The sequence below is a fragment of the Mytilus galloprovincialis genome, chromosome 2, assembly GCF_965363235.1.
Source record: "Mytilus galloprovincialis chromosome 2, xbMytGall1.hap1.1, whole genome shotgun sequence".
NCBI classification, from domain to species: Eukaryota; Metazoa; Mollusca; class Bivalvia; order Mytilida; family Mytilidae; genus Mytilus; species Mytilus galloprovincialis.
The window spans coordinates 80,535,078-80,769,050 of NC_134839.1; the positions used below are offsets into that span (position 1 = coordinate 80,535,078).

General features: G+C 32.1%; 9 protein-coding genes across 16 annotated transcripts; 5 read left to right on the top strand and 4 right to left on the bottom strand.

Moving 5' to 3' along the window:
• Window positions 1-2,398: 2,398 nt before the first annotated feature.
• LOC143064539 (valine--tRNA ligase-like) lies at window positions 2,399-58,109 on the bottom strand. The gene is made up of 24 exons (XM_076237436.1): window positions 57,734-58,109; window positions 54,895-54,976; window positions 54,260-54,360; window positions 53,429-53,559; window positions 52,500-52,664; window positions 48,894-48,975; window positions 48,548-48,667; window positions 45,066-45,174; window positions 43,974-44,150; window positions 41,210-41,438; window positions 40,514-40,595; window positions 36,346-36,422; window positions 35,847-35,919; window positions 35,123-35,228; window positions 33,912-33,982; window positions 33,222-33,347; window positions 27,120-27,224; window positions 26,196-26,343; window positions 25,090-25,364; window positions 24,231-24,434; window positions 23,776-23,887; window positions 22,867-23,048; window positions 9,815-9,949; window positions 2,399-2,534 (listed from the first exon to the last, which is right to left on the bottom strand). Exons 1-24 carry the CDS (start codon window positions 57,965-57,967, stop codon window positions 2,469-2,471), a joined length of 3,192 nt encoding a protein of 1,063 aa, XP_076093551.1. The 5' UTR covers window positions 57,968-58,109; the 3' UTR covers window positions 2,399-2,468.
• Window positions 58,110-58,254: 145 nt separating this feature from the next.
• Window positions 58,255-73,090, top strand: LOC143064541 (general transcription factor IIH subunit 4-like). Its single transcript, XM_076237437.1, has 14 exons — window positions 58,255-58,417; window positions 62,872-62,976; window positions 63,637-63,768; window positions 65,267-65,363; window positions 65,556-65,650; window positions 66,082-66,193; window positions 67,036-67,104; window positions 67,596-67,679; window positions 69,534-69,666; window positions 69,968-70,019; window positions 70,735-70,813; window positions 71,561-71,608; window positions 71,783-71,923; window positions 72,456-73,090. Exons 1-14 carry the CDS (start codon window positions 58,302-58,304, stop codon window positions 72,567-72,569), a joined length of 1,377 nt encoding a protein of 458 aa, XP_076093552.1. The 5' UTR covers window positions 58,255-58,301; the 3' UTR covers window positions 72,570-73,090.
• Window positions 73,091-77,045: 3,955 nt separating this feature from the next.
• Window positions 77,046-85,865, bottom strand: LOC143064542 (procollagen-lysine,2-oxoglutarate 5-dioxygenase 1-like). 2 transcript variants are annotated; one of them, XM_076237438.1, is made up of 6 exons: window positions 85,326-85,865; window positions 82,583-82,651; window positions 81,275-81,379; window positions 80,743-80,886; window positions 78,619-78,747; window positions 77,046-77,207 (listed from the first exon to the last, which is right to left on the bottom strand). In XM_076237438.1, the coding sequence occupies exons 1-6, from the start codon at window positions 85,428-85,430 to the stop codon at window positions 77,052-77,054; spliced, it is 708 nt and encodes a 235-aa protein (XP_076093553.1). In that variant the 5' UTR covers window positions 85,431-85,865; the 3' UTR covers window positions 77,046-77,051. The 2 variants fall into 2 exon arrangements, with proteins under 2 accessions (XP_076093553.1, XP_076093554.1); XM_076237439.1 differs by lacking the exon at window positions 77,046-77,207 and having other exon boundaries at window positions 78,644-78,747; window positions 80,678-80,886.
• Window positions 85,866-86,096: 231 nt separating this feature from the next.
• LOC143062553 (procollagen-lysine,2-oxoglutarate 5-dioxygenase 2-like) lies at window positions 86,097-103,078 on the bottom strand. The gene is made up of 13 exons (XM_076234218.1): window positions 103,024-103,078; window positions 99,392-99,486; window positions 99,028-99,164; window positions 98,445-98,559; window positions 97,870-97,921; window positions 94,501-94,613; window positions 94,114-94,177; window positions 93,088-93,182; window positions 89,971-90,072; window positions 89,402-89,533; window positions 87,845-87,966; window positions 87,390-87,491; window positions 86,097-86,583 (listed from the first exon to the last, which is right to left on the bottom strand). Exons 1-13 carry the CDS (start codon window positions 103,076-103,078, stop codon window positions 86,454-86,456), a joined length of 1,314 nt encoding a protein of 437 aa, XP_076090333.1. The 3' UTR covers window positions 86,097-86,453.
• A 2,050-nt stretch (window positions 103,079-105,128) lies between these two features.
• On the top strand, window positions 105,129-109,570 carry LOC143064543 (uncharacterized). The gene has a single exon (XM_076237440.1). The coding sequence runs from the start codon at window positions 106,495-106,497 to the stop codon at window positions 109,465-109,467; it is 2,973 nt and encodes a 990-aa protein (XP_076093555.1). The 5' UTR covers window positions 105,129-106,494; the 3' UTR covers window positions 109,468-109,570.
• Window positions 109,571-110,232: 662 nt separating this feature from the next.
• LOC143064544 (uncharacterized) lies at window positions 110,233-121,089 on the top strand. 2 transcript variants are annotated; one of them, XM_076237441.1, is made up of 4 exons: window positions 110,233-110,351; window positions 114,999-116,079; window positions 116,838-117,018; window positions 119,113-121,089. In XM_076237441.1, exons 2-4 carry the CDS (start codon window positions 115,020-115,022, stop codon window positions 119,435-119,437), a joined length of 1,566 nt encoding a protein of 521 aa, XP_076093556.1. In that variant the 5' UTR covers window positions 110,233-110,351; window positions 114,999-115,019; the 3' UTR covers window positions 119,438-121,089. The 2 variants fall into 2 exon arrangements, with proteins under 2 accessions (XP_076093556.1, XP_076093557.1); XM_076237442.1 differs by having other exon boundaries at window positions 110,233-110,339.
• A 36,699-nt stretch (window positions 121,090-157,788) lies between these two features.
• LOC143064545 (exonuclease mut-7 homolog) lies at window positions 157,789-188,711 on the bottom strand. 2 transcript variants are annotated; one of them, XM_076237444.1, is made up of 20 exons: window positions 188,492-188,711; window positions 185,866-185,925; window positions 182,319-183,349; window positions 181,019-181,072; window positions 180,625-180,764; window positions 180,227-180,324; window positions 178,431-178,476; window positions 177,314-177,341; window positions 172,570-172,608; window positions 172,053-172,210; window positions 171,472-171,640; window positions 170,051-170,112; window positions 169,600-169,736; window positions 168,717-168,826; window positions 167,160-167,382; window positions 162,714-162,895; window positions 161,990-162,160; window positions 161,488-161,541; window positions 159,034-159,162; window positions 157,789-158,376 (listed from the first exon to the last, which is right to left on the bottom strand). In XM_076237444.1, the coding sequence occupies exons 1-20, from the start codon at window positions 188,634-188,636 to the stop codon at window positions 158,050-158,052; spliced, it is 3,363 nt and encodes a 1,120-aa protein (XP_076093559.1). In that variant the 5' UTR covers window positions 188,637-188,711; the 3' UTR covers window positions 157,789-158,049. The 2 variants fall into 2 exon arrangements, with proteins under 2 accessions (XP_076093559.1, XP_076093558.1); XM_076237443.1 differs by lacking the exon at window positions 177,314-177,341 and having other exon boundaries at window positions 178,403-178,476.
• A 10,527-nt stretch (window positions 188,712-199,238) lies between these two features.
• Window positions 199,239-202,506, top strand: LOC143062554 (uncharacterized). Its single transcript, XM_076234219.1, has 3 exons — window positions 199,239-199,904; window positions 200,656-200,841; window positions 202,347-202,506. Exons 1-3 carry the CDS (start codon window positions 199,288-199,290, stop codon window positions 202,504-202,506), a joined length of 963 nt encoding a protein of 320 aa, XP_076090334.1. The 5' UTR covers window positions 199,239-199,287.
• A 5,181-nt stretch (window positions 202,507-207,687) lies between these two features.
• Window positions 207,688-228,546, top strand: LOC143064547 (ceramide synthase 5-like). Of its 5 annotated transcripts, none has more exons than XR_012975273.1 (12): window positions 208,204-208,390; window positions 212,920-213,096; window positions 213,974-214,100; window positions 215,097-215,203; window positions 215,689-215,746; window positions 218,301-218,351; window positions 219,235-219,327; window positions 219,868-219,996; window positions 221,250-221,356; window positions 224,571-224,757; window positions 225,785-225,947; window positions 227,545-228,546. XR_012975273.1 is itself a non-coding variant. In XM_076237446.1 (11 exons), exons 2-11 carry the CDS (start codon window positions 212,927-212,929, stop codon window positions 225,890-225,892), a joined length of 1,137 nt encoding a protein of 378 aa, XP_076093561.1. In that variant the 5' UTR covers window positions 207,688-207,793; window positions 212,920-212,926; the 3' UTR covers window positions 225,893-226,907. The 5 variants fall into 5 exon arrangements, 3 of the variants coding, with proteins under 3 accessions (XP_076093561.1, XP_076093562.1, XP_076093560.1); XR_012975274.1 differs by lacking the exon at window positions 227,545-228,546 and adding an exon at window positions 227,138-227,503; XM_076237446.1 differs by lacking the exons at window positions 208,204-208,390; window positions 227,545-228,546 and adding an exon at window positions 207,688-207,793 and having other exon boundaries at window positions 225,785-226,907.
• The last annotated feature ends 5,427 nt before the right edge of the window (window positions 228,547-233,973 follow it).

The following is a 233,973-nucleotide window of genomic DNA, read 5'->3' on the forward strand; positions in this document are numbered from 1 at the left end:
AATGAATTCTGCTTCATACGATACAAAAACAAATCGGCCAGTAGGGGTGCACAATTAGTACCCATTGGAATACCGACTGTCTGTTGAAATATAAATCCTCCAAACTCAACAAATATATTGTCGATCAAAAAGTCCAGCATTTTGATAATATCATCTTCAGTATATTTTCTGGAAGATTCAGTGTGATTCTTGACAAAATATGAATTAGTGTAACCCAAAACCAGAAATTTGTATCTACGATTCCCATTTTTATAGAAAAAGCTCTGTTTTATGAGATGGTGAAGTCGATCTTTCAACTGAGCATGGGGAATAGTAGAGTTTAGCGTAGAAAATCAAAAGTCTTTATGTTGCTGCAAAATTGCAAAGATTGCGATCGAAGATTAAGCAGTAGATCTTTCGAATTTTTGAGAATCCACATCTGGTTAACACCACTGGTAGAATATATCTCATCACAATATTTTTGAAGCCCATCTTTAACTGTAGATAGAATAGTAGTCAGTACTTTAGAAAGATGTTTAGTCGAACATTTTGAAGAACCAGCTATGTACCGTTCTTTATATGGAGTTTTGTGTAATTTGGGTATCCAGTATAAGGAAGGTAAATGTTCTTTGTTTTCTTTGATGTTGATACCAAAAGAAAGAAGGACAGATTTGTGATTTTGTAAAATTTCGTCCTTGGTAAATGATGTTAAAGAATATGTAGGATTACCAGTAGTTTTATTTATTCCAAGCTCTGTTGTGAAACATTGCAAATAATGTTTTTTACATAAGAAGACAATATTATTGGAGGCTTTATCTGCTGGAACAACGACATATTTGTCATGTAAAGAGGATAAAGTATCCACAACATCCGGATTCTTGAAAGGGTTAGTAACTCTTGTACTCATATTACATCGTAGTTTTTTGTATGCGCCTCTGAATGCATGATCGAATAGCTTTGATCCATTCAGACAAAGTGTCCAGTTCTGGTTCGTCTGGTTCGCGCTTTATCCATTTTCTTGCATAGTCCTCAACTGCATCCATCAGTAACTTGAAATTCTTTTTCCAGTTGATGGGCTGGGGGATTCTATATTTTGGTCCATTGGCTAACAACTCTCTAAGTTGTTCATTGGTAACGATGCCAAGGTCACCAGTAATAACATGACCAGCTGGACTATAATTGTATTGTGACGATGCACATGAGCAATCCGGAGGCTTGGATTTCGTATCTTTGATTAAAGGCCTCTAAAACTCTCTTGTGGTTGAAAATCGTGGATGCAATAGACTTGGTGTAAGTATAAGAAATAACAGGTGTAGCTTTATTTTTGAAGTAATCAGGTATGGTTTTTTGTACAGATTTTTTATGGAAATATTGCTAATATTTACAGCATCTAAACCTTTATTGGCGAATTCTACCTTAAAAAATAACGTTGTTCCTCATTATTGGATGTAGTCGATACAGGTTTGAATAGTCTATGGTTAGCAATGTCCATGATTATTGCAACTAGTCTATGCAAAACAGAACGAGAATCAGTAACGGAAGTATTTTGGGCTTCTTGAAATAGTAAAGAAAGTTTTGACAATGGAATGGAGTATAATTTAGTTCTGATATGATGAATTCCAAAAGGTTTTTGAACAGACGTTAACAGACTATCAATTGTCACGGTGTGTACAGCAGGTGGTATATATTTTCTGTGACCATGACTTCTATTTCGTCGAGCAGAAGTATTAAACAATTGTAATGTATTGACGGTACTACACCTAGGACTAGACAAAATACCTACACCATCAATTTTGTCATTGCACCCATAGGGAATGGCTGTTGTCAAAGTAAGACCTTAGCTCTGTTTTGATCAATTGTCACTGATGAGTCGGATGTCTAAGAAAAAATGGATCTAGCAATAGCATACACAATTTTAGACCTGGTATCTTTTTTTTCACAACTAATATGGATTTAAGACCACACAGTTACATGTCATATTAGTTTGGACTGTATGTTTTTTACACCCTAACCACAAAGTAACATCAAAGGGTATAGTGTTAATTTTATAGTAGTAGGCCAGTATAATGATGACCTACAGATCAATTATGCATTTAGTTATAGTTGGTTGACTTTTTGAGGAAGAATGAAGGCTCCATAAAAAATCATGAAATGTGTTATTGGCTAGAATTGCTTATTGTTATGATTGCTGATTGAGAACTAGCTAGTGTTTAATGGTGACTAACATATCGAGTTTGCCTTACTGACCATATAGTTCTGGTTTAATTGCTGTTTTGATGGAAGTCTTATAAATGTTTACTCATCATCTAAACGATGATTTACCATTGACACATAATAGACATTAAAACTTCTTACTGTGGTGACAAACAGCCATAGCAAGTATGTCAAGTACATTCAAATTACATGTAAAAAAACGCAATCACTTAAGATAATTTATTTTTTTAAATTCCTCATTAAAAAATGATCAAATAAATCTAATAACTTTTTTGTCACAAATCCTCAATTTGCTTTATCCTATTCAGAATTGTTTTTATCTGTTTTTGTAGTTCTTCTGTCTGAAATAAACAAATTAATATTATCAGTAAAATTCAGCTTGTAAATCAAACTAATGCCCTATAATACTATTACCTTATTGATTTATTAATACGGTTATAACAAGATATAATAAATTTCTTTTTGTTTGATATATATACTCAGTACATCAATGACATTTTTTAAATGTACCATTGCGCAAATTTGAAAATAACCTTAGTGCTCACAAATATGTCACATTGTAAATCTTTGAAGTCATATAAATTCCCAAAGTACCTTTCAATAGAGCACAGTATTAACTTGATAGTGGACACTAGTATAAAAAAGAGGTGAAATAAACCAGATGGACATTCAAACTCATAAGTGGAAAATAATCTGACAACACCATGGCTAGAAAAGAAAAAGACCAACAAACAAACAATAGGACACAAAACACATCATAGAAAACTAAAAACTGAGGTACACGAACCCCAACAAAACTAGGGGTTATCATAGGTTCTCAGGCAGGGTAGGAAGATCCTGCTCCACATGAGGCCCAGTGTGTTACTAGGGGTTATCACAGGTTCTCAGGCAGGGTAGGAAGATCCTGCTCCACATGAGTGTGTTACTCATATAAGTGAAAACCCAGTAATTAAAGTAATTGGGTAGGATACCTTCATGACAAAAGGGATAAAATTGTAGTTACTACATCAGGAACATATCAGCTATCATGAGTGAAACAGATATTTCATAATGGTAAGCCGACTCGTGATGGCATCTGTAAAACTTACTTAGGGATGACTGAAAGCCATAAAGATATCCTTATAGATAACCTGAAGGCTTTTTACTACATGGCATAGAGAGATTCCTTGAAATCCTATGTAAGCCCTTTACTGAAGGCAATAGGAAGGTCCCTTAAAATCACATGTAGTCCCATTACTGAAGGCCATATAGATAATCCCTGACATAACCTGTAAACTCATTATGGCATGGCATAGACCAATCCCTTGAAATCCCATGTAAGCCTTTTACTGAAGGTCATAGGGATCCCTAGAAATCACCTGTAATCTCATTATTGAAGGCCATAGAGATCCCTAGAAATCACCTGTAATCTCATCATTGAAGGCAATAGAGATCCTTAGAAATCACATGTAATCTCATTACTGAAGGCCATAGGAATCCCTAGAAATCGCCTGTAATCTCATTATTGAAGGCCATAGACATCCCTAGAAATCACCTGTAATCTCATCATTAAAGGCAATAGAGATCCTTAAAAATCACCTGTAATCTCATCATTGAAGGCAATAGAGATCCTTAGAAATCACCTGTAATCTCATTACTGAAGGTCATAGAGATCCATAGAAATCACCTGTAATCTCATCATTGAAGGCAATAGAGATCCTTACAAATCGCCTGTAATCTCATTATTGAAGGCCATAGAGATCCCTAGAAATCACCTGTAATCTCATCATTGAAGGCAATAGAGATCCTTAGAAATCACATGTAACCTCATTGCCGAAGGCCATAGAGATCCCTTATAATCACATGTAATCTCATTACTGAAGGCCATAGAGATCCCTAGAAATCACCTATAATCTCATCATTGAAGGCAATAGAGATCCCTAGAAATCACCTGTAATCTCATTAGTGAAGGTCATAGAGATCCCTAATCAAAGCGCTGTAAGCGCTGATGGCAGTTAACCAAAAACCAAGGCAACCGTAATTATGAAAACTGTGGCAATGTTGCCTCAACATTAAACATTCATATATAGTACATTCATGTTTATCTAATGATTTATTTATTAAGGCAAATAATTTATATGTTATCAAGGTTTCAAAAGCAAACATATATCAATGTATATTTTTTATGGTGAGTCTGCAGTGGTACAAGTTCCCAATGATTGCAGGTGTTCTACTTGGTAGTTAACCTTGGTTTTATTTGACTGCTAGAAGTTCAATTTGACATAGTATGAACATGTAATAGTATGAATGGACTGGTTTCCCTGGAAAGAAAACTGAGTTTGTGTTCTATAGTACAAAAGTTATGAGACACGAATCAGACAAATGTTCACTACAACAGGGATCAAAGATGAGGTCTGACTGACTTGCCCATAGTAAATGTAAATGATTTGTTATTTTGTCACATACATATGAATATATATAATTTAGGGGTGGGGATCTCAACGGTTTTCAAGTTCTCAAACAGGTAGGGGTAGGCAGAGGATTTAGGGGGCAGGGGGCCAGGCCCCCTTTTTGGGAAAAAATTTGGTTGCTTATATAGGGAATCACTGAAGCGTGACTGGAGCGGGCCCCTCTTAGGTCAGTCAGTGGGCCCCACTTATGAAAATTTCTGGATCTGCCACTGGGGGTAGGGTGACCCTAGGGACTTCCCCTACATTTCATTTTATTTGTTATATTGTCCCATACATGAATATATATGGTTTAGGGGTGGGGATCTCATTGGTTTCCAAGTTCTCAAATAGGAAGGGTAGGGTGACCCAAGGGACTCCCCCTATATTTCATTTAATTAGTTATATTGATCCATACATGAATATATATTGTTTTGGTGTGGGGATCTCGACCGTTTCCAAGTTCTCAAACAGGAGGGTTGGGATGACCACAGGGACTTCCCTTATATTTCATTTGATTTGTTATATTGTCCCATGCATGAGTATATATGGTTTAGGGGTAAGGATCTTGACCATTTCCAAGTTCTCAAACAGGAGGGTGAACAGTGACCTCAGGGACTCCCCCTATCTTTCATCTGATTTGTTATATTGTCCCATACATGAATATATATGGTTTAGGGATGGGGATCTCGACCATTTTTAAATTCTAAAACAGGAGGGGTGGGGTGACCCCTAGCGACTCTTCCTATATTTCATTTGATTTTTCATATTGTCACAAACATGAATATATATGGTTAAGAGGTGTGGATCCTGACCGTTTCCAAGTTCTCAAACAGGAGGGGGTGGGGTAACTCCAGGGACTCCCCCTATATTTCATTTTTTATTTATTATATTGTCCTATACTTGAATATATGCAGGGGCGGATTCAGACGGGGGAGGGTTGCGGGCTTGCACCCCCCATTAAATTTGCAAAGCATGGGTTGTTCTCAGCTTAATAAAGAAAATTCCGATAATTTTACCTTAATTTTTTTTAGCCTCGCTCTGCTCGGCGAAAATTTAAGTTTGCGCCCCTCCTAACCTAAAATCCTGGATCTGCCCCTCATATGGTTTAGAGGTGGGGAGCTCGACCGTTTCCAAGTTATCAAACAGGAGGGGTAGAGTGGCCCAAAGAATGCCACCTATGTATCATATGATTTACTTACATTAAGGTATATATAATATAGTTGCATTATTTGTGAAAATAAAGAATGAAACTTTCAGCTACTTTAATTGACCCTTCAAAATTGAGAAAAAACAAATAACCCCTCGAAATCGCAGTAATATGTTTACACTTTAAAAGCATCTCGCATGCATTATCATCATTTATCATTTATAAAGAAAATTTAGACTGTGACCATGAACATGTATATTGTTAGATATACTGTTCCCAGCTGGCACGTTGTATTGGATTTTTAAATTAAAATTTATCAAAAAGTAATTTTTAGTTTCTGAATAAAATATTTTTCTGCTTTTTCTTTCTTTTACATATATCTTTTGGTTTACAATACTAGTGTTTATATTCATTTACCATGCATAGATGTATTTTTCAACTGCTTAGATTTATTTTGTAAATGATCGTCAAACCCGGAATTACCCTTATCCGCTCCCGGAATCGGATCCGATTTTGTAAAATTTTGTCTTCACGGCCGCCATTGTTATGTGTTTACAATGTTGTTTTTGTCAATCAGATACGATTTTACTCGAATTTATACAATATTTGTCGGCGATTTTCTGTATAAAGCTAGCGGTTGAACAAAATGAACATCGCCGTCATGAATATTAATGATAAAAATAAGTTTTTAGCTCGTTTAATTGGAGACTTTGGTGAACATGGTGAAAAGGTTTGCAAAGTAAATTCTTATTTTCTTTCAAATGTAAGGCGACTACGTCGGGCGTAGCTAGAAACCAACTATCCTAGTCGAAATTCCGCTTGCAAAAGTGGAAGGTCTCGGACCACTGCTAATTTGCACACCTGCCTCCAAATTGAAAAGCTACGAAAATTTCTTTTTCTAATTTGAAATTGCCGCCAACAGCATGAACAGTTGAATTATATAATAGACTACTGACGTAGTTGTACTACGTATTGATGACAAATAATATTCCTACGACTTTTGTCATTTGGGAAATCTAAACTGCTTGTCTTAAGAGATTTTCGGCGATTAAATATTTCATACAATTGTTCTTTGACATCTTAGCTAAAAGCACAAGTCATAATGAACTACACAAGGATTTTTAATAAGCACTACTTCCTATGTGTAACTTTAAAACTTTTGGATAAATCGACGATCATTTAAGGTTTTTCTGGTCATTTTTTTTGTAATCCAGAATAAAAAGTATTAAAAAAGTGTTCAATTAGTTATATATAACATAGTAACAAGCTAGATAATAACAATGGCAAGTATTTCAGGATTTATTGGGTAGAACACAAATCTAGGGTGCTCGCATCATGCAGCTTAACTGCATAAAAATCACCTGTAATCTCATAGTGAAGGTCATACATGTAGAGATCCCTAGAAATCACCTGTAATCTCATTGCTGAAGGTCATAGAGATCCCTAACAAGAGTGCACACGCTGAAATGTCTCGCCTTCTATACTAATCATTGATATTATGTTGATAGTCCTAAGTATAAAGCTTAGTTTTATTACAACTGTCTCATAAACTTAACATTAACCAAGATAACTAAACAAAGACCAATGAACCTTGAAAATGAGGTCAAGGTCAGATGAACCATGCCAGGCAGACATGTACAGCTAACAATGCTTCTATACAACATATATAGTTGACCCATTACTTATAGTTTAAGAAAAATAGACCAAAACACAAAAACTTAACACTGTGCAATGAACCGTGAAAATGAGGTCACCGTCAAATAAAACCTGCGCGACTGACATAAAGATCATAAAATATTTCCATACACCAAATATAGTTGACCTATGGCATACAGTATAAGATAAAAAGACCAAAAACTCAAAAACTTAACTTTGACCACTGAACCATGAAAATGAGGTCAAGGTCACATGGCATCTGCCCGCTAGACATGTACACCTTACCATCATTCCATACAACAAATATAGTAGACCTATTGCATATAGTATGAGACAAGAGTGCACACGCTGAAATGTCTCGCCTTCTATACTAATCATTGATATTATGTTGATAGTCTTAAGTATAAAGCTTTATTACAACTGTCTCATAAACTTAACATTAACCAAGATAACTAAACAAAGACCAATGAACCATGAAAATGAGGTCAAGGTCAGATAAACCATGCCAGGCAGACATGTACAGCTAACTATGCTTCTATACAACATATATAGTTGACCTATTACTTATAGTTTAAGAAAAATAGACCAAAACACAAAAAATTAACACTGTGCAATGAACCGTGAAAATGAGGTCATGGTCAAAAGAAACCTGCGCTACTGACATAAAGATCATAAAATATTTCCATACACCAAATATAGTTGACCTATGGCATATAGTATTAGATAAATAGACCAAAACTTAAAAACTTAACTTTGACCACTGAACCATGAAAATGAGGTCAAGGTCACATGACATCTGCCCGCTAGACATGTACACCTTACAATCATTCCATACAACAAATATAGTAGACCCATTGCATATAGTATGAAAAAAACAGACCAAAACACAAAAATTTAACTATAACCACTGAACCATGAAAATGAGGTCAAAGTCACATGACATCTGCCCGCTAGACATGTACACTTTACAATCATTCCATACAACAAATACAGTAGACCTATTGCATATAGTATGAAAAAAAACAGACCAAAACACAAAAATTTAACTATAACCACTGAACCATGAAAATGAGGTCAAGGTCAGATGACACCTGCCAGTTGGACATGTACACCTTACAGTCCTTCCATACACCGAATATACAAGCCCTATTGCTTATAGTATCTGAGATATGGACTTGACCACCAAAACTTAACCTTGTTCACTGATCCATGAAATGAGGTTGAGGTCAAGTGAAAACTGTCTGACAGACATGAGGACCTTGCAAGGTACGCACATATCAAATATAGTTATCCTATTACTTATAATAAGAGAGAATTCATCATTACAAAAAATCTGAACTTTTTTTTCAAGTGGTCACTGAACCATGAAAATGAGGTCAAGGACATTGGACATGTGACTGACCGAAACTTCGTAACATGAAGCATCTATATACAAAGTATGAAGCATCCAGGTCTTCCACCTTCTAAAATATAAAGCTTTTAAGAAGTTAGCTAACACCGCCGCCGTAGCCGCCGCCGCCGCCGGATCACTATCCCTATGTCGAGCTTTCTGCAACAAAAGTTGCAGGCTCGACAAAAAACAGACCAAAACACAAAAATTTAACTATAACCACTGAACCATGAAAATGAGGTCAAGGTCAGATGACACCTGCCAGTTGGACATGTATACCTTACAGTCCTTCCATACACCGAATATACTAGCCCTATTGCTTATAGTATCTGAGATATGGACTTGACCACCAAAACTTAACCTTGATCACTGATCCATGAAATGAGGTCGAGGTCAAGTGAAAACTGTCTGACAGACATGAGGACCTTGCAAGGTACGCACATACCAAATATAGTTATCCTATTACTTATAATAAGAGAGAATTCAACATTACAAAAAATTTGAACTTTTTTTTCAAGTGGTCACTGAACCATGAAAATGAGGTCAAGGACATTGGACATGTGACTGACGGAAACTTCGTAACATGAAGCATCTATATACAAAGTATGAAGCATCCAGGTCTTCCACCTTCTGAAATATAAAGCTTTTAAGAAGTGAGCTAACACCGCCGCCGCCGCCGCCGCCGGATCACTATCCCTATGTCGAGCTATCTGCAACAAAAGTTGCAGGCTCGACAAAAATCACCTGTAATCTCATTATTGAAGGCCATAGTGATCCCTAGAAACCACATGTAATCTCATAACTGAAGGCCATAGAGATTCATAAAAATCACCTGTAATCTCATTATTGAAGGCCATAGAGATCCCTAGAAATCGCCTGTAATCTCATTATTGAAGGCCATAGAGATCCCTAGAAATCACATGTAACCTCATTACTGAAGGTTATCTTTTTACTTATGGCCGTAGGGTGAAAATACTTCTATACTTAAAGTCCATTTACCTTTTCATCCTTTACTTTAACAGAATTTTCATATTTTCTACTGCTTTTGCTCTTTGTCAACTTTTCTATTTTCTTTTCAACTTTCTTTATTTTTTCTTTTAGTTTTGAAACCTCTACAGCTGGGTCTATTATGTCCTGTAACATAAAGAACAATTAAAACAAATTGTTAACTGAAACAATATGATATGTAAGATCTAATACATCCTGTTACATGTAAAACAAAAAACAAAATTGTAAAAAAAATCCATATGGTCTGAAATAACTCTATATAAAAGGTAATTTAACAGTGTTTGCTCTATTTTTCTGGAATCATGCATAGATTTGAGATTTAATTGAACTTTAAAAGTGATGAATCGTTAATTTTAAAACCTGAGAGAAATGTACTTTTAATTATTTATATCATGATAATGGTAGTTCTACTCTGTTATATTAAATTTTCTGATTGAAAAAGAGAGATAAACATGACATTAAAAAACATAACATCTAAAATATTGATATAATACTAGAACTCTGCTTATCTGTCTGTCCCTATTGACTAATACTGGAGTTATAAATTATTAAAAATTTGTCAGGACAACAATACATGTCTTTTGCTATCAAAATTGATAAAAGTTACAAAGTGACAGGTTAATTTCTTTACACATTTTCTGTTATAAAAGATTATGATTTGGGTAAGAATAGTGACAATTATGTCCCACCCATAATTCCAAAAACAAGTATGAAAACCGGGGACAAAATCCTTTCACTTTGTCAGTACAATAATCAATTTGATCAAACAGAAATCCCTTGCTGTTTAGTGTTTACTCCTAATATTTGTATTCTTTGTGCCCATCGACCTCTCCTATACACATGTCACACCAATGCCATTACCAAATTGACATCCTTGGATGTAAATTACAGAAGAATTACTATCATAATTTGGCAACAGTGGTATGATCAATTAACAACATGACTTGAAGGTTTTTAGAAAGTGCAGATTCATGCTTTATTCATAAATGTTGGTATGATTATGAAAGTGTTTATCCCATTTCAATCTTTTTTCATATCAGAAATCCCATGTTCTATTTCTAACCAAATTTTTCACAACAGACTTATAATATAAATGAGTACAAAACACAAGTTCGATTAGGCCCTAAAATGGCCCCTATTTCTAGCTACAATTTCAAATTAGGCTTTATTGACCAATATCCCAATGAATCATAGCTAATACAATGACTAAATAGAAAATATTACTGTGTTCACACTATAAAAATCTACACTGGGTCGAACCCGGGTTAATTAACCTGAATCAATTACCCTAGTTCACACTTGATAAAAATTAACCTGGTTTGGGATTTTTCCTCTCAACAAAAATAGAAATGTTAACGCCCATAGTGTACCCTGAATCTGTCCACTATACATATTTACATACTTTTTGTTCATCACAGATGCATTATTTTAAAGTCTGATTTTTTTAATTTTTGCTGCAATCCTGGCCACTTTGGGGAGTTCGATCCCCATCAAAATCCATCAAACACTTTCAATGTTTTCGAATAAAGTGACATTATCCAAATTGAACCCATTTTCGCCCAAAAAAGCGATAGAGATGATAAAGGTTTCATCTTTTGCCAACATGCAGTTTAAATAAAAGAAAGATTTATACACTTATATATTGCTCTTGCTGTCGCTAATTTAATATGGTTTATATAATTCGTGACCTAGTAAATATGGTAACTAGACGTCTGTCAAAATATGACGTCGCATAATAGTTAATTCACATTGAAGGCGTATTTAAGCAAACGTCACAATAGCAACAACCTCCCATTAACTTCACTTTGCATTCACATTTAGAAATGATGTAGTTAACCCCGCGGGTTAAGGCATTCACACTACCTAAGTTTAACTCGGATTTACCAATTTGGGTCAACCTCAGTTTGAAAGGGCATAGTGTGAACAGGGTTTATGTCTTTTGTTGAAAATTCATGTATTTGCGTTCAATTCATGATGTCACAAACCACATCCCTTTTGATTTTTCACAACAAAATTCAAACTGGTAAATTTTCATAAATGTCATGAACAGAAAACAAAGCGTGATATTTTTTTTGTCACCAAAAAAGATCTTTTCGTATAATGTTTGTTTCAACATTTTTTCGTTTTGCATATTTATTTTGTCAAATCCCTGCACTCTATGATTGCTAAGCCTTTTTTTGCAAAAATCTCTATATTTGGCCTATTTGGATTGTAAAAATTAAAGCTATAAAATAATAACTGGACAAAAAAAGTTTTATCTAATTTCTCGTAGGTCTTTTCATCAACTTAAACATTTTTTATCTTGAAACATTAGACTTAATAATTGGGGACAAATATGACCCTCACCAAACTCTTGAAATCACAAGTTTAATTTCTGAAAGGACACTGGCTTAATTTTCCAGTGCAGAAAAAAATTATTTGCATACAAATTCCCTGACATAGTTTGCAGACAATATAGGTAATAATTTTATGTTCTATGAAACTTATTTCAAGCTGTCTTTACATCCACGTGTAAGATATGAATGAGTATAAGTCACTTACATAACAAATGTCTAAAACTTTGCAATCTTTGTGAAAAGAAATTTAAAAAGAAGAATCTACTTAGGCTTAAAAAAAATGCTTCCTTGCAGCATCATGGAACTTGAAATTAAAACAAAATCTTTAGTTTCTTTCTTCTTCAACATATCACTCACCTATAACCCAACACACTCAAAACATAACTCTTGTCAAAACTGATGAAGACTTTTGTTGTCAAAGTAAATGCAGAAAGGAGAGAGAACATGTAACCTTTGACAATAACTGACAGACTCAGTGTTATACTTCGTTCTTTATGTCAAGTAGACATTATCTTACTGCCTAGGATAGTCAGTAGCCTAGGTTTTTCTAATCAAAAATAAGAATGCCACCAATAATTGTTTTTTACTTCGTGATACAGAAATAGATGTGTTTATGGTTACAAAAAATAACCACTTTTGACTTTTTTTCATTACATACACATACACAAACACATCTAATTCTTTTATTTTATAAATGAAAGGATATTTTCTATAAGGATAAAATCTATTGATGTCTCAAGTTATTCAAATAACATACAGAAAAATCAATAGCATACTAAATCAGAACAAACTGAATCACTTTTCCTTAATTGTCAAATTCCAATGTCACCATAACCAGAAGTCAACAAATAAGAGTAAAACATTAGCCAATTATCTCCCCTTAAAAGGCATGTACAAACATCCTAATCCTCTCAATGTTTACACTGAGATAAACTTTATCCAATCTATTGCTTACAAAGAGGTAATACACATACAGGTAAGATGAGGGGCTTTTATGAGGGTCTATATGGAGTACAAATGTACTAGTACTCTAATATACATCTTCTGAAGTTTTTAGTTCATGGGATTTAGGGTTGGTACTTGGCATTGGGCTAACCTACATGTTCCCTTATGGTTGCTATGACTAAAAAGAAGATAGGTGCACATAAGTCTCATTGATAAAACAAATCTGTTCTCTTTAAAACTTGACTGAACCTCAAAGAAGATTAGTTATTCTCACGATAACATACATACTATAAATTTAGAAATTATTGTGTGCATTAATTATTGCGATTTTTGCAAAATGGACAAAAATTTTAAATTAATTATTGCAATTTGTGGTTAAGCTGCATACAGATATATCACTCATATGTCAGAATGTGAGTTTTTATTATTGCGATTCTCTACCAGTCACATTATTCGCAATAATAAAAATCTCACATAAATTTCTGAATTTACAGAAATCATAATCAACTAATTTTCTCCTAATTTCAATAAATTTTTAAAAGTGACCTTCTGTATAATAATCTAAATTGTGTATGAAGGATTTGTATGCATATATATGTGCTGAAAAGAATTGAAGGTAATGGGCATGACTGTCAGCCTTTAGAATGGAGGAGTGTGCAAAACTTTGAAATTTCTGTCCCTTGTCATAAAATGTCAAAGATAAGAAAAAAACTATGTCTACAAAAACTGTGCTGCTTGTAAAAGTTTGTAAAATAATAGAAAGGACTAATGATAATATAATACATTTAAAGAGAAATACTGCAATCCCAAATATGACTTAAGACCCTCAATGTTTAGTTTGTCTAGAGAAAATACTCAATAGACCTAAGAAACATCAAAATACTTTCAACAGCAATATCTTGCATAAGTACTTGTTTTCAATAAAACTTGAAATCTATAAGTGTGTTGATACACCATAAATCCATATGAAATTTGAAATCGATATAATGTTATGAATAATTGGGAAAACTTTTGTTTTTCTAATGAGAAAATTATTAATAGATATTGTTTTCATAGCAGATTTTCAGTTTCAAAATATTCAGTGAGAAATTTAAAAATTATGGGTAATGCTTTGATGTACAACATTTGGTCTCTTATCAAATAAAATACATTAAAGTTAACCAACATGTACTTCTGAACTTTGTTAGATACAAGCTGTACAAGAGAATGTTTCAAAAAGTCCTAAACTGTAAACAACCAACATTAAAAAAAAAAGATCTTCTGTTTTTACGTTTATTTGGTAACAGTACTGTAAATTGCGATATATTGAGAAAAATTCTGTTAAATTCAGATAAAAAATTTCAAAATGCAAGTTTAAATTATTGCAATTATAACCCTGTCACATTTTTCGCAATAAAAAAAACCATCGCAATAATTTCAGAATTTGCAGTATTCATTTTACAGAAACTACAACTAATGTTTAATATAGGTAACCCTTTCAAGTTTTAACTTTTTGATTCAATCTAATTTAAACAGTCTCATTCAAACCAAATCTATCATTTTATCTTCAATTCTACTATGATATGACTTTTACATATCATACTATTTGTTCACAGGTGTCCAATGATGTCATAGTACTACAGTACCTAGTTCCGTGGGCTACAAATTCAATCTACACATACCCATTGAATACAATTTTATTTTAAATAAACACTATTATGATAATGTCATATTTAATGTAAAGGTATACTCAGGCTAAGTTACTAGATGACTGAAATATTGTAAACATTGGAATTAGATTTTATTCTGTTTCTTCAAAAGTTTCTTCAAACTGTACTTTCTATGTTTGGTTTTGTGAATTGATGGTTCAAAAATATGTACATGCTAACAATATTTCTCAAATAATTTGGTTATTTTAAAAAAAAAATTATGATTAAATCATACAGAAAACGAAATCATTTGGTTATAGTTAACACATACATCTTATGACAAAATCTTAACAAAAAATAAGAAATGCCATTAAAATAAATAACTTTAGTTTCAAACTTTCAGAGGAGAAGATTTAAAAATTGGCCAATCAGAACCAATGATGCCATCAAAAACATTTTGTAGAGGTCCTTATATAAATCATTCCTTCTTTTAAAGACTATCAAAGTAGTTCTAGAAATGAAGGTTTAAATTTTTGATTTCCTAAATAATTTCAATTGGAACTATGTGTCCCCAATGCTGCCATCTATACTATTAAACGAGAAGACCTCATTTTTGGTGTCGCTTCTCTTCTTTCCAGAATAAATTAATCAACACGCCTCTGTGTCATATAGGTACAGTGCATAGTCGCATTTGTCATCCATTCATATCATTATTCAGATTGAGTTATTTTAGGAGAAAAACGAGAAAAAAGGCATCCGGATATTGTCCCGTCATTGTACGAAATTTTAAGTCAGATTAGACTTCCGGTTTGCGTTTTTCTGTATACTTTGAACATACATATACTACGAATAAAGTGTATTTTTAGAATTTTATCTGCTATCATTTTCAAGTTTACTATCCACGGCGGTCACAGAGTTTATTAAATAGAGAGGGTCTGTATAGTATATCAATGATCACCATGGATCGATTAGTAAACTTAGAATTGAAAGTAAATACGCTTTATTTATATAGTAATAATTACATTAGATGTATGTTTCATTATAATACTTTATTCTGATTGGCTAACTACACATCACGTGTTATTCCGTAAGCAGTTGCATTGCTCAATACAACTTTTCGTTCATGATAACACGTGGCCAAACAATAAAGTGCACAGGTGAATTAAATAAAAAAAATATATAAAATTCGTGTTTTCATGAGCATAGCTAAAAAATGTAATTATAAGTATTGAATGCTTCCGCGCTTCATACAAAATGTACTTCGGTCAACGCTTTTACACCCCAATAAATTTACAAAAAGAAGCATTCAATTCTTAAATGAATGTTCATAATATACAGATAAGCGCTAAAATTATTCATGTGAACTTTTGATACTTTTTCTGAAATTCTCCAGTCATTAAATCTTTTACAAAATTCATTGATTACATAAAAAAAAGAAGATGTGATATGATTGCCATGTTAAGACAACTCTCCACAAGAGACCAAAATGACACAGATATTAACAACTATAGGTCACCGTACGGCCTTCAACAAAGAGCAAAGCCCATACCGCATACTCAGCTTCAAAAGACCCGAAATGACAATGTAAAACAATGCAAACGAGAAAACTAGCGGCCTTATTTATGTACCAAAAATGAACGAAAAACAAATATGTAACACATAAACAAACGACAACCACTGAATTACAGGCTCCTTACTTAAATAAATGTTCATAACATACTAAATGTATGTTCATATTGAAATTGATAGAAAACCAAAAATTGGGAACTTTGGAAATAAAGGTGGAGGGTAAAAAAACATTTTCCTGTCCCCAATAACCTATGACTTATGATACTTTTGCTGAAATTCTCCAGTCATTCTGTATTTTATTAAGTTCTTCCAACAACACTTTACATACTTTAAACTACGCTCTGAATGCCCGCGATTTCGCGGGTGTGTTCTAGTGTTATTTGAAGGAGGACATTTCAAACCTCATTCCTACCATACCAGTTTATAATTGATGAACTAGGTCTATAAATATATTGAAAACACTGAAAAATACACATTTTTCCTCTTGAAATTGGAGTTTATTGAAAATCCTTCCACAAAAATTGATTTAAATGATATTTAATTGCTGAAAATATTCCTGTTTTAAGGGTATGAATATGTGAAGAGATCAACAGTTGACTCTTTACTTTCTTAATCATTTTAGTTTGTTTGATGTATGAAAAACAAGAATGTGTCCATAGTACACGGATGCCCCATCCGCACTATCATTTTCTATGTTCAGTGAACCATGAAAATGGGGTAAAATCTCTAATTTGGCATTAAAATTAGAAAGATAATATCAAAAGTCACGTGTACTAAGTTTCAAGTTGATTGGACATCAATTTCATCAGAAACAACCACCACCAAAAACTTTAACCTGAAGAGGGACGCATGAACGGATGGATGAACAACTGAACGAACAAACGAACAAACCAACAAACGGACGGACAGACGGACAGACCAGAAATCATAATGCCAATAAATGGGGCATAAAAACATGAAAAAATATGATTTTGCATTATGACACCAACACCATGTTTAATGGTGTTATGTTATGTTATATTGTTGTTTTGATTCTTTTTCTGTGTTACAATATAGATTTCTTCTGAAAAAAAACCTAATCCCACAGCCCCATTTTCGCTTCATATCATTTTAAAAAACATATTTTACAGCAATAATATATGTTTTTTAATCAAACATTTGTGAACAGATTTTCAGGAGCATCCTGATATTTTTTGTTGCTTTTTACTTATATTCTAACCAGATGCTCCACAGGGTGCAGCTTTATACGACCGCAGAGTTCGAACCCTGAACATTGGGGCAAGTATGGACACAACATTCAAGCTTAATACAGCACTGAATGTGGATTGTGTTTAAATAGTTGACACAACACAGGTTTCTGACACATAATGAATGTGGTCTAAGAACTTAAACTTAAAAACTTTAAATTTTAAATTGGACAATACCTATTATGGTCCAATATCCAAACTCTAAATACATGGTTAGATTCAGCATATCAAAGAACCCCAAGAATTCAATTTTTGATGAAGTCAAATAAAGTTCAATTTTGGACCCTTTAGACCTCAATGTGGACCAATCTGATAACTGGGCCCAAACATCAAAACTCTAAATACATGGTTAGATTAAGCATATATCAAAGAACCCCATATATACAATTTTTGTTGAAATCAAACAAAGTTTAATTTTGGACCGCAATTTGGACCAACTTGAAAACTGGGCCTATAATCAAAAATATAAATACTGGTTTAGATTCAGCATATCAAAGAACCCCAAGGATTCAATTTTTGTTGATATCAAACATAATTTAATTTTGGACCCCAATTTGGACCAACTTGAAAACTGGGCCAATAATCAAAAATCTAAGTACATGTTTAGATTCAGCATATCAAAGAACCCCAAGAATTCAACTTTTGTTAAAATCAAACTTAGTTTGATTTTGGACCCTTTGGACCTTAATGTAGACCAATTTGAAAATGGGACCAAACATTAAGAATCTACATACGCAGTTAGATTCGGCATATCAAAGAACCCCAATTATTGAATTTTTGATGAATTCAAACAAAGTTTAATTTTGGACCTTTTGGGCCCCTTTTTCCTAAACTGTTGGGACCAAAACTACCAAAATCAATCCCAACCTTCCTTTTATAGTCATAAACCTTGTGTTTAAATTTCATAGATTTCTATTTACTTATACTTAAGTCATGGTGCGAAAACCAAGAAAAATGCTTTTTTGGGCCCTTTTTTGGCCCCTAATTCCTAAACTGTTGGGACCAAAAATCCAAAAATCAATCCTAACCTTCCTTTTGTGTTCATAAATCTTGTGTTAAAATTTCATTGATTTCTATTTACTTTTACTAAAGTTATAGTGGGAAAACCAAGAAAATGCTTATTTGGGCCCTTTTTGGCCCCTAATTCCCAAACTGTTGGGACCTAAACTTCCAAAATCAATCTGCACCTTCCTTTTATGGTCATAAACCTTGTGTTTAAATTTCATAGATTTCTATTCACTTATACTAAGTGCGAAAACCAAAAGTCGTCGGATGCCGCTGACAACGACGATGCCAATGTGATACCAATATACGACCAAAACTTTTTTAATTTTTGCAGTCGTATAAAAATTTATATACTCTAATATTTTACAATTTAAATCCAACGTATTTTTGGAAGTATTAATGTGTTTTTTTTCACTAGATAAAGCTTCAATGAGTACTTAATTATAATGCATCCATAATTTCTTCATAATTTAAATATAGCCGAATAACATGTGCTACTCCTAAGGAAATAACACATACTTATTAAATTTTCTTGATTTTAGAAATCAAGACTGCTTTTGCTGTATATTTGTCTTAAAAAAACCCACTTTTTTCCTTAAAAATTGGTAAAACTAATCTTCCTACACAATAAGTTAATGTCATTTTTAGGACCAGGGAATCATGCACATGTTTTCAACCTTTTGATTAAAGTCAGTTGAAAACTACATCTATTCACTTTATTTCGGATTTCACTGTTGCGAAAAATAACATTTTACATTAAAGAGACATTATTACCTCCCTTGTGATTGTTTCATATGGCCTACAGAAAAGTAGGTGATTATTGCAATGTCAATACTGCACACATTTACTGGTAACAACTATGCCATTTTAATTTCAAGGAAATGAATAAATGTAGTTTCGCCTTGCACAAGGTCATGCAATTTTCGAACTGTTTTTGACCAGGGATGGGGTAATTAAAAATGTAATGGCAATTAAAAATGCAATGCATTACAGTTTTCCATGTAATTGAGAATTTTTAAATTACATGTATAAATAACTTAATTAATTACAATGAAAAAAGCATGTAATGCTAAATTACTTTTCAATTAATCCTATTTATAGTGTGTGATAACATTTTGTGAGGGAATTCGATGTTTGCTATACCACTGTTCATTTCAACGCACTTTATGACGATACCACTTTATCAATATGAATGAAATTTTTTGCAGTGTTTTAAGAAATAATTTTACTTTAAAATCACGTACCAATTGTGAACTATTAAATGTTTTACAAGGACGAATTTTCTGTATAAAGTCAATAATTGTGTGAACTTTTGAAGCTCAAACTTTTTATAGCTTTGAATACGCCAATGAAATGTCCAAAAACTATACCAATACAGATCGATATATTTTTGAAATTGTAGCAAAACTTTTGGTCGACAAATTTTAATTCGTTATTGCATAAATATCAACTTGAAATATCTGTCATTTTCTCCCTACCCAGTTTACCCCTATTACTTATAATAATTTGGACTGGACATTGTTATTGAATCTTATGCAATTTGATTGGATTAAGTTTTTTTGATTACCTTCAAACTGTTCATGCTTTTCGTACGAGTACATGTATATTGATTAAATCAGACTGTGCGTGAATGTGTAAAGTAAATTAAATGACCCGCATACTGGACACTGGACCAGTCCATATTACGTTTTATCAATGAAACTTAAGGTGTGAAAGGTAACAATTGCCACTTTTTTATATTTTCACATAATTTTCCGAATTCACATTAGATAAAATATTTTTGATAGCCTATTACGGAGAAAAAAGGGAAAGTTTACAGTTCTACGTTCTATTCCATTAAAAACGCCATTTTTCGAAGATAAATACAGAAAAACATTTTACGCACGGCTACGCCAGGTAAAATTATTGTTTATCTTAACAAAAAAATACATTTTTCAGTTTCATTCGAATATTATAATAATAATAAATCCCAAATTTATGTAGTCATTAGATAAAGTCTTTATATGTACGATCTGCCTATTTTTGGACATCAAAAGACAATACGATCGTTTTAAGGTCAATTTCGTCAAACTCACACAATCTTGTTAGGCACTATAGATGTATTTTTATGGTTTTAATGATAAGAAATAATGTAAATATCAAAATCCTAAAATAATTTTTATTTCACAAATATAAATATTTCAGGTACACAATTTTTTTAATACACATATCTGCCTGTAAATTATTCTTACATTTTGAAATCGTTTACCTGACATGCAGAAATGTTTGATTAATAGTCAAAATTAAAAAATAAATTTGTGAGAATCATATACCAGTATTAGTGTTGTTTAGTTTTTAAGAAAGATCTTTATCTAAATTGATGAGTAATATATCCCCTTGTTTAAAACAACCCTGGGCTTTACCACACATTCATGTTGACAAATTAGATTATGCAAAAAGTGTATAGAAATAAAAATTATCTGCCGTAAAAACAAAAGTCAAATATTCCGTCGTGGGACGTTTGCGCTTTTTCATAGGACATTTGCGCTTTTTATTTTGGACACTTGCACTTCAAATCATAGGACATTTGCTCTTTTTAAAAATAGACATTTGCGCTTTTGCAATATTTGGTTTTTATGACTATCCTCCTCTTTTATCCGGGTTTGGGACCGGCAGGTTTGACCTTGAAGAGTTAAAGACATATTGTTCTTTATGATTAAAAGTTTAAAATCGTTTCATAGCACATTTCATAGCACATTGATATATGTTTTAAAGTTTATATACAGCTAAAAGTTAACATTATAAAGACATAAAAACATGTGCAGTCATCACAGGTCAGTTTAGCTTGATATCTGAAGACCAAGGAGTGAACAAATTTAGCTCTTGTTATCTGTTCTAACTAGTATTTCGCCCACATTCCAAATAAATAATCAAGTTTTTCATTCTCAATTATTGACTGGCTTGCCTGTTCAGCAATGAAACCAATCTTAATGTAATTCACCAACTGTTGTTCAATGATACTCTTCAAAAAGAAAAAAAAAAATAGTAGGATGAGTCGAGTAGAACTGTTCATTATAGTGTGCATGGAAGGATTCTTGACCATTTGATGTACTAATGACAAATTATGAATATAAGTTACATTTACTTACGTAATGATAACGTCTTATTAAAATTACAGGTAGACAATTATGGTAAAAAGCGCAAGTGTCCAGTCAAATTCATACAGGTGAATCAAAATTTAAAGCGCAAATGTCCTATCGTTTTACAGGTAAAAAAGCGCAAACGTCCTATAAAACAGCCTAAGGACAATGTCACTATTTTATGTATTTTATCTAATTAGCAAAATAATGCAAATATTTAGACAGACATTATACATCTTTTATACTAGAATCATTTTTAATATTGTGACAAGCATATTGTTTCATATTTGTTAAGTTAAAAAGAATATGGAGAAATTTGTAATTTATTCATTTTTACAAATTATATTTAAAAGTGAATGACTATATTCCTAAACCATGCACAGAGATGTAAGAAACCTCCTTAATGAATTGGCAAGCTAATAGCAACAAATTCCCTTTCCTTAAACATTAGAAAGAATCTAGGAACACCTACCACATCAGTTTCTGTCGAAAGGCTATTTAACATTGCTGGTAAAGTGTTCAGACCAGAGAGATGCAGGCTAAATTACAAAACATTTGAACAATTAAGGTTGATCAAATGCAATGCTAAACCTCGTTGTAAGTTTGCATAAGTATTTTAGACCAAGGGTGACTGGGGAATAAATATATGGTCACTCTTAGTCTTTTCTCTACCATGAGTAAAACCCTTGCCAAAGTGGTGTTTCTGTTTTGTTGTGCAAGATGCATAAATTTAAATGGGGATGTTAATTCTTGTGCTTCATGTTGCAAGTTCCTCGCTATCTGCATGTTATCAAAAAATTTAAGGCTATTATCAGCATTTTTTATGACATTATTGATTGTTTTTCTGAAGTATATTTACAACTCCTCTTCCAATCAATTTTATTTTTAATAAGCCTGTGGTTCTTGATGTTCCTAATTTCTTGATTTCAAAAAAAAATTTGCAGATTATTTACCAAAAAGAGGTTTATGATATGACCTTTTCATAATATAGAATAGAATAGAATGTTTTTATTCACCAAATTAGGGCCCCAGGAGGTCATGTAGCATACAAACAATATCATTATAAACAGTCACATATGCAATACACAGACAATAGATATATAACATGTGTAATAAAATTGTTAAAAAATATACTACAGGAAACACACACAACAAAATAATAGAAATATATATGCAATTCAATTTTAAACTTACCTTTAACTGGCAGTGGACATGTACATCATTATTTATGTTTGTAATAGTACAGCCATCGGGTAATGCTTCCCTTTTGTTTGTCAATATTATTGCACTAGTTTTTGAAATAACCTTTAATGCTCTATGAAAGTTGTCAGACTTTAATTTCTGTAGAAACTCATCATCATCAACCAAAACAATAACTGTAAAACAAAATAAATATGTAATAGAAAAACAAAGAATATGGGGTATCTTTTTATGACACAAAAGAAAAACAAAGAATATGGGGTTTCTTTTCATGACACAAAAGAAAACAAAGAATATGGGGGATCTTTTCATGACACAAAAGAAAACAAAGAATATGGGGTATCTTTTTATGACACAAAAGAAAACAAAGAATATGGGGGATCTTTTCATGACACAAAAGAAAACAAAGAATATGGGGGACCTTTTCATGACACAAAAGAAAACAAAGACTATGGGGGATCTAATAGATACTATCTTTTCATGACACAAAAGCATTACATGCACAACAAAAACACACACAAATAGAAAAGTGACAGTGAGGCCTTCAACATAGAGCAAAAAAACTCTCACCTCATGTATGTATCAATAGAATGACCAATTTTGATTGGCAGACAACAGTCATGAGGCATTCTTAAAGATATCAAAAGTTCATACTTGCCTACAATCATATGAGCACATAAGCACACAAAAATAAACCTTGTACATTTTAATAGCTGTTTTCCATACATAATATCATAATATTCTGATAGCTTTTTACATACTCTTGATTGGAAATATCATTTTTTTTCTATAAACTTATGATTTATCATTATGGACAAATAAAAAGGAAAGAGTAAGGCAAAATTTTCAGATTATTTGAAAGACAATTCACACTTTTACAATTATACTAGGCAGATAACTCACCGTTCATTTTCTTTAATTTTATATTGAATTCATTTGACACAGATAAAACGTTTGATCCAACAGATTTTATAACATCCATGATTTCTTCAATATCTAGTCTTCTCTGTGATATCTAAATAAAAATATAACAAAAACGTGTATATGCCTGCTTTTAAATTTCAAATACAAAACATTGCATAAATAATTTCAAAAGCCAGCAATCAGATTTAGTTGATTTACAATCATTTCACAGCCAAATTGGCATTGTTCATATTCTGGTGTTCATGTTTTAAAACCAATCCACTTATAACCTCGATGTCAACTTTTGTGAAACCTTGTTCTGCTCAAGTCCATTTGTTATGTTTAGAGTACTAGTGTATCTGCAATAACTAAATTTCATTGCTGCATAATCAGTTTTAGTAAGCTCTTATTGGAGACAGATTTATTTCTCACTGTACTAACATTTTACATCTTACCTCTTCCGTAGTTGGATAAGAAGCAATACAGACACTCTCTGCTCTATCATCATTACATATATGTAATCTTTGGTATAACTCTTCTGTCAGGAAAGGCATAAATGGACTAGCAGCTCTTAGAAATGTATCAACACATGTATATAATGTCTGTTTTGTAGGATTAGTATCCAGAGATGAATTAGAAAATACTGGTTTTATACATTCCTAAAATTTAAAGCAAAGTTGACAGTGATGATATAAATGTTTATTTTCCTGAAAAAAAAAAATAATTTGCTGCAGGACTAACATTTTATGTTGTTGTATTTTTAAACACAGATACCAAAGAAATATCTTATTTATTCACAACTTTTATAGCCCACAAATGATTTAAAGCTTGGCATGCTGTATAGACACTTGTCTACTGTTGAAGACTTTATGTTCACCTTCAGATGTCTTCAGCTTGTTTTTGTTGTAGGGTTGCTGTCTGATACACTTATGTTCAACATCTTCTATTATCTACATCCAAATCTTGTTGGGAGATTTTCTTGTTGTGTAAAACTTTTCAGTAATTTCCAGGACAATACATACTGTGGTTTTGTTTTTATTCATTGGATACCAATTTTCATGGTAACTTGGTAATAAATACAAATACAAACGTACAACGAATTAAAATTTGTCTACAAGAATGTATGCAGACTCAGGCAAAACCATGAAATTAAATATCTATGAAAATGCAAGTTTATCTCAGTACAGGAAAAATTGGTAACTATGAAAATAAATGAACCCACAGTAGTCTTTGTTTGAATTGATGCAATGTGTTGTGCTTCACCAGTATGTGTTCACTTTCTTTCAATTTAATCAAATTTTTAAAAATACTTACCAAATAAACATCACAAAAGTCATTCAACCAAAATCCATGTAATGCTCTTGTCACGTTTTGCAGATCATATGTTTTAAAATGAGTATCACATGACTCAACCATGTGATTGAGACGGCTCAAAATCCATTGGTCAATTTCATCATTTATAGTATATGACTCCACTGGTTTGTAATCCTTTCCCAGATGGCTTTGTATAAATTTAAATGCCTGCCATATCTTATTACAGAAATGTCTGTTACTCTTCACATGTGTGATATTCATGTTTATTTCCTGAGCTGTAAACAAATAAAAAGAGTATGAGTAAAAGCCCAGGAAGCAAAAAATCAATGTTAACAAATAGTAATAGTAGGGTTTTCATGTAGAGAAGTTTATCATTCAATTCTACAGGCTCCATTTGGTTCTATCTTTCCATATACTGATTTAGAGATTATAGAACAGAAGTGAAAAAAATAATTCAACATATTCCTTTGGTTATAGCTTCCCATTGTTTAGAAGGAAATTAGAAAATTCTTGAATAATGTTAGTTAAATCAATTACCTTTGCACTTGAGCATTGAAACGAAAACTAAATATGTTACATTTGTGTCCTTTGTGCTATATAACACCAAGTTAATTTTTTTAAAACATTCTCATAAAAAATTTGTTTGATTAAAGCCCATAAACCTATTCAGTTTCAGGAATTTCTTGTTTGTCTCTGGAAGTCATTGACAACTTAAACTGCATTTCTTTAGGTTTACCGCTGAGGATGAAGGACAAACTAAAACAGTTTATTTAGATTTTTTATTTAGTATACAGCGTAACAAAAGTAAGTGAATTATAAACTTGCAATGGTATAGTTTTTAATTCTAAAAACGCATAATTATATGCAAAGTTCGTTTTCTTCAACATTTCAAAATTCTCTACTGTCTATAGTATATGTTCATTGAGTACTTTTAAGTAACTTTGTAATCATTATTAGATATATTTTCGATTAGTGTATACTCTATGTCATGTATTTGTATAAAGTATTTGTTAAATGAACTTGTAGAGTAATTTTCGGCCAAAATAAAAGTTTTATTTATCTTTGTATTATATTCTGAGCCAAAGATACTTTCAAAACCAAATTACCTTTAAAATCAAAAGAACACAAGTTGAACCTCAAGGCATCTGCCCCAGCTTCAGATATACCCATTGGGAATTCCTTTAATTGGGCTGCCTTTGCAGTTTTTATCTCATTTTGGTCCAGACCACTTATATCTAACTTTTTTTGAAGGTCCTGTAAAATTAAGTTGAATACATTGTATAATTTCACTGATATCATTTTGTTTATTTCAAAATTTTGTTAGATAGACATTACTCCACCATAAATTCACCTAAAAAGATATCTACTGAGTTTGATGAAAATCAAACTATGAATAAATATAGATTCTACCACTGCATTGATTGTGATACAATATTTATCTACTTAAAATTGGAGACTGGCTGAGCGTTTAAAATATTTAAAATTTAACTGTCGAGAGTGGATAAATATTGTATAACATGACATTTTGTGGTGTAATCTGTTTCTCTAACGAGTTTCTAACAATATGTAGTCAAACATATTCCTTCTTTTCAAATGTTGTGCAAAAAGATGTGTTCTTTCTATGTGACGTCATCAGACATGGTCGTCATTTTTCATGCCGTCACAATAGGAAATTCAGAGGATAGCTAGAAATTTCGCCGTCATAATCGGATTTTAATCAATCAATAACTGAGATCAAACAAACCACACGCTGGTTAAATTTTTTACACAATGTGTGCAGAAAGTGATATTTTGATGAAGAATAAGAGAAACATTACGTATACAACATATAAGTACCTTTTTATTATGATGCCATAGCTACATAGCTATCTGTTTCATTTTTATTGTGTTATTGTAATTAAATTAAATCCTATTAAATCTTTCAATTCCTGATTTCAATACAGAGAGTGTTGTCTCATTGGCCCTCATACCACATCTCCTTATATCTATAAAATTTATATAAATTTTCACAAACGATTTCCAAGACATACCTGTAGTGATATTCCATTTATTACATCTATAGGATCTATCACATTTCCCAGGGATTTACTCATCTTTCTTCCATGAGAATCTCTCAATAAACCATGCAAAAGAACCTATAATAGTTATATACACAAATTTGATACACAAACCATAAAATAAGCCTAGTACCAATCAATAACAACCAAGTCACATTGACCTATATGTTATCCTCAAATGATTATGATTTATGTTTTCCCATCCTTGCCTCTTAAAAACATTAACAAAACATAAGTATTTTAACATTGTATCTAAACATTTTGTTACAGATGAGATCACAATATGACATCCTAAATTGAAGTTGTGAGTTACATGATGTTCTTAGAAACCTATAAAAATACATTAATTGCATTTCCTTAATAGTATATGTCACAATTCAGTGGAGTTATCACTTTTAACACATGTTATATCAAATAGTATAATTTCAATACATTCACCTTATTTTTTCCCCTGTTAATACTAGGTATCACAACAAATGTGTTTGTCTTCCAAGAATGAATTTGTGGCCTGCCTGTGGTCTCAAACAAATATGAACAGTATTGGAAACCACAAAAATCACTGAATTGATCAAAATAGCAACTTTTTGTCAAGTAGAAGATAAGATGCAAGTTTGATTGAATTCTGTCAAGCCGAGGTCAAGGAGACGTAGATTAACAAATGCAATGTAGATGACAATGCTGGATAACAGAAGTGATCACTATGTAGGGATGTTGTGTAAAGTAGATAAATGCGTTGCGTATAGATCGTGTTTATTCTAACGTCTAGCCATTGCTATATAAGTAATGTCATAATTACATAAGTCAGGTAGCAACGTTAACATGTATATATTTGCCCTAAATTTCTGACATTCTCCGGAATATCGAATAGATATTACTGAAAATTAAATAATTAATTGTCTTTCTAAAACAAATTCAAATAACTCACTTATCAAATTTTCACTTTTAACAAGGTCTATTCAAATAAAATTGTCAGCTAGCTGTTCACTTTTGGGTAGCCCATTTCTTGATGTCCTCTCGAGCTCGGACAGATGCCTCTAGTTTTGGTAGAACTCTTGTCAATCTCTCTGTTGAAGTATCATCATTTTTGTCTTCTAAATTGTTAATGTTTGATTGGATTTCAAGCAGGTACAGTTTTACTATAGGACGTGATGTACGTCCTGCACAAGTTCGTATTATAGCTGCTCGTGTAAAACCATAGTTTCCGGTGATCAATTTATCAACAAAAGCAATGTTCCATCGGTTTTCTGTAATTTATCATCTTGGACTTGCACTACATCTCCAACTTGAATAGTTTGTAAATTGTTTCCTGTTTGGCAATGAAACTCTCTTAGCGTCGTTGTATACTCGGATTTCCATCGGTTCCAAAAATTTTCCATTGAACTCAACTGTTTATTCAAATGTTTATGCAGTTCTTGTTTTCCACTATTCACGGCAATGTACTCAATATTCGGTTGTGGATACAGCCTTAAAGTTATTCTTCTTCCGTACAGTAAGTGTGACGGAGTTAACAGCTCCTCGTCCTCAATATCCGGTGATACGTAGGTCAATGGTCTATAATTAATGATGGCTTCTATTTGTGACAGAATTGTTTGAAGTGTATCCATGGTAACGTAAGATCCACCTAATGTTTTCCTCAAACAAGTTTTTGTAATTCCTATAAAGCGTTCCCACCATCCACCATACCAGAGCGATCTTTTTGGTATAAATCTCCAACTTGTTCCATATGTTGACAACGTATCGTTAAGCGATGGTGATTGGGTTAATTTCTTTAATGTTTCCGAAGTGGCCAAATCTGTCCAAGCATTATCCGATATCATGGTGTGTGGTCTAGATTTACGACTAGCAAATCTTCTAAAGGCTTGTAAAAATGATTTTTCTGATAGGTCCGGTACAATCCAGGTGTACAGCTCTTTTTGAAGCACAAGTAAATAGACATATAAAAACCTTGTTTCAGTATCATTTTTATCTCTAACGTACAGCGCTCCTGTAAAGTCGACGCCGGTAATTGTAAAAGGCAGCACTTCCATTAATTGAACTTTTGGGAGTGGCAGCGGATCAGGTGCTGTATATGGTTTACTGTTGATTTTTCAACAAATTACGCAATTTCGCAAAATTCCTCTTACGTATCGTGGTATCCAGTAAGTTTGTCGTATCTGAGTCACTGTTGATAAAAACTTCTGAGTGTTTCATGTATTTGTGTATATCAAGAATAACTAATTTCGTAAAAGGATGACTTCTTGGTAACAAATAAGGAAATTTTGTATTTTCACATACAGGTGCGTTATGAATTCTCCCCCCCATAGCAAATTTGGGTCTTTGTTATTCAGGTACAATCTAAGTTGTCTTACTAAAACAGTAGGTTTAGTATCCTTTAATTTCAATTTAACATTTCGTCAACAACAAGTTTTTTGGCAATTTAGTATCCAGCACTCTGTTGCATCCTGCAATTCCTCTCTTGAAACATATTTTGCCTTATTTCTCTGTAATATTGGCAAACGACAATTTCTTATATATCGTAATAGATAAGCTGTTATTCGTAGTAATTTTGATAATGTACTATTTCTAGTAATTTGCACAATTTGGTGTATTCCTTGTTGATAATCTATTTCATTGTCCACTGTACTTGATTCTTCTATATCTGTGCTGGTAAGTAATACTGTTGTGTCATTTGGCTTCCACAACGGCCATTTTGATGTATCAGTGACCCATTCGGGTCCGTTGAACCATAGTGTGTTTTTTTCAAACTGTGACATGCTGAGTCCTCTAGTAAGAAGGTCAGCTGGATTATCTTTCGTTGGGCAATATCTCCATTCTTGTGAATTGGTCAATTTGCATATTTTCTTTACTCTATTTCGTATGAACCTTTTCAATTGCTTTGAAGTTGATAACCAATGTAGAACTATCTGACTGTCTGACCAAGACGTTATGTCTTCTATGTGTAAAACTGATTTTACGTGATCGGCTAGTTGTGCTCCAATCAATGTGGCCATTAATTCCAGCTGTGGTAGTGTCAGTTGTTTAAGCGGTGCTACTCTATTCTTTGCAATAACTAAAGATGACTCATGATGGTTACATATGTAAACAGTTGCTCCTTATGCAGTTGTACTAGCGTCTACAAAAACGTGAAGTTGGGTTTTCTGATTTGGTAAATTGGGAAAATACAGTCTTTTCAATTCTGTATAAGTCATTTTCTCCAAATCCTTGGATAAATTATTCCATGTTGTCTATACTTCTAATGGTAGTGGCTCATCCCATTCGTACTTCTGTTCCCACAATGTCTGCATTAAAATTTTTGCTCGTACGGATACAGGACTAAGTAATCCTAGCGGATCGTAAATACATGACGACCGTTTAAGAATTTCATGTTTCGTAATATTTGGTAGTTCAATATCAAATAAGTCGACTTTTTGAAAAGTGATCGTATCTTTAAGTGTATCCCATTTCAGTCCAAGCATTTTGACAAAAGTTTTTTTTTCACATAAGTTATGTTGTTTGGCTAAATCTGTAATTTTTGAGCAATTTGAACTCCATGAATGAAGGTTGAATCCAGCCTCTGACATCAATGATCTGGCTTGTACAAAATAATTTGCAGCGTCATCTTCATTTTCCAAACCGGACAAACTATTATCCACGTAATGGTCATTCTTCATCATTGCTGATATATTTGTGTTGCATGCATCCAAGTGTTTAAGCAATGTTGTGTTTAGAATGAACGGTGAACTTTTTGCACCAAACAAAATAGATTTAAATCGATATGTTGTAAGAGTACTGCTGGGATTATCTGTGTCGCTCAACCAAAAAAGCGTGTAAAATCTCGATCTTTCTCATCTAATCCAATATGTAAGAAAGCCTTTTTTCAATGTCTGTGCTTATTGCGTACTTATTGGTTCTAAATCCCATTAATATTTTTGTCAAGTTGTTCCAAGTCTGGCGGAGTTGACATTAGGCAGTCATTCAAACTTGCGTGATCTGGCGACTTTTTACAGCTACAGTCGTACACTATACGAATTGGTGTTGTCAAATCCTTTTTCACGGGATGTGGTATATAGTGAGTGCTTTTACTATTGTTGTTTTATCGTTTACCTTCTCTATGAACCCTCTTTTTATTTGGTCTTCAATAATTTCTGAATATTTCCTTAATAAATGTGGTTAACAACTTAGTCTTCTAATTGTGCTTTCGGTCCTTGCTTTAGCGATATGCTGAAGGTAAGTCCGAATGATCCAGTTTCCATAGCAACTTGGCAGAATAACGTTCATTTTCAAATTTGATACAGTCTTGTTGATGAGTCTTTACAAAACTCTCCTCATCCTCCTGATGTGTTAAACGTATTCCTAACGATTCTAGATTCCAGAATTTCTCGATCTCGCTTTCCTCTGCATGGTGTAAAGTAAAATTCAAAAGAACTGATGAAGTAAAGGATTTCTTTTCGTTTCTTATTACAGGTCCAGATAACAAGTAATCAAATTTTTATGCTATGGATGTAGGTACATTCCCTCTCATCACGTGATCTTGAACTATATCCCAAAAATAATCGGCTCCTATCAAGAGTGAAATTTCACAACTATCAGCATTATTTGCAGGATGTGCGAGCTTTAAATCTTTCAAGTATGGCGTGTTACATGTGTTAGGTATTTCGTATGGTTTAGAAGTGGGACTGCAATATCTGGAACAATCACTGCATTAATGTTTACAATCTCACCTTTGTCAGTTTGTAGTTGAACAGTTGCTATATCCAAATGGTGTATATTCTCTTCCTTGTCTCCAAAAGCTGACAGTTCAATTGTGTCCCTTCTGCTTGGTCTTATCTGTAAATTTTTCGGCTATGCTCTGAGTGATGAATGAACGTTGGGCACCTTCGTCAAATAAAATATTAGCTTCTGTGATCTGTTTCCCCGTATAATATTGGTGCGATAGCTGTTTTCAATAAAACGCTTGGGTGTTGTGAGGGATACATTACTGCGGTTTCTGGTTCTTCTGTTTTTACCAAGCTTACAACGATTGATTTCTCCTTGCTGTCCTGTCCTTTTCCATCTGTAGCTTGTTCCCCCCAAATACTGGTGTGATGTTTCTTGTTGCATTTCTTACATGTGTTACGCAATTTACACTCAAAACACCGTGGTTTCCTAGACAGTTGAAACCTTTTTTCTTTTGCTTAACGATGTTCAGTCTGGCATTCACATCTCCCCAAACAATACAGAAGTAATCCATGAGAGGCAGAATATACCCATTATAATATGCTTTTCTGGCATTAATATCTAAAAATTTCTTTACTTTAGAAAGAAGGTATATTCTTGATGAAATGCTAGCACAAATTTGATCAATTTGATTTTTCCAGCTAAGTGTGCTGTCAATTTTAACACCTAATAATTTTTCACATGATGAATTTTGTAGCGTTTCTGAATTTATAGCTAAACTTGGTTGAAAAGATTGGGTTGACAACTTCTGACTTGTTCCAGTAACCAAACATTTTGTTTTTTTTTGGTATTGATGAACATATTATTCATTTTGCACCATTCTTCAACTTTGCATAAATCTTCTTGAACATCATCATGTAAATATTCTATGCTTTTCCCTGATTTATGAAGAGTAGTATCATCAGCATACAAGTCTGTTTTACAATTTTTAATGCAAAGGGGAAGGTCATTTATAAATAAGACAAATAATAGAGGACCTAGGATAGATCCTTGGGGGACACCAAATTTCACATCTTTTTTAAAACCATCAATATCTAAAAAAAGAGTAATAGTTGCAATCATTTCAGACTGAATATTGGGACTGTCTCAAGTATTGTTTTATAATTTGTTTAAAAGAGTAAGTGTTTTGCACTTTACGCATTTCATATGGTAGTCCGTTCCATAAAACTGATCCAGAATAAGCAAAAGCCATTTAAAAATATTTTGGTCATCAAAGAGAAAAGTTCCTCATTGGGTAATCTCAAATTTTGATAACACACCCAAGACACTTACAAATCATTCTACATGGCATAAATAAGAATATTTACAACCATGTTTACACCTTGATAAGTTTCCGCTTATTTGTGGCACCTGAAATTTATTTATATCAAAAATATTTACCTCATTGAATGGAAGCTGATTTGTCAGTTTCAGACCCATCATGACCATTCTTGCAACCCAGAAAAATATTATGTCACTTCCTGTTTCCAAAAGACTTGTGGGATAGTATTTTTTAAAATCAGCTGTCTGAAATTAATAATTCAAAAACAAAATGCTTTTGCTAGTGTTAGTACAATGAACCACAAATTTCAATCAAACTTAACCAGTTGGTCATCTCAAATATCAAGTAACCATCATACAACAGTCAGTCTGAATTCTGCATAAAAAGTTATGATATAACTTAAACTCATTTTTGAGTCACTTCCCTATAACAATTTTTGGTTGAGAATCAATCGACAGGCTGTTGCATTAGTGATTTAACCTGACATTAACATTACCTGTTTATTTCAATTTTGAAAATCTCATTTTATAATAACTGCATAATATCTATATAATTGTATTTCTTTTTAAAATATATATGGTCAATAATGTTTATATAACACAGTATCGCATCTGAAAGAGTCAATGTTTATGAATATTGGCATTCTGTATTTTCTCTAATTCTATAATCCTACTACAAATGTGACTTTTATAATTATTAAATTTCCAGATTCATAAACTGTAAATTACATAATCAAAACTGTGCAACGCTTCTTTTCAAGTCTTATATGTATCCATTATATTTGTGAAATGTGAGAAATTATTTATTACCTCGGCTGGCCATCCATGGACAGAGAAAGGAAAAATTCCAGAAGAAAACCATGTATCTAACACATCTTCATCTGAAAATTAAAAAAAAAATCATTAAAATGTATTGTCGCTATTTTGTGCATTTTTCCTTTGATCTTTTTTTGTAATAATTTTTCATATCATGCTACTCGCTTGAGATGGTAAATTATCGCTAGAAACTAAGCAGGCACGTGGCGTTGCTAATGAAATTGACATGAAATTGACAACGTCGTCATAGGTAAAATAGCGATAAACAGATTATCATTGGTCATATCAACTTGATTGCCTTTCTCCCTTTCGTTGTCCCGGCTCAAGCGAGAAAATCAATCTCGTTGAGATGATCAACAATAATCTATAAATCTTACTGATTTGCAACAGTACACATATACAACAGTGTTTGTGTTAATTTGTTTCTCACCCTCTTTCTATGTCATGTTATACTAAGGAGTATCAATATTATGTCATGTTATGTTATAGAGAATCTATTTTGTCATGTAATACTATATATGGAGAATCAATGTTGTCATGTTACACTATCATGACTATGGAGATCTAACTATATGTCATGTTATTGAGAATCAACTATATATCATGTTATGGAGAATCAACTCTGTCATATTATGTTATGGAGAATCAATTTTTGTCATGCTATACTATGGAAAATCAACCCTATGTTATGTTATGGAGAGTCAACTATGTCATGTTATACTATGATAATTGACTATGTCATCTTATACCATGGAGAACCAACTCTATGTCATGATATTGAGAACCAACTCTGTCATAGTATTGAGAACCAACTCTTTGTCATGTTACACTATGGAGAACAAACTCTATGTCATTTTATAGAATAATGAATCAACTCTATGTCATGTTATACTATTGAGAATCATTCTTTTGTCATGTTATGTTATGGAGAATGCTACTATGCTATACAAGCTTCCTCTTACTCCTAAATGCTATGTACTTAGCAGAGAAGAAGCAAATACCTATTTTCAAGTGTTTAGTTTGACCTGACTGGGACTCAACCAAAATCAATATGAAATGGAGGCTAGGATGCTACAACATGACCACCAAGGCAGTTTTTGTCTACGAGAATGTTTAGTATCTTCGTATAGCTAATTCAAATTCAAGTTTTGACTCATGTGCAGCTACCAAAAACAACATATCTGTTTAATCGTTTAACAATGTACCTTGATTGAGTTCAATATTTTCTGCAGAAGTTCCCAGTATTTTAACAGCTTTTGACAATGCCTCAGTTTCATTCCTTGCAATAATCCAATCACTTTCTGTATTTTTCTGCCATTTACAAAAATAACCAACATATTTTAAGATTAATATATAAACAATTTATCAAAAATGTAAAATATGTTTACATTTGAATGTTTTACAAGCTCCTAGCTTTTGTCGCATAATGCATTATACTTACAAGTTTCAGAAAAATAATCTTAAAAAACTTAGTTATTTCTAAATAACACTTGATTCTTAAATATTTACTGAAGTACTGAAGCAGAATTGATCATAAAATATATTTTAAAAATGTAATACTCTATATGGACCAATAGTGGACACTGCCCAATGTCTCATCATTTTACATATATAAAATGATTCTATAGACCATATATGTTGATTTATTATCTAAAACACTGACCTATTCAAGAGGACCAAATTTGATAAATGAACCATAACAATGAGGTCAACATGAGATGTACTATGTTAGAGGAATAACTTGAAATTAAATATATAGACTAATTATGTTTGACCTTTGTCTAAAAATCCTGCATCTTTACTGATAAACGGATAGCACTTGTATAAAAAAAAATTATAAGTAACAAGAACATGCAGCTTTAACATTGTGATAAGAAACCTGTTCTGAAAGAAGTCAACAAGATTCTATGGATAGGTAAAGAAACAAACCTGGTTAATAAAAGTTGCTTTATATGCTGGTATTCTATGACCCCACCACAACTGTCGGGAAATACACCAATCTCTGAAATATTATCATGTTCATTTCAATGCTACTTTCTTGCAATTGGATTTCAAATGAACATCAAAAATCAAATATTACTGACTAAATTGACAGAAGTCTGTTGATATACAACTTGTACTGAATATGACATCACAAATTTAGATATTGAACATAAGTCGTGTAAAATCATTCTGCAGTAGTATTACACGTTTTCATCTATTTTAGAAAATGCACACAGATTAATTAAACTGTTAGAAAGCTTGACGTCTTTATTTACCTGTTATAGTGCATTATAATTTTTTCCATTGGTGGCACTTGATATATCTTGCATGACAAACTGCATGTTGAAAATTAGAATACAGATTACCATAATTTTATTACAGTTATAACTCTTTGCATCATGTACATGTGTTGTGTAAAATATGCTTGTTAACTTTTAATTCTAACCTAGCATTCTCCAGGTAATCATACCAGATATTTTCATACATTACTGGTATCAGTTTCAGTTCTTTATTCTGTACAACCTGTCAAAGAAATCTATTTATAATAATATCCCTCTTCAGCGAGTACTTTTATTATACAGCTCTTTTAAGATGGAACTTTTCATGGACCCTACTTTTCAATGACCCAAATGAGTAAAAGAATGATCCAAATTATATTCTAGAATTTATGCCACTAAATCCAAGAGTAAACTAAATGGGAGAAATTTAGAAATTAAAAAAAGATACTGATATCAATACATAATCCATGATCTAAATACCCTTTAAAAATATTTTGGTTCATTTATAGTCCATCAGCTAGTTTTCAAAAGCGCTCTAGTTAAGGAGTTTGTGTTACACCCCAGGGTACCGCAATTTTTTTTGATAGAATTCAACTTCAGTATCTTATTGATAAAACACAAGGTGTTAGACCAAATAAAAAGTGTCCAAAAGAGGTTTAAAAACGTCCCTTACAATGGTCCCCTTATTTAGCTATCACGACTAAGTAATTTTTAATTAAATTTTTTAATATAAAGCGATTGAAAAAAAATAAAGTATAGGTTAAAACAACTAAAACAGATATAAAACTATCATATTTAATGTAAAACTAAAGATTTTTTGTTTATAAAAAGTGTGTATTTACATTACAAGCAATCCGATTTTTTGGGGTTAAAATTAAGGCATATTTTCTCATTTCATAAAGAAATTCGTAATACAATTATCCGTTTTTGTGAATTAAACTTTAAAATTGACCAGTATGCAATGTTTAAACTATTTGCAGTATGTATATATCGTCTAAAATATGAATTATTCAATAAAACATATGTACGTGCAAATACTCGTGAAATACCGGAAATCATCAAATTACCGTCTTCGATTCAGTTGACAATATATTCACACATACGCACTTTAAGCTTATCAATTTGCAACTGAAATCAAACATTTAGTTGTCGATTATGTTGTTTTTTTGAGACAAATTATTTTATAAAGTAAATGTGTAACAAAATATTTATGAAAAAAATACAAATTAAAGTTAATTTTTTGCGTTTTGAAAAGGTGGACTCTATCGAACTCAATAAAGGTGTGCTTGTTTACATTTTGTGTTTTAGCTATGTGGTGATTGAGTTAAGATTGTTCAGTCTTTCAATCGACAAACATTGCTTTGAACGTAGGTCAAATAGTCAGTTGGAGAATTTGTTTAGACTTTTTACTTTCTTTGGCACACAATTATGTCGATTTGACTTACCATCTGGTTACTATTTATTTGCTTTTCGTAATATTTACATTGTTCCTCATTTGATAGTGCTTTTTATCATTTTTCTTTCCTTTTTAATTGGATATATTGCTTCACTATTGTTTTATAAATTTTGTACATATTGTCACACTACATGCGCTTTTATAGCAGTCATTGGGAAACGGTTTGGCGATGCAGGGCTGGGCGATCTCCTGTTGGAGTCTGGAGTTATTGGGTCAGGTTCTTTGACTGGTGTATTTGAAGGTAAACATTATAATCTAGCGCTGCGATTGCTCAAAATTGTATCTGAGGCTTTTGAACGATTACGTTGGGAAGCATTTGGTTCTTGGCTTAATTCAAATGATGAGAATGAATTTCTCGATCCTAATTTTCAGCATCTGCTTTGTCAATCTTAGTTCAAAGCAGACAAAATTTAACAGAAAACAACTTAAAAACCTTGCTAATTTCACCTTCTGTTGGTAAACTATTTGAGGCATTTAGTGTATATTGCAATCTAAGTGAGGGACTAATAAAAAAGTTCTGGAATTCTTACATAGAAATGGTCGAACTTTTATTGGTATGTATAAGAGCAACAAGGGAAGGTAAGTGGGAACTTCATTTGGCATGTGTTGAAAAAATGTTACCATGGTTTTTCGCATATGACCGTCAAAACTATTCCCGATACATGTCAGTATATTTGCTTCACATGCAAAATCTGCAAAATACATATCCTGATGCCCATGTATATCTTTCATCTGGTGGTTTTTGTGTTCAGAGAAGCTCTCATGGATTTTCTAGATCTCCAGTTGACCAAACAATCGAGCAAACGTTGAACAGAGATACCAAAATAAGAGATGGCATTGTTGGTTTCAGTTTGAATAAAGGTTCTGTTAAACGTTGGTTGCTAAATGCACATGACAGAGCTTCAATATCATCAAAATGTCGAGATTTGGCATGAATAGTTAATCCTGAAACATCCACACAAACAGAACTTGACAAAACTCGAATGAAATGAGATGAAACTGACGTTTTGAAATTGGTTCAAACACTGCAAAGGTGGACAAACCCATTTGAGACATCAGAGCAGCTACCAGGCTTGTCCTCGGGCACTGTTTCTTCCTCTGTATTAATGCGCGACGCCTATAAAAAGGGAATGTTGGCATCAGACAATTTATCAGTGAACGGCTTGTTCAAAAGTCAATCGGCAAATGCAAGCTATTCCTGTGGAAAGCATGTGGATATTTAATTGCATGGCAGTCATTCAATCCATCACAAGGATACCAAGTACTTTTTCTGATTTGGCAAATGTTGTTTTTAAAACCATCCTTTCAGTTTCAAAAAGAGCTCCCCGCATTGATTTTGTCACTGATCAGTATCCCACAATATCCATAAAAAAAATAGAACGGGATCGCAGGTCCTTGGGAGGGCAAATCATAACAATAATTTCGAGACCATCACAATCGTGTCCTCGGCAATGGAGGAAATTGTTGTCAGTTGGTAGAAACAAAGTTGCTCTTGTTAAATTCTTTGTGTCGGAATGGATAAAACAATCCTATAGATTTACACTTGAAGGAATTGATTTATTTGTATCACTGTTGAAAATGAAATAGTGACAAGTGTAAAATGCACTGAGCTTCTAAGCAAACAGGAAGAAGCCGACAAAAAAATGTTTCTTCATGCAAAACACGCAGCTGACAAAGGTTACTATTCCATTGTAATAAAATCAATCTGATGTGGAAGTATTGGCCTGCTATTTTCAGAATCGCATCAGTTCAAATATTATTCTTCTGATAGGTACGTCTTCCAAATGCAGATTATTAAATGTGCAATCAATGTGCGCAAAATTTGGGGAGAATGTTTGTAGAGCACTGACAGGATTTCACGCCTTTAGTGGTTGTGATTCAGTTAGTGCTTTGTCTGGTAAGGGAAAAAGCAAAGCATTTGGCGTCTTGAATCGTTCTGTGGAGTTTTCAGAAGGTCTATCCCGTCTTGGTGAAATTTTTAAAAGAGGTAGGCGAAGAACTGTCAAAAACACTCGAGAGGTTTTTGTGTGCTATATATGTATACGATTATAATAACATCAATGAAATTCAGATTTTTTTTTTGCAATGCAAAAAACATTCATTGTCATCTACTGCCCCAACAAAAGATGCAATGTTAAAGCACATCAAACGATTCAACTTTCAGGCAAAGATTTGGAAATCTGCTCTATAACACAACACTGTTCCATCGCCAAACAATCATGATTGGATTGTAAAGAACGATTTGATCAGCATCAATTGGCTAGACCAACCGCCATGATTCCATGCTTTTCCCTTTCTTACCTTTGAATGTTGTTCAACTGTCTTTAGTTACTTGATGTTCTATGTTTCAATGTAAAAAATATACCTTTTTTATCAAGAAAACTAGTATGTATGCTTTGGTTCATTCAACATCATGAATTTTGGATATTACCCTCCCCCTTTTTTTCTTGGTCCTATACGATTTAAAAATTAAATAAAAATTAGCCTCCGTATTAATAAGATATGATTTGTTCAATTTAATAAGGGTAATTGTACCGAATACTTGGTTATTTTTTCTTTTTTCTGTATATATGTGTGAAACAAAATTTTTGATATACTCTTAAATAAGACCCCTTTTAACCCCTTTTGGACACTTTTTCAAAAGTCTAACACCTCTTAAAATATTCTTCAGACATTACTCTTTAGACTTATACCAACAAATTGCGGTACCCTGGGGTGTAACACAGAACTGAAATTTTGCCTTACCAGCTGATGGACTATTACCGGTAAAATAATAATAAATATTTTTTCAAATTTGAAAATGGTTCACACTCAGGGGAAACAGAAGATGTTTTTAAAACTAAGACATTACACAAGCTAAAATTGACATTTTTAAATACCTGTACAGCTCTCTTTGCCATCTCATCACATTTGACATACCACTGGTCCATCAATATAGGTTCTATTACATCTTGGGATCGACTTAAATGAAATGGAAATGACTGTGTACTAAATATGACATTACAGTTTTAGATAGACCTATGTAGTAAAATAACAACAAGTCTACTTCATTATTTTACATTCTCATTTATTTTAACAAATGCCCATAAATATTTAAAATTTACAGAGGGCCTGATTTCATTATTAATTTACAGACTTAGTTCATTAATAATGTTTTCATTTATATCATTAAATTAAACTATTTTTAATTTTAATTTCTAGGAATTCATAAAAAAAATACTTAAATGGTGGATTAATAGGAGCACACTCTTTATATATAGGTTCTGAAAGTTATAAGTTATTTGTTAACAGATATACCAGTAATTATCTGATAGCTGTTACTGGATGATATTCTGAAAAAAATTTCATCAATTAGTTTTAGTAATAGATTTTATTCAACTGAATTTGTATTTTACGTTAAATATTTCAACTGATGATATATTAAAGTTATTGGGAAGCATATACTATTATTTATTATTACACATGGTAGTCATGTAGTCTTGATTTTTTTGCTCATGATTTCGTGGAAATATCAAATCTTTTAAATGAAAGCATTTTTTTAGCCTTCAACTGATTATCTTTATACATACAAGTACCTGCATACTGGAATGGACATAGAATGATTTTCTGATCCTTTCAGAAGACCCTTTTCAGCTAAAAGATTACCAAGTTCGTTTCTGCAATCAAATCGTTTTACGTCATTAAACTGACTCCCCGAGTTTTCCATTCTTCCATTGTTATTTATAACTGTCTTAAATGGTAAACTGTGACGCTGACCAACTTCAAAATCTGTGTAGTCATGGGCTGGTGTTATCTTTACAGCACCTATACAATGACATATACCTCTTTGTTATTAAATATATAATTAATAAAATTAAAGTACCTTAGAGAGCATGCTCACATACCCCACGATGCAAGAAAAAAAAAATTTTATAAGAGAAAAAAATTGAATCATAATTTCCTGTCAATATACACATCTACAAAGTATGTCCTTATTATCTACAAAGTTTCATGAAATTCTGTTGTGTGGTTTCAGAGGAGTTGCGATGACAAACTGTTGCAGTAGTGCATTAAAGCAAATAAGTTCAAAGGGACGTAGCTCCTAGAAAAAAAAAATTTAATCGCAATTTCCTGTAGATATTCACAACTACATAGTTTGTCCTTATTATCTAAAAAGGTTTCATGAAATTCCGTTTTTGTGGTTTGAGAGGAGTTGCGATGACAAGAAACATGACTGACGGACTGACAGATGGACAGGTCAAAAACATTATAGCCTCCGCATTTTTGTTGCGTGGGGTATAATAACTGAGGTCAATGCAGAGTAAGAAATTTTGTTTTCCCAACCTGTGTTTCTTTTCATTCAAAATGAAGGCAAAGTCAGTATCAAACTCAGCAAATTCATTACGTTTCCTAATGCACTGTTGTACCTATTGTTAGTAGACTGTTTACTTAGATCTTTTGATTTTCTACTCCTGGGTTTATAACTCTATATTGCTTTAGGTGGACTGACATTACCTTAGAAAATCATTGGAATATTTAAGCTTATAACATATGGTTAGATAAATCCAAAGCCTATGAACTTTAAATCTATTATAAATACTAAGTTTTCAACTCCCTCAGGCAAACTTGTACTCAAAATAATTTTGATATTTCATCTGACCAGCTTCCTATGCGTTCACAAGTTCATGTGCATACGGGTAACTCAATATTAAATGTGTACGAATAAGTACAAAGGATATAGATACAAAACAGTCATTCTGTACCAATAAATTTTATTTATTATATACTAAATATCTATTACAGTCACGGTTACAAAAGCTTTATCAACTCCCTGATCTGTATTATGTTCTCTCAAGATAAAACATATACTTATGGTATATAATAAAGTCAGAGATGGGTCCGATTACTTTCAATGTAATTGATTAAATTACAATTACTTTGTCATTTGTACAATTAAATTAAATTAATGATTACATCATTTCTGAAAGTGTCTGATTAAATTAATGATTACATTGGCAAAGTAATCATGATTACATCTGATTACAATGAATTTAAAAATATAACCATTTGAATGATGTGAATGAATTATTTGTTTAATTATAGCACTTTTTAGAAAGGATTTTGTTAAATATATACCGGTATATATATATATATATATATATATATATATATATGATAACTTTATCTATTTAATAAACCACAAAAGTTCACTACATACATACATAACATTGTGTCACTGGTCATGACCCATTACACTTTACCATCATTAATCTCTGAATTATTTAGACTTCAATTGAATATAGCTTTAAAAAGAGTTTGCTTTTTCGTTGTCTTCTGACCTCTTCCAGACTTTATATGAATTTAAAGGTGCTGGTTATGGAAGTTAAAATATGGATGAAATAAAGTTACCAGTTGAAAACTATGTCAAATTTGGATAAAATTGTTTAATCAAATTGTAAACAAAATACAAGTACTATAAATCAAAGCATTTATGTCCAGTCCAAGTCCAACTTTTAATTAAGTTTGTGCTAATTAGATAAATTTTCTCATGTCTGATTAATCTTTTATCATATATATTGTCCTACAGCTATACTCAATTAGAAATTTCAATAAAAACAAACCTTAATTGGTTTCCTACCTGTCAATTCAAAGTTGACAAAAATCACAATATAAACAAAAGATTACTTCAGGGTTAAAAAAGTATAATAATACTTAAATATAACAATTTTTATCAAATATATATATGAACATCTTTAAATTATGAATAAATGTACAATAACTTTTACTACATGTACTAAGACCAGAGACATAAAATTGTATTATATGTCTCTTCTTTAGGCTAATTAATGATGACTTTTCAATACTGTAACAGTTTACTAAAGTATACCAATCAATTATCATGCTATAATGTAAACCAAACTATTTTAACATGTTAAATATTTATTAAATCAGAATAACAAAAAAGGTTCATTTATTGACCACAGTTCAAAGTTTTTTTCATTATAATCAGTATGTAATCAAAAAGTAATCAGGATTACAGGGTATTTTGAAAAGTAATTGATTAAATTAAATTACATGTAATCAGATTTTTGGCAGATTAATGATTACAATGATTACTTGAAAAATTGTAATCAATTACAGCTGATTAACGATTACAATTAAAATTACCCCAAGTCTGAATAAAGTATATATATAATACGTTGTTTTTTTTCAAAATCACTCCATATCAGCTCTCATCCAATTCCTTTTAGTAGTTACAAAGTCTACACAATGTTTTAGTTTACCTGTTCCAAACTCTGTACATCAGATATCAGGAATTCCCTTAAGTAGTTACAAAGTCTACACAATGTTTTAGTTTACCTGTTCCAAACTCTGTATCTACAAAATCATCACAGATGATGGGTAATCTGTCTCCAAGGATTGGATGTATCACATACTTCCCATGTAAATGTTTATATCTGTTGTCACGGGGATGCACTGCTATGGCAACATCACCAAACATTGTTTCTAGACGAGTTGTAGATACAACTACCTCACCTAAAATAGGGAATAAGTCTGATTACATACATTTGTAAGTGGCCTTTTCTTTGATTTTAAGATACAAAACAAATCATACAAAGAAAATCTGTTTTGTTAATGTTTGAAGAGATATGAGTTGTGTCGTTAAATTTGTTATCCTCTATGAAAAAATTATAGATCATTGGGATCTTGATGGTATGTTTGTTAAGGTAGCCGGTTCATCTTACATCAAAATTGATGTATTTTATATTTCTTAAAACTCAAACAAATTGCTGTCATCAAAAAGGTAAATTTAAACAACATTAGCAATCATATCAATGTCTGTTTCAGAAAAAAATGGACATAAATCTGGATTGTCCTTTGACAACATTTTTTTTCCTTATATATTTTAATTTTATGAAAATAAAATTATATTTTATAAGTTATTTTTAATAAAGCTGATACTTTCTAAATAACATAAATATGACATTTTGCTGCTGTTTGGGGGATTTATTCAACATAAAATTCAAATTACAGATCATTTGATGTTACAAAAGCATTACTTTATGAAAAAGTATACTGTGGATTCAGTACCATTTGACAGATACCAATTTTTGTGCAATCTATGGGCAGAGGTTAACGACACATTTAAATGTTCATAGTCATTTTTTTCTAAAAGCCTTTTGCAAACTTTTGTCAGACCACAAAATCAAATATCAGAGAAAGTAGAATTTTCTTTTGTCTCATCATAAGAATCCACATAAACTTCCTCAAATGTCCTTGGAATGACCAGTGACAAAGTTCACAAGCTTCCACCCTTAAAGTGAGCACTCTATACCAATACAATGAGAGATGATTAAAATAGACTTGTTTTTTTTCAAGAGTAGACTCTCAAATGCATTTATTTTTTGTGAATTTGAAATAAATATATATTCTAAATGAAAGAGAACCTACCTCCACCTTCTATGGGATAAGCAAACGATGTAAGAACTCCAAATTCTACTTTAGTATCATATCCTGGAAGTTTTAGAAGTGTTTTTCCTTCAATCGGAACATTATCTACCTAAAGATTTAAAGACTGGTATAATTTGTATTGTATAATAATTCCGAAATTACATTACTGTGGATTCATAATTATTCGTTGGATACCAATTTTCTTGGATTTAGTTGGTACAGATGTATCACGAAATCAAATGTTCAACGAATAACATATTTTCAATAGGCTTTGTATACAGAGATTGTCACAACCACGAAATCAAATTTCCACGAATATGCAAATTTTCAGCAATCCACGAAAATTGATACCCATGAAAATAAATGAATCCAAGAAATTTTAATATTTTGGGAATACCACTTACTGTAAGCAATATTCATATATGAATCACACCAGGCTGAAGAATCGATAATACTATTTAAATTGCTTTCATCTAAGTTTTTATTAAGTCTTTCCACTTTTCTGTGGAAAGACTTATTGTATTTGTTCTGATTATTATTATTATTTTTTTCTTCCGCCACATTCTGAAATTTTTGTTTCGCAATATGTCGCTTAGATATTTTGTATATTGTATAGTATAGTTTGTACGGTTTTAAATCTCACCCTGCTAAGACGAACAATTTTCTTTGTAAGGGTTATCTCCCTATTCACTGTTTATCATCTGTGTGCATCTCCTTCGTAACAAAAAAAGATATCGACAGAATTCTTTTTACAAATTGTTCGTTACATCCTCAGTAAATTTTGGCTAATTTGGATCGAAGCAATTCGATGAACTTTTATAGGAGTTATTCTACCTTTACAAAATAAATTTGTCGGTATGTTTTTTTAACTCATAAACAGTTAACCGTATAACCCTGGAATGTTTTTATTTGCAACTCCTAGGTCCGAACTAAGAAAATGAGGTCAAGGTCAAAGGTCAAGGTCAAGTTCTCAATTGTGACTTTTGCTTGTTTTTGCATTTTCTCCGACACTTTGAGAGATGAATATATAAGAATAAGTGCAAAATGTCTGCTTTATTGTAATGAAGATATGCTACATTTAGTCTTATACAATTAAATGGCATCTTATAGGAGTTGGTGCCCCTGAAATGTCTTGATATGAGGTTATTTGATTATAACTTCAATTAAGTTCATTATAAAGACATTTGACCTTATACAAAAGGTTAAGTGACAAATGACCTTGAAAATGGCTACCAGAAGTGACCTTGAGAAAACCGGAAGTAGGTTTTTTGCAATTTTTTCACATATAAGTACTCAGAATCGATATATTTTGTCATATCGATACATAAACTGATTACTGAAGACAAAAAATGACTTCCAACAAACCGGAAGTGGCCAATTATCTCCCATTCTACATACAAAAGTATATAGAAACTATATATTTTTGGAATCAGTGTGAAAGAAGCTATCATATGAGACCGGAAGTGACATTCATTTCAGCGGAAGAAGCATATTATCTCCCTTTTATCACTCAAAAATATAATTAAACCATTATACATCGCATCAATATGAAGAAACTACCTTCTTATCCAAATTTCTTTGATGTGGAAAGACTTTCAATTGTTCTCTGAACAATTGGTTTTTAATTTATTATATATCTTTATTTTCACTTTAAATAAACTTTGCCATGTCACATTTTTGTTTTTCACATTACTTCAAGTAACTATGCTGTATTACAGTAATATCATAATAACATATTGTTCATTTTATAATTTTTTTAACTAGATTTGTAACTTTCAATCAAGTGGTATCTTGGATTGGTTTGATCTTCATGCTTTCTTACAGATAGTAACTGTATAATATGTCCTTACATTTCTATACACACCTCTATATCAGATATTGTAGACTGTCCTTACATTTCTATACACACCTCTATATCAGATATTGTAGACTGTCCTTACATTTCTATACACACCTCTATATCAGATATTATAGGCTGCCCTTACATTTCTATACACACCTCTATATCAGATATTGTAGACTGTCCTTACATTTCTATACACACCTCTATATCAGACTTGTAGACTGTCCTTACATTTCTATACACACCTCTATATCAGATATTGTAGACTGTCCTTACATTTCTATACACACCTCTATATCAGATATTGTTGACTGTCCTTACATTTCTATACACACCTCTATATCAGATATTGTAGACTGTCCTTACATTTCAATACACACCTCTATATCAGATATTGTTGACTGTCCTTACATTTCAATACACACCTCTATATCAGACTTGTAGACTGTCCTTACATTTCTATACACACCTCTATATCAGATATTGTAGACTGTCCTTACATTTCTATACACACCTCTATATCAGATATTGTTGACTGTCCTTACATTTCTATACACACCTCTATATCAGATATTATAGGCTGTCCTTACATTTCTATACACACCTCTATATCAGATATTGTAGACTGTCCTTACATTTCTATACACACCTCTATATCAGATATTGTAGACTGTCCTTACATTTCTATACACACCTCTATATCAGATATTGTAGACTGTCCTTACATTTCTATACACACCTCTATATCAGATATTGTTGACTGTCCTTACATTTCTATACACACCTCTATATCAGATATTGTAGACTGTCCTTACATTTCTATACACACCTCTATATCAGATATTGTAGACTGTCCTTACATTTCTATACACACCTCTATATCAGATATTGTAGACTGTCTTTACATTTCTATACACACCTCTATATCAGATATTGTAGACTGTCCTTACATTTCTATACACACCTCTATATCAGATATTGTAGACTGTCCTTACATTTCTATACACACCTCTACATCAGATATTGTAGACTGTCCTTACATTTCTATACACACCTCTATATCAGATATTGTTGACTGTCTTTACATTTCTATACACACCTCTATATCAGATATTATAGGCTGTCCTTACATTTCTATACACACCTCTATATCAGATATTGTAGACTGTCCTTACATTTCTATACACACCTCTATATCAGATATTGTAGACTGTCCTTACATTTCTATACACACCTCTATATCAGATATTGTAGACTGTCCTTACATTTCTATACACACCTCTATATCAGATATTGTTGACTGTCCTTACATTTCTATACACACCTCTATATCAGATATTGTAGACTGTCCTTACATTTCTATACACACCTCTATATCAGATATTGTAGACTGTCCTTACATTTCTATACACACCTCTATATCAGATATTGTAGACTGTCTTTACATTTCTATACACACCTCTATATCAGATATTGTAGACTGTCCTTACATTTCTATACACACCTCTATATCAGATATTGTAGACTGTCCTTACATTTCTATACACACCTCTACATCAGATATTGTAGACTGTCCTTACATTTCTATACACACCTCTATATCAGATATTGTAGACTGTCCTTACATTTCAATACACACCTCTATATCAGATATTGTTGACTGTAGAGCACAAGACCAATTCACCAGTCTGTTACTTCTATAGATTAAACCTTCATCATACAGTCTTACAAAACTTTCTACAACAGCTTCAGATAATTTCTAAAATGAAAAGGTACACATAGTTAATAAATACTTCTCTCATGGTTGTGGCCTGTTATCTTTGTCCTCGATGAAGAAATATTTAATATAGTACACTGAAGAGAGTGTGATACAAATAAGTGACAAGAAAAATGGGTGAATTTGATTAGTCTTTAATGCATTGTGTTTTGAAATTGCAACATTTTCATTGGCTATTCATTGGCCCACGTCTAGAGAAGTATCTTACCTTGTCCATTGTGAAACAAGCTCTATCCCAGTCTAGTGATGATCCCAGTAACTTCATCTGTTCATATATTCTTTCACCTTTCCTTAAACAGAATGTATCCTTTCATTGTACTTAATTGTAAACTGACTTATATTAAAACAAGAGTGCACACACTGAAATGTCTTGCCTTCTTTACAAATCATTGGTATTAGGTTGGTAGTCCTAAATATAAAGCTTTATTACAACTGTCACATAAACTTAACATTAACCAAGAAAACTAAACATTGACCAATGAACCATGAAAATGAGTTCAAGGACAGATGAACCATGCCAGGCAGACATATACAGCTAACAATTCTTTCATAAAACAATCAAAGTGATAGAAATCACTCATGGAAAGATTAGAAGTGTAGTTTGCAAAATTTTATATTAAGGTATGGTAGGGGAGAATGAACAATCTAAATTGTTAATTAATTACAGTTGATTATTGGATATTTATAAAGTAAATTATAGGCCTTACTTGAATAGCTTTTATATATTCATATTTATATCATATTTCATTTTTTTAAAGATCTTGTTAATCCATTGATCATTTATCTTTCAGACATAATTTACAGAATCACTTTATGTATTGTAGATCAAAAGTAATAGGCAATAAATAAATCTATCATCCTTATATATATCAAATATCTAACATATACATTTGTGTATTCAATTATGAGGTCAAATATTGTATATTGAAGTAGTATATTGAAGGTTCTAATTATGTAAGACTGAGGTTGATAAGTAATGTGGTCAATTTGATTGACAGTCTAGGAGGTGGGGCATTGTAATCAAAGGTCCACCTTGTCTCTGATTGTTTGGTGATAATGACAGCTGTCAATCATTATAGTATTGTATCATTGTATCAATACCCATTACCTAATCAAAATGTTATAAAAAAAAGCCTGCACATCAACACACCTTAGTTACATACATTCTTTGATGAACTGCTCCAAAAATATACCAAATTTTTTCAGTTCATATATATGTGTATTTAATATGTGCACATACATGAGAACTATAGGGAACTATATTTCAGTGTGGATACATTTAGTAACAGTAGCTAACCTGTCATGTTGTTAGGGAGGCCAGTGCCTTAGTAAAGATTTAGAACAAGTTCTAATCTTTCCAAAAATAGTTGACCTACTGCTTATAGTTTAAGAAAAACAGACAAAAACACATAAAGTTAATACTAAGCAATGAACCATGAAAATAAGGTCAAGGTCAAATAAAACCTGCACCACTGACAAAGATCATTAAATATTTCCATACACCAAATATAGTTGACCTATTGCATATAGTATTAGAAAAAAAGACCAAAACTCAAAAACTTAACTTTTTTTTACCACTGAACCATGAAAATGAGGTCGAGGTACACCTTACAGTCCTTCCATACACTGAATATACTAGACCCATTGCTTATAGTAACTGAGATATGGACTTGACCACCAAAACTTAACCTTGTTCACTGATCCATGAAATGAGGTGAGGTCAAGTGAAAACTAACGACGGGCATGAGGACCTTGCAAGGTACGCTCATACCAAATATATTCCTATTACTTATAATAAGAGAGAATTTAACATTACAAAAAATCTTAACTTTTTTTTCAAGTAGTCACTGAACTATGAAAATGAGGTCAAGGACATTGGACATGTGACTGACGGAAACTTCATAACATGAGGCATCTATATACAAAGTATGAAGCATCCAGGTCTTCCACCTTCAAAAATAAAAAGCTTTTAAGAAGTGAGCTAACGCTGCCGCCTGCCGAACCACTATCCCTATGTCGAGCTTTCTCCGACAAAAAAAACCATGCATTTCATTTTCTGTTAAATTTTTTTCTACTTTCACCATATATTTGCAGAACTTAAAAACACTTGATCGTACATATACAAGTTTAGAATCGTTTGTTTTATTGTCATATTGTAGTAACAGGTCAAGAAAAGATATCTGCAAAGTGCAAACATGACAATCTACTAAAGAACACTTGAATATTTAAAACAAATAAAATATAATTAATCTTTCAAAAATTCTTTTGTTATCATGGTTATACATTGAATTGAAAAAAACCTATAGATTATAAATCTATTCTTCTAAACAAAGGAGGGAGTTTCACAGCTACAATAGTATGTATGAAAGATAATAGACAATTGCTTTATTTCTATTTTCTAATGCAACATCAGTGATTATAACATTATTAAAATTTCACATTACTGAACCAGGGCTCACACTACTTCAGAATTATAGGGAGAAGTGACTTCTCTTTTTGAAACTGATAGGGAGAAATGGTGAGATTTGAAAGAGAAGTGCTCATTCGTGCGGTGCGCTACAATGTTTGGATATTACAATAGTATAAAGGGTCATATGTAAATAATGTTCTTTTTATATTATTCAATTCATATCTGAGTATACAATTAAAGTAACATTTCAAATTAAAAGTGTTTAAGTTTTACTAAGGTTCTTGTGAGAAACTACCAACTAAATATTTAATATCTAGCACTAAAAAAAATATTTGTTTTATTTTAAAAATGTAAAGAAATTATAATATATCAATTAGTCTCTTAATGCGTGTGGAATACGTAATTTTCCCCTTTGGGATCAATATTCTTCTGTCAGCTGTTCCATCCGTGCGTCCGTAGTAATTATTGTAAACATACGGATTTCGGTCATAGCTGGTCCGGTTCAGATCTGTAATTTAGAAATCGGTCAATGGCGGACGAATGCAAGAAAATTTACAAAAATAAACGATGTTTGACAAGTTATTTGGAAAGGAATATGACGTTTTTAATGCAATAAATGGATAAAACATTTACTGGAGGCAACTTTTATCACGTTTAAATGAAGTAACAAACTTATTTTGCCGCCGAAATTTAGGTTGATGTACGTTTTCGAGTAACAAGCACCGGAACTTGAGGAAATGCACGAAGTGATAAAAAGTTGTATTTTTATCAAATAACCTGCTACACACTGCAAAGACAATGCTTCAACCTCTTTTCTTAAGATAATGAATCGTTTATGTCTAAATTTCTTTAATTATCAATAAAAAATTGATGTTTCATCAACTTGGTAAAAATTGAAAATGTCCGATGACGGAAGCGACTGAAAGCGAGTATCGTCAAGAACAGGGCGACTTGTTTTCGCTTTTGGGGGTCGGGGAAAGCGAAGTGACGGTCGGGAAAGCGACTTCTTCGCCCAAGTCGCCTGGTAGCGTGAGCCCTGCTGAACTGATAAAACCCTTTTGATGGAAAATTATAAATGAAAGATCAAAGGAAATATCAAGCAATGAAAAATTCAGTACATCTAGCATTCCTTAATGAAATATTCTGCTGCAGAATACATTAACACTTCAGATTAATTTAATTCTAATTTGAAACTTAAGCATGTTATCGTTTAGATATAGAGTAAAAATACAAAAAAAAATTAACACAAGAGCCAATGAAAAAATAGAATTAACCAGAATATCAAAGAGACAGACTAGTGTTGCTGTTTTTTCAAATACATTTTTTCCAAGGGTCATTAACAATTTTAAGATGACAGTTAGAATTGGCATTATAAACCACAAGTCATTATAATTAGTTTCTTACTCATTCTTCCATTTCCAGACTTCTTCCAGAAACTTATCTCTGCCAATATCAAATCTTGTTTTATTCTGGTTCCTGGTTAACTGTTTCTCTACTACAACTTGTGTAGCAATGCCAGCATGGTCACATCCTGGAATCCATACTGTTTCTATACCTTGCATTCTTTTCCTGCATAATAGGAATATTCTATATTGTAAGTTATTAAATGTTGTAAATTCTATGGTTTATGTAACCTGAACAAACTAAATCAAAGTTTAGGGCATGTGTGACCTCGTGACAAAATTATTAATGTCAATGTAGATATGTCAAAAAACGTTTCACATACTTATTAAAAGTAATTAATTTGAGAAAGATAAGGCAGAAAAGAGAAAATATATGATAAACCTGGAGAAAAACATATATTGTACTATGAATGATTAACAAAGTAAATTATCTAAGTATGACCCAGAAGTTATCTTATGAATCATGTATGTTTAGTAGACTAGTTTACTACAAAAAAAGAACAGGAGTTTTCTCTGAAATTCTCATTAGTGAAAGTGCATCCAATTAATTCAAAATTTAAATATCTTTTTCAATCTTTCCATTATAGCCATGTTAACCTCAAAAACTTCACAAGCCAAGAAAAGGTATGCAGAGAACTTTATAAGCAATCTAAAGAATTAATCAAGTCATTAACAGTAACCATCATGTATTTAGATTGATGTCTACACCAAATTGCATCACACAATACTACAACAACAAATGTTTCCATTCATGTAACCTGTGAGACATTTTGATAGTCAAATTCAAATGTTAAAATCAAAGGTAATTCTTTAACATTTAAAGAAGCAAAACATTAATCACATTGTTGAAAATTCCTTTGGAAACAGCATGCCCAAGTGATGCCTCAGTAACTCAAAGCATAAAATATTTGGATGTTATCTTTATCTTACCATCTGACAATAGCATCCTGAATGGAGTTGGTCAGAGCATGACCAAGATGTAAAGAGCCTGTAACATTTGGTGGTGGTAAACAAACAACAAACTTCTCTTTTCTGTCTTTACAATCTTTCGCTTGTTCTCTCTAAAAAATAATATAATACAGATAGTGGTTCAAAGTGTTCAATGGTTATCATGGTTATGGGCAATTATGTTTGCTCTTCAAACCAATCTCTTATTAGGAAATTTAAAGACTGTATGCAAAATTTCGATTCAAGGAATTCAATGTGTCGAAGGCCATACTTACACATATAATTGTTAACTTTTTACACATTGTGACTTGAATGGAGAGTTGTCTCATTGGTACTCATACCCCATATTCTTGTTTCTATTTACATCCACATTTATAATCGTTTTTTATTTTTAAATTATTGTCAATAAAAGAATGTTTTCAAATACAAAAGTGTTCTGCAGTGGAAGTTTATCTTAAATTTCAGAGTGATATCAAAACTTAAAGATTTATGAAGGAACAGCAGCAGATCATCTAGACAGAAAAAAAAAGACTCAAATTAATGTGAAAGCTATCTCAAAAAAAGTTGTTTAATGTTGAATAAGATCTGAAATTATCACAGGTTATTAGAGCTGACTGTGGATGATGAAAGTTGACATATATATGGTGAACTCCATCAAAACCTCAACCTCATTAAAGACTCCTTCTTTAGATTTGAACTAACATTGAACATTGGAGCTGAATGTTTTACCATACAAATTTTGTCCTTATGTACAAAACATTCAATCTATGGTATGGTAATAATTTTGATATACACAATTTTTGCAGTGCATACCTGGTACTCTGGAGAAAAATAGCCTTGTTTGACCCACCAACTGTACCAAGCAGCTTCCACATAACTAGGACTATATGCTGGAGGTAATGGTCCAGTCACATCTAGAAAGTATAAACTTTTTGTTATAAAGTCATGGTAGTTAAATCTGCTTATTCATTGTTCACACTTGCAAGACCTGAATTTGATATTGACAATGAGGATCAGTTAAGAAACTTAACTTGAGAACAACAGGGATGACTTCAGTTTCACAATTGTGAAGTTAGCATTTAGTTTCCATTTAACGTAAAATGTTACAGCAGCGCCTGTATATATCACTTAGTTGATATTTCAGAGTTTGTGTTTTCTATCATGATTTCTGTGAAAGAGGTTTACTGCACTTGCTCACAAGGAAGGTATTGTATTCAGGGTACCACCTGGTAAAGTTGAAGAATCCCCTTTAAAAGTATTACATAGACTATAATTAGTTGGTTGACCATTATGAAATATCTGTGTCATTGTTGTCTACAGACATGATGGTAATGTCCAAATTTTCATAACTACATAATCCTTCCCTCGTTTCCTCCAATGGTGACATCATCCATTTGTACAAGTATCATGCATAGATATCAAATACAGTATAGGCTTTTCAGATTTACCTTTCTTGCTTCCAGTTTCAGTGACACCCTCATAAAAATATTTCTTATACTCATCCTTTTCTATGTGTTCAAAGTGAGTAATCTGAAATATAGAATATATCATGTATATTTATTAGATATGTAAACATGGTAAAGGTGTACACAAAAGTATCTAAATGATTACACTGAAACTTACCTTAAAAACTTTTTTTAAATAAATTACAATAAATACATTCTTTGTTTTAATCAACAGCTTATTGTGTTAAGTGGTTAATTAGCATTCAGTACATAATGTGAACAACAGATTTCGGCAAAAAGTCAGCATATATATAGAATACTTTTATGTTTAACATTGGTGGATTACAAATAAAATAAAAAATTAAATCAATTAGTATAAATCATTAAACAAAAAATCAATAATCCGCTTTCGGGGTAAGTAAATCTCAACAGACTGATCAGTTTCCAGTTCCGTTAGTATAAAAGTCCAAGGTTCAAATAATAGCCTGTTTTTTAGTTTCTAGTGCACACTTGTAACATTGACCAATTACCCATAATAATAAAGTCAATGTCAGATGAACCATGCCAGACAGAAATTTTCACTTTACAATCAATCATTGCTTTAATTATAGTTGTATCTAAGAAAAAAAACTAACATGTAACCAGGAAAACTTTTGATTGATCAATAAACCATGAAAATTAGGTCAAGGTCAAATGATGCTTGCCAGACAGACATACACACCTTACAATATTTCCATACTACAAATAAAGTTGACCTATTGGTTATAGTTTGAGAAAAACAGACCAATACACCAAAACTTAACACGGAGCATTGAACTGTGAAAATGAGCCATTCATGAGGTCAAGGTAAAATTAAACCTGCCAGACTTACATGTAGTTTTTGTACAACTTAAAATATTTTCATACGGAGGAGAAATGATAAGAAAGAAATTAACATTACAAAAAATCTTAACTTATTTTTTTTCAAGAAGTCAATGAACCATGAAAATGAGGTCAAGGATGATGGACATAAGACAGACAGAAACTTCATAACCTAATTAAGGCATCTATATACATTTGAATCGACGGAAACTTCATAACCTAATTAAGGCATCTATTTAAATCGAATCAAAGTAGGAAGTATCCAGATGAGGTCTTCCACCTTCTTCGACATACATTTTTTAAGAAGATAGCTAAAGCTGCAGCAGGATCATTACATATTTTGTACCTATGTCAAGCTTTTTGCTGCAGAAGTCACAGGCTCAACATGCTCAAAAAATCAATCATTTGTGGATGAAGTCCCCTTTAACGGAAGAAAAATCAATAAAAAAAAATAAAAAATCAGGAAAATTTTACCGAATTTTTCAATAAACTAATGAACTCAAAATCGTTAACTTTTTTTTCAGACTTTTTTAAATCCATGCATTTGCACAGAAATCTATTTCCATTTCCCAGTCTTGTATGCATGAGACTTTGAATAAAATATATATTTATCAGTATAGTAAAATATAGGATTGGAACTCAGTACCAATTCATTTTTAGGAAAAAAAACGTTACCGGATGAAAGCATTTCTTTGTTTAAATTGAATATGATGTCATACCTTAAATAACGTCACAACTAAATCCCTAACAACAGAACCAAAATGGAGTACGTAACAGTATTTCCGTTCCTTTTATTAACATGTTTGAATTTAAAAAAAAAATCATACAGACATGACCATGATGACAGACTTCGCATACATGTGATGGACTGTGAAACTCAGATCAGGAGATTTGGAAATTTTGGTCAGGAGATTGGACCTCAGATCAGGAGGTTTTTTATTGACATGTTTTTCATCGTAAAACTAACCGTATGATGTAAAAATCTGTCTTTTTTGTGTTTTTTGTGTTTTTTTTCTTCAATGTGAATGGCATTAGTTAAAGTCTGTTACTGTATATATTAAGGATTAATTGAGAAGAATCTTTTTTTCTTTTGTTTTACATTGTTGATTGCTGATGATGATCTTTTTTTATTTGTTTTTCATTGGCATTGGCTTGAGATATAAGAGAGATATATGCTATACATTTATTACATAATAAATAAATAATAAATTAACAAACAATAACAATGGGTATGCATGGTTAAAAGCACTAATATGATGACAGAAAACTGATCATTGTCATTGTTGAAACTCTTTCACAATAAATAAGTTAAAGCACTGTCTATTTTACACTAATGTCTCAAAGTTTAAGCACTGGTTGTGGAGCACTGTGACCGGTATTTTCATATACAATAAATGTTTTTCTCGGCATCAAAAAACTTTCGATAAATGTTAAGACAACAACATTCCATTTTCTATCAATGCCGGTATTTATCGGTATTTAACTTTAATCATCCTTGGCGTGTGTCATAAACAGAAGCCACATCGAGTAATTGATATACAAACACCTTATGATTGTTCAATCAAACTATTATCACTTGTTAATTAGCCTTTAGCAAGGATTAAAATCTCCACATGTTGCGTAATCAGGTAAGGTCACCGGATACGTTCGATAAACCTCGTGTTTTTACGTCTTAAAAAATCTCGGGTTTTTACGATCTCAATGATAAATTTTGTAAACAAAAAAGGAAAAATGGCGACTGAAAATTTTCATTCATGAAATTTTTTCTGCACAGGATTTTTTTCTCTTAGACGGGAGGGGACCCCTGAAAACGGGAGTTTTGTACTTTCGTCGGGAGGTTCACATGTATGCTTCGTCCCCATTCACACGTAATGCCTGCCTCATATTATACTAAAATAGATTTCAAATTCTTTCAAATGTATCAGATAAAAGTGTCTGTCTTAGGAAATGTTTAATAAAAAATTGTGAACAGGAGAGGTACCTTTTTGGGAACATCCCGTTTGACAGAAGATGATGATTGCCTCAAAAGAAGTAAACTCTCTCGACTATCTACAGTTTTAAAATATTGAATATGATTCTGGTTACAAATTGAGCATAATGCTCTAAGGCGTATGCCTGAATTAAAAATCAAATTATTTCGGTGGCAAGGTAGATTAAAAAGCTTGATTCCGAACTTTATATAATTTGTTTTCAATTTGCACCAGGAGGCTGACATCTTTAATAAGTTTTGTACCTCAACACTAAAGAGCTCTCCATGTTTTTGTTTATTTTTCCCAATTCTTTCTGTATCAATATGGGACGAAAAATATTTGACTGAATGAAATTATTGGTTTTCAAATGAATTATACCAATGTTCTATGACTTTACGCATTATAATTCGATAACGAAGCAATAACGTGAAATGAGTTCTCCTGTGTAGAAAGGTACATTTAGTCCTAATTTTTTCTTTGTCATTTGTGCGTTTGAAAAAAAGACGATTTTCTAGAGAAAAAATAAGATATTTATTGACATTAATGAAGAAGAAAAAATCATAAAAAAAAATTGCAAGCATGGCAACTACAAGAAAATTGGACTGTAAAAATTTGCATGGTTACTTAAAAACTTTACCATGGCATGTGTTAGACAAACTATATTCACATCCTGCGACTTGCTTGGCTGTATTTAGGTATGTCCATCGAAGAAACCGATTCAAGATGTTTCGGCCTGACTGCCAGTTCGGCCACAGTCGCATCGGTCTGTTATTTTGGCCATACTGCCAGTTCGGTCATACTTTGTAATGCACCAACAGTTAAATTGAAACATTATTTAAAATGTCTCTTACTAATGTATGTCATACAATAGTCAGAGATTACTTCGATGTCCAACGGCTGTTTTGCCAGACAAGCTTGGGCCGTGGGACGTCAGAGCTCATCCCATATCAAAAAGTGGATATTTGCCCACCCAAAATAGATGCGCTGCTTCGTCGCTTCTGGTGCTGACTGGCGGCCTTGGAATTATATAAATCGGGGCATCAATCTGTTCATTTTTCATTTATCTCTTCATTTATGTAAGTTTCACCTACCTGCCAACCTTTATTTTTCTTATTTAAACAGTTTTCACAGAGACCCATCGATGTCTGCATTTTGACTTTCATTTTCAAAGATTATCACGTGATTAGAGAAAACAAGTGATGATTTATTCAATTGACCATATTTTAACACCTCGTTTATTTACGATGCAAGTAATCTAAATGGTCGAGAGCTTCCGATTTTTATAGTGGTTGGCACTAAATGCTTAATACCGATCTCCTGGAGGTGAAAAATCGTGGTTGGTTACTAAATGTTAAATATCGATCTCCTATAAAGGAGGTGATAAAAGTATAATTATTTGCATATTTGAGTCTCGAGGTTGCTAAATCCCTCGTTACTTGAAGTCCATTTGAAAATAAAAGAAAAATGTCTGAATCGATGGGTCACTGTGAAATCTGTCTAAATATGAGAAAATAAAGGTTGGCAGGTAGGTGAAACTTACATAGATGAAAAGATAAATGAAAAATGAACAGATTGATACCCGATTTATATAATTCCAAGGCCGCCAGTCGGCACCAGAAGCGACGAAACAGCGCATCTATTTTGGGTGGGCAAATATCCACTTTTTGATATGGGACGAGCTCTGACGTCCCACGGCCCCAGCTTGTCTGGCAAAACAGCCGTTGGACGTCAGAGTAATCTCGGACTAGTCATACAAAAGTCTCTTGTCCACTAGCTATCCTATCCGTAGTCTAAAATCTGTCACCTTATAATTTGGTTTGTTCGTTATTTGTGTTTGTACTCATTACACGGTAACCACATTGACGTCACTACGCTTATACCAGCGTTCAAAATTAGTACACAATAGTTTTTTCTACTCTTGCAAATAAAGAATACATTTTTAAAGATATGTTTTCATTGTTATTCCAAAGTATTGTACAAAAATGCCAATTCTCTAATGGCCGTTTCAAACCTGACTTTCAAATTAAAAAAAAAAACATTTCAGAACTTCACAAAATCCCACTTCAAGCCTCCATTGCTTTGTGTACATTCCATTCATCGTCATCAATCTTAGTCATGCTAGTGGTAGATAAAACAGGCCAAGCAAATTGTAAAATAAAACAACGAAATCATGACCGAATTTTACAAGAACAAAATTCATATATTACAGAATCATCAAAATTATCATTTTTTCTACATTTTTGTTTTTCAAATAAATGTGCTTACTATGTTGACCAAGTGAATATGTTGAAAGATCATGAAGATAGGGCACCTTTGGCGAAACTAAGGCTTAGTGCACACAATCTTGAAATTGAAAGAGGCAGATACATGCAAGTTAACAGTAAAAGAAAGGTTTTGCAAATTATGTCATAATAAAAAAATATGGAAGACGAAAAACATTTATCTTGCACTGCACAAAATATGAACCACAAAGAAATGTTCTTCTATATCAAAATTGTCCAATTTTAAAAATCATGACAAACAATCCACAAACTGAGGATGAATATATCCAACTACTACATAATAGCAAGTGTAGAAAAACACTTAGATTAATATCATCTTTTATTAATCAATCATTTGAATTAAGGAAAAATGTCCTTATAAATGAGTAATATGGACAATTTGAAGCTATAACATACAATTTACTTATGTCAGTAGCCTATTCTAAATTAACCTATATATATTGATATATTTATAACTGCACATTTCATTGTTCGAAATATGCCTTTTGATATTCTATGTAGTATTGTTTAATTGCTGCATCATTACTATTTGTATCCTAGTTGTATGGGCCATTGCCAATTATTGTAATTGAGTTTGTGCCAATAAAATATTTGTATTTGTATTTTGTAATTTTAAGAATTTCAAAATGACAAGCACCTAATGTCTTACACAATTTTCCATTGAAAAAAACCTATCCAAATTGAAAGGAAAACTTTTGGAAAAAACAATGTTCAGGCCATAATTTTGTTCAGGAATATAGAGTACATTTGTAGGTTAATAAAAAACAATAAACATATATATCATGTATATTTTTCATGTCTTTTTTTTTAATTTAATATAAAAAGTTCAATATTCAGACCATCATGACGTAGGTAAATATTAGAATATAGGACAGAAAGTCACAGGACAAAAAGTCACAATTCATTTTTTCAGATTATTTTCTTTGACAAAAAAACGCTTATTTCTACAAAAATATTTTTGTATGTTACTTGAACTATTGTATATGAACCAACTCTGTGAACAAAATTTATCAAAAAAATATCAAAGATGATCAAGTAATTGTTAAAAAACCAAAATGTCAAAGTGGCTTGGCACTTACATTGTACATAGCTTCATGGTACCAAGAAATATATCTTTTGCATGATTAAAATTAAATAAATCTTCATTTTTCAAGTATAACATGTATATAATGACACACTTCCTAAACTTTGATATGAATATATGTATTAAAAAGTAAATATTTCAAGATTTTTCTATTATATATTAAAACAGTTGTCAACAAATTATTTGTGACTTTTTGTCCTACCAAATTTGTGACTTTATGTCCTGTGACTTTTTGTCCTGTGACTTTCTGTCCGTTTACCAAATGTTCATACAAAATTCCATTGATGTCCAATTTCATGGCTAAAAATGATGATTCTTATTGAATATTTCCCATATTTATTGCAAACTATTTCAAAACAATATCACACAAACATATGATATAATTGCCTTAGTTTTAAAAAAATCACCTAATTGACAATAGAGCAATTTGATTGGGTATAATGATTCAAAGCGTCACATGGTTTTGACGCCATTGGAAAATGAATGTAAACAAACAGGGTCAGCAGCTTTAGTATGGAGCAACATCGTACATTCAGTGACTGAGAAACAATTATGAGTAACTAAGCTTGACAATACACCTTAATAAAAAAAATCAAAGCTAAGCCTACCGAAAAAAAAATAAAAAAAATGTCAATAGGTGAAAGACTTACCACCATAGCAGGATATATCATATCTTGAATTATGACATCTTGAAAGGGTATTTATTTTTTCTTGCTTTTAACGCCTTTATACTGCTCAGTAAGGCACAAAAAAATAAAATAGCCTTTCAATATGTCATAATCATTTGGAATAGTCTACTTTCAGACCACACTTTATGACAAAACGATTATCATGATTATTTGTTAAGTAATATGAGCATGTACATCAAAAGCTTAACATCATAAAACATAAACTGGAAAATTTACAATTTATTTGAGCACAACATTACATACAGTGTATGGTCATCAAGTACTCGAAAATAGTATCTACAAGTATTATAAACATTAAAGTCATATGAAACCTCAAATTAAAAAAAAATATGCATATGTTTTTTAAAACTAAATGGATAGTTTTCATTATACAACTTATGTACATATACTTTTTTCTGAGGAAAATTCTTTAATTTGTCCACATTTAGAAGAAGTTTACTTATTTTTAATTGCTTGCTGCCAGGAAGCAATTCGCCGACATATTTTCCGTATGCATAGTGACCTAAGCGTGACCCTCCTTGTAAAAATCCGGTGATAGCAATACGCATGAATCTGTCATTAAAATAAACAATTACCTGATTGTATATGTTAAACACGTGCTAAATACCCATGCTTTTTGTTGATTATTTACTATAAGGTGACAATTGGTAAACTTCGGGTTCAAAACACGGCATTTAATGAGTAGCCATATTTGTTAAATCATAACAGACAGATAGAAAAAAAATTGACGATTATACGATATATTTGCGTAAAAAATGATAAAATCGTGCACAGAAGACTAAGTTTATGATATATACATGCATTGGTTCAAGAATTGGATGAACATTATTTTTCACCAGTCACTCGTTTCTTATGACTTTAAATAATTAAATTTATTAATAACAAATGAATAAACCCAACAATTTCTTGGAACAACTTTTAAATTTTAACAGGTACTATGGCCTGATCAGCCTATGGCAAAACTATTTGCGTAGCCAAATTGTCTTGAAAGAGAAGTAGCAATTCTAGATTTAAAAAAAAACCTTGCTGGCTGACAGGCATTTTCGATTCTATGCCTCAGCCATAGTGTATAGTTTATTTTATTTCAATTTCAGACAATTACCAGATTTATCCAAGCACTATGTTATGCGGATGTTATTTATTGAACAACATGTTTCACAATCAGTGGTAAATCTGTGGGTTAACAGCAAATACCAAGAGTAAGTGCATAATTCTGTAAGACTGAACACTTTTAAAGCCTAATAAAGTTGTCGATATTTGTGAACCATGCATGCTGTAAGCATGGTAAGTACACTCCACATTCTGTATGTGGCTGTCCAAAGTCAGAAGCCTGTAAAATAGGAGATAACTGCATAGTATTTTATGCTTGGCCTTCCTTAAATATAGGTTTTACTATTACAAATTGAGTTTACATATATAGAGACAATAAAATCAAGTTTTAAGAAGGCCAAGTTCAATGAATATGTAAATTTTGAAAAATCAAGTCAAAAGTAGTTTACCAATCGTCAAATCTTGTAAATCAATTCAGAAGCGACAAAGTAAGGTAACAAAGACAAAATTTGAGAACATCACATCACATCAACAGTACAATTGTGTCTACTGTACATCATTGTGTACATGAATCACCCATTGAAAGAACAAAATAATTTTTACTGAATCAAAATGTTAGAAAAACATCAATGAGACTGCAAGTGCAACCCAACAACACTAGAATGACGAGCTATCCAAAATGAATCAATAAAAAGTATAAAACTGAACATCCATTTATCAGTAATCTGACATTATAAAATAACAGTGTCTATACATGCTGGTCTTTCAAAAAGTACTGAATTTTGTCACTAATGTTTTGAATTTTACAGTGAACAGAAACAAGCAGTAACAGCATTAACTGACCTGAGAGTATGGCACGAAGAGACTATGACTGGTGGACTTCAAGGATGGAAAATGAATCAAACTTTCAGAAAGAATATGAAAATAGCCTTACTTGGAGGGTAAACATGAAAGAAATATTCAATTATCTAATGCAAATGTAATACAGATTTATTTCAAAAGTTTATGTTTAAGAAGAGTCAAAATGCCTCATTTTTAAGAGACATCATCTTTTGTATTGGAATGATTTTTGTGGTTCTAATTATTTGTCACCTCACCCAGGATTTTTCTATCATTTGCCTGATCATCAAATACCAAGGGGTGTCAATATAGGACCTATTTTCCAATCCAATTTTTCTTATCTTAAATCCTAAATTTACTCCGAAATAAGGCTGAGAAAGACATTCATCATGTTCATGCGTCTATTCCAAGTCAGTTAAATTTGTACACAGTTGCTGTTTGATAGTTGATAGTCACTGTAACATAAAGACCTACAGATTTAGATTTATCATATTGTTTAGACTTTTGTCTATTATAAAAGATAGTATTTTGACCTTTAAATGTCCTGAGTTTTGGGTAACTAGCTCACTAACATACCCAACATCTCTTTTATTCCAATTGATGGAGAGGAAATTGAATATTTTAGCTGAACTTATAACATCTCTTAATAATTACATTTGTATATGCATCATTATATATTCAACTGACTATAGTCAATGTTGAGTTTCATAGTAATCTCTGTTTCTCAGATATGTTCTAATAGCAATAGACATGAAACTTATTCACAATGCTAATTACCACAAATCTCAGATCAAGTACTAATTTGGATAGTGTCACTTTAATTGTTCTTGAGTTATTTCCCTTTATAACATTATATACAAACTGGGGCACCATTTGTGTCCATGTTCTGTGTCCCCTTTTATTTAACTTTTAATTTGAAATATAAATATAAAAATACATATAGTTAGATTCTGTCTGAAAAAGAACATAAACTTATTTTCAAAATATAGGTCATGACATGGCCTTCAAATTGTTTATAATGTATGGTACAGTCATCTTTGTTAAGATTTCATGTTAGTTTATTATGGAGAAAATAAGGACAAAATAGCCTTTTTGCAATTTCCATCATTGGAGCAAGGTGTACACTCCATTTTGAAAACAATCTTTATAATGGGTCTTTTGAAGAACACTGGTAAGAAAACTAAAATTTATAAAAATTATCAATCTTAGTTGACTAGAAGAAGAATTGTCCATTTTCTATCGAAGGTCAGTGGTTTTCTCGGAGCAATCCGGCTTCCTCCACCAATAAAACTAACTGCTAAGAAATAGCCCAAAAGTGGTGTTTAAACACCAACGATCAATCAATCAATCAATCAATCATAGTATTATGTTAGGATGGGAAAGGCTACCACAGTAAATAAGATATTGTAGCTGTAGCCTGTAACTCAGATGCTTTCAATTTTACAAAAATAATTAGCCGAAAGAAATATACCAGTAATTTGAAAATAAAATACATTTTTCTGATGATAAAGTTCTTAATTTTTTACTAATGACATTACAGTAGATAGCTGATTAAGGTGATTAACAAAGGATGACAACGTTATTTTTTTATTTTGTCAGGGGAAATCCATGGACTTCAGGAGGAGAACAGCTTGCACCAGACAAACATTCCAAAGACATACCATTCCTAGATAAATATGCATTGGAAAGATGGGAGGTATAAATTAGACAATTTACTTATATTGAAATCACTATTAAAAAGTTAACTGTGACATATTGATTGGAGTAAATTAAGATCTGAATCCAACATTTTGTAATAGGATAAGGAACAAATCTCTGAATGTTATACTTTTTGCATGCCTTTTATTTCTATAATACTGATGTTATACATGAATGTGTATATTTACAGTGTGTATTGCATTTTATGGTTGGATCCACTGAAGGTACAGAAGGAGTCAGCAGAGATATAATTGATGTTTTACTACATGCTGGTCTAATGAAAAGGTTTGTATGCTAACTTGTTTTGATCAGAGGTTGATTCTTAGTATTTTAATTTCATGTAGCAAGTTTTCATTATTTCATTGCCCCACATTCTGTATCCCTGATTTAGTAACAAGAAGGTTGAACAAAGAAATTCACCTCATGCATATTTGTTTTAATAAAGGATTCAAATATTTTTATAACTAAAAAATAAGACTTGAAAATGCTCTTACTCCTTAATGCTGCATTCTTGACAGAAAGGAAATACAAATATTCAGAACTTTAGTGTTAGCAGCTCGGGATCAAATCCATGACCTCCAGCAATCAAGGCAAACACATGTTTGGGCTTTTTTCAATATTATTGCTTTGTAAGCTTTTATCTTTTACTATGATTTATGAATTATAATGTCATTTCCTGAAAAGAGAATATTTAACATTTATAATATGATTTCTAGTGATAGTTTGGAGCCCCTGCCATCCATCACACCAGAAGGATTTCAGTTTTTATTGATGGAAACTGGTTCTCAAGTCTGGTACTTTGTACTCCAGTATCTTGAAACTGTTGAGGTATGTACAATAATTCTAGTAAAAAGATATAAGATGTGGTATTAGTGCCAATGATACAACTCTGCATCCAAGTCACAATTTTGTAAAGGTAAATCATTATCGGTCAAAGTACGTCCCTCAACACAGAGCCTTGGCTCACACCAAATAGCAAGCTATAAAGGGCCCCAAAAATGACTAGTGTAAAACATTTCAAACATGAAAACCAATGTTCTTATCTATATAAAAAACGAGAGACGAGAAACACTTTTCACATCAACAAACGACAACTACTGAACATCAGACTCAAGAATTAGGACATGTGCAAACAGATGCAGCGGGGTTGAATGTTTTAATAGGTACCAACCTTCACCCTTATCTGAAACAATAGTGTAACATCACAACATAGATATATATTGATAGCTTTTGTCTTGCATAGTAAAGATACAAGTAATTTTTTTAGATAATATTAAGGTTAGTTAGTTGGGAAAAAAATTACATGAAATGTCGAAGACCTTGGATAAATGAACTCGGACTATGACGTGCAAACATCAAGTATTTGATAAAAGCTACTAATTTTACCTCAATGTTAAATCTGTTGCATCAATATTATTTTTAAAGGAGCATAACTTAGTCTGGTTTCCTTTACAGATCAGTGATTTGATGTTATTTAATGGATTTATTTTATTGATTTCAGCAACACACTGTCTTGTGATGTTGAATTTTGTTTCTTTTTTGTTTGCCAGAATTTTTTTAATTTGCTTACTACTAATCACTAGATGCATTGAAAAATTCACAGAAATGTTAATGATTATTTAATTAGTTTTTAAAGATTATGGATAAGAAAAGTTTGTTTATTTTTGCAGCAAAGAGGAATGGACTTAATTGAATGTTTATCATTTTTGTTCCAACTGAGCTTCTCTACTCTTGGGAAGGTAGGTGATTATGTTTCTTATTGAATTGAAAAGTAGCCTGTTTTATTGTGTTTGTTAGATTAAGCTTTTTTTCAGTTACCTTGATATTTGCCAGTTTTTACTTTACCTGCATTAGACTTTTGTGAGCATCATGAACAAGTGAAGAACTTCTCTTCTAGTCTGTTGTTATTTCATTTCTCAATGATTTTGCTAAAAACTTTTTAGTTTACTTACTAAAATTGGTCTTGTGAAAGATGTGTTATACACCCGCAAAGTGGAAAGGGATTAATATAAGTTGCAAAACTTGTTTCCCAATCAACTATAAATAAATATGTTTAAACTATTAAAGCATTAAGGTAGATCCCTTTATAGACATGCATAAAGTTTTTAATCTATTTTCTGATTAATTACTGTTATACAGTATTATAATTAGATTTTTTGGAAGTTAATATTAATGGGCATATTGAAGATTTTCAAAAAGGAAATTTTCAACGTTATATTTTCCTTTTTAGGATTACTCAACAGAAGGAATGACAGAAAACCAATTGAAATTTTTGCAGCACCTGAGGGAATTTGGTTTAGTTTATCAGAGAAAGGTTTGTGAAGGGTCTACCATCCCTATTTTAGTAGTAGGTACTTGTCTTTAAGCAGTAACAAAATAGCAATCTTTAAAAAATCTATTAAACAATGGCACAGGTTTGTCTGATTCCTACTACATAATGAAAGTTATACTGAGAGTTCTCTCCTAGTAATATTATCAAACTGATTTGTTAGTCTGCAAGATCAAATGCAATACATGTATAATCAAATATGAAACATTATCAACTTAAGGGTCTTGCAGGTTTAAATCATAGGATTTCTCTATTTTTAGCTCACCTGGCCCTTCTCTTTTCTCATTTCTTTGCGTCCTTCGTCCGTTGTCCGTCGTCGTTAACTTTTACAAAAATCTTCTCCTCAGAAATTACTGAAACTACTGGGCTAGATTAAACCAAACTTGGCCACAATCATCATTTGGGTATCTAGTTTTAAAAATATGTCCGGTGACCCGGCCAACCAACCAAGATGGCCGCCATGGCTAAAAATAGAACATAGGGGTAAAATGCAGTTTTGGCTTATAACTCAAAAATTAAAGCATTTAGAGCAAATCTGACATGGGTAAAATTGTTAATCAGGTCAAGATCTATCTGCCCTGAAATTTTCAGACTAATCAGACAACCTGTTGTTGGGTTGCTGCCCCTGAGTTAGTAATTTTAAGGAAATTTTGCTGTTTTTGGTTATTATCTTGAATATTGTTATAGATAGAGATAAACTGTAAACAGCAATAATGTTCAGTAAAGTAAGATCTACAAATAAGTCAACATGAACAAAATTGTCAGTTGACCCATTAAGGAGTTATTGCCCTTTATAGTCAATATTTTACAATTTTCATAAATTTTCATAAATTTTTGTGTAAATTTTTGTAAATTTTTACTAAATATTTTCCATTGTAATTACTGAGCCAAGTTCATTATAGATAGAGATAACTGTAGCAACTAGAATGTTCAGTTAAGTAAGATCTACAAACACATCACCATCACCAAAACACAATTTTGTCATGAATTTATCTGTGTCCATTGTTTAATATGCACATAGACCAAGGTGAGTGACACAGGCTCTTGAGAGCCTCTAGTTTTTTTCTATAAATGAACTTTATCATATACTTAATAGAATAAAAAATGGAGTCACTGTTCATTTCAGCGCACAATCTGCTTTCAAAAGAAGCATGCATGAGTTAAAAAAGATATTTCAATTTAAATGCCAAAAATTTCATTTTTGCACCAAAGGGAGATAATTTGGAGCTTTTTCAATGATATAAACATTTTAAAAGTCATCTGGGGCCAAATTGAATCAAACTTTTTGGTTGAATTTTGTACCATATCATAAAGTAACAATTAATAGTGTAATAAATAAAATTTATAATGAAAATAAAAATGTTTAAAAAATTTCAGAAAATTTTTGCACCCTCGAGCCTCCTTAAAACAGATAACACACATACAATCAAAGCAAAAAACTGTCCTAAATACTGACAGTTACTAAATGGTAAAATATATTATTAACACACAATTTGATATGATATCAGTTAAAACACCTCAGAAAGGATGTGGTTTATAATTGTTTACAACCATATGCAAGGCCCTATGTAAGCTATTGGCAGAATGTGGAAATTGTAGTAACTGATCTTTTTCTTCTCCTTTGATAACAAGTTTGAGAAGAACAAAGAAAACCAGAATTTGACCTATTGAACAGTAATCAAACTTAAAAAAGAGTTTATTGCATACTCACCTAAAGCATTGTTTTTCTTTACATGAATGTTCATTTTTTTTTATCAGTAAACCTCACGAAATGTAATTTTTGAAAGTATTTTTAGTTTATTTGTAGAGTTTAGTCCATTTATCATGTATATATTGTAGAGAAAGTCCAACAGATATTACCCCACATTATTGGCTATTAACTTAGCCTCAGGACTTTCTGGTTTATCTTCTGATTCACAGAGGTCTGGCTATCTAGTAGTAGAAACAAATTACAGAGTGTATGCCTACACAGGTAAAGAAACAATTCTATAATATTATTATATAAGTATAATGATTCAAAGTTAAAAAAACTTCAAGAGGACTTGACCATGTTAGGTTCAATATGAATTTTATTGTTATTCAAATCCTCATAAAAGCAACTACCTGTTAATTTTTTTTTTAAATATCATAAACAGTTCATCATTGACAGACTTTTCAAGTAAAGGGTACTCACAAAAAATGCTGTATTATACTATGTTTGAAATTGATTTAAATAATTTGAATATGAAATTGATTACTGTTGTCTGATTGTATTTTACTTGTGTGTTTTACAGATTCGCCACTTCAGGTTGCTTTGTTAGCATTGTTTTGTGAAATGTTATACAGGTAATTTATTACAAATAGTAATCATAAACTAATACTGTATCAAAATTCACAATAACCCTAGTCAAACATGTATGCATATCCAGTAATTCAAGTTGACCCTATGTGTGATTATTTTAGCTCTGATTTTCAATTGCTGTTAAAAAAAAATTACCATTTAGTAACTGTCTATTATTTAGGACAATGATTTTTTGCTTTGACTGTATGTGTACATGTGTTATTTGTTTAAATATAATAAAGAAGATGTGGTATGATTGCCAATGAGACAACTGTCCACAAGAGACCAAAATGACACAGACATTAACAACTATAGGTCACTGTATGGCCTTCAACAATGAGCAAAGCCCGTACCGAATAAAGTTGATAATATTTCGTATTATAGTGTTATTAACTTTTATATTTCTAACACTGTATCAAAATTCACAACAACCCTAGTCCAACATGGACATACATCCAATAATTCAAGTTGACCCTATGTGTAATGAATTTAGCTTGGATTCTCAATTACTAAAAGAAATACACCAACATAGACTAGATTCTATATTAAGTAAAAGATGATCTATTTTTTATATGTGATTATATTTAGGTGAATGTGTCCATCAAACACAGTCCAATGGGACGAACCTTAATCTGATAATCTTGGTTCACTTATTTTATATCCCCACTCTATGTCTACACAGTTTCTTATTAATAAAACATTTGTCTCTTATGTCTTCAGATTTCCAACTATGTCCATAGGAAACTTAACCAGAACTAGTATCAGAGATGCTCTTGCCAGAGGAATTACAGCTGAACAGGTTCATTTCTTGATTTAGGAATTTATATTTTGTCCTGGTTCTGATATTTTTTAACATGCACATTTTACCAAATTGAGTTTTGTCTTTAATTATAATTTTGTAAGAGATATCTCTCAACAATATTTTATTTAAATTGTGAAAAAGATGAAAACAAATATTAAGGATAGAATTGATGTATGACTTGTTGTAATGTTTTAAAAAAAAATATTGAAAATTTAGTTTAACAAAATACAGAAATAAATATATACTCTGGTGAGCTTAGGTTTGTGTGACAGAATGCAACCTAAAATGATAAGTTTTACTGTAGCAAAACACAAGACAATCAATATAGTTTCATTAATATTTCTAAACTTTAAGCATATCGTATCATGTTATCAATACTAACAATAGGTTACATGAATGTTTATCCCTTAACAGTTGTTTACCCATGTTTGAATTGTGGAAATTAAACCAGTTTTGTAAAAAAATTATTTTAAAGATTTGAGCTGCAAGGGTAAATAAATGTTTGTGAGGAGCATTGTTTCCTCTGAAGTCGTTTTGATAGGAAATGGTGCCTAACTGAAATGCATATAGTGTGTGCAAATACTCAGAATACTTACACAAAATGTATGATGTGATAGACATGAATAGTGTGTAGTGTTTAGAGAGGGATTATTGTTTTGCCTGGTTTAAGTTTTAGGGTGCTCTCAAAGTTAACCACTGTTCATATTGAACAATTATATAACAAAATAAATATTAATTTTTCAGATGGTCAATTTTTTAAGAAGTCATGTCCATCCTATGATGTTGAAAAATGTAAGTACTGAATTTAGGATTGAAAAATTTTCCTTTTAATTAGTTCAAAAGTTGGCATTGCCTTTTTTGACAATTTTTTCTAAGAGCAAGTATAAATGATTTGTATAATTTGTTGACATATTGGATACAACATGTGAATAAGTTTTGAATATTAATGTCTTGGTTTTACTGTAGAATCCTGTGATACCACCAGCAATAACAGACCAGATCAGACTATGGGAACTGGAGAGAAACAGGTTCAAATTTACAGATGGTGTTCTTTATAGTCAGTTCTTATCACAAACAGATTTTGAACTACTCAGAGATTATGCAAAGGTAGAATTAAATATAATTTTTTTTGAAATTCTCAATGGTAGACTGAAATTTTATAAGATATAAGTACTTCAAATGATATTTCTTCCTTCACAATAATACTAAAGGCAAATGTTTATGAATTTCGAACAGTGGTATACTACTGTTGCCTTTATTTATGAGATTTACACAATGCTTTTTTAGTTTGGAAATCTTGTAATTCAATGTACATACTGCCATTGCTACAGCATTGACATTTATTTTATTTGGAAAAAAATTTAAACCAATATTTTGTAAATCATTACACATTTTACTTTCTTTATACAAACATTTGATTACAGCCTTGATTTTTATATGTTTTATCTATAAACTGTGTTTAAAAAGAAGAATGTATTAATGGAAAGAAGTGTATAAGTGTTTTATCAATTTTCTTCGAAAGATCTATTATTCAGGTGTTCACAATTTTACAGAATATAATATGGAGAACTAATCTGATGGGTTTACTGTACTCTAGTAACTATTTATGGTTTAACTATGATCCTTTTTAATGTTGCAGGACTTAGGAGTATGTGTATGGGACAGTCCAGAGAAACGTGTCATGGTCGTCACACGATTTGGTCATGATGACGTCAAGAAATTTTGGAAAAGAAATAAACCGTCAAACAGTTGAAATTCATAAAATTGCATGCATTTCTGTTTACAAAGGAACAGACTAAAATGATTGGGCTAGCCCATTATAGCAGGAAATTAGTGACAAGAAGACAAAAACTTTATAGCCTGTTCCTCTTATCTGAGATACCACGTTTTTGTGTAAAGCAAGATTTGTAATGAGGACATTTCAGGAATTTGCAATAACTGTGAACTCTTGAGAAATATGGAATTTATACATGATGTCAAAACTATTTTGCACGAATAATAATTTATGTATGTAATAAAAAGGCAAGATCCAATGCATATTCACTTGATGGCTTATTTCAGATATTCAAAATTAATACCATCAAGATAAAATATGGAAAATTGACGTCTGTTGCAATTATTCATTCATACTTTATATTAGCAGTCCTGAACACTTTTGTATACTGAATGCATACTTATATCCTGGAATGCATATCTTTCATTATTTATGTTTGGTTAAGTTCATTTTATGACTGTGAAAACAGGAAAAATTATGAATTAAAATTTTGAAATGTTCATTGGATTTTCATTTCAAGAACAATTTCTTGTTAATGTAAAAAACTGGATTCACTACTTTAATAAACTGAAAAACAGAATCAAAGTTCACAAACAAATTTGACAAAAAATAAGCAACATCCTTGTCCTAAAAAAATAATAGCTTATGCAGCTTTTGTTGATACTTAAAGAATATCTTTCATTGAAATAAAGTTTCTGTTTCAATTCAGCCATTTAGGTTAAATTAACAAAAGAAAGCTTAAAAAGTAATGCTTTATGTTGTCGTTGTCCTCCGTCATCGTTAACTTTTACAAAAAATCTTCTCCTCTGAAACTACTAGGCCAAATTAACCATACTTGGCCACAATCATCATTTGGGTATCTAGTTTAAAAAATGTGTCCGCTGACCCGGCCAACCAACCAAGATGACTGCCATGGCTAAAAATAGAACATAGGGGTAAAATGTAGATTTTGGCTTATATCTCTGAAACCAAAGCATTTAGAGCAAATCTGACATGGGGTATCATGTCAAGATCTATCTGCCCTGAAATTTTCAGATGAATCGGAAAACCCATTGTTGGGTTGCTGCCCCTGAATTGGTAATTTTAAGGAAATTTGCCGTTTTTGGTTATCTTGAATATTATTATAGATAGAGATAAACTGTTTACAGCAATAATGTTCAGCAAAGGAAGATCTACAAATAGGTCAACATGACCAAAATGGTCAGTTGATCCCTTAACGAGTTATTGCCCTTTATTGTCAATTTTTCGTATATATTTGTAATCTTTTAAAAAAATCTTCTCCTCTGAAACTACTGGGTCAAATTTAACCATACTTGGCTACACTCATCATTGGGGTATCTAGTTAAAAAAATGTGACCTGGCCAACCAATCAAGATGGCTGCCATGGCTAAAAATAGAACATAGGGGTAAAATGTAGATTTTGGCTTATATCTCTGAAACTAAAGCATTTAGAGCAAATCTGACAAGGTTTAAAATTGTTTATTAGGTCAAGATCTATCTGCCCTGAAATTTTTAGACAAATTGGACCACCTGTTGTTGGGTTGCTGCCCCTGAAATAGTAATTTTAAGGAAATTTGGCAGTTTTTGGTTATTTTAAATACTATTATAGATAACGATAAACTGTAAACTGCAATAATGTTCAACAAAGTTAGATCTACAAATAAGTCAACATGACCAAAATTGTCAGTTGACCCCTCACAGAGTTATTGCCCTTTATAGTCAATTTTAACCATTTTTCTAAAATTTTAGTAATCTTTTAAAAAAATCTTCTCCTCTGAAACTACTTAGACAAATTTAACCAAACATGGCCACAATTATCATTTGGGGTATCTAGTTTAAAAAATGTGTCCAATGACCCTACCCTTTAACCAAGATGGCCAACATGGCTAAAAATATAGCATAGGGATAAAATGCAGTTTTTGGCTTATATCTCTGAAACCAAAGCATTTAGAGCAAATCTGACAGTAGTTAAATTCATTGAGTCAAGATTTAACTGCCCTGAAATTTTTAGACAAATCAGGCAACCCGTTGTTGGATTGCTTCCCCTGAATTGGTAATTTACAGAAAATTTTGCAGTTTTTTGGTTATTATCTTCAATATTGTCTTAGCTAGAGATAAACTGTAAACAGCAATTATGTATAGCAAAGTAAGATCTACAAATAAGTCATCTTTACTTAATGGTCAATTGACCCCTTAAGGAGTTATTGCTCTTTAAAGTAAATTTAAACAATTTTCGAAAATTTGTTATTTTTTGTAAACTTTTACAAAATGTTCTCCTTTGAAACGTCTGAGCCAAGTTCATTATAGATAGAGAAAATTGTAAACAGCAAGAATGTTCAGTAAAGTAAGATTGACAAACACATCATGATCACCAAAACACAATTTTATAATGAATTCTATTCTCTTCTATAATTTGTGTCCTTTGTTTAATGTGCTGCTTGCACGCACATAGACAAAGGTGAGCGACACAGGCTCTTTAGAGCCTGTAGTTTAAAGTTTTGTTGACAGATCAATACACTGTATCATGTTATGTTCAAGGAAGGAATATTAAATAGAGGATAAGATATGCCCCTTCTTATAATTTAATAACCTTTTCTTGGTCATCAAAAGCACTATTTATGTTTTTCCAGGCTAAGAACATGCCATCATTTTGATTTGATAATTGGGTCCAGTCTAGCAAATTAAACTAGACAAAAGGAGTATCCTACCATCAACACTAGTTTGAATGTCCATACCCAGTTAATTCTTTACAGCGACATAATTTGGGGTTCTGGTGCACCTTGAAAAAACTGATCGTGTAATCATGACATAAAATGAAGGTCACATGATCCATAAAAAAGTGTCAAGTCAAAAAACGATAAAAAGTTACATACATCATAAAACTTTTGAATACAGATACTAAGTCATTCTGCTTAACTCTATCCACTGCATCAGATTTATCAATTGGTTAATATACAACCTTGGTTTTCACACAAGCTTTGAGTATTCTTGATGGAGGTAAAGCCAGAAAAGCTTCCTTCCATCTGGCTGTCTGTCTCGCTTCAAGTTTAAGGTTTTTTTTGTCTAGGTAGTCCAATCAACTTGAAACTTAATACATATGTACCCTATGATATGATCTTTTGAATTTTAATGCCAAACTAGAGATTTGACCCTAATTCAACAGAACATAGAAAATGATAGTGCCAACGGGGCATCCATGTACTATGGACATATTGACCAAAATTCTTGCTTCATTGATTTAGATTAATTATAGCTCAAAATCACTTTCTCGGTGTTTGCATTAACCTCAAAAGCGTAAAACAGTCTTTTTCAGAAGGGATTAAGTTACAATGCTGTTGTATGGTTGTCAGGCCATTTAAGATAGCATATTAAGTTATTAATACGGATTCACTTATAGGGTCTTTGCATCGGAAATAAACACATTTATTCTAAAACCAGTTATTGTCATGATACAAGTTATGTTCTTATCATATATTTTATGATTGAATGATACTATACCCCTAACAAGAAAGATTGTGCTTGAATTATGAAGACAAGTCTTTCAATCAGTTTGATTGAGGTCTGGAACAGGCATGTCTGTAACTGCTAGTAGTCCTTTGCTAATTCATGTATCATTGTCATTTTGTTTAGTTTCTTTTGATACCCTTTGTTACATATTCTGACGTTGGACTCTGACTTCTTTGAAACTGAGTTTCGCAGTGTGAATTGCTGTGTGTGTTTTATTATTCTACATTGGCTAGAAGTATAGATGATGGGTTGAGATCTCACAAAACACGTTTAAATTAACTCATCATAGATGCCCGTATTAAAATTTTGTATTTGCGTGAGACATTCATTTCGTCTGCAATGTCACCAGTGACTCATGAATAAAAAATGTTAAAAAGGCCAAATCAAGTACGAAGTTGAAGAGCATTGAGTACCAAAAATTCCTGGGTTGGTGATACTCTCGGGAATAAAAACTCCACCAGCAGTGGCATGGACCAAGTGGTTGTAAATAAACTCATCATAGATACTAGGATTCAAATTTTGTATTTGCGTAAGATGCACGTTTCTTAACTCTACCACATCTGTGCGCCTGTCACACGTCAGGAGACCCCTGCCTTTGTTAGTCTTAGATATTTTTTTTTTTATATTAGTTCATTTATATGCATCAAATGCGCATTTCGTCAATTAATGTAGTGATACTCGAGGCAAAAATATTTAAAACTTCAAAACTTATTTAAAAAATAAAGAGCTTGAATACAAAAAAGACAATTACTTTAGTCAGGGCCGTGCAAGTTTCATTCTTCATTTTGTTCATGGTGTCAATTTATGTACAAACATGGCCTTTATTCTACTATTTAATACTCAGAAAAAATAGAACTGATAAATTAATAGTAATAGGACAACTTCTTTTTAAGAACGAATAAACCAACTGAAACACACTACAAAGCAAACTATTTTGATATTGTTCGTTTTATTTTATGGATCGACAAATGATACAGCAATATATCGTGTTCCAGAAGTAACTTCCAAGCCTTCGTGATAATGTGTTAGTCGTCCAGGATGCATAAGCATCCACCCTTTCTTAACATCTGTAACAGAACAATTCTGCCGGACGAATCTGGTTCCACCACCCTGCCAAAAACACAAAATAAAGTTGACAAAGAATTAACTTATAGGGTTAGATTACAAGTATGATATGTAATATTAATTTACTGTTATCAGCTCTACCTCAAACGCACATCCACAGCAAGGGTACGACACAACATTGATGACAGACAATATCTCAGAATGGTAAGTAATTAAACTAGATTTTGGAAGTTGCCTATATGATATTTTGTGTACCCAACTTCTTGAGTGCCCATACCTGAGTTTCTGTATTTTGTGATTTTACATTCATAATCAGTCAAAGATATACTTTGAGTTGTAGTTGTTTGTTTGGTTTTTACTGTTCACACTTTGGATGTTATACAACTTTCCTTTTTTAAATGTGCATTGTAAAGTTTATAAAGCCAAACAAGTACAGTTGAAGAGCACTGAGGATCCACAATTCCAAAAAGCTATGCCAAATACGTCTAAGGTTATCGATGCCTGGGATAAGAAAATCCTTAGTTTTTCGAAAAATTTAAAGTTTTGTAAACAGGGAATTTATAAAAATGACCACATTATTGACACCATCAGGGACGAAACGTCCACCAGCAGTGGCATCGACCCAGTGGTGTCAATAGTTATCAAAGGTATCAGGATTATAATTTAGTACGCCAGACGCGCGTTTCGTCTACACAAGACTCATAAAAATGAATCTTTTTTTTTTTAAATCAGATACAGTATCGTTTAAATACGATAACATAGTTATAGGTTTACCAAATTTAGTTTTTTTGGTGGTCGTGCATTAGACAAAGTGATGTTTTATGCAAAAAAGGTCGAAATAATCATTAAGTTATTTTTTTTTTATCTTCTTTCATTTTATAAAAAAGGTGAAATAACAAAAAAAATACTGAATGTAGGAAAATATAAAACGGAAAGGCCGTAATCAAATGTCAATTTTAAATAAAAAGCTCAAATACATCAATTTAATGGATAACAACTATCATACAAAACAGATGTGTTACCATGGATGGTTAATACATCAAAAACTGATTCCGTGACACTTTCGTTATTTTATACAAACAATAACTTTTTCTTGGCAAATTAAATTCTATGGTTTTGCAAGGGATTTATGACAATACTTTCCATTATGTCTTAAAATAAATTCATAACTAATACATAGTTTGAATTATCGATTGGACTGTTTGTTATAATATCAATACACCAAACTAGTAATAATAGTTAAAAAAAAATGTCCATGCTTTAATTGATATTATTTTCGAAATATTTGTTCTTGGGATTTTTATGGTTCTTCATAAGGTAAAAAGTTTCGTGGCAAATTTTGTTTTTAAAATAAGCAAAAGAAATAGTAGTGTAATTTGTAGAAATATCAGTTTTGTAATTTTGCAAAAGTAAAATAACCCCAATATTTAAAGTTGTTGTTAAACTGTGTACGTACTGTAAAATCGACACCAATGCGATTTAGGGCGATATTGATAGACCATGTCGATGCATCATGATGTGGTTTCAAAAGTGGCTGCTCGGTTGGTTTATATCTGACAACAAAATTCATGAGAGATGTGTCCTCCTTAAAAGTAATAATATTTACTAACTAATGAAGTGAACGAAAACTTCGATGTGAGAAAATAACCTGTTCTTGGTTGGTTGTGAATCTTTTTTTAAATGTATCAGACTTAATATTCAATATATAAACCTTTTCTCCATACACCAATACACAAAGTCTTAGCATTCGTTTATAAGTTCATGCATGCTTTTAAAAGTATGAACGTTAGTTTACAAATGTTCAAAACACAAATATACATTTAAAGAAAAAAACATGATGTAATCGATTGACATCCAAAATGAAGCGGGATTTGGCGCGCACACTTTGTATGGGTTATTTGTGCAGATGACATCACGCGCTCTGCAAATCCATATCCGATTAAAAAACACGATTGGGAATAGAAAACACTCAGTCGCTAAATTGTCATTTCGGACGAAAATTCCTATGTTTTAAGATTTACTTAAGACCATGAATTCAAGGTTAAATCTATTCGGAGGTTTTTGACATTATCAGCTTCTAAACTCATCATCAATTTTGTATTTACGCCAGACGGGCATGTCATCTACAAAATACTCATCAGTGACGCTCGAATCCAAAAAATTTAAAAAGGCCAAATAAAGTACTAAGTTGAAATGCATTAATTGAGGACCAAAATTCCTTAATGTTTTGCCAAATACAGCTAATGTTATCTATTCCTGAGGTAGAAAAGCCTTAGTATTTCAAAAATTCAAAAGTTTTGTAAACAGTTAATTTATAAATATGACCATATCAATGACAATTCATTTCAGCACAGAAGTTCTGACAACTGGGCTGGTGATATCCTCGGGGAATTGAAACTCCACCAGCAATGACATCGACCCAGTGGTTGTAAATTAACTCATCATAGATACCAGGATTAAATTTTGTATTTACGACAGACGCGCGATTCGTCTACAAAAGACTCATCAGTGATGGTCGAATCCAAAAAAATTAAAAATGCCAAATAAAGTACGAAGTTGAAGAGCATTGAAGACCAAAATTCCTTAATGTTTTGCCAAATACAGCTAATGTAATCTATTTCTGAGGTAGAAAAGCCTTAGTATTTCAAAAATTAAAAAATTTTGTAAACAGTTAATTTATAAATATGAACATATCAATGATAATTCATGTCAGCACAGAAGTGTGGACAACTGGCTGGTGATATCCTCGGGGAATTGAATTAAAGGTTAAACATCATGATTGGCTTTCATCTATTTTAAACGTTCCGAATGAAAGTATATCTAGAAAATTAGTTCTGACGCACCACAATTATAACATGTTCATCTCAATATTCGTGATAGTGACCGTAATACCTGGGTAGTATTGATCTCAGACGTTCTACCCTAACACTGTCCTGGAGAGAGCCAACACCTGTTAATGCAATCCGTATGATGTCTATATGAATATCAAGACTTTTTTCTTGAAAATGTTGAACAGATCAATGTTACTACTGAAAAACTGTAAGCTGATCATGGGAATACAGAAATCTTAGTTTGAAATTCGCGTAGTCGTGCCTTGAACGAGTACCAACTATGAAACATGACTTTTACGTTCAGTAGTATCCTTTAACTCGGATATTTGAGATTCAAGCATTCGATAGACTCGGGTTGCCGACAAATATTTTTTCGTTGAATATCATCTTTAGTATATTTGTCCCCTGCCTCTTTACAAAGTAAACATGATCGTGTAATAAATGACACACTGATATCTACAATCACGAATTCGAACTTTTAAATGATATTGAAGAGTTTTAAATGAGTATAAGAAAGACTACTGAAATGTGTAGAAACATCAGTTCTGTTATTCCTACATTTTGTTTTATATACAGTCAGAACTATGAAAGTCAAGTGGCAATTGTTCCAATGAGGGTTGTTTTAAGAGTAGTGATTCCAAAAGTAAATAACATATTTTACACATTAACTTGTTAAACATATACCTCACAATTCAGTACATATATTATTTCATATTCTTGACCAGACATGCAGTCATCACCAAACTTACACCTTTGTATCCTATAAAGACCTTTCGTTGTAATGGACGAGCATACAATCTAATGAACTGTAACCATACATCCTCAAAACCTATCTGGTTCATATGAATATCGACAGTAGGTACATTCTCATATCCTCCTGAGATTCTATCATCCTAAAGAAAGTTAAGTTATGACGTCAATGTCTTGTTTATTTCAAATGTTGCTATTGGGACATCACGAAAAGGCATCTTTGTCTGATGACATCTCATAAAACGAACATGTTTTTGCAGATCATTGAAAGACATATATAAAGTTTGTCTACACATCGTATTATCATCAGAGAAAAAGGTTCCATCAATGTTTCTTGTGCAGAATAATATTAGTCTTGGGTTACGAAATATCATATCACACTTGATGCTATTTTAGAATCTATGTACCAGTATACGCTGATGATGAAATTTAACATATATTCTTAGAATGTTTTTTTAAACTTAGTTCATATTATCTATAAGGCATTTTTCGTTTACAGAATAGGGAAAAGTTTTTTAAAAGCCATAATACCTTGTTTTTGCCAGCAGACCATTTGCCGCTGTTTTCCATTTCCTCAACAAGATGATCGCAAAACAGTTCTGTGAACACCGGAAACCGTACAACATCGTTACAAGGCTACAAGAAAAAAGTAAGAATGAAATTTAAAAAAAACATGACACTCATTAGAAAAAAATGATCCAAGATCACTGCAGTGATATTACAAGTTTAAAAAAGAAAATTGTATTAACTGTATAACAATGATAACTTTGAAAATGAGCAAACACTATTATAAATGATCATTGATTACTTTTATACAATGAAACAAAGTTAAAATTGTATTGAGCACTACATTGATTACTAGTATTTACTTAACTTATTTATTTTTTATATACACATTTTTAAACACAAGTATGAGATTACCGATTACCTTATCAATCATACAATAATATTATCTCTTTAAAGCCCGTGTTTGAAAACTGTAGCATGCAAACACATACAAGAGAATCAAAAGATATCAAGGGGACATTCAAATTCTTCAGTCGAAAATAAACTGACAACGCGATGGCAAAAAAAAGAAAGAAAAAAAAACCAAATGCACACATACCAAACCATAAAGACTAAGGACGGAGCAACAAGAACCTCAACCAAAATCGCGGGGGCTCTAGAAGGGTAAGCGTATCCTCCTTCTCATGTGACACCAGTCGTGTTGTTTGTGTAAGTCTTATTCGGTAGGTAATTTCGAGGACGGTATTGCGGTTAGGAAAATAGGAACATAATCGTCGTCATTCGTAAAACAGATATTCATAACGGTGAACAAACTCGTGAATGCGTCCGTAAATTTATGAAGGAATTATTTCAAATTCACCGCTGTGAACTCTTGGTTCATTATCCTCCTTGTGAGCAGGAACCCTCTATGAGAGAATTTATAATAGAAGTGTAAGCCCTCTGGAGTATCGTTTGAACTGTAAGATATAATTCATATAAAAACGCTCCTGGAAGACAATACGTCTCACTTTTGTTTTGATAGCCCTGATAGGATTGAGGAATTATCTGCAGTGATCATGGTATCCTTTTATGAATAAAGAATCCAATAAGAAGTTGAACAGATCTTCTGAGCAATATTCGTTTTTTTAAGTTTGATCCAATTTGACAGGAATAAATAGAAATGGGCCATGCGTAGGAGCTATAGTTGTTTGTATGGTTGCGAATGAGTCAAATGACCAAATATTTTTGTTTATTACCACAACCAACCGTATGTATACAAAAGAAATTTACATCTAGATCTTAAATTGTATTAATCTTTCCTTTGAAAATCTCTCAAATTTGCAGGTTAATTACCATGTCAATTAGTGCATCAGGTTCCAAGCTTTGTGAATAATTTGTATGTATATAACGTTTTCTCCAATTCTGAAACAAAATGTAAAGTTAAAAGAAATACCTTAATTAAAAAAAGATTATTTTTTTTTAATTTTCTTCTTCCATTAATCAACCACAGACTATTTATCTGTAAATATTAACAGATGTGTATATAAAAGGTGTCACTAGTACAACTTATTTTTGGCTTGCTTTCATTAACTTATAAACTTATATATATAATATCCTAATGCAGATTAAAATACAAGATTATAACACAAAAAAACTTCTTTATTTATAAAAATAACTGTAATTAGAGTTCACGAAAGAAATTCATAAATATGGGAAATCCTTTTTTCCTATAAAAAAACACATTACCAAATTGCACGGAAAAAGAGAAGTGGGGACAATAAAAAACCACGAGCCGAAAATACACGAAGAAACACGACGAATGGACAAACAGCAAAACCACTGCACAGACAAAGAACGATAGAACAACACGATCCCTATTACTTCTAGAATGAAAGTGAGAAATAATGATATCCAGAAATGGGTTAAGGAATAAAGTTCAAATGCATGGTGGCTATCTCATGTTGTACACAATGACAAATTTTAAAATTTTAAATAGAAAAATAAAATTGATCATAATAAACCCAACGAAAAACGGGCTAAACACATATGCTCTAACAGTTCATACTCCACTACTGATTCTCGTCGAGTTATTCCTGTAAAATAATGAATTTTAAGCACCGCTTTTGGGCTATTTCGTGGCGGCTAGTATTTATTGGTGGAGGTAGCCGGAGTGCCTTCGATAGGAAAACTGACAAATTCAATCATAGTCAAATAAGAGTCGAGTGCACCTGCACGAGCTGGTTCGAACTAACAACCTAAATGTTGACTGGCTAGAAAAGACAGTAGTAACTACTTAGACCAATAGGCCACCGAGACCCCGACATGATGTTGACAAATACCCGATGATAAGCAGTCACAAGAAAATCGTTTTTGTCTGTATAAACAAATACAGAACTTTTTTTAAATTCAAAAACGAGAAGTCAACTAAACAGGCATACTCAAACGTTAGACTTTACCGATCAACGGAACTAATAACAAATTAACCAATTTCATATTTCTTAGTACAGTCAGTTTCAGTAAACAATGATGGGTTTAATCAGCATTTATAGCTAGCTTTACCTGCAACTTGGATGTCGGTTATAGTTCCATTATAAAGACAAAATTGGTGACATCAATTGGATTCAAACAATTAAACATATTTTACTTACATCAAAGGCATACAATGGACTACAACATTCAGACACAAATATAGAACTCTGACAAAAGTTCCAATAACAAATTATTGTCGTTGATAGAACATACAGACTAATTGAAACATAATGCTTGTTCTAATATAGATCAATATACATCATAAGGTTTTAGGGTTTTATATTGTTTACGAAAACTTTTGTTTTAATATTTTTCTTAATGTTAAATCGTCCCTGAATCTTTATTGTACAAGGGGAAAGGTATTTTGTTCATTTCAGGTAACATATAAATACCAGGTTAAGGAAAATGAAAACAACTCTATGAAATATTATTAAATTCATAAATCATCACTACAAGTAAATTCATGAACGCCTTAAACTTGAACAAATGTGAAAGTTTGAAAGGAAGATGTGATTTTCTAGACAAAGAATATACAAGACTGTTACAAATAGAAACTTGAGAAAAAAGCAGCGAATCAACTTAGCTTCCTTGTAAGCAGTAATCCTTTTCAACGAAATAACGATATAGGAAAGACAAGCTCTGAATACCATATCAATTAGAAAGTATATATACTTAATACACAGATACTGAGGGGATGCTGGGACATATGGAAGAAAATTTTACAATTGAAAAAATAAAAATCATTTATTTGTCGTAGAGGGCAGCATCTAGGCGATCATTATTGTCAATTTGTACATGTAATTCAATGTATGACGAAGATTTAATTGTATATTTTTGTCCTTTGTTCGATTGGATAATATATAATCAATATAGTCGCAAAAATTTAAAGTATTGATCTGACATCAGACTCGGACTTCTCTTGAACTGAATTTTAATGTGCGTTTTGTTATGCATTTACTTTTCTACATTGGCTAGAGATATAGGGGAGGGTTGAGATCTCATAAACATGTTTAACCCCACCGCATTTTTGCGCCTGTCCCATGTCAGGAGCCTCTGGCCTTTGTTAGTCTTGTATTATTTTAATTTTAGTTTCTTGTGTACAATTTGAAGTTTAGTATGGCGTTCATTATCACTGCACAAGTATATTTGTTTAGGGGCCAGCTGAAGGACGCCTCCGGTTGCGGGAATTTCTCGCTACATTGAAGACCTGTTGGTGACATTCTGCTGTTGTTTTTTCTATGGTCGGGTTGTTGTCTCTTTGACACATTCTCCATTTCCATTCTAAATTTTATTGACAGGAACGTAAATTCCAATTACCTAGATTTGTTTTCTCTCAATTTTTTTATAACTTTTGAACAGCGGTATACTACTGTTGCCTTTATTTATCAAGCATCATGCTAGTAGCTACTTTATGATGTATAACTGATAAAGGAAAGCATTAACTGGAGCACAGGGCAGGTTGCCACAGGAAAATTAAAAAGTGTGGAAAGTCAGATATTTTGTTTCGCCGCGTCCAGAGCATTCCTTTTTTCAAAATATTAAAGGTATATATTTTTACAGTACTCACGTATTCATTGTCAAATATCTGCCACAAGTCATTGTGAATATGTGATATGTCAAAATTCTCATTATTCACCAAATAACCCCAGTTCTTGATATTAGTTATATACATAAAAATGCCCTAAATATAAACAAAGAAACAAAGAAACAACCAATTATATATTGACCGTTAAGTTTAATACAGATAAAACTTCAAATCATATACAAGTCATTTAATGATATAATGCCACATGCTCTAAGCATTCCTAAATACATTTTAGAAGTTATGTGAAAACTGTGGCATATCAACTAAATGGATATAGTACATTGCATGAGACATGCATATTCTGTAGTCATAATAGGAAAACTTTTATTTTAAGAATTATGGTTATTCTCTCTTAATTCTAAAAGACTTCCGAGGTCAAAAATTGTATTATAATTTTGATGGGTCGAATTCAAGGCGTGATGTTTATAAGCATATGCGGTCTTTATGTTCATCTCTTAAAAGCTCGAATTAACATTATGCAAAGGTATAACTATAAAGTTCAAAATACAGTTTCAACATTATTCATCTCATTTAAGACGTAAAATGTATACATGATGTGGTTGCTCAGTTAAAAGGTATACTCTATCTGAAAATTTCATCCATACCTTATTTCTCAAATTCTTAGCAAAATTCATTTCATAAGACAACTCTATTTCCCCAACATATACATCTTGTAATTGATCTATACAAGAACCATTTATCAAATAAGCACTAGTTATGTGTGGCACGTTCCATAATCCCCTGTATAGGGAAAATACATTTTTGTATATAAGAACTGTTATTTAAAATTATCTTGTAAGTATTTTCCGAACGGCTTATTCTATTGAAAAAATTAAACTGGCTAATAAAATCTAGAATACAAATATTATAATAAAACTTCTTTTATTGGTAATAATCAGTCGAAATCATCAATACTCCCTCTGAATTATTTTTCTCGTGTTACTTTAAAACAAAATTAAAAAGAAACAATGAAATACTGTGAAAAACACATATGAGTTTACACGTTTACAAGAATTTAACTTCGAAGATGTAACTCATACTATGATAATATCTGATCAACATTCAGAGTTATAAGCCTGGTATTTACCACCTTCACCTTAATGACTGTACTTACTTTTTTACATATTCTACTATGTCTATGTAGTCATCAGATCTTTCGTAATATCCGTCGTTACTTCGAGCGCCCCAGAAGTTTGACCATATCTCGTTATGTCGAACCAAAAGTGGGGCAATAACAGTTCTGTAAAGTATTACGCTTGTAAATTTCATGAATTCATAAATTCATATCATTTAACCGAAAAATCCCTGTATCTATAAAAAGTAAAAAGGCATTCAAATTTAACAAAATGAAATAAATTAAGGTATATGTATGTGGTGTATATATGAATACTACCCTCAATCATTAACAAAAGATGGCGCAACGAGCCTGTTGGTATCGTTTATATTAAATTCATCTAACACTTAATCAATTGAAAGTCGTTTACTCCTGACAGAAGTTAAAGAAAATACTAAATTAAAACATGTTTCTTCACGTCCAATGCATTTCATGTACTATGTACTTGTTATAAAAAGATTACAACGCCAACTGTCAAAGTTGATGTAACACAGTTCTTGACTTTTAAGTCTGTTGATGCAAGTCCTTTGATTTTATGCGTTCAAACTTTTTGGTTTTGTAAACCTTTCATCTTTGGTCTCGTGTCCCCTGGTGGTTGATTTGCCTGAACACACATATCGTTGAACATATCATACGCTTTTTTCAATTTAAGAAGAAGTATCAAAGTCATAATGAAAGTTATGGTCGTTTGGATGGAATTTGAAATGTATGTTTAATCTAACATTCTGAACATAAAAAGAGGGACGGATGATACCAGAGGGACATTCAGCGTATATGTCAAAATCGGCAGACAACGCCATAGCAAAAGAAATAAGACTAATAGTACACAAAACACAACAAAAATAACTGAAGACTGAGCAACACCAAAACCCCACTGAAATCTTGAGGTGATCTCAGATACAAACATGCAAGGTAAATATATAATAACTAACCTGTTATGCTCGATGAGATCCTTCAAAGTGCGAGGATCAGTAAGATGAACATGGCCTTCTATGGCAAAATAGTAATCACATTTCCTTTGCTTACACATTAGTCTGTAATGTGAAACAACATATTATATAGAAAAAAACCAGATTATATCATATTCATCCACATACTCTAGTAATACAGATGTAGTATTGGTCATTTCCTAGAATATCATTTTACTAAATTCGTATTGGCGAATATTACACGTATAGTCTTCAAAAATCAGTTCTTCTCCGTTTGATATATTCTAAAAATGGCTTTTTGAGTAAACAGTAAAATAACTTCAGTTCGTTTGATGTGTTTAAGCTGATTTTACCATTTGATACGGGCTATCCATTTTGAATTTTCCTTGAGTTCGGTACTTTATTTATTTTTTCCATATAATCGAAAGACAGAAATTACAACTATGATATTTACTTACAAAGCCCAATTTCTTGCTTGTGAAACGGACATTTTATCTTCATGGTTGACAATTGTCATTGAGTTATATTCCGATCCAACGTTAGAAATAAATATTTCAACATCTTTATAATGGAATTCATCCTAAAAATTTGATCAAATCAAGTTTACTTATAAAAATATAAAATACAAATCGTTGATCTGAGTCAAAAATAAACCACCATGATAAAAACTCTTTAAAAAAAGACAAAAAAAAAACGACAAAAACAACAGTTTTAATAAAATTACAAAAATAAAACTTATGAGCTCAAGCGCAATTCATAATAAAGAAGGCGAACTTACACCAGCCCCGGTTGTTATCCAGATTTCTCTTGGTCCATTGATGAAACTCGTCGTCTTTATCATGACAAGTAAAAATCACTCGCTAAACTGATATCTGATAGAAATTAACGCAAACAATGGTGAACGGGATTATGGAAACCACAATGAGACAAAGACAGGTTTCTCGTCAAATTTAATTTCAAAGACCAATTACGCCGTGTAAAATTATCAACGCTCATGTAAGCAATCTCGAAGTTACCATCGGAAATTTAAAAAAAAGGGCTCCCATTCGAAACGAGACAATTGTTTGGCTGTGTTGGCCATGTCCTGTCAGAATGTTTAAATCAGATGCATATATCAGGACAGTTTGGCGTTCAATGCATATTAAAAACCGTGAACATAATTTTTTAAGAGTTTGCATTTTGGTATTTTGTAAGACAAGGTATCTGTCGCTATAACAATTGTCATCTTTTTTCATGTGACAGGACAAATGTCCCGCCCTTCGTCTAGATCGAAACAATTCCTTATTGAAGATGTTTAAAATTTGATTTCATTCTCAATATCGATGAACAAAATGCTGCTGAATTATTCATGATGGAATTTAATTGTGATTTACAAACGAAATGCATACGTATCGCCCTTTTAGTATTTCCTTTCATTTTATCGTGTTCTTTTCTGATCACTTATGTCTGGGTTTTTTCACACCGTATTTTTCAATATAGACACTCATACAAGCGAGATGTCCAGCTAACTATAAAACAGGTTTAATCCACCTTTTTATACACAAGGAAACGCATAAACCAAGTCAGGAATATGCCAGTTGTTTTCGGTTTGTTTAAATTGTTTGCGCTTTTGATTTTGCCATGTGATAAGGGACTTTCCATTTTGCATTTTCCTTGGAGTTTTGTGGTACTTATGTTAATTTACTTTTTTCTAACTTTTGAAGTGTTTGTTGTGAGTAAAACGATGAACTCTTTACTATCTAACATCCTTAATGCTCATATGTTTTTCTGTACAAGGAAAGGGTGCCATTATGAAAAAAGATTGAACGGGTATATGACTTTCTTATCCTACCATTTATGTATGATGAGAGTGAATATTTAAACACAACAAAACATTAAAACATGTATGTCCCATCTGAATGCAAGTTCTTTGACATAAGAATACCATATTTTCCCTATTTCACATAATTTGTGTAGTCAACCAGTATCTATTCTGTCATACAACTGTGTGCCATGTACGCACATTTTGAACTTACATGTACATATACAAATAAATTCATTTTTGATTTTGGATAATCAAGATCACCAATCAGTTCCATAGCCTCAGTAATGAATGGTGTTGGTTCGTCGATAAAAACAGATAACTGAACATTAGGGTAAGCATCTTCCTAAAATAGAGGGATACTTAAATAATAGAAACAATAAATAAAACGTGTTCATTAACATGTTGGTGACCTTCTGCTGTTGTCTGTTCTTTGGTCGGGTTGTTGTCTCTTTGACACATTCCCCATTTCCATTCTCAATTTTATCATGAAATGTTTATTTTTCTTAATTGTCCTTTTTTGTCAAGTTTTGGAACGACGTGATTGCTTTGCGATATTTTCCCATATGTGCAAATCTCCAAAGCACAGAGTATATGACAAAAAGACATGAAAATCATTTGTAAAACTTTCTATCTTATTTTCATCAAATATATATGTACAATATCTTGTATAAGTCGATATAACAGATATTCTAGACAGAAATTCCTATATTCTATATTTTAGACAACAAGCATACATATACATGCGTGTTGTTTATAACAAAAAAAGATAGAATTCTTTACCTCAAAGTTATTTAGATTTATTCTGTTCTTTGCACAAGAAAGACATCCTCTACTAGATGTCCACGCACCCGTCAAGTAGTCAGCTATTCTAAGAAATTTACCCTGTAAATTAGTCGTATGAGAAATTTGAAAGTGTATAATATTTATATTTATTACAGGTTTACATGCGTGATCTGTTTTGTCGTCAACATGTTGTTCATTCTATTGATAACTTTTGGTATTGAAGTGGTGACAAAAATCATCACTGCTGAACTAAACAAAATCATATCTTATAGCAAGGCGACGTTGGTTTGGAGGATATGGTGTCGAAGGTCGTACGATGACCTTCAGTTGCTTACATCCATGGTATTTGAACAAGTTTTCTCATTGGTAGTGATAGAACAGCTCTCATTTTTTATTTTGGTATTCCTCATTATATTTTAATATGTTTCTTAATCTGGCTTAAGTACTACAAATCTAAAATAAAAAAAGTTATGAAATATAACTATTAATACGAAGAAACCTACCAATAATATGTTTACCTCATTGCAGTAATGAGGGGACGATCATTTGATATTCTGGGGGGGGGGGGGGGGCAGGAGGATTTTGAAAATAAATAACTCAGCCTTGATAATCAAAAAAATAAACGGTTTGTTCTGTGGTAGTTTGAAAATAAATTCCCTGACTTGTATTGAAAATAAATAACTCAGCAGGTCTAATCGAAAGTATGAGATGGCACCAGATTCTTCATCAATTCATCTTTTTTCCACAAAAAAATCAGGAAACACTTCCCAAATCTTTTAATAATAAAAGTATAATTTTTATTTAAATATACTTGAAATGTCTGAAAATTGGTTTCATTTAACTTGAGGTATATTGTCTCAGGAACACTTACCTCACTTTTATTTCAGGGCCGTAACTACATTGAGGCAAATGCCTCATGTAGGAAATTTCAAAACCAAATGCTTAAAAAAAATGTGTTCACGGTGAGTGCCTTGCAAGAAGCAAGTTCTGTTCTACCTCAGAGGTATCCCTTGGTCCTTGATTTTTTGGGATCAATGTTTCTTATTTATTTGTTTTTGTTCATTGATTGCCCTTCTGTATTCTGTTAGTGTTGCATTCATTTTGTAATATAGTGATTTTGTTATTAAATAGATCATGAGTTTAAAAAAAAAACAGCGGCCACAGACTTAACTATGTGAATTACATTTTTGCTTTATCATGTATATTGGTCTTTTGATGTTGTCCCTAGAAACTTAAGTCTTGCACTGAATGTATACATTTTGCTTTGAGACCAAAATATTGTCAAAATATTATTAAAACAGTACTTGCATTTTCAGATCAAGAAAGGATCTGGGGAACACCCGGAAAGCATGATTTTGCATCATTTGTTCTATACCTTCTTGGGCCTTCAGCAGTTCCAAAACCCTTAAAACAAAATTTGCATCGCTCCGCTCGGCGAACCATGCTTAGTTACAACCAAACTTTAATACTGTGTAGGAATATAGAAGATTCATTTCTGCAGAGTAGGAGGATTAATTCAGATTAAATGGTACATAATGACTTGACTATACATGTATTATTTAATAAGCAAATATTTAAAAATTGTATGTTTTCGAATATTAAAAATATAGTTGTGAAAATAAATAATCAGTCCCTTGCTTTAATGGAAATGAAAAGTCTTGCTTCAATAGTGCAGAAAGCAGATAATCTGTCCTCTCAGTTTACAAAAATAAATAACCGATCCAAAACAAATCCTCCTCCCCCCCCCCCCCCCCCCGGAATTTCAAATGGTCGTCTACTACCCTAACTACGATATTTAAAATTGACAAGTGTTACTTCAGTATTGGTCCAATGTTTCCATTAATTTTGTCATTATATAATAATTATTTTTTCTTATTTATAATTTGTATGGGTCTAGGGATTCTATATAAACCTTTGCACCGTCTGGTTACAAATCAGTTGTGATTAACTGCAGCCAACATTTGCTTCTTACAGCTATTAAAGAGGGACGAAAGATACCAGAGGGACACTTAAACTCATAAATCGAAAATAAACTGACAACGCCACTGCTAAAAATGAAAAAGACAAACAGACAAACAATAGTACACATGACACAACATAGAAAACTAAAGAATAAGCAACACGAACCCCATATAAAATTCGAAAATTGCACAATATCACCTTTTTATAGACTATATCGCCAACTTTTAAGTCTATAAATTATACTCCTATGAAGATATTTGCTGTACCTAGCTTTAATGTGTTTGAAATAGATACGTTGAAAACCATAGGTGTGTCTTACTTATGTTTTCTAATAAAGTTGAAATTCAAGGCCATATTTTGCAAAAAGTGAACCTTGTCCTTTGATCTTGAAGAGATAGCAGAATTGAAACATAATAGTGATTGAAATTTCAACAACTTACCTCCTCGTCAGGTGCCTTGTAAATAAAACAAGTGATTGAAAAGCATAAAATGGTAACTATTTCAGTAAAAAACAGAAAAATAATTTCTAAATAGTTTGTTTTTATAGAGAAAAAAAAAACAGTGGCGCTACATTTCGCCCACAAATGGTTTTATTATGGTTGTTAAAATATTCTCTATGTGTTGTATTCTTTACTTTTAAACTAAAATATTGGTTGGGCGAGTGATGGTGCAACATGTCATATCATAAAAGATGTCGACAAATTGACACATTTCTAGTGAAATGCATTAAATGAAATCTATAGATATAGGAAGATGTGGTGTGAGTGCCAATGAGACAACTCTCCATACAAATAACAATATTACTGTTTCAGAATTATACATTTATGAATAATGATCGAGGCAGATATACAACTGCTCTTATATAACTTTCAAAAATATTACTTTTTGCAAAACAATCACACAATATTTACTCAAACAATTCAATATTGAAAAGTAAACCTGTAGAGGGCCGTTTATTGGAATTCCTGACTCTATCCCTTCATAAAACTTTTAAATCATTTTTATCAAAAAGTTTCTTCGACCTGTATATAATTCTTGGTCGGTTTTATTTAACAAATTTACTGTAAAAACAGTTTCAAATGTCAAAATATCCTGATGTTATTTTTGGAAAAAAAGATTATATTGCTAACAAAGTTCTATGCTATATGTTACCTTAATAGGTCCACTGTCGTAAATAATAACTGGTCTTGTTGTAAATCTCCTGTTATATATGTAATTGTAGTCTCTGTGTTTCATCTCTAATGTTTCTGTAAAACAGAATTCAACCTTTTAAAATGGAGTCTTCCTAATGAAATTGTCACCAAAAAAGGAGATTTCCAAAAGAAGACAAAACAAAAAATAAAAACAAAAAACAAACATAAAACGACAAGTCTTTGTATCGATATGACACCTGGTTATTTTCCATTTTCATGTTCAGTTAACTGCGAAACTTGGGATACGTTTTGGTATGTACACTACATATTGTTTTAGTGAAAATAAGCGTATCGTGGTCTATCCGTTAAAACAATACCAAAAAAATAAATAAATTAGGAGTTGTTTTCAACCAGGTTTAATCCACCATTTTCTGCATTTGAAAATGCCTGTACCAAGTCAGGAATATGACAGTTCTTGTCCATTCGTTTTTGATACGTTTTGTTTTTTTATTTTGCCATGTGATTATGGACTTTCCGAATTGATTTTCCTCTAAGTTCAGATTTTTTGTGATTTTACTTTTTTCAAAACAGTTTTGATACAGTTCATTCTTTGTGATTGATGAATACCAATGTTATTATCTACGATTTGAAAGAAAATATTTACAGTTCTTCTATACAAGTATGCAAAGCAAACCTTTGATCATCGTGCTTACTATGTTTGTTTTGATGTTTGTAAACAAAAGGTAGGTTGTCAGAGTCAGTCTGTTTGCTATATGCTGGAATTTGATTGGACAATAAACATTAACTTCATTGCATGTCAATTTTTTATTGTCTAATCAAATCCCAGTATATATAAAACAGACTGAAACTCCGCTTACCTATTGTTTGCAAATATCCAAGTAAACATAGTAAGCATGTTGATCAAAGGTTTGCGTTGCATGCTTTTATAGAAGATCTGTAATGAAAAAATATTATAATTATTATTAAGGTTTTTTTTATAAAAATTATTCATTTTGATATTATTATAGATCAATCCATAACTTACCTTTGTTTGCACGCATGTTTTGAAAAAAAGATGTCTTCCTGTCAAGTTTTATATTCCATTTGCTCTGAAAATTGTCATTGAATTTTAAAGTTTTCAAAATATTGTAAATGTTTTAACATACGAAAGTTGTATATATTTTCATATATTTTATATAATGTTAAACGCTTATTCATTTATCTTCTTCGATAATAAATAAAATTTCTTAAAGAAAAGATAAAAGAACAAAGAGTAAGTGCAAAGATCTATTCGTGATACAGGCGAACTTTTATAATTTAACATTTCCTTATTTCAAAATGAACATCCCTAATTATTTAAATCTAAGCTATTATATGATATCTATTCCCTATTGTACCCTTTAATCCTTTAATATACAGCCACTGAACCTACTCGAAGCTCGTTGTTAACAAATATTTCAGAATAATACAGTTGGTCACTTTCCATATCATTAATCGTTCGATGATTCACCATGTTAAAGATGTCTTTCGCATATCCAATAAAAGCTGGAACAGAAAATAAGAAAACCGATTTAAATATCTGCTACATCTTTTTTGCTTTTCTTATAATCTTTTTAAGTCCCACTTAGGGGCATTCTTTTTTTCGGTCTGTACGTCTGTTCGTCCGTTCGTCCGTCTGTCCCGCTTCAGGGTTTTGGTCAAGATAGTTTTGGAGTGAAGTTGAAGTCCAATCAACTTGATACTTAGTACACATGTTTCTTATGATTTGAACTTCCTTACTTTTATACCAAATTAGAGTTTTGATCCAAATTTCACGGTCCACTGAATATAGAAAAGGATCGTGCGAGTAGAGCATCTGTGACTATGAACACATTCTTGTTTCTATTACTTAGTATATCTTTCGCTATTGTGTTCGTTTTTATGCCCCACCTACGATAGTAGAGGGGCATCATGTTTTCTGGTCTGTTCGTCCGTTCGTCCGTTCGTCTGTCCCGCTTCAGGTTTAATTTTTTGGTCAAAATAGTTTTTGATGAAGTTGAAGTCAAATCAACTTGAAACTTACCACACATGTGCCCTATGATATGATCTTTCTAATTTTAATGCCAAATTAGAGTTTTGACCCCAATTCCACGGTAAAAGTAGAAAATAATAGAGCAAATATCAGGTTAAAGTTTTTGGTCAAGGTAGTTTTTGATGAACTTGTTGAAGTCCAATCAACTTGAAACTTAGTACACATGTTCCCTATGATATGATCATTCTAATTTAAATGCAAAATCAGAGAATTTATGCCAATTTCACGGTCCACTAAACATAAAAAATTATAGTACGATTGGGGCATCCGTGTACTGTGGACACATTCTTGTTTATTGTATGGTTTTATTAATGATTTAAATCGCTACTATCAAAATTTTAGATTTTCTTTCTTTTCATCATGTTTTCTTTCTTTCTTTCTTTCTTTTTGTTTAATTTGTTAGTTTCATTTTCTGTCTTCCTATGTCGTGGGTGTTGAATAATTCAATTCCATTCAACTCCATTTTCACAGTATTTCGTTTGTTTTTACAGTTATTCATTTAATTGAAAACACAACCATTCCAAAGCTTTATTCTAATAACATATTTTAAATAGTAATCTGGAATAGGACAAAAAAAGAAGTCATTATTCAAAATAGATTGTATCATGTAATATAAATGTGAATATACAAAATAATTGTACTTGTAAAAACTCAAGAGGCAGAAGAGGGGGGCAAGGGGGGTCCGAATAACAGCAAAGCCGCAAATTGATTTGGCTCATAACAGATAACAAGGAATTAAAATGGACAAAAACAGATAACAGTAAATGAAATATTAGAATAATTCGGTCTTTGACAAATCAGTATTTCTTATTACGGATATAATCCTTTGTAATGCATTTGAATGTGTTTAAATTACTACTCAATATATTATAATATTTTTTATACGCTCGTTTACGGAACGTATTATGGTATACTGTTGTCCGTCTGATGTCAACATGTCGGACATTAACTCAAAAACTCTTTAACCATTTGCATTAAACTTTGGGAAATTGTTTATATCTATTGACGTGAGCTCCCTTTTTTTATATAAATTTTAGATTTTAAGTTTCTGGGTAATGGGTTTTTATTCAATAAAATTGGTGTTTTTTTTCAGTTTTCTGATAATATCTCAAAAATGCTTTCACAAAGCAAGGAATTTTGGTGAATTGTTTATATCTATTAACATGAGCTAACTTTCAATTTTTATAAATTTTAGATTTTACGTTTCCGAGTTAACGGGTTTTATTAATTAAAAAGGGGACCCCTTTTCCAGTTTTCAGACATTAACACAAAAATGTTTTCAGTAGTTCTCATGAAACGTTGGTGTATTGTTTATATATATTGACTGAAGCTCACTTTGTTGCTAATAAAAATAGTGACCTAAAAGATTTTCAAAGAGTTTGAATATTCTGACTTTTTCTAAATGACCATTTAATGAGGTGTGTGAATTTTTCTTAATAAAACTATGAGGCAAAGTGGTATATAGGGTAGAAAAATAAAAAAAAAAACCAATTATAAGCATCCAATTTATCAAGTACGTCGAACGAATTTTGACACTCTAACAGCAATTTATTCCACTATTTTCAAAGGCCTTATTTGAACAATTTTTTATCAGCTGAGGTTTTTGATTGTACCAAGTGTACTAGTAAGTAGAATACATAGTTTAGTAGGGAAACAATGGCTTTAAACGAAATAAATCTTTGTTTGTAATGAGTTATGTGCAGTTTCGGACCCAAGTACATGGTTGGAACTTTCATTGTACAATGCATTTGGTTCTGCTTTGAAAAGAATTACAGAGCTGAGTCTATGTACCATATTATATAAAAGGTTAAGTGGTTGTTAGGACCTAGTCCTTAATTGAGATCCTTGTCAGATTATTCCTGGCCATATGTTTCCTTTTGGTCATATTAAGAATTGTTTTAATTTAATATGTTCGTACGGAAAACAAGGAACATTATTCTCATACAAAAAATTAAGATAATTCTAAATACACATTCATAAAAAAATGGAATTTATTACAAAGGATAATCATAAGATATACTTGAATTGTCCTGGACCTCACTTCTGTGATGGGTATATGTTAAAGGAATCCTTCTCTGAATATCTGAATACGGGACAAACATATTAGTAGTGGTAGACCCCAATGGCCAATGATCTTCAATTTATACCGAATATTGACTGTCAAAAAAAATGCTAACATTCCAATTTTCAATAACAGTTAACAGCAAATACATTATCACAATAACAGATAACAAAAAAAACTAAAAGCCCAATAACAGCTAACAAAGAATAAGACAATAACAGCTAACAGCGAAAATATTTTCAAAATAACAGATAACAAAGAATTAAATTGCCCCATAACAGCATAACAGTTAAACCCCTTGCCCCCCCTCGCAGAAGACTACACTCAAATTAAATGAATACATGTTAAGTATGTTCTCAATTGTTAAACAATTCGGCATGTGTCTAAGGTTGTTTACCTTTTAGCTTGAACACAAAAACTCCCAATTTTTCACCATTCAAATTGTATCGGCAAATATACTAGAATCAAGAGGGAAAGTCGGAATTTTGATTTGATGCTCACAACATATTGAATCCGAAAATAAAGATCTTAGGGTAACAACCCTGCACATACGGTTTTAATAATCATATTATATAAGGAAACCAGGGTGTGTAAGAGCGGATAAGTTTGCAATTAAGCAGTTCTATAAAAAAAATCAATACTATTGACCAATTGTATATCAAACAAACCTCCAGCACTAAGATATCTATTGTCAAATGTACCAACGGAAGGATATTGTGACTGAAAATATAGAAATCGGCAATTACTGTCAACATTGCAAAAGCTAAACAAAAAAAACAATCAAATACATATATAATTAAAAGAACGCTTTTTGTTTAATCAAAGTTACAATTTCAATTGGACAAAAAAATATCCTGATCTTACCTTCTCTAATTTTTAGTACCACTCACTTTTGTATGCTGCATTCCCGTAAGCTAACTCCTGAAATGCTTGTTTTCAATTGATAGAACTTCTGCGGCAGAAAAAAAATCATTAAAAAAAAACAAGTAAACGTTATATTTAACCTTTACTGATATCTTATCATCCGTTTACTAGTTTAATTTTAACACGGATCGGTCATTTTTTCAACGGCCAAATGTCTTAAAGTTACTTACGTTGAGCGCCAACGATTCTATTGTCTTATATTACATACACATGTATTTTTAGTGACATTCATAAAATGCAATAGCCATCATCCTTCAGAGATAAACGGTAAAGACTCATAAACTTCCTATATGCCTTTGTGCATATTATATGCAATTACCTTTATTTGGTTCTTAGGCCAGCATGAATTGTCGGTAGCAAAGACAATACGGGCATCAAACCTCTTAAATCTCTTTAAAATTTCCTTCGAAGAATCCAAAATGACAGAGTCTGGACTAAAAGAAAATAAGTAGAGCTCTACACAAATGAAAAATACATTACACGTAGACAAGTTGGAAACATAGCTTTACACAAAACATTTAAACCATTTGTGTGAAAATTCTAACGGAACTTTGTCTTTCTTAATTGGTATATATATATATATCAGCATTACGTACTGAGTACTGTTGAAAACACAGCCGAATGCCATGACTTTTGTTTTTTTTATCTTTGACTATGCTTATATTTAATGTCGATGATGTTTTGATTGTACCTCTGCATTTACCGATATGGTTTCTGATGTTCGTTGCATCATACCAACTTTGTTTTAAAATATTTATCACTTCTGTAAAATCAGAATTGAATTTTCTGCTTCGTCATATTTTGACCAACAAACAAATCTTAAAAGTGCAAAATGTTTTATAGATTTAAATTGCTTTTTCTTGTGTCATAATAGAAATAATGCCACTACATACAAGACGTACCTATCTGTGATCAAAATAACAAGATTTTCTTTCATGGTATACTCTTCAAGATTTTCTTTCAATACGTTTACTTTATAACCACCTTCTGTATACACCACTACATCATAGTTTCTCCATGGCTGCTGAATGTCGAAAACCTAGTGTAAAGAAATATGTTTTGTCATAGTGGTTTTTTTTCAGAATTTCAAAGCAATCCATGTCAAAATCGGCAAAGTTTTATGAGAAACTATCTGTAAACATCCTAGCAAGGAAAAGACACATTTAATTTTGTGGCTCTTGAAGAGGTGTCTATGGACGATAATATTTTCATTGACATTATTTTGTCCAATTGTAACACTTACTGAGAAAATGGTTATAATCATACCTTGTATTTTATTTTGTTCGTTTCGGCTGACAATTCATATCTTCTTAGTTTTTCAGCATCTGTTTCCCCTGCTGTTATTACCACAGCCAATAGCTCTGAAATTATCAGAATAAACTATAATAAAATTGTCATAAACGACATAACTGACGAGTATATAGAACATGAAGTTTTTTCGAAGTCATTATTTCACAATTGCTGTGTTCGCCATGCAATATCCAACAAAAGTATGTTAAAATAAGGACTTTTTTTTTTCCTGCGTCTCTTGTCCTGACTTATGATTTCAAAAGTTATACAGTAGCAATTGTCATATACATTAGCCAAACTGGACAAGAGACACAGAAAAAAAATAACATCAAATGAGGTGCATAGCACGGGTTGTTTTCTCTCCCTCTAAATATTTTTTTCATAATTCTTTTTTTGTTTTGTTTGTTTGCTTTTATATTAACGGTAGGTATCTTGAAAACCTTATGGAAAGGAATAAAATGTACTACGTCGACCCAAGCAACTACCATGATGTGCAAATATCTGGCAAAAATATTAAATTCTCAATTTGCAAATAAAAAAAAGGGACCATTTAAACCATACACGGAAACATATATGGTGACGGTTAATTACGTTAAACAACATTTGTGAGTACACATTCCATATTTTGCTGACCAATCAACAGATTAAAATATACATGCAGAGGTCGATGGTATCGTGTATTTATAAACATAAATTCTATGTCAGCAGATTTCTTCATCAACCTTTTAACTTCATTAAGCTACAAGAATCCTCTGGCATCATTTTGTATTGTTTTACTTCTTCATGTGTTTTGTCTAATGTGATAGACACGCATAAATAGATATGTGCGGACACTGATTACAAAAGTAGTATTATTCTTGGCCTATTCAGCATAAACTTGTGTACCTACTGCAAGCGTCTAGCAAGTTTCTTAAAATCAAAATTATGAAAATATTTAAATATGCTGCATGGAATATAAGATCTCTGAGGTTGTATAACTTATTTACATTTGCAATAATATCATATACTATGTTGTCTGTTGTCTTCTCATGCATGTAGTTTAAGTACTTTAATTTTGGTTTTGCAGATTCAAGATTTTTGAAAAAAAAAACATTCATTCATTCATTCAGAACCTGGGATTATTATACTATAGTATAATATTCCCAATTCAGAACACAACAATAAAGACAAAAACTATATCATATCGAATCTGTGAATACTACTAGATGATAAATGTATTATGTTTCGTGCACAGAATAAACAATCTTTCTTACATGAAATCGCTGTTTTCTTTTTGCGTTTTTTATCACATCATCGGAAACCTTCTGTATCCTATGGCAGTCTGTTTTTATATCTATTTCATTTTTAAGACATCTTATAAAATTAAGAAAATATGTAATAAAGTAAATAAGATGTCTTATATAATTTCAACTACAACTTATAAACTACATACAATATAGCTATCAGAAGAGGGGGTATCCAACATAGTCAACATTGACAAGGGCTTTAGCCCGAGGGGAATTACCCTCGTCAATTTGGATATTCCCCGACATACGACCGCAATTGCCATCATTTACCATATCCAATAAAATATGGGCAACGAATGAATATTAAGGTTAATTACCGGCGATGAACGAATAATAGGTTTTTCACCGGACGGTCATTTGTCAAGGTTATTCACATGTCGATTTTGACGAAAAAAACCGAATGAATTCACACAACTTGATCTTTTTTGACAAATAGATTTAGTAATACTCAATTATACCGTGAGGTATAGTTATGCAAGATATCTCATGAAATATTTTTCCAAAATATAACTTTCAAGCATGGTGAGTTTTAAAATAAAAACAATTTGCAAAACAAAACTAATTTTTCCACATTTGTCGAAACATTCGAATTTTTATAATGTATTTTACTATTAGTAGCAATTAAACTTATTTCGTGTGAATAGGTTAAAATTCTAATCTATTTGAATATAAATATATCAACAAAGTCATCATTGGATACGTTGCTATACTTATCATCATTTCTTACGGTATTGAAGATGGGACTTCTGGAGATCTTTACGCTTATCATTATCAGGCGCGTAGCTACGTTTACGTCAAAACGCCCGGGCGTACACTTGAATTTGGAGAAGAAATTTTTTTTTTTAATCTAAATAAATTAAAAAGAACTGGTTAAAAGCACACCAGCCTTGTAAATCTCTCCTCAGACAGTAGCTTTTAATTGCAAATAAAAGTGACGACATTTACTTTTCAATCAAATGCCTTATGGTACCGTTTTATATTTGTTCATTTTCTGTCAAGGTCTGAATCTACTGGGGATTGTACTTTGTTTCCTTTTGTTTAAAGCATTTCATTATCTGCTGAGTTCTATATGTGGTTTGCATTTTTATCGAGCCTGCGACATTAATGTTTTCGTTGGCGTCGTCACCATTTACTTAGGTTTAGTATGTGGTTAAAGATTTTTTTAAATATCATTACTTTTGTCAAACCTTCATGAAATTTTACGTAAGTTGTACAGAAACTTGTTGTGATCAAAAGACTTAGAGTATCCAGAGCATAATGATAAAATTATACATAATATTTTTAATTTTCCAGTATTTAACTGATTAAAAGGAAAACCTATTTAATGTTAACAAGAAGATACAGTCTGGGGTAAAAGTTTGTTACACACCAAATACTTTGTCAAACCTTCGTCGAATTTTATGAGTCTTTGGCTGAAGCTTTTTTATGATTAATGTCTGAAGTAAAATTTTGAAGTATTTTTTTTTTAACTTATCAGTTGACAGACGAACTTATCTTTTCGCATTTAACAGACGGTCTGAGATTATTATTTTTTACATGGTAAATTTGAAAACCGTTAGAGATTGTCATGAAAATCGGACAGAAGTTAATATTCCAGATCAAGATTTTTTAAAACATGTAGTTATAAATGATAAATGGATTCTATTTTCGCGGGAATTAATCCCAGGCGAGAACCAGCGTTCCATGGAACCCTTTAAGAATTTTCATAATACCCCTGAACATCTATGCAAATTAATTACTTCATGTCATTAACGAAATTTACACAAACAAGGGGTTTTGATCGAGTGCGGCTCCTTTTATATATATTTTAAAGTAACTGCTTTGGACATTTTCTCTTAAACCACTGACCATTAGGATTCCAAATCAACACAATGAATAAATTAAACACAAGAGATAAACAAATTAGACTCCAAAGGATGTTGCTATTGATGAGTTTTTAATGACGGAAATGGTATCTCATTCTCAATAACTCGTTAGGTTCAGGGGGCCTCGGCCTCTCGAACCCACAACCAGTTGATGATTTAACCTGGACCCGATTGTGACTCTCAAACCTCTCGCCGAGGTTTGGGCGTACACTTGAAAATAGCCTAGCTACGCCACTGATTATACCGCACATAAAATAAAAAAGGTAATTTAAAAAAAAAATCGTTAATTCATATGTACCCTATATGTTTGATAACAATTTTGATCCCAGGGAACAATTTGGAATTCCCTATTATTTCGTTTTAAATACTAACACAAAAGTTATAATTACTATTAGAAATAAAACTTATATCTAGTGTGAACTGTTTCAAATCCTGTTCTATCTGAATATTTATATACCCGTAACAAAGTCATCATTGAACACGGTATCGGACTTGTCATCACTCAGGGTCATCACTCAGGGTCATCATCACTTTGCGGAGTTGAAGTTCGTACTTCTGGAGGTCTATGACGCGAAAACATTATACTGGACACAAATTAAAAACGGGCAAAACTGGGAAAAAAACAGAGGAAGATTTTTTGGCTTCAGAAAAATGCAAATTAACGTACCTAAATCTGAACTAACAGCAACACCCAAATCAAATATCAATCCAAAAATACATATGCAGAAATTATCCATTATATTCCCCTTTCTATTTTATTAAACATACGTGCATGACGTGTGTTATCTTATGATAGACAATTGCAACATATTGTTCGTTGTAAATGAAACATGTTTTTACTATTGAAAAGATGTTACCACAAACGTAAGGCAAGAAAATTATTGTATATTGAACATGTTAGATGATTTTGACATTTCATTCATTTCATAAATTTGTAAACTGTTCAAAGTTACTCATAATAAAAGTTGGTTTATAAGAATGCGGGTCACATATTACAATGATTAGTAACGTTCTCTTGGTGACATATTTATCAGGTATATTAAAGATTGTAAACACCCATAACATAAGCTGATAATATAAAGGAAAAATCAAAAAAGTTGATCTGACATTACAAATTGAAATAAAGCGTATGATGAGTTAGGTAGATATATCGTTTGTATATAGAGAGATATTGCAGTAATCTTAAGAAGAGTACTAGTGTAAGGTAATCAACACCAGTAAACTATGCTTTAATTTCGTTTTTTTACACCTCTTCTAGGTATTCTGCAACATATTGAAAAAAATATAAAAATGACAATTCAATGTGAAACTGTATTGGATGAACTTATTTTTTTCTTAATTCCTCGGTGCGCATTTAAGTAAGTATAAAAGCTATATCGTATATGAAAATAGTGTCAATGGTGGTCCGTTATAAAAATAATTTCCCGTAAGCTTTCCTAAACTTTGATTGAAGAAAAGATATTGCTTGTAGAAACATGCACCAGGGATAACAAATAGAATAAGGGAATGGAGCACTTATTTTGCTACTAAATCTAAAAAAATATACCTGTAAATCGTTGGTGTTACTATAAAAAAGAAGATGTGGTATGATTGCCAATGAGACAACTGTCCACAAGAGACCAAAATGACACAGACATTAACAACTATAGGTCACCGTACGGCCATCAACAATGAGCAAATCCCATACCGCATAGTCAGCTATAAAAGGCCCCGATATGACAATGTAAAACAATTGGGTATTCAAACGAGAAAACTAACGGCCTTATTTATATATAAAAAAAATGAACGAAAAACAAATATGTAACACATAAACAAACGACAATCTCTGAATTACAGGTTCCTGACTTGGGACAAACACATACATAAATAATGTGGCGTGGTTAAACATGTAAGCGGGATCCCAACCCTCAATATACTGTCAATATAAAATATGTATTACCTCTACAAAGTTTTCACAAAATAGTGCATGCTTGTAACACCAATGACACTATTAAGTAACACTATTGACATTTTTAGTTATTGATGTTATGTTATATAATTAAGGATTTTAGATATACTGTTCCCAGATATTATATAATATCTATATTAAGATTTATTCACTTTGAAATCCCGACACAAATAGATGCATGTTTCACAAATTTGTGATTTTTAAACAGAAAGCAGTTTTTGACCACATTTAAAAAAGATCAAGGATTTGTATAGTATAGTCTTACTATACAAATCCTTGAAAAGATTGATACATGGAGAAAAAATTATCACAAAAAAATGTTTTTTTTTTTATTTTGAGTAGCATATGTTATAAGATAAACTTACACTGATGATGTTTATATTTTATATTTTTCATTCTTTTTTAAATTATGGCACAAACAAAATGAGTCTTCCAATTTGAATTTCATTTAAAAAAAGGGAGAGGGTATCAACACAGTGAACAGTGATTTTATCCCATTCTGACATACAAATGGTAATCAGTCGACGTGGCCCTGATTTTGATGGTTGTTCTGAATAAAACGGAGGAAAATATAAACAGGTTAGATGTGTAAGAACTATTTCCGGTTACGGTCTCACTAATTAGCGACAACAAGAATTTTAGCGACAACAAGCGACAACAAGCGACAAGAAGCGACAACAAGAATTATTTTAGCGACAACAAGCGACAAGAAACTATTTAGCGACAATAAAACATATTTTTTTTAATTAAAGTTAATTATTGCAATAAATATTAAAAGAATGTGCAAAAGAAAATAATTTTAGCGACAAGAAAGCTAAAATTGATAGAAAAAAAATATTTTATCATCTATTATGTATAACAGCCAGTATTACGTTTATTTATTGTGTTAATAGATTACTTTTCCTTGTGTTTTAGAACATATTATTTATCTTATAATTTGTTTTTTTAAACTCTTTTCGTGCAATATATATTAAGCTCGCAAAATGAATTATTTGTGCATCATTGTCCTGAAAATATTGACACAAATTGTGAAATACAAAAAACTGAAATCAAACAAGAGGAAAAGAAAATTGAAATGTGAATGTTTTCATCTTTTTATTTGCTTAATTATTGCCTCATTAAACGATATTTATCATGTTTATGCATATTGATTAAAGATGAAAGGAAATTAATGACAATCTTGAGTTTTCAACAGGTGTTCACATTTACAATGATTGTATATTCTGGCGCGTGTAATTGTATAGTCTGACGCGTATACAAAGTTGAAAGTGTTAATTGGATGTTATTGTAGCAATAAAACAGGAGACACACGCCTCGTTAATCTCATTTGATGTTCCACATTGTGTGTACTGTTATTACCTTAGGGTGAAGCCACATCTAATGTTGTTCCTATCAAGAACAATGAATTATACTGTTAGAAAGGAAATTATATTTCATGTTTTTGTTTCAATAAATCCTTCAAAGGAAAGTTGACCTTTTTTTTGTTTTTGTTTCAATTTTATAGAGTGTGCATTTCCTTTGCTCTACCAAGCTGACTGAAGCCATTCAACTTTTATGTTTAGTATAAAGTAAATTGTCAGCATTTCAGTATTATTCTCGCAAAAGTACGTGCTCTGTGCAATTGCTAGAATCTAAAACGCAACTCGCTTTACCTTTGATTAATAAATCAGTTACTTTGTACGTCTTTGATACTGCGCGGTATCAAATGAACCCTTTGGTACAGGGTTTCAATTTCCTTTTGGGCAAGGGAAAAAAGGTTACGACTCGAACTTCGATAAATGCATATTAGAAGTATTATAATTATACTATAGTGGACACGTTGGTTCATGATATCCCTTTGGGCAAGGGTAAATATTGTAACGCACTTATTTTGTCACGTCGCCGTGTCAAACTGAATCCCTTGGGATAAGGGTTTTCCTCTTGGGCAAAGGAAATAGTAAGGGAAGTTATACCCTACAATATTAGTCTTACACTCTAAAAATGGCACACCCATGTGGTAACTGTTCAAAAAACTGCACTCGAATGTGTGTGTTTTGTGAAAAATGTGAAACATGGTTTCACCAGAAATGCCAGAAATTAACAAAAGATCAGTTTCGGATCTTAAGTCAGACTAAAAGCTGTGATTTCATATGTACACAATGTTGTCATACAAAAGATCATAAATTTGACTATGATCTTTCTATAAGTAGATTAGAAGCTTATGCAAGTAAAAATTTGTTGACGGATGGCGTAAATGTAGAGAAAATATTGCTAAGAAAAGAACCACTAACACAAATTATTGGGGAGACAAACCATACATATTCTGCAATGAGCTCTTTGGTTGAAGACAGGGTTTCTAGACAAATATTAAATGAACAAAGCATGATTATTAAAGAAAGAAACCCTGTCCAAGTCTCAACAAATGGCAATTGTCTCTTCAATTCTTTGTCAGTGGACATGTGTGGCAATGAAAGTCTTGCAACAAGACTGAGAGTTTTGACTTGTATAGAGATGGTGTCAAATAAGCTAATTTATGATACATCTAAGCACAATAGACTAGAACTTGTCTCACCATCATATGATGAAGCTTGTAAGGCTGCCGCAAAAAATAGAGCATTTTCGTCCGCATGGACCATTCTTGCCGCAGCGTCGGTATTAGGTTGTCCAATTCAGTCCGTATATCCACCCCGAAATGGGTTTATGGACAAGACAGTCGGTATCTTAAACACCATGTTTGATCCATTGCAAGTTCAGTCAAATGATCCAATTGTTATACTATGGACCAGTTCTGGTCATGGGCGAAGTCCGATATGGACTCCAGATCACTTTGTGCCGCTAGTTAAAGCTAGCCACAATATATCTGTTATTGATATAGACAGTATGCATGACTTTCCTATTCTAGATAGCACAAGAAATGAATCAAATGTGTGTCCAACAATTTTTGATACCACTGTTAAGTCTCTAGATGAATCTTTCGATTCAGTTGATCAAGACAATAAACGCAGTGACACATGTCATGTAGAATTAGATAACTCTTATACTGATGTAAAGGTAGACAGCATATCTTGCAAGCTCGAAGCAAATGAATCAAATGTATCAACTGATTCAAATATTCAAAATGAAAATATAATTAAAAACACTTTAGATGGCAAGTTTCTATCAATTGATCAGATTTTAAATGTGCTGGTAAATGAAAATGTTTCTCATACTGAGATACCACGCTCGGTTAAAGAGAACGAGTACTTTGTGCTAGACAATCAATCAAATATGACTAGGAAAGCTAAGTCTAAGAAAATGGAGTTTTGGGACGATTGTGGAACATGGGATTCCAAATCAACCTCAACTAAAACAACATATTTTGTAGTACAAAATGATAACAATTTGGTTTCTTGTGTTAAAAAGAATGATAAGTACTGTAAAATAATAAAAAAGGAATTTATTCCTTTAGAACCACAACCTGATGATTCTAATTTGTTCATCCTTAAACGGTATTATGCATCTCTAAAAAGAATGAATTCTTACAAAAAAAGAATTAGTTGGTTCGATAAAATGCCTGGCCATTCATTGGAAACAATGAATAAAGCCATAGCAGAGTACATAGGAACTTATCCTATTGAAGTAGTTAACAAGCATGGTAACGCTAAACTGACAAATCAAGAATATATCAGAACATCACCTGATACTAAATCGCAAGTCAGATCAGAAATAGAAGCTGGAAAATCAGTTAAACAAATTTTCACTGATAACTTTGAATCTGAACATCAGCCACGTGACTCAAAATATGTCCAAAACGTTAAATATCATGTTAATAATGAAAAAAATCCTTTCAACAAACAAAATATTGCTGATGATATGCAAACTGTTATTAACATGAATTCTGCCAAGCATCCTTTTTTGAAAGAAATTGTTCAGACCGCAGGCAAACCACCAAGTGTTATCTGCTACACAGATTTCCAAATGAAGCATTTCGCCAGTGCTTGTAAATCTTCAATAATTGGTGTTGACAGAACATTCAATTTGGGCGCCTGCTTTGTCACAACAACTGTTTTCCAGGAAAACAAACTTAAACGCAAAGGGAAAAACACAAACCCAATAATAATGGGACCAATTTATTTGCATTGGGATGGTGCTTGCCACACCTACCAACGTTTTTTTACTCATATTGCCTCAGTGCTTGACACAACAATAAGTGATACCTTGCTTAGTTATAGCAATCTTGTGATTGGTTCAGATGAGGAAAAGGCTTTAGTAAAAGCTATCAAAGACAGTTTCCCAACATCTGAACTCACATTGTGCACAAGGCACTTGAGTGAAAATGTTACAAGGCATTTGAGAACAAAGGTCGGCGTTAATGACAAGAACGCAAAACAAATTTTATCAGACTTATTTGGGGATAACGGTCTGATAGAAGCAGATACGACGGTAGATTTTTCCACTAAGGTTACTGATATTGAAAGAAAATATGAAGACCTCGTTGGTCCATATCTTACGCAAAAAGTTATTCCTACTATAAGGGATTACGTGTACAATGCTCGAAAAACAGAGTCGAGAATTCCATTGCAATGGAAAAACAATAATTGTGAATCAATCAATCACATCTTGAAACTAAATCAAGATTGGAAGCCTGAGAAACTTCCAGAGTTAATTAATAAAATTCACAAAGAAATAAAGTTGCAAGAAAGTCTTGTCAATGGCGCACTTTATGGACATGGAGACTTTGAGCTAAGCTCCTCAGTAAGCCATTTTCAATGCACAAAAGCTCTATGGCAGATTAAATCGGAAAAAGAAAAGGCTTTTGCATTGCAAAAATTCTTGACTCATGGGAGAAAGTTAAACGCAATCCCAGAGTCCACCACTTCAACAGATGGTGGGCTGACAATCCCCAAAACAAGTGCATGTGCACGTAAACCTTGCCAACGGAAACGTATTAAAAATGCTAAAACTACAACTTCAAAAAGGGCAAAAATACAGTGAACCTTAGTGGTAAAAATCTACGGCTTATCAAAATGGGACCACCATGTACAAAATGTATAAATATTATGTTAGATAGGAATGTACATATTACTATATAATGACTAAAAAAAAAAATAAAAAAAAAAAAAAAAAAAAAAAAAAAAATATATGGACCCCAATGTAGAACCACGTCCTCGTCGTGGGGTCTGGAAACACGCTTAAATAATAAAGATGGCAAAGCGTGGCTGAGAGTTCTACAAATAAAGCATCGAATTGACATAACAAGAGTACACTTAGAGCATAGTATTAAGCAAATGAATCAAAATATTATATTCCATTATGCCCGCTCCATATATATCTCCATTCGTTTATTCATACTTTGACTTTGATGAAAACAGATACATACATTATCTTATACATATTCTTCATATTTAAAAATTAAAAAAAGAAGCTCAATCTCTTTCTTCTTCACAAATATTTAATTTCTTCATCTACCAATATACTAATATAAACTTCACAATCTCTTTCTTCCTCACAAATGTTTCCTTTCTTCGTCTATCTATATAATAAAACATTTTAATTAGACATATCTGCTCATATATTAAAAAAAACATTAAATACAAATTTCTTTATATCTAATAAAAAAAAAAATGTTTTATTGTCGCTAAATAGTCTTATTGTCGCTTGTTGTCGCTAAAATAATTCTTGTTGTCGCTTGTTGTCGCTTGTTGTCGCTTGTTGTCGCTTCTTGACGCTTGTTGTCGCTAATTAGTGAGACCCTCCGGTTATGAATGTAAACAATGGACCAGCTGATGACAGATGACAGACAAGAAATACCCTCCGGGAAACTGAGACAGCACAAAGAAACAAGCAGTGACAATGACCAAGATATTGTGAATATAAACGTATGAATTATATTTCTTATTTGCCTTCATTCAAGTGGCAAATAACTCATGCACAATAAACATACATGTATGTTTTGTCAACTTTTGAGGTGTGAACATGGCCAAATTATATTTCCAAAAGTTAATGAACTGTATTAATATTTGTATGCGTCTTAAACCATATCTGCCTTGTTAGAGAATTGATTTCATTTACTTTGGTTTCCCAACCTATATAGAGCTATACTAAACTATCCTTTAGTTGGCCTTTACACAAACTCTATAAGACTATAACCGGTAACCCCCCCCCCCCCCCCCAAACTATCCCGGCATAACCTTAAGCTTCTTACCCTGAATGTTTCCTAACCCTAACACTAACAGTGAAAGGCTAGCACACAGAGACAATCGTTATAACAGGACATACATATATATATAGAGCCTATATATGCATTATGCTGTTATGGTAAAAGACAAGCAAAACTTTCCTATTTATGCACTCAAATGTTAAGGAAATAAAAAGAGGTGGAAAATAGTAAATAGTACAAATATAATTAATGAGGGGGTGTAGGAGGGGTCCTGATCCCGAAATCCAGGGCTTAAAAATACGAAATCCAGAGGTCCCGAAATTCGAAAAAAAAATCTCGAATCCTGAAAGGGTCAATCCCGAAATCCCGAGCTTAAAAACATTCGATCCGGGAGTCCCGATAAAGGTTTTATCCCCCTCATTAATATTTTTTAAGCTCAGGATTTCTGGATTGACCCTTTCGGGAAATTCTTTTTTCGAATCTCAGGATGTCTGGATTTAAATTTATGTAAATTTTGGACCTCGGAATTTTGTGTTTTTAAGCCCGGGATTTCGGGATCAGGACCCCTCCAACCCTCCCCCTCTTATATAAAACAATTTATCTTGTCTTAATATTTGATATCATTCCTCTTTGTAATAGAAGTTTTAATGATAATTTTAAGAATTCTTTTAAGTGTTTTTGCCTTAAGGATGTACTTAGGTGAGGTTTTGGAATTCGTGTCAAATTTTCGGACTCCTTGGTGTTTTTCCATACAAAACAAGGTAAAATATTTTGCCCCATAACACCCATTTATTTTTTCATATAAGACTAAATAGCTCATGAAACGTCATTTACCAAAATTTTAGAAGATTCTTAATTTTCTTTCTTTTGTTTTAAACCCAAATGATACCAATGCAAACATAAGGTAAAAGTACGAGTCAGCCTTTTCCCGCCCTATTTTAAATCTCAAATATCTCGAAAAGGAGTTCCATGACCTATCAATATTTTTAGCTTATTTTTATCCTTAAAGAATGCTCTACAAGCTGATAGGACCAATTTTAAATTCTTGATTTATTAATTTTTACCTAACCTCACCTTAGTACATCCTTAATGTGCATGCACATGTACAATGTATTTTACTTTTTGTTTTCGTATTAATAAACTTTATATCATATTCTTTTAATATTAAATCGACCTCATTGCACTCAATGCCTCTTACCTTAATTATATCCTACATTGCTCATATTATCAATTTATTATTTGTGTATTACTTATAATATTGTGTATTTCACTTATGTTTATATAATCATTGTATGATGTTTTTTTATCTTGCCCAACAAGGGCCCATGATTGGTTTAATAAAATAATGTCTAATGTCTAATGTCTAATGTCTATACATGTATATTATCTTGAAACCTATAATTGAGTGACAGAATTAGACAACATAAACAAATCTGGGATAATGATAGCCCTTATTGCCCTTTAAGGAAGACTTTTAGAAGTCTGTTCCTAGTCCTGATAGTCATAAATTCAAAATTATATCTATGGTTACTATTACAGTCCCATATATATGCACTCTGGTAAAAGTCTTGTTTTATTGGTCTGCTAAGTTATCCTAAGAAACATAGATAATTCAGTTATGAATAGCTGTACTAGTCATGCTAGTGATAGCAATTGGTTTTGATGAGGGCCTTCATATCACATCACATTAAGGGCTAAACTAACCTTGTTTCTCACTTCTTCAACGACAACCACAACTTAGCAATGAATGTAATTTCAACATAAACCAACATAGACACATTTGTGACATACCATTGTATATATATATATATATATTATACAAATATAGCCTGTGTATGAGGTCGATACAAGGATATATTGACCTGAAAGAAGTATATTGACTGAGGACGAAGTCCGAGGTCGATATACTTCTTTGGGTCGATATATCCTGTATTGACCTCATACAAAGGCTATATTTGTTATATTATTAATTTCTGACCATATTTGTATAAAATCGTCATTTAGGTTTGTTGGAATTTTATAGATATTAAATTGCCTCCTTGACAATAACAACATATTAGTTGTTATTTCATTTACTTTTTTTTTTTGGACATCTTATGTATTTGAAGATTTTTTTCATCAAATAATCGATCACAGATTTCATGTGTTCCAAACGTTAAACAATATCCTGAAATTCATTACATGACGTCACAAAGTATATTGGTTTTTCGTCGTATATTGCTATCACGTTGGCGTCGCCGTCGTCGTCGGAATACTTTTAGTTTTCGCACTCTAACTTTAGTAAAAGTGAATGGAAATCTATGAAATTTTAACACAAGGTTTATGACCACAAAAGGAAGGTTGGTATTGATTTTGGGAGTTTTGGTCCCAACATTTTAGGAATTAGGGGCCAAAAAGGGCCCAAATAAGCATTTTCTTGGTTTTCGCACTATAACTTTAGTTTAAGTTAATAGAAATCTATGAAATTTTGACACAAGGTTTATGACCACAAAAGAACGGTTGGGATTGATTTTGGGAGTTTTGGTTTCAACAGTTTAGGAATTAGGGGCCAAAAAAGGGCCCAAATAAGCATTATTCTTGGTTTTCGCACAATAACTTTAGTTTAAGTAAATAGAAATCAATGAAATTTAAACACAATGTTAATGACTACAAAAGGAAGGTTGGTATTGATTTTGGGAGTTTAGGTCCCAACAGTTTAGGAATTTGGGGCCAAAAAGGGACCCAAATAAGCATTTTTCTTGGTTTTCGCACCATAACGTTAGTATAAGTAAATAGAAATCTATGAAATTTAAACACAAGGTTTATGACCATAAAAGGAAGGTTGGTATTGATTTTGGGAGTTTTGGTCCCAACAGAATAAGGGGCCCAAAGGGTCCAAAATTAAACTTTGTTTGATTTCATCAAAATTGAATAATTGGGGTTCTTTGATATGCCGAATCTAACTGTCATGACTGTGTATGTAGATTCTTAACTTTTGGTCCCGTTTTCAAATTGGTCTACATTAAGGTCCAAAGGGTCCAAAATTAAACTTAGTTTGATTTCAACAAAAATTGAATCAGTTAGGTTCTTTGATATGCTGAATCTAAAAATGTACTTAGATTCTTGATTATTGGCCCAGTTTTCAAGTTGGTCCAAATCGGGGTCCAAAATTAAACTTTGTTTGACTTCATCAAAAATTGAATAAATGGGGTTCTTTGATATACCAAATCTAACTGTGTATGTAGATTCTTCATTTTTGGTCCTGTTTTCAAATTGGTCTACACTAAAGTCCAAAGGGTCCAAAATTAAACTTAGTCTGATTTTAACAAAAATTGAAATCTTGGGGTTCTTTGATATGCTGAATCCAAAAATGTACTTAGATTTTTTATTATGGGCCCAGTTTTCAAGTTGGTCCAAATCAGGATCTAAAATTATTATATTAAGTATTGTGCAATAGCAAGTCTTTTCAATTGCACAGTATTGCGCAATGGCAAGAAATATCTAATTGCACAATATTGTGAAATAGCAAATTTTTTTTTAATTAGAGTTATCTTTCTTTGTCCAGAATAGTAAGCAAGAAATATCTAATTGCAAAATATTGTGCAATAGCAAGATTTTTTTTTAATTGGAGTTATCTTTCTTTGTCCAGAATCAACTTAAATCTTTGTTATATACAATATACAATGTATATTCACTTTTTACTACCAACTGATAAATTAAAATAATCTTTACCATTCAGTGATAACAAGCAGTTTTTTTACATCTTAATATTTTATGATGTATTTAAATGAGTAGTTATTGTTGCAAACTCCATTAGAAATTTTAATTGAGATTAGTTTTGGAATAAGGGAAAGGGGGATGTGATTAAAAAAATTGGGTTCAATTTTTCTCATTTGAAATTTCATAAATAAAAAAGAAAATTTCTTCAAACATTTTTTTGAGAGGATTAATATTCAACAGCATAGTGAATTGCTCTAAGAGAAAACAAAAATTTTAAGTTCATTAGAACACATTCATTCTGTGTCAGAAACCTATGCTGTGTCAACTATTTAATCACAATCCAAATTTAGAGCTGAATCCAGCTTGAATGTTGTGTCCATACTTGCCCCAACCGTTCAGGGTTCAACCTCTGCGGTCGTATAAAGCTACGCCCTGCGGAGCATCTGGTTAGATATTCTAAAAATAACCGTGCAATATGCTTTTTGCAGGTCAATATGCGTTTTGCTATCCGCCGTTTTCTCTCTACCTTCGAAAATATAGTTTAACATGTGACTATCCCTAAACGAATCAAATTTGTTAAAATATACGAATTAATAATATATATATATATATATAAAAAGTAATACAACACACCATTAATAATATATACTTACATTTGTCCTTTTAGATGAACTAAATTGCTGATGACATGGAAACGAATGAAAGCCTTGAATTAAGATTGCTCAAGAAGGTTATTAAGGATGGAAATTTTGCTGAGACAAAAAGATATATAACTCAGAAAACATCTTTGAGTAGCTCAGGTATTTGTGAAGCCTTCTTTGAAACTATTAAATCAAAGCAGCAAAAAATATTTGAATATTTTGTTGAAGAAGTAGATTTACTAAATTTAAGGTATTCAGATGAGGAAGGCAGGAGAGCCCTTCATTATGCAGTGGAAGTTGGTAATCTGGATATGGTTAGGATCCTAATGAAACATGGGGCTCCTTTGAATTATTCGGACAACAAAGGGTACCAAGCCATCCATATAGCAACTCAGAATGGAGACACTGATATGTTAAATTTTTTGATCAGCCATGGTGCTAATGTGTCTAGTGCTAAGACATTAAAAGAAGGATACACACCTCTTCATATTGCAGCTTTGTGCAATCAGCCACAGGCGTTAGAGGTGCTTGCTGATCGGGTAGGTTCTTTGAACATTCAGACCAAGCGTCAGTGTGACTGTTTGACATCTTTACATTTAGCTACTAAGAATGAATATGTAGATATTGTCAACATTCTTTGTGAAAAGGGGGCATGTTTAGATTTGGCTAATTTAGATGGGCGTTCACCTTTACATTATGCTGCTGACAGAGGTAATTTAGAAATACTAAAAATTTTATTAAACCATGGAGCATCTATAAAAATTAAAGATTCCAGTAGAAGAAGTATCTTGCAATATGCTGTTTTTTCAAAGTCACCAGAATGTGTTCAGTTGTTAATTGACAAAGGAGCTGATGTGAACAGTGCTGATTTATCAAACCACACACCGTTAGTGTCAGCAGTAACGGTAGGATCAGCTGATATTGTGGAGATCCTTATAAAACATGGGGCTGATGTAAATGTAAGGCCAGGTCATGAGACACCATTGCTATTAGCAGCTTCATCGGGGAATATTGATGTGGCTAGAAAGCTTATTTCTGCTGGTGCAAATTTAAAGGCTGTCAATCGTACAAGGGAAACAGTTCTACATAAATGTCAGAAAGTGCAAAGTAAGTTAAAAGATTGAATATAAACCCTATACAGTCATGACAGTGTTAAGTAGATTTTTTCTGAATTAATTTATTATAACATGCTTGTTTATACATGTATCTATTTAAAGTTGTATCAATTAATTTATTGAAACTACAAAACACAACCTTATTTTGTTATGTTATATTTAAATGTTAAAATTATTGGACATTTTATCCAATTTTCAATGTTTAAGAAGCTATATTCTTTAAAATGTAATTTAGGTTCATATAATATAGAATACACATGTATGAATTTGTTACATTGTATATATTTATATTGTTAGATTATATAATTAAGATGATTTGGACCATTTGGTACAAGTGTATGAGTGCCAATGAGACAATTGTTCATTTAAGTCACAATGTATTGTATATAAAAAAGTTAACAATTGTAGGTTGAAGTACAAAATGGAGCCTTGGCTTCTACTGAATAGTAAGCTATAAAGGACCCCAAAATGACTATTGTAAAACAATTTAAACAGGAAAACCAAATGTCTAATCTATATAAGAAACAAGAAATTCAATCAACTACAACAACAAACCACAACTACTGAACAACAGGCTTCTGAGTTGGGACAGGTGCATAAAAATATTGTTCATTATTTATATTTAAAGAAAGCTTTTATCTTTTGTCAGAGATTGTTTGATTCATCTGAATATATTATGTTGATAAAATTTTAGAATATTAAGGGATGACATAATTTTACATTTGTTTTAATGTTGATATTTATTTAAAGAAGAGAAAAGAGACCAACTGATGGATTTACTAGTACAATCTGGTGCTGATCTGAATGTGGTTGATGCCCAAGGATTCACACCTTTACATACATGTGCATTCCAAACAGCACTGAATAACTTTGCTCTGTCTACCCTGAAGATACTGGTTGAAGCTGGGGCACACTTATCTATTAGAGAAAGGTAATTAAAATTCCAAACTCTCTGTTTTAATTATTTCAGTATAATATCTATATAATAGATATGGGAATACATAATTTAACATTTCCCATATCAATACTATAAATAGACAGTCAGGGTTTCCCCTGGGTCAATTATTTTTTTCGCCACCTCTTTCGCCAAAACAATATATTTTTCGCCACTTTGTTATTTTTTCCGCCATGTAACATTATATATTTTTCGTTCAATTCCCCCCCCCCCCCTAAATAAGATGAGTTTGCCCCATCGTTGTCTATGATTATTCTCTCAAACTTATCTTAGAGTCTACATTGTTACAGTTAAATTGTAATGAATAAACTTTTAACATTTAAATCAATTATCGATATCAAAGGATAAAGTTTTAAATCGGAAATAGTTCTTGCTTTTAATAAATTTTTGTCATAACAACAGTTTTCTTTTCTGTACTATCATTATAAGGAGAGGAGACGTCAAAATTTTGCTTCGAACACGTGCGTCGCAAAGTAGTTAATAAATGATCCTTTTGTGACATGTATATGACGGACACCATTTAACCATATCATAATGTCAACAATACAATTAACACCTTTATTATTTAGTCCTTTGTTGTCGATATCACAATCAGTCGATTATTGATTTTCTGTCAAAATCTAAACGAGTTCAAGGTGAACTCCGAGTATATTGTCTGAACAGGTAAAATCCGAGAAACCCGAAAAAATGTAAATAAACAAGATGGCTGAAAATAAATTGTATATATATTTCTTTCGCCAAATTCTTTCGCCAATGACGAATTTTAATCGCCACAATTATTATTTTTTCGCAAATTGTGAAAATGACGACCGCCAGCGGAAACCCTGTAGACAGTTATCTTACAGGTCTCATCAAGTGGTAGTTGATTCAGGTCACACTTCAATCAATTGCATGGTATTGTCAGGTGTCAGTTTGCCCCTAAAGGGTCTGTCCTTTTGACCATGTCCCTCCTTATATAATATATGAATGACATGCCAGACAACCTTAAAACTCAGGTTTGCTTCCTTTGAGATGATACTATTGTGTAATTTTAAAACATCTCTATCTGACTGTCACACCTTTCATTCAGAATCTATTAGAAATGCTTTAAATTAACTTTTCAAAGTTTACTTTAAAAAAAATAATATAACTGTTCACAAGTAGTTAAGTTTGATGTCTCTATCTGTCTTTTTGTCAAGAATAAAATTACAAAAAAATGTTTACTATTACCTGTAACATACATTGACTTACTTTTCTGAAACTTGTTAGACACATTTGGTCCCAGTATGAGTGAAGAAGTTCTGACTACCCTATAGCTATTTATAGTGTACATTTGTATTTCTATAAACCAACTTTATTTTCATGAGCAATTTATTTTTAGGACTCTGACGAGTACATGTAGATAAATATCGGAAATTTAAGTTGTCACAAATATGATTATCTTTCCTAGTTAACTACATCAAATTAATTTCCACTAAATTAAATTTTCATAAAATGGGCTAGGTTGGCAAAACTAAAAAAACAGTATCTGCTAAAATAAGTTGGTTTTCAGTATGCAATTATGGAAATTAACAGTTAGTAAATGATGAGTACAAAGTAATAGTTAATTTAAGTGAAGGGATAGAACGCATAAAGGAGATTATTATAACAAATCAAACTTGAAGGTCTGAACTTATATGGCATGATAGTGTGATTTCTTTTAAGCAGCAAAAATAATGATAAACTAAAACTAGTTGTTATGTCATAAATATGTGTTTTACTCTTTGGAGAATTAAGTTTTCAGTGCAGATATTCGATCATTTCTATTAAATTCATTCCAAACTGAAATAGACTTTGTACTGTTTAGAGCTTTACATATTGTGTAAATTTTTATTTATTGTTGAAGAAATTATTTTGCGCTCTAGATATCTTTAATTTTGATTAAGTTTTATCAAAGGGTTGCTGTTTTATTGAACTATACCCTTATCTCTTTTTTTTATATAAACAAAAGTGTTAAATACTTCAATCTTGACTTATAGGTGCACTTAAGCTCATTGCTCTAAGAACTATATATTATTAGTCTAATCTGACCTTTACACTTGTTTTTGTTAGCTCTGGTGTAGCATCAAGACACTCTCCTCTTTGTATGTTGGTATGGACAGGATATTTTGAGGCCGGCACATATCTGATTAACAGTGGATGGAATCTTTACCCTGAAACATGGATGTATTTACCAGGGAAAACCCCTGAACAAGACCAGTTTCACCAGTGGATGAGAGATATATGTAAAGAGCCGCCATCATTAATAAGATTATGTAGAGCTTCCATAAGGTATCACTTTATTAGCAGATGCACATTGGGATGTGAAATGTTGAGCTCTATATCAAAATTGGAGTTACCTAGGACTTTAAAAGACTATCTTATGCTGAAGGATTAACCTGGTTGTTATAATCTTACAGGTTATAATTTATAAACAGTGTAAAACAAAAGCAAATGTTCAATCAAATTATTGTTCCTACTTTCACTTTGAAAGATCAAAATTTGTTTAAGGTTCATGATAAGGAATTTCATTATCACATTTGTCATAATTACTTAAGGTAAATTGTTTTTAAGAATCAGGTCTGATCCTCTGGAATTGAGAACAGCCACTTTGAAGGATATTTGCTGTATAATTAAGGTGTAAACATTGTTTTTGTCTGTCTGACAAGACTTGTGTCACAAACTCATCATAGATACCAGGATTACATTTTGTATTTACACCAGACGCATGTTTTGTCTACATAATATGATGCTCCAATCCAAAATAGTTAAAAAGGCACAAATAAAGCACAGAGTTAAGGACCAAAATTCCTAAAAGCTACATTGTATGCCAAATACAGCTAAGGTAATCTATTCCTGAGGTAGAAAAGCCTTATTATTTGAAAAATTCTAAAGTTTTGTAAATAGTTAATTTATAAATATGACCATATCAGTAAAAATTCATGTCATCACAGAATATGGTCTTGACCTCCAGATAGTCATTGTGGTTAGCTTATGAATCCTTACAAAAATCAACATACCAAAATATGGTTGACCTGTCGTAACAAGGGTTATTGAGAAACAATTAAACCGAATCCTTAAAATTTAATCGTAAGTTTATTTGACCACTAGTACTGTATCATGGAAATAAGGTAAAAGTCATATGGCAGATGAACATATACTTCTATTTCAAGATATCTGAAATTGATTATTTTATTTGACCTTAACCTCAGTTTCAGAACTTATTGACCTTTTAACTAATTCAAGTATTAGGGCAAGAGGGACATTTTAGTGTGTCAGCTCCTGTTATTTATTGCCTAGTCATATTTCTAAAAACTCATAACGTAACATTGTTACTCCTTTAGGTGAAAGTTTATCAAGTACAATATATTAACAATATGTATGGACAAACCTACTTATTATGTAACCAAAATAGCTTTGCTATTTAGGGTAATGGTTTGCTTTTTTGTATTTATCAATTTTTTACATGTTATTTATTGATATTAATTTTATGGCCTATTGTTTGTTATCAATTGCTTATTAGTGAATTTTCCTAGTCTGCTTACATTGAATTATTTTTTATTTCAACTACACACCAGAAAAATTTAAAGATGGTGTTTTTAACTGAAGTGTGGGAAAATACTGTTGCAGATAGATTTTTGGGACCAAGAGTACAGTTTGTGAATAGTGTTGTGGATTCATAATTATTCGTTGGATACCAATTTTCTTGGATTTAGTTGGTACAGATGTATCATGAATTTGAATGTTCAAGGAACTTCAATTTTCTTTAGAAATGTATGCATGAATCAAATATCTAAGAAAATGTAATTTTTCCTAAATCCACGAAAATTGGTACCGAAATAAATAGTGAATCGACATTAGATGGGTAATATGTTTAATGCTACATTAGGGTGTAGTCCTTTATTCAAGTTGTTGTCTTTTTTTTTTTTATATATATATTATTGATACGTCATACCAATTTATTTTAGTTTTCCTTTATCTTTTAATGTTTTATTTATTTATTGATTTATTCATTTATATATTAAAATGTATAAAACTTTGGTCTATAAATATGATTTTCAATGTACTATTAGAAAGTTTCAAAGACAACTCTTTTTATTTTCATTTTAAATCATGAGCTTACTTTATAAAAATTAGTAGAAAACAACTATCGGTCACAGTGTATGGCTTCAACAATGATCAAAACAAATACTGTACAGTTAACAATTAAAAAACAAATACGAAAATATGAAAAACAAAGACCACTGAAAAACAGGCTGGAATTCAATGGTTGTATGTTGTTGCTGTATATCATACAGTCACATAGACAATGTGGTAGGGCTGGGTTATACTCAACCTCTGACCTAGGACAGTGAAGAAACTAAAAATCAGTTGAAAAGGGCTAAAGTTATCAGATTGGCTTGAAATGCAAAATACATGATTTACCTGTCTAAAAGTACTCACAGTTATTGAAAACTACTATAAGTTCAAAGCAAAAAATTACAACCTGCTTTCCAGAATCCTTACATAGGAACATCAACATTTTGGTTTTTGTACATAATTATTTTATCAATAGGGATTACCTTTACCAAATTTGGACTGCTAATGCTCAATGGTTAGATAAAGAATTGTAGTGACTTAGGGGTATAAGTTAGACCAGCTATTGATAGACTGACATTTTAGAGATTATTTTTTTTCTTCAAGAAATCATATTTTGAATCCTATGTGTTACAAATGAAAGTTTACCATAGTTGTAATATGGGTATTACATCTGTGAGTTTACAGATCTTGATTCGATAATACCTATGAGTTTGGAAAAAACAATTTTGCTATCATGGTCAATATATGAAAGGTCAGAGTCAGTGCATTAATCTAGTTTGTTGAAATTTTGATTTGTGGTTTCTAGGTGTGATCTTTGAACTCTATGTCCAATTATTACAAAACTTTGTTGGATAATGTCTCGTAGGGTTAGAATAAACCCCATCAGTTAATGGGATAGTAGATCAACAAAGGTCAACTAAGCTTTTATTACACGGACAGGGACAAAATTAGGGTTTCTGTATATTAATTGTAAATCGTATGTCCAAATTTACCACCTCAATAGGATTTTGGGGCCAAAGATTAGGGACTCAATAGTTTTGTCAATTTGGCAACAGTTTGGTGTCTATATAAAATTGAGAATGGAAATGGGGAATGTGTCAAAGAGACAACAACCCGACCAAATAAAAAACAACAGCAGAGGGTCACCAACAGGTCTTCAATGTAGCGAGAAATTCCCGCACCCGGAGGCGTCCTTCAGCTGGCCCCTAAACAAAATATATGTTTTCTTTTGGACCAAACTTTTACCAAACTAAGCTGGAGATTGCCATTTCAAAAGAATAAGACACTACTCAATAATTGGTCAAGCCCTTGGTACATATAACTTTACACGGGAAATAAAGAAAAATTATGTTTCATGATAATATATTTGCGTCATATATCGGACCTTTCCCAATCTTGGGTGGATTATGCATTTTGTAAAATTGTACCGTGACAGGATTCCATATTTAAATTTCAGCTGTTTTAACCAAAGGCAAAACTACAAAAATACTGATCTCCAGAGGAGAATTCCAAAACGGAAAGTCACTATAATCTAATAGCAAAATTAAAAGCACAACTACATCAAACGAATGGACAAGTCAACAACTGCCATATTCCTGACTTGGTAAAAGTATCTTCTTATTTAGAAAATGATGAATTGAAACTGGTTTATAGCGCTAAGCCTCTCACTTGTATGACAGTCGCATTAAATTCCATTATATTGACAACGATGCGTAAATAAAAAAGCAAACATAATAGGTAAAAATGTCAAAATAGGGGTACAGCAGTCAACACTGTATAACAAGCTTAATCACAACCACAACAAACAATTAACAAAGAAACACAATAGTAAAACAGTTGTTTTATTAACTCGTAGGAAGATGATACTCATTGCGTAGTTCATCAGACAGCAAAGTCTCCTCTGATAGTAAATCACAATTACAACCATCAATTAACATCAGAAGTATCAACTAATACGATAATTATGTCCATTTGCATTAACAGTGCGTCAGGATCTGATCCATTGATTTAGAGATACATGTAAATCGCAATCACATCAATCCAAACTTAGACATCGGAGAGGTTATGCTACCAGCAGTTGATGTTTTGTTATACTCATGCATCCATAAAGAGCTGCAACATTGACTATTGTCTTTTGTTTTTGCTTATATGCTTTGTCATTTTGATTTTTCTTTGTTGACAAAATTGTTGGTTTTATACTGATGAAGATTATTACACAATGGTGACTGCTGAACCTCTTTTGTTTTGTTTCCACATTGTTTTCAATATAATGAAATAAAATCAGGTGTAATCCACCGATATATACATAAGAAATATGACAGTTTTACGGTTTCGGTACACACCCTCGGATTTCGAATATTTAGTTGTTAGAGTTCCTGATGAAGGTTAATTCAGAAAAGCGCTTAATGCTGACGCATGAAATTATTTAACGTGTTGTTTTCAATTTTTTATCCATTCGTTTGATGTGTTTTAGCTTTTAATTTTGCCATATGATTACGGACTTTCTGTTTTGGATTTTCCTTGAAGTTCGGTATAATTGTTATTTTACTTTTAACAATGACACCAATCAAACCAACTAAACTATTGACTACCTTGGAAAGCATGCGACTTTTGACAGATAGTAAATCACGATGCCACTCATCCATTAAGAGCTGAAATATTGAATATCTTGGAAAGGATGCCCCTATTTAGGACATCAACAGGGTATTCATAGATAATTTATCAAGATATGACAGCATTTCATAAAAAGCTGAAAAATTGAATACTTTGAAAAATATCACCTTTTAGAAATCAAGGCTACAGTAATATAACGCTGTTCAAAAGTCCTAAACTGATTGAGAGAAAACAAACAAAATCAGAGGAAACACATCAACTCTAAGAGGAAAACAACGAAACAACAGAAACACTTAAGTACAACAAAAAGCAAACGACAATGCAACATACATAGACACGAACTATTAGATAAGAGCTGCCATTTTCTGACTTGGTTTAGAACAGTTTAAGAAAACAATGTGGGTTGAACCTGGTTTTATGGCTAGCCAAACCTTGCGCTTTTATGGCAATGTTAAATATATCGCTTAAATGACAACATAAGTAACATGTCAGAAATGCAGTACAAATAACATTCATAAAACAGTACATCTGCAGTGTATCCATTGATTGTATTTGTAAATCTCAATGACACGCATCCGTAAATATGTAAAATATTGAATACATATTAAAACGATGCCCCTTTTTGGTCTTCCTTTCGTATAGGCAATACTGGTACGTAAGTGAATGTGACTTTATTGCTTACATCACATTATTCCACAATAATTTAATTTTGGATGTAACGCGTCTTCTGATTGGCTGACGTCGTTTTGTTTATCATATCATAGACACAATTTTGTCATTTGACCATGACGTCATCAACGTTTTTTGATGATTTAAGCCGGTTTAGAATAGAATTTAGAATTAAATTATAAGAAATAACTGTAATATTTTGTCAGTCTATTCGAAATAACATTTAAAAAATGAGAAGCTCACTGTTAAATAACCCGCTACGAGCGTTATTCAGTGTGCACCACATTTTTTATGTTATTTGTTCATAGACAGAAAAAATATTACAGTCAGTCCTTAAATAATATTTTGAAAGTTATTGCTATTTTGTGTTTTTCAATCTTTGTATTGTTTGATTTACAACGAATATTATATGAAGCGTACTACATATACCAAAAACAATACACAACAACTATTTAACGATATGTAAAGCATATAATAAATTTCACATGTTGACGGTGACACTCATTGATCCACACGACTGCATGTTAAAGTGTTATTATTAAATTTAATAATGATCATTCATTGTATCTATCTTGTTACACAAAAAAAAGCTTATCACAATAGTATTAATTTCATTACTTTAAAAAAAAAAAAAACGTGCATTTCAGTTGAATAATGTAAATATCAAGAATACATTATAATCATTTATCAATAATCGAACTTGAAGAAGTTGAACTTATGGAATCATTCATATGAAGAATTGTTAACATTTCACGTTTTAAAGTTGAATATTTATGCGAGTTTTAATGTTTTAGAATGATAACTTAACAAAATGTTCAGATAAATGTCAAAATACATAGGAAATGTTGGTTTCTTGGAACTCAAAGGATAATTGTACTGACGGGATTTCAATTTTAAGGGAAAATTTCAAATTATTATTTAAAAAATGCCTATTATATTTCGTCCGAATAAAGTTGGATCAGAACCTGATTCCAGTGCCATTCCGGAAAATTGTACTGCGCAGTTAATGCATTATTTTGACTGTGTTTGCTCAGTATTAGATTTGGACTTTATAGAATACAACATTCAGAAACTTAGATCCTACAGAAATTATTACAATTTGACAGACGGTGAAAAAAGAACGCTCTTCATGTTATGTGGATTATTTTCAGTGGACGTTATGCGAGATAAATGTATTATCGAGAACGAGGCTTTGTGTGATGATGAACATGTGAAATTCTTTTCGTTGCTTGCTGTTAAGACAATCGTTGAGCCAATCAAATACATAGAAATAGGTGAACTTCAGATCAAGGTAATACAAATAATGTTTTATAAAGAAAGTTGGATAAAGAAATTTTATCATAAACCTATGGAATACTTTCATGCATTATATTCTCATCTTAATGAACATCGAAAACCTGCAACTACTATTGATGCATCAATCGTAAGGACGACGTCTTCCCCGGTTCAGCATAGCGATAGAAAAGATTTTATAGAAAGCACCAAAGAAAATAGCCGAGGTCACAAACATAAGGGATCCCTGTCATGGAAGAAAGTGAATGACGCTTCTCGATCTCATAATTCGTGTTGCTCCTGCAGTATTCTATAATGCAGTTAAAATTTATAATGAAAAAGGAACGATAAAAAATGTTGGACACATCAAAATACCAATATAGATTGAACAGTGAGAAAACAGTAACACCACAATTACTATATGTTGTATTCTAAAATGTATTAAGTTTGAGATTAAAAATAAGTTTATACAACGTATAAAATACCTTAGCTAGAATAAATGCCAATACATGAGAACTCACACGGGCATATCTTTTTAAGTCCGAAAAGCTTAAAAATATGTATTTTTGATAACAATATTATATAGGATGCTAACACAAGTTAGGATGCTCACACAAAACTTGCTATCAAATTTCAGAACTCTCTGATTATTTATTCATGGGAAATATGCCCAAAGATTTACGAGACGGACGGATTGACAGACATAAACAAGTGTGCCATTCTTTTGATACAGGTTAACATATAAGTTTTACATCTTGGTAAACTGGGTAAAGTGAAATGACATCTCTTTAGAAGGTATTGAAGCATCACAGTTTTAACAAAAGCTATGAGAAAATCATTTCAGACTGATATTTTCACATGCATTAAATATAGTATGCCATTTTCTTAACGATAAACTGCCCTAGGCTGGGGATAACACTACCTGGTGATCTTATGTGTTCATTGCTAGTTATGGCGATATGAAATATTTCTTAATCTAAGAATTGTATGTGAAAATTGAAAAATAAGCAGTCAAATTGGTCACTTTTTCCCTGACCGAGTGATGACCTGAATAAAATATCTAGCATGTTGGGCCATTAACTTAGTTTTCTTTGATGAAAGTTTGTTATTAATTTGATTTTATTTAGGGGATATACATGACGTTTTAATGCATGATTCTAACAAAAAAGAAAGTCTAAGTGATTTGGTTAGCTTTTAAAAACTTCTTTTGCAAGTTTGCCTCATTTTCCTCTTAGTTGGAACGCAAGCAAATTTAAAAATCGGGGGAAAAAGAGTGTATGATAAATTGTGAATTTAGACAGATTTCTTTCCAAATTATTTGAATTAAATCAGAAAATCTGAACTATTCCAATGAATTTTGAATATTCTTAGTTAAAATGAAAGATTTTATAAAACCACTTATCAATGACTTATGGCTTTTGAAATTTCATGGATTTTTACCAAATCACCAGTACAAATTCACTGTAATAAATAAACCAAATTGCAGGAATAAAATCTGCAACCAGATTTTTCAAAAGGATTATTAAATAAGATAAGAAAACGTTTGTTTGATAAGATTGGGTTGATGTGAAATGTAGGGTATCGAACTGTCGACCGAATTTAAAGTACCATCGAAAACAACATAATTGACCTTAAACACTCAACGCATATTATCACACTTCAAAATATTCTATTTCATTAATAATTACATATGGTTTATTACAAAAGTTAATACAAAATCTTTATTGTTTTGTAAGAGTACTTGTTAAAATCAAAGACATGTTAGTAATAAAAAAAAAACCTTGCGAGAAGTTGAGATAAACAATATTAAATTTTTATTGTTTTTTTCTTGTGTGTAGTTTAGCATGCATATATTAATGACATTGAATTTAAGAATATTTTAAGCTAAGATTTAGTAATGACATACTTATTTACCATTTGATTCTTTGTGGGTCTACATGCACAGCCTTGAATGTAAAAGAATTCATTATTTTCTACTCCCGTGTAGTATTTACATCATACCACTACCAAATTGTTAGCTATTGTGTCCGCCGGTTATGGACATAACACGTTTTGCGAGTACGTAAAGTTTTTCTTTAATCTTTGAAATGGATGTTTTACAAATTCTCTCGTCTTATAACTTCTAAATTATTTTCATAATGAGACATGCGAATATTCGCGACATCCATGTTTTCAACAAAGAAACTATAATTTCTCTGTATTTTATCAAGTGTAATTGTGCAAGGTATCAATTGTTTAAGTTGTAGATATGTTCCCTAAGGTTGTCTCATGATATTGACATCAAGACAGAGGGGATATGGTGTATGTAGTCATTCTATATCCTAGATAGTTCGACTCTTGAAAATATTCATGTAGTTGTCATGGTTGTTTCTGTAGATTTTCGATTGGCTGAAAAGTTTATAATTTTATATTATGTGTTCCTTTATGCTAGGAAATCCAATTTAAAACAAGATGGAATAACCTTTTAATTTTGACCCTTCAAACGTGTGTTGTCGTCTCGATCCAATAAACTTAATACCAGAAAAAGGTGCGCACTGAAATGATAGAACAAACACAGTCAATGATTCAGTATCGTGTATCACATGTATCAGTTACTTAGTTATTAACGAAATTGTTGAGCAAACAAAAATAAATTAATATGTTTTATACTTCCTGTGTTACTGAGTTCAAAATATGAAAAGAAAAAAAATGTATAACAGTTGAGATTTAAATTACTTGTATTTCAATTTGATTAAGAATAATTTGACAGATAAAAGCTGAAGTATTTTAAAAGCAATATAATAAATTATAAAAGATATATTTTGACGGTACTTGGCAAAGTCCCAAAAGAAGTTATCGAAGATTACTTGTAAGTTGTACACTTTAATAAGTAAAACCAACTTCTTGTTTTGATATTAAAATTTGTTGATATAGTGAAATTAAACTTTTGAAAACACAACCTGGTGTCGAATCGGAAAAGAGTCGGTACAGAAAAAAACCAACAACGGCTGAACTCCATCAACTATTTGAACTGTATGTGACTGAAAAGTTCTCAGTTTAAACCAACCAAATATGATTGTAAGAATGGCCTTTTGCCGTCAAGAGTCAAACGGTCATATTTGATTACCGTAAGCGTCACATTAAATTTTATCGTAATTTCTCAGATGTCAAAAACAAAATATCCGTTACCGTTATTTTTGGAAATAATTAAACGTGATTGATCGAATTCAGTCGATTTCTTTTATCGTCATAAAGAAAATTTATATTTAATCGTCATGAGCCAAAAATTACCGTTAACCTTATTTGGCAAATTGTTTTACAGTTTTTCGTTATGACGGTAACCCCCCATCGCGACCTTCGAATATTATGAAACCTAATAAACTGTTTTCGAGCTCGGGGACGAGGAAAAGGTTTAGCTTTTACTTCTATGTGCAAAATTAAACAAAATGTGGCACAGAAAGGACAGCGTCATTTTCATAATGAGGACGGTCGAAGGACGTGACACTGAGTTCTTCAACATAAATAGAAACATTGACATTTGTAGCATCAGAGTCGGTCATAGAAGAGAAGAAAAATATGGCAGCAAAAAAGATAATATTTCGCAGTATGTATGGCATGTTCAAATCGATATTGACTTTTGTATTTTTGTTTTTGATTCCGAATCTATCAGCTCGAATATCAGATGTTCTTGCTGATAAAGTCAGTAACAGGACCAAAAATGTCATTATTCTATATTTTTTTGTAGATCCTTTACAATAGAAGCCGAAATCATGAGAACGAAGGTTTTAGGGTAGGATAGGTTACTTAGGGGAGCAAGTACATGGACGTGACTTTTGAATGATCAGAGGATGACCTTGTGCTAATGATCTTGAATTTGAATATGTGGACCGTAAGGCATTGGATGTGTTATTTCATTCTTAGGAACTTTATTTGTGGTATTTACGCCATTCATTTCCACATTAGCGAATGCTCTGTTCTTCGGCTTTTACGATTACACATATTCTTATCAAGTTCTTTAAGTTTACATGTATGTTAAAATAGGACGTAATATTGTCTCTTTTTAAACTTTCAAATTATTTCAGAAACGTGATATTCGAATTATGAAATAACCATACACTAGTTGAAATAAGATTTTAAATGTTTCTCGTGTATACATTTAATTTACAATAGAATAAAAGAGCGTCTTTAATAACAAAATATTTCGCCGTTCGAATTGTTGATCATTTTATTATCTAGGTCTTGCACGATGATGAGGTCCCTGTAATAACATGACTATATGAATCGTTTCTATCTTACTTTTTTTCCAAGTCGTTGTCAATATAAAAAAGAAGATGTGGCATGATTGCCAATAAGACAACTGTCCGCAAGAGCCGAAATGACACAGAAATTAACCACTATAGGTCACCGTACGGCTTTCGACAATGATCAAATCCCATTCCGTATTGTCAGCTATAAAAGGCCCAAATAGACAAATGTTTTAACAATTCACACGAGAAAACTAACGGCATAATTTATGGACCGAAAAAAGATAACGAAAAGCGAATATGTAACACATGAACAGTTTATTTTCTATCTATAACTTTGAATGTCCCTCTGGTATCTTTCGCCGCTCTTCTATACTGCGAAGTTTTACCTACTCGTGTTAAAGGAGAATCATGTCCCGTAAAGGTGACAAATGTAAAACTACTAATAATTTATTTATTGATGACATTTGGGTGCTTTTGCGCTAAAACTGTTTTGGTTTGTGACAGTAGTTTTCAAAATACCTAGCATCATTTGCGCCAGAGTTTAAGTTTACGATTGCATTAATTCGTAAATAAAATCTTATTTTTATTTATACTCGAGATGTAGTTTTTAAAAAGATAATTCGTTAAAGATGCTAGCCTGGGGGCCGATATGGGAGTCTCGGGAGGATACCAGGGCCAATATGGAAACGGGCATGTTATAATCTATTCATCACAAATCTAAGTTCTGCAACAAAGAGGGGGGGGGGATCCAATTATAACAATTAATGAAACATAAGAGGTAAAAATCTTAAACATTTTATCACAAAGGTGTCGTTAATGATGCAATGACGTCACGTCATTTGGAATCACGGCACAATATCAATATACTCTTTTTTGCCCCGGGCAATTTTGAGGTTATTGCATATGCAAAACCAAAGATTTTCATAACAAATATGTGATAAAACTAAATATGTCTTTTTGTTTTTATTTGTTGACTTATTTGTTTATTTTTATTGTGATTAAGATTATAACACTATCTTGACTGCTGTATTTTTGACATATTTACCTATCATGGCTGTGTGTTTTGTTCACACATTGTTATGCAACTCTCTTACAAGTGAGAGGTTAGCTAACTATAAAACCAGGTCTAATCTACCATTCTATAGGTTGTATTTCTGTAAATATTGACAATGCAATTTCCCATAGTAACTCCTTTTACGGCTAAAACTGTACCAATTTTACTATGAAGTTTTGAAATTTTTTTTATCCTAGAATTGAAAGTTCATATGCACCACAATTTTTTTCAAAGGTCAAAATATAGGGCTGTGCGGCATATTTTCAACGTTTATATGCCCTGAACTTCTCAGAGTTTAAACTTACACTAATTTTCTTAACTACCCCTACCTCGAATGAAAGGTTACCACAGATTTCAATGTAAACAATATGTACGTGTTTATTTACTGGTAACATTCCCAATTTCTGTCTCTGCGATATGGAACACAGAGAGCATAACTGGGAACCAGTATGTAAACAAAATTATTTTTCTATGAATATTCAATTACTCCCCAAAAGAGGCGTGTTTTGAGAAACAGCTGTATTTACAAAGTGCAACCTATACATAAGAAAATGCCTGTACCAAGTCAGGAATATGACAGATGTTATCAATTCATTTGATGTGTTTGAGTTTCTGAATTTTCATCGGCGTTCGATATTTTTGTGATTTTACTTTTTATATGGTAGGTTTAGAAACAACAAACAAAGACAATTGAAACCATAAGATGGAATAACAACTTTTTGGTAATACCATATCGCGTATGTATGTTTGTGTCTCTAGTAGTGGATCCGATAACAAAATTGGAACAAACACACGTGTCATGAAAATAATAGGATCAACTAGGTCAAAACTGTTACTTCATAAATAAACGAAAAAGTTAAATAAAAAAACATAATAAATAGCAATATCAACTTATTACTATGAAAATAAGGTTGTTTGGTTTTAAATATCCTGTTTACTCGAATTTAAAATTCTAGAGGGCAAAATATAACAGTCATAACTAGACAAATTATCCTAAATTTACACTATTTTAATTTGATTTAAATGAATATATATTTTAAAATAAGGTCTGGAGTATTTTAAATGCAATTTGATAAACCATAAAGGATAAAATTTGACATTTTTGAAATACTAACCTGGCATATTTCCAAAACAAGATATTGAAGATTACTTAGAAGTTGTACACCACAATTAGTAAACTTCCTGTTTCAATTTTGAAATGTGAAGAGTTAGACATTGTGAAACTGGACGTCTAAACACAACCATCTAATATGGCACTGGTACTGAATCGGAATAGAGTTGGTGTTGAAAATACTTCAACAACGGTTGGAGTCCCGGAAAACCCTCTAGCAAGATTGATGTATTATTTGAACTGCATGTGTACTGTTCTCAGTCTACAGGAACCAAATATTATGAGACTAATTGACTATGATAATTTTTTCGATCTTGCTGACGAGGAGAAGGTTTTACTATTACTTCTATGTGCGAAATTAAACCCTGTGGCATTAAAAGGACAGTGTTTATTTCACGATGAGGACGTAGGATAAAATGCAGGTCGGGACAATGAGTTCTACAATATTAATGCAGAAACAATGACATTTGCGGCATCAGAGTCGGTCATAGTTGGTGAGAAAAGAGTGGCAGTTAAGAAGATAATGTTTTACAATATTGCTTGGTTAAATCGGAATTATATTGAACCAATGAAGTTCTTTTTAGAAGACGAAGAAGACGAAGAGCCGTCATATGTGCAAAACAGGCCACAAACTGCAGCTTATTATCATCAAGCTGTAACATATTACCATCAACAACCAACACAAAACCAACGACCAGCCATAGCATATAACCAACAATCAACACAAAACCAACGGCCAGCAATCACCTATAACCAACAACCAGCCATAACATACAACCAACCAACGACTCAACAGCCATCTTACAACTACAATACACCATCTTATCAACGTCAGAACTCTAGCAGTAGCTGTTGTGTTATCTTATAAATCAGATTTAAAACTTCTGGTATATATTTTTTTTATTTACAATTCGTTTATTGTAATCAGTTTATATAGCAATTATATGTATACATATTTTTTTTAAATATTTATCTCGTTTAATACAAAAATATACAATGTATATATATTTATATATTATGCTTATACAGTGTGTATTACACAAAAAAGGGAATACATTATTTCTGGTTTTTTTTTCCAACTCAAATGTCAAAATAAAGTGTCTAAAATTATTTCAGTTGTCATCATACCTATCGCACACACAACACCATCAATGTATGGTTACCACATCACTGCAGAATTATATGACTGCTATCTGTTTTCAGAAGATAACACTACTCTCGATGTTCTTATGACACTTTCTGGCCTCCATGTTGATTTAGGGATATGGGGCCGTATGCATAAAACATCTTAACTTAAGTATTCCTTAAACTTAGATTTCACTAAGAATTTCCTTAGTTAAGTCAAATTCTTAAATGGTATGCATAAACTTACTTAAGTATTCACTTAACTAAGGAATACTTAAATCGGAACCTTTCTCTAGTTACCGTATGATAAATATTAGCTCATCACATGTACTCATCCGTGTAAAAGTTTGTTATGATTATTTTAATTTATTGATCAATGCATGCTTTTATTTTAAAGAGCTGGGGTTAAATTGATAAAGGCATGTAAAACAATTCAATAGAACGTAACATAGTTTAATGATGAACAATTGGCGCATATAAGACAACGCTTTTTATGGTTGATGCTTTGACGGATGAGCATTGGTAATCCAAAACTTTCCTCTACTTAATCTTTAATTATCTTTCATGGGTGTAATATTTTCTGGAGACAACAATATGTTTTAAACTCTAATAAAACATGATCAAGGTTAAATCAGTGGCGCAGCACAAGACTGAGTACAGCATTGTAAGCATGCATGTGCTAACAAATAATTTTACAAAACACTTTTTTTCAATAAAATGTTCACTTATCGTTGAGCTTATTATGCGCTGCCATCTCCCTGTCCAGAACCCTTGCCTACATTTGCTTATAGTTTAAAAAAAATCTATTTTGATGTGAAATTAACATTTTTATCACTTCCCTTTTACAACAAAAAAAGGGGGAGGGTAGATTGTTTTCCAGAAATCCATATACAAACTAGGGTATATTTCAAAAGTCCTACAATCTTAACCAAAACAAATTATTACAGTAAGTATATTCTCCACATCTTAACGAACTTAGAAATATTTTCGAACCGCAATATATCTCTCTGAATATATAAGGTAATATGAAAAAATAATTTAAAACGAGTAAGGTATCACAAATACCTTATATAACCGACGAATTCCATGGGGACTTCTGACTGCCGTAACAGTGATTCCAAACAATCAACCTAATTGTTTCATACCCCTCCCCCCCTTTTATGAAAGAAATCCACCTCTGGGTAGGTCTTAAAACTTTTCGATTTTGTCCCGGTAAGTGAACAAAAAATTTGGGTATGCCCTACATCTTTAGAATAAAACTTAATTGAAAGTTCAAATGACGCCAACCCCCCCCCCCCCCCCCAAACCCCATCGTCCCGGCAAAACAGAAACCACACCCACACATATATAAAGTGTGGTTTTTCATGCTCTCTTTATTCCTTGATTCGGTTTTTAACTAACGGTTAAAATTGATACCGCGCGGTGTATTTTAATAATTAAAAAAAAACCGTGCACGTACAAAGTAAACAAAAGAAAAAAAGTACCATGAATTACATGTGTGTAACACTCAGTACTTTTCGGCATACATAACATCGAGATTAGGAAATAGTATATATAACTACCCACTGTTATCTCTTGATTTGTTGATTATACGTGATTCGAAGAAAATAACGATGATCTTTAATATTTACTTATTATTTAGCAATAAATAAACGAATAATTAGTTTATTACTGATATTATATTAATCAATCAAATTGTAGGTAACATAATAATGTTCTACCAAAAACGCAAACTTTCGACTAATTTTTAACTATTTTTGAAAATTTAAGGTAGCTCTATAGGTACCTTAGACTTAAGTGTTATCTTAGGCGTTTCATTAGTATAAGGAGTTTTATGCATACCACTTAAGTTTTGTGGGCGTGACTTAAAACAACTAAGATTTTACTTAGGAAATACTTCGTTTAAGATTTTTTATGCATACCACTTAGATAAAAAGGGCGGAGTTTCCTTAACTTAAGTGTTTACTAAGGAAAATCTTAACTTAAGTAGCTTTATGCATACGGGCCCTGATTCGCAACGGTTTTAACCAAATAATTTTGTTATATGCACGCAACATTTCTTTTTATGAGTAAGTCTTGTTTGACTCTGAGTCAAAATAATTTGTCTAATTTGGGTTACATGTCTATGAGAGGACTACATATAAAACAATCCGGTCAACTGCGAAGTAGAGTGTTTTGTGTAAACTTTATTAAAATGGCCTATTTGTGTTAAAATGTCTTTTGAATGAATAATATAACCTTCTACAATAATAGACATTCCAAACCCCAATTCGAAGACTAATTAGCATATCCATTACAAAAAAAAGACAACAACGAAAAACGATGAAAAGACAAACCAGTCTAAAACCAAATATAGAAGGCCAAAGACTGAGCAATGCAGAGCGAACCCCATAAAAAATCGGTTGATTCGGAATAGTTAAATCCTGTTCTATATTTAATTAGTTATCAAAAGTACCAGGATTATAATTTTATACGCCAGACGCGCGTTTCGTCTACATAAGACTCATCAGTGACGCTCAGATCAAAAAAGTTAAAAAGCCAAATAAATACAAAGTTGAAGAGCATTAAGGATCCAAAATTCCAAAAAGTTGTGCCAAATACGGCTAAGGTAATCTACTCCTGGGGTAAGAAAATCCTTAGTATTTCGAAAAATTCAAACTCATATGAAATACGTTGATAAGATATGATTTAAGGAATAGCAGATTTAACCTTACTTAAATTATGACGATACATTAATTTCATCCACCGGGGCAACACAGTTTAAATGTACGCAGTATAATGCACCAGTGACTCTGGGCCCGTATGCATAAAGCTACTTAAGTTAAGAATTTCCCTAGTAAACACTTAAATTAAGGAAACTCCGCCCTTTTTATCTAAGTGGTATGCATAAAAAATCTTAAACTAAGTATTTCCTAAGTAAAATCTTAGTTGTTTTAAGTACCGACCACAAAACTTAAGTGGTATGCATAAAACTTCTTATACTAAGGAAACGCCTAAGATAACACTTAAGTCTAAGGTACCTATAGAGCTTCCTTAAATTTCAAAAATAGTTAAAAATCAATCGAAAGTATGCGTTTTTTGCAGAACATTAATAGATTACCTACAATTATTGATTAATAACTATAACAGTAATAAAATACTAATTATTCGTTAATTTATTGCTAAATATTTTAAACGATCATCGTAATTTTCTTCAAATTACGTATAATCAACAAATCAAGAGATAACAGTGGGTAGTTATAAACTATTTCCCATATCTCGTGTGTATATGTATACCGAAAAGTACTCAGTTTTTATACTCATTTAATTCATGGTTCTATTTTTCTTTTGTTTAACTCTGTACGTGCACGTTTTTTAAATTTTTTAAATACACCGCGCGGGTATCATTTGTAACCGTAAGTTAAAACAGAATTAAGGAATGAAGAGAGGCCATGCAAAACCATATCATGTGTGTGTGGGTTATTTTTTTAGGGGGTGGGGGGGTCATTTGAATTTTCAATTCAGTTTTATTTTAAAGATGTAGGGCAAACCCTATTTTTTTTTCACTTACAGGGACATCATCGAAAAGTTTTAAGACCTACCAAAAGAAGGAGTTCTTTCATAAAATGGAGGGGATAGGGTTGGACATGGACCTCAGAGTCCATTTTGTTGAAACAATAAGTTGATTGTTCATGGAATCACTGTTACGATAGTCAGAAGTCCCCACTGCTACACCCCATTGAATTCGAAGTTTATATAAGATTATATAAGGCATTAATTATACCTTACTCGTATCAATTTTTTTTTATATATATATTTCCTTATATATTTAATGAGATATATTGCGGTTTCGAAAATATTGCGAGTACGTTAAGATGTTGAGAATATACTTACTGTAACAATTTGTTTTAGTAAAGATTGTAGGACTTTTGAAAAATGTCCTAGTTTGTATATGGATTACTTGAAAAAAATCTACCCTCTCCCCCTTTTTTTTTGTTATAAAAGGGAAGTGATAAAAATGTCAATTTCACATCAAAATAGATTTTTTTTTTAAACCATAAGCAAATGTAAGCAAGGGGTCTGGAAAGGGAGATGTAAACGCATAATAAGTTGAACTATTATTAGTAAACATTTTATTGAAAAAAGTGTTTTGTAAAAGGATTTGCTTACAATGCAACCCTTAGTTTAGTGCTACACCACTGAAACCTTGATCATGTTTTGTTAGAGTTTAAAACATATTGTAGTATCCAGAAAATATTACACCCATTAAAAGATGATTAAAGATTAAGTAGAGGAAAGTCTTGGATAACCGAAATATTTTCCTTCCAATGCTCATCCGTCAAAACATCAATCTGAAAAAGCGTTGTCTTATACGCGCCAATTGTTCATCATTATACTATTATAATATGTTACGTTCTATTGAATTGTTTTACATACCAATATCAATCTCACCCCAGCTCTTTCAAATAAAAGCATGCATTGATCAATAAATTAAAATAATCATAACAAACTTTTACACGGATGAGTACATGTGATGAGCTAGTACATTTTGTATATATCATACGGTAATTAGAGAAAGGTTCCGATTTAAGTATTCCTTAGTTAAGTGAAGACTTAAGTAAGTTCATGCATGCCATTTAAGAATTTTACTTAACTAAGGAAATTCTTAGTAAAATCTAAGTTTAAGGAATACTTAAGTTAAGATGTTTTATGCATACGGCCCCTGAATAATTACGTTAAGCTTAAAGAATAGGGTTTCATTATTGTTGTTATTTTGTTTTCCTCTTATAATTGGTATGTTTCCCTCAGTTTTGGTTTGAAACCCGAATTTGTTCTTTTCCTCAATCGATTTATAACGTTGAACACGGTATACTATATACCTTTATATACCTTGAAAATCATATAGTGTTGACTTTAGTCCGATGTCGTACTTTCTTACAATTATGGTAAGGATTCCAACTTCATTTTAAAGATGGAATTCATGATTTTTTTTAAGATCTTGCAGCCTCATTACCCCAAACAACTTGCTTAAATAGAAATTTGCTGAATTTTTAAAAATGCAGTTGAACCATTTTTAGGCGTAGGACATAATGTGTTTTTCAAAATATTCCATAAATGCTACTGCCATGATTGTAGGTGTTTAGTTATCAACCAACTAATGTCGTTTAACTCGTGATCCTGTTGGTTGAGGACGTTACAGGCGTTATAATGCAAGCCTGCATGACATACATCAGCTTACAACTGTCATCAATGTTGAAGATGGCTAGGGAAGGAATGAAGGTTAGTTCAAAACCATACATTTGTGAATAGTGTAGTGTAATTAACAACACTTAACAACATGCATCTCTCTCTTGAAATTAGGTATATTTATACATTGAATGAGGGGTCTTGAATATGCTAAATTTTGCATAAAATTTTCAGTTTGTATATACTCAATTGTCTAGGCTACCACGTTGGGACAACAGAAAACAAAGAAGAAAAAATTAAGATAATATAGTATTGTCCATTTGTTCTGTTCTCTCCATATACCCTTGCTTAAAAAGAATGCTGAACTCATGAATATCATATTTTGGAAAACTCAGGCTTATAGAATAAATGTCTTTCCTTTGATTAAATTTACAGGTTTATATACAATTATGCTAACAAGTTTTCACCTGCAAAATTCAATTTCAAACATCAAATTATTCCATGAAAATGTTCCATTTCAAAAAAAATAATTTCTTGATTAATGTCTTTGGAACTTTTAGCAGCAATACATGATGTCAAAATATCTTGATATACAGAAAACTAAGGATTTTCTTATCTTTATAAATATTTTGTTATGAGCGTCACTGATGAGTCTTATGAAAACGAAACGCGCGTCTGGCGTACTAAATTATAATCCTGGTACCTTTGATAACTAATTAATGTGATACGGAGAAATCCTGTATTACTCTAGACAAACACCAGGGTTTTGATTTTTTTTTCAAAACATGCAATTCAGAAGTTAAAAGTTCAAATAACAGTATCTCAGTGAACCCATACTCATTTTAATGACTCGAAAACAACCATTTTAAAAGAAGTTGTTTTGACATGGCTAAAAAATAATGATAAGTAATAGATATTCCACACAGGTCAAAGGTACTTGCAATCATATAAGAACTTTAAAGTAGATAGTAAAACAACAAAAATACCTAACCCTGAGGAAAAATTCAAAGCGGAAAGTCCGTAATCAAATCGCAAAATCAAAAACTCAAACACAGCACTTAAAGGTGATCGTTGTTATAATAATTTTAACAATCCAAACATGATAGATTCTAACAACCTCAACTTGGCAGATCAAACGAGATAGAGTTATAACAACCCAAACGAAATAGAATTCTAATAACCCAAACATGATAGATTCTAACAACCTCAACTTGGCAGATCAAACGAGATAGAATTCTAACAACCCAAACGAAATAGAATTCTAATAACCCAAACATGATAGATTCAAACAATCTCAGCTTGGCAGATCAAACGAGATAGAATTCTAACAACCCAAACGAAATAGAATTCTAATAACCCAAACATGATAGATTCTAACAACCTCTAGGTATTCTCTACGAGTCATGGGTTTTAAAATATTAGATTTTTATTTTGCTATCTGTTTATATACAATTTCTAGTAATTATGATAACCTTGACTTTCAAGAAAATGATATCAAAATATATTAGATTACTCATCTCATTATATGTAACCATTTGTATCCTTGCCCTTGGCCTCTTGAATTCTCAGCATTCTTTGTATTAGTTTCAGTCTATTGGTAACCTTATCCTTAGAGGTGTTGATCTCATTGCATTTGACCATATACTTAATCGAAATAAGATGTGGTATGTTGCCAATGAGACAACTATATATCCAAATCGCAATGTGTAATAAATTGCTTCGCTGAGCGCAGCCTGATACGACCGCAGATGTTGAACCCTGAACAGTTGGGGCAAATTTGGACACAATATTAAAGTTTGATACCGTTTGAATTTGGATTGTGATCAAATTTTTGACATGGTATAGGTTTCTGACACTAAATAAATGTCAAGATCTTACAAATCTATTGAATGAATGAATCTTTATTGCATTAGCAACAACATTGCTTTAGCATAATACAATATACATATATGACAAATATGACAGAATACAGAGAACAATTAAATAAATTAAATAATGCAGAGATAACTTATAATAATATGAGTAATATATTAACTGATAATTTGCAATCTTAGTTTCCATGCAGCTTTAAGATAATTACATAGATTTTTAGTTAAGCTTTTTGACCCAGTTTGTAACAGAAAAATTAGCTTTCGTGCATTTGGCCATGAACAATAATACTTTGGCAAAACATTACATCTAAGTGTTCTATATATGCAGGACAAATCAACACAAAATGATATTCATCTTCAATATTATTCATTTTACAACATTTACAAATACGATTGTCTCTAGGAGTATTGTCATAGCGACCTGTTCTAAATATAATTTCAAGCTTCCACTACGTAGTTTTGTAAGTATATTGGTATTAAAATCATATTGTAAATAATTCTCCAAAAGAAAATCTAGTTTGAAACATTTATAGATAGACAGTTTTTTCACAAGCATTAATATTGGCATACCAGCTTTGATAAAATTGATCGTTGATAAGTGATTTAATAAGGTCAAATGACACATTTATGTGATCATGGTTAATCCATCTATAATTCAAACCTAGACTAAACAAAAGGTCTCTTACATTGTATGCGCAATTTGTTTTGTATATTTTGTGCAGTACTGTGCATTTGAAGATTCTTCTTGAAATCTTTCAAAAATTTAAATTTGAAAAATTTTGAAAAAATAATTTGAAACCTTAAAAAAAAATTAGAACCCCCTTACTTTTCTAATCCCCCTTGGAGCAATTACCCCCACACTCAATCCTAGCCTTTCCTTTGAAGTATGGAACTTCAGAGAGATCTATACTCTTAAACACAAGTTATTGTCTGGAAACTATGATACGCCCGTCGTCTTGTGTGGAAGTTTTATGCAATAATCATAAATAGTTTTTGAGATACAGCGTGACATGTGAACCCCCCCCCCCTTTTTTTTAACAAAACAACTTAATAGCTCTAAAATAAAATTTTGAATCATCACAAAAAAGTATACAGATCTTAAAGTCATAATAAACGAGTGACCGTTGAAAAATAATGTTATTCCAATTCTTGAACCAATGCATACAAACATCATAAACTTAGTCTTCTGTGCAGGATTTTATCATTTTTTTCGCATAAATTTCGTATAATCGTCAATTTGTTTTCTTCAATCGGTCAGTGTTGTTGTGAAAATATGGCAGGTAATTAAAGTTCGTGTTTTGAAGCCGATATTTAACGATTGTCACCTGTTTGTCAACAATCTACAAAAAAGCATGAATATTGAGCACGTGTTTAACATATACAATCAGATAATAGTTTATTTTAAGGACATCCATGCGTATTGCGATCACCGGATTTTTACGAGATGGGTCACACTGAGGTCACTTTGCGTACGGAAAATATGTTGGAGAATTTCTTCCTGGAAGGAAGCAATTAAAATAAAATAAATTCTTCTTAATATTAACAAATTAAAGAATTTTCTTCAGAAAAAAGTATATGTACATAAGTTTTATAATGAAAACTATCCATCGAGTTATAACAAAAACATATGCATTAATTTGAGGTTTCTTATGACTTTAAGATTAAAATAACTAAGAAGAATGAAAAGTTTTAAACAATAATCATATATTGTTTTTGAGATATGGTGGGACATGTGAACCCCACCCGCCTCTTTTTTTTTAACAAAAAAAAAATAATATCACTAAAATAAAATTTCGAATCAAAACCAAAAATTATACAGATCTTAAGATTAATATAACAAAGAAGTGTGTAAAGTTTTTAGCAATAATCATAAATCTCTTTTAAGATACGGCACGACATGTGAAAAAAAAGCAACCCTGTTATAGTTTCAAAGTCCCGTAACACAAAATTTTTTAATCTTATTATCACCAAAAGTATACAGATCATTTGACTGTTATAAGAAACAACTATATTGAGTTTCATGAAATTTGGATAAGTCGTTCTCAAGTTAATGTGCGACATGTTTTCGCTCGACAGGCTGACTTTGACGGGCGTATAAAAATGCATGTTTTTGCCCTTTGTTGACTCATAATTCCTGCATGAATTGGGCAGTTACCCCCTAACTCAATCCCAGCCTTCCTTTTGTGATATGGAACCTTTTGGTACAATGTCAGAGAGATCCATATAGTTACACACAAGTTAGTGTCCAGACACTACAAAAATGCTTGTTTTTGGCACCTTTTGTACCCTTAATTCCTAAATTGTTGACACCATAGACCCCAAAATGAATCCAAACCTTTTACTTTTGTAATAAACATTGTGGTACAATTTCAGAGCAATTGAAATACTTATACACAAATTATTATCATGAAAGTAGAAAATGCTTGGTTTTGGGCCCCTAATTCCTAAACCGGTGGGATCATCATCCCCATAATCAATCCCAACCTTCCTTTTGTAGTATTGAACCTTCTTATTAAATTTGAAATAGATCCATTTATGTAAACTAAAGTTATTGTCCGGAAACTAAATGTGTCTTCTGACGACGACGCAGACGACATCATTCCATTAAACGATCCCAATTTTTTTTTTTGCAGTCGTATAAAAAATAAACCCATATACATTATGTAAGTTAGATATTAAGGATGTTAAAAGTTATGAAATTTAATACTTGGATACTTGGTCATAATACTCTTGAATACTCTAGTACTCGGATGAATCTTAAACTTCTATTGAAAGGTTGAGAAATTAGGTGGGATGCGTTTTTTTTGTTATTACCTTCATAAACATATAAACGAAAGACCAACATACTACAAAAATAACTTGATCCTCTGTTATAAGTATCATTCCTCCTTGTTTTTATCAATTAAACAATGAATTACCGACCAAGATTTCTACAAATAACTTATCATAATAGATATTTTTCTTTGTGTACATGTTCATGTACCAAATTAGAAACATGCCAATTAAACCATAAATATTTGCATATGTCCAACAAAGTAGACAATAAGTATCATCTGTTCCTGTTGAGTTGGTATTTTTCATATTACCACTTGTCTATTAATTTGTCAACAACAATTTTGGCTTGTTCGTGTTACGGGGCGCCGAATGGGACTCTTGTGGTTTTGTACAAAATTCAATTCTGTCATAACAAAATCATTTTTGTCTTACAAAACTATGTGCTACAGACTTGTTTTGTGAGAACTTCAATTTTGTGATGACAAAATTCATTTGTGTAGACAAAAAAGACAAAATTCATTTTTGTCATGACAAAATTCATTTTTGTAGACAAAATTCATATTTGTCATGATAAAAGTCAATTTTGTCTAAAAGGTATGCAAATATAAGATATTTGCATACAAAATTGACTTTTGTTACCTGATATGGAAATTAAATCACAAACGTCAATTGTGTGAGGTAAGATTCAATTTTGTGAGACAAAATTGACTTTTGTGAGACAAAATTAACTTTTGTGAGACAAAATTAACTTTTGTGAGACAAAATTGACTTTTGTGAGACAAAATTCAATTTTGTGAGACAAAATTCAATTTTGTTGAGACAAAAGTCAATTTTGTTAATTTTGTTGAGACAAAAGTCAATTTTGTCAATTTTGTCTCACAAAAGTCAATTTTGTCAATTTTGTTGAGACAAAAGTCAATTTTGTCAATTTTGTTGAGACAAAAGTCAATTTTGTCAATTTTGTTGAGACAAAATTCAATTTTGTCAATTTTGTTGAGACAAAAGTCAATTTTGTCAATTTTGTTGAGACAAAAGTCAATTTTGTCTCACAAAAGTCAATTTTGTCAATTTTGTTGAGACAAAAGTCAATTTTGTCAATTTTGTTGAGACAAAAGTCAATTTTGTCTCACAAAAGTCAATTTTGTCAATTTTGTTGAGACAAAAGTCAATTTTGTCAATTTTGTTGAGACAAAAGTCAATTTTGTCAATTTTGTTGAGACAAAAGTCAATTTTGTCAATTTTGTTGAGACAAAAGTCAATTTTGTCTCACAAAAGTCAATTTTGTCAATTTTGTTGAGACAAAAGTCAATTTTGTCAATTTTGTCTCACAAAAGTCAATTTTGTCAATTTTGTTGAGACAAAATTCAATTTTGTCAATTTTGTTGAGACAAAAGTCAATTTTGTCAATTTTGTTGAGACAAAATTCATTTTTGTCAATTTTGTGTAACAAAAGTCGATTTTGTATGCAAATTAGTTCACAGAAACCAAACTAAACTAATTTGAATACAAAATTGACTTTTGTCGCCCAATTTTCAAATTAGGTAACAAAATTCAAGTCTGTGTAACAAAAATGAATTTTGTCATGACAAAAGTGACTTTTGTCCGCTGATAGATAATTTTGTATGACAAAATTTTAAATTTGTAGTATGATACAAATTTTGTTAAACTGAACTTATTTTTGTTGAACAAAAGTCACTTTTGTCCGTACAAAATTGAATTTTGAGTACAAAACCACAAGAGTCCCATTCGGCGCCCCGTACGTGTTGCTCTCAGTCTTAAGTTTTCAGTTAACAAAATTGTACTAAAGTACACAGTTCTTCCAAGCGAGTACCCGAGTACTCGAGTACTTGTTGCCATCCTTAAATTCTCCCTCGCCCTGCTCGTCCGAATTTAAAGTATTTAATCTCTAAATTCAATAGGCTATAAACAAGACAAACACAGATATAGGATTAGTTGCTCGCAGTAACATCTTATTTCTCTCTTGCGATGCAATATTTTATTTTACTTTATTGTACATATTTCTTCGATTGAAACAATATATAAATACATGACATATAACATTGTTCCTCTTTCGCATCGTTTCTTTTTCCTCGGCTAATACCTCCAACGCCTGTACGTACAATAAACATAGCAGCAACTGCATATATACCTATGTGACCAACTTCAATTCGACGTAACTGCGAGCACCTTCGATACTAATTCATCTAAATGCCAAACTTTATATAGTACCATTAAACCCCACCCGTAAAAACCGCCAAAACTTTCCTCGTGCCTCCTGCACCTAACGTCAAATTTATAAATAGTACATACTATTACAAAACCAGTATCCGAACTAGTTATACTAGTTCCGATCTATAAATAATTACTACAAATAGCGAACGGGAAAAACCCTATTTTCATCTATCGGATATCAATAATTTTCTTTAAATAATATATCTTAGGACCATACAATGTGTATAAAATGAATTGATGAACTTAAAATTCATATGACAACCAGATGCTCCGCAGGGCGCAGCTTTATACGACCGCAGAGGTTGAACCCTGAACGGTTGGGGCAAGTATGGACACAACATTCAAGCTGGATTCAGCTCTAAATTTGGATTGTGATTAAATAGTTGACACAGCATAGGTTTCTGACACAGAATGAATGTGGTCTAATGAACTTAAAATATTTGTTTTGCTTTTGAGCAATTCACTATGCTATTGAATATTAATCCTCTCAAAAAAATGTTTGAAGAAATTATCTTTTTATGTATGAAATCTGAAATGAGAAAAATTTAAACCCCCCCCCCCCCCATTTTTTTTCATATCCCCTTTTCCCTTTTTCCAAAACTGATCTCAATTCAAATTTCTAATGGAGTTTGCAATAATAACTACTCATTTAAATACATCATAAAATATTAAAATGTAAAATAAAGTGCTTGTAATCACTGAATGGTAAAGATTGTTTTAATTTATCAGTTGGTAGTAAAAGTGAATATACATTGTATATTGTATAAAACAATAATTATTATTTAAGTTGATTCAACTACTATTCTGGACAAAGAAAGTTAACTCCAATTGAAAATTTCTTGCTATTGCACAATATTGTGCAATTAGACATTTCTTGCTATTGTGCAATACTGTGCAATTGAAAATATTTGCTATTGCACAATACTGTGCAATTGAAGATTTCTTGCTATTGCGCAATATTGCGCAATATTGTGCAATTGAAATTTTCTTGCTATTGCACAATACTGTGCAATTGAAGATTTCTTGCTATTGCTGAATACTGAGCAATTGAAAATTTCTTGCTATTGCACAATACTTAATATAATAATTTTGAATCCTGATTTGAACCAACTTGAAAACTGGGTCCATAATCAAAAATCTAAGTACAAAAGTCATGTTTAGATTCAGCATATCAAAAAAGCCCAATTATTCAATTTTTGATGAAATCAAACAAAGTTTAATTTTGGACCCCGATTTGTACCAACTTGAAAACTGGGCCAATATTAAAAAATCTAAGTACATTTTAAGATTCAGCATATCAAAGAACCCCAAGGATTCATTTTTTGTTAAAATCAAACTAAGTTTAATTTTGGACCCTTTGGACCTTAATGTAGACCAATTTGAAAACGGGACCAAAAATTAAGAATCTACATACACAGTTAGATTCGGCATATCAAAGAACTCCAATTATTCAATTTTTGATGAAATCAAACAAAGTTCAATTTTGGACCCTTTGGGCCCCTTATTCCTAAACTGTTGGGACCAAAACTCCCAAAATCAAACCCAAACTTCCTTTTCTGGTCATAAACCTTGTGTTTAAATTTCATAGATTTCTATTTACTTATACTAAAGTTATGGTGCGAAAACCAAGAATAATGCTTATTTGGGCCCCTTTTTGGCCCTAATTCCTAAACTGTTGGGACCTCAACTCCCAAAATCAATCCCAACCTTCCTTTTGTGGTCATAAACCTTGTGTTTAAATTTCATTGATTTCTATTTACTTATACTAAAGTTAGTGTGCGAAAACCAAGAAGAATGCTTATTTGGGCCCTTTTTTGCCCTAATTCCTAAACTGTTGGGACCTCAACTCCCAAAATCAATCCCAACCTTCCTTTTGTGGTCATAAACTTCATTGATTTCTATTTACTTATACTAAAGTTATAGTGCGAAAACCAAGAAAATGCTTATTTGGGCCCTTTTTGGCCCCTAATTCCTAAACTGTTGGGACCAAAACTCCCAAAATCAATCCCAACCTTCCTTTTGTGGTCATAAACCTTGTGTTAAAATTTCATAGATTTCTATTCACTTTTACTAAAGTCAGAGTGCGAAAACTAAAAGTATTCGGACGACGACGACGCCAACGTGATACCAATATACGACCAAAAAAAATTTTTGCGGTCGTATGAAAATAACGTTATAGTAACCTTAATATTGAGGAACAGAGTAAACTATCAAAAAAACTAGATGTGTCAAAGCGACACGAATGGCCCCGTCTCAAAAAGTTGAAAAATCTGCAATTTCTATAATACATGTGGACACAAACATGATGGAAGTCTCACATATCATAAATCAGCTCAAAATCTGGAGGTGTATAGAAAAAAAAGTATGTATAACTGTAATTTTCAACAATTTTCAAAGTTGTAAACCCTTAATTTTGACAAAAATTAGCGGAGCAGAAAGAAACTTAAACTTGATCTGTAACTCATCATGAGTAACTCACATACCAAAAATTAGCCCAATACCTGAGAGCGTTAAGAAAAAAAGTCTGTTTAACTGTGATTTTCAACAATTTATCAAAGTCCATAGTCCTTAATTTTGGCAAAAAATTAGCTGAGCGGAACAAACTTAAACTTGATCTGTAACTCATCTTGGTTAACTCGCATGCAATAAAATCTTCCCAATATCTGAAAGAGTTTAGAAAAAAAGTCCATATAACTGTGATTTTCAACAATTTATCAAAGTCCATAGTCCTTAATTTCTGCAAAAATTAGAGGAGCAGAACAAAACTTAAACTTGACCTATAACTCATCATTGTCAACTCACATAACAAATATCAGCCCAATATCTGAAGGCTTTTAGAAAAAAGTCTGTATAACTGTGATTTTCAACAATTTATCAAAGTCCAAAGCCCGTAATTTCGGCAAAAATTAGCGAAGCGGAACAAAACTTAAACTTGATCTGTAACTCATCATGGTTAACTCACATGCTAATCAAAGAACTGAAAGCTCTGAGGGAAAATGACGCCACTGCCTCTAATATTGGGATATTTTTTATGCAAGTCTTGATTATCACATACTTTAATAAGTTTAACATTGCAACATGTCTCGTAAGCCAAGTCTACCTGAATGATCTACAATATCCAATGACTACTGGCTGTTTTTTTTGGTACAAATAAATAGGTGATCAAGAATACTGGAATGATCTACAATATCCAATGATTACTAGCTGTTCTTTTGTACTAATAAAAAGGTCAAGACTATTTAAATGATCTACAATATTCAATGGCTACTGGCTGTTCTTTTGTACATACTAAATAAAGACTACCTGAATGATCTAAAGTACTCCAAGTAATTTGTAATTTTTTTCTTGCAATTACATTTTTCTAAATCAAGAATACAGACTACTATAAAAAAGAAGATATGGTATGATTGCTAATAATACAACTATCCACAAAAGACCAAAATGCCACAGACATTAACAACTGTAGGTCACCGTACGGCCTTCAACTATGAGCAAAGCCCATACAGCATAGTCAGCTGTAAAAGGCCCAGATAAGACAATGTAAAACAATTCAAACGAGAAAACTAACAGCATTATTTATGTAAAAAAATGAACGAAAAACAAATATGTAACACATAAACAAACGACAACCACTGAATTACAGGCTCCTGACTTGGGACAGGCACATAAATAAATAGTGTGGCGGTGTTAAACATGTTAGCGGGATCCCCCCTAACCTGGGACAGTGGTATAACAGTACAACATAAGAACGAACTATAAAAATCAGTTGAAAAAGGCTTAACTCATCAGACGGACAAAAATACAAGTGGATACTATCCGGGCAGTCGTCCAGGGGCTTAACTAGATTCTTTTAAAAGTGAGGCAAAATATATTCGCGATTCGGTGAGGGATCTGGCGGCCGTTCAAGACCCCCAGAAGCTATGAAAAAATATTACGCAAAATCGTGAATCCTGAGAGTTTCGCGGACTCTTAGGAGGCACAATTATTTGAGTGTCCCTACCCTTGGAACCTCAGGCTCCAAAAACACCAGTCAAGTAAAAGACATCAGCCAAGTTGAAAACACCAGCCAAGTTGAAAACACCAGCCAAGTTAAAAACACCTTCAATACAGAAGTCTGTATCAACACCAAAATCTACTAAGATTTAGGTATGCTGCTAATGGCAGTCAAGATCATCAGATACTTCTTACTCAGTAGTGGCAGTCCATCTTCCGCGAAGAAAGCAAAACTTGACAAGATTTCTTGGTTTAATGGGGAAAAAAAGAGTTATTTTAACACACTTGTGTCGATCCTGTTAATATATTTAAAACCAGACACAAAAATTATAACTATAGACTCTACTAGAACACACCCGTGATATCGCGGGTCCGTGACTGAATTAAAGTATATAACTATGCGCAAGCCTTATTTTAGTATTAGTATTGTCATATGATATAGTCATGCCGATTATAAGATACACAGTTTTCTCTGCATTCAAGTCTTTCTGTGTGAACCCGTCGAACTAGAACTTATCAATTATTGGTAATATTAATTATTTGTAAAACAAAAGGTCCTGGAATGGAGTATTTTTTAATCAACAGCATTGTCCTATATTAGTTATAAATAAAGTTGAATTCTTTGATTCGCTGTTTTATGTCATGCCCGCTAACAAATTGAAAACTGTACCTATACGCCTTATTTTTAGTCCAGATTTTTAGTATTCGTATTGTTATCTTAGAAAGTCTTACTGATCAAAATACTACAATAGGTAACCATTTGACAATTTAGTAGTGTCAATCCTGTGGTTATGACCCGTGTATATATCATATTAATCTTGAATACACCGTTTGGTGGTGCGCCTGTCAGATGCGGAACGTACAGATAAGGTAATCGGTAACAGGTGAATATACTATTGGTATCGGTATCGGACTCGACCCGGAACCTCTTAATTATTGGCAATATTAATTACGTGGAAAACAAAAGGACCTGGAGTGGTGTAATTTTTAATCTACACCTTTGTACTATATTAGTTATATATAAAGTTGAATTCTTTGATTCGTCGTTTTTACATGATGACGGCTGACAAATTGGACCTCGTAATTTTAGTATTATAGATTAGATTTGCGAATCTCTTTATCATTACATCGGCGAATGTGAATTCAGTCCGGTCAACTTTATTTTGGAGAAAAACATTTTTTTCAAGAAAGTTTGTATTTTCATATCATATAAAATTGAGAATGGAAATGGGGAATGTGTCAGAGACAACAACCCGACCAAATAAAAAACAACAGCAGAGGGTCACCAACAGGTCTTCAATGTAGCGAGAAATTCCCGCACCCGGAGGCGTCCTTCAGCTGGCCCCTAAACAAATATATACTAATCCAGTGATAATGAACGCCATACTAATTTCCAAATTGTACACAAGAAACTAAAATTAAAATAATACAAGACTAACAAAGGCCAGAGGCTCCTGACTTGGGACAGGCGCAAACATGCGGCGGGGTTAAACATGTTTGTGAGATCTCAACCCTCCCCCTATACCTCTAACCAATGTAGTAAAGTAAACGCATAACAATACGCACATTAAAATTCAGTTCAAGAGAAATCCGAGTCTGATGTCAGAAGATGTAACCAAAGAAAATAAACAAAATGACAATAATACATAAATAACAACAGACTACTAGCAGTTAACTGACATGCCAGCTCCAGACTTCAATTAAACTGACTGAAAGATTATGATTTCATCATATGAACATCAGGCACAATCCTTCCCGTTAGGGGTTTAGTATCATACCATCATAACATATATGAGAAGAACATAACCCGTGTCATGCCAACAACTGTTTTTAGAATAAATGTGTTTAGTTCCGATGCAAAGACCTTATCAGTGACTCAATATTAACGCCAAAATATGCAATCTTTAATGACTTGACAACAGTATCGTAATTATATCCCTTCTTAATAAGTCTATTCAAAGGTTTTGTAAGTTTCTGAGGTGAATACTGACACCTTTGTGCTTTATAAAGAATATTACCATAAAAAATTGGATGTGAAATACCCGAACGTATTAGAAGTCTGCATGTTGAGCTATATTTACGAATGATGTCTTTATACCGATGATAAAATTTAGTAAATGTTTTGACTAGTTTGTGATATCGAAAACCCTGGTGTAATAATTTTTCAGTAATACATAAATTTCTCTCGTTAAAATCTAAAACATTGTTACATACACGAGCGAATCGTACAAGTTGAGATATATAAACACCGTAAGATGGTGACAAGGGAACGTCACCATCTAAAAACGGATAATTAACGATAGGAAATGAAAAATCATCCCTTTTATCATAAATTTTAGTATTCAGCTTTCCATTAGTGATATAGATATCAAGATCGAGAAAAGGGCAGTGGTCATTGTTAGTATTAGCTTTATTTAAAGTAAGTTCAACAGGATAAATTTCATTAATATACATACTGAAGTCGTCATTATTGAGAGCCAAAATATCATCCAAATATCTAAAAGTATTATTAAATTTGTTTATCAGATGTTGTTTCGATGGGTCTTTGCTTATTTTTGTCATAAATTGTAACTCATAACAATACAAAAACAGGTCCGCAATAAGTGGTGCACAGTTAGTCCCCATTGGAATTCCGATAATCTGACGATATACGGAATCCCCAAAGCGAACAAAAATGTTATCTAGTAAATATTCAAGGGCATATATAGTATCAAAGCATGTCCAATTAACATAGTTTTTTTGTTTATTGCTACTAAAAAATGACCTAAAAGGGTTTGAACATATATATTCACATTCTGATTTTTTGAATGCTCATTTAATTAGGTGTGTGAATTTTTTCTTAATGAGAATGTGAGGCAATGTGGTATACAGGGTAGAAAAATCAAAACTTTGAACAGATTCAAAATCCCCAATATAAGCATGCAATTTATCAAGTACTTCCAACGAGTTCTTGACACTCCAAAAGTAATGTATTCCACTATTTTCGAAGGCCTTATTTGAACAATTTATTATCAGGTTTTTAATTGTACCAAGTGTGCTGGTAAGAAGAATAGACAATTTAGTAGTTGAACAATGGCTTGAAGACGAAATAAATCTATATTTGTAAGGGGTTTTGTGTAGCTTCGGAAGCCAATACATAGTTGGGACTTTCATTGTATTTGGCTCTGCTTGTAAAGCGGTGGCTAAAAGTTTATGTTTGTTACAGATTTCGTTTTCTGAAAATGGAGTCAGTTGGAATGTTGGGACGTTACGCGCGATGTTCGTACATGTAAGCGTAACACAACGTCGCGAATATTTCGTAACGTTCAAGGCAAAACGTCGACTAGAACGTTGTTTTTAAGCAAGTGCAACATTCTTGTAAGACTCCGCAAAATCGACGGGACTGTTTAACTACTTATTGAAAATTGATGTATTTTACATTTTTGAAAAGTTAAGAAAAATAACATTTTAAAAAATAATAAAATTCTACCATTATACGAGCACTGATAAGCAAACAGTTGACGTAAAGTTGAGATGAGTTCGTTTTTACGTCAAAAAATGGCGGTGCGACAACCTTGTAAGCCTTTGAAAAATCGCTCATAAATTACCATATATCATTTTTCAGGATATTTGTCTTTAAAGTCATAAAATTAAGCAAATTAACATTGGTGTAGTAAATACAAATACTGATCTTTTTCCATTTTAGATAAACGTTTTTGATTCTCAAATCTGGAATCCCATTTTTTTTCCCGCGTGGGACAGTTTTGCCCTTGTAGTATGGAACGCTTTTTTTTCTATGACGTCATCATAACGTCATTAAAAAATGCATAAGAGACTGCAATAACCTTTCTGTTAAGTAATGGAAAAAAACGTTTTTCAAAATATTAAATACTTTAGACGAAAATCATAGTTTAGTGGTTACAATAAATGGAATATGTTACGCGGGACCGTCTAAAAATAGTCGTTTTATTAAAATGAAGCTTGTCTCATGCAGCATAAAACATAGTTTCATTAATTATTTTTTTCATTTTTATTTTAAAAACCATTATTTTTTAAAATCCGTAATATAGCAATGAATATGATATCACACAATTATATATTTTAAGTTTGCATCTTGCCAACTACAATGATTTTCCAATGAGGTACGAACATCGCGCGTAACGTCTGGTGAATTGGTGATTTCCTTTTTCAGAACCTCAATGTAAAATTTACGTCAAACAATAATAATATTATTAGCAGCTTTATCTGCCGGGACAAAAACAAATTCCTTGGCTAGTTCTTTTAGTTTATGTTTGATACGAGAAATAGGTTTATTGTGGTTATTGTTTATAGTAAAATGTTCTCTAAAATGTTGAATACGTATATCAACTATCTTCATTACTGAATTAAAAAAAGAGTCCAAAGATTTTTTGTCAGCTTTTTCCCGTTTTATCCATTTCATACAGTAAGTATGGAGTGAGTCGTGGATGATATTACGACACTCATTCCAATTAATAATTGACGGGGGACGATATTTAGGTCCTTTACTGAGGAATGATTTTAACTCTCGGTCTTGAACGATGTTAAGATCTCCTGTTATAACATGGGAAATGGGTCCATAAATATATCCGGAATTACTGCAATTACATGAAGTAGGTGTATTTTCACTGATATTAACATCTTTACACAATTGACTATAATTAAACACAAATTTCCGGGTAGATTTCTTGTAAATATAACAAATAAGAGGTAGCTCAGTATTGTCAAAATATCCAGGAATTTGTTCTTTAACAGAATGGTCGTTAAATATACCGGCAATATTTACAAAATCAAAGCCTTTATTGACATACTTAATTTTAATAAAATGTTTTTTATGATCTTCAGGGCGATCAATTTTGGGAAATAATTTAGAATAACAATATGCAATAATTATTTGAACAATTTCATACTTAGGACTGCTATATGAAATTGTGTTGCAATCCTCCAAAATTTTATTTAACTTATTAACCGGTAACGAACAGAGTTTTGTTAACAGATAATGTCTGCCGTTGTTTTTTGAAATAGAAATTAGGTCCGAAATATTGGTATGATTGGCCCGAAATTTTCTTTGATTGCGATTTGTTCTACGACCGTGAGAACGTTTTTTACGAACAGTTTTAGAAACTATATCCAAAATGTTAACGGAATTGGTTCTAGATATATTACCAATTCCCATGATATTGTCATTTAGACCGAGAGGGTAAACTGTCTGTAATTTTTTAATCCAATTTAATTCAATTATTTTCCGCGATCGTACAAACTTTGAATGCGATTCACCAGGCTGCTTATTTACTACTTCTAAAGGTTGAACTGCTAAATATTTAAAAGGATGGTTGTGCTTCTTAAGGTGTTGGTAAATAATACTTTTGAATTTATTGGGTCTTTTAAAACGATACAGATGTTCTTGAGTGCGTTTAGATAAATATCGTCCAGTTTCTCCTACGTACTGAATACCACACCCTGGTTTGTTTCATGTGAGTAAATAAATAATACTGTTTGTTTTTCAAGTTCTATCAGTTTCAAAATTTAAAGAAAATGTGCGACCATTAAACGTGGACCTTACCGTATTGTTGGTGGAAAGACGGGGACATGTAAGTCATTTTTTGGCATGACACTTATCGATAGAAGGGTAACCACGATTTTTATTGTTAAAAATGTTAGCGATGGTAGTATTTTTAGATAACCGATTTTGAAGATTGAGACGTGTGGATACCCTTTGAAAAGTTTAGTATTTAGTAATTTTCCATTTCTAAGCTTCATAATTGTTTTGTTAGTGAATTATATAATAAAGAAGCAAAGATTGGCGTCCAGAATATGAACCAGCATACAATAATTGAAGATATATAAAATGGATAAATTTGTTCGCTAAAAATGTCAAACGCTATCAGTATTAAATAGTAGAATGGGGCTGAATATTGAAATACTACTGTTTGATAAATATTCCTAAAGTAATGAATTAGAGCAGTTCTCGCTCGGACACACACTCCATAATCTAGTATATTATAAGAGCATAAACCTGAAGCACGGGGAGGCACTCTACTGCCTCCACACGGCACTAAAGACAAACTCTGTAAAAAATAAAATTGAGAATGGAAATGGGGAATGTGTCAAAGAGACAACAACCCGACCAAATAAAAAACAACAGCAGAGGGTCACCAACAGGTCTTCAATGTAGCGAGAAATTCCCGCACCCGGAGGCGTCCTTCAGCTGGCCCCTAAACAAATATATACTAGTCCAGTGATAATGAACGCCATACTAATTTCCAAATTGTACACAAGAAACTAAAATTAAAATAATACAAGACTAACAAAGGCCAGAGGCTCCTGACTTGGGACAGGCGCAAAAATGCGGCGGGGTTAAACATGTTTGTGAGATCTCAACCCTCCCCCTATACCTCTAACCAATGTAGTAAAGTAAACGCATAACAATACGCACATTAATATATTTATTGATGTCGCAGATTTCTTAGTTTCATGACTTAAATAAGCTGCTTAAATATTGTTAATCCTTAAATTTTTTTTATAAACATACATGTATAATCAACGTGTACATCGGCGAATGTGAACACCGTCCGGTTTTTTTTTGGCAGAAAAACATTTTTGTTTATCATGAAGTTTATTTTTTCGTATAATATATTTATAAATCTCATAGATTCCTGAATTTCATGGACGAATATTGTAAAATAAAAGAGATATTAACACTTGTGATGATCATTTCAATATATTTAAAGCATATATCGGCAAATGCGAATACCATCCGGTCAACTTTTTTAGCAGAAAAACTTTTTCTTTTACTATAAATCTATATTTTCGTATAATTTATTTATAAATCTCACAGATTCCTGAATTTCTTGGACAAATATTGTAAAACAAAAGAGATATTAACACTTGTTGACGACCAGTTGAATATATGTATAGCGTATAACGGCGAGTGTGAATACCGTCCGGTCAACTTTATTTGCTCAAAAATATTTTTTTTCACTTATTTTGTTTGATTTTCATAAAACATATTTTAATATCTTTGAGGTCTACAAATATTAAACAAATCTACCGAATAACAAAAAAGTTATGACTATTTATATGTCGTCCGGTCAACCGCCCTGTCGCTATCTGGGCAGTCGTCCTGTCATTAGTGCTTCCCAAAACCAAGCGCGGAAGGCAGAGAAATGTAATGGAAGTTCAGGTCAGCAGTATTGGAACAAGACGCTGAAAGCGTCATTTTCCAAAAATCAGCCCAATATCTGAAAGGGTTTAGAAAAAAACTCTGTATAACTGTGATTTTCAACAATTTATCAAAGTCCAAAGCTCGTAATTTCGAAAATAATTGGCGGAGCGGAACAAAACTTGGTCTGTAACTCATCATGGTTAACTGACATACCAAAATTAAGCCCAATATCTGAAGGCGTTTAGAAAAAAACTCTGTATAATGGTTTGTTGCGGAATGACGAAATTTCGGAATTACGGATTTTCGGAGTTACAGAATTTCGGAATTACGGACAAGGGTAAAACTATATGGCACTGTTGCAGGGCCATAAAAAGTTAACACTGTTAACAATATTACTTTACCGGTACAATTTGTCATATATATATCTTTTAAAGTTCTTTCATTTCATATCATACACATTATATAATCCTTTTATAAAATTAAATAAAAAGATAGGGCATACTTAGTCAAAAAGTTGCTTGATTTCATTGTACTTAACTTCTCTTGAACTGAATTTTAATGTGCGTATTGTTATGCGTTTACTTTTCTGCATTGGCTAGAAGTATAGGGGGAGGGTTGAGATATCACAAACATGTTTAACCCCGCCGCATTTTTGCGCCTGTCCCAAGTCAGAAGCCTCTGACCTTTGTTAGTCTTGTATTATTTTAACTTGTTGTTTCTTGTGTACAATTTGGAGTTGGTGTTCATTATCACTGAACCAGTATATATTTGTTTAGGGGCCAGCTGAAGGACGCCTCCAGGTGCGAGAATTTCTCGTTGCATTGAAGACCTGTTGGTGGCCTTCTGCTGTTGTCTGCTCTATGGTCGGGTTGTTGTCTCTTTGGCACATTCCCCATTTCCATTCTCAATTTTATTAACAAAAGGATTAAATATGTGAAACATCACTGATATGTGTCAAACAGATATTGACCGAAGCAAACAAGTAAATTCATCTAGGATGTATTTACAAACTGCTGGACAAAACCACAAGGCTAAACTTATATGCCCCAGCATCATATATCAAGAATATATTTACATGCCCTAGAATCATATATTAGGAAAAAGTAAAATCACAAAAATACTAAACTCTGAGGAAAATTCAAAACGGAAAGTCTGTTATCAAATGGCAAAATCAAAAGCTCAAACACGTCAAACAAATGGACAACTGTCATATTCCTGACTTGGTACAGGCATTTTCTTATGTATAAAATGGTGTTTTTAACCTGGTTTCACAACTAACTAAACCTCTCACTTGTGTGCCTTAGCATTAAATATTAGGAATATACTTATATGCCCTAGCATCATATATTAGGAAACAACTATTATGTCTTAGGATCATATATTAGAAATAAAATAAGCTGTGTATTTACAACCTTTTATTTTCTCATGTCATGTATTTTGCATATTTGTGAATGATTAATCAACTGTAAACCTATATGGCATTCTAAAAACATTGCATCAAAAATAGCTGTCATTTTACTGCAGATTACTTGTACTCCTAGACTGCATACGCACATATTGTTAAAGACATGAAACAATCTTATCTTTTAACCATTTAATTCATTTTCAGTATAATAACTGCATAATAATCTTTAACTCATACAAATATTTTTTTTTTGTAATCAACTGTTATAAATATTCTTCCCTGTATCAGTCATATCTAAAACATGTGAGAACTGATCACAAACTTTAGCAAAGTGTGAACCTTCCCAGAATACTTTACCACAAGTTCCACAACAAAAGAATGTATTAACCTTATCAAACATAGGCTCAGGTATAGAGTCCAACTGAAGCAGAACATTGTTATTTACAACAGTCATGGTTGACCAATTAATGCCATATTGGATATTGGGCTCTGTAATTGGTTTGTCACTGACTTTCCTTAACTTTATCCAATTTTCTTTAAATACATTGCATGGTACTTGAAGATAGACATTTCCATTGCATACCTGAAAAGAAAAGTATTCATGTATCATTTCATTTTGATGAAAATATCTGTTAATTTTAAATGATTTAACTGATTTTATCCATAATGTGTTATCTTATCATCTTTTTCTCTAAAAATAAATGGCTGACCAGGTTCTCATTAAACTCATGAAAAATCTATGTACTGTTCTGAATTGAGGTTCATAAACTTATCATTCAATCAAAATTTAGTAGCAATATATCCTTCCCACCTTTTTTTTTTAGATTTTTTTTTATCAATTCCAATAGTTTTCTTGCCACATTTCAATTTTGAGTATTAAACAGTGGATGCTAAGGTGGTAAGGGACAACAAAATAAAATTTTATAAGGTTGCACACATGCCTAATTTCCTGAAAGTTCAGAGGATTTAAAAATAAAATGTTTTTTTTTCATAATTTTAAGAATAGCTTTTATGCTAATTTATTGAGAGGGTGGTTCAACATATTTTTAAAGGATGATGCCAGCAACGATTGTTAAAAAATGTATTTTACAGAATTTGTTGAATTTCTTGTCAAATGTCTTCTTTTTTTGTAATGGCGGAGAAAATGTTAAAAGGGTCATTAACAATAAGGCCTATAACTTTTAAAGTTAAGTTAAACTATAAAATCAATTTCTTCCAACATTTATTTGATCTTACATACCTTACATCTACTAAATATGTCTTTTTCAGTGACCTTGACATTAAAATATTGTAAAACCTCTACTACTTGTTCTCTAGCAGTGGTTGTCTGTACATTGTAACACATCTTATCTCCTACTATTCCTTGAACCTGAAAAAAAAAGATTTATCAATTGATGCACACCACATTTCACATTGTGTCTCTATATACTGTAAATTCAGAGATATTCCAAAGTTTTGATTATTGAAAATATTGCGACTGATATCTGAAACAATTGTAAGGTTGCAGATTTTTCTGAAAATCGCAAAAAGTTCATCTGTATATTTGGTTATTTGTAAATAGTCACATCAAATGCATGCAATAATTTCTGAATTTTCATTATAAACAATGTATATGAAATAATGTTCCAGACTCCTTTTTAGCTCACCTGGCCTAAAAGGCCATGTGAGCTTTTCTCATCACTTGGCGTCCGTCGTCGTCGTCGTCTGTCGTCATTAACAATTTTTCAAACATCTTCTCCTCTGAAACTACTGAATGGATTTGAATGAAACTTAAAATGATTGTTCCTTAGATTATCCTGCACAAAGTGTTTGCTTCAATTTTTGATCCGTCAAAAAACATGGCCGCCGTTACTTAAAATAGAACATAGGGGTCAAATGCAGTTTTTGGCTTATATCTCAAAAACGGAAGCATTTAGAGCAAATCTGACATGGGGTAAAAATGTTCATTAGGTCAAGATCTATCAGCCCAGAAATTTTCAGATGAATCAAACAAACCATTGTTGGGTTGCTGCCACTTAATTGGTAATTTTAAGGAAATTTTGCAGTTTTTGGTCATTTTCTTGAATATTATTATAGATGAAGATAAACTGTAAACAGCAAAAATGATCAGCAAAGTAAGATCTACAAATAGGTTAATATGACCAAAATTGTCAATTGACCCCTTAAGGGGTAAATGTCCTTTAATGACAATTTTTCACAATTTGTTCATCATATTTGCTAACTTTAAAAAATCTTCTCCTCTGAAACTACTGAATGGATTTGGATGAAACTTAGCATGATAGTTCCTTAGATTATCCTGCACAAAGTGTGTGCTTCGATTTTTGATCCGTCAAAAAACATGGCCGCCCTTACTTTAAATAGAACATAGGGGTCAAATGCAGTTTTTGGCTTATATCTCAAAAACGAAAGCATTTAGAGCAAATCTGACTGGGGTAAAAATGTTCATTAGGTCAAGATCAATCAGTCCTGAAATTTTCAGACGAATCAAACAAACCATTGTTGGGTTGCTGCCACTTAATTGGTAATTTTAAGGAAATTTTGCAGTTTTTGGTCATTATCTTGAATATCATTATAGATAAAGATAAACTGTAAACAGCAAAAATGATCAGCAAAGTAATATCTACAAATAGGTTAATATGACCAAAATTGTCAATTGACCCCTTAAGGGGTAAATGTCCTGTAATGACAATTTTTCACAATTTGTTCATCATATTTGCTAACTTTAAAAAATCTTCTCCTCTGAAACTACTGAATGGATTTGGATGAAACTTAGCATGATAGTTCCTTAGATTATCCTGCACAAAGTGTGCGCTTCGATTTTTGATCCGTCAAAAAACATGGCCGCCCTTACTTTAAATAGAACATAGGGGTCAAATGCAGTTTTTGGCTTATATCTCAAAAACGAAAGCATTTAGAGCAAATCTGACATGGGGTAAAAATGTTCATTAGGTCAAGATCTATCAGCCCTGAAATTTTCAGACGAATCAAACAAACCATTGTTGGGTTGCTGCCACTTAATTGGTAATTTTAAGGAAATTTTGCAGTTTTTGGTCATTATCTTGAATATCATTATAGATAAAGATAAACTGTAAACAGCAAAAATGATCAGCAAAGTATATATATTTGTAATATTGAAGAATTGTTAGCTGTACATGTTTGCCTGGCATGGTTCAATATGTTCAATAAGGCATTGTTTACCAGGTGAGCGATTCAGGCTCTTGAGAGCCTCTTGTTTAAAACAGCATACACTGCAAGGCAGTAATATCTCAAATAAAGCTTTGACTCCATATAATTGTTGAGAGATTTGCGCAGCCGTGCTAATATAAGATGGTAATATACAAAGATGATGTTATAAAATCATGATGACAAATATTTCTGGTAAAACTAGCCTCTGTCATTGTCAATAATTATGACAATTCTAGTTATTTGTGTTAATTAGCTCAGTGATACAGGTAAGTTTAGGACTATTGATTTAATCTAAAATCTTGAACCTCATTAGACAAATAAAACTCAATACTCTAAAAAAAACGTAGCTATGTGTATAAACATCCAAAGTGTCAAAATGCAGTAGTATGTATAGAAAAATGTATATAAATGAATAGAAAAGCCCCTCCATCCAACTGCTAGTACTTCCTAGTGATGCAATTTGAAAAAAATGGTGTAACCATAAGCAAAATATGATATATGTACATACCCTCATGAAAGGCAGTCCTGAAGTGAGAACTACACGTTTCTCTTTTTGACAGATCTACAAATAGAAATGTGTGTTAAATGAATGGAAGAAAAACTGGTGAAATATGTTTACAAAAAAGGTAATGTAGCTTTAAAAAAATGGTTGATAAGATTTAAAAGAAATAAAATATGAATAAGCATCACATGGTAAATAATGTTCACATTAAGCCGGATACCAAAATCATGGAAGCTCTGATTTGATTTGTAGGTCCTCAGAAAAATGTGAAAGCAAACAATGGGACAACTGAATGGATGACCCGCCAACCCTGATGGACAAACAGAGGTATGATCATTATTGTGATTCCAACAAGTCCCTAAAAAGTCTATAATGGAAAACATGACAAATGGACAAAACAATAACCAGCCAAGACTTAACAAATAAACAAGTGCTTCTTTTGATCTGGTTTATAAAAATAACAGATGTATCAATACAAGAAATACCAAAAAGAAGTTTCCAACAATACCTCTATAGCCCTGTCATGACTATCAGTATTATCAAGTATATGTACATCCACACCACAACTTCTTAGTTGTTTTCCAAGTCCTTGTAACATTGAATCCACCACTACAGTAAAATCTCCTGGAGAGATTGGGGATTCTGCATAGTGTTGTGATTGTTGGTTTGGACCTGGAGGCTGAAAAAGCAACATGTTTTTGACTGATACATTGGCTGTGATAATTTTTTTATCAGCTCATAAACATAATTTTGTCATTTAGCAGTGACGTCATCAACGTTTTTTCATGATTTACTCTTTGAATATGGAATCTAGAATTAAATCATAAGGAATGATTGTAATATTTTTTTCCAACTTATTGGAAATAACATAAAAAATATTATTTCTTCATAGACAGAAAAAATATTACAGTCATTCTTTAAATAAAAAAATAACTTCCATGTGTGCTTAAAAATGTAATGATCCTACTTAGTACATATACTAGAATGAGGGACAAGATGGTACAACACATTAAAAACAAAAGAAATTTATCTAAATGAAATTTTCTATGTCTTTTAATACTAGACAGAATTTTAACCTCTTTTCTCCTAGTGTCTATAACTGATGAACATCCTACGTTTTCCAATATATTTTATATGTATGAAGGTGTATGATAATTCAAATATACATAGTGAGAATATCAAGTTTTATTTAGAACCAATTGGTAGACAGCTAATTAATCAAAAGTACTGACCAACAGTTTAGGAAGCCTGGGTTTAATTTTCTGACCCTTTGCCTTGGCCTTTTTCTTGTCTCCTCGACTCATTTTCATCCATCTCATAGAAGTTAATGGTTCCAAATCTATTTTTAGACGTTCTTCTCTTGCTATTTTCACAAGTTTGTCATAGACCTTTAGAAGAATGTAGGCATCTAATGCTGTAATTATATAACAATACAATTTCTCTTAGTACTCATGAACTAATTTATGACAAAGCTATTTTCACAAGTTTGTCATAGACCTTTAGAAGAATGTAGGCATCTAATGCTGTAATTATATAACAATACAATTTCTCTTAGTACTCATGAACTAATGACAAAGCTATTTTCACAAGTCTGTCATAGACCTTAAGGAGAATGTAGGCATCTAATGCTGTAATTATATAAGAATACAACTTCTCTTAGTGCTCATGAACTAATGACAAAGCTATTTTTGATCATTTCAAAATTATTTTTTTATTTAATACATTTATTCAGTATTTCAAAAGGTTAGATTATGAAACTGGTCTCATCATCATCATTTTTTTTTATTTATTCAGGCTATTTCAAAATTAATTTTATAAATTGGTAGAGAGTCACTCCTATTAAAATCAAATAGATTGTAATTAATTTAAAAAGATAGCTTAAACAATTATAGGAAATATTTAAAATTATATACATGTAAACGTGTCCATCAACTCTTAATTGAATCAATAAAATATCTTTTAAACAAGAGTGCACACGCTGAAATGTCTCGCCTTCTATACTAATCATTGATATTATGTTGATAGTCCTAAGTATAAAGCTAAGCTTTAATACAACTGTCACATAAACTAAACATTAACCAAGATAACTAAACTAAGACCAATGAACCTTGAAAATGAGGTCAAGGTCAAATAAAACCTGCGCGACTGACATAAAGATCATAAAATATTCCCATACACCAAATATAGATGACCTATGGCATATAGTATTAGATAAAAAGACCAAAACTCAAAAACTTAACTTTGACCACTGAACCATGAAAATGAGGTCAAGTTCACATGACATCTGCCCGCTAGATAGGTACACCTTACAATCATTCCATACAACAAATATAGTAGACCTATTGCATATAGTATGAGAAAAACAGACCAAAACACAAAAATTTAACTATAACCACTGAACCATGAAAATGAGGTCAAGGTCAGACGACACCTGCCAGTTGGACATGTACACCTTACAGTCCTTCCATACACCGAATATACTAGCCCTATTGCTTGTAGTATCTGAGATATGGACTTGACCACCAAAACTTAACCTTGTTCACTGATCCATGAAATGAGGTCGAGGTCAAGTGAAAACGGTCTGACAGACATGAGGACCTTTCAAGGTACGCACATATCAAATATAGTTATCCTATTACTTATAATAAGAGAGAATTCAACATTACAAAAAATCTGAACTTTTTTTTCAAGTGGTCACTGAACCATGAAAATGAGGTCAAGGACATTGGACATGTGACTGACGGAAACTTCGTAACATGAGGCATCTATATACAAAGTATGAAGCATCCAGGTCTTCCACCTTCTAAAATATAAAGCTTTTAAGAAGTTAGCTAACACCGCCGCCGCCGCGGTAGCCGCCGCCGCCGTAGCCGCCGCCGGATCACTATCCCTATGTCGAGCTTTCTACAACAAAAGTTGCAGGCTCGACAAAAATACTGTTAAGAATAAATAGTCATCAAAAGTATTGGTTATTTTGGACAAGTAAAACATGTATTAATGTTGACCTGTGTTTCATATTGGTTACTAAACTAGAGTGCACACGCTGAAATGTCTCGCCTTCTTTACTAATCATTGATATTATGTTGAAAGTTGTAAATATAAAGCTTTATTACAACTGTCATATAAATTTAACATTAACCAAGAAAACTAAACATTGACCAATGAACCATGAAAATGAGGTGACGGTCAGATGAACCATGCCAATCAGACATGTACAGCTAACAATTCTTCCATACACCAAATATAATTGACCTATTGCTTATAGTTTTAGAAAAACAGACCAAAACACAAAAAACTTAACACTGAGCAATGAACTGTGAAAATGAGGTCAAGGTCAAATAAAACCTGTGTGACTGACCTATAGATCATAAAATATTCCCATACACCAAATATAGTTGACCTATTACATATAGTATTAGAAAAAAAGACCAAAACTCAAAAACTTAACTTTGATCACTGAACCATGAATATGAGGTCAAGGTCAGATGACACCTGCCAGCTAGACATGTACACCTAACAATAATTCCATACACCAAACATAGTAGGCCTATTGCATACAGTATAAGAAAAACAGATCAAACACAAAAATTAAACTATAACCACTGAACCATGAAAATGAGGTCAAGGTCAGATGACACCTGCCAGTTGGACATGTACACCTTACAATCCTTCCATACACCCAATACACTAGACCTATTGCTTATAGTATCTGAGATATGGACTTGACCACCAAAACTTAACCTTGTTCACTGATTCATGAAATGAGGATGAGGTCAAGTGAAAACTGTTTGGTGGTCATGCAGACCTTGCAAGGTACGCACATACCAAATATAGTTATCCTATTACTTATTATAAGAGAGAATTTAACATTACAAAAAACTGAACTTTTTTTTCAGGTAGTCACTGAACCATGAAAATGAGGTCAAGGACATTGGACATGTGACTGACGGAAACTTCGTAACATGAGGCATTCATATACAAAGTATGAAGCATCCAGGTCTTCCCCCTTCTAAAATATAAAGCTTTTAAGAAGTTAGCTAACGCTGCCGCAGCCGGATCACTATCCCTATGTTGAGTTTTCTGCAACAAAAGTCGCAGGCTCAACAAGAATACACAATGATAAAAATATTGTAAGCAGTAAAAATGTATGCAGTTTGAATGTTTTAATATTGTTTTCAGGTGGAGAGTTGTCTCATTGGCAAGCATACCACATCTTCTTATATCTATACACATGTAGTATTTACAGGGCCGTAACTACCTATGAGGCAGGGGAGGCAGCTGCCTCCCCTGAATTTTCTACACCAAAATTTTTTTTCGAAGTAATCAAATGAAATATTGACAATATGTACACGAAGAACTTGAATTTATATTATAAACAACACAAGTTTACAGTTTTAACAGTGTTATTAAGATACGTGATATATCTGTCATTTTCCGGATTTTTTTACCGAAAGTGAACCGTTTCAGTATTTTATTTTTCGTGTGGCACTGTTATTCAGTATTTGTACAAGAACACGTATGAAACTTTGCTTTCAACAAGTTTACAGTTTTAACAGTGTTATTAAGATACGTGATATATCTGTCATTTTCCGGATTTTTTTACCGAAAGTGAACCGTTTCAGTATTTTATTTTTCGTGTGGCACTGTTATTCAGTATTTGTACGAGAACACATATGAAACTTTGCTTTCAACAATTTTGAATAAAACTGAATATTTCACATATATTTAGGGGATCCATTAAGCAGAGGAAGCTCCCTTTGTATTGTGAACCTTTTATGATATTGGAAATTCGTTACCGGCTGAATCAGCTGTTGTGTCATTTTTTTAACGTCTCCCGGCCGATCGTACGAGAACATTCTAATCAATGCCTTAGTAGTTAAACACTCCCATTCGTTGAAGCAGAGACTTTCTAAACTAAGTATATACTATTTTAGAAAGTCCCTTGTTGTAGTTATATACATGTCTGATCAGCTTTCACCAATATTAAAATTCAAGGTCCTCGCCAAAAAAAATATCTTATTTTCTATGATCTTGCTTTAAATGTTTTTTTAACTTACCAGTTTGATTTCCAACAAAAACTATCTTTAAATACGGATAATAATTGTTTGTATAAAAAAAATGCTTCAAGGATCCAGCAATACTGATGTTTCTTAAAGTAAGGCAATCGAAGGAAAACGGGTAATTTTTAGCCATATTGAGAACAAAATCCGCGGTCACAATGTCAAAGTACGGCCTTCAAGACGGAGCCTTGGCTTACCCCGAACAGCAATCTCAGTTTGTTTTTGCATAAAAATTGCTTCCAGGTTCAAGCAATACTGACGTTTCTTAAAGTAAGTAAATCGAAGGAAAACAGGTCATTTTTAGCCATTTTACTGCGAGAAAAAATCAATCGGCGGCCCCCAAATCCCTGCCTCCCCTGAATTCGAACTCTAGTTACAGCCCTGATTTATGTACCTTGTAAAAGAAAAGGTGAATATTCTGCTTTTTAGGCAACTTCTTGTATCACGGATATCTTGAACACACAAATCCCTTAACAGTTATACTATATAGATCATTTGTTTTGAAAATTGGTATTATTCAGTTAGCAGTAGTACCAAAGGCATTTATATCGTTTCAATAGGCCTACTGTTAATATAATTATGGTTACACCAGTACACAATAAAGAATTGAAATTATACCTGCATATATAATCTGAGGTTGTCTGAGTGGTCTTCTCTCCCAGTCAGACATCTGTTCAGATTTATTTAAGGCTTTTCCAAAACACTGACGAACAAGTTCACTCAGACCTCTTTCTTCTACTTTCTGGAACTTGAAGTTTATACCACTGTCATTATCATCTTCTTTGTCATCATCTGATGCATCTTCTGTATCTGGCATAAAGTTAACCACTTTATCTAAAACCTTTAAAAGTCAAAAGAATGATTTATATTTTATAATGACAATTATCTTATCAAGAAAATTTTCATGAGGGTATATTATCTTTTTCTATCAATGTATACTTGTGTCTTGTGATATTGATTGTACAGGCTTATTGTTGAGATTTTTCATCTATTGCAGGGATTGAACCACCCAGAATTCTTGGGTTCAATGTCTACACCAAAGACTGGTTTCGGCTGGTTTGCCAGAAGTCTGGGGTTAATTCATGATCCAAAGACTTATTGGCTGAGGGTCAGAACAATCTCATGTAGTTTGCAAGAAGACAATTCACCCATCCTAATTGGCTGTTTCAGAATCTAAAGCATCATGGGTAATTTCATTTTTCTTACCCCAAAATGAAAATAACATCACGTCATTGGTTAAATTTCCATTGTTTATGACATTTTTAACCAATCAGAAGGTTTTGGTGAACACTTTTGAAAATATTACCCAGGATGCTTTAGATTCTGAAAAGACGAATTACAGAATAGTGTTCTGACTCTCAGCTGACAATGTAAGTGTCCTGATCATGCATGTAATATAACATTAAGTATCCATGAATCAATCAGTCTCTTCTATGTTAAGTACATATAAGTCATTGATATTTTGTTTATACATAACCATTTTATCACTTGCTTTCGTTTTTCTTTTTTATACTGGTCCATTAAAACCTTAATGGGACATGATCAGATTTTAAACCAAAAACATCTATTTGGTATTAAGAAATTTAAAATCTCACTTAAAAATTTGATGCGTTTCTGGCAAAGATGTTTCAATCAAAAGATTTGAATGATGCAATTTGTGTATGTTTGATTCTTTCAATGGTCAATTACACTGCAATATGTTTTTGAACTGTAATCAATTTTTCTATTAATGCATTATATTTCTATCATAGAATTTATTATCCAAATATATCCATTAAGAATTTTATGTTTGAATTTATCTTTAGTTGGTTAGTATATAACCTGCATGGTTGCTTTTAATCTGTCTTGATGATGATTTATCCTCTGATAAATACATATATATATACTGTGGATTTGTTATTATATATAAGATACCAATTTTTGTGGGTACAGGCGAACCACCAATTTAAATAATAACAAAATTACAAATTTTCTACGCAGAGATTGGCAAAACCATTAAATCAAATATCTAAGAAGATGCAAATTTTTCTCAATCCAAGAAAATTGATACCCACGAAAATAAACGAATCCACAGTATTTGTGATTGGTTCTGTGGTATGTGATCTGAAGATGTTGCTACTCATATTTTTGATGAACCTGTTTGTCAATCAAATCTATAAACATAAACAAACTCACCTTCTGTGCCAATTTTTCTAAATCAACTACTCTCTCCATCTTAGCTAGAGTTTTCTCCATGAATGGGAATGTCTTGGTAAACATTTTAAAATCTGAATCTAATCCATAACCTACAAGAAAGCGTTAATTAACTGAAGCCACTATTTTGTTGATAAATAGAAACTATGTTTACAAAGTGAGTATCTCCCTCACCTACCTATTTATCATTCATATTCAATTAAACTTAAATAAAAAACAAAAAAGCCAACAAAAAAATTAAAACATGACTCATTCTTCATGCTCGACAACAGACCAACCAGCCCAAGTTTGTAAAAATGTAGTCAGGCATTTAAAAATCATCTCCACAGGCCCATAAAATCGTTAATTTTTTGGGGTAAAAGTCAGCTTTGGAGCCTTTAGATTCAATAATTTATCTTGAAGAGTGATGACTGGTTAGTATAAATAACAATGAATATCTAAAAGGGTCAAGTCCCATTTATTCAAAATAATTATTAAATGACAATATTATGGTGGTAAATTATGTGGAACATAATGACAAACAATCTCACTCAAAAAAGTTTAAGACCTCTTATAGGAAGTAGCATTCAGAACTCAGAAGATAAAATAATGCTAGAATTGGACAAAATGGCCAATGTCCTATACTGTAACTCTGCAAAACATTCAGAAATCCAAATAGTGATATATTATGGATAACTAACATGATAAAGATCAATTCTATAGAGTATGGTAGTTTTCAAGCAAATATCAAAGAGGAATAGTTTTCACAAAATTATAAAGTAGTTAGACCAAAAAAAAACTCTTTTACTATGTCCTTCAGTTGCTGTGCAATTTATTTCGATGCAGGGTATCCAAACTAAAATAATATCAATAAACTGTTATGTACCTAATTTGACAATATCTTGATTACAGAAGACAGATATCACCATTAGCTGCCAATCATCTTCTGTCAGAATTCTCAGTAAAGTCTTCACATCAATCAGGTATGCATGGTCATAAGTTGCTAACTGTATCAAAGCTACCCTGAAATACAAAGAAATGGTAAGATGATTTTAAGGTTAAACATTCAACTATAAAATGTTTTTAACTGGACGTAAAATTTCTTCAAATAAGTTATCTATAACTGAGGTATGAAGCATCCAAGTCTTCTACCCTCTGTACTATAAAGCTGTATACCAATAGTTTACGTCTCTTCTGCCCACAGGCACGACTAAAACATGGAATTCTATCATAATGCATGTTTATATTTACAATCTTACCTTGAATTATTTATCGTGTAATCTGATTTGTAAAGAACTAACTTGGATGTACTTAGCACTATACAAATTTCAACTTACTTTTGTACTTGTGATCCAAAACTTGGTTTCCATTCTGCATCAATGCCAATCATAGTTCCTGGCTGAAGAAAAGTCATGATTAATAACATATCGACAGATCTTTAAAATATTATCTTAAAAATAAAATTGATTGTAATATACACTGAATCATGTATGATTTAAAGCATTTTTCTGGTCATATTTTTTGTGTCTTGCATTTCTTAAACAAGATAAACATTATGAACTAATGATTCCCCTGCTATATATATCTGACAAATAATAAGTTGATCAGTGATAGATATGAAATTTAATGGCATGTTATATTATGCTCACACAAAGCTTGGTAATTATGTTTAAGGATCTATATATTTAATCAGTGGAAGTTGATAAATGTTAATTCTTTTCAAAATGCATCATACTAGATAACATTCTCAAATAAAGCTTTCAACTAATTTCAGGAAGCTCAGATTTGTAGTTCCTGAGAAAAATACTAAAATGGGAAGTTTAGGGGGTCTCATGGGGGTTCTGATCCCTGATCCCGCTTACTTTTTTTGTCAGGTTCTTGTATCCCACTTACACTATGTACATAAGCAATTCTTATTTTTTTTGTAGTTTCACATTTCAGGCTTACAAAAATTGGCAATCCCGCGTCACGCCTAGACCCCAATGAGACCCACTGTATAGAGGTAAACCAGTTTAATCCCCTCTTTCTAAGAGGGGTAATAATCTAGTTCAAAATTAAATGCAGTTATTTATAATTTTTCTTTTTAATATAGTAAAAATAAATCATCTCACATGTAAATTATTAAAAAGGATGTTCAATTTAAATCTTAATTTTAAGCTAACACACATTGGCATTTACAGAAGTTGTGAACATCAAAGAAATAGAACTTTAACCTGTATGTCTTAACATGATGCCGTTTTACTTATCTTACAAATTATAAAAAGAATTGGATTAAATATCTTTTCTAATTGGATTATATCCCTTCTTCATCTTTCTAAAATTGTTCATTTACAAATTTATAAATTATTAAGAAAGTAAAGTTTTAACTTGTTCACTTGTTTAAGTTTTAAGTTGACCGTAGATGGATATGGCTATTATTCTAAGGTCTTTTTTGTCACAAAGCCCTTCAATTTTTAAAAAAATTTTGTACATCCTTGGCTGTTACATATTTAACCTTGAAAGTTCCTGATCAAGGGCTAGGTAAATCCAGAAAAATGCTTTGGATGCATGAAATGCATTGTGTTGCTTAATTTATTTTCTATAAGTTATAAATGAGTATTTTTATTACAAATGATTTTTTTTCATGCAAGGTCAGTTCATTGCACTAAGAAAAACAGGATGGAAAAACTTGAACCTTCTTTCAATACATTTTTTGTCAAAAACCAAATCAGAATGTGACATGATTTCAAACTTTAGACTGGTTCCTAAGTGTACAAACCTTTGTAAGAGTAGACAGACAAGCCTGGTACTTTTCTTTGGTATCTATAACAGTAATATGATCATCTGGTAGGTTTAAAGTATAATAGTGAGCAGACATTTCTGTTTCAGAATAACAGTCATCGTCCCAATTTTCTCCTTCTGCGTTTTGATCTTGTTTATCTTCTCCTCTGAAATACCAAGAACAGCATTTGACTGAAATCATGAACTAAAATGATGTTATAAGAATAATGAAACTGGTGTCTGAGAAAATGTAAAAGTTATACAGATTTGGGGAAAACAAAACTACCCTTAAACTGCATGCAGCTTATACTAACAGTGATCAGAAAGAAGCTATATTTACAACTGATAATGCTGTTTTTTACGGCTGCTTCTACTATATATATATGCTTTTATGTGAAAAAAATACTTGTTTTAAAAGTTCCAATAAACCATTACTTAAGACATTTTGGCAACTGGCCTTCTTCAGTTTCTTTATTTTCCTTTTTAACTACATGGTAGACATTTTATTTTCACTATCATTAAGATGTTAAAGATGTTTTCCATAACATTACCAAGGAACTAAATCTATAACAAACTTACTCATCCATTTCCCTTCTTTTTACAGCAACCACTTCTGGAATACATTCATCAGACAACTGGAAATTTCTAGCCCATTTAACAGCTTCCGTAAGTTCATTATAACACATTAATTGTTCTACTAACTGTTCCTTCAAATAGTCATTATCACTAACTGCATTCTGGAAAATAAAACCAGGCATATAATAGATCACATTCATATTTGTTCACTTTCCAATAAATTCCCTATGTTACAATGCCTATGTTATCAAGTTATAGTCAGAAACGATTGGTTGATGACTAAATTTTGTTCAAAAATTCAATCAAACTTCTGTTGTAGATCGATGGAAGTTTTTAAAATAATTGAAACAAAATCATACATAAACTGTACCCAGAGAAAATAAATGTTTTTTGTTATAACAAACTCAAAAATAAAACAAATTGATAGCAATGTTAAAAGCAAATACATGTAAAAGTTTAAAGTGAAAAAGTTTATTTTTGATCACTCACTACACAAATCTTTTTTCAATGTAACTATTACCTCTACTAGTTCTTCCCAACTTCCTGTACCCATCTTCCCCTACAATAAATACAAATAAATTCTATGATCAATGATTACAGAGTAACTTAAATCCAGTTATTATCTGGATTTTTATTTTATTACAGGTTAGATATTGTAGGTATATACATATATAATATATAATTGCCAAAACATTCTAAATATTTTATGATGTTATTTATTTCTGTTTTGACCCTTTTTTATATATGTCAATGTAAATTTTTTATCAACATAATGCATATGGTCACTGTGGTAAATTTCATGAATGCCACAAGTTATGATGTTGAATGCCTATTTTTCTATAAAAAAAAATCACAATTACATATATTAAAATACATTTCTATCAGTTGCTCTTTAACATTCTTTTACCCTGGTACAATGTACTGTTATCATGGTTATTTCTCTCAGCCTACATAAAAGAATCATCATATTACCTCTATATATCTCCTGTACAAAAGATACCTCAATACTCCTACTCCTCTGGCTTTACTTATCATATTACCTCTATATATCTCCTGTACAAAAGATAACTCAATGCTAATACTCCTCTGGCTTTATTTATCATATTACCTCTATATATCTCATGTACAAAAGATACCTCAATGCTAATACTCCTCTGGCTTTACTTATCATATTACCTCTATATATCTCCTGTACAAAAGATACCTCAATGCTCCTACTCCTCTGGCTTTACTTATCATATTATCTCTATATATCTCCTGTACAAAAGATACCTCAATGCTCCTACTCCTCTGGCTTTACTTATCATATTGCCTCTATATATCCCCTGTACAAAAGATACCTCAATAATCCTATTCCTCTGGCTTTACTTATCATATTACCTCTATATATCCCCTGTACAAAAGATACCTCAATGCTAATACTCCTCTGGCTTTACTTATCATATTATCTCTATATATCTCCTGTACAAAAGATACCGCAATGCTCCTACTCCTCTGGCTTTACTTATCATATTACCTCTATATATCTCATGTACAAAAGATACCTCAATGCTCCTATTCCTCTGGTTTTACTTATCATATTACCTCTATATATCTCCTGTACAAAAGATACCTCAATGCTAATACTCCTCTGGCTTTACTTATCATATTACCTCTATATATCTCCTGTACAAAAGATACCTCAATGCTCCTACTCCTCTGGCTTTACTTATCATATTGCCTCTATATATCCCCTGTACAAAAGATACCTCAATGCTCCTACTCCTCTGGCTTTACTTATCATATTGCCTCTATATATCCCCTGTACAAAAGATACCTCAATAATCCTATTCCTCTGGCTTTACTTATCATATTACCTCTATATATCCCCTGTACAAAAGATACCTCAATGCTCCTTCTCCTCTGGCTTTACTTATCATATTACCTCTATATATCTCCTGTACAAAAGATACCTCAATGCTCCTACTCCTCTGGCTTTACTTATCATATTGCCTCTATATATCCCCTGTACAAAAGATACCTCAATAATCCTATTCCTCTGGCTTTACTTATCATATTACCTCTATATATCCCCTGTACAAAAGATACCTCAATGCTAATACTCCTCTGGCTTTACTTATCATATTATCTCTATATATCTCCTGTACAAAAGATACCTCAATGCTCCTACTCCTCTGGCTTTACTTATCATATTATCTCTATATATCTCCTGTACAAAAGATACCTCAATGCTCCTACTCCTCTGGCTTTACTTATCATATTACCTCTATATATCTCCTGTACAAAAGATACCTCAATGCTAATACTCCTCTGACTTTACTTGTCATATTACCTCTATATATCTCCTGGACAAAAGATACCTCAATAATCCTATTCCTCTGGCTTTACTTATCATATTACCTCAATATATTTCATGTACAAAAGATACCTCAATGCTAATACTCCTCTGGCTTTACTTATCATATTACCTCTATATATCTCCTGTACAAAAGATACCTCAATGCTCCTACTCCTCTGACTTTACTTGTCATATTACCTCTATATATCTCCTGTACAAAAGATGCCTTAATGCTCATACTCCTCTGGCTTTACTTATCATATTACCTCTATATATCTCCTGGACAAAAGATACCTCAATAATCCTATTCCTCTGGCTTTACTTATCATATTGCCTCTATATATCCCCTGTACAAAAGATACCTCAATGCTCCTACTCCTGATGGCTTTACTTATCATATTACCTCTATATATCTCCTGTACAAAAGATACCTCAATACTCCTATTCCTCTGGCTTTACTTATCATATTACCTCTATATATCTCCTATACAAAAGATGCCTTAATGCTCATACTCCTCTGGCTTTACTTATCATATTATCTCTATATATCTCCTGTACAAAAGATGCCTTAATGCTTCTACTCCTCTGGCTTTACTTATCATATTATCTCTATATATCTCCTGTACAAAAGATACCTCAATGCTCCTACTCCTCTGGCTTTACTTATCATATTACCTCTATATATCTCCTGTACAAAAGATACCTCAATAATCCTATTCCTCTGGCTTTACTTATCATATTGCCTCTATATATCCCCTGTACAAAAGATACCTCAATGCTCCTACTCCTGATGGCTTTACTTATCATATTACCTCTATATATCTCCTGGACAAAAGATACCTCAATAATCCTATTCCTCTGGCTTTACTTATCATATTACCTCAATATATTTCATGTACAAAAGATACCTCAATGCTAATACTCCTCTGGCTTTACTTATCATATTACCTCTATATATCTCCTGTACAAAAGATACCTCAATGCTCCTACTCCTCTGACTTTACTTGTCATATTACCTCTATATATCTCCTGGACAAAAGATACCTCAATAATCCTATTCCTCTGGCTTTACTTATCATATTGCCTCTATATATCCCCTGTACAAAAGATACCTCAATGCTCCTACTCCTGATGGCTTTACTTATCATATTACCTCTATATATCTCCTGTACAAAAGATACCTCAATGCTAATACTCCTCTGGCTTTACTTATCATATTACCTCTATATATCTCCTGTACAAAAGATACCTCAATGCTCCTACTCCTGATGGCTTTACTTATCATATTACCTCTATATATCTCCTGTACAAAAGATACCTCAATGCTAATACTCCTCTGGCTTTACTTATCATATTACCTCTATATATCTCCTGTACAAAAGATACCTCAATGCTAATACTCCTCTGGCTTTACTTATCATATTACCTCTATATATCCCCTGTACAAAAGATACCTCAATGCTCCTACTCCTGATGGCTTTACTTATCATATTACCTCTATATATCTCCTGTACAAAAGATACCTCAATGCTCCTACTCCTCTGGCTTTACTTATCATATTACCTCTATATATCTCCTGTACAAAAGATACCTCAATGCTCCTACTCCTGATGGCTTTACTTATCATATTACCTCTATATATCTCCTGTACAAAAGATACCTCAATACTCCTATTCCTCTGGTTTTACTTATCATATTACCTCTATATCTCTCCTGTACAAAAGATACCTCAATGCTAATACTCCTCTGGCTTTACTTATCATATTACCTCTATATATCTCCTGTACAAAAGATACCTCAATGCTCCTACTCCTGATGGCTTTACTTATCATATTACCTCTATATATCTCCTGTACAAAAGATACCTCAATACTCCTATTCCTCTGGTTTTACTTATCATATTACCTCTATATATCTCCTATACAAAAGATGCCTTAATGCTCATACTCCTCTGGCTTTACTTATCATATTATCTCTATATATCTCCTGTACAAAAGATGCCTTAATGCTCCTACTCCTCTGGCTTTACTTATCATATTATCTCTATATATCTCCTGTACAAAAGATACCTCAATGCTCCTACTCCTCTGGCTTTACTTATCATATTACCTCTATATATCTCCTGTACAAAAGATACCTCAATAATCCTATTCCTCTGGCTTTACTTATCATATTACCTCTATATATCTCCTGTACAAAAGATACCTCAATGCTCCTACTCCTCTGGCTTTACTTATCATATTACCTCTATATATCTCCTGTACAAAAGATACCTCAATGCTCCTACTCCTCTGGCTTTACTTATCATATTACCTCTATATATCTCCTGTACAAAAGATACCTCAATAATCCTATTCCTCTGGCTTTACTTATCATATTACCTCTATATATCTCCTGTACAAAAGATACCTCAATGCTCCTACTCCTGATGGCTTTACTTATCATATTACCTCTATATATCTCCTGTACAAAAGATACCTCAATACTCCTATTCCTCTGGCTTTACTTATCATATTACCTCTATATATCTCCTATACAAAAGATGCCTTAATGCTCATACTCCTCTGGCTTTACTTATCATATTATCTCTATATATCTCCTGTACAAAAGATGCCTTAATGCTCCTACTCCTCTGGCTTTACTTATCATATTATCTCTATATATCTCCTGTACAAAAGATACCTCAATGCTCCTACTCCTCTGGCTTTACTTATCATATTACCTCTATATATCTCCTGTACAAAAGATACCTCAATACTCCTACTCCTCTGGCTTTACTTATCATATTACCTCTATATATCTCCTGTACAAAAGATACCTCAATGCTCCTTCTCCTCTGGCTTTACTTATCATATTACCTCTATATATCTCCTGTACAAAAGATACCTCAATGTTCCTACTCCTCTGGCTTTACTTATCATATTACCTCTATATATCTCCTATACAAAAGATACCTCAATGCTCCTACTCCTCTGGCTTTACTCATCATATTATCTCTATATATCTCCTGTACAAAAGATACCTCAATGCTCCTACTCCTCTGGCTTTACTTATCATATTACCTCTATATATCTCCTGTACAAAAGATACCTCAATGCTCCTACTCCTCTGGCTTTACTTATCATATTACCTCTATATATCTCCTGTACAAAAGATACCTCAATGCTAATACTCCTCTGACTTTACTTATCATATTACCTCTATATATCTCCTGTACAAAAGATACCTCAATGCTCCTACTCCTGATGGCTTTACTTATCATATTACCTCTATATATCTCCTGTACAAAAGATACCTCAATGCTCCTACTCCTCTGGCTTTACTTATCATATTACCTCTATATATCTCCTGTACAAAAGATGCCTTAATGCTCCTACTCCTCTGGCTTTACTTATCATATTACCTCTATATATCTCCTGTACAAAAGATACCTCAATGCTTATACTCCTCTGACTTTACTTATCATATTACCTCTATATATCTCCTGTACAAAAGATACCTCAATGCTCCTACTCCTCTGGCTTTACTTATCATATTACCTCTATATATCTCCTGTACAAAAGATACCTCAATGCTCCTTCTCCTCTGGCTTTACTTATCATATTACCTCTATATATCTCCTGTACAAAAGATACCTCAATACTCCTACTCCTCTGGCTTTACTTATCATATTACCTCTATATATCTCCTGTACAAAAGATACCTCAATGCTCCTTCTCCTCTGGCTTTACTTATCATATTACCTCTATATATCTCCTGTACAAAAGATACCTCAATGCTCCTTCTCCTCTGGCTTTACTTATCATATTACCTCTATATATCTCCTGTACAAAAGATACCTCAATGCTCCTACTCCTCTGGCTTTACTTATCATATTACCTCTATATATCCCCTGTACAAAAGATACCTCAATGCTCCTACTCCTCTGGCTTTACTTATCATATTACCTCTATATATCTCCTGTACAAAAGATACCTCAATGCTAATACTCCTCTGGCTTTATTTATCATATTACCTCTATATATCTCCTGTACAAAAGATACCTCAATGCTCCTACTCCTCTGGCTTTACTTATGTTTGGACATAATTCTGAAAATAAGAATAACATAACCAAATATATTTGCTAGAATCAAAGAAAGTAAATATTATATGTCTGGATGTTTTACTGTATTGGGAAATTTAATGTGTCTAATTTTCACTCTACCTATTTTACTGCAATATAACCCTACTCAAATACTGAATTGTTGTCGTAATGCATTGTAAAAGGCTATGTTATGTGAATAATAAATACTTTAGTTCTGAGATAGTCTGTTGTACAGTGTACATTTTCATTTTTCACATAAACATCATGTGATAACGTCAGATCTCTATGCTATGTTGTATTGGGAACAGTACAAAATTGTCTGCATGAAAACATATATCTTATGGAAAATGTCACCTTACAGTAGGTTTTTATAGTGGTGAGGAGGTCAAACTGAAACTGTGTGGTTGAAGGTAGAAATCTAATTTAATCTTAACATTTGATTCATTCCCCTGTCCTGCCTGTGTAAAAATCTAGGTATGATCATCGAAAAATGTCACATGATACAACTTTTCAAATCTCCACATTGACACATCAACTATCATTGAATTCTCCAATAATAGTGAATATTTAATTACCCCCTCATGCTTAATTTAAACAAAACTCCAAAACAACCTTATATACAATATTAATAATTAAATTTTGTAAGGTGAAAAATATATTTGTAAAATTGCAATCAACAATCTTTCATACCAATTGGTTTATAACACAGAAAATTACTTCTGAAAAGTTAACTACCTATATGTATTGACTTGTTTACAGTAGATGTCGGCAGAAGACATTATAGCGCATTGATAGGACATTTGAGCTAAAAAAATCGAACGTTTGAGCGCCAAAGAAGAACCATTTTAGGGCCATATTTTTAACTCATTTTAGTGAAAAGTAAAATTGTCATTGCCCATTTTGGCGAAATATTTTCAACCCATTATAATATATAATAAAGAAAAAACTTTAAAAGACTCATGACAGCACAATATTAAACATATGATGTCCATTAAAATACAGCACTAAATGTCTAAAAGATTTAATCAAATGTTATAAGTTCGTTCTAGCCTGGAATTTATATCCTAGAAAACGTACCTAAGAAAACATATGTAATTGGATCTGAATATACCCCCCTGTACAATACTGTTAAATTGCATTATAAACTGTTCTATCTCTTTATCTTGTCTAGATTTTGATGTATATTCATCTATACTTCATAATTATATATATGTTGTTGTTTGCAATTTGATAATACATGTAGTATAAAAAAACACATAAATAGCTGGGTGTTAATAATATTACATTGCTCATTATAATAGGCATGGAACGACTCTGGACAATTATTTGTTCGCTTTGAATTAAACTGAACTTCTGACCAAAGCTTAATGAGTATTATTCCATCAGGTAAGTTTTCGCTAAAATGGGCTATCGAAAATACAGGTGAAGGGATTAATCCCATGCTAAAATGGGCTCTAATGTTGGCGCTCAAATGTCCCCTAGTAGTTCAATTTTTTTTTGTTAAAATGTCCTGCGTCTGTAGATGTAATATCTAATTTAGATACCAATCCACATTATCAATAAACACAATGCATTAATTTCATTTATATAAAAATCCTTATCTTTATCATACATTTACTTTTATGAAAAGGAACAATATCAAACTCACTCTTGTTGAAATGTGTAGATAGGTTTGGTACAAGTGAGTTAAATACAACAATTAAATTTTGCTAATTTTGGTCTATAAATGTCATGTCATGTGATTATAAACACTACCTTGTGGGATATCATACAACTTCATCAGTCTTGCTGCAAGTTTACTAAGTGTCTTTTTATTTAATTTCTCCCTCTTAGGATTGGTTACACCACTTTTACTACAGAAAAATGAAAAATTTCGATTTTACAGAATACTTTGCTTTGAAAAAATACCACAAAATCATACTGTTATCTATATGTGATAAAACATTTATTTTTCTCTAACAACTCGATAACAGATTGTTTAATACACCAAATAAGACGTCTGTGATCAAAGTCATACAATTGTTTTTGTCTTTAAAACTGAAATTTACATATTAATAACAAATCGCTATTTCAGAAATTGTCGAGGGGGACATGAATATGAGAGAACATCAAAGTGGAATAAGAACAAATATCCTTATAGTAACGTACAGTACCTTATTACATCATCTATAACAACATCTCTATCCACCAGACTATCTAACATTTGTACAACCATTTGTTGTAGCTTGAGGTTACCAGCTGCATATTGTTCTAAAACATTTACTTTGTCCTGTAGAACTAATGGTAAGGCTATCTAAGGAAGAAAAATGGCATGCTTAACATAACAACAAAGAATACAATGAAGATTTCTTGAAAGAACAAAGTTTAATGTCACTTTTTTACATGATCTACATTTGTACACTTTAATTTATTACCAAATGAAATACTATAGATCTATAGATAGAAATATCAATGGTAATGATGCACACACAAAAAATAAATGATCCCATCATTATATGATTACCGTGAAATGTAAAATAATGTTAATATGTATGTACATGTACTAACCTCATCTATTGTAAAATGATCTTGAAGTCTCAATTTACCAGCAACAACAGCAGCCTGAAAAATAAAGGCATCTTCCTGGTCATCTAAACAAAAGTTAATAAAAGCATGAAAAGTATCAGATTTTATAATACTGTGGATTCATTTATTTTCGTTGGTATCAATTTTCGTGGATTGCTGAAAACTTGCATATTTGTGGATATTTGATTTCGTGGTTTGTAGATGAAATGCGCGTCTGGCGTTTATATAAAATTTAGTCCTGGTATCTATGATGAGTTTATTTACAACCACTGGGTCGATGCCACTGCTGGTGGAGATTTATTTCCCAGAGGGTATCACCAGCCCAGTAGTCAGGACTTTTGTGCTGACATGAATTATCATTGATATGGTTACATTTATAAATTAACTGTTTACAAAATATTGAATTTTTGAAATACTATGGCTTTTTTACCTCAGGTATAGATTACCTTAGCTGAATTTGGCAAAACTTTTAGGAATTTTGGTCCTCAATGCTCTTCAACTTCGTACTTTATTTGGCCTTTTTAACTTTTTTGGATTAGAGTGTCACTGATGAGTCTTTTGTAGACGAAACATGCGTCTGGCGTATATACAAAATTTAGTCCTAGTATCTATGCTTAGTTTATTTGACAATCTCTGTATACTAAGTCTATTAAAAATAAGTATTTCATTGACAATTTGATTTCGTGGTTAACCTGTACCCACGAAATCCACAAAAATTGGTATCCAATGAATAATAATGAATCCACAGTATCAAAGAAAACCTTCAGAGATTTTTGCCACAATGTAACATGTTTATGGCCATGGGCTATCCAGAACTTAGACATGTTAAAGAACATCTAATTTAACAGGAACAGCCAGCAATCTGTTTTAAATTAATATGCTTTGCATTGTAATTACAAAATAACTAATTTCTTAATTTTGTGTTGAAAGTAAAAAGTGATTGATGATGACCGGACTATGTAAACTGTATCATGAATACAAAAAAGGTGAAAAGACAGGGGACACATCAGCGAAATCCAATGATCATTTCAATACACAGTGTATATCTGTAATCAAATAATAAAATTAGAGTATTGTGGATTCACTTATTTTCGTGGGTACCAATTTTCGTGGATTAAGGAAAACTTACATTTTTTGATATTTAATATCTTGGTTTTGCCAAAGTTTGCCAAAAGAAAATTTGTCATTTGTTGAACATTTAATTTTACCCACGAAAATTGGTATCCAATGAATAATAATGAATCCACAGTATTCTCTTTCCATTAATCTATTTATAAATTACCTCGTTATATTTCTTTTTCTCCAAGAAAGCTTTTATCTGTGGCAACATGTATTCATTTCCATGGTGATTCAACTGAAATGCTGTGACTGCCATAGGAAATAGTGCTGTATTATATCGTGTGCAAGCTTCTAATGCTCTCAATTTAATATCGTCTGTTAATAATTCTTTCTGATTTACAATATGGGTATTTTTTAACCATGCTAAAAACTCCTTCATGAAATAATAACACAGTGATGATGTTTTACCTGAGTTGTGCTCACGACAGTTTTCTATAAAATAAATAACAAGAGCATATGGATGACTTGATCTTGAATAATATTCTCTAATTAAAGTTGAAGCCTGGGATTTGTCTGTTGGATTTTGATCAAACCATTTATTCTCCACATATTCCAATAATCTCTGCATTTCTGATCGAGATGGTTCATAGACAGACTTCATCTCCAATGTTTTTTTTAACCACTTTTCAGAAACTTTCGGATTATTTTGTTTAACTTCACTAAAATCAAATTCAGTGTTACTTCCAATAACTTTTTTGGCACTACTTTGCTTCATTTTCTTAGGATTTTTGCTACCTACATTTCCTCTTGACAAAACAGGAAATTCTTCTGTATGAGTTTTTGATGGTTTGTGATTGTCTGGTGATTCTGGTGTCCTTTCAGCAGATGTATAAGTCATTGCATTTGATGCTACAGTGTGCTGTAAATTATTATCTACACACATACTTGAACTTTTAAATTGACTGGAATGAGGCTGCACATGTCTCAAATTAGAAGATGGAAGTCCATAACTCTGTACTAAGGGATGTGGGCGCATTTGTTTTTGAAATGGCACTGTGTTATCACAATTCTTCTGAGTAAATGGATGTGGTCGTATCTCATCGTGTAATTCTGATTTATCTGCCCTTGATTTTTGATTTGAAAGAGTATGGTGTGGTTCCGATGAAGAGGCTCCTTTACTTACCAGGACATCTGCAGGTGAGGATAAAATAAACCCTCCATCTTCATCACTTGATTCATCATACATTGTAGTAGCTGTCAAAAAAAAGGAAGATACTGTGACTTTAACATGTTTAAAGGTTAGAATGGTTGCTTGGGCAGTAAAAATATAAATAATGACCTACAAATATACTTACTAAACTAGTGGACTCCAGCTACATCTATGGAAGTCAATCCAGTTAAAAAAAAAAAAAAAGCTAAACAAACACATCTATGTACGGGAAAAGTATTATGATGGTAAACTAGAAAATATAAATTTGGTTAATGCCATAATGGTGTGTAATCTTGATTGTTTTCATAATAGTGGCAGGGAATGGCCCCTTGCCATGCTTGCTCCATACTCAGATAGAATGCATTGAGTATTTATAATTTTTTGAAGGATGGGGGTCTGACTGAAAGGGTGGTGTTCATGAATTTTAAAGGCTTATATAAATTAAAAGGGAATTTTAATATTTAAAAGATGTGGGTCTAAATTAATGCATGTGGGGCCCTCAAACATTAACACTTTAGGCATGTTAAGGAGAACACTGAAACACTGAAGCCAATTAACATATTTGGATATTCTTCCAGTCCCCAATCCCATAAGTTTTCTAACATATTGACTTGAGTTCTCATATTTTTTTATTTAATTGGATTACAATTTTATCAATGTTCACAATCATAACCAGGCCATTTGAGTCTGTTAGAACAAAGATCACTTATCTATAATACTAAGGCCACGGTTTTTTAATTTGATGGTTTACGGATTTTCCTCATGAAAAAGTCGGGTCGGTCGGTCGGGAAAAAAAAAGAAAAAAAATCATCTTTGAAGACAGAAAAATATGCAAAATCAATATATATTTCACCTTTCTAACAATATGTTTGTTATGCTATTTTATCATCATTTCTTAAATTTTAGTTCGATGAAATATTATTGCTCAAATGTTATAAACATCGCATGACATTGTCTAATAAATTACAGTAAAAAAAGGGGGGTGCACGGACAAAGACGAAATTAAATCGACATATCAGAAACAAGAAAAATAAATTCGCGTAGCTCTTTATCAATTCCAGAAAACTTGGTGAATAATGATCTTCAAGCACGAAAACTGATAAAGAAAAAAATGTAAAAAACGTCGTACGAAAATAAGTTTCAACACACGTGTTAAAAACCTAATAGACTCGTCCACTGGAAAACGAGATTATCGGGTTAATCTGTTGTCTCGCATTCCCGTTTTTTATCCAAATGGACGATAATTTTTTTATTATCTATGAAACAAGAAAATTCCAAATGATTTGTTAATATTCAGTACTTCAACTTGATGCCTTTACCCTGTCCACATTTGGACAAGTCTATTTCTATGAGATGATGATCTTACGGACTGATGACAAATAAGGGAAACGAACTTATTGTGTAATTGGTTTTAAAAACAAGTTTCGTTCCGCAATATTATTTGCGCAAACGACATTTCAAGGTCAGTTATAATTGATTTGTCTATTTTTAGAAACGTAAACTGGAAGTTTTATTTTTTCACAACAGAAAGTGTTCAATTTTGTTAGTGATTAATGCATTTCATTTCATAAAAAAAAATTATTTAATTATTTTTCAGGGATAATGCATTTGTTAGGGTCGGCGGGAATAAAAAAGCATGAAAAGTCAATTTTATTTTTATTCTGGAAATCGGAAAAATCGGGTCGGCGGATCCGTAAACCAACAAATTAAAAAATCCTGGCCTAAAATTATGAGGTCCAATTTGTCAGCCGTCATCACGTAAAAACGACGAATCAAAAAACTCAACTTTATATATAACTAATATAGTACAAAGGTGTAGATTAAAAATTACACCACTCCAGGCCCTTTTGTTTTCCACGTAATTAATATTGCCAATAATTTAGAAGTTCCGGGTCGAGTCCGATACCGATACCAATAGTATATTCACCTGTTACCGATAACCTTATCTGTACGTTCCGCATCTGACAGGCGCACCACCAAACGGTGTATTCAGGATTAATATGCTATATAGTATTACACTGGTCATAATCACAGGGTTGACACTACTTAATTGTCAAATTGTTACCTATTGTAGTATTTTAATCAGTTAGACTTTCTAAGATAACAATACGAATACTAAAAATCTGGACTAAAATAAGGCGTATAGGTACAGTTTTCAATTTGTTAGCGGGCATGACGTAAAACAGCGAATCAAAGAATTCAATATTTATAACTAATATAGGACAATGCTGTTGATTAAAAAATACTCCATTCCAGGACCTTTTGTTTTCCAAATAATTAATATTATCAATAATTGATAAGTTCCAGTTCGACGGGTTCAAACAGAAAGATTTGAAAGCAGAGAAAACTGTGTATCTTATAATCAGCATGACTTTATCAGATGACAATACTAATGCTAAAATAAGGCTTGCGCATAGTTATATACTTTGATTCAGTCACGGACCCGCGATATACGGGTATGTTCTAGTAATACTAATGCATATGTAAACAATGGTACATGTAATAGTATTATTAATCTGAATAAAAAAAAACACCTACGCAATATAACAAGTTCCCTTACCTTCAGACAATGACTGTCTTGTTGTAATAATTGTAAGCTTATTGCTCTCTGTATCATCAACTGAAAACATAAATTTATTAATACTTAACAATGAAGTGATTCTATTCAAGAAACTTTACAAAATTAAAACAATACTATCATGACTATTACTCAGTATTACACAAAACAATTAAACTACATTTCCTAGATATAAAGACTACATGTATCTGCACACTGATGCAACTACAGACTAAAGTCAAAATACATACACTGTAATTTACAAAATCTTCTCAAACCTCATCATTTATTTATTTATAAAAATGGTCCTTCCCTAAATGAGTAGTCCTTAAAATATTCTAAACAACCAATGAAATTATCCTTATATCAAAATACTCATTTAAAGTACTAAACTTTCGTTACAACATCAATTCTCTTCAACTATTGTTTTCTAGATTCATTGCAATGCTTAATAAACATGATATAATTATAATTGCAAACCAAATGAAACTTTTCCACAGAGTCAATTCCTGCTGTTCAATCTATTTAAACCTTTTTTCTGTTCTATTGTCTCATAAGGGCCTTGGTGGCAGAGTGGTCTAAGTAATTACTACTGTAATCACTAGCTAGTCAACACTGAGGTTGTAAGTTGGAACCCTGCTGGTGCGGGTGCACTCGAGTCCAATCTTAATTGACTAAGATTGTCAGTTTTCCTATTGAGGTCTTGGTTTTCTCCAGGCACTCCAGCTTCCTCCACCAATAAAAATTGGTGACCAGGAAATAGCCCAAACATGCCAAAAGTGGTATGGAAACTTACGGTATAATTTCAGAGAGATCAATACACCGTTCCACAAGTTATTATCTGGAAACTAGAAAATGATTATTTTTGCCCTTTTAAATAAACTGTTGGGACAATAACCTTCAAAATCAATCCCAACTTTCCTTTTGTGGTTATAAACCTTGTGTTTAAATTTCATAGATTTCTATTTACTTTTACTAAAGTTACTGTCTGGAAACAAAATGTCTTCGGACGCTGCTGACACTGACAGCAGTCGTATAATAAAAACTTCAAAATTTCCTTAAATTTACCAATTCCAGGGCAGCAACCCATCAACAGGTTATCTGATGTGTCTGAAAATTTCGGGGCAGATAGATCTTCACCTGATGAAAATGTTTATAACATGTCAGATTTGCTCTAAATGCTTTAAATTTAGTTTAAGAGCTATAAGCCAAAAACTGCATTTTACCCCAGTGTTCTATTTTAGCCATGGCGGCTATCTTGGTTGATGGGTGGGGTCATCGAATACATTTTATTAACTAAGGGTAATATGTATACTACAATTAATAATTATATATTTTATTTATTTAAACCATAAATTACAGAATCCTTGAGACATGTAACATGTGTAAGAGTAAGTCCTTCCATTCACTGCATCAAGATGATTTTTTTTCTACAGTAAATAAACAGGAAATATATTAATTCTACATCTACATCATTGAAATGCAAGGGGTCAAAAACTAATCACCCATGTATTAATATAGTCATTCAATATGGTGCTCATTTAAAACATATTTACAGGTGAAATTAAAATTTAATTGATTGTTGGTTGCTTAACGTCCAGTGGCAAATATTTTATGAATATTCAAGTTCACAATAAATACAATAGGTAGGTCTTGTAATAATAGAGGCCATAAGGGATGATGGTCGGGGAAATTTCGACTTCCACTGGAAAATGAACGGTATATTGGATAGGGACAGAAATTTTGCCTTACAACAGGCCACCTACATTGTACGGGCCCTCAAAGAGTTGTTGTAAGGGTTCTTATCGTGCAAAGAGCGTGGCACTTTACACCAGACATCAGATTTAATGTCCCCATTCTGACCGGACGTGACTGCGAACTTAATACATCTCGCACAGCCAAACAGACGCCCCACTTCTGAAAGCGTTTTACTGCCAAATGTGTAGGGTACAATTGCAGTGATATTGTTGGCTTTTTTCAAAACTACCTCTTCCCTTTTTTATTGGGAAAATATGCGTCATTTTTATCAAATTGGGAAATTTATAATAAACCATGAATTTGACTGGAACTTGAATTTGCAGACCCCCTTTCAAGAGGTAAACCATCATTTGAAATAAGACCACTTACTGTCACTGATGATACAAAAACTGCATATATAGTCATTTTAGGCATGACAAATGTTTAAATGAGTGTTTTTCAGTTTGAATCCATGCTCAATTACTAAGTTGGTACTTAGACTGCACTGTTTGGGAAAAAAGTTGTCTTCTTGGGAATAATTTTAAGCCATTTTTTTTTTCAAATTGGGATTCTTCTCCCTGGAAAAAGCCTGTATTCTCCAGAAATTTAAGGCAAACAATATCCTGAATCCGAAATATGGAGAGAACATGTGAGCAGCAAAAGTGTCCTGGGTGCGAACAGACCTGGTATTAAAACAAAATGTTAAGAAAATTTGCTGGTTCAGTAATAATGAGTTGGCGAAGCTGAGTGAAGGCGGAATGTATTACTATCAGTTGCTGTTTACCCTAAGACTAGGTACATGAAACATCATTCTAACACAGAAGGTGTTAGCTGACAGTTTAAAAACATAAATAAAATAAATTACTAAAGATTTTACAGATTTCGAATATACCTAATTTTGCTAAATCCAAGAAACGGTCAAATTTCTCTTGAGTATTGGCGTCAAACTGAACGCTTTTGTCGTTAGTTTTCTTGCGAAAGATACTTGAGACAAAATCTTTAACAATAACCCATATAATCTGTACAAATATTATCATTTCATGTACAAATAATAAGTTCTACCCTCTCTTGCGATTTTTTTTTGGGTTTGAAGTTATAACCGGAAGTTAAGGTTCATACATAACAATGTAATCAATGACGGACCATACAAGAGATTTAATGCCGGAATAAAAATAGTTTATGCCGTTTACTATGGTCAGGAACATATATATACTGTTCCCAACTAAGATCATACCTCAATGTCAATGAGATCTTCTTTTTCTTTCAGTTTATAGAGATAGATGGCTTTCATAAATAAAGGCAACAGTAGTATACCGCTGTTCAAAACTCGTAAATCTATGGACAAAAAACAAAATCGGGCCGTAACAAACTATGAGGGAAACGCATTAAATATTAGAGGAGAACAACGACACAACATTAAAATGTAACACACACAGCTAAGCATTAGACAAAATCCGATGAGAATAACCAATATAACATCAAAACCAAATCATGACATGAATTTGGGATAGAAAAGTACCGTGACACGTCTTATAGAATAGAATAGAATAGAATATTTTTATTTACCAAATTAGGGCCCCAGGAGGGCATATCATACAGACAATATTATTATAAACAATAACATATGCAATACATAAACAATAAAAGATATGTAACAAGTGTTATAAAAATAATAAAATAAAATAATATACCACAGAAAATACACTCAACAAAATAGTAGCAATGTATTATTATTCAATGAATACTATGTTGACATTGACTCAAGTGCATCCGGTATGTTTGAAAAGACAAACATGAGGCATTAGTATTTTGTGCATTGTGAATTCACACTCAAACATAGGATAAAACAAACGACACAACGGAAACACAACGTAAAAATGTTACACACACAGAAACAAACTATGAAATAATAATGGCCATTTTCCTGACTTGGTACAGGACATTTTTAAAGAAAAAAATGGTGGGTTGAACCTGGTTTTATGGCATGCCAAACCTCGCACTTTGATGGCACTGTTAGATATAACATTAAAATGACAACATAATAATACAGGACTACAATACAAATAAAAAGCAGAACGTATTAGGCAACGAAACACATGAATAATAGATAACAAAAGGCATCAGGTTTAAAATTCATTACGTCAAAAACGCGCCTCGTCCTAATAAGAATTACCAGTGACGACCAGATATAAAAGTTCGAAAGTCAAAAAAAGGGTACAAAGTTGTACAGCTCTGGGGATCAAAAGTTGAAAAAGGTTGTGCCAAATACGGCTAGGGTTTTTTGCTTGTGATAAGAACATCCTTATTATATAGAACAATTTATGCTATTGCAAACAGTAAATTTTATCAAATGAATATAAAAGGTTTACATGATAAAACTGACGACTTAACTAATTACAGAAAACAAAACCCGAATACATAATACATTGAAGACCAACACAGAAAATAGACACACCCGACTCAGTGACAAACCAGGCCTGAACGCAAAAAGTCATAACCATGATGTCACATACGAAGTGTTGAAAAGGCACAATATTACGTCATGCAGACATTTGAATTTCTGAAACAGCACAAATATGACGTCATATTTGAAAAATTATGTCTAAAAAATAAAATTTTACAAAATAACACATAACATAATACATCACAAAAATAATTCTTAAAAAAAACATGAATTTATGTACTGTACTTTGATAGTCCAAATAATTATGCCGTCTAGAAAGGCTATTTTTGATTTTGCTGTTACGCATTCCTACGACGTTGAAGGAAGCCGGCGTCCAATTTTTTTTTTTTTTTCTAATCAAAAAGCCGTACTTACTTACTTACTTACTTACTTAGTCCTTGTTATGCCTTTTGGCACATAGGGCAAAGACAAGTTGCCGCCACTCCTCTCTGTTTTCTGCTTTTTTCTCAATAGTTCCCCAGCTGTAACCTCTCTCTTTCATCTCTGTTTCTATTGTTCTACGCCATGTTGTTTTTGGTCGTCCTCTCTTCCTTTTTCCCTCTGGTGTCCATCTTAATGCAACTTTGGTCATATCTCCTTGTGATTTTCTTATGACATGACCAAGCCATCTCCATCTTTTCTGTAGCAGAGTGGTTTCAATATCTTGGCTTTTTGTTTTCTTATGAAGATCTTCATTAGTTATTTTGTTTGGCCAGTATATCTTCATGATTCTACGTATAGATTTTCAGTTTGGTGTTTTTTCTGATTGATGGTGTTTTCCAGATGTTTCTTAGTCTGTGAAAGGCTGATCTTGCCTTGCCAATTCTAGTTTTGATGTCCTGTTCAGCTCCACCTTCTGATGTTACAACACTACATAGGTAAGTGAAGGACTGTACCAATTCCAGTTGTTCTCCATTTACTTTGATGTCTGGTGTATTTAGCATGTTTACTGTCATTATTTGTGTTTTCTTAGAGTTGATTTTCAAACCAATCATTCTGGCATTCTGTTCTAATCTCTCCGTTTTTTCTTTCATTTGATTTTCAGTATGGGATACTAATGCTAGATCATCTGCATAGTCTATATCTTCTAGGTTTGAAGTGAGTGTCCACCTTATTCCGTTGTTGGTATTTGACATTGTTGATTTCATCACCCAGTCGACTGCAATGATAAACAAGAGAGATGACATCATACATCCTTGCCTCACTCCAGATTTTACCAAAAAACTAGTGTCTGGGTCAGAGTCTACAGTGCATTTAAAGTTGTCGTAGAAGGCTTTGATGAGTTGTATTATTTATTCAGGAATTCCATAGCTTTTTAAGATGGTCCATAATCCCTGTCTGTGTAAGCTGTCAAAAGCCTTTTCAAAATCTACAAAGTTGATGATTATTTTTCTTTGCCATTCTGCACATTGTTCGAGGATGTTTCTGAGGACAAATATGTGGTCTATACAGCTTCGTCCTTGTCTAAAACCTGCCTGTTCTTGTCGCAGTGTTCTGTCTATAGCTGTTTTAATTCTTGAAATTAGGATTTTACAAAATACTTTACTAGGAATAGAGAGAAGAGTGATACCTCTCCAGTTATTGCAATTAGTAAGATCACCTTTCTTTGGTGTCCTTATGATGTCACCTTCGGACCAGTTGTCTGGTATGATGTTGTTCTCCCAAATTTCTTTAAAAACTGGGTAAAGGATATCTGATGTTTGCTTAGCATCAGCTTTAAAGAGTTCAGCATTTAATTGGTCAATGCCTGGTGCCTTTCTATTCCTTAAACTTTTTAGTGCTCTCTGGATTTCTAGTTTGGTTGGCGCATACAGATCTATATCTAATTCTAATGGTGTTTCTGTGATATCGATGCTAACTGTATTTTCTGGTTCTTTTCTATTGAGAACTTCTTGAAAATGTTCTTTCCATCTTTCCTTTTGTTCTTTTTCGGATGATAATGTGTTGTTTTGTTTGTCTTTAATTGGCAAAAAAGCCGTACTAAAACGGCATAATTATTTGGACTAGTACTTTGAATGTTAAAACGAATGGAATGCCGGCGTCATATCTAATTAAAATGATGTTGCAAATGTATTTGCTGTAATTTATTTAAAGCCTTTTTCTGTAATGATAATGGAAAGTATACTAGATACACTTACAGGAAATGATAAGATTTGATCGAAGGTATAAATTTTCACCTGGACACTACGCATGTATTGACATGTACGTTTCGGCGATAAAGTGTAGGTATTCCTATTGGCATTAATTGTAGACCTTTAATAGCAGACTTATTCCTGAAAACCTATTACCGAAATTTACCTAAAGGAACTTATAAAAAAAAGGAAAAAAATCTAACATATACAGCAGTAGTTTTTCTAGATTTAGACATTTCACATTTCTAAAGGGAAACTCCATATTGAAATTTACGACAAAAGAGACGATTTTTAATTTCCTATTTTTAATTTTCCTTTTTTGGACGTCGATATTCTTTCGGCTCCATCATACAGTGTTTATACATCTCAACTCGTACCTTTTTTCCAGCAAAACCCTGTGTCATAAGACCATTCAGTAATTGTGAGGTCCCTCTGTAGTGCATTTCATAGAGATTGAACGTGAAAAAGACCACCAGTCATATTTTTGCTCTTACTTACTAGTAATTGGTCTCTCAAGACCTCAATTTAGTCTTTTTATTAGAATTTGAATTCTCTTTTTCTTTTTTTATAAATTGGTCATAATATTCATGTAAAAATAATAAACTCCCATACAGTACAAGCTTTCAAAATATACGGAAATAAGGAAATTTTGGAAGATTTGGGGTCCAGCGCAGTGGGACTTTTTTCGAAAGAGTTGGAAGTGTCTGTAAATTAACACAAGCACTGGAGCCTGCTATGTGTTAGTGTGCAATCCATCATGTCCGGAAAGCTACCATCTCCCTTTCTTTCTATCTCAAATTAATGTAAAAGCATGAAAAGTTTCAACTTTAATATACTAGTCTCATCACATGTCTATGAAGCAGGCAATTCTGTTGAAGTTGAAAAAAAACCTCCATTCTGCTACACTACTTCTAGATGTAATTCCTTTCTTTTTCATACACATGTTGCTAAGTAGATGACTAGAGATTGTTTTACTCACAGTCGATAAAAAAGGCTATTTTTGTTTTTACTGTTACGCCTTCCTGCGACGTTGAAGGAAGGCGTCCAAATTTTTTTTTTATCAAAAAGCCGTACTAAAACGGCATAATTATTTTGGACTAGTACTTTGAATGTTAAAACAAATGGAATGCCGGCGTCATACCTAATTCATTGTTGCAAATGTATTTGCTGTAATTCATTTAAAGCCTTCTTCTGTAATGATAATGGAAAGTATGCTAGATACACTTACAGGAAATGATAAGATTTGATCGAAGGTATAAATTTTCACCTGGACACTACCGCATGTATGACATGTACGTTTCGGCGATAAAGTGTATGTATTCCTATTGGCATTAATTGTAGACCTTTAATAGCAGACTTATTCCTGAAAACCTATTACCGAAATTTACCTAAAGGAACTTATAAAAAAAGGAAAAAAGTCTAACATATACAGCAGTAGTTTTTCTAGATTTAGACATTTCACATTTCTTAAGGGAAACTCCATATTGAAATTTACGACAAAAGAGACGATTTTTAATTTCCTATTTTTAATTTTCCTTTTTTGGACGTCGATGTTCTTTCGGCTCCATCATACAGTGTTTATACATCTCAACTCGTACCTTTTTTCCAGCAAAACTATGTGTCATAAGACCATTCAGTAATTGTGAGGTCTCTCTGTAGTGCATTTCATAGAGATTGAACGTGAAAAAGACCACCAGTCATATTTTTGCTCTTACTTACTAGTAATTGGTCTCTCAAGACAGTTTTCAATGTATATACACATCGGGTTCAATTTAGTCTTTTTATTAGAATTTGAATTCTCTTTTTCTTTTTTTATAAATTGGTTATAGTATTCATGTAAAAATAATAAACTCCCATACAGTACAAGCTTTCAAAATATACGGAAATAAGGAAATTTTAGAAGATTTGGGGTCCAGCGCAGTGGGATTTTTTTCGAAAGAGTTGGGAGTGTCTGTAAATTAACACAAGCACTGGAGCCTGCTATGTGTTAGTGTGCAATCTATCATGTCCGGAAAGCTACCATCTCCCTTTCTTTCTATCTCAAATTAATGTAAAAGCATGAAAAGTTTCAACTTTAATATACTAGTCCCATCACATGTCTATGAAGCAGGCAATTCTGTTGAAGTTGAAAAAAACCTCCATTCTGCTACACTACTTCTAGATATAATTCCTTTTTTTTTCATACACATGTTGCTAAGTAGATGACTAGAGATTGTTTTACTCACAGTCGATAAAAATGGCTATTTTTGATCTTGCTGTAACGCCTTCCTACGACGTTGAAGGAAGGCGTCCATTTTTTTTTTTTTTTTATCAAAAATCCGTACTAAAACGGCATATTTATTTGGACTAGTACTTTGAATGTTAAAACAAATGGAATTCCGGCGTCATATCTAATTAAAATGATGTTGCAAATGTATTTGCTGTAATTTATTTTTAAAAAGCCTTTTTCTGTAATGAGAATGGAAAGTATGCTAGATACACTTACAGGAAATGATAAGATTTGATCGAAGGTATAAATTTTCACCTGGACACTACGCATGTATGACATGTACGTCATTTCGGCGATAAAGTGTATGTATTCCTATTGGCATTAATTGTAGACCTTTAATAGCAGACTTATTCCTGAAAACCTATTACCGAAATTTACCTAAAGGAACTTATAAAAAAAAGGAAAAAAATGTAACATAAACAGCAGTAGTATTTCTAGATTTAGATATTTCACATTTCTAAAGGGAAACTCCATATTAAAATTTACGACAAAAGAGACGATTTTTAATTTCCTGTTTTTAAATTTCCTTTTTTTGGACGTCGATATGTTCTTTCGGCTCCATCATACAGTGTTTATACATCTCAACTCGTACCTTTTTCAAAGTTAAGCAAAACCCTGTGTCATAAGACCATCAGTAATTGTGAGGTCTCTCTGTAGCGCATTTCATAGAGATTGAACGTGAAAAAGACCACCAGTCATATTTTTGCTCTTACTTACTAGTAATTGGTCTCTCAAGACAGTTTTCAATGTATATACACATCGGGTTCAATTTAGTCTTTTTATTAGAATTTGAATTCTCTTTTTCTTTTTTTATAAATTGGTTATAGTATTCATGTAAAAATAATAAACTCCCATACAGGACAAGCTTTCAAAATATACGGAAATAAGGAAATTTTGGAAGATTTGGGGTCCAGCGCAGTGGGACATTTTTCGAAAGAGTTGGGAGTGTCTGTAAATTAACACAAGCACTGGAGACTGCTATGTGTTAGTGTGCAATCCATCACGCCCGGAAAGCTACCATCTCCCTTTCTTTCTATATCAAATTAATGTAAAAGCATGAAAAGTTTCAACTTTAATATACTAGTCTCATCACATGTCTATGAAGCAGGCAATTCTGTTAAGTTGGAAAAAAAACCCTCCAGTCTGCTACACTACTTCTAGATGTAATTCCTTTCTTTTTTCATACACATGTTGCTAAGTAGATGACTAGAGATTCTTCTACTGACAGTCGATAAAAAAATCTATAATGAAATGTTCATGACGAACGAGTATTTCTGATAAAACTTGTTGTTAAATGAGTTGCTGGGACAAAAAAAAATATATTGCACGGTATACTGAAATTTACATGACTATGGAGTACTTTTTCTCATGAGATTGTTTGTGAGAATTTTTATTCATGTTTATAGCTTCGATTCTGAATAGCAACGCTAGGAATTGGGGATTGGTACGTGTACTTGATGTCAAATAGCATATTATCTGGCTAAGGGTATACATGTATTAGTGATTAAGATGAGATCGCCTTTGATCGCATTTTCATTTTCATTGTATCTTGCTTTTCTAAAAGTGAGAGTGCGGTCATATGTCAAGTTGTCTCCTTTTTATGGCCCCGGAGGCTTGTTTTGTGTAGTCTTGACTTTGTGAAATATCCGACATCTCAGTGAAATTCTTCATACAATGCAGATATATATTTTCATGCTGTTTTTTGTATAGATCAGACCATTTCATGAAATTATTTTATGCCAAATATGCGAGAAAAGTCAGTTTATCGTTATATTATAACGCAGACGTCAAATTACGACAATGGGGACATGCCATTGGATATCTTAGATCGTTTCGGATTTTCTATCTGCTGCTCAAACATTGAAAGCACATATCAAATCATATAGTAAATAACATGATTTTTTCATTCATATTAGTTCAAAGGTGTTAAAATTTTTTAAGATCTAGTAGAATTTCCTTGAATAAAAAGCCTCCGAATTATTCTTTCCATTGGGCCATTTTATAAGACACGGGAAAACTGACGATGTTTTAAAGGAAGATCGCATTCTCTCACAGTTAAAAACGTACATAACGTACACGTTTAAGTTGTACAATACAGCTGTAAAACTATATAACATTCTACTAACTAATTAATCCGCAAGTGGAATTTTAAAGATGAGAACAAGAAAAAATTGTAACAGCGGTACACCGTGGCCTTATTTAAAAAAAAATGACGTTATAGCAAAGTTGTCCAATTGCATAATTTACCAAGCACAAACTCATCTATGTTATTGATTTCTTTGGTTTATTTCCTTCCGAATGATATGCAGAACATTGGTATTTATTGTATAGGAAAAGAGCTTGAATGTGAATAACACTCTATCTAAGGCATATTTCAAAAGAGCCTCGGATTTCCACGTCTTGTATCGTTGATATGTCAAGTCAATACACTGTTTTTGTCAATGTTCTCATGCATGTTTAGAAAAACTGAAAATGCTTCAAACTATTTAGATAGGATACATGAGACTGAAAAATTCACAAGGAAGAACAGACGTACAGATAAAGGAGAAGGATGTTTTATTCCAATCTAACGCTCAGTAAACATTTATTTAACAAAACAATAAAAAAATTAAGATTTAAAAATAATAGTCAATACCGGATATAAAACGTTCTTTAGTTAGTATGCACCTTAAGCTTATACACAATTTAAGTATTTCTAATAAAATACAATTATGTATATATATATATATATATATATATATATATATATATATATATATATATATATATATATATATATATATATATATATATATATATATATATATATATATATATATATATATATAAAACGTCTGAATAGTAGTCAACGATTTTCCCCACGAGGGCGCTGGATCGTTACGAGTAACGATACATGTACACAATAAATAAATTATATAAACGCCTAAAAAAGTGTACACAACAACTCCAAATACAAAAAAAGGTAACTATAAATGTAATTATTTAGAAATATTTAATGTAATTATTTAGAAATATTTCGGATAACAGATATCCTTCGTCAGTCAGATTCTGATGTTAAATTAACATCAGAATCTGACTGACGAAGGATATCTGTTATCCGAAATATTTCTAAATAATTACATTTATAGTTACCTTTTTTTTGTATTTGGAGTTGTTGTGTACACTTTTTTAGGCGTTTATATATATATATAACTCGTCTAAACATCAACCCAACAATGTTAGATCTGTAAATTTGCTTTCGCAAATTTTTGGTTCTTCCCTCGCCGGGATTCGAACCCATGCTACTGTGATATCGTGACACCAAATCGCCTGCACTGCAGCCGTCCCGCTAGACCACACGACCACCTGGATCCGATGGATACATCTGTTGTAGAGTTGTCACTGACTCAGACGTATATATATATATATATATATATATATATATATCAGTCTAAAAATTTGCACAACGGTACTGATATAAGATGTTATAATACGAAAATGTTGTTATTAAATCGTGCTGACAAATATTTCGGCTCAACAAATGGCCTTCTTCAAGTGTTACAAGTATCATATAAACCGGAGGGAAAATATGATACAAGCCCAAACGAAAAAATATAAACGAGTCTAAATTGAAAACTACGTTCAAACCTATGATTGCGTTGGATAAAAACCGCAATTTTTATACGTGTGCATGTAAAACAAATTTCGTTGTAGAAGGGTTTAAATACAACACAAACAACATTTTCCAAAAGACAAAAAAGTGAAGAAGTATATTTAAACAAAACACATTTGACTAACAGGTCGAACAACTGATGTTCTTTAACCCTGCTGACTGCCATTGGCGATTGCCAAATAAAATTAATCACAAGATGTAACAAAATGGATCTTAATATAAATTTAATACTCGACAAAAAACAATTAACTTGTGGCCACGATGTTATGCCACAAACATAAGATGTTAATATTGTTTTGTACACCAGATCCGGATTTCGACAACAAATGTCTCTTCAGTGATGTTAGGGATCGAAACGGTATTTGGAAGGCCATATAAAATGTACCCTCATTTTTAGAAAGACTCTTGAATTTTAAGAGTCAATATAGGATGAACGGATCATATAAACCGGAGGGAAATATATATATATATATATATAAGTAATTCGACAAAATAGATAACCGCAGCCCAACAATGTTAGATTTGTTAATTTGCGGAAAGAAATTTTTGTTCTTCCCTGACCGTGATTCTAACTCATGCTACTGAGATATCATGCACTACATCGCCTTGTTTTCAGCCTTGCATCACCATCACTGGTGATCTAGTGGACAAAAGCTGTCGTAGAGCTGTCACTGGTTCAGACGTTCTTAAAGAAAATAGACTACCGCTCTGATGTAAAAGTACATCTACCTTTCATAATGCTCTGATGTAAAAGTACATCTACCTTTCATAATGCTCTGATGTAAAAGTACATCTACCTTTCATAATAATTTTTTTCTGTAGCTATGTGTTAGTTTATGAGAATAAAATCATTCATTCATTCATATAATTAAAATTGCTAATAGTCAATTATATACCTCTGATTGAGAAAGGTGTGAACCAGCTGAGACAGGTGCACCGTTACATAATATAGAAATAATAATAAAAATGAAATGCATTAGGGTTCCAACAAAACAAAGTGTGATATAATCAATGTTTATGTTAATCTGCGTACCTCATTAGTCCATAATATTTGTTGTATTTTACTCGTAAGAACAAACAAGACAATCAATTGTACTACTTTCAATAGTGTTCTAAAGGTCGTTCAGATAAGATATAAAGTAATGTTAATTGGGAAATAATCCAGTATATCGGAAGCACTTTGACAAACTATATGACAAAAAACCTTCTCGGTCTTATCAGTAACTCTACAATGTGGCCACAGGATAATCTGAACAATACTGAAGTAAATGATGATTTATTGAATGGAGTTTTCCTTTTACAGAACAACACAAATCATACGTGTCTACAACTGACACCACCTCATTCTTCTGTACAGTATTTGGTTACATCATTGCTTGGTACCAGTATTTTTGTTTGTACAACTGTTCTCGTTTCCAGTGTTGTACTCAACAAAGACAGGAAGTTTTTAAATTGGAGATTCATTGACCGAGTCAGTTTGTATACAGCAGCATGTAACTTGTTTTTCTATTTAACACAAGCTCCGTTACTACTGTTGCCACCGCCTTCTAATGGTACAGAAGGTCCAGGAGGAGCCGGGGATTCCATGATATTTGTTTCCACATTTACAATCCTGTTCATGGAATTTGCGTTTGCCGAGATATTAATGAGTATATTTATTGCCATCTGCGTTTTATACTTGATATTCCAGAATCATTCCGTTAAATTTGGTAGATACGATTGGAAACTACATTTACCTGTACTTGGTATACCATTACTGATATTGGCTGTCTGTGAAACTATAAGCTTAACAAGAGAAAAAGTTAGCGAGTAAGTATACAAAAAGTCATGATAGACTAGTCTAACATATTATTATATTTTGTGTCATCCTTTCTAACAAATTCCTTTCTACATATAATGTGACCACTACTATTTTAGTTCCAACGGCGCTCAACGATCGAATACCCCCTTCAATCGAATACGACCATTTTATCCGTTAGAATTGCTAAACTCACAGGGTCAGAAAAGGAATGTTGATTTACCTATCTGAATTTTGATATTAAGAAAACTTTTTACCCCACAATTTTACATAGTTTACAAAAAAAATGATAATTTTATCTACAACATTTTTAAAGACAATTTTGTGAAAAATCCATGTTTTTGTGAATTTTTGTATCAATTTTCCAGGATATTTTTCTTTTGTATCGAGTGCATCACTTCAGATTCAATTTAAGATTTAATTATGAATCCCATTTACATGGTTGTTGTTTTTATAAATGCTCAAAAGCAAAACTATCTTAAACAATCTGTAAGCAAATATGCTGAATTTTTTTTTCTATTGGAAGGAAAATGGTAGCCTCTTTATGCCAAAATAAAATCAGAAAAAAACTACCATGAAATATTCAATGTAAGGTTACTACAATGTGTTGTAACAGATCATGACTTTATATGGGTTGTAGACGTCATGAACCTTTTTCCTCTTCATCACTTTTCGATATTCAGTTTTAGTCGTATAAAATATCGAGTTTTCTGGTGATATATAGCTAAGCTTTTAATTAACAATTGGTTTATTTTCTTTCAGCTGCGTCGTTCATGAAATATTGGAATTTACAGTATACTTCTTTGTCATCTGGATCGCATTCTTTTTTATCACAACGATATACATAGTAACATGGTTCCATGTGGCCAGAACAAGCAGCAGTATAAGATCGACGTTACATGGCCAATCCACCGTCAAGTCTAATCGCCTCGCTCTCAAGTTGTCCATGTATGTATTTGAATTTATAATTCAATTTGGTGGGAACGCAACTGTAGGAATTTGGCGATTATTTGCCGAACCTCCACCAATAATTGATAACATCACACTGATCTTTGTAGTGTCAGGGGGTATGCTGAACGGGATGATATATCTCTTGATAAAGAAAATGTAAGGTACACTTAGAGTAGAAAGTGTTGACACAGGCACTCGTCTCAGAATTTTTTTCCCTATATACCTTTATATAACACATATAAAGGTATATAGGGGAAAAAAATCTGAGACGAGTACCTGTGAGTGGTGATCGGCCAATGACACCTTTAGTAAGGCTATGATCTCTTGTTTATACTTCATGTATTATTACTATCAAGGAGATACAAATTCTTGTTACTATTAAACAAGAGAAACAAAATATCAATTAATGCACAGAAAAATTATACTCCAGTGCGACAACATTGGGGATGGGAGTAAGCTTTAGATATATTTAAATAATAAGCTAGAAATTATCCAAGGACAAGACACTAATTTTGTTTAGCCCTAAAAGCATACCCGTATGAAGGACAAGCATAAAAGACGAAGAAATTTAACCTTACAAGCTAAACTCTCTAGAGATTGTACTTTGAATCCACAATTGCACCGGACCACTGATCTGCTTCTGAACTACATGCTACTATCCTTCAAATGTTTCGAATTGATTGCACATAAATTGCGATAAACAAACAGACCGAATTGATGTATCGAGATTCATATTCAAAGTAGCATAATAAGAATTAGATCACAGTTGTGTAAAATGCATTCAATAAAAAAGATCTCAGAAAATGCGTGCCTTCACATCAAATGAGCTTATGAATTTTATAACATTCTTTATAGAAATTAAATATACAGATCTCCTTGTATTAAATAATGTCATGTTCTTTTGATATTCTTAAGAAATACACAAATATAATCTCAAACAAGTTGCTGACATCAAACAATAATAATCTCGAACCAGTAACTGACACCAAACAATAATCAATGATATTAATCTCAAACCAGTATCTGACACCAAATAATAATAATATATATCAAACCAGTATCTGACATCAAACAATAATAATCTCAAACCAGTAACTGACATTAAACAATAATAATTTCACAACTGTAACTGACATCAGACAATAATAATCTAAAACCAGCAACTGGCACCAAACAATAATAATCTCAAACTAGTAACTGACATCAGCACTGATTGCAATGATAATCCTGATCAGATTGAATTCATATAGCAATGTAAAGAAAAGCATGGGTGACAAAATACTATCTTTCAGAATTCCATTATATTATTAATCCATATGTTTGCATTGGGTGGCTTACAATATATCACCAAAGTGAATATATTTCTAAATTAAGATGCTATAATGTGAAAATTCCAGTAGAGCTGGGTAGATGGTATAATATTCCGGAAGAGGAAAAGATATGTAATTTGTGTTCAAATGCTATTGGTAAATTAATGAATACCATTATTTATTCAAATGCAGCTCCATCTTAGTAAAAAATATCAGAAATCAACACATTCCAGAATACTATCCCAGTGCAGCAAAAAATGAAAGGACTACCAGTATACTATCATTGTATGTTGATACAAAGGTACTAAAATGTATCTTTATTAGTTTCAAAGGTAACGAAAATATTATTTAGTATAGTAATTATTAATATAATCCATTTCAAAGTTGTTTTATTTCTTTTCTATGATTGTATGTGATTGTATTTTGTATATATTTACCTCTTGTTTCACATGTGAATGTGACGGAGTGTTTCTAAATAAAGCATATTGTATTGTATTGAAGTAAACATTTGATTTACTGTTCAAAAGCCAATATAGTTAGTTCACCTTACAACACATTAGGGTCGCCAATGCTTCTTTAGATGTTATGTCTCAATTTTTTGTATTATATGGTAGATTATTGTTGTCTTTATTTAAGTAAAAAGAATTTCAAAGACAAATGTGATTTATAACTAATCATGCAGTTATATCGTATATTTCGTAAACCCTAAACTATTTTGCACCTTAGAGCTTTTGGTGTTTTTTTTCTTCGGATGCTTAAATAAATATTCAAATATACAAGTGTTCTATGTTTCATTTGCACAGCTTTATATTTCACATTGTATATATTGATCCCTTGGATGACTGTCTTTCTTGTGCTTGACTATGAATGTTATATTGTTGTTTATTGTTGCGAATAAACTTTGTCATCAGTGGCGGATCCAGAAATTTTCATAAGTGGGGGCCCACTGACTGACCTAAGAGGGGACCCGCTCCAGTCACGCTTCAATGAATCCCTATATAAGCAACCAAATTTTTTCCCAAAAAGGGGGGCCCGGGCCCCCTGGGCCCCCCCTCTACATCCGCCTCTGGTCATAATGAAAATGCTGTATTTATTGATTTTAACCCGCTCATATTTTATTCGTTAACTTGTTCAGTAGGCCACAGTGTTCCACGCTTTTCTGTCAAAAGCCCAACTAAAGCACAAGAAAACGCTGGACACGCACCGTCACGTCTGTGAATTTCACTATCGATAAAATAACAAAACGTGTCATCCTTTTAAAACCGTAACGGTATTGTTTATGAAGTATGCTGTATATCAAAATTTCAATACTAGAGTGCATATGATATTTCATGCAAAATCTGTGTTTTGTTTGATACATTGCATTTGTTCTTGTTTTAATAAAATGATATATTCTTGATTTAAAATGCACTCCAGTTTCAGGGGGATCCTGCCAGGCTTTGTTGGCCTCGGGTGTTGTTGAAAGAAATACCGAATAATTAATTAAAAGAATCAGTTATTAATCAACGAATTAAATTTGCTAAAATATGGACTAACTTGGAATGAGCTAAATATGATAAAACCATTACTAGTTCACGAAATGACACATACATAAATGATCATAAATATTATAAAACCAATACACGAATTGATATCAAAAGATCTTAAAATACTTCATAAACATAAACCATTCAGAATAATTTAAAAAATCTTAAATCAAAATAAAATGTACAACAAAAGCAGAACAACATGTATACAATCAACACACACAGCATATAGAATACTGCATCCAGTTAGTATAATGGCCTATAATGAAAATCTTTCAAATTGTATCGCCCTCAATAATTAATTATCTCCCTTGACTGAACTCATTACGGTAAGAGACATTTAACAATCGGAACTACTCGGCTTTTCTGGTTGCACGAAGAAATAACGCATAGCGAGAATGGCCGAGTAGTTACGATTGAGACATTTGATAGAAATGAATATTTTATTGGCAACATGTGACATATGTTGAAAATAATGATACATTTCCAAAGATCTCGGTACAATATGTTACGGTATATTGTTTATATAGTTTAGTGTATGCAGTTTGTACATGTGTGTATAATGTATTATCATATATTGTATTTTAAATGCCTGTTCATTTTGTTTGTACCACAATGAATATATATAAAAACATAAAATCATAAATACAACTATATATGTACATATTAACACATTTAAAAGATTTGTATAGTAAGAAAGTCTTACTTTACAAATCCTAGCACATTTTAAGTATTTTATATACAATGTTACCAAGGATTTATATAGTAAGACTATTGACCAGAACATTCCTCTGAATATCATTTATGGAAAGATATACCAACAGTATATAATTGGATCATTAACATTCAATCTCTTATATCAACACTTGGAGAGCTTCACTACAATTCGATAGTGACTTGATAGATAATCATTTGATACCAGCTGAATTGGATTATATCTATATTTTAACGTAACAATAAATCATAGAATATATTTTTAAAAAAAATCCTTTTAATACATGCCAGATTCATTTAATATTCGCCTTATCTGCTTGGTGTTGAGGGTATATTGACTATTCTCTTTCTTGTCGCTGACTTTATTAATTCAGTTTTTCATATAAATCTGTGTGATTAATGCCGTCTATAAGGATGTGTAGTAAGATAAGCAAGGAGACATGTGATATGATTGAAATGAGACAACTATCCATCCAATATCAAATGAAGATTTTAAAAACTAGTAGTCTACATGCACAATCGATGAATGTATGTCATCCACAATCATCAAAACCCATGAAGTTAAGACATAAAAGTAAAGAGGTGTGGTATGATTGTCAATTGAATGAGACATCTCAGTTCACCAAACTGACAGTTCAAATGACGTTGATGTCCCGGTAAGCAATTATTCAATCTATCGTTATTTCTTATCTTGATAGGCAAAAGTCAGTGTTTTACATGTATATTTGTAATTGTGCGCTATAAAGTCAATACAAGGCAAAATTGTACAAAAAGTATCTACTGTTAGACATTAAACATTTTAGTTATATATCTAGAAGCCACAGTTTAGACCTAGCAAGCATTAAAGTTACAAACAGAAAAGTAAGACTTTTGTTTTAATTCTTGACGTAAACTGCTGTTACTTACCTCCTATGTACAGTCAGAAAAAGATGAAAGTAATCTTCTTTGATATATGACAAGTCGCTCTTTTCAAGTTAATTTCTGTATTATACTACATGCATAATACATAATCAGGAATAATTCAATGATTGACTACTTGAGTGGCCGTTATGACAGAGAGCTGACACTATAAGGTTGCCCTATTTAATTCATGCACAAATTGATTTAAGTGCTCTGACAAGAAAGAAAAGTGCATTTAAAGATGTAATGTTATTCATTTAATAGTACAATTAAAATAAAATGCTTGCAGTACAAATTGGCTAACGTTTCTTTAATGCCTTTATCATGGTTATGATGATTGAAACCGGCTAGAGTAACATGCAGAGGCAGTTTGATAGGGTTTACCACTGGGCCCCCTCTTTAACAGTACTTGTCCCAACCTTATGAAAATGATCAGCCACTGACATGTATGACATGAATATAAAACGCAATGCACAGTTGCAGTGAATCGTCCTGTGAAATGTGTGGTCAATTCTTTTTTGCCACAAAAATGGTTTTGCACCTGTTTCCCCGAGATTGATAGTTTCTGAAGATGCAAATTCGAAAAAAGCTGTAATGACATCATTTACAAGAATGAGATTTTGTTTTCATTTCTTTGGCAATTGACTGAAATTTTTTTTTACAGAAGTTACATGTATACAAACACATTGTCAACTGTCGTTATACACATTGCATGACAATGTGATTGTCCATCAAATAAAACACTTAAATTACGCTTTTTCGTCAATTGAAAATTGAGTGATAATCAATAATAATTACATTTAAGAATGAATAAAGTCCGTTACCATTACAATATTGTCTATACGTGACAAAAATAAGAAAACAACCCGATACATGTCATGTGTACAAAAAAATCACGTTCCGATATCATAAGTGACGAGTACAAAATATGGAAGTAGTGGCGAGTAGCGTAAATGTTATGTTTTATTATAAATTTGAATTGTTGTTAAACTAAAGAAAGCTATTGATAAACTAAATAATACCTTGTTGTTCAATATTTTCAAAAATCTTGAATTAAATTGTAATATTTCTTTATTTAAGTAAGACTTCAACGACAAATATGATTTTTTTTGTAAGATTTTTGTACAAAATTGCTCAAATTTAAGACAAATTTTCTATAAAAAGCAATAACTCGACTTATTTGTAGATCGTAATTTGCTGAACATTATTGCTGAACTGACAGTTTATCTCTATCTTATAATATTTAAGATAATATAACCCAAAATTTAAGACAAATTTTCAATAAAAAGCAATAATTACATTAGATGTATGTTTCATTATGATACTGTATTCTGATTGGCTAACTGCACATCACGTGTTATTCCGTAAGCAATTGCATTGCTCAATAAAACTTTTCATTCATGATAACACGTGCTCCCACAATAAAGTGCACAGGTGAATTAAATAAAACAATAATAAAATTCGTGTTTTCATGATCATTGCTAAAAAAATGTAATTATAAGTATTGAATGCTTCTTTTTGTAACTTCATAGGGAAGCGCTTCCGCGCTTCATACAAAATGTACTTCGGTCAACGCTTTTACACCCCAATGAAGTAACAAAAAGAAGCATTCAATTCTTAAATAACTCGACTTATTTGTAGATCGTAATTTGCTGAACATTATTGCTGAACTGACAGTTTATCTTTATCTTATAATATTTAAGATAATAACCCAAAACTGCAAAATGTCCTTAAAATTACCAATTCAGGGGCAGCAACCCAACAACGGGTTTTCTGATATGTCTGAAAACAAAATAGACCTTGACCTGTCATAGGATATATTTTGTGAACTAGATACCCTTTCGGTGGTTTAGGCAAAGTTTGGTTATATTTTGCCCAGTAATTTCAAAGGCCGGGACAGTTTTTTTGTAAAAGATTTAAAATAATATTGAAAAATGCGAAAAACTTACTTTAAAGGCCATTACGCCGGATCCTTATCGGTTGATTTTTTTATTGAAGGCCGCTGGTTTTCTCAGGGCACTCTCGGAGTCTCCGTCCTCCTCCACAAGTAAAAACTGGCCGCCACGAAAAAGCCAAATGTAGCGATTACTAAAGGGGAGTTAAAACATCAACAATAATCAATCTAAATTGATTGGTCTACTCATAGACATCTATGGTCTACACAATGGTTTAAAACACGCCTATCTTTGTAGGAAACATTTGTATCAGATCTACCAAAGTATGTCAACCGTAGTTATTTCGTCTACCAACAGCCAATCGGAAATATAAGTATTGCAGTAAATGAAAGCACTGTCATACAAGTAGGAGGTTTAGCTAGTTATAAAACTAGGTTTAATTCGCCATTTTCTAAATGAGGAAATGCCTGTGCCAAGTGTAATTTAACGCATGCGCATTGTGGGTTCAAAAATAGATTGTTCGCGTCAATAATTAACAGTCGAGTGTTGAGCCACTATATCCCAGGCTAGTAATTAACCATCATTTTTGTAAATATTATACACAGTAAGTTTAAAGTATAATCATGTTGATAAGAAGATTAATAACATTTTGGATAATTATGCTTGTCATATAAGTCACTAGGCAAAGTCTTGCACCACCAGCAATATATTTACAAAAATGTAAAATAGTAAAACTTTTACTAAAAGTTATAATTATGCAATCGATATCCTTTGATGTTAAATTTCTCACAAACTGGACAAATTTTAATGTATAATATGCAAATAGAAATACATATATATTCACATGAACGCTGAGCCGTCAATGCATGTCTCGTTTTATGCACATCGAAGCTAGATGAAACGCAGATCAGTACATACAATAATTACTGAAGTGTGTCGGAAAGGATAATCTAGCACTGTATTGTGTGTGTAACAGATTTTATACTACTGTAAGTACTTCTTGTTTCTCCATATCAATAATAACCACACCATCTGGTGTCATCCAATAGGAAATACATTCTTTGTAATCAATGCGATAAATGTAACAGTTCCTAGGGAGGTTAATTAATTGATATAACCATCCCAACTGAAGAAGGAATATACAGTTTGGGGCGTCGTGTTTTAATATTCCATGGTATCGACCTACTCCTACACATTAAAAGTAAGTTATATTTATTTTTAGATTAATATTGCTATACATACAACGTAGATTTTGTACAATAGATGTAGTTATTTCAAACAACAATAAACATTGATAACTTGCATAGCTTAGGGCCATGTCAGTACAACGTGTGATGATCGATGGGAAAGACATTATCTTTCTACAGGTTATTATCATTTCACCATGTCCTGTCAGTTTTCTTTTTCTCTAGTTTTTTTTTAAAACGCGTAATGCCCATGGCAACAAATCGATGTTTAAAAATAGCAATAGCAATAGCAATCAAATCAAATTTCATATTATATATGTTAAGTGGTTTCACTCGCAACATATATTCTGTATCGAGCAAGTTACATATATGTTCGATATCAGACTTTCATACAAACCCAAAGTGTGTTATACTCGAGATGTTATACGACATGAAACCCTTTAAATACACATTATCTGACTTGTATTATTTTTCTGCAAAGATTTGTAAGATGTGCATCATGATTCTTCCGTTTTTTTTTGTTTTTGTTTTTCTATAAATCGGTCTGATGTTTTTTCATCGTTTGAATTGTTTAACATTTCGTCATGTCGGCTCCTGTTATAGCTGCCTAAACGATATAGTTGAAACCGTATACGGTTAACTATAAAGTTGCTTAAATCTAAGTCTCATTGAAAAATTTTACATCATTCGGGATACACTCGTATTCTATCTTGTTTCTAAAAGATATAAGAAGATGTGCTATGACTCCTGACTTCGGACAGGCAAGTTTGCAGTCTTGATCACAGCACCCATCGTATCCCTTTTTATTTAAATTCAGTGCTACAAGTATAAATAATGACACTTACTTGGTAACAGTAGGTCATGTATCAATGGATATATGTGTGCTAACTTACAAAATCTTACAATATACATATAATTTTCTATTATATTTCGAGAAGAATAAATTGCATAGTTTCGTCCAGGAATAAGCCCAGACAGTAAGGACGTTTTTGTTGCCTGTAAACTGCATGGTCTCGGTTTCTGATAGGTTTGATAAACCTTCTTTTTGTTCTTACTGACCAGTTCCAAACTAGTTAAACTAAAACGAAATTGGCTGCAACAAATACGTCCTTGGTTCACTTTTACAGGTTGTGACTTGACTTGGACGGAGAGTTGTCTCTTTGGAACTCATACCACATCTTCTTATATCTAATGTATATATGGTTCCTGTTAACATATTGTTTTTTACATAATTACAAAAGAATCTTTTTTTAGATAGACACATTATTTTATTTTACCAATTTTAGAGTTTAAAGACCTCAAGTATACATAAAGTTCGGCGCATTCTTTCACAAGACAAACTCTTACCAATTCAATAGGATATTTGTTTGCAGTAAGACTGTTTTCATTTTTGAATCAAATCTTTCAAGGCGTATACCAACAAGGATCCTTCTGCTAAAATACAATTTCTAAAAAAAAAAAAAAAACACTCTCGAAGGTGATTCCAATCATTTTTCTTAACTCTATGTAAAAGGATGTGGAAATCCATAAAAAACAAACCTATTTTACGGCGTAACAGGGGTTTAGTATACATTGTACATGTAATTCAATACACATTAAAAAGGGCCATAATCTGATAGCCTTTCTTAACCAACAGAACAAGATTACGTTTATGTGCACCTGGCGCAAAATCACTTACATGTGACTTTTGTGATTATTATACATCTAATGATGAATATTAAATATATGTTTTATAGCAATGAACAGATGTTTGTACATTATACAAACTGAGTCCAAACCAATATAAAAACCGATATAAATTACCAATTTTAGATTAAAGTTTTTATCGTGTTCACGACAAGAATCAAATATATACTGTGTATACTATGATTCTTTCATTTACTAAAAAGTATAGCTTTCATTAAAACGTCTGTATTCTAACACTATATTATCTATGACCATGATGACATTCCTCCCAAGAAATAAACTCGATTAACGATTGCTTTTAAAGTTTCCTCTTGCGTGCATCTAACTTATACGGATTTTTTCCCCATTTTCTCTGTACGTCTGACCACCAGTGCACGTGGTCATATACGCCAATGTGACGCCGGCATTACATGTCCCATGCGCAATTGGCTTCTTTTCTTACAATAATCATATTTAAAGGAAGTCTATGTTAGATGACATTTAGATGAGTTCAAAGTTTATATCGTTTATCACACAAAATTTATCGACAGAGGTAAATCGGTATATAAGTATAGAATAATCTAATAATTTTAAAATATTTAGTACAAAAACTTAGTTTTAGATTGCAAAATTACATTCTAACTAGAATTTTTGACATATCTAAGTATATTTTGCATACCTATCTGTCTCTACGGGCTGTGCACTTACTCAAATTTGCATTTGAGAAAAGAGCATTAATAGCTGGCTAACTCATGTCCACTGATTTGACTCAAATTCCCATTTTCGATATATAACAAAAAGACATACTTAAACGTAAACCCAAATGATCGACAAGTAACAAGTCAAGAATACGACAGTTGTTTCCGTTCAGTTAATGTGTTTCAGCTTTTCAGTCTGATTTTTGACAAGGGACTTTCCGATTTAAATTTTTCTTGGAGTTTAGTATTTTTTGTTATCTTAATTTTAACGTTTTATACATTTTTTGTATTGATTTGACTGTCTATGTAGTTATTAATACAATTAGTCTGAAACAAACGAAAGAATCCATATACTCGATAATATATACCAGCATTTCGTGTTCATGTTAGTATAGACGCCCTCTAATTAACCATCAAGATGACCGCCAAAGACTTCCGACGGTCACACAATCCGATATAAACATAAACATTAATATAAATAGATAGCGAGAAATTTGACTGTTCTAGGTCTGTTAGATATTATGTTGTAGGTTAAAAAAATCAAGTTAATCATCGTTTTTGAGCAGTATAAAAATTTTGCAGATCAAACCAGTCAACGAAATGGATGACCTATGTTTCACTTTCAAAGTTGACATTCTTTTCCTTTTAATGGCAGATCACGACATGTATAACAAATCTCTAGCCAAGAGGTTAAATTGGAGGTCGCATGAATACGGATTCAGTGAGATCGAATTATTCACATGCAAGTGAATAATTCATCAGCGACCTGTCTTAGCTTACTTTGACAAAATTGAACTTAACTGGTTGCTAAAAGCGGATTATTTTTTTTTCGCTATTTCACTTTCATTTATGACTGAACATTAAATAAACATACTTTATTATTTTTATTCATCATACCAAATGTCTCTTTAACATACATGTTGGAACCTCACTTAAATGATTTCTAAAAAAAAAACAAAAAAAAACACAGTGTTCTTCATCCGAATAACTCTCTCATTTTTAGCTCACCTGGCCCGAAGGGCCAAGTAAGCTTTTTTATATCACTTGGCGTCTGTCGTCCGTCGTCGGCGTCCGTAAACTTTTACAAAAATCTTCTTTCCTGAAACTTCTGGGCCAAATTCAATCAAACTTAGTCACAATCGTAGGGTATCTAGTTTAAAAATTGTGTCCGATGACCCCGCTTCCCAACCAAGATGGCCGACATAGCTAAACATAGAACATAGGGGGTAAAATGCAATTTTTTGCTTATATATCTGAAACTAAAGCATTAAGAGGAAATTTGACAGGAGGTAAAAATGTTCATCAGGTTAAGATCAATCTGCCTTGAAATTTTCAAATGAATCAGACAACCCGTTGTTGGGTTGCTGCCCCTGAATTGGTAATTTTTAGAAACTTTTGCAGGTTTTGGTTATTATCTTGAATATTATTATAGATAGAGATAAACTGTAAACAGCAGTAATGTTCAGCTAAGTAAGATCTACAAATTAGTCACATTACCAAAAAGGTCAATTGACACCATTAGGAGTTATTGACGTTTAAAGTCGTTATTTTTTTTAAAAACTTCTCCGGAAACAACTGCGACAAATTTAACCAAACTTGGCCACAAGCAGTATTTGGGTATCTAGTTTTAAAAAAATGTGCCCAATGACCCTGCCTGCCAACCAACATTGCAGACATGGCTAAAAATAGAACAGGCATAGGAATAGGCAGTCTTGACTAATATCTCTGAAACTAAAGCAAATTATAACAGTTGCCTTATTTCATGCAACAATTGTATAAAAATATCAGGTGAGCGACACAGGCTCCTTGGAGCCTCTAGTTCTAATTTCAGACATTTTATATACTTACAGTTAACTTTTTTTTCTATATCTCGTAACTTGTGCCTCTTAATGCTTATTGTTATTCATAATTTAAAATCATTCCTAGATTTTCAACTATAATATATACTTATACACATATATATATATATAGAAAGGTAGATATATTTTATACCTTTTTACCGTATTATTTTTAATAAATTCTTGGACGGTTATGCTTATTTACCTCGCTTGCTTAAACATGTGCTTATATAGATGAATATATATAAATGCCTGCCAATCCACGAAGAGGAAAAACAAAACCATAAAAATAATAAAGGTACATTCAAAATAGGTTATGTTTTTTTTTTTTTTCTTTTTCAGAGTTTCGATGTTGGAGTGGATAAATAGTCTTGTTGACAGGTTACAACCTAACTATTTAAGGCCTGAAGATTTGGAGAGACTGCCAGAAAACGCATATGTACCAACACTGTCAGATTTAGTTATTCCGTCTTTAGTGGCAGCGTCATGTCTTGTTGTGGTGAGACATGTTCTTGACAGGTATCAATATATAAGATGACTTCCGTGTGTCGGAAAATTTGCATGTAAATTAAGCTTCTCTACAATTAAACAAACTTTTCTCAGACCGTTTACACAAACATGTTCACTGATTCCAATTAGTTATCAAAGGTACCAGGTTTATAATTTGATACAATTGACACTAGTCTAGGAAAGCATGATTTATTTATAAGTTGAAATTGGCTGTGAACTAGCTTAATCCACCACTTCCTACATAAGAACAGTTCAGTACCAAGTCAGGATTATGACAGTTGTTATCCATTCGTGTGATGTGTTAACTTTTGATTACGGAAGTTTGAATTTTCCTCTCAGTTCAGTATTTTGGTGATTTTACTTTTCATTAACTGATACGGAGGAGTATTCCTAGATATGTTCTTTGTTGTCTTTGTCATATCATTAAAGTTTTATGTTGTGCTTCGTGCTTCTGATGAATCAATCATGTGGTATGATTGCCAATGAGACCACTGTCCACTTGAGACACAATTGCAAGAGAGTTGGTTTGGTGTGTATACTTATCTCAATTTAGCCAATTGGCCAATGGCTTTTTTTCTTCAACCACCAAAGCCACATCTTAAAATCATTCTAACACAGTCAACAGAAAACAAATGTATGCATTAAACAAGTTTACTTAAGACCTGCCGCAGATAATGATGTTTGGAGGAAAGATAAAACAAAGAGGAAACATGATAGGAGAATAATTAACACGTTAAAGAATACCAAAATAGTTACCAATTCAAGGTAATAATTGAATTTCTATCTATGCATTGTGTTTCTTTAATCAGGACATTGAATATACAAACTCGTGTTGTTCTTGTACAAGTCAAAAAGTCAAACTGTTTGTTATATTTTTTATATATAGGGTTGTTGTAGCCCCTATAGGAGCTTATTTTGGGTTCAATACAAAGATAACAGATGGTTTAACGGAAAACCCGATTTTAGAAAAAGAATACAGCAAATGTAAGACTCCTAATTCGGACACTATACTTGTAAGTACATTGTTTATTCAAAAGTTGCAATAAAGTGGAAAAAAGATGCATTTTATAACGTTCCTGGTGAAGGTAAATCCAGAAAAGCGCTTTGGACGCAAGAAATTATTAAACGTGTTGTTTTCAATATTTTATAAATTTACAATTATTACAGCAATCCGTGAATCTGATAAATTCGAAAATCATAAATTGAGTAAGGGTTGAAATGACAGGTTATAAAAGAATAATAGTAACAAGATGTCAATTAACACATAAAGTTTTAATAAGTTATCCTATTTTTATTGGTATGTTTTAAATTGTATGCCCCATTTATGGGCATTATGTTTTCTTGTTTGTGCGTCCGTTCGTCCGTCCGTCCCTCTGTCCCGCTGTTCCGCTTCAGGTTAAAGTTTTTGGTCGAGGTAGTTTTTGATGACGTTGAAGTCCAATCAACTTGAAACTTAGTTAACATGTTCCCTATGATATGATCTTTCCAATTTTAGAGATTTTACCCCTTTTTCATGGTCCACTGAACATAGAAAATGATAGTGCGGATGGGACATCCGTGTACTTGGGACACATTCTTGTTTTTTTTTTGTGTTTTCAAAACAATATGCCAATATTTGAAAAGTAAAGGAATTATTGGGAATTATCGACGCCTTGGAAAAGAACAACTGAAATCGAAAATTCAGCACAGGAGAATTAACATAATCTAACAGTCACACAAACTTCTTGAATTTTCTAAAGCAAACCGCCTCCCCTTAAAAAATGTCAATGCAATTATAGTGCAACATCTTGTTTCGTATGCTGAATAAACATCAACTTTTTACCAACTACAAATATACTCAGCTGGTTAAAAAATACAATTTATAGCTTAAATTTTGAACAAAGGGTGTCACTTATGTGTTCCGTAGGTATTTCATTTCCAATTGTAATATTGATAACATAAGTATTTGGTCATATATACAAATGAGACAAAGAATTACAGTAAAAAAATGTATTTGTCACATTTTGAAGATTTTGAAGAAGAAATGTGAATTAACAGAACGAGAAATTTCTAAATGGTTCCGTAAAAGGCGTCGGAACGACAAAGTCACAGACATTAAGAAGTTACAAGATGCAAGGTATACATAAGAAAACTACTAATTCATTGAAAGGTAGATGAGTTCCCCTTGGTGAGAAATAATTTGAAATAAAAGTAATCGTAGTTTTTGTCAAGAATGCTTACCGATCCCAAACTACATGTTAGTCGTACTTAAAATAGCCTCAGAGTTCCTAATATATAGATTTGTATGAAAATTGTATCCAAATTTTTTAAAACATATATATTTAAGGAAACGAGAAAACAGTCACATAACACAAATAAGCTCAAGACATTTGTTTTGTCGGTTATGGGCAAGGAATTGAAACTTATCACAATAAACTAATGATTCAAAGCATATAAACAAAATTGGGGATAATACAATCTAAATATTGCAAGATATTATGTATTAATTCAATGCATGTAAAAATGATAAATGTCTCATCACACCCGAAGTGATATCGATCCACATGATTGATGCCTTACCTCAAATGTATTCTAAAACAAACTTTTTCTTTTCTTTTACAGTTGGCACTTCATGTTTTATTTGATAATGTCGTGGTATGGTTTGTTTATTCTTTGGGATGTAAGTAATTATGGTAAACCTTTTTATATTAATGACATGTAAAAATTGAAATTCGTCTCGACTACAAATATCCAATAACTTCCATTTTCTGACATTTTTAAACCTAATATGATAAAAGGCTCTAAAGAATGAAACCAATCAGGTAATCGCCTTAATTGGACAATGACTAATGCTTTATATTTGTTGGAAATTATGATACTTGCATTTAAATTTGAATATATTCTACAGGAGAAATGTTGTTGAAAAGCATTAGTTCCTAACGAATAAATAACACTGGATGCACAAAATATTAACTTTAAAACCTTTCTAATGTAGACATGCTTGGGACGAATTTTCAAATTAACCTTTTCTACATAGAAAAATATTCACGAAATAAAACACAAAATATGAATATATGGAAGAATAGAAAGGTCTATCACTTGTCTAAATATATAAGAGTAGTATTTATATCAGGGAGGGAAAAATTCAGTGAATCAATGTAGAATACAAGCACAGTTTAGAAGGAGTAACACGAATGGTAAACTAGTTTGCCTCAATTGTATTTTAGATTTTTCTCCTACTGTAATACATTGTACATATGGCTTGTTGAGAAAATTTGTTAATGAATTACGAATGAAAATTTCAGATTACTTTTAAAACATTAAAAATAAAAGAAAAGTTATTAGAAGCAAACCTTCTTAAGAAGAGGTAAACATTTCTATATCACTGATAATCCCTTTGAACATGCACATATGTTTGATATCCGCACCGCCTCCATGAAACGATTTTCACCATACGTGTCTTCGTATTTCCAGCACGTGTAGGGTTATAAGAGAAGACCTTTTGTTTTCAGACTTGAAAAGCATTAGGTCTTATTGAAAATATAACACTGGGTGCACAAAGTATCTAACTGTACAACCTTTCTAATCTAGACATGCTTGCTACGAAATTTCAAAATTGATTTTTCTACATAAAAAAATGTTCACGAAATAAAACACAAAATATAAATATATGGAAGAATAGAAAGGTCTATTGCTTGTCTATATGTATAAAAGTAGGATTTATATCAGGGCGGGAAAACTCAGTTAATCAATGCATAATGCAAGAACAGTTTAGAAGAAGGAACACGAATGGTAAACTAGTTTGCCTCAATTGTATTTAAGAATTTTCTTCTGAACTGTAATACATAGAATCAAATGGCTTGTTGGGCAAATTTGTACATGCATTACGAATAAAAATTTCTGATGACTTCAAAAACTTTAAAAATATTGGGAAAGTTATTAGAAGCAAGTGTTCTTAAGGAGGGGTAAACATTTCTATTTCACTGACACCCTTTGCACATATGTTTGGTATCACCACTACCATACTGCGATTATCACCACACATGTCTTTGCATTTCAAACACATAAAAGATAATAAGATCAGACCCTTTTGTTTTCAGATTTAAGTATAAGATCATTACAGTTCTATGGTAGCCTTTTTAAAACTGTTTTCACATTAAAAAATAAGTGTTGATTGATTCTTTCATTCATGTAATTTCTACACCTCGTTTTAAATATACAATGCGATGTGCCAGGTTAATTACGGCTGTTAATGAGTACTTGATAGTTCTCTTTTACCTGTATGAGTGGAAGATCAAAATGTAAAAAAATAAATGCAATATAATCGAACTTCACAAATTGTGAAATGAAAAAAATCCACATATTTTTGTTATTCCTGCCTGCATGCATTCTACTGGCATCTCATTTTGCAGTATGTCCTGATTACCTATATTGTTGACACAATTTGTAAGAAGCACCATGATTTTTGATATTTCAACTCTGTTTTATCCTTCGTCGTAGCGAAGGAGGCATAGCACAGTGTTATTTGCTTTTTTTTATTATAAATATATATATATATATATATACTTAAATTAATGTTGTCATTTAATAAAACCGAAGTTTTTGAATGAAAAAATGCCAAAATGAACTTATTGCACATGTAAGAAGCACCATGATTTTTGATATTTCAACTCTGTTTTATCCTTCGTCGTAGCGAAGGAGGCATAGCACAGTGTTATTTGCTTTTTTTTATTATAATATATATATATATATATATATATATATATATATATATATATATATATATATATATATATATATATACTTAAATTAATGTTGTCATTTAATAAAACCGAAGTTTTTGAATGAAAAAATGCCAAAATGAACTTATTGCACATTTAAGGGATCATATCTATCTAAATCTCAAATATTTGAAAATTAGTTTTGCCATAATTTGTATATAAAGCTTGTCGCATGTTGTACCAGACACGTTATTATTCTTCGGGAAAAACATACTTATCTAATTTTTAGTTAACGTAATTATGATACAGAGTTACACAAAGGTACCAGGATTATAATTTAATACGCCAGACGCGCGTTTCGTATACATAAGACTCATCAATGACGCTCAGATCAAAAAAGTTATGAAGCCAAACAAGTACAAAGTTGAAGAGCATTGATGACCCAAAATTCCAAAAAAGTTAAGCCAAATAGAGTATTATTATTTATGTGAATGTTTTTTATTTTATTTTTAGAAACCATGGTTCAAAAAATCAATAAATTGTTGGGTGGATTGGCCTGCACAGGTATTTATGAGTGTTCAGTGTAGAAAAATAACACATTGACATAGAAATCGTATGTGCATAATAAATACAAATGAAAGAGCAAAGCCAATTCCGATTTAAAACATAATTATGAATGACACGCTGAGTAATTTATTACACCATACTTCAATTTGTGACTATCTATTTACGTTTATGTTGTATTGAGCATATACATATACCAATATTATGGACAAGTTCCTAAACGATTTTCAGGACACATGTTGAAAGTAAGCAAAATAAAAAAAAAAATACATTTAAAGATTTAAAGCATCCAGCCTAGTATGCTGTTCAGACAATATATCTAGCTATGCGACATGCAGGTAATTAATAACACAAACGTCGGTGCTATATAGATACAATCTTATTGTGATAAAAAGAGCACTATAAATCATGCATTATTTGAAGTTTTGAAGCTCTTCGTGATCTTAAAACCTTATAAAACTACAAAAAGGAGCAAAATTTTTGAGGTCGTATAATGGTATGACGTGTTCGTCATAGTCGTCGTCCGAAAAATAAAATTAATTTTGTGTTTCAGAAAGTTTAACGCTTTCCTTATTTTTAATATGCGTGATGTTTTTCCTTGCTACAGAAACACAAGAGCTTGGTGTATACCCCCTTTTGTAACTTTCTTTTTGTAAATATACGTTTGCATTTTAACTTATTTCGTGTCTCTAGAGTGTTCTTGTTCTTAAACAAATACCACATTATATAAGTGAAAAAAGTTTAGTTTGAAAGACTTTTTACCCCCCAAAAAATAACATAAAAATACAGAGCTCGTATAAAAAATGATAAAATCTCTGGAAATGAATGGTTTCTCTGTATACTAAATGACATATTTTCAGACTATCTGGTTGTATATTTTCAGAGTGTTTCTAACGATATATACTGGTACTATCTGATAGAGCTTGGGTTTTATCTGTCTGCTGTATATATGCTTTTTACAGATCATAAGCGTAAAGTAAGTAATCATATATTTGATTTTACCAGAAAAAAGTGAAATATTGCTCACAAAACGATAGTCGTTCTATGTCTAGCACAGGCAACATCGTATAATAGCCACTAGATCTCTATGATGAGTTTATTGTTAAAATTGTGTCGTTTATCTGCTCCGTCATTAATGTTTATCAAACATAATTATCTGTGTATTCATTTGATAGAAACATTAGAGATCGACAAAAGAATATTAAAAAACCGACTGTCATTTCTATGGCCAGGAAACTAGAAATTCCCCTCAGTTAAACGTTGAAGTTATTTTAGACTTAAGTTTAAAAAGAAGTATAAAGCTTAAATTAATCCACACCATGTATCAGCCAATTGATTTATTCAATTATACTACGAGTTATAATGATATTGTATATTAACGATATTAAGTCATTTCGTTACAGCACCAAAATATAATTTAAAAGAGGGGCGAGAGATACTAGAAGGACATTCAAACTCATTAATCGAAAATAATTCGTTATAAGACATATGACTAAAATATTTTCTTTTTTTGTAGGATTTTACTGAGTTTATTATTCATCATGTAGTTACAATATTTCTATTGGTATTGTCATTCTCATACAACTTATTACGTGCTGGAACTTTGGTGCTATGTATACATGATCAAGTGGATTATCTCTTAGCGGTAAGAACGTTTTATAGGTGAATACCGATTTTACAGGATCGTATAGAAACATTTAATAAATCTAATTTCAGACATTATTTTTAAGTCGTATCTTTTATAAATTATATCATATATTATATATTAACGGGGACGACATCAAAAGATCGATGTAGGATAAAAAAAAAAACTTAAATCAAATAGTTTGGGGGTGGGGTTAAAATTCTGCAAGTTTTGTATATCTAAAATGGATTTTTACATATATCCCTATTGGTAAATCAATTTTTCCCAAATTAAGTTAAGAGGGGGTGTGGGGGTCAGTGAAAAAACTATGTGAATTAAGTTTTTTATCCTACATTGAACTTTTGATGTCGTCCCTAAACAAAATTACAAAAGATGCAAAATTTTAGATATAAAACAAAGAGCAATTGGTGAATACCGATTTTACCGAATTTGGAGAAATGAAATATGTAGGGTTTTAATTTTCTAGTAATTTGTAGTATATGACCAAGTAATACGCGAAATTCCCCTTGCTAAAAACCTTTCTCAATATTCCTCACACAGTTATATCATATAGATAAAACGTTAAAGATGCCCCTAATACTTCCTCTTTTCAAACGAAGCAAGCGACTACAAAAAGTACCTTTTGAAAGAAAATCGGCCATAGTCAACGACAGAGAGGAAAATATCAATGTGGTCAAGAAAACAAATACGTACTTTTAGTTGAATTTAACCTAATTTGAATCAAGCAATCTAACGTGCATACGTTTGTCTATTATTTACATCATTATTAAGCATTATGCCCTTGTCGTTATATTACAAATGATATTGAAACTATCCATCTTCAAATGTTTAAATAGATGTAAAATAATCATCTTGGAGGAATAAGGGCACGAGGATTGAAGATGAGTCAGTTGGTAAATTTAACACGGTTTGCTTCCCGGATTGTGTCATTATTCAAAGACCCTTAATAGATTGAGGGAAAACAAATCCGGGCTACAAATTAAACCCGAGGGAAACACATCAACAATATAAGAAAAAGGAAAACAAAGGAAGAACAGAAACACTGAAGCGTAACAAAAATAAACAGCAATGCAACACTCATAGAAACGAACTATTTGATAACAACTGCCATATTCCCGACTTGGTACAGGACTCATATATATGATTTATTCTTTTGCTTAATTATTTTATATTTATTGACAATGTTTTGAAAAAAATATCCGTTTTACTGCTACAAGATAATACATTGAATAGAAAAAATGTGATCTTTTCAGATGGCAAAAATAGCTATCTACTGCAAGAAGCCATTGATAGCAGATACATTGTTTGTATTATTTATACTTGTGTGGATTATCACTAGACTTGGTATATATCCATATGTGTGAGTATTGCAATTCTCTCTCTATATATTATATATGTATGAAATTAAGTCAATTATTTTTTTCACCTTGCGCTTCACTATCATATTTTCTTTTATATATATAAAGACTTTATTGGTTTTATAAACGAGTAATTGCATTGCATAGAAGATTTATACGATAATGTAAAAACTCAACAAAGAAACCATGCTTATAATTTTGTACGTCAAGAAAACTCACGCATGCCACTGAATAGAAAAAGTTAAAAGGCCAAAATAAAGTACGAAGTTGAAGAGCAATGAGGACTCAAAATTCCGAAAGATTTTGCCAAATACAGCTGAGGTCACCTAATCCAGGAAAAATAAATCTTAGTATTTCGAACACTCAAAGTTGTGATGGGCATTGGCAAAAACAAATACATTGGATTCCGAAGCAAGCAAAAAGTAAAATCACAAAAATACTGAACTCCGAGGAAAATTCAAAACGGAAAGTCCCTAATCAAATGGCAAAATCAAATGATAATAGTTATCAAAGATACGGCTAAAGTAATATATGCCTGGGATAAGAAAAACCTACGTTTTTCGAAAAATTCAAAGTTTTGTAAACAGGAAATTTATAAAAATGACCATGTCAACACCGAAGTGTTGACAACTGGGCTGGTGATACCCTCGGGGACGAAATGTCCACCAGCAGTGGCATCGACCCAGTGGTGTTGATAGTTATCAAAGGTACCAGAATTATAATTTAGTACGCCAGACGCGCGTTTCGTCTACATAAGACTCATCAGTGACGCACATATCCAAATATTTATAAAACCAAACAAGTACAAAGTTGAAGAGCATTGAGGATCCAAAATTCCAAAAAGTTGTGCCAAATAGGGCTAAGGTAATCTATGCCTGGGATAAGAAAATCCTTAGTTTTTCGAGAAAAAAAACCCACATCAAACGAATGGACAACAACTGTCATATTCCTGACTCGATACAGGCATTTTCAAATGTAGAAAATGGTGAATTGAACCTGATTATATAGCGCTAAACCTCTCACTTGTGTGACAGTCGCATCAAATTCCATTATATTTACAACGATGCATGTCAAACAGACATAATAGGTAAAATTGTCAAAATGGTTGCAAAGTTGCTTTTATAAACTGTCTTTTAGTGCTCGTATGAGTCAAAATGTAAATTAAGTTTTATATTCCTGTTTTATTCTTTAGTTAAAATTATCACGCTTTTAATACTTACAGTTGCAAAAAAATGGTGTTCATATTCAATTTTTCCATGTTAGAGGAGAGCAATATTTAGAAAAGTAAATGACAAACTGAAATAACATTGCATGATGTAGATTGATTGATATGTTACAAAACAATGGTGCATCCGTTTAACACGTTATCATTCGGCAATGTACCAAAGAGGTAGGGCTAAATTTTCCAAGTCTTTCAAACTTCACTAAATATAAATCATAAATAGTTCGTTATTGCGTATTTAATTATGTGTATATTTATGGGGACAATATGTTTCGTTCAGCAGTACTTTGGTTTAGGGTATTTTCACTAACTTGTTTCTAGAATTTGGCCTTAATCATCCTTAGGGTATCAAGTTTATAAAATGTATTCGATGACCTAGCCAATCTTCCAAGATGGCCACTATTACTAAAAATAGAACATGGGGTAAAATGCAGTCTTTGGGATATATTTCTGAAAGGGGTAAAAATGTTCATCAGCTGACTACCTATCTACCCTGAATTTGGCAGATGCATCAGACAACCCGTTGTTAGGTTGCTGTCTCTTATTTGGTAATTTTAAGGAAATTTTGCAGTTTTTGGTTATTTTCTTGAATATTATAATAGATAGAAATAAACTGTCACAGCAAGACTGTTCCACAAAGTAAGCTCTACAAAAAAGTAAACATGACCAAAATTATCATTTGACCCAATAAGGAGTTATTGCCCTATAAGGTCAATTTTTCACAATTTTTCGTAAATTTTGTAAAAATTTTCTCTAAATTTACTAGGCTAAATTAAACCATACTTGGCCTAAATCATCCTTAAGTTTCAAGTTTAAAAAATGTATCCGATGACCCCGCCAATCTTAAAAGATGACCACCATTGCTAAAAATAGAACATGGGGTAAAATGCAGTTTTGGGGATTTTATCACTGCAGGTCAATATCTATCTGCCCTGGAATTTTCAGACGCATCAGGCAACCCTTTAATGGGTTGCTGCCTCTTAATTGGTAATTTTCAGGAAGTTTTGCAGTTTTTGGTTATTATCTTGAATATTATAATAGATAAACTGTAAACAGCAAAATTGTTCAGCAAAGTAAGCTCTTCAAATAAATAAGCATAACAAAATTGTCAATTGAACCCTTTAGGAGTTATTGCACTTTTAAGTTGGCCTTTTACAATTTTTCGTAAATTTGTTTTACAAAAATCTTCTCCTCTGAAACTACTGGACCAAATCATTATCGATAGAGGTAACTGTTAACAGCAAGAATGTTCAGTAGTAAGATCTACAAATAAGTAAGCATGACCAAAATTGTCAAGTGATCCCATAAAAACACAAAAACAGGGAACTTTGTCATGAATTCTATGTTTGTCCTTTGTTTAATATGCACTGCAGCACATAGACCAAGGTGAGCGACACAGGCTCTTGAGAGCCTCAAGTTTTATATCAACTTCGAAAGTAAAAAAGGGACAGTCAAACTCATAAATCTAAAACAAACTGACAACGCCATGGCAAAAAATATAAAGGACAAACAAACAACAGCACACACGACACAACTTAGAAAACTAAAGAATAAACAACACGAAAGATGTGGGATTTGAATTATGTTTTGAAGTATGCTTTTTGTAGTGTAAACTCTACTAAGTACTTCAGTATAATCAAAGTATGGTCACGTTACATTTTAAGCATAGCAACCATTGAACATACTTGGTAAATTACGTTTCCCCAGTGCTGCCAAATGAATTGTTAGTTGGTGACAGTTCAGGGTGGTTTATTGGGTGTAACTGCTTTTTCGGATCTGACTTAAACGAACTTCCTTTTTACGGATTATTTGAATTCTAATGGAGAGAGGGTTATGTTTAGCATATAAACGCTTGCAACTTCTTATTGGTTTTAGGTTTAATAAACATTGCTTATTGGATGTTTTCTCTCTCCAAATTTTAACATCTCTTTATTGCTAACCATGTAAGAATGCACAAGTAAGTAGACTTAACTTGGCCTTTTTTATGTTTTCAGGATATTATACTCGGTATATATAGATCTTCCTGTATATGCTAGAGAATTGGGACCATATGTAGAAATGTATGATACGTGTACATTAATGAAGTTTGTCAAAGGTGCTTTGTTGGTACTTCAAATTCTTCATTTAATATGGACAGGGTTAATTGTTAAAAGTGCTGCAGCTAAATTCACTGCTGGAAAGGTGAGTAAACGTGTTCTGTTCTTTGTAATATAACACAAAGTAGAAGGTACGATAAGACCAATATTTGGCTCCTGTAAAAATGGTAAATTTATGCAAGACTTTCAAAATTCTGTAACTGAATCAGAAACATACGTTCTTTTTTTTCGTATATTGAATGTGAAATAATATTACAGACATACCCAAATATTTGTATCAGATTTTCTTTCTGTTTGACGAGGCAAACAACTTTTAAAACAGGAAAAAAACGACATTGCCTTATCTTTCATTACTCTGGCCAGTACAAAAATATGTGTTACTGACGTTTAACTGGTAAGTGAAAAGGCTAAAAAATCAATCGTGACACACACGGAAGTGGAAATCATTCCTTTTGCAAAAATACGGAGTAAAACTTGGTTTATCTATCATTTAAACATTCCAGTATCATTTCATAGATATCATAATTCGAATAACATTGAGGTCTTTCTGACTTCTATAAAATGTTCTGTTGATGGTTGGTCTTTTGATCAGTCTTTAAAATTCATTCACAATCAGGCTCGAGGGCAATAGTAGATCGATGCAAACTGTATCTTTAGTAAGACTTAAATGTTATTTCTTGTTTATTTGTTAAGATTGAGAATTGAAATGTGGAATATGTCAAAGAAACAACAGCCTGACCAAAGAGCAGATAACAGCCGAGGGATATCAATGGGTCTTCAATGCAGCGAGAAAATCCCACATCCAGAGGTGGGTCTCAGCTGGTCCCCAAATAAAAATGAGTACTAGTTCAGTGATAATGGACGTCATACTAAACTCTAAAACATATAAATAATTTAAAACCAAAATGAAAAAAAAACATACAAGACTAAAAAGGCTAAAGGATCCCGACTTGGGACAGGCGCAAAAATGCGGAAGGGTAAAACATGTTTTGTGAGATCTCAACCCTCCCTTATACTATATTGTATATGTTATTGTATTATTGGTTTATTTGATACAAAAGACGTAAACGCACATATATTTAATCCGTATTTGTATACCCTTACTCATTTAGATTCAAGATGCAAGAAGTGATAACGAAGAAAGTGAGATGGAAGTTGATGACAAAATAGAGGAAAATGGCAATTGTAAAACTTTAGACACAGACGGTTTATGTCAATGAAAAATACTGATATGATACTGTTTTATATATCTCAGGAATCCATCAAACTCACATTGTAAGTCACATAGTCATGCATACTATATTTTATATAATCAAGTTAGATTTAAAAATGTTGTTCGAAAGTGGTAATTAGAGCTTAATTTGAAGGGTCTTTTTGCAGTATAGACCAGTATTGTACCGAGGCATTATTGGTTGTAGTTTAAATAATTTTTATATAGAATTTTGCATTTTTCGCATCTTTTTTTATTCTATGTCAAATAGTCATTAGTTGGTGCTGTTTTAATAACTTAAATTTTGCATTTTTGTAAAATAATCGATTTTAAGGGAGTGCGGACGTCTCATATTTCTGTGTGGTGAATTGAAAAAAATGTTTTACTGAACTTCTATGATACTCGGTTGACATGATAATAAAAAGTGCACATATAAATTAAAGATGAATGCTTTTTTTTAACTTATGTATACACTGAGTCTGTATTGTTGTGTAAGGATATGTTAAATGTGATGGCTAGGTTCAGGTGATGCTGAGTCTAGGTCTAAAGTGGAGATTTAGACATATAACAGTGAAAGTAGCAATACATTTGAGTATGGCTAAAAATCTTGCAGAATATAAATCATGTTGGTTAACCCCATGTACATGTAAGTCGATTTCAATCCAGACAAGACATGTTAACATATTTTTTTCAAAGTGTTCTTAGTTGTAATGGCATTCAGTATAAAATGCAACTTTGATAGTTCACTGTTAACAGAAAAAATAAAAGACTTAAATGTATTTTACCAAATTCTTCATATTTTTCTTTCTAGTCATTGCTTAACTCTTAATAAATTAAAATTGTAAAAACTCTATTTTACAACCAAAATTACATGTCTGTTAAAATATGTCATGTTTAATCAGCTATGTGTTAATAATCATATTTTAATCATTATATATTTTTACGATTATGTATATTTTTTATGCAATTGAGCATCCATCTGACACATGTTTTATTATTATATATTTTTTTTTAAATAAATGGCATTATCCATTGATTCTTGATAGAGTTTGTCATATCTTAACTAAAATATAAGTGTGTGAATAAAAACTATCATTCAGAAAGTCTTTGTAGCAAAAATGAAATTTACAATCAGAAGGGTAAACATAAAGCATCAGAAGTTTCAGTGAGAAAATACGGGATACAAAAGTACAATGAAAAGAACACTTAATAACTTTGGTGCCCGAAGTATTTATATTCATGGATTTATCCTCAGTTTTAGGTACGCTCAAACACATACAAATGAAAGCCAACAACGTTTTAATATCAGAACACGTGAGTAGCTATAAAACCGAGGCCTAAAAATAATGACAAAGCACATGACAATTGTTTGCTAACGTCAATTTTGCCTGATGAGGGTTGGAGGCGTTTTTGAAGAGAATGATTATCTCAATATAAAACGGGCAGACTGGACAATGGCTGACAAAAAAAAAACCGGCATGTTCAACAATTTGTCAATCAGAAAGAGGAGGCATGCAAATGAATGCCGATAACACTAAGTGATGCATTACCAAAACATTAAAACAAGCAGTTAAATAAATATGCTCAATCTTTCCAAAACGATATGAAGTGCTTCGCAGTATCACAAATTATATTGTATTTCCTGTCATATTTCTTCGATAGAGTGTTGCTGCTCACAAGGAAGCTATTAAACAAAGAGTCCCAAATGGTGAAGTTGAAATCATCCCCTCGAAAATTTTATTAACGCCGTCACGAGTTGGTTGACCGTTATGGACGATTCACAGATGATGTCGGATATCTGGAGTACCACAACTTTTGTAGTGTAGCTCGGAAAAGCAACTGATTACTGCAAGCAATTGTGTGCATGTGCAGGAATAATTTACGGTAGCAATAAACAGTTAGGAAAAAATATCAAAATTTGCTCTCATAAATCCATCCCCTTTTCAATGCTTTCTTGCAATATAAAGCTTACTATTTGTTTCATATATGTGCATATGTATGTAATCAGAATCTTCCATAGATTTTATATCCAGTATATAAAATGGTAAAATATAGTTTCTTTTGGGTGTATCCATGGCAACAATCTGCATTTATTTGCTATAAAATATTGCAAAAAGGGGGGAAAAGATGTCACATATTTCCCCAAAATTTGGCTAAAAGTAGAATTTCAATCGCTTGAAGTAATACCTTTTCTGAAGCTGTTTACATATATCTTTCAGTTAATCCAATGAAAATCATATGTCTTTCGTCACATTTTTTTGTAAAATTGCGTCAAAAACTTCGTGTAGAAAAAAGTGTTTGTAAACATTACATTAATTTCTGGACCGATGGCTGGTCTAGCTATTAAAATACGGAGAGTCAAACTGAAAACAGCCAATAAAACATGTAAAAAATAATCTTGATGATTTTATAAACCATCTTTGAAGGCTAAATTAGTACTCAGCTATCTAAAAATGAATTTTATTACACAATTCTAACTTTCATATTTGAAAAATCCTAAATCCAAAATGCGAAACTAAACTGCTAACTGTGTATTGCTACCTACAGTGAATAAATCGGTGCAAGATACTGGTATAAAGGATATCAACACAGCCTGGCGTACCCACCACCAATTTACAACGGGCCGGCAGTTGGTCTTATCCAATATGAGCTAAGGACGATATCCCAATTAAAAAACTTAGGCACTAGTAGCTATCTATTTTTATTTATATTTCTTAAATTTGGTTTCAGTTTCTTTATTATTAGTAATATGAAACAAAATGCGACTTAAGAAGAAATCGGCTTCGTTCTGATTATCGTTCAGAGGGAATTGTGAAAGAAAATTAAATATACCATATAACAGTTCCACTCAGTCTAACAGATTATTGGCTATATTCGGATCTCCTTGATTAAACAGACACGCGATATAGTTAATTCTGACTAAATAGTACTATTTATGTTTCATGCCTGTCATACGTGTTTTTATACGACCCCAAAAAAATTTTGGGTTCGTAAATGGTATGATGTCGTCGTCTGCGTCGTCGTCGTCCGAAGACACTTTGGTTTCCGGGTAATAACTTTAGTTTAAGTGAATAGATCTTAATGAAATTTTTTCAGAAGGTCTAATACCACAAAAGGAAGGTTGGGATTTATTTTGGGGATGATGGTCCCAACCGTTTAGGAATTAGGGGCCCAAAAGGGTCCAAAACAAGCATTTTTCTAGTTTCAGGATAATAACTTGTTTACAAGTATTTCAATTGCTCTGAAATTATACCGTAATGTTTAAAATCACAAGTAGAAGGTTTGGATTCATTTAAGGGGTTATGGGGCCAAATTTTAGGAAGAAAGGGGCAAAAACAAGCATTTTTCTAGTTTCCAGACAATACCTTGTGTGTAATTGCATGGATCTCTCTGAAATTGTACCACAATGTAGCATATAATAAAGGGGAGGCTTGGATTAAGTTTTGGGTTAATTGCCCAAAATATGTAGGAATTAAGGGCCAAAAAGAAGCATGTTTCTAGTTTTCAAACAATCATGACAATATCTTGTGTTTAAGTGTATGGATCTCTCTGAAATCGTACTACAAGGTTCAATATTACAAAGGAAAGCATGGGATTGAGTTTAAGGGTTATTGCTCCAAAGGGGGGTCAATAAAGTGGGGGGGATCTCAGTTTACCATTTTTTTAAGGGATTTTTTTTTTCAACATTTTTCAAATTTCGAATTTTGAAAAGTTTCAAGAAGAAATATTCAATTGCACAGTATTGTGCAATAGATGTGTTAGATCTTTAACCACATTAATTTTGTGGCAAAAACCTATATTATGTCAAAAATTTGATCACAATCAAAATTCAGACAGTATCAAGCTTGAATATTGTGACCAAATTTGCCCCAACTGTTCAGGGTTCGACCACTGGGGTCGTATAAAGCTGCGCCCTGCGGAGCACCTGGTTTGTAAATTGTTTTGTTATGAATTAGCCCGTTATTTTCTCAATTGAATTGTTTCAATTTTTATGTTGGGCTTTCTATACCAACTTTAAGGTCAGGGTTTTCTTATTGTTGAAAGCCGTACAGTTGCATATGATTGGTTACATCCACTTTATTTAGACCTCTGGTTGATAGTTGTTTTATTGTCAATCATATCACATCTATCATAATGTTGACGTTTTACACTTGTTTGTTGTGTGAACCGGTGTTGAGTGTCACATTATTCTGTTCTGATTACTATTGCGTAGTAGGCGGATGCAAGATAGTAATTGCCCCTTCACTTTCAGGGATTTTCTGTGTTTGCCTCCACCTACCCAATTTTTGGTAAACAAAATAATTGCCAAAATAAGAAATAAACACAATAGAGGACACCACATATGTAACTACTGTTCTTTCAGACTATGCAATTTTTATTTTTTTCGCTTTGTCACTCTCAGACAGACACTTCCACGGACAGAAGAAAAAGAAATTACGTTGAAATTTTTATTTTTATTTACTTATATTATTCACTGTAAATAGAAATTAGATCCCACACACCCGCGGCATAGTAAAATCAGTGCCCGGCATGTTATCATCAGTATGTTGACGGAGTGCTGAATTATAAAGAAGGGGGTTGTCCTCTTCTTTAGTCTACTCCTATGCCACTAAGTGCCGTTTAGGACCCCAACTTTCTAATTTGTATATAAATTATAAGGTGTGGTATGAATGTCAAGACCAGAGACAGAATGACGTAGAAGTTATAACAACTGTATATCATATTAGTCTTCAACTATGAGCAAAAACCATACCGCATGGGAAGCTATTATGGACCCAAAATTATTTATGTATGTTCTTTAAAATTATTTTCATTAATAATTCATTGATAAAATTAACATATAACAAGCAAGGAATGTTATTTTGCAGATGGTTAAGCCTCGGTCACACCTTACCGGATAGCACGAACGGACGCCTAACGGACGAAAATAAAAGTTGTCCGTTGACAAAATTGTTATCCGTTGGGAGTACGTTGATGTACTGCCCCCCCCCCCAAAAAAAAAAACGGACGCGTAATGAATGCATAGCGGACACACACCGATATCTGACATATCAATAATTGGCATTTCTGATGCGAAAGTCTGTTACTCATTCGTTCAATATCCGTTTTATCCGTTAAACGTCAGGTAGAAGTCCGTTGATGAATTTATCTTCCAGACCTCCAACGTATGTATAACAGACACGTAACGGATACAAAACGGAAACGAAACGGATGAGTACCGTACAAAACGGATGAGTACCGGACGTTCAACGTACATTTCATCCGTTGGACGTCCGTTCAAAGTTTTGAACATGCTCAAAAATTTCCACCGGACAGAACGGACGTCGACGGATAAAACGTACGCTAAATTGACATGCAACGGATATAGACGGACGTATAACGGACATGAACGGATTGAAAAAAAGTTATCCGTTAGGGGTGCAATCAACAGTTTTTTTCTATGACTCTCTATATTTTGAGGGACCATACATAAGTGACCCTTAGTGGTGGACTGATTAATAAAGATACTTGTATAAAACTAGGTACATGTATCACTGGAATCAGAATGTTCTTTAGTTTATAATGAAATAAAAATATTGTGTACTTTCAATATATTAATAAAGTTCCATGCAGTGAACATGAGGAAAAAAAGGCCTAATTTGAACATAAAAAACCTGAAACCAGGTCATGTGCACACCCATGAAGACATGATCCATGCACATTTTACATGATCAAAACTGTATGAAATTCATAGGTTTTTACCTGGCCTTACAAAAAAATCTTGTTTCAGGGTACGGTTACCTGCTCCGAAAAGAGCTACAGTGGCTGCAGATAAGTTTTCAATTTTCACTGCCACAAAAAACAGGATGTTTACAATGTTGTCTCCCCTCAAAACATATATATTTGACATATAAATTATTTCAATCATTAAACCTGTTTTAATTGAAAGCTAGTTAACTAATTTTTACAATAAAAAAAAATACAAAAACATGATACTTTTTCACCAATAAAGTAAATAAACAGGGGTGTCCCTCCATGGTTATTTTTAGTCGGGGAATAACCCCTAGTTTTTTTTATACGAAACTGTTTATAGCACCCTAGGCATTCGTTCAAGCTATCCGTTAAGGTGTGATCGAGGCTTTACGGATAGCTCGAACGGATGCCTAACGGATAACTTTTTTCAATCCGTTCATGTTCGTTTATACGTCCGTTCTTATCCGTTAGACCTCCGTCCATATCCGTTGCATGTCCGTTTAGCGTACGTTTTAACCGTCGACGTCCATTCTGTCTGGTGGAAAATTTTGAGCTTGTTCAAAACTTTGAACGGACGTCCAACGGATAAAAAGTCCGTTGAACGTCCGGTAGGCGTCCGTTTTGTACGGTACTCGTCCGTTTCGTTTCCATTTGGTATCCGTTACGGATCCGTTATACATCCGTTGGAGGTCTGGCAGATAAATTCACCAACGGACTTCTAACAGACGTCTAACAGACAAAACGGATGTTGAACGAATGTGAAATGGACTTCTATCGGACGTATAACGGATAAAACGGATGATGAACGGATCTGAAACGGATAAATGCCAATTAAAAATTCGCGTCAGAAATTGCCAGTTAGATATTTTAAGGTTCATGAATTCTTATTATTCATAATCGATCTTAGAGTAAGGACACGTCTTCACAATCAAGCAGCTCTTATTCCGGCCAGACACTGTCCTTTGGTGGCATTTTGAAGAACAAACCAAACCAGTTACACAGAAACATTTTGAATATTTATGCGATTTACATCTTCTATACTATTAAACGAGAAGACCTCATTTTGTGTGTCGCTTCTCTTCCTTCCACGATTTATTAATCACCATGCCTCTGTGTTCTATAGGTAACATGCATAGTCGCATTTGTCATCCATTCTTATGATTATTAAGATTGAGTCATTTTTGGAGAAAAACGACAAAAAAAGGAGTCCGGATATTGATTTCGTCATCAGATTGACTTTTAGTCATATATTAGACTTCCGGCTAAAACAACCAATCGTATGATAGATAACAAAAATCGAAAAATAAATAAGCCAATCAGAGCGTTCTCCATATCATGGTGTTTAGATCGCAAGAACCACAACTATTATACCTCCTTAGAGAGGACAATTATTTACATGTAAACTACGATTATGCTACTTTAATATATAGATCCTCTCTGTATTCTGTCTACTGTTTTCTTTGAAATGTTTACTATTTAAGGGGTCATACCAGTTGCATGTATATTAAAATAAGTAAAACATGTGGAAACAAGAATGTGTCCATAGTACAATGATGCCACCTCGGCACTATATTTACTAAGTTTCGAGTTGATTGGACTTCAACTTCATCAAAAACTACCTCGATCAAAAACTTTAACCTGAAGCGGGACAGACGGACGGACGTCACGAACGAACGAACGAACGCACGGATGTACAGACTAGAAAACATAATGCCCATAAATGAGCATAAAAATTTATTGTCGAAAGTGAAAGTAGTGATTTGGCGAAAATAAAAGTAGGACAGAGACTAGAGGGAGGCAAGACCTTTTCGGGACTTCGGGATCGGTTGTTTTTAAGCTCAGGATCTGGGGATTGATCACTACGGGATCCGGGGATATATTTTTCGATTTCGGTATTTCGGGATGTAAATTTTTTTAAATTCTGCATCTCGGGATTTCATGTTTTTAAGACCCGGATTTCGGGATCAGGACCCCTCCGACCATCCCTCAAATTAGCCTTAGTCGGCCTTAGTCATTTGTACAAGATTCGTATCCTACCATTGGCATGTTAATAAGGCTCTCAAAAGAAAAAGCACTGATGTATCTGATTGTCCTAGAAGCATATTTTATTAGACTAATAATGGTCTATACATTGTATATAAGTAGTTACATTTATTTCATGTTTGAAGCGGTGTAAATTTTTAATTTAATTTGACTTTTACCAAAAGATGCATTGTAGCAAAGGAGAAGAATAATTGTGGTCTGAGGCCAGAAACACGAAAATAGTTGAATTTAACAGAAAGGAAACAAATATCGGACTTTGGAAAAAGGGAGAGGGCTTTTGATACCGGTTTTTCTGAAATTCTCCAGGATACATAA

Coding starts and splice junctions, on each gene's coding strand:
- LOC143064545 (XM_076237444.1), bottom strand. CDS start 188,636: ATGATAATATTTGTACAGATTATATGGGTTATTGTTAAAGATTTTGTC. Junction 185,926..188,491: donor CTTGGATTTAGCAAAATTAG/GTATATTCGAAA, acceptor TTATGTTTTCAG/TTGATGATACAGAGAGCAAT. Junction 168,827..169,599: donor TCAAGATATTGTCAAATTAG/GTACATAACAGT, acceptor GCTTTCTTGTAG/GTTATGGATTAGATTCAGAT.
- LOC143064544 (XM_076237441.1), top strand. CDS start 115,020: ATGGAAACGAATGAAAGCCTTGAATTAAGATTGCTCAAGAAGGTTATT. Junction 116,080..116,837: donor TAAATGTCAGAAAGTGCAAA/GTAAGTTAAAAG, acceptor ATTTATTTAAAG/AAGAGAAAAGAGACCAACTG. Junction 117,019..119,112: donor CACTTATCTATTAGAGAAAG/GTAATTAAAATT, acceptor TGTTTTTGTTAG/CTCTGGTGTAGCATCAAGAC.
- LOC143062553 (XM_076234218.1), bottom strand. CDS start 103,078: ATGACCCTGAGTGATGACAAGTCCGATACCGTGTTCAATGATGACTTT. Junction 98,560..99,027: donor GTTATTTTGATCACAGATAG/GTACGTCTTGTA, acceptor ATTTTCTTTTAG/TCCAGACTCTGTCATTTTGG. Junction 94,614..97,869: donor TAGATATCTTAGTGCTGGAG/GTTTGTTTGATA, acceptor TTTCTGTTCCAG/CTTTTATTGGATATGCGAAA.
- LOC143064539 (XM_076237436.1), bottom strand. CDS start 57,967: ATGTCAGCCTCCTGGTGCAAATTGAAAACAAATTATATAAAGTTCGGA. Junction 40,596..41,209: donor ATGTCCATTCCAGTATGCAG/GTACTTGTATGT, acceptor ATTTCATTTAAG/TCGATCCCAAGATGTAATAG. Junction 23,049..23,775: donor AAAATTAAAGAAAATGAACG/GTGAGTTATCTG, acceptor TTTGTTTTACAG/TTATTGTTTTGGTTGATGAT.
- LOC143064542 (XM_076237438.1), bottom strand. CDS start 85,430: ATGTATATAACTAATATCAAGAACTGGGGTTATTTGGTGAATAATGAG. Junction 82,652..85,325: donor AGATATTTGACAATGAATAC/GTGAGTACTGTA, acceptor ATTTTGTTTCAG/AATTGGAGAAAACGTTATAT. Junction 81,380..82,582: donor CTGATGCACTAATTGACATG/GTAATTAACCTG, acceptor TTTTTCTTGTAG/CCTTGTAACGATGTTGTACG.
- LOC143064541 (XM_076237437.1), top strand. CDS start 58,302: ATGGCAACTACAAGAAAATTGGACTGTAAAAATTTGCATGGTTACTTA. Junction 69,667..69,967: donor CAGAGTGTATGCCTACACAG/GTAAAGAAACAA, acceptor TGTGTTTTACAG/ATTCGCCACTTCAGGTTGCT. Junction 70,020..70,734: donor TTTTGTGAAATGTTATACAG/GTAATTTATTAC, acceptor TTATGTCTTCAG/ATTTCCAACTATGTCCATAG.
- LOC143064543 (XM_076237440.1), top strand. CDS start 106,495: ATGGCACACCCATGTGGTAACTGTTCAAAAAACTGCACTCGAATGTGT.
- LOC143062554 (XM_076234219.1), top strand. CDS start 199,288: ATGACAAAAAACCTTCTCGGTCTTATCAGTAACTCTACAATGTGGCCA. Junction 199,905..200,655: donor ACAAGAGAAAAAGTTAGCGA/GTAAGTATACAA, acceptor ATTTTCTTTCAG/CTGCGTCGTTCATGAAATAT. Junction 200,842..202,346: donor CTCGCTCTCAAGTTGTCCAT/GTATGTATTTGA, acceptor ATTCAAATGCAG/CTCCATCTTAGTAAAAAATA.
- LOC143064547 (XM_076237446.1), top strand. CDS start 212,927: ATGTTGGAGTGGATAAATAGTCTTGTTGACAGGTTACAACCTAACTAT. Junction 219,997..221,249: donor AAGTGGATTATCTCTTAGCG/GTAAGAACGTTT, acceptor TGATCTTTTCAG/ATGGCAAAAATAGCTATCTA. Junction 221,357..224,570: donor CTTGGTATATATCCATATGT/GTGAGTATTGCA, acceptor TTATGTTTTCAG/GATATTATACTCGGTATATA.